At 44.0% G+C, this 260,105-nt stretch overlaps 5 protein-coding genes across 6 annotated transcripts; 2 read left to right on the forward strand and 3 right to left on the reverse strand.

Annotated features, from left to right (window-relative positions):
- Positions 1–6,814: 6,814 nt before the first annotated feature.
- LOC147618483 (uncharacterized) lies at positions 6,815–8,854 on the reverse strand. Its single transcript, XM_086775169.1, has 7 exons — positions 8,709–8,854; positions 8,128–8,299; positions 7,943–8,014; positions 7,626–7,769; positions 7,464–7,535; positions 7,306–7,371; positions 6,815–7,202 (listed from the first exon to the last, which is right to left on the reverse strand). Exons 1-7 carry the CDS (start codon positions 8,848–8,850, stop codon positions 7,130–7,132), a joined length of 741 nt encoding a protein of 246 aa, XP_086631295.1. The 5' UTR covers positions 8,851–8,854; the 3' UTR covers positions 6,815–7,129.
- A 32,119-nt stretch (positions 8,855–40,973) lies between these two features.
- On the reverse strand, positions 40,974–43,005 carry LOC147618484 (uncharacterized). The gene is made up of 7 exons (XM_086775171.1): positions 42,860–43,005; positions 42,279–42,450; positions 42,102–42,173; positions 41,785–41,928; positions 41,623–41,694; positions 41,465–41,530; positions 40,974–41,361 (listed from the first exon to the last, which is right to left on the reverse strand). The coding sequence occupies exons 1-7, from the start codon at positions 42,999–43,001 to the stop codon at positions 41,289–41,291; spliced, it is 741 nt and encodes a 246-aa protein (XP_086631297.1). The 5' UTR covers positions 43,002–43,005; the 3' UTR covers positions 40,974–41,288.
- A 35,336-nt stretch (positions 43,006–78,341) lies between these two features.
- LOC147618485 (uncharacterized) lies at positions 78,342–80,385 on the reverse strand. Its single transcript, XM_086775172.1, has 7 exons — positions 80,240–80,385; positions 79,659–79,830; positions 79,470–79,541; positions 79,153–79,296; positions 78,991–79,062; positions 78,833–78,898; positions 78,342–78,729 (listed from the first exon to the last, which is right to left on the reverse strand). The coding sequence occupies exons 1-7, from the start codon at positions 80,379–80,381 to the stop codon at positions 78,657–78,659; spliced, it is 741 nt and encodes a 246-aa protein (XP_086631298.1). The 5' UTR covers positions 80,382–80,385; the 3' UTR covers positions 78,342–78,656.
- A 33,088-nt stretch (positions 80,386–113,473) lies between these two features.
- On the forward strand, positions 113,474–243,133 carry LOC147618486 (uncharacterized). Of its 2 annotated transcripts, XM_086774916.1 has the most exons (22): positions 113,474–114,443; positions 154,967–155,081; positions 164,353–164,453; positions 164,552–164,643; positions 164,737–164,872; positions 184,986–185,054; positions 185,233–185,334; positions 185,492–185,590; positions 186,797–186,907; positions 187,059–187,265; positions 216,845–216,952; positions 217,031–217,126; positions 217,282–217,338; positions 218,557–218,703; positions 218,861–218,920; positions 219,133–219,237; positions 219,340–219,501; positions 222,618–222,691; positions 223,202–223,325; positions 223,574–223,665; positions 223,826–223,949; positions 242,645–243,133. In XM_086774916.1, exons 1-22 carry the CDS (start codon positions 113,712–113,714, stop codon positions 242,795–242,797), a joined length of 3,066 nt encoding a protein of 1,021 aa, XP_086631042.1. In that variant the 5' UTR covers positions 113,474–113,711; the 3' UTR covers positions 242,798–243,133. The 2 variants fall into 2 exon arrangements, with proteins under 2 accessions (XP_086631042.1, XP_086631043.1); XM_086774917.1 differs by lacking the exons at positions 223,202–223,325; positions 223,574–223,665; positions 223,826–223,949; positions 242,645–243,133 and adding an exon at positions 222,820–223,069 and having other exon boundaries at positions 113,475–114,443.
- LOC147618487 (uncharacterized) lies at positions 140,866–143,035 on the forward strand. The gene has a single exon (XM_086775054.1). It carries the CDS (start codon positions 140,935–140,937, stop codon positions 142,891–142,893), a length of 1,959 nt encoding a protein of 652 aa, XP_086631180.1. The 5' UTR covers positions 140,866–140,934; the 3' UTR covers positions 142,894–143,035.
- Positions 243,134–260,105: the final 16,972 nt, after the last annotated feature.

Below are 260,105 nucleotides of genomic sequence, written 5' to 3' on the forward strand. Positions count from 1 at the left end.
CATTACTTTTGTAAATCAGCCATGCTCAAAGCACGAGGGTATCTTTGTACCACTCTATGATTGCATGTGAACAGAATAAACGATGTAATTGGAACTCTGAAAGGCTAATTTTTAATTGCTAAAGGCTGTATATTTCTGTTTGTAAACCAAAGAAGATCGCTCTATATCATTTCTATACATACATCCTCTATTTGTCTATTTTGTATAATCCATCTTGTCTATTGTTTCCTCTAAATCGGTCAATTAAGTGTTCTGTATCTTTTGTTGCAATCCGGATCATAAGCGCAAGTCAATCAGTCTAAAGTAATCGTTTTCATTGTGCAGTTTCTTGTAATCGATAAGGTGTTTTTGCATCTTGTGCATGTTCTGTATCAGACTAGTGTATTGTTGCTCACATAACCAGAGACACTTTGTAGGTTGATTGGGGTAGCGATCAACCTGACAACACTTTGGTGACCATGATACGGCTTGCTACTTGTCTTATTTGCTGTTTCACATGCTACTTGATTTCCTTAGTGTTCTAATTAATCCTTCATGTCAGCATGTGAAATGTGCTACTTGATGTGGGGCTTGAAGCTTGGGAACTCTAGTTCACGAGACTTGAAGAAGAGCTTACAGAAGCAGAACCAAAAGAACCAAAACATGAATCAGAAGAAGAATCGGTAACCCCACCACTACCACTGTTCATACCACCATCCCCACCTTCTATATTATAACATGCCTCAGCGATCAGCTGTCACAGGTGAAGTATCCCAAGTTCTCTGGGAAATCCTCGGAGGATACAGATGCCCACATCCTTCTCTTTAAGAGTGCCTAGGGTGTGAACGTCCTCGGCCCAATGGAGCAGAACCTCAAAAAAACCACTTCCATCTAGAACATACAAAAAAAGGCCACTCTCTGGGTTGCTCAGTATGAGTATGCTCATTTCCCCACCTATGATGCCATCGGAGATGCCTTTCTTCAACGATTCAGAATGATAAGAAATCTGTGCATGTGCTTGATAAGCTTTGCGTCGGATGAACCAGAAAAGCCTCGCGGTGGAAGACTATGCTACTAAATTTTGGAAGCTTCTCCAAAGACTAGATGCAGCCAATTGGCCTGTGAAGGAGATCCTCAATTCCTATTTCATGAAGGGATTAAAGAAGTAGCTGAAAACGACACTAGTAGTTGGTGTCGATCTCTTCACCATGACTCTGGAGCAGCTGGTTGAATGGGCTCTGAGAGCAGAGCACATGCTGGTAGGATCTGTCAAGATCAAGGGCAAGACGAAGAGCAAGAAAAAGTCCAAAAGGTCTGCTTCCAACTCTTTGAAAGATGAGGAGGAGGAGGATGATTCTGATCACTCAACTACAAGTGAGGAATTAGAGGAACATCGCAAGGCATGGTCAAAGAGCAAGGAGGCATGAGAAAAAAACCAAGGAAGTGGCTGCAATCATGGCTCAATTGACTAGTGAAGGAGCGAATTCCCCTCCCAAAGTCTGTGTTATGAGACTAACATGAAACAATATAAGGTAAGACCAGAAAAGATTATTCATATGTGGAAGGTTTGCATAAAAATAAGATTTAAAGATTTCAAATTGAAAATACCTAAAGAATGGTTAATAGGCATTAAGGTTAAAGTAAAAGAGATGTAGATGGTGCATAAGGGAAGCCCATAGGCCACAAAATTAGGCAGCCCCTTTCCATTTTGCTTTTTCTTAGAGTAAATGGAACCTCAAGTGGGAAGGATAAAAATGGGCAAAAGGGGAAAACCCAATGTCCTCTTTGTAGATGGAAGAGAATATTACAAAAAAAATTGAAATAGATATGCAAGATTCAGATCTTTATGAGTATGAAGATATAGAAATGAAGGAAATGAAAGAAAAAATCTCTAATATAGAGAATAAACTTGAGAAAATGATGGGTCTTCCTAGCTCTTTGATGGGAGGGAAAGGATTGGGAGTAAAAGAAATATCTAAAAATAGCATTGATGAGGGAAGAGAAAAAACGCTAGAAAAAGGATTGAATAAAACCATAGTTGAAGAGGGTCTGAAAACTAGAGACCAGGGTATGGTATTCAAAGATTTAAAGGCACCCACTTTAATAGATTTAAAAGCAAACGGGCTGCCACAATCAATAGATCTACGTTCAAGCTCTCTCATCTCTTCCACAAAACGCCGCCCTTTCTCCAAATTTGTAAATGTTGCGCTGCCATTATCTATTCCTGTGAAGACGTGTCCATACAGCCTATCATTTCAAGGGAGGTAATTCTAGCTACATTGTTGCTGAGCAGAGGCAAGAATCACCTGATAGACTTGAAGATACAGCCCTCATTTAGCTCCATGATGTACTTGCATTTTCATCTGTTCTGCGTTTTTTTTTTCATCAATGCTGAATGATCAGATTTCTCTGACAAGCTAAGATCTCTTCTTAGTTCATTGTAAATTTTTTTTAAAAGTTTTTCCCCTTCCTCATTCTAATCCTCATGTAAGTATTAAAACTTCCTCGATTGATAGAAAAATTATCGGGGAAGAATTTTCCCACCTGGCAAACCAAAATCTAGCTTCTTCTCATGCAAGAAGGAATCTAGAATGTGGCAAATGGCAAGGAAGAGAAGCCCGACTTGGATGAAAGAAACATCCTTCTCTGGGAGAACCAGAATGACAAAACCTAATCCACCATGTGGATTTTGACAAGATAGCAAGTGAAATCTCGATGAAGCTTGAAAATCTTTTTGGTAATAAGATCATCATGTTTTTCTTAAGCAAAAACTTTTTAATTTGAAGATGAAGGAAACAGAGACATTGAGTGAACATGTGAGCAATCTCGATTCTATCCTTCAATAGTTGGAGATGAAAGCCACGGTTGGAGATGATGATCAGGTAGTTGTACTACTCTCTAGAAATGAGGATATCCCCAACTACAGTGAAATACTGGAAGTACTCCGAGTTGGCCACGGCATGGGATATGAAGAGATGGTGGCCCGTCTTATTGATGAAGACCGCTGACTTACGGAAAATGTTGGAGTGTCCCTCAAACTTGAGAAGGCCTTCTTCTCAAAAAACAAATCAAAAAAGGGTGGGAAACCACTCAAGTGTAATTATTGTCAGAAGCTCGGCCACACTGAGGACCGTTGCTTCCAAAAGTTGGCCAAAAACCAATCCAAAGAACATGCAAATTTGGTTGCAGAGCAGAGCGAGGATGACGATGACGGAGCTGGATCCTCTACTGGAATAGAGGAGAAAGCATTCACTAGTGCTATACCTGGACTATCGCATTTCTGAAGAGATGGATGATGATTGGGCTTTCTAGAGTCTTATGTGAGTGTCAGGTACTCTGCCTTGGGTAGTCCCCCTGAAATGATTGTAATAATCTAAGTGATTTTGTGTGCCTTGTTTTATAAAAGGCTCCACTTCTTTCATGTACCCGTTAGGAGACAAGGGGGCTCCAGGATGTTGGTGCATTTCCTTAGACCAAGGAGCTAGTCATGCATCCATGCTCAAACATGAGCCTCTAATCATGTCGAATCTTAAGCCATGAGAGTGCTTAGTTCAACCTTTTGATTATGCTCAGACTTTAGCCTCTGAGACTGCAAGTCTGCATGGGATGCACAGTCTGGATTCTGTTATTGTCACTTACCCCTAGCTCTAAAGGGGGGCTTGTTGGATATCGGAGTCCTAGTGTGAGTAGAGTCCTAGAGTGTGTGTGTGTCCTATAGTGGTGTGGGTGTGAAGTGTCCTATAGCCACTTGTGTGAGTTTTCCCTTTGGGATCTTTCTAGGGTCACATGTCAGTGAAGAATCAAATCTAGTCTAAAGGTCAAGTGACCCTACAAAGCTCCCAAAGGGAAAACTCACACAAGTGGTTGTAGGACACTTCACACCGACACCACTATAGGACACACACACTCTAGGACTCTACTCACACTAGGACTCCGACACCCGACCTCACATGTGATGCAGAGTGTGAGAAGATAAGGCCTAGGCCAGAAGCCTATAAATAAGGCAGTGTACTTACTAAAGGATAATAAAAATCACATCAGCTTCCTTCTACCTCAATCTTGTGTTCATCATGTGATTGCTGTCTACATCCCCAACCATGTTTTTCTACAGAGAAGGCCCCATCTAATATAGATGAGTTACAACCTTTTTAGGACTTGATGGATTTTATTGAAAGTTTTATAAGAAATTATGCTAAGATAGTTTTTCGAATGAGACGACCCAGATTAAAGGAAAAGGAAAACAATTTAGTTGGACTCATGATTAAGAAACTAGTTTGAAAAATTAAAACTAGCAATAGCTACTATTTCTATTTTGCAAATAGTGGATCCAAATGAACCATTTATATTGGAAATGGATGCTATTAGTTTTGATATAGGAGCAGTATTATTGCAGAAGGGAAGGCCAGCTGCATTTAAAAGTAAAAAGTTGGACAATGTACAAAGTAATTATTGAACTCCTATTCAACTTATGAGAGAACTATTTGCAATTTTGTGGCATCATTATTTGTATGGTGCCAATTTTAAAGTATTATCTGACCATGAAAGTGTTAAATGGTTAAGTACTCAAAAGGAGTTAAAAGAAGGTAGGAAGGCTAGATGGGTGAAATCCTACAAGAGTTTGATTTTCAAATCAAAAATAGAAAAGGACAATTTAATGTCATGGGTAGATACTCTAAGTCAAGCTCCTGTGATAAATAAGTTGACTTTTACTCAACTAGAAAGTGAGTTGGTGGCTCACTTACAAGGAAAATGTGCTAATGACCCTAGCTATCAAGTATTTTGGAAATACTTGATTAAAAAAGATAACTCTCAAATAGAGAGTAAAGAAAATGTAGCTGCTAGTGATAAAAGAATGTCACTTAAAAAAGATAGTCGTTCAAAGGAATGACTTAAAAAAGGGTCAATAAGTGAAAAAGATCATTGGAATTTTTTTTCCATCCATAATAGGTACTTGTTATATAAAGGTCGTATTTGTGTACCCAAAGAAGAAAATATTCATGAGAATATTTTACTAGCACATCACAACAATCCAAGTGCGGGGCACCCGGGAATTTCTAAGACCTATGCACTTATTAATAAAAGATAGTTTTATCGGGCAAGTTTAAAGAAGGATGTCCAGCATTATGTTATTAAATGCCCTAAGTGCTAAGTCAATCAAGCTGAGCGCCTAAAAGTAGGTGGTTTATTAAAACCACTACAGATACTTGAGGATAAGTGGGAAAGTATTTCTATGGATTTCAGAGTAGGACTACCCCAAATAAGTAGAGGAGGGCATGATTCAATCTAGGTGGTAATGGATAGATTAACCAAAATCGGCAACACGGTTCCAAGGGATGTTAGCTTCGCGTACAAATTTGTATTTTGAACGATTGTCATATGAGTGCACCCAACACAATGCTATCGAATCGAAGACACCGATGGGGGGCATTTGAGAACTCATGGCATTCTCTAAGCTTCAGTTTTGGAGAGACATGATTAACTCTTTAAAAAACCTGAACCTGCTGAACCAAAGGTAATGCAAAGAGTGACACTATCAAAGAAACATTCCTAGCTTGATAGTTAGTAGAATGCAATGATTAGGTGATTAAGAGCGGATAATCGTATCATTGTTGGCACATAGAAGAAGCATAGAATTGTCAAGAATTGGTGCCCATGAACTCCATATATTCCATATTACTAATTTTGTTGACTTCTCAAATTCCTAAGAAAGTCTCTATATTGCATATATTGTAGGAGACTCGATATGGAGTTATAGTAGTCTCTATTGGTACACCTGGAAAGAGATGAACACATTATTTGCATATATTGTAGGAGACTCGATATGGAGTTATAGTAGGAGTTATAGTAGGAGTAAACTAGGGAGACTCGATATATTGCATATATTGTAGGAGACTCGATATGGAGTTATAGTAGTCTCTATTGGTACACCTGGAAAGAGATGAATACATTATTTGTTAGAAAGAGGACATCACATATATTATAGGAGAAGAAGGTGGGTTTATAGTAGTCTTTACTTGTACACCTAAAATCATCTTTAATAAAAGAATGTTACAATAGTCTTCACTAGTACACCTATGATCATCTTTAATAAAAAGATGTTACAAATCTAAGGATGAAATGGCCTACTAGATTGAGATTGGGCACACCTTATAGATCAATGTGAGGGTTTGCAATCATGGTTTACCAAAAGAAAATGCTTTGGTGCTAAGGATGTGATGGGTGGGTGGATTGAGATTCAATCCCCTTATTGAGAGCAATGATCAACCATTTTTGCTTACATATGATTGGGAGCTTGAGACCTAGGAACATTTAAATAACTTACAAAGCACATCTCCCACATCAATGGCCGCCGTGAAAAGTTGAAATTTTTGGCTCACTTTTGTTTTTTTCCCGTTGTGATTCATGACTTGCTCGAGTCATGAGAGTGTGTGGCCCAACGTGTACATGATGTCGAGAGGATGGATACTATGGAAGAAACGTTCTTGAAGCATCCCACATAACACTTCGACTCCAACATTTATGATTCATTTTAGTGGACTCTATAGAGAGATTATGAGTTTCTACCACACCTTTGTGGGGAGAGAGAAGTAGATTAGAAACGTTATTGAAGCATCCCACATAACAGTTCGACTCCAACATTTATGAGTAGCTTTTGTGGGGAGAGAGAAGAAGTAGATTAGAAACGTTATTGAAGCATCCCACATAACACTTCGACTCCAACATTTATGATTCATTTTAGTGGACCCTAGAGAGAGATTTATGATTCATTGTAGTGGACTCTATAGAGAGATTATGAGTTTCTACCACACCTTTGTGAATTGTGAAGTTATATGACATCGTCACGTATCAAAATACCAATGTTGTTGGAACCCCCTTATGGTACAGGTGGGTGAGGGTGTGCATGAAATTCCTTATGCCCATAGGCTAGACTTGGGATCCTCTCTTGAGGATCATTATTGTAGTTTAAAATGAGGGATGCTAAGAATGAGTTAACATGAACACCAAAGTTGGGAGTCATTTGATATAAGCCCAAAAGGGGGGGAAAAGAAAAAGCTACATCCCATATAAGTGTAGTGATGAGCACTCCAAAATTAAGAGGAGGTCGCCAGCAAGCTAAATTGGCGACTACTTAGCGAAGCAGTACTCTAGTCTAGCGTGCTGCTGAAGGACTAGGGCATGGTATGCCGAGGGGTTTTCCACAGAGCCCTGGATTCCCTGCAAAACTGCAACAGAACACCCATATCCATCCGATGGTCATGAGCAGGCTTATCGATATTGGAAGGGAACATTGTCATAAAAAGTGAGGATGCTAGGGAGGATTCTCACCTAGCTGCGGGGAAGCGGTCGAGGCCATCCGGAATGGGGCCTGTCAATTGGTTAAGCCCGAGCTGCCTGGGAAATTAAAGCAAGCCAATGCGCATGAAGCAAGCAGGACAAGAAGTCGGAAATTACAGGACAGATCACGCGGGTGTATCCATACTTACAGGTTACGTAACTGCGAAAGGTTGGAGAGGGTATTCGGAATCCTTCCCGTGAGCTTGTTGCCGTGCAGAAAACTGGCGGCGGCCAAACACCAGACATGCTTGAAGCGTCAGTATTGTTACATTTGGGTTTTAGCACACACGAAAGGGTATTATAAGACTTACAGGGCGGTGATCGCCGAGAGGTTTCCGAGCTCTGCTGGTATGGTGCCGGAGAGCTGGTTAAATTGGAGAGAAACGCCCAGCATGCTGCTCAGACTGCCGAGCTCCATGGGAATGGGCCCTGTGAGAGAGTTTTGTGCAAAGTCCCTGTATGCATGCGGCGATGATCAGGAGGCGAGCGAGCGTGCGTTAATGCAATAGATAAAAATGAGAGTGTAACAGCTAACGGATATATATCACCCGGCCGTTTAAGCATATATTCAGCTGGCCTAATAACCAAGGACCATGCTGTAATTGTGAACAATATGCAGGAAACGTACAGATATTGCAAGCGGGTGAGCTGGGCGAGCTCTGGGACAAGAGGCCCAGAGAGCGCGTAGCCAGGGAGCATCCTGCAAAAAAAAGAAAGCCCCCCCCAGAAAGAAAAGATCACATATTTGATTGAATGAGAGAGAGAGAGAGAGAGAGAGAGAGAGAGAGAGAGAGAGTGCTTCATGATGCGTACAAGGACGTGACTCTGTAGTCCCCATCGCATTCCACGCCGCTCCAGACCCCGCACGCATTCGGCATATCGTCGAGAGTCCAGCTGTCCAGCACGTGCTGGGGATCCTGGAGGCCCTGCTTGAACTTCATCAGGCTGTTCATTTCGATTTCCTGGGCATTTGGCCAGGCAAAACCTGCAATATTTTACCATCATCCTATTATATATATATCAATGATGCTCATGATGATCAACAGGCGAGCATCAGACCGCAGTAGTCCAGGTAGTAGTAGTACAAGCGTGCACTACTAAAAAAAGATTATTAATCGCCCTAATCGCAGCAGCAGCAGCTGCAGCTGTAGTTATAATAACGCAGTACAGACAATAACAAAGATTATTAATCGCCCTAATCGCAGCAGTACAGACAATAACAAAGATTATTCATCGCCCTAATCGCAGCAGAAGATCTATCTATATATCTAGATCTTCTTCACCCTACTGTACTGGCAGATCAACAAGCTATTAGATGATATTCTAAATAACGCAGAGAGCACGACAATGAAAAGGACGTCTAGCTTCTTAGCACGTAATATATTATTACGTACTTGGAGAAGCGCCGCTGCTGAGGAGGAGGAGCAGCGACACAAGCAGCATCTGCTGCGTGCAGCTTCTTAGGTGTGCCATGATCGTGTCGTGTAGATGAGATGAGCTTATAGTGAGACGACGGCCTACAAATGGAACGCACATTGCGCCCATTAATTTATAGAGCGCTAAGATATTAGTAGTCGGCTGAGACGCCCGCGGTTCGAGTCGACGTTGCTTTGCTTCTATAATAAACAAACCGGGCTCACGGAAAGAGGGCCACCCAAGGGTATGGTCCTCTCTTTTTCTTGATTTGGCATGTTCCAACTAGGATGCCCTCATTTTCATATGTGTAGGTAGCTCCCCTATTATGCACTAGATTGGATTACATGGTGGTTGATTGATTTTGCGAGTGGGCAATACCACATGTGAAATGTATAAAATATTAAATGCACAAGGATTGCCACTCATTTAGCTTTGATTCTCTTCTAGCCAACTCGCATAATCTCAATGTTCCCACACATGTGCCCAGTGCACATAGAGTCTTATTGGAGCTCCTTGTGTCAGTCTTCCATTGGCATGCCATATGAGCTTACTTGGCAAAGGCGGTCGTCCACTAGTGAGAGTGCCCCAACATAGTGTTCTAGTTACTTTTTGCTAAGAATTTGCTCGTTTTAGTAATGTCGGGAAGCCCCCATTGTGAACCAGTGATTTTTTTATGATGCGAGCGATTGAGTGATACATGTCCAGAGCTCATTTGTAAAGTGGGAGAGAATCAATGTGAAATTTGGGTTTTTTGCATCCAAGTCTTTATATATTAAGATCTACACACATAGTCTCACTATAATAAAATGGAGAAATACCATGGTTTTTGGTGATACACTCTTTACTTAGTTCTGTTTTGCCCTTGAGTATTAACCTTGATACTATTCCCTCAAAATAAACCTCGATATTGTTTCCTTAGTATTTTCTCGATATTATTTTTCTCAGATAAGAGCACCGACAGTTTGACTAGCTTCGACTAGGGCTTATAAACCCTCGCTGGTTTCTTTGATTAGGGCTTACAAACCCTTGCTAATTTCTTGGGTGATCATGATTGATGAAAACATCGATAATTTCTTTAAAATGGCTTTGTGAACCTCTTTACTTCTACTATACATACACAAGACATTTTTTATTTCTAACAGAATTATATGCACAAAATACAGCATCACATGCATGAAAGTTTTAACAGCCATGTTGCATTCTGTGATGGAATTTTAAAGGAAATATCTTAAAATATATATTGAGACGTTATTGAGTTTAATTTTTTTGTATATTATGTGAGTTAAAAAGCTCAAAGGCATAGACAATTCTACAGCTTGGTAGAGCATGCATGTTAGTTTAGCGGCCATTTTGAACCATTTTAATGTGAATTTATTTTAGAGAATTCAGAAAGTACTAGGTAGGATATAGTCTGTAAAAATTTGATGTTGACTTTATGCAAAACATATTCTGAGTAGATGTGTACCCTTCTTGATGTAGGTCTCGCCAAGTTAGGCATTTGTGAGAGCTTATGAGCATATACAAGCGCATTGACATAGAACACTTATGTATGGATATTTTTTACATGCACATGCTGCACACCCTCAACCTTCTCGCCAACCCTCGTGGATTTCATTGTAAGATATGGTCCTTTGTTTTTCTTGATTTGGCATGCCCCAACTAAGATGTCCTCATTTTCATCATATGTGTAGGTAGCTCCCCTATTATGCACTAGAAATTGGATTACATGGTGGTTGATTGATTTTGCGAGTCCGCAATATGACATGTGAAATGTATAATATTAAATGCACAAGTATTGTAACTAATTTAGCGTTGATTCTCTTCTTGCCAACTTGTAGAATCTCAATGTTCTCACACATGTGCCCAGTGCACATAGACTCTTCTTGGAGCTCCTTGCATGGGTCTTCCATTGGCATGGCACATGAGCTCACTTGGTAAAGGTGGTCATCCATTAGCTCGAGTGGCCCAACATAGTGTTATAGTTGGTTTTTGTTAATTTGCTCATTAGTAATGTAGGAAAGCCTTGTAGCACCCGTCATGCACAATTGTCGAGTGCATTAGTGTAGGCACTCATACACCTCTAGATAAAGAGTTAATATATGGGTTCTCTATTATATAGCTCTTTTTGTCTATGATTCGGTAAGAGGAAATGTGTAGTCCAGTAAAACAAGCCCCATGTGATTTTATTTAATCAAAGCTTCTATATGAATTCTAGAGTCTTTGCAATATCATAGGGAATAAGTGCTTAAGCGAAGTCCAAGGTTGAATAGCATTCAAATATTTGTTCGAATACTTAATGCTTGGACCTCAAAAATGCATTAATCTTGCATGATGATTGCAAGTTAATGTTGGAAATTCGATTGAGTAGTGGAGCATATTCACTCAAATTAATTAATTAACTACAAATAATGTACTAGACTCCTCATGCAATCCATGCACCAATAATCAACTTGGATATCAAGAGTGCATTAATCTTGCATGAGGATTGCAAGTTAGTGCTAGAATTTAATTGAGTAGTGGAGCATATTCATTAGGATAAATTAGTTAATTCCAAATAATGTACTAGACTCCTTATGCAATCCAATATGTAGGAATTGGTGGAGCTCGTACTTCTTGAGCACCCATGAGCTTCTTGCTCTCACTTATACTCACACTCGTACTAGATAAATAGGTTCTTGGACAATTCTATTCTAGAAGACTAGGCCAGTGGTGGCTGTGCCTTGCACGGATGAGAAAAAAAGTGATCTCTAGGAATCAAGACCAATAGTTGCCCAAATTATGATCAATTACCCTATGGGTGTTTTGATTTTTAGAAGACCACACTCCCCCTACGCGATAGGACTAGGTCTTGCCTATGAATCATATCCTTGAATCTCCACATGGTCAAGGTGTCGATGAGTAGGATATTTTCTCAAGTTAAGACTTAGTGGACTATCTTAAGTGTTTCCCCTATTTTGGAAGGGGGGGACCTTACAAATGGTATCAGAGCCGATCTTATATCCTAGATTTGTTTTTCAAAGGTTAATTGTCAAAGGATTAAAACAAGTGATTGTTTATCATATGAGGATGAATCAATCATCTCTACTGGTCATAGAAGTGATTTGAATATCCTTACATGTTAAGACAATAATCCTATGAAATTAAGCTTGTATCTTGGGGGGAAACACGCAAGATATTTGTACAATAAATTTGAGAAATAAGATTGGGAAGGAAACCTTTTGAGAAAAAACATTGGGTGATCAAATTAAGAAACTAGTGAGAGACTGATTTTGCATATTATAAATTATTAAGATTATAACTCCATGAAGGTTTGATTAGTTAACGTATGAATGCCATCCATTGGATGCTTTACACTAGGACTATCATCCAAGATCTTGAACCCATCTCAGACAAACATAGGTCTAACTTCGGATGTGTAATTCTCAGAGGATCATGCTCTTAGATGTGTTAATCCCAAGATACTAGATGTGTAATTTTTAAAAAACTAATCATCTCAGACATGTTAATCGTGATAATCTTTGGATGTGTCAATTCGAAGGCACCAAATGTGTAATTCTCAAAAATGAAGATCTCATATGTATTAATCTTGAGTGCCTTTAGATGTGAAGCTATGATAAGTATTTGATAGTTCATCCTTGCTCATCTAAAAATCATAAGAAATGCCGAATTAGTTGGAAGCACTGTTGTCAATCCAACCACTGGAACCAGAATCAGTTATGGGATGCCATGAAAGCACACCTTCGTAAAAGGTTTTGTCCTCCAGGATTTTGAGAGGATAAAATGAATGAAGTTTTGGAGCTAACCCAAGAAGGGAAGACCCTGGAAGGATACCACCAAAATCTTGCTAACCTTCTTCGATTATCTCCAGAGATGGATGAGGTAACCCTTCTCCATCAATTCATTTGGAAGCTTAATCTACCTTTGAAATAACCTCGTCAAGAGTGCAAAACCATCCTTTATTTCAGAAGCCATAATTATAGCCAGACACTATGATAAAGTTTTCTTTTATATATGGAAAGTGTTGATGAGAAGCACATGAGTCTTTCCATGTTAATCAAGAAGAGGTCCCCTAATTCAAGAGGAACGTCAAGCCCACCCTTGGCTACAAGGAATCATGAGCTAGAGCAAAAATAGGTCAAGAAATAGGGAAAGCAGGGTTAAAGATAGTCGAATTCAACAAGTATTTCTCTGATCCGATCATAAGAGTTGAGGCATCCAGGAAAATGCTCAAAGAGATGGAGGAACAGACCAAGGCAATCCAAAAGGATATTAAAGCTAATCAAGATTGGCAAAAGCATCATGCTGACACCAAGAGGTCTAAAAGAATCTTCAAGAAAGGAGACAAAGTTCTTCTACGAGTGCGACCCAAATGAAGTTCTCTATCACTTGGGAAATATAGAAGCTCAGCCCTAGGTATTGTGGTCCCTACACAGTTATCAAGTGTCTAGGTAAAAGTATCTATAAACTCCACCTCCCAACCCATATCAAAATCCACAATGTATTTCATTTAAGTTTGTTAAAACCTTATGTATCCAGTCTCGATCATATTCTTGATGATGAAAAAGTTGTAATCCCTACTTAAGGAGTCCTTGAATTACCGCCCAGTAGGATCATAGATTCTAGAGAAAGGCAACTCCGAAATAGAACTCTTGTAGAACATCTAGTACAGTGGAAAGATTACCCCTGAAGAGGATGCAACTTGGGAAGATCAAGCTACACTCTTAAAGGATTATCTCCAATTCATGACGAGATGAGGACATCTTGAGTTCTTTAAGGGGGGAAGGACGTAACATGCCCATCTTCATTAATTAAAAAATATCCAAGTAATATATGAATTTATGAGTTTTTATGGTGTAAAAATCAGTGATTTTATTAAACGAGCCATTTCTACTTAGAATCTTCAAATTTCAAGTCCAAATTTGAATTCTGCGCACGATTTTGCCCTAATATAGGATTTTACAGCATCCAAAAGAGACACCGGATCAAACTTATACGTAAATTTTAGTTATTTTTTAGTTAAGAAACAAGGACCTTTAAACCTTAATAAATGCAGGACTGGGCATCCGATTCACGAACGGTTTGCATCCCAATGACCAAGGGAACATCCCGAACATTTTCACCGAAAAACATTTTCACCCACCAGGTGGTCTGGCACGCAAATCGAGGCCAATGCCCCAAATTTGGGAAACCCACCCCAAAAATGACCATACACACTCACCACGGCACCCGTACAATGGCCGCACAAGAACCAAAGGCCGACCATCCACTATATGGTCCACATGCACCGCCATGTGGACATCCATATGCTACCTCTGACCAAAAGGGTACATGCGTACCACTCCTTTGCCTGTGCACCGCCACCGTACCTTTCCTTAGGCCCATGCAGACCACTGACCAGCACACTTTGACGGTACACCGTTGATGGCACGGAAGGGGTAAAGCTGTTTACGCCTTTATAGGGTGCCACACTTCCACACACGCATACAAACACACCAAAACACCAGACCCAAGGGCATGAACAAGACTTATATTTTAGAACAAATCCTCATCTTTACAGAGTTGGACAAAAAACAGTAGAGCCTAATCCGCCTCCAGTCACCCTCTTTCACGTTAAAAACAACTGAACAACACTATCAGAAGGCAAAAGGCATTCATTCAACATCCTGGCCTCTACATACCTCTTTATACAACTCATACTCTGGCCAAAACCATTATTTCCCATAGTTCATCAACAACACTAGAGATGATGCAACCCGCCTCTCTTGCTCTGGTTAATGATGTTCATTACCTGTTCATGCTTAATGTTACCATCATTGGAGGCAAAGATACCTTCACAACTTTCAAAAGCATTCTTGTGGGTTCGATCCTTAGCGTGTGCTTTCTCTTTTTATATCCACTTCTAAGCTTGGATTCACCACCTGAATATATATATATCCCTTCAAACACTTGTTAGTATCCGCCCATATTCATAGGGACAACCACCTCTCTCCTTCGCACCAATGGCAGCAACTCAACGAGAAAAAAAAATACACACTGTCAGCAGCAGCGGCGTCAACCGAACCAACAACACACAAAAAAACTCTCTTGGCATTGCCAGCCTCAAAGAACTAGCTCTCCTTGCCATCAACTGTGCCTCTCAACAACACAACAAACTCAGCGCTATCTACTACCGGTAGCAAAAATAAAGAAGACAACTCATCGCTGTTCGCTACCAGTAGTAGCAACAATACTAGCAAGAGAACTCATCCTCTTCAGAGACGTCTACCCGATCAAAATAACCCTCCTCTAAGCCCTGGAGTAGCTGTGGCAACTACACGACATGCCAGCTGTAAGGCCGAGATCATCATTCCAGCCGTTCCGGTGACCAACATCAACACCTCCCCGCTACCAGAGGTGGCTACCCCAGCGAAAGACTCTTCTCTCCTGCAGCCCATAGTCGGCCTTCTTTTTCTCCTTCGCTGCACTCTGCAGTTCCCCGCCTCCTCTCCTCTGACGCGTGCGCTCTCCTTTTTCCAGCCATCGTGCCCTCGTTCTTGAAGAACCTGCCAGCTTCTAAATCAGCATCTTTTTCTTTTCGAATCCCCTTGCGCCACCTCTCTCTTGCCACGTACCTTCCATTTATGCTCCTTTCAGATCTAGCTCATGCACACTCAATTAGCATCCTAACAATTGAACACCCACATGTTTCCATGCACACCTTTGAATTCATCCTAGTGCCCAATTTTTTTGGGGACGCGCACACATACAGAGTGACCGAATGGCTGATACCACCTCCAGCAAACCACGCTCCGGACAAGCCTGTGCTTCCAAGTTCTGATCATTTTTTCCTGCACATACACTTCCATCAAAACCAAAAGCCTGATTGCCGCATCCATGATGCCCACACTGAGTCAATGGGTGCTCCCATGACTTTACCACAACACGAACATCACTCATGTACACATGTACAAGTTGAGTTTGAGGTTCTCACAAAACTTCACACATATTTAGCAACCCCCTTTTTTCTGCTGAGACATTTATGTCCAGCAGCTACACAAACAGAAACCACTTATCCTCCTGGATCAAATAGAAACCTCGGTGCATCTACCTTCCAATCCTTCAAGCATTTTCCTCTATCAAATAACCATTGATACACCTGTCATGATCTTCTGCTTTCAGCAATCCCCTGGGCTCTTTATACATGGCTTTATCAATATATGCTGTTGCATTTCCTCCTCCATACTAGCTCACATAATCTTGTGATGGAAACAACCATTCCTCACCTTTACTTCTCTCTGACACATCTAAATCCCACTCATAATTATACACTGAATTAACAAACATCTGATCATCAACTCCCATCTCTTGATCACCCAATTTGCAACCCACATCATTGGCCTCCAACTCTTCCTCTGGACAAACTACCAGACCAATACTATAACCAAACCACTCATCCATATGCTGAGCATCAACATGTGGTGTGTCCACCATAAACCCATTCCCCTTCAGCCCATCAAAATCAAACACAGCAACTTCATGTACTGCAGACTCATCATTGCCACTTTCCTGCAGTTTCTCCAGCTTCAAGACCATTGGTGATCCTTCAAGATTCTCCACATCTTGCACAAGCATCTCTACCAAGTCTAAGCTCCCCAAACTCCCAGGCAAAGCATCTTGGTCTCCCTAACCAACAACAATAGTCTCACATGCATTCTCACTACTGACAACCACCAACTCATTCTCTTGGGCATGACAAGGAACACACACCTTATGATCAGCAACCGCACTTTTAAAATCCATCACATCATCATCCAAAGTAGCATCCAACTCATCATCAGTCACACCATCACTCCCTTCCTGCACAACTGGTATGCACGCATTTGTTACCTTCTCCAAGGAAACCAATTCCAATAGTTCATCCAATGCATTATCAGGAACACAGTTTAGCTCATCATCCTCATTCTCACAAGCTGCAATATCCAACTCATCACCTGGATCATCCATATGTACTCCATCCATAGTATCTTCATTAGTAATATTTTGATCATCACTCTTTACCTTGACTAGCTGAAGTACTGGCACCTGCAAGTCATTACTCTTTTCTGAATCAAAGAGATCATCCAAGTCATATCCATACTCAAACTCATCAGGCTCCACAGCACTAGCAACACTTTCACAATCCACAACACCATCAATAACCTCATCCTTCTGGGATCCTTCTCCTCCTCACCTTCTGAATGTTCTTTAGGGTTGATTCCAGAAACCTCATCCTTCTTCATTTCCAACAGATTAATCTATCCCATACCCTGCTCTGCAAATGTAACCTTATGGACTTCACAAACATTGGGCTGAATTGCATCCTTCATCTGTATACTAGGGCCAATCACCCTATCACTCATTCCCACAGACAATTGATATATACCACCATTAGCTTTGGCTGGTCTCTCACATTGCGGACTAATATGACCCCACTCACCACAATTCCAGCATTGCACATCACTCAGATACCCTCTCCCTCTTCCAATATCTGCTGAATTTCTTTCAAAACCAGATGATGCATCAGTCTTCCTTCCCATAACACCTATGCCTCTTCCTCTTCCTATAGACTCTATCCAATTCACACTTAAAGACTTCATGAGCTCCACTGCTTCATGAACCTCCCTCTTCAAAGAATCCTCCTGTTTAGGAACAACAGCAGCTTTTCTTCCAGGATGCATACTCTCAATCTCTGGCACCTTCACAAACCTCCTTGGCTCTTCTTGCATTCCCAACTGCCTCAGACGCTTCACCTTCCACTCCTTCTCACGAGCAACTCTGATAGCCTCCTCAAAGCTATCCAGGTTCTTCAGCTCCACCTTCAGTCGAAGGGTTGGCTCCAAACCAGCCACAAACCGCTCCCTCTTTATCATCTGCGGGGGTACTTCAGGAATCAAAGCCTCACACCATAGACTCCACAGTCTACCAAACTCAATCAGATACTGATCCACATCCTGACCATCTTTCTGCTGAATGTTACACAACTCCTTCCACACCTCATTCGGACTCTTCACATGGACAAACTGTGCCAAAAATGCAACTCTGACTACATGGTACTCAGGATCCTGTCGATGAACATTCCTGTGTGTAGTCACAAACATCCGTAGCCATGCTTTTGCATCACCCTACAAGCAATAAGTCAAAATCTGAGGGAGGATCTCTGGGGTTGCTCTGTCTTTCATCAAAGCTGTAAACTCCATCTTTTCCAGAAACCTGGTTGCATTCTCATGTGGCAATCCCCAATACTCCGGAAAATCCTGAGCCATTTTCCCAATCTTCTTCACACAAACCTTTGTTCCTTTTCACAAACCAGAGGAAATCTGCTCCTCTGTGGAGGCACCAAAAAGTGATGGCACGGAAGCGGTAAAGCTGTTTACGCCTTTATAGGGTGCCACACTTCCACACACACATACAAACACACCAAAACACTAGACCCAAAGGCATGAACAAGACTTATATTTTAGAAAAAATCCTCATCTTTACAGAGTTGGACAAAAAACATTAGAGCCTAATCCGCCTCCAGTCACCCTCTTTCACGTTATAAACAACTGAACAACACTATTAGAAGGCAAAAGGCATTCATTCAACATCCTGGCCTCTACACACCTCTTTATACAACTCATACTCTGGCCACAACCATTATTTCCCATAGTTCATCAACAACACTAGAGATGATGCAACCCGCCTCTCTTGCTCTGGTTAATGATGTTCATTACCTGTTGATGCTTAATGTTACCATCATTGGAGTCAAAGATACCTTCACGACTTTCCAAAGCATTCTTGTGGGTTCGATCCTTAGCCTGTGCTTTCTCTTTTTATATCCACTTCAAAGCTTGGATTCACCACCTGAATATATATATATATATATATATATATATATCCCTTTAAACACTTGTTAGTATCCGCCCATATTCATAGGGACAACCACCTCTCTCCTTCGCACCAGCAACTCAACGAGAAAAAAAAATACACTGTCAGCAGCGGCGTCAACCGAACCAACAACACACAAAAAAACTCTCTTGGCATTGCCAGCCTCAAAGAACTAGCTCCGCTCGCCATCAACTGTGCCTCTCAACAACACAACAAACTCAGCGCTATCTACTACCGACGGCAAAAATAAAGAAGACAACTCATCCTCTTCAGAGATGTCTACCGGATCAAAATAACCCTCCTCTAAGCCCTGGAGTAGCTGTGGCAACTACACGACATGCCAGCTGTAAGGCCACGATCATCATTCCAGCCGTTCCGGCGACAAACATCAACACCTCCCGGCTACCAGAGGCGGCTACCCCAACGAAAGACTCTTCTCTCCTGCAGCCCACAGTCGGCCTTCTTTTTCTCCTTCGCTGCACTCTGTAGTTCCCCCCGCCTCCTCTCCTCTGACGCATGCGCTCTCCTTTTTTCCAGCCGTCGTGCCCTCGTTCTTGAAGAACCCGCCAGCTTCTAAATCAGTATCTTTTTCTTTTCGAATCCCCTTGCGCCACCTCTCTCTTGCCACGTACCTTCCATTTATGCTCCTTTCAGATCTAGCTCATGCACACTCTATTAGCATCCTAACAATTGAACACCCACATGTTTCCATGCACACCTTTGAATTCATCCTAGTGCCCAGTTATTTTGGGGATGCGCACACATACAGAGTGACCGAATGGCTGATACCACCTCCAGCAAACCACGCTCCGGACAAGCCTGTGCTTCCAAGTTCTGATCATTTTTTCCTGCACATACACTTCCATCAAAACCAAAAGCCTGATTGCCGCATCCATGATGCCCACACTGAGTCAATGGGTGCTCCCATGACTTTACCACAACACGAACATCACTCATGTACACATGTACAAGTTGAGTTTGAGGTTCTCACAAAACTTCACACACCGTCCTTTCAACCATACTTTGCTTAGTGTCCACACCCGTACCCACAGCTATATAAACCCCCGGGGTGCTCCTAGCCAGCACGCATTCTTGCGTAGAGTATACCCTTCTTAAGGCCGTACCGCCAGCCCGTACCATCCTACGCCTCCGTACTATACCTACAAGCACCCCTTGGAGCCTTCCTCTCAGCCCCCCCAAATCTTCCACCTCTTAGATAAGCCCAACCCACCCTTGTGAGGGAAGAGTGTCTGACCCTTAGCCCTTCTCCCCCCCCTCGTGTCAAGGGACTTACAGCAGTAGCCCTATCCACTCTTCCAAACATTTTTACCTTTTCCTCTCACGGCAGCTTCTCTCCACCCGTCCATGTCTTTCTCTTCTTTAGTCTTCTTGTGGTGGTAGCTTCTCTTCTCATGTCCATGTCTTCCTTTAATGCTTCCTTTAGATTTTCTTGGTGTGGATCTTCCTCTTGAAAAGAGATATTCTTCTTCTTTCATGGCTGGGGCCATGAGCTCGTCTGTCAGGTCTTCTTGCTCCATGTGAGCAACATGTTGAAACATTTTGTTGACAGTTCTTTTGGGCTTTTTCTATTTATCTTGTGTCATTATGCAATGCAAACCCAAATCTATGCGGGAGGTCTTACCTCTTGCCTTATTTTGGACAAGGGCAGTGTCTGATCCCATATTTACACTGATGTAATGTGTCCAATACATAATGCATATGGCGTTCATTCTTATGCACATTCCCAAGCGCAACTCTGGCTGTGAATAATCTTGAATTTGAGTGAGATTTATAGGCATTAACCAAGGGTTAAATGCAAAATGATGATTATCACAAATTTATCAGCACAATTTTCCCAGGGTAACCAATTTGTACGGAATGGTTGGAATATCAAACCAACTTCGAATTGAAATCTGAAGTTATAGGGATCTGTATCAGATACCTAGTTAATTTGAACCCTCAATTGCACCAAAATATAGTGATTAGCACTGATTAATCATTGATTAGCAAATTAATCCATTATTTTGTGTGCAAAAATTAGAGTATGCAGGGAGTCCAGATCTGGTGCCTTAGACTTCAAATAAGCTCAGATGCTTTCAAAGGCATCAATAGCAATGAGTCTAGTAGGGGATTAAGCCAAGAAACACAAGATTTGAGCAAATATTGAAAGCTTAATCTCTAATTTACCAGTCACCTGCAGATTTGATGAAGAGGTTGGATCTCACTGTAGACTTGATGAAATTGAATTCTGCCTTCACCAGCTTGTAGAGCATGCTTGAAAACCCCTGGGGCTAAGAGGAATTAGAGCAATTTGATTTGATCAAGTGGAAATTACTGATTTGCTGCAAAAAAACAGAGCTTGATAAAAACACGATTTCTCTTCATCCAGTTTTGGCGGTTTGCACTTCTGATTTGACTGGCTGGAGTAGCAATGATTTGGCTATCTATGGCTAGAAGGGTTTGGGCTAATTTTATGTGTGCAAGGAGAGGGAGCTCCTCCACTGGCTGGGGGTACAGAGGCTAGTTGAAAAATAACTAAAATTTTGATTAATTTTTAATTATCTACTAATCTTGATTAATTAGATGATGGGCTCATAAACCTGATGGACTCTAGGCATCGCTCTAATACCATGTTGAAATTAGAGCATTGTGATGAGCTATGGTGGATCAAACACTAGAAGCAACATCATTAACAAAGTAATTAGCAAATAATTAAGATGTAATTAGTGGGTAATTAAGATATAATTAGTGGGTAATTAACAAATAGATTAATGTAGGCATGGATAATCAAAAACCAGCAAATTCTCATTAGGACAATGCCTCAATTTATAGAGCTTACATCAAAGCATCTAATCCCACTGATTCACTCCTTGATTCACTCCACCTCTTTTCCATGATTCTCTCCACCTCTTCACTTTTCCCAGAATATCTTTATTCTCTCTCCCAGTAGATTCTTCTCACCTTTTTACAGGTTCTTTCGCATTTACTCATTCTCTTTTACAGCCTCTAACCAAGGGCTTGTTCCCGCACACACCCTATTCAATTGTATTTTAAACATTTTGGAAGGGGGGAACCTTACAAATGGTATCAGAGCCGATCTTAGATCCTAGATTTGTTTTTCAAAGGTTAACTATCAAGGGATTAAACCAAGTGATTGTTTATCATATGAGGACGAATCAATTATCTCTACTGGTCATAGAAGTGATTTTAATATCCTCACATGTTAAGCTATGAAATTGAGCTTGTATCTTGGGGGGAAACACGCAAGATATTTGTATGACAAATTTGAGAAATAAGATTCGGAAGGAAACCTTTTGAGAAAAAACATAGGGTGATCAAATTAAGAAACTAGTGAGAGACTGAATGACTAAAAGGATAGACCGAAACTTTGTTTAGAGAAATTTTTAGGATATATCTCATTCATTTGCATATTGAAAATTATTAAGATTGTAACTCCATTAAGGTTTGAATAGTTGGCGTATGAATGCCATCCATTGGATGCTTTACACTAGGACTATCATCCAAGATCTTGAACCCATCTCAGACAAACATAGGTCTAACTTCGGATGTGTAATTCCCAGAGGATCATGCTCTTAGATGTGTTAATCCCAAGATACTAGATGTGTAATTTTCAGAAAACTAATCATCTCAGACGTGTTAATCGTGATAATCTTTAGATGTGTCAATCCCAAGGCACCAGATATGTAATTCTCAAAAAATGAAGATCTCAGATGTATTAATGTTGAGTGCCTTCAGATGTGGTGCTATGATAAGTATTTGATAGTTTTGACCTTTTCGTGGATACAATGAAAGAAGCAAGTTCATCCTTGGTCGTCTAAAAATCATAAGAAATGCTGAATTAGTTGGAAGCACTATTGTCAATCCAACCACTGGAACCAGAATCAGTTATGGGATGCCATGAAAGCACACCTTTGTGAAAGGTTTTGTACTCCAAGATTTCGAGAGGATAAAATGAAGGAAGTTTTGGAGCTAACCCAAGAAGGGAACACCCTGGAAGAATACCACCAAAATCTTGCTAAACTTCTCCGATTATCTCCAGAGATGGATGAGGTAACCCTTCTCTGTCGATTCATTTGGAAGCTTAATCTACCTTGAAATAACCTCGTTCATCAAGAGTGCAAAACCATCCTCTATTTCAGAAGCCATAATTATAGCCACACACTATGATAAAGTTTTGTTTTATATATGGGAAGTGTTGATGAGAAGCACATGAGTCCTTCCATGTTAATCAAGAAGAGGTCCCCTAATTCAAGAGGAACATCAAGCCCACCCCCGAGCCCACCCTTGGCTACAAGGAATCATGAGCTAGAGCAAAATTAGGTCAAGAAATAAGGATAGCAGGGTTAAAGATAATCGAATTCAACAAATATTTCTCTGATCCGACCACCATAAGAGTTAAGGCATCCAGAAAAATGCTTGAAGAGATGGAGGAACAGACCAAGGCAATCCAAAAGGATATTAAAGCTGCTCAAGATCGGCAAAAGCATCATGCTGACACCAAGAGGTCTAAAAGGATCTTTAAAGAAGGAGACAGAGTTTTTCTATGAGTGCGACCCAAATGAACTTCTCTATTACTTGGGAAGTATAGAAGCTCAGCTCTAGGTATTGTGGTCCCTACACAGTTATCAAGTGTCTAGGTAAAAGTGCCTATAAACTCCAGCTCCCAGCCCATATCAAAATCCACAATTTATTTCATATGTAAGTTTGTTAAAACCTTATGTACCTAGTCTTGATCATATTCTTGATGATGAAAAAGTTGTAATACCTACTCAAGGAGTCCTTGAATTACAGCCCAGTAGGATCATAGATTCTAGAGAAAGGCAACTCCGAAATAGAACTCTTGTAGAACATCTAGTACAGTGGAAAGATTGCCCCTAAAGAGGATGCGGTTCTTGTGCGGCCATTGTACGGGTGCCATGGTGAGTGTGTACGATCATTTTTGGGGTGGGGTTCCCAAATTTGTGGCATCGGCCTCGATTTGCGTGTTGGACCGCCCGAGGGGTGAAAAATGTTTTTCGGTGAAAATGTCCGGGATGTTCCCGTGGTCGTTTGGGATGCAGACCATTCGTGAATTGGACGCCCAGTCGTGCATTTATTAAGGTTTAAAGGTCCTCGTTTTTAACTAAAAAATCACTAAAATTTGCATATAAGCCTGATCCGGTGTCTGTTTTTTGGATGCTCTAAAATCCTATATTAGGGCAAAATCGTACGCAAAATTCAAATTTGGACTCGAAATCTGAAGATTCTAAGTAGAAATGGCTTGTTTACTAAAATCATTGATTTTTACACCATAAAAACTCATAAATTCATCTATTACATGGACATTTTTTAATTAATGAAGATAGGCATGTTACATGCTTCCCCCCTTAAAGAAATCGAGATGTCCTCATCTCGTCTCATGAATTGGAGATAATACTTTAGTTATTTTTTAGTTAAAAATGACGACCTTTAAACCTTGATAAATGCATGACCGAGTGTCCAATTGACAAATGGTCTGTACCCCAATGACCAGGGAACCATCCCGGACATTTTCGCTAAAAATAATTGGTCATCCCCCGGGTGGTCTGGCACGCAAATCGAGGCTAGCACACTAAATTTGGGGACCTCGTCCCAAAAAGGATTGTACACACTCACAAGGGTGCCCGGACAATGGCCGCGCAAGAGCCAAACGTCGACCGTCCACTGTATGGTCCACACGCACTGCCACACGTGGACATCCATATGCTGCCTGCTCTGCTCACCAAAAGGGTACATATGCGTACCCCCGGGGGGTGCACCTAAAAAATGTAAGTGTAGCACGTGAGTTCATCAGGAGGGTTTTTTTAATTGACAAAACCTACAGGATTACATCTACAAGAGGGGGTTTTTTATTACACTTTTGAAAAAAACCCGTAGGTTCCTTAAGAAAGAGGGGTAATTTTATTAGTTGATAGCATGTAGGTAGAGGGGGTTTTTTATTACCCCTTGAACGCACGTGATACATATGATTTTTTAGTGGTGGACCCCCCGAGTGCGTACCACTCCTTTGCCTATGCACCACCATCGTACCACTCCTTTGCCTATGCGTACCACTCCTTTGCCTATGCACCACCATCGTACCTTTCCTCAGACCCATGCAGACCACTGATCGGCACACTTTGAGAGTACACCATACTTTTCTCATGCCCACACTCGTACCCCCCCATAGCTAGATAAACCCCCAGGGTGCTCCATGGCCAACACGCATTCTTGCGTAGAGTATACCCTACTTAAGGCCATACCGCCAGCCCGTACTGTCCTTCTGCGCCTCCGTACTGTACCTGCAAGCCGCCCCTTGCAGCCTTCGTCCTGTTAGGCCCGCCAAATCTCCCAGCTCTTAGATAAGCCCACCCTTGTGAGGGAAGAGTGTCCTTAGCTCTTCTCCCCACCCCCCCCTCTTCCCCCACCCTTGTGAGAGAAGAGTGTCCTTAGCTCTTCTCTCCACCCTCCCCCTCCCCCTCCCTCCCCGGCCCGGTGTCAAGGGACTTACAGCAGTAGCCCTCTCCACTCTTCTAAACATTTTTGCCATTTTCTTAAGCACATCTCACAAACCCCCCCATTTGCGTTGACTTTAGCAAGAGCTTTTCTATCTTAGAGAAGGTTTGTACGCTGTAGTTTTTGACCCATAGAGTGAGCAAAGGATCTCGGAATCGAGATCTAACTGAAGCATTACGACCGCAGTAGCAAGCACTTCAAGGCGACGTTTAAGATGGCCCCATCCTAAAAACGCCAAAATATTACCTCGGGAGGAGCACGCAAACAATGAAATTGGAGAAGATGCTCCTAAAGCGGCTCCAACTCTCCCATTGCAAGCTCCACAAGGAAATGGTGGCCAGGTTAGCTTGGTTATCTTTTGAAAAGAGTTTTTCTTTAATATTAATTTCAATAAATGAAGAAATAAGATGTGTATCTTTTTCTTTGAAAAAAAATGTATGAAGCTACTATTTGAAGTGATACTGTATTCAATGGTTTGTATTGAAATTGTTATCTTTAAGAGAAAGAGTGCAGGTTTTTCTTGGCTTCGATGCTAACTCCGTTCTGTGCTTGTGTAGCCAAGTGGCATCGTTAGCAAAGCTCGGGATTGGCCCAAGGTATCCCTCATACCATTGGGAGAATAAGGTTCGCCGATTGAGGCGAGAGATTGTGATGTTGTCTAGTTCTGAGGGCCCAAGCTAGTGCGATAAGCCCACCCTAGTGCGTAGACATCCCTCTAAGGGAGCAGGAGGATCGAGCACAGGAGCCTGAGAGGGCAATAGGCCGGCTTGAGTCCTCGCCAATGGCTGATGATAAGGTATATGGTCCCGTAGGGTTTTGCCCAGCATGTAGAGGCTAGAAGGCGGAATTCTAGATCATCGATGTAGTATAAAGGAAAAGAATAAGAGAGCCGGTTTGGCTTGTATGGATGATTCATGTATAAAGTTTTTTTTATAAATCTTGTCTTTCGCATTATTGTACTGTGGAAAAAGATTGTTTTAAAATGAACCTTGTGAAAAGGCCATTAATTAAGGAACATGTTTATTTATGTCAAACAGTGTAGTAGGATTAATTAGAAAATAAATTGACGCGTGAGTGGGGTGAAAAGTGGGAGGATGGAATGCCCCAACAGCACCATCCTACGGATGGGTGGACCCGATTAGTCGGGTAGCTTTCCAACACATTGAGTGAAAGCCCTATGCTAGATAAATAGGTTCTCGGACAATTCTATTCTAGAAGACTAGGCCAGCGGCGGCGGCTGTGCCTTGCACGGATGAGAAAAAAAGCGTTGTCTAAGAATCAAGACCAATAGTTGCCCAAATTATGATCAATTACCCTATGGGTGATTTGATTTTTAGAAGACCACACTCTCCCTACTACGGGATAGGACTAGGTCTTGCCTATGAATCATATCCTTGAATCTGTACATGGTCAAGGTATGATGAGTAGGAAATTTTCTCCAAGTTAAGACTTAGTGGACTATCTTAAGTGTTTCCCCTATTTTAGAAGGGGGAAAATCTTACAAATAGTATCAAAGCTGATCTTAGATCCTAGATTTGTTTTTCAAATGTTAACGGTCAAGGGATTAATACAAATGATTGTTTATTATATGAGGACGAATCAATCATCTCTACTGGTCATAGAAGGAAAATTTTCTCCAAGTTAAGACTTAGTGGACTATCTTAAGTGTTTCCCCTATTTTAGAAGGGGGGAAATCTTACAAATAGTATCAAAGCTGATCTTAGATCCTAGATTTGTTTTTCAAAGGTTAACGGTCAAGGGATTAATACAAATGATTGTTTATCATATAAGGACGAATCAATCATCTCTACTGGTCATAGAAGGGATTTGAATATCCTCACATGTTAAGACAATAATCCTATGAAATTGAGCTTGTATCTTGGGGGGAAACACGCAAGATATTTGTACAATAAGTTTGAGAAATAGGATTCGGAAGGAAACCTTTTGAGAAAAAACATAGGGTGATCAAATTAAGAAACTAGTGAGAGACTAATGACTAGAAGGATAGACCAAAACTTTGTTTAGAGAAATTTTCAGGATATATCTCATTAATTTGCATATTATAAATTATTAAGATTATAACTCCATTAAGGTTTGATTAGTTAACATATGAATCCATTGGATGCTTTACACTAGGACTATCATCCAAGATCTTGAACCCATCTCAAACAAACATAGGTCTAACTTCGGATGTGTAATTCCTAGAGGATCATGCTCTTAGATGTGTTAATCCCAAGATACTAGATGTGTAATTTTCAGAAAACTAATCATCTCAGACGTGTTAATCGTGATAATCTTTGGATGTGTCAATCCGAAGGCACCAGATGTGTAATTCTCAAAAAATGAAGATCTCAGATGTATTAATCTTGAGTGCCTTCAGATCTGGTGCTATGATAAGTATTTGATAGTTTTGAGCTTTTCATGGATACAATGAAAGAAGCAAGTTCATCCTTGCTCGTCTAAAAATCATAAGAAATGCCGAATTAGTTGGAAGCACTATTGTTAATCCAACCATTGGAACCAGAATCAGTTATGGGATTCCATGAAAGCACACCTTCGTGAAAGGTTTTGTCCTCCAGGATTTCGAGAGGATAAAATGAATGAAGTTTTGGAGCTAAACCAAGAAGGGAAGACCCTGGAAGGATACCACCAAAATCTTGCTAAACTTCTTCGAGGATCTTCAAGAAAGGAGACAAAGTTTGTTAATCTATGACGGACATTGAGACGTACTATGTTTAAGTCATGTAATTAGTTTAACTATTCTGAGTCATGGGCCGGGCTTGTCGGCACCATATGGAAAGGATAAAGGGATTGGGTGATCGCCGATGAGAGGCGCACCTTGAATATCAATAGGATAAGGGTTAGGATCGACCAGCCATGTATGGGCGCCCATGTGTGAATGGCCAAGTCACCTATAAGAGTCAAATGTAACCCTTAAACCATTATTCTCATGTGTTGAATACAAGAGTGCTCTTGCCTTATCCTCTTGGTTTCCTTCTCCTGCGTGTGTGTGTGTGTGAGAGAGAGAGAGAGAGAGTGAGAGAGCGATCGAGCACTGTGTAGCGGCACGACAGCGGCGAAGGCGGCTCCTTCTTCACTGCGATGCGGGAATCCTTCACGGTGGTGGTTTTAGCGGTGAGTGACACACCTTTGCATTTTGTTTGAGCCTGCTTTCCTGGTTGTATGCTTGCAGCCATTCGTGGCTCGCATACGGTGTTCGGTAAGTCCCCAGCTACGACCTGTGCGGCAAAAGCGCACATTTTTGGCGTCGCTGCCAGGGAGATGCCCTGCACCAAGCTCCAGTTTGCAGCTCGGGCTACTGCGTGAAGTGAAATTTCCACTTTAGGAAAGGCGACTGTGTGTTTGTTGTTGAGGTGTTTCCGTGTTTTGAAATCTGTTTCTGCAATTTGTCTTCTGCAATTCTGTTTCTTTTGTTAATTTTCCACTCCGCGTGCGTTCTGTTCTCTGGTTTTCTACGTGTGAGGGAGGATTTATGAATCCCCAGACTTCTGCTGTGTGCGAACTGCGCCGCGACAAAGTCTGAACCCTAGAAAGAAACCCTAGAAAACTTATCCCAAATTTTTTTAAAAAAAAAAGAAAAAAGGAAAATTTAATTTTGAAAAAAATATATAGAAATAGAAAAATTGATTTTTTTTAAAGAAAAAAACCAAACGTGTGAAGAGGAAAGATTTTTTATTTGGAGAAAAAAATTTTGAAAAGAAAAACCCCCAATTGACCCCGACCCCGGCCTCGATCTTTTGATATATATATATGGGAGCGTGAGCGCCTCCATAGCTTTCTTTCAAGCAAGAACTTATGGGAAGTTGAGCCCTATATGTAGCCCACTCCCTAAGGAGTGAAGTGAGCATGTGGGATAAAGCCTTCACCCTTTCCTCCACAAGCAAATAGGCCTTCACCCCTTCCCCCACAAGAAAATATACTGTTTTGAGAACCACAGGAGCTTTGGATAGGCGAACACTGTGCTGTAAAGCACGCTAGGACTCTTTAAACGATACGCTCGTTTCGAGCTATCACATGCCCTAGTTCAGGTTCGACCATAAGTAAGGGGGTTAGAAACAGGTTAAAAACAATACAAAAAAAAGTAAAAACGAGGTGTGAAACACCTAAGAAACCACTTGTGTGGACTTCAAGGGTAGTTACCAACGCCCGTAGGGTACCCACGTCACATGCATCTATGCTCTGGTCGGGTGCTAGAGTCTGAGCCACTAGAAAGCGTTTCAGTTTACGCAGGCTCACACCATCCCTCCACGTTAGCATCTTGGCCTTCCGTTGGAACCCAAGGAAGTGCAACCCAAGATCCACGAATAGCGGCTAGTGACTCGTCCTCTGACTCAGAAGCCCTGGAAGGGCACCCTACTAAGAACCCTGAGGAGACAAGCCAAAACATGCCAGTTTGGGCCCCACAACCCGGATCTAGCATGTTTAGTCATCTTATAGAGACCTTTAGTAGAGCTACACGCTCTGAACATGCGACAAGCGAAGTAAATGAAGGAGGGGTAGTGGATTCGCCATTCACATCTCATGTAGACCCTACCCTCCCAAAGAGTGTCCATGTGGATATTCTACCCACTTCGTTTAATGAAGCTTCCGAGGACGGAATCTACATCAGGAAGGGGGGCATGTTAACCTATGATGGACATTGAGACGTACTATGTTTTACGTCATGTAATTAGTTTAACTATTCTGAGTCATGGGCCAGGCTTGCCGGCACCATATGCAAAGGATAAAGGGATTGGGTGATCGCCGATGAGAGGCGCACCTTGAATATCAATAGGATACAGGTTAGGATCAGTCGGCCATGTATGGGCGCCCATGTGTGAACGGCCAAGTCACCTATAAGAGTCAAATGTAACCCTAAAACCATTATTCTCATGTGTTGAATACAAGAGTGCTCTTGCCTTATCCTCTTGGTTTCCTTCTCCTACGTGTGTGTGTGTGAGATAGAGAGAGGGAGTGAGGGAGCGATCGAGCACTGTGTAGCGGCACGACAACGGGCGAAGGTGGCTCCTTCTTCACTGCGATGTAGAAATCCTTCACGGCGGCGGTTTTAGCGGTGAGTGACACACCTTTGCATTCTATTTGAGCTTGATTTTCTGGTTGTATGCTTGCAACCATTCGTGGCTCGCATACGGTGTTCGGTAAGTCCCCAGCTACGACCTGTGCGGCAAAAGCGCACAAAGTTCTTCTACGAGTGCGACCCAAATGAAGTTCTCTATCACTTGGGAAATATAGAAGCTCAACCCTAGGTATTGTGGTCCCTACACAGTTATCAAGTGTCTAGGTAAAAGTGCCTATAAACTCCAGCTCCCAACCCATATAAAAATCCACAATGTATTTCATTTAAATTTGTTAAAACCTTATGTTCCCAATCTCGATCATATTCTTGATGATGAAAAAGTTGTAATCCCTACTCAAGGAGTCCTTGAATTACAACTCAATAGGATCATAGATTCTAGAGAAAGGCAACTCCGAAATAGAACTCTTATAGAACATCTAGTACAGTGGAAAGACCCCCCTAGAAGAGGATGCAACTTGGGAAGATCAAGCTACACTCTTAAAGGATTATCTCCAGATCAACCCCAATTCATGACAAGATGAGGACATCTCGATTTCTTTAAGGGTGGGGAAGGATGTAACATGCCAGAGACTATGATAAAGTTTTTTTTTATATATGAAAAGTGTTGAGAGGAACATGAGTTCTTCCATGTTAATCAAGAAGACGTTCCCTAATTCAAGAGGTCCCCTAATTCAAAAGGAACGTCAAGCCCACCCTTGGCTATAAGGAGTCACGAGCTAGAGCAAAGTTAGGTCAAGAAATAGGGATAGCAAGGTTAAAGATAATAAAATTCAACAAGTATTTCTCTGATCCGACCATAAGAGTTGAGGCATCCAGGAAAATGCTCAAAGAGATGGAGGAATAGACCAAGGCAATCCAAAAGGATATTAAAGCTGCTCAAGATCGGCAAAAGCATGATGCTGACACCAAAAGGTCTGAATGGATCTTCAAGGAAGGAGACAAAGTTCTTCTACGAGTGCAACCCAAACCAAGTTCTCTATCACTTGGGAAATATAGAAGCTCAGCCCCCCTAGGTATTGTGGTCCCTACATAGTTATCAAGTGTCTAGGTAAATGTGCCTATAAACTCCAACTCCCAACCCATATCAAAATCCACAATGTATTTCATGTAAGTTTGTTAAAACCTGATGTACCCAGTCTCGATCATATTTTTTATGATGAAAAATTTGTAATCCCTACTCAAGGAGTTCTGGAATTACAGTCCAGTAGGATCATAGATTCTAGAGAAAGGCAACTTTGAAATAGAACTCTTGTAGAACATCTAGTACAGTGGGAAGATTACCCCTGAAGAGGATGCAACTTGGGAAGATGAAGCTACACTCTTAAAGGATCATCCCCAATTCATGAGACGAGATGAGGACTTCTCGATTTTTTTAAGGGGGAAGGATGTAACATGCCCATCTTCATTAATAAAAAAATATCCATGTAATAGATGAATTTATGAGTTTTTATGGTGTAAAAATCAGTGATTTTATTAAACAATCCATTTCTATTTAGAATCTTGAAATTTCGAGTGCAAATTTGGAATCTACGTGCGATTTTGTCCTAGTAAAGGATCTTACAGCATCCAAAACAAACACCGGATGAAGCTCATACGCGAATTTTAGTTATTTTTTAGTTAAAAAATGAGGACCTTTAAACCTTAATAAATGCACAACAGGGCATCTGATTCATGAACGGTCTGCACCCCAACGACCAGGAGAACATCCCGGACATTTACACCTAAAAACATTTTTTACCCCCCGGGCGGTCCGGCATGCAATTCGAGGCCGATGCCTAAAATTTGGGAACCCTGCCCCAAAAAGGACCTTACACTCACCACGGCACCCGTGCAATGGTTGCATAAGAACCAAAGGCCAATTGTCCACTGTATGGTCCACATGCACCACCACGTGGACATCCATGCTGCCTCTGACCAAAAGGGTACATGCGTACCACTCCTTTGCCTGCGCATCGCCACCATACCTTTCCTTAGGCCCATGCAAACCACTGATCGGCACACTTTGATGGTACACCGTCCTTTCAACTATACTTTGCTCAGCGCCCACACCCATTTCCCATAGCTATATAAACCCCCGGGGTGCTCCATGGCCAACAAGCATTCTTACATAGGGTATACCCTCCTTAAGGCCAGACTATCTTAAGTGTTTCCCCTATTTTGAAAGGGGGGAACCTTACATACATAAGCTTATGGTTGTGCCTAAATCTTCATGAAAAAGATTAAATCTTTTACATAATCTTATGGTTTTGCAAAAACTTTCGTGCATAAAGCAGTCATGTATAAAGCTTATACATGAGCTTATTGCTATGCATATAAAGCTTACACATAAGCTTATAGCTATGCATATAATGCTTATGCATTAGCCTATGGCTATGCATATAAAGTTTTGTGCATAATATTCATGTAAAAAGACTTTATGCATGCATATATGGAGCTCATAAAAAAAGAAAAATCATGAAAATAAAAAGAAAAAAAAATAAAAAAGCACGTGTCTACTCTCTATTTCTTGAATGGTGTGGGTTTACGAGTAGAGAACTCTTGGTTGGTATATTTCTCTATATTTAAAAATAAGAAACCAAAAACATAAAGTTTAGAAAACCTTATTGTTAGAGTTTAATGAATTAAAACTCTTACTTATCTTCAACGTGAGTGGACTCTTTTTGGAGTCCATGGCGGTATTGTTTTCATCTTGCTAGGCATTACGGGAAGGGTAATCTTCTTAGAGGTCAATATTCATATGAAAAAGTGTTAAAGGTAGATTATACATGGAAACATAGAGATGATATTGTTTCTTTTACTGTTGAGAGTATGAAAAACATTAGACAGTTTCTAGTGAGCTAAAAGAATCTTCAAGTGGGTCTTTCTGGTCCTATGCGGCTCACTTATGCCTTGGAAAAATATGAAATTTTTTTTAGTGAGATTATGGCCATTATTAACTTCAACCATTGCAGTCTCTAATGTTGGTAGCTTAGAGGGAGCTTAGAGGTCACCCCCAAGAGGCTCCAAGCTCTCATGGAAAAGGATGGTAGTAGAGAGAAGTTAAAAGGACTTGTATGTCTACAAGCTCTTGAGGTGAGAGGACATGTCTTAAATACATGAATTCATCAAGCTTGGAGAATTGTTATTCTTTAGCCGACAGCAACAAGAAGCCTAACATCATCACTTCTATTCGTGATCTTGGAAAAGGTTCACTCCTCCCAACTCACCAAAATAAAATAAGGGATACAATTAAACAACACAAACTTGTGGTCTCAATGGTAGGATTTAAACTTGCCAATGGGAAAGATACATCAATCACCTATTGATAAACCATCTCGTCGAAGATCAATGGAGATTAGAGAACCTCACATAGTACATTTCAACAATCTTAATAAGAAAATGAAGGTAAATCCCCATTCCACAGTGGTTCCATAAGATATTTTGGTAGAATCTCAAGATCGTCCCAAAAAAATAGCTTCAAAATGGTAAAATTTCTGAATTATAACTATTATGTCATTGGTGGCTCACACTTTGCTCGAGCTAGAAGAGATTTATTAAAAGAAAATCCAAGCATTCTATATTATAGAATTGTAGACTGCAAAATCTATGCTACTCTTACAATTGAAGAGGCAAAACTTCTTGCATGGGATCATAATAATGATAATGACTACTATGCAAAGATGTCTCAGGTTAAGAAAATCAGGTTTTCTGTACAATAAGAATATATGGCACGACACCAAAGGTTGATGGCATAATAAGAAGTCAATGTCCTTTGGATGTTGATTTCTTATGGAGAAAGTGGAACTCTCATATGGACTCAAAAAATATGACCCTCTCCTTTGGGGGTTGCCAAATAGTCGTGCATACCGGATAACTGCCAAGCCGGAATGCCACTGGAATGTCAAAGCCAGCACACTTAAACACCAGTTAAATAGGTCATTACTTTTGTAAATCAGCCATGCTCAAAGCACGAGGGTATCTTTGTACCACTCTATGATTGCATGTGAACAGAATAAACGATGTAATTGGAACTCTGAAAGGCTAATTTTTAATTGCTAAAGGCTGTATATTTCTGTTTGTAAACCAAAGAAGATCGCTCTATATCATTTCTATACATACATCCTCTATTTGTCTATTTTGTATAATCCATCTTGTCTATTGTTTCCTCTAAATCGGTCAATTAAGTGTTCTGTATCTTTTGTTGCAATCCGGATCATAAGCACAAGTCAATCAGTCTAAAGTAATCGTTTTCATTGTGCAGTTTCTTGTAATCGATAAGGTGTTTTTGCATCTTGTACATGTTCTGTATCAGACTAGTGTATTGTTGCTCACATAACCAGAGACACTTTGTAGGTTGATTGGGGTAGCGATCAACCTGACAACACTTTGGTGACCATGATACGGCTTGCTACTTGTCTTATTTGCTGTTTCACATGCTACTTGATTTCCTTAGTGTTCTAATTAATCCTTCATGTCAGCATGTGAAATGTGCTACTTGATGTGGGGCTTGAAGCTTGGGAACTCTAGTTCACGAGACTTGAAGAAGAGCTTACAGAAGCAGAACCAAAAGAACCAAAACATGAATCAGAAGAACAATCGGTAACCCCACCACTACCACTGTTCATACCACCATCCCCACCTTCTATATTATAACATGCCTCAGCGATCAGCTGTCACAGGTGAAGTATCCCAAGTTCTCTGGGAAATCCTCGGAGGATACAGATGCCCACATCCTTCTCTTTAAGAGTGCCTAGGGTGTGAACGTCCTCGGCCCAATGGAGCAGAACCTCAAAAAAACCACTTCCATCTAGAACATACAAAAAAAGGCCACTCTCTGGGTTGCTCAGTATGAGTATGCTCATTTCCCCACCTATGATGCCATCGGAGATGCCTTTCTTCAATGATTCAGAATGATAAGAAATCTGTGCATGTGCTTGATAAGCTTTGCGTCGGATGAACCAGAAAAGCCTCACGATGGAAGACTATGCTACTAAATTTTGGAAGCTTCTCCAAAGACTAGATGCAGCCAATTGGCCTGTGAAGGAGATCCTCAATTCCTATTTCATGAAGGGATTAAAGAAGTAGCTGAAAACGACACTAGTAGTTGGTGTCGATCTCTTCACCATGACTCTGGAGCAGCTGGTTGAATGGGCTCTGAGAGCAGAGCACATGCTGGTAGGATCTGTCAAGATCAAGGGCAAGACGAAGAGCAAGAAAAAGTCCAAAAGGTCTGCTTCCAACTCTTCGAAAGATGAGGAGGAGGAGGATGATTCTGATCACTCAACTACAAGTGAGGAATTAGAGGAACATCGCAAGGCATGGTCAAAGAGCAAGGAGGCATGAGAAAAAAACCAAGGAAGTGGCTGCAATCATGGCTCAATTGACTAGTGAAGGAGCGAATTCCCCTCCCAAAGTCCATGTTATGAGACTAACATGAAACAATATAAGGTAAGACCAGAAAAGATTATTCATATGTGGAAGGTTTGCATAAAAATAAGATTTAAAGATTTCAAATTGGAAATACCTAAAGAATGGTTAATAGGCATTAAGGTTAAAGTAAAAGAGATGTAGATGGTGCATAAGGGAAGCCCATAGGCCACAAAATTAGGCAGCCCCTTTCCATTTTGCTTTTTCTTAGAGTAAATGGAACCTCAAGTGGGAAGGATAAAAATGGGCAAAAGGGGAAAACCCAATGTCCTCTTTGTAGATGGAAGAGAATATTACAAAAAAAAATGAAATAGATATGCAAGATTCAGATCTTTATGAGTATGAAGATATAGAAATGAAGGAAATGAAAGAAAAAATCTCTAATATAGAGAATAAACTTGAGAAAATGATGGGTCTTCCTAGCTCTTTGATGAGAGGGAAAGGATTGGGAGTAAAAGAAATATCTAAAAATAGCATTGATGAGGGAAGAGAAAAAACGCTAGAAAAAGGATTGAATAAAACCATAGTTGAAGAGGGTCTGAAAACTAGAGACCAGGGTATGGTATTCAAAGATTTAAAGGCACCCACTTTAATAGATTTAAAAGCAAACGGGCTGCCACAATCAATAGATCTGCGTTCAAGCTCTCTCATCTCTTCCACAAAACGCCGCCCTTTCTCCAAATTTGTAAATGTTGCGCTGCCATTATCTATTCCTGTGAAGACATGTCCATACAGCCTATCATTTCAAGGGAGGTAATTCTAGCTACATTGTTGCTGAGCAGAGGCAAGAATCACCTGCTAGACTTGAAGATACAGCCCTCATTTAGCTCCATGATGTACTTGCATTTTCATCTGTTCTGCGTTTTTTTTTTCATCAATGCTGAATGATCACATTTCTCTGACAAGCTAAGATCTCTTCTTAGTTCATTGTAAATTTTTTTTAAAAGTTTTCCCCCTTCCTCATTCTAATCCTCATGTAAGTATTAAAACTTCCTCGATTGATAGAAAAATTATCGGGGAAGAATTTTCCCACCTGGCAAACCAAAATCTAGCTTCTTCTCATGCAAGAAGGAATCTAGAATGTGGCAAATGGCAAGGAAGAGAAGCCCGACTTGGATGAAAGAAACATCCTTCTCTGGGAGAACCAGAATGACAAAACCTAATCCACCATGTCGATTTTGACAAGATAGCAAGTGAAATCTCGATGAAGCTTGAAAATCTTTTTGGTAATAAGATCATCATGTTTTTCTTAAGCAAAAACTTTTTAATTTGAAGATGAAGGAAACAGAGACATTGAGTGAACATGTGAGCAATCTCGATTCTATCCTTCAACAGTTGGAGATGAAAGCCACGGTTGGAGATGATGATCAGGTAGTTGTACTACTCTCTAGAAATGAGGATATCCCCAAATACAGTGAAATACTGGAAGTACTCCGAGTTGGCCATGGCATGGGATATGAAGAGATGGTGGCCCGTCTTATTGATGAAGACCGCTGACTTACGGAAAATGTTGGAGTGTCCCTCGAACTTGAGAAGGCCTTCTTCTCAAGAAACAAATCAAAAAGGGTGGGAAACCACTCAAGTGTAATTATTGTCAGAAGCTCGGCCACACTGAGGACCGTTGCTTCCAAAAGTTGGCCAAAAACCAATCCAAAGAACATGCAAATTTGGTTGCAGAGCAGAGCGAGGATGACGATGACGGAGCTGGATCCTCTACTGGAATAGAGGAGAAAGCATTCACTACTGCTATACCTGGACTATCGCATTTATGAAGAGATGGATGATGATTGGGCTTTCTAGAGTCTTATGTGAGTGTCAGGTACTCTGCCTTGGGTAGTCCCCCTGAAATGATTGTAATAATCTAAGTGATTTTGTGTGCCTTGTTTTATAAAAGGCTCCACTTCTTTCATGTACCCGTTAGGAGACAAGGGGGCTCCAGGATGTTGGTGCATTTCCTTAGACCAAGGAGCTAGTCATGCATCCATGCTCAAACATGAGCCTCTAATCATGTCGAATCTTAAGCCATGAGAGTGCTTAGTTCAACCTTTTGATTATGCTCAGACTTTAGCCTCTGAGACTGCAAGTCTGCATGGGATGCACAGTCTGGATTCTGTTATTGTCACTTACCCCTAGCTCTAAAGGGGGGCTTGTTGGATATCGGAGTCCTAGTGTGAGTAGAGTCCTAGAGTGTGTGTGTTCTATAGTGGTGTGGGTGTGAAGTGTCCTATAGCCACTTGTGTGAGTTTGCCCTTTGGGATCTTTCTAGGGTCACATGTCAGTGAAGAATCAAATCTAGTCTAAAGGTCAAGTGACCCTACAAAGCTCCCAAAGGGAAAACTCACACAAGTGGTTGTAGGACACTTCACACCGACACCACTATAGGACACACACACTCTAGGACTCTACTCACACTAGGACTCCGACACCCTACCTCACATGTGATGCAGAGTGTGAGAAGATAAGGCCTAGGCCAGAAGCCTATAAATAAGGCAGTGTACTTACTAAAGGATAATAAAAATCACATCAGCTTCCTTCTACCTCAATCTTGTGTTCATCATGTGATTGCTGTCTACATCCCCAACCATGTTTTTCTACAGAGAAGGCCCCATCTAATATAGATGAGTTACAACCTTTTTAGGACTTGATGAATTTTATTGAAAGTTTATAAGAAATTATGCTAAGATAGTTTTTCGAATGAGACGACCCAGATTAAAGGAAAAGGAAAACAATTTAGTTGGACTCATGATTAAGAAACTAGTTTGAAAAATTAAAACTAGCAATAGCTACTATTTCTATTTTGCAAATAGTGGATCCAAATGAACCATTTATATTGGAAATGGATGCTATTAGTTTTGATATAGGAGCAGTATTATTGCAGAAGGGAAGGCCAGCTGCATTTAAAAGTAAAAAGTTGGACAATGTACAAAGTAATTATTGAACTCCTATTCAACTTATGAGAGAACTATTTGCAATTTTGTGGCATCATTATTTGTATGGTGCCAATTTTAAAGTATTATCTGACCATGAAAGTGTTAAATGGTTAAGTACTCAAAAGGAGTTAAAAGAAGGTAGGAAGGCTAGATGGGTGAAATCCTACAAGAGTTTGATTTTCAAATCAAATATAGAAAAGGACAATTTAATGTCATGGGTAGATACTCTAAGTCAAGCACCTGTGATAAATAAGTTGACTTTTACTCAACTAGAAAGTGAGTTGGTGGCTCACTTACAAGGAAAATGTGCTAATGACCCTAGCTATCAAGTATTTTGGAAATACTTGATTAAAAAAGATAACTCTCAAATAGAGAGTAAAGAAAATGTAGCTGCTAGTGATAAAAGAATGTCACTTAAAAAAGATAGTCGTTCAAAGGAATGACTTAAAAAAGGGTCAATAAGTGAAAAAGATCATTGGAATTTTTTTTCCATCCATAATAGGTACTTGTTATATAAAGGTCGTATTTGTGTACCCAAAGAAGAAAATATTCATGAGAATATTTTACTAGCACATCACAACAATCCAAGTGCGGGGCACCCGGGAATTTCTAAGACCTATGCACTTATTAATAAAAGATAGTTTTATCGGGCAAGTTTAAAGAAGGATGTCCAGCATTATGTTATTAAATGCCCTAAGTGCTAAGTCAATCAAGCTGAGCGCCTAAAAGTAGGTGGTTTATTAAAACCACTACAGATACTTGAGGATAAGTGGGAAAGTATTTCTATGGATTTCAGAGTAGGACTACCCCAAATAAGTAGAGGAGGGCATGATTCAATCTAGGTGGTAATGGATAGATTAACCAAAATCGGCAACACGGTTCCAAGGGATGTTAGCTTCGCGTACAAATTTGTATTTTGAACGATTGTCATATGAGTGCACCCAACACAATGCTGTCGAATCGAAGACACCGATGGGGGGCATTTGAGAACTCATGGCATTCTCTAAGCTTCAGTTTTGGAGAGACATGATTAACTCTTTAAAAAACCTGAACCTGCTGAACCAAAGGTAATGCAAAGAGTGACACTATCAAAGAAACATTCCTAGCTTGATAGTTAGTAGAATGCAATGATTAGGTGATTAAGAGCGGATAATCGTATCATTGTTGGCACATAGAAGAAGCATAGAATTGTCAAGAATTGGTGCCCATGAACTCCATATATTCCATATTACTAATTTTGTTGACTTCTCAAATTCCTAAGAAAGTCTCTATATTGCATATATTGTAGGAGACTCGATATGGAGTTATAGTAGTCTCTATTGGTACACCTGGAAAGAGATGAACACATTATTTGCATATATTGTAGGAGACTCGATATGGAATTATAGTAGGAGTTATAGTAGGAGTAAACTAGGGAGACTCGATATATTGCATATATTGTAGGAGACTCGATATGGAGTTATAGTAGTCTCTATTGGTACACCTGGAAAGAGATGAATACATTATTTGTTAGAAAGAGGACATCACATATATTATAGGAGAAGAAGGTGGGTTTATAGTAGTCTTTACTTGTACACCTAAAATCATCTTTAATAAAAGAATGTTACAATAGTCTTCACTAGTACACCTATGATCATCTTTAATAAAAAGATGTTACAAATCTAAGGATGAAATGGCCTACTAGATTGAGATTGGGCACACCTTATAGATCAATGTGAGGGTTTGCAATCATGGTTTACCAAAAGAAAATGCTTTGGTGCTAAGGATGTGATGGGTGGGTGGATTGAGATTCAATCCCCTTATTGAGAGCAATGATCAACCATTTTTGCTTACATATGATTGGGAGCTTGAGACCTAGGAACATTTAAATAACTTACAAAGCACATCTCCCACATCAATGGCCGCCGTGAAAAGTTGAAATTTTTGGCTCACTTTTGTTTTTTTCCCGTTGTGATTCATGACTTGCTCGAGTCATGAGAGTGTGTGGCCCAACGTGTACATGATGTCGAGAGGATGGATACTATGGAAGAAACGTTATTGAAGCATCCCACATAACACTTCGACTCCAACATTTATGATTCATTTTAGTGGACTCTATAGAGAGATTATGAGTTTCTACCACACCTTTGTGGGGAGAGAGAAGTAGATTAGAAACGTTATTGAAGCATCCCACATAACAGTTCGACTCCAACATTTATGAGTAGCTTTTGTGGGGAGAGAGAAGAAGTAGATTAGAAACGTTATTGAAGCATCCCACATAACACTTCGACTCCAACATTTATGATTCATTTTAGTGGACCCTAGAGAGAGATTTATGATTCATTGTAGTGGACTCTATAGAGAGATTATGAGTTTCTACCACACCTTTGTGAATTGTGAAGTTATATGACATCGTCACGTATCAAAATACCAATGTTGTTGGAACCCCCTTATGGTACAGGTGGGTGAGGGTGTGCATGAAATTCCTTATGCCCATAGGCTAGACTTGGGATCCTCTCTTGAGGATCATTATTGTAGTTTAAAATGAGGGATGCTAAGAATGAGTTAACATGAACACCAAAGTTGGGAGTCATTTGATATAAGCCCAAAAGGGGGGGAAAAGAAAAAGCTACATCCCATATAAGTGTAGTGATGAGCACTCCAAAATTAAGAGGAGGTCGCCAGCAAGCTAAATTGGCGACTACTTAGCGAAGCAGTACTCTAGTCTAGCGTGCTGCTGAAGGACTAGGGCATGGTATGCCGAGGGGTTTTCCACAGAGCCCTGGATTCCCTGCAAAACTGCAACAGAACACCCATATCCATCCGATGGTCATGAGCAGGCTTATCGATATTGGAAGGGAACATTGTCATAAAAAGTGAGGATGCTAGGGAGGATTCTCACCTAGCTGCGGGGAAGCGGTCGAGGCCATCCGGAATGGGGCCTGTCAATTGGTTAAGCCCGAGCTGCCTGGGAAATTAAAGCAAGCCAATGCGCATGAAGCAAGCAGGACAAGAAGTCGGAAATTACAGGACAGATCACGCGGGTGTATCCATACTTACAGGTTACGTAACTGCGAAAGGTTGGAGAGGGTATTCGGAATCCTTCCCGTGAGCTTGTTGCCGTGCAGAAAACTGGCGGCGGCCAAACACCAGACATGCTTGAAGCGTCAGTATTGTTACATTTGGGTTTTAGCACACACGAAAGGGTATTATAAGACTTACAGGGCGGTGATCGCCGAGAGGTTTCCGAGCTCTGCTGGTATGGTGCCGGAGAGCTGGTTAAATTGGAGAGAAACGCCCAGCATGCTGCTCAGACTGCCGAGCTCCATGGGAATGGGCCCTGTGAGAGAGTTTTGTGCAAAGTCCCTGTATGCATGCGGCGATGATCAGGAGGCGAGCGAGCGTGCGTTAATGCAATAGATAAAAATGAGAGTGTAACAGCTAACGGATATATATCACCCGGCCGTTTAAGCATATATTCAGCTGGCCTAATAACCAAGGACCATGCTGTAATTGTGAACAATATGCAGGAAACGTACAGATATTGCAAGCGGGTGAGCTGGGCGAGCTCTGGGACAAGAGGCCCAGAGAGCGCGTAGCCAGGGAGCATCCTGCAAAAAAAAAAAGGCCCCCCCCAGAAAGAAAAGATCACATATTTGATTGAATGTGAGAGAGAGAGAGAGAGAGAGAGAGAGAGAGTGCTTCATGATGCGTACAAGGACGTGACTCTGTAGTCCCCATCGCATTCCACGCCGCTCCAGACCCCGCACGCATTCGGCATATCGTCGAGAGTCCAGCTGTCCAGCACGTGCTGGGGATCCTGGAGGCCCTGCTTGAACTTCATCAGGCTGTTCATTTCGATTTCCTGGGCATTTGGCCAGGCAAAACCTGCAATATTTTACCATCATCCTATTATATATATATCAATGATGCTCATGATGATCAACAGGCGAGCATCAGACCGCAGTAGTCCAGGTAGTAGTAGTACAAGCGTGCACTACTAAAAAAAGATTATTAATCGCCCTAATCGCAGCAGCAGCAGCTGCAGCTGTAGTTATAATAACGCAGTACAGACAATAACAAAGATTATTAATCGCCCTAATCGCAGCAGTACAGACAATAACAAAGATTATTCATCGCCCTAATCGCAGCAGAAGATCTATCTATATATCTAGATCTTCTTCACCCTACTGTACTGGCCTATCAACAAGCTATTAGATGATATTCTAAATAACGCAGAGAGCACGACAATGAAAAGGACGTCTAGCTTCTTAGCACGTAATATATTATTACGTACTTGGAGAAGCGCCGCTGCTGAGGAGGAGGAGCAGCGACACAAGCAGCATCTGCTGCGTGCAGCTTCTTAGGTGTGCCATGATCGTGTCGTGTAGATGAGATGAGCTTATAGTGAGACGACGGCCTACAAATGGAACGCACATTGCGCCCATTAATTTATAGAGCGCTAAGATATTAGTAGTCGGCTGAGACGCCCGCGGTTCGAGTCGACGTTGCTTTGCTTCTATAATAAACAAACCGGGCTCACGGAAAGAGGGCCACCCAACCCTCGTAGGGTATGGTCCTCTCTTTTTCTTGATTTGGCATGTTCCAACTAGGATGCCCTCATTTTCATATGTGTAGGTAGCTCCCCTATTATGCACTAGATTGGATTACATGGTGGTTGATTGATTTTGCGAGTGGACAATACCACATGTGAAATGTATAAAATATTAAATGCACAAGGATTGCCACTCATTTAGCTTTGATTCTCTTCTAGCCAACTCGCATAATCTCAATGTTCCCACACATGTGCCCAGTGCACATAGAGTCTTATTGGAGCTCCTTGTGTCAGTCTTCCATTGGCATGCCATATGAGCTTACTTGGCAAAGGCGGTCGTCCACTAGTGAGAGTGCCCCAACATAGTGTTCTAGTTACTTTTTGCTAAGAATTTGCTCGTTTTAGTAATGTCGGGAAGCCCCCATTGTGAACCAGTGATTTTTTTATGATGCGAGCGATTGAGTGATACATGTCCAGAGCTCATTTGTAAAGTGGGAGAGAATCAATGTGAAATTTGGGTTTTTTGCATCCAAGTCTTTATATATTAAGATCTACACACATAGTCTCACTATAATAAAATGGAGAAATACCATGGTTTTTGGTGATACACTCTTTACTTAGTTCTGTTTTGCCCTTGAGTATTAACCTTGATACTATTCCCTCAAAATAAACCTCGATATTGTTTCCTTAGTATTTTCTCGATATTATTTTTCTCAGATAAGAGCACCGACAGTTTGACTAGCTTCGACTAGGGCTTATAAACCCTCGCTGGTTTCTTTGATTAGGGCTTACAAACCCTTGCTAATTTCTTGGGTGATCATGATTGATGAAAACATCGATAATTTCTTTAAAATGGCTTTGTGAACCTCTTTACTTCTACTATACATACACAAGACATTTTTTATTTCTAACAGAATTATATGCACAAAATACAGCATCACATGCATGAAAGTTTTAACAGCCATGTTGCATTCTGTGATGGAATTTTAAAGGAAATATCTTAAAATATATATTGAGACGTTATTGAGTTTAATTTTTTTGTATATTATGTGAGTTAAAAAGCTCAAAGGCATAGACAATTCTACAGCTTGGTAGAGCATGCATGTTAGTTTAGCGGCCATTTTGAACCATTTTAATGTGAATTTATTTTAGAGAATTCAGAAAGTACTAGGTAGGATATAGTCTGTAAAAATTTGATGTTGACTTTATGCAAAACATATTCTGAGTAGATGTGTACCCTTCTTGATGTAGGTCTCGCCAAGTTAGGCATTTGTGAGAGCTTATGAGCATATACAAGCGCATTGACATAGAACACTTATGTATGGATATTTTTTACATGCACATGCTGCACACCCTCAACCTTCTCGCCAACCCTCGTGGATTTCATTGTAAGATATGGTCCTTTGTTTTTCTTGATTTGGCATGCCCCAACTAAGATGTCCTCATTTTCATCATATGTGTAGGTAGCTCCCCTATTATGCACTAGAAATTGGATTACATGGTGGTTGATTGATTTTGCGAGTCCGCAATATGACATGTGAAATGTATAATATTAAATGCACAAGTATTGTAACTAATTTAGCGTTGATTCTCTTCTTGCCAACTTGTAGAATCTCAATGTTCTCACACATGTGCCCAGTGCACATAGACTCTTCTTGGAGCTCCTTGCATGGGTCTTCCATTGGCATGGCACATGAGCTCACTTGGTAAAGGTGGTCATCCATTAGCTCGAGTGGCCCAACATAGTGTTATAGTTGGTTTTTGTTAATTTGCTCATTAGTAATGTAGGAAAGCCTTGTAGCACCCGTCATGCACAATTGTCGAGTGCATTAGTGTGGGCACTCATACACCTCTAGATAAAGAGTTAATATATGGGTTCTCTATTATATAGCTCTTTTTGTCTATGATTCGGTAAGAGGAAATGTGTAGTCCAGTAAAACAAGCCCCATGTGATTTTTAATTATTTAATCAAAGCTTCTATATGAATTCTAGAGTCTTTGCAATATCATAGGGAATAAGTGCTTAAGCGAAGTCCAAGGTTGAATAGCATTCAAATATTTGTTCGAATACTTAATGCTTGGACCTCAAAAATGCATTAATCTTGCATGATGATTGCAAGTTAATGTTGGAAATTCGATTGAGTAGTGGAGCATATTCACTCAAATTAATTAATTAACTACAAATAATGTACTAGACTCCTCATGCAATCCATGCACCAATAATCAACTTGGATATCAAGAGTGCATTAATCTTGCATGAGGATTGCAAGTTAGTGCTAGAATTTAATTGAGTAGTGGAGCATATTCATTAGGATAAATTAGTTAATTCCAAATAATGTACTAGACTCCTTATGCAATCCAATATGTAGGAATTGGTGGAGCTCGTACTTCTTGAGCACCCATGAGCTTCTTGCTCTCACTTATACTCACACTCGTACTAGATAAATAGGTTCTTGGACAATTCTATTCTAGAAGACTAGGCCAGTGGTGGCTGTGCCTTGCACGGATGAGAAAAAAAGTGATCTCTAGGAATCAAGACCAATAGTTGCCCAAATTATGATCAATTACCCTATGGGTGTTTTGATTTTTAGAAGACCACACTCCCCCTACGCGATAGGACTAGGTCTTGCCTATGAATCATATCCTTGAATCTCCGCATGGTCAAGGTGTCGATGAGTAGGATATTTTCTCAAGTTAAGACTTAGTGGACTATCTTAAGTGTTTCCCCTATTTTGGAAGGGGGGGACCTTACAAATGGTATCAGAGCCGATCTTATATCCTAGATTTGTTTTTCAAAGGTTAATTGTCAAAGGATTAAAACAAGTGATTGTTTATCATATGAGGATGAATCAATCATCTCTACTGGTCATAGAAGTGATTTGAATATCCTTACATGTTAAGACAATAATCCTATGAAATTGAGCTTGTATCTTGGGGGGAAACACGCAAGATATTTGTACAATAAATTTGAGAAATAAGATTGGGAAGGAAACCTTTTGAGAAAAAACATTGGGTGATCAAATTAAGAAACTAGTGAGAGACTGATTTTGCATATTATAAATTATTAAGATTATAACTCCATGAAGGTTTGATTAGTTAACGTATGAATGCCATCCATTGGATGCTTTACACTAGGACTATCATCCAAGATCTTGAACCCATCTCAGACAAACATAGGTCTAACTTCGGATGTGTAATTCTCAGAGGATCATGCTCTTAGATGTGTTAATCCCAAGATACTAGATGTGTAATTTTCAAAAAACTAATCATCTCAGACATGTTAATCGTGATAATCTTTGGATGTGTCAATTCGAAGGCACCAAATGTGTAATTCTCAAAAATGAAGATCTCAGATGTATTAATCTTGAGTGCCTTTAGATGTGAAGCTATGATAAGTATTTGATAGTTCATCCTTGCTCGTCTAAAAATCATAAGAAATGCCGAATTCGTTGGAAGCACTGTTGTCAATCCAACCACTGGAACCAGAATCAGTTATGGGATGCCATGAAAGCACACCTTCGTAAAAGGTTTTGTCCTCCAGGATTTTGAGAGGATAAAATGAACGAAGTTTTGGAGCTAACCCAAGAAGGGAAGACCCTGGAAGGATACCACCAAAATCTTGCTAAACTTCTTCGATTATCTCCAGAGATGGATGAGGTAACCCTTCTCCATCAATTCATTTGGAAGCTTAATCTACCTTTGAAATAACCTCGTCAAGAGTGCAAAACCATCCTTTATTTCAGAAGCCATAATTATAGCCAGACACTATGATAAAGTTTTCTTTTATATATGGAAAGTGTTGATGAGAAGCACATGAGTCTTTCCATGTTAATCAAGAAGAGGTCCCCTAATTCAAGAGGAACGTCAAGCCCACCCTTGGCTACAAGGAATCATGAGCTAGAGCAAAAATAGGTCAAGAAATAGGGAAAGCAGGGTTAAAGATAGTCGAATTCAACAAGTATTTCTCTGATCCGACCATAAGAGTTGAGGCATCCAGGAAAATGCTCAAAGAGATGGAGGAACAGACCAAGGCAATCCAAAAGGATATTAAAGCTAATCAAGATTGGCAAAAGCATCATGCTGACACCAAGAGGTCTAAAAGGATCTTCAAGAAAGGAGACAAAGTTCTTCTACGAGTGCGACCCAAATGAAGTTCTCTATCACTTGGGAAATATAGAAGCTCAGCCCTAGGTATTGTGGTCCCTACACAGTTATCAAGTGTCTAGGTAAAAGTACCTATAAACTCCACCTCCCAACCCATATCAAAATCCACAATGTATTTCATTTAAGTTTGTTAAAACCTTATGTATCCAGTCTCGATCATATTCTTGATGATGAAAAAGTTGTAATCCCTACTTAAGGAGTCCTTGAATTACCGCCCAGTAGGATCATAGATTCTAGAGAAAGGCAACTCCGAAATAGAACTCTTGTAGAACATCTAGTACAGTGGAAAGATTACCCCTGAAGAGGATGCAACTTGGGAAGATCAAGCTACACTCTTAAAGGATTATCTCCAATTCATGACGAGATGAGGACATCTTGATTTCTTTAAGGGGGGAAGGACGTAACATGCCCATCTTCATTAATTAAAAAATGTCCAAGTAATATATGAATTTATGAGTTTTTATGGTGTAAAAATCAGTGATTTTATTAAACGAGCCATTTCTACTTAGAATCTTCAAATTTCAAGTCCAAATTTGAATTCTGCGCACGATTTTGCCCTAATATAGGATTTTACAGCATGCAAAAGAGACACCGGATCAAACTTATACGTAAATTTTAGTTATTTTTTAGTTAAGAAACAAGGACCTTTAAACCTTAATAAATGCAGGACTGGGCATCCGATTCACGAACGGTTTGCATCCCAATGACCAAGGGAACATCCCGAACATTTTCACCGAAAAACATTTTCACCCACCAGGTGGTCTGGCACGCAAATCGAGGCCAATGCCCCAAATTTGGGAAACCCACCCCAAAAATGACCATACACACTCACCACGGCACCCGTACAATGGCCGCACAAGAACCAAAGGCCGACCATCCACTATATGGTCCACATGCACCGCCATGTGGACATCCATATGCTACCTCTGACCAAAAGGGTACATGCGTACCACTCCTTTGCCTGTGCACCACCACCGTACCTTTCCTTAGGCCCATGCAGACCACTGACCAGCACACTTTGACGGTACACCGTTGATGGCACGGAAGGGGTAAAGCTGTTTACGCCTTTATAGGGTGCCACACTTCCTCACACGCATACAAACACACCAAAACACCAGACCCAAGGGCATGAACAAGACTTATATTTTAGAACAAATCCTCATCTTTACAGAGTTGGACAAAAAACAGTAGAGCCTAATCCGCCTCCAGTCACCCTCTTTCACGTTAAAAACAACTGAACAACACTATCAGAAGGCAAAAGGCATTCATTCAACATCCTGGCCTCTACACACCTCTTTATACAACTCATACTCTGGCCAGAACCATTATTTCCCATAGTTCATCAACAACACTAGAGATGATGCAACCCGCCTCTCTTGCTCTGGTTAATGATGTTCATTACCTGTTGATGCTTAATGTTACCATCATTGGAGGCAAAGATACCTTCACAACTTTCAAAAGCATTCTTGTGGGTTCGATCCTTAGCGTGTGCTTTCTCTTTTTATATCCACTTCTAAGCTTGGATTCACCACCTGAATATATATATATCCCTTCAAACACTTGTTAGTATCCGCCCATATTCATAGGGACAACCACCTCTCTCCTTCGCACCAATGGCAGCAACTCAACGAGAAAAAAAAATACACACTGTCAGCAGCAGCAGCGGCGTCAACCGAACCAACAACACACAAAAAAACTCTCTTGGCATTGCCAGCCTCAAAGAACTAGCTCTCCTTGCCATCAACTGTGCCTCTCAACAACACAACAAACTCAGCGCTATCTACTACCGGTAGCAAAAATAAAGAAGACAACTCATCGCTGTTCGCTACCAGTAGTAGCAACAATACTAGCAAGAGAACTCATCCTCTTCAGAGACGTCTACCCGATCAAAATAACCCTCCTCTAAGCCCTGGAGTAGCTGTGGCAACTACACGACATGCCAGCTGTAAGGCCGAGATCATCATTCCAGCCGTTCCGGTGACCAACATCAACACCTCCCCGCTACCAGAGGTGGCTACCCCAACGAAAGACTCTTCTCTCCTGCAGCCCATAGTCGGCCTTCTTTTTCTCCTTCGCTGCACTCTGCAGTTCCCCGCCTCCTCTCCTCTGACGCGTGCGCTCTCCTTTTTTCCAGCCATCGTGCCCTCGTTCTTGAAGAACCTGCCAGCTTCTAAATCAGCATCTTTTTCTTTTCGAATCCCCTTGCGCCACCTCTCTCTTGCCACGTACCTTCCATTTATGCTCCTTTCAGATATAGCTCATGCACATTCAATTAGCATCCTAACAATTGAACACCCACATGTTTCCATGCACACCTTTGAATTCATCCTAGTGCCCAGTTATTTTGGGGACGCGCACACATACAGAGTGACCGAATGGCTGATACCACCTCCAGCAAACCACGCTCCGGACAAGCCTGTGCTTCCAAGTTCTGATCATTTTTTCCTGCACATACACTTCCATCAAAACCAAAAGCCTGATTGCCGCATCCATGACGCCCACACTGAGTCAATGGGTGCTCCCATGACTTTACCACAACACGAACATCACTCATGTACACATGTACAAGTTGAGTTTGAGGTTCTCACAAAACTTCACACATATTTAGCAACCCCCTTTTTTCTTCTGAGACATTTATGTCCAGCAGCTACACAAACAGAAACCACTTATCCTCCTGGATCAAATAGAAACCTCGGTGCATCTACCTTCCAATCCTTCAAGCATTTTCCTCTATCAAATAACCATTGATACACCTTGTCATGATCTTCCGCTTTCAGCAATCCCCTGGGCTCTTTATACATGGCTTTATCAATATATGCTGTTGCATTTCCTCCTCCATACTAGCTCACATAATCTTGTGATGGAAACAACCATTCCTCACCTTTACTTCTCTCTGACACATCTAAATTCCACTCATAATTATACACTGAATTAACAAACATCTGATCATCAACTCCCATCTCTTGATCACCCAATTTGCAACCCACATCATTGGCCTCCAACTCTTCCTCTGGACAAACTACCAGACCAAGACTATAACCAAACCACTCATCCATATGCTGAGCATCAACATGTGGTGTGTCCACCATAAACCCATTCCCCTTTAGCCCATCAAAATCAAACACAGCAACTTCATGTACTGCAGACTCATCATTGCCACTTTCCTGTAGTTTCTCCAGCTTCAAGACCATTGGTGATCCTTCAAGATTCTCCACATCTTGCACAAGCATCTCTACCAAGTCTAAGCTCCCCAAACTCCCAGGCAAAGCATCTTGGTCTCCCTAACCAACAACAATAGTCTCACATGCATTCTCACTACTGACAACCACCAACTCATTCTCTTGGGCATGACAAGGAACACACACCTTATGATCAGCAACTGCACATCCAAAATCCATCACATCATCATCCAAAGTAGCATCCAACTCATCATCAGTCACACCATCACTCCCTTCCTGCACAACTGGTATGCACGCATTTGTTACCTTCTCCAAGGAAACCAATTCCAATAGATCATCCAATGCATTATCAGGAACACAGTTTAGCTCATCATCCTCATTCTCACAAGCTGCAATATCCAACTCATCACCTGGATCATCCATATGTACTCCATCCATAGTATCTTCATTAGTAATATTTTGATCATCACTCTTTACCTTGACTAGCTGAAGTACTGGCACCTGCAAGTCATTACTCTTTTCTGAATCAAAGAGATCATCCAAGTCATATCCATACTCAAACTCATCAGGCTCCACAGCACTAGCAACACTTTCACAATCCACAGCACCATCAATAACCTCATCCTTCTCCTCCTCACCTTCTGAATGTTCTTTAGGGTTGATTCCAAAAACCTCATCCTTCTTCATTTCCAACAGATTAATCTGTCCCATACCCTGCTCTGCAAATGTAACCTTATGGACTTCACAAACATTGGGCTGAATTGCATCCTTCATCTGTATACTAGGGCCAATCACCCTATCACTCATTCCCACAGACAATTGATATATACCACCATTAGCTTTGGCTGGTCTCTCACATTGCGGACTAATATGACCCCACTCACCACAATTCCAACATTGCACATCACTCAGATACCCTCTCCCTCTTCCAATATCTGCTGAATTTCTTTCAAAACCAGATGATGCATCAGTCTTCCTTCCCATAACACCTATGCCTCTTCCTCTTCCTATAGACTCTATCCAATTCACACTTAAAGACTTCATGAGCTCCACTGCTTCATGAACCTCCCTCTTCAAAGAATCCTCCTGTTTAGGAACAACAGCAGCTTTTCTTCCAGGATGCATACTCTCAATCTCTGGCACCTTCACAAACCTCCTTGGCTCTTCTTGCATTCCCAACTGCCTCAGACGCTTCACCTTCCACTCCTTCTCACGAGCAACTCTGATAGCCTCCTCAAAGCTATCCAGGTTCTTCAGCTCCACCTTCAGTCGAAGGGTTGGCTCCAAACCAGCCACAAACCGCTCCCTCTTTATCATCTGCGGGGGTACTTCAGGAATCAAAGCCTCACACCATAGACTCCACAGTCTACCAAACTCAATCAGATACTGATCCACATCCTGACCATCTTTCTGCTGAATGTTACACAACTCCTTCCACACCTCATTCGGACTCTTCACATGGACAAACTGTGCCAAAAATGCAACTCTGACTACATGGTACTCAGGATCCTGTCGATGAACATTCCTGTGTGTAGTCACAAACATCCGTAGCCATGCTTTTGCATCACCCTACACGCAATAAGTCAAAATCTGAGGGAGGATCTCTGGGGTTGCTCTGTCTTTCATCAAAGCTGTAAACTCCATCTTTTCCAGAAACCTGGTTGCATTCTCTTGTGGCAATCCCCAATACTCCGGAAAATCCTGAGCCATTTTCCCAATCTTCTTCACACAAACCTTTGTTCCTTTTCACAAACCAGAGGAAATCTGCTCCTCTGTGGCGGCACCAAAAAGTGATGGCACGGAAGCGGTAAAGCTGTTTATGCCTTTATAGGGTGCCACACTTCCACACACACATACAAACACACCAAAACACTAGACCCAAAGGCATGAACAAGACTTATATTTTAGAAAAAATCCTCATCTTTACAGAGTTGGACAAAAAACATTAGAGCCTAATCCGCCTCCAGTCACCCTCTTTCACGTTAAAAACAACTGAACAACACTATTAGAAGGCAAAAGGCATTCATTCAACATCCTGGCCTCTACACACCTCTTTATACAACTCATACTCTGGCCACAACCATTATTTCCCATAGTTCATCAACAACACTAGAGATGATGCAACCCGCCTCTCTTGCTCTGGTTAATGATGTTCATTACCTGTTGATGCTTAATGTTACCATCATTGGAGTCAAAGATACCTTCACGACTTTCAAAAGCATTCTTGTGGGTTCGATCCTTAGCCTGTGCTTTCTCTTTTTATATCCACTTCAAAGCTTGGATTCACCACCTGAATATATATATATATATATATATATATATATATATATATATATATATATATCCCTTCAAACACTTGTTAGTATCCGCCCATATTCATAGGGACAACCACCTCTCTCCTTCGCACCAGTGGCAGCAACTCAACAAGAAAAAAAAATACACACTGTCAGCAGCGGCGTCAACCGAACCAACAACACACAAAAAAACTCTCTTGGCATTGCCAGCCTCAAAGAACTAGCTCCGCTCGCCATCAACTGTGCCTCTCAACAACACAACAAACTCAGCGCTATCTACTACCGACGGCAAAAATAAAGAAGACAACTCATCCTCTTCAGAGACGTCTACCGGATCAAAATAACCCTCCTCTAAGCCCTGGAGTAGCTGTGGCAACTACACGACATGCTAGCTGTAAGGCCACGATCATCATTCCAGCCGTTCCGGCGACAAACATCAACACCTCCCGGCTACCAGAGGCGGCTACCCCAACGAAAGACTCTTCTCTCCTGCAGCCCACAGTCGGCCTTCTTTTTCTCCTTCGCTGCACTCTGTAGTTCCCCCCGCCTCCTCTCCTCTGACGCATGCGCTCTCCCTTTTTCCAGCCGTCGTGCCCTCGTTCTTGAAGAACCTGCCAGCTTCTAAATCAACATCTTTTTCTTTTCGAATCCCCTTGAGCCACCTCTCTCTTGCCACGTACCTTCCATTTATGCTCCTTTCAGATCTAGCTCATGCACACTCTATTAGCATCCTAACAATTGAACACCCACATGTTTCCATGCACACCTTTGAATTCATCCTAGTGCCCAGTTATTTTGGGGACGCGCACACATACAGAGTGACCGAATGGCTGATACCACCATCAGCAAACCTCGCTCCGGACAAGCCTCTGCTTCCAAGTTCTGATCATTTTTTCCTGCACATACACTTCCATCAAAACCAAAAGCCTGATTGCCGCATCCATGATGCCCACACTGAGTCAATGGGTGCTCCCATGACTTTACCACAACACGAACATCACTCATGTACACATGTACAAGTTGAGTTTGAGGTTCTCACAAAACTTCATACACCGTCCTTTCAACCATACTTTGCTTAGTGTCCACACCCGTACCCACAGCTATATAAACCCCCGGGGTGCTCCTAGCCAGCACGCATTCTTGCGTAGAGTATACCCTTCTTAAGGCCGTACCGCCAGCCCGTACCATCCTGCGCCTCCGTACTATACCTACAAGCACCCCTTGGAGCCTTCCTCTCAGCCCCCCCAAATCTTCCACCTCTCAGATAAGCCCAACCCACCCTTGTGAGGGAAGAGTGTCCGACCCTTAGCCCTTCTCCCCCCCCTCGTGTCAAGGGACTTACAGCAGTAGCCCTATCCACTCTTCCAAACATTTTTACCTTTTCCTCTCACGGCAGCTTCTCTCCACCCGTCCATGTCTTTCTCTTCTTTAGTCTTCTTGTGGTGGTAGCTTCTCTTCTCATGTCCATGTCTTCCTTTAATGCTTCCTTTAGATTTTCTTGGTGTGGATCTTCCTCTTGAAAAGAGATATTCTTCTTCTTTCATGGCTGGGGCCATGAGCTCGTCTGTCAGGTCTTCTTGCTCCATGTGAGCAACATGTTGAAACATTTTGTTGACAGTTCTTTTGGGATTTTTCTGTTTATCTTGTGTCATTATGCAATGCAAACCCAAATCTATGCGGGAGGTCTTACCTCTTGCCTTATTTTGGACAAGGGCAGTGTCTGATCCCATATTTACACTGATGTAATGTGTCCAATACATAATGCATATGGCGTTCATTCTTATGCACATTCCCAAGCGCAACTCTGGCTATGAATAATCTTGAATTTGAGTGAGATTTATAGGCATTAACCAAGGGTTAAATGCAAAATGATGATTATCACAAATTTATCAGCACAATTTTCCCAGGGTAACCAATTTGTACGGAATGGTTGGAATATCAAACCAACTTCGAATTGAAATCTGAAGTTATAGGGATCTGCATCAGATACCTAGTTAATTTGAACCCTCAATTGCACCAAAATATAGTGATTAGCACTGATTAATCATTGATTAGTAAATTAATCCATTATTTTATGTGCAAAAATTAGAGTATGCGGGGAGTCCAGATCTGGTGCCTTAGACTTCAAATCAGCTCAAATGCTTTCAAAGGCATCAATAGCAATGAGTCTAGTAGGGGATTAAGCCAAGAAACACAAGATTTGAGCAAATATTGAAAGCTTAATCTCTAATTTACCAAAGTCACCTGCAGATTTGATGAAGAGTTTGGATCTCACTGTAGACTTGATGAAATTGAATTCTGCCTTCACCAGCTTGTAGAGCATGCTTGAAAACCCCTGGGGCTAAGAGGAATTAGAGCAATTTGATTTGATCAAGTAGAAATTACTGATTTGCTGCAAAAAAAACAAAGCTTGATAAAAACTCGATTTCTCTTCATCCAGTTGGCGGTTTGCGCTTCTGATTTGACTGGCTGGAGTAGCAATGATTTGGCTATCTATGGCTAGAAGGGTTTGGGCTAATTTTATGTGTGCAAGGAGAGGGAGCTCCTCCACTGGCTGGGGGTACAGAGGCTAGTTGAAAAATAACTAAAATTTTGATTAATTTTTAATTATCTACTAATCTTGATTAATTAGATGATGGGCTCATAAACCTGATGGACTCTAGGCATCGCTCTAATACCATGTTGAAATTAGAGAATTGTGATGAGCTATGGTGGATCAAACACTAGAATCAACATCATTAATAAAGTGATTAGTAAATAATTAAGATATAATTAGTGGGTAATTAAGACATAATTAGTGGGTAATTAACAAATAGATTAATGTAGGCATGGATAATCAAAAACCAGCAAATTCTCATTAGGACAATGCCTCAATTTATAGAGCTTACATCAAAGCATCTAATCCCACTGATTCACTCCTTGATTCACTCCACCTCTTTTCCATGATTCTCTCCACCTCTTCACTTTTCCCAGAATATCTTTATTCTCTCTCCCAGTAGATTCTTCTCACCTTTTTACAGGTTCTTTCGCATTTACTCATTCTCTTTTACAGCCTCTAACCAAGGGCTTGTTCCCGCACACACCCTGTTCAATTGTATTTTAAACATTTTGGAAGGGGGGAACCTTACAAATGGTATCAGAGCCGATCTTAGATCCTAGATTTGTTTTTCAAAGGTTAACTATCAAGGGATTAAACCAAGTGATTGTTTATCATATGAGGACGAATCAATTATCTCTACTGGTCATAGAAGTGATTTTAATATCCTCACATGTTAAGCTATGAAATTGAGCTTGTATCTTGGGGGGAAACACGCAAGATATTTGTATGACAAATTTGAGAAATAAGATTCGGAAGGAAACCTTTTGAGAAAAAACATAGGGTGATCAAATTAAGAAACTAGTGAGAGACTGAATGACTAAAAGGATAGACCGAAACTTTGTTTAGAGAAATTTTTAGGATATATCTCATTCATTTGCATATTAAAAATTATTAAGATTATAACTCCATTAAGGTTTGAATAGTTGGCGTATGAATGCCATCCATTGGATGCTTTACACTAGGACTATCATCCAAGATCTTGAACCCATCTCAGACAAACATAGGTCTAACTTCGGATGTGTAATTCCCAGAGGATCATGCTCTTAGATGTGTTAATCCCAAGATACTAGATGTGTAATTTTCAGAAAACTAATCATCTCAGACGTGTTAATCGTGATAATCTTTAGATGTGTCAATCCCAAGGCACCAGATATGTAATTCTCAAAAAATGAAGATCTCAGATGTATTAATGTTGAGTGCCTTCAGATGTGGTGCTATGATAAGTATTTGATAGTTTTGACCTTTTCGTGGATACAATGAAAGAAGCAAGTTCATTCTTGCTCGTCTAAAAATCATAAGAAATGCCGAATTAGTTGGAAGCACTATTGTCAATCCAACCACTGGAACCAGAATCAGTTATGGGATGCCATGAAAGCACACCTTTGTGAAAGGTTTTGTCCTCCAGGATTTCGAGAGGATAAAATGAAGGAAGTTTTGGAGCTAGCCCAAGAAGGGAACACCCTGGAAGAATACCACCAAAATCTTGCTAAACTTCTCCGATTATCTCCAGAGATGGATGAGGTAACCCTTCTCTGTCGATTCATTTGGAAGCTTAATCTACCTTGAAATAACCTCGTCATCAAGAGTGCAAAACCATCCTCTATTTCAGAAGCCATAATTATAGCCACACACTATGATAAAGTTTTGTTTTATATATGGGAAGTGTTGATGAGAAGCACATGAGGAGCACATGAGTCTTTCCATGTTAATCAAGAAGAGGTCCCCTAATTCAAGAGGAACATCAAGCCCACCCTTGGCTACAAGGAATCATGAGCTAGAGCAAAATTAGGTCAAGAAATAAGGATAGCAGGGTTAAAGATAATCGAATTCAACAAATATTTCTCTGATCCGACCACCATAAGAGTTAAGGCATCAAGAAAAATGCTTGAAGAGATGGAGGAACAGACCAAGGCATCGAGGAAAATGCTCATAGAGATGGAGGAACAGACCAAGGCAATCCAAAAGGATATTAAAGCTGCTCAAGATCGGCAAAAGCATCATGCTGACACCAAGAGGTCTAAAAGGATCTTTAAAGAAGGAGACAGAGTTTTTCTATGAGTGCGACCCAAATGAACTTCTCTATTACTTGGGAAGTATAGAAGCTCAGCCCTAGGTATTGTGGTCCCTACACAGTTATCAAGTGTCTAGGTAAAAGTGCCTATAAACTCCAGCTCCCAGCCCATATCAAAATCCACAATTTATTTCATATGTAAGTTTGTTAAAACCTTATGTACCTAGTCTTGATCATATTCTTGATGATGAAAAAGTTGTAATACCTACTCAAGGAGTCCTTGAATTACAGCCCAGTAGGATCATAGATTCTAGAGAAAGGCAACTCCGAAATAGAACTCTTGTAGAACATCTAGTACAGTGGAAAGATTGCCCCTAAAGAGGATGCAACTTGGGAAGATCAAGCTACACTCTTAAAGGATTATCTCCAATTCATGAGACAAGATGAGGACATCTCGATTTCTTTAAGGGGGGAAGCATGTAACATGCCTATCTTCATTAATTAAAAAATGTCCATGTAATAGATGAATTTATGAGTTTTTATGGTGTAAAAATCAATGATTTTAGTAAACAAGCCATTTCTACTTAGAATCTTCAGATTTCGAGTCCAAATTTGAATTTTGCGTACGATTTTGCCCTAATATAGGATTTTAGAGCATCCAAAAAAACAGACACCGAATCAGGCTTATATGCAAATTTTAGTTATTTTTTAGTTAAAAACGAGGACCTTTAAACCTTAATAAATGCACGACTGGGCGTCCGATTCACGAATGGTTTGCATCCCAAACGACCACGGGAACATCCCGGACATTTTCACCGAAAAACATTTTTCACCCCTCGGGCGGTCCGGCACGCAAATCGAGGCCGATGCCACAAATTTGGGAACCCCACCCCAAAAATGATCGTACACACTCACCATGGCACCCGTACAATGGCCGCACAAGAACCAAAGGCCGATCGTCCCTTGTATGGTCCACATGCATCGCCACGTGGACATCTCGGGGGGTTCACCTTTAAAAAATGTTGCATATCACGTGCGTTCAAGAGGTAATAAAAAAACCCCTCTACTTACATGTCACAGGCTAATAAAATGACCCCTCTTTCTTAAGAAACTTACAACTTTTTTTCAAAATTGGATAAAAAAGCCCCTCCTGTATATGTAAACCTGTAACTTTTTGGAATTTAAATACCCCTCTTAGATGAACTGACGTGCTACACTTACATACTTTTAGGTGAACCCCCCGGGGTGGACATCCATGCTGCCTCTGACCGAAAGGGTACATGTGTACCACTCCTTTGCCTGTGCACCACCACCGAACCTTTCCTTTTAACCTGGCCACCATTTCCTTGTGGAGCTTGCAACAGGAGAGTTGGAGCCGTAGTAGGAGCATCTTCTCCAATCTCATTGTTTACGTGCTCCTCTCGAGGTAATATTTTGGCGTTTTCGGGTGGGGCCATCCTAAACGTCGCCTACTTGAAGTGCTTGCTATCTACTGTGGTCGTAATTCTTCAGTTAGATCTCGATTCGGAGATTGTTTGCTCACTCTATGGGCCAAAAACTACAGCGTGCGAACCTTCTTTAAGATAGAAAACCTCTTGCTAAAGTCCATGCAAATTCAGAATAATAGTAATTGAAATCTCACCCCCTTTTGAGAAAGGTAGTTCAGGAAGGACCTTAAAAGACTCGAACCCAGAATAAGACTTTGACCAAGACCAACCTCTTCGTCAGTTTCAAGGAAAGACGATGTGACCAGTTGAGGATCTACCCAAGAATGCGTGCTGGCCCAGGAGTACCTCGGGGTTTATATCGCTGTGGGGTACGAGTGTAGGCACTGAGCAAAGTACGGTTGAAAGGATAATGTACCGTCAAAGTGTGCCGATCAGTGGTCTGCATGGGCCTAAGGAAAGGTTCGGTGGCGGTGCACAGGCAAAGGAGTGGTACGCATGTACCCTTTTGGTCAGAGGCAGCATGGATGTCCACCTTGCAGTGCGTGTGGACCATACAAGGGACGGTCGACCTTTGGTTCTTGTGCGGCCATTGTACGGGTGCTGTGGTGAGTGTGTACAGTCGTTTTTGGGGCAAGGTCCCCAAATTTGTGGCATCGGTCTTGATTTGCATGCCGGACCGCCCGAGGGGTGAAAAATGTTTTTTGGTGAAAATGTCCAGGATGTTCCCGTGGTCATTAATATGCATACCGTTCATGAATCAGACACCCAGTGATGCATTTATTAAGGTTTAAAGGTCCTCAATCGGTGAACCTTATTCTTCCAATGGTATGAGGGATACCTTGGGCCAGAGCTTTGCTAAATACGATACCGCCTGGCTAAACAAGCACGGAACGGAGTTAGTGTTGAAGCCATGAAAAACCTGCACTCTTTCTCTTAAAGACAACAATTTCGAATGCTTCAGTCAGATCTCGATTTCGAGATCGTTTGCTCACTCTATGGGCCAAAAACTACAGCGTGCGAACCTTCTCTAAGATAGAAAACCTCTTGCTAAAGTCCACGCAAATTCAGAGTAATAGTAATTGAAATCTCACCCCCTTTTGAGAAAGGTAGTTCAGGAAGGACCTTACCAGACTCAAACCCAGAATCAGACTTTGACCCAAGACCAACCTCTTCGTCAGTTTCAAGGAAAGACGATGTGACCAGTTTAGGAAAATACACTCAAATCACCCCCACTGAATTTGAAATCAAGTTAAGATCCTTTGATTCTTATCTGTTGATTCTTATCTGTTGATTCTTATCTGAGGATCAAGGTTACAGAATTCGAGAAATTCTGTTTGGAATTCAGACTGTGATGAGAAAGTCTTGGGATATGGATTTAAGATATACTCATTAAATTCAAAAGAAACTCAAAACTGAAAACTTGCATAGAATGTCTTAAAGGATTGTCTTACCCCGGAATGCTGGAGGGAGCATTTGGTATATGTGTTTTTCTAAGGGAAGTTCGGTTGCAACAGCTAGCGGGGAGTGTTCAAAGGATGGCTCACGTGGCAAAAACCTGCCCAGGTCTTGACCAGTCTTGGTATGGTGAAAAATAGTGTGCTTTCAGTACGATGGGCGAGGGTCGATGAAGCGGTCCCTGAGTGAAGTGCCAGGACACCTAAGGAGGATCCTGGAGGGTTCTGACCAGGCGATGCACGGACTCGCAGTGCTTAGGACACCCATGCGTATGTCGCGGAGGTTATATATGTATGATGACGAAAAATTATTGTAATCTATTACTGGATCTCATTGTTGCTGACTAGCTGGTCTCGACGAAGAGTCAAGAGTGATATGTGTTTTTAAGAAACAAGAAACTGGATGAAAATTTTGAGTTATGATATCTGTAACCAATAATTGTTTGTCAATGGATTGTTTTATAAGTTAAAGTTTAAAGAGGAGTGTGTGCGTATATGTATTCTAAAGCAAAAGTTAAGAAAGGCATTCAATTATGGGTGGGTGAATACTTGTTTGGTTGTACCGGTTCCAGTGGTTGGGCGGTGGTTAACCGATTGGGTTAGGCTGGAATCAGTAGAGTTTTAATAATAAAATTTGTTAATAGGAATAGGCTTAGATTTCAAATAGTTAAATAAAAGCGTGAAGACTTCTCTAATGAATAGATCAACGGCTGTGCTTGATTCAATTAGGAAAAAAGCATTGATCCCTTCAAGTTAAGTCTGTAATAGTTTCCCTTCTATCTGGTTTATTCAGATGAAGGCTAGTTCAGTATCTTGACCTCGTTAGAAAAATTTGTTAAGAAATTCAAAATGGTGGAATCGTCCCTGTTTTTTGAGCATGGAAAATTTTCTCGGTTTCGGTTTTCGGAATCACCACCAGCTTAGTCTCGTGCCTAGACATTCGAGGGTGAGGCCCCGAGTGGGAAACCTTACCCTGCACTTGAGAGAGCTGCTTCCGCTGTTGCTAGCTACTGGGAATCCGGTGTGCATAGGGGGCAGTGGGATCGCACAGTTGGTATCAGAGCGCTGTTGTAAATTTACGTAATAGCAATAGAAATTGCTTATAATTTTAAAGTAAATCTGGGAAATAATGTTTTCGCTTGTTAATATTCTGTTGAATGAACTTCAAAAATTGAAAACTCATAAATTGAATTGGAAATTTATAGACGGATACCTCGAATCTATCCCCAAAAATGACCGTACACACTCACTAGGGTGCCCGTACAATGGCCACACAAGAACCAAAGGCCGACCGTCCACCACTGTATGGTCCACATGCACACCATGTGAATATCCATGATGCTGCCTTTGACCAAAAGGGTACATGCGTACCACTCCTTTGCCTGTGCACCACCGCCGGACCTTTCCTTAGGCCCATGCAGACCCATGATTGGCACACTTTGACGGTACACCGTCCTTTCAACCGTACTTTGCTCAACGCCCACACCCGTACCCCACAGCTATTTAAATCAGCCCCACAGCACGCATTCTTGTGTAGAGTATACCCTACTTAAGGTCGTACCGCCAGCCCGTATGGTCCTTCTGCGCCTCTGTACTGTACCTACAGTCGCCCCTTGCAGCCTTCCTCTCAGCCCCCCTGAATCTCCCACCTCTTAGATAAGCCCATTTATAGCCAACCCACCCTTGAGGGAAGAGTTTCCGACCCTTAGCCCTTCTCCCCCCCCCCTCGTCTCAAGGGACTTACAGCAGCATCCCTCTCAACTCTTCCAAACGTTTTTACCTTTTCCTCAAGGACATCTCCTAGATCCCCCTCCCCATTTGCGTGGACTTTAGGAAGAGGTTTTCTACCTTAGAGAAGATTCGCACGCTGCAGTTTTTGCCCATAGAGTGAGCAAACGATCTCAGAATCGAGATCCGACTGAAGCATTAAGACCGCAGCAAGGCAACGTTTAGGATGGCCCCATCCCAAAAATGCCGAAATACTACCTCGGGAGGAGCACACAACAATGAGATTGGAGAAGATGCTCCTAATTCGGCTCCAACCCTCCCGTTTGCAAGCTCTACAAGAAAATGGTGGCCAGGTTAGCTTGGTTATCTTTTAAAAAGATTTTTCTCTAATATTAATGTCAATAAATGAAGAAAGAAGATGTGTATCTTTTCCTTTGAAAAAAATATACGAAGCTACTATTTGAAGTGATGCTGTATTCAATGGTTTGTATTGAAATTGTAACCTTTAAGAGAAAGAGTGCAGGCTTCTCCTGGCTTCGATGCTAACTCCGTTCCATGCTTGTGTAGCCAGGCGGCGTCGTTAGCAAATCTCGGGATTGGCCCAAGATATCCCTCATACCATTGGGAGAATAAGGTTCGCCAATTGAGGCGAGAGATTGTGATGCTGTCTAGTTCTGAGTGTCTAGTTCTGAGGGCCTAGGCTAGTGCGATGAATAAGCCCACCCTAGTGCATAGACATCCCTATGAGGGGCCGGAGAATCGAGCAGCAGAGCCTGGGAGGGTGACAGGCCAGCTTGAGTAGCAGCCGACGATGAGGTGTATGGTAGGCTTTTCCCCAGCATGTAGAGGCTGGAAGGCCGAAGTCTACATCATCGGCAGTATAAAGGAAAAGAATAAGAGACCCGATTTGGCTTGTATGGAATTGATTCATGTATAAACATTTGGGTGATTTGATTTTCAGAAGACCATGCTCCCCCTATGGGATAGGACTAGGTCTTGCCTATGAATCGTATCCTTGAATCTTTGCATATGGTCAAGGTGTCAATGAGTAGGAAATTTTCTCCAAGTTAAGACTTAGTGGACTATCTTAAGTGTTTTTCCTATTTTGGAAGGGGGGGAACCTTACAAATGGTATCAAAGCTAATCTTAGTTCCTATGATTTGTTTTTCAAAGGTTAACTGTCAAGGGATCAAAACAAGTGATTGTTTATCATATGAGGACGAATCAATCATCTCTACTGGCCATAGAAGTGATTTGAATTTCCTCACATGTTGAGACAACCATCCTATGAAATTGTGCTTGTATCTTGGGGGTACACACGCAAGATATTTGTACAATAAATTTGAGAAATAAGATTGGGGAGGAAACCTTTTGAGGAAAAACATAGGGTGATCAAATTAAGAAACTAGTGAGAGATTGAATGATTAGAAGGATAGATCGAAGCTTTGTTTAGAGAAATTTTCAAGATATATCTCATTAATTTACATATTAGAAATTATTAGAATTATAACTCCATTAAGGTTTGAATAGTTAACGTATGAATGCCATCCATTGAATGCTTTACACTAGGACTATCATCCAAGATCTTGAACAACCCATCTCAGACAAAACATAGGTCTAACTTTGGATGTGTAATTCCTAGAGGATCATGCTCTTAGATGTGTTAATCCCAAGATACTAGATGTGTAATTTTCAAAAAACTAATCATCTCAGACGTGTTAATCATGATAATCTTTAGATGTGTCAATCCCAAGGCACCAGATGTGTAATCCTCAAAAAATGAAGATCTCAGATGTAATAATCTTGAGTGCCTTCAGATGTATAAATCTTGAGTGCCTTCAAATGTGGTGCTATGATAAGTATTTTGATAGTTTTGAACTTTTCATGGATACAATGAAAGAAGAAAGTTCATCCTTGCTCGTCTAAAAGATTTCGAGAGGATAAAATGAAGGAAGTTTTGGAGCTAACCCAAGAAGGGAACACCCTGGAAGAATACCACCAAAATCTTGCTAAACTTCTCCGATTATCTCCAGAGATGGATGAGGTAACCCTTCTCTGTCGATTCATTTGGAAGCTTAATCTACCTTGAAATAACCTCGTTCATCAAGAGTGCAAAACCATCCTCTATTTCAGAAGCCATAATTATAGCCACACACTATGATAAAGTTTTGTTTTATATATGGGAAGTGTTGATGAGAAGCACATGAGTCCTTCCATGTTAATCAAGAAGAGGTCCCCTAATTCAAGAGGAACATCAAGCCCACCCCCGAGCCCACCCTTGGCTACAAGGAATCATGAGCTAGAGCAAAATTAGGTCAAGAAATAAGGATAGCAGGGTTAAAGATAATCGAATTCAACAAATATTTCTCTGATCCGACCACCATAAGAGTTAAGGCATCCAGAAAAATGCTTGAAGAGATGGAGGAACAGACCAAGGCAATCCAAAAGGATATTAAAGCTGCTCAAGATCGGCAAAAGCATCATGCTGACACCAAGAGGTCTAAAAGGATCTTTAAAGAAGGAGACAGAGTTTTTCTATGAGTGCGACCCAAATGAACTTCTCTATTACTTGGGAAGTATAGAAGCTCAGCCCTAGGTATTGTGGTCCCTACACAGTTATCAAGTGTCTAGGTAAAAGTGCCTATAAACTCCAGCTCCCAGCCCATATCAAAATCCACAATTTATTTCATATGTAAGTTTGTTAAAACCTTATGTACCTAGTCTTGATCATATTCTTGATGATGAAAAAGTTGTAATACCTACTCAAGGAGTCCTTGAATTACAGCCCAGTAGGATCATAGATTCTAGAGAAAGGCAACTCCGAAATAGAACTCTTGTAGAACATCTAGTACAGTGGAAAGATTGCCCCTAAAGAGGATGCGGTTCTTGTGCGGCCATTGTACGGGTGCCATGGTGAGTGTGTACGATCATTTTTGGGGTGGGGTTCCCAAATTTGTGGCATCGGCCTCGATTTGCGTGTCGGACCGCCCGAGGGGTGAAAAATGTTTTTCGGTGAAAATGTCCGGGATGTTCCCGTGGTCGTTTGGGATGCAGACCATTCGTGAATTGGACGCCCAGTCGTGCATTTATTAAGGTTTAAAGGTCCTCGTTTTTAACTAAAAAATCACTAAAATTTGCATATAAGCCTGATCCGGTGTCTGTTTTTTTGGATGCTCTAAAATCCTATATTAGGGCAAAATCGTACGCAAAATTCAAATTTGGACTCGAAATCTGAAGATTCTAAGTAGAAATGGCTTGTTTACTAAAATCATTGATTTTTACACCATAAAAACTCATAAATTCATCTATTACATGGACATTTTTTAATTAATGAAGATAGGCATGTTACATGCTTCCCCCCTTAAAGAAATCGAGATGTCCTCATCTCGTCTCATGAATTGGAGATAATCCTTTAGTTATTTTTTAGTTAAAAATGACGACCTTTAAACCTTGATAAATGCATGACCGAGTGTCCAATTGACAAATGGTCTGTACCCCAATGACCAGGGAACCATCCCGGACATTTTCGCTAAAAATAATTGGTCATCCCCCGGGTGGTCTGGCACGCAAATCGAGGCTAGCACACTAAATTTGGGGACCTCGTCCCAAAAAGGATTGTACACACTCACAAGGGTGCCCGGACAATGGCCGCGCAAGAGCCAAAAGTCGACCGTCCACTGTATGGTCCACACGCACTGCCACACGTGGACATCCATATGCTGCCTGCTCTGCTCACCAAAAGGGTACATATGCGTACCACTCCTTTGCCTATGCACCACCATCGTACCACTCCTTTGCCTATGCGTACCACTCCTTTGCCTATGCACCACCATCGTACCTTTCCTCAGACCCATGCAGACCACTGATCGGCACACTTTGAGAGTACACCATACTTTTCTCATGCCCACACTCGTACCCCCCCATAGCTAGATAAACCCCCAGGGTGCTCCATGGCCAACACGCATTCTTGCGTAGAGTATACCCTGCTTAAGGCCATACCGCCAGCCCGTACTGTCCTTCTGCGCCTCCGTACTGTACCTGAAGCCGCCCCTTGCAGCCTTCCTCCTGTTAGGCCCGCCAGATCTCCCAGCTCTTAGATAAGCCCACCCTTGTGAGGGAAGAGTGTCCTTAGCTCTTCTCCCCACCCCCCCTCTTCCCCCACCCTTGTGAGAGAAGAGTGTCCTTAGCTCTTCTCTCCACCCTCCCCCTCCCCCTCCCTCCCCGGCCCGGTGTCAAGGGACTTACAGCAGTAGCCCTCTCCACTCTTCTAAACATTTTTGCCATTTTCTTAAGCACATCTCACAAACCCCCCCATTTGCGTTGACTTTAGCAAGAGCTTTTCTATCTTAGAGAAGGTTTGTACGCTGTAGTTTTTGACCCATAGAGTGAGCAAAGGATCTCGGAATCGAGATCTAACTGAAGCATTACGACCGCAGTAGCAAGCACTTCAAGGCGACGTTTAAGATGGCCCCATCCTAAAAACGCCAAAATATTACCTCGGGAGGAGCACGCAAACAATGAAATTGGAGAAGATGCTCCTAAAGCGGCTCCAACTCTCCCATTGCAAGCTCCACAAGGAAATGGTGGCCAGGTTAGCTTGGTTATCTTTTGAAAAGAGTTTTTCTTTAATATTAATTTCAATAAATGAAGAAATAAGATGTGTATCTTTTTCTTTGAAAAAAAATGTATGAAGCTACTATTTGAAGTGATACTGTATTCAATGGTTTGTATTGAAATTGTTATCTTTAAGAGAAAGAGTGCAGGTTTTTCTTGGCTTCGATGCTAACTCCGTTCTGTGCTTGTGTAGCCAAGTGGCATCGTTAGCAAAGCTCGGGATTGGCCCAAGGTATCCCTCATACCATTGGGAGAATAAGGTTCGCCGATTGAGGCGAGAGATTGTGATGTTGTCTAGTTCTGAGGGCCCAAGCTAGTGCGATAAGCCCACCCTAGTGCGTAGACATCCCTCTAAGGGAGCGGGAGGATCGAGCACAGGAGCCTGAGAGGGCAATAGGCCGGCTTGAGTCCTCGCCAATGGCTGATGATAAGGTATATGGTCCCGTAGGGTTTTGCCCAGCATGTAGAGGCTAGAAGGCGGAATTCTAGATCATCGATGTAGTATAAAGGAAAAGAATAAGAGAGCCGGTTTGGCTTGTATGGATGATTCATGTATAAAGTTTTTTTTATAAATCTTGTCTTTCGCATTATTGTACTGTGGAAAAAGATTGTTTTAAAATGAACCTTGTGAAAAGGGCATTAATTAAGGAACATGTTTATTTATGTCAAACAGTGTAGTAGGATTAATTAGAAAATAAATTGACGCGTGAGTGGGGTGAAAAGTGGGAGGATGGAATGCCCCAACAGCACCATCCTACGGATGGGTGGACCCGATTAGTCGGGTAGCTTTCCAACACATTGAGTGAAAGCCCTATGCTAGATAAATAGGTTCTCGGACAATTCTATTCTAGAAGACTAGGCCAGCGGCGGCGGCTGTGCCTTGCACGGATGAGAAAAAAAGCGTTGTCTAAGAATCAAGACCAATAGTTGCCCAAATTATGATCAATTACCCTATGGGTGATTTGATTTTTAGAAGACCACACTCTCCCTACTACGGGATAGGACTAGGTCTTGCCTATGAATCATATCCTTGAATCTGTACATGGTCAAGGTATGATGAGTAGGAAATTTTCTCCAAGTTAAGACTTAGTGGACTATCTTAAGTGTTTCCCCTATTTTAGAAGGGGGGAAATCTTACAAATAGTATCAAAGCTGATCTTAGATCCTAGATTTGTTTTTCAAATGTTAACGGTCAAGGGATTAATACAAATGATTGTTTATTATATGAGGACGAATCAATCATCTCTACTGGTCATAGAAGGAAAATTTTCTCCAAGTTAAGACTTAGTGGACTATCTTAAGTGTTTCCCCTATTTTAGAAGGGGGGAAATCTTACAAATAGTATCAAAGCTGATCTTAGATCCTAGATTTGTTTTTCAAAGATTAACGGTCAAGGGATTAATACAAATGATTGTTTATCATATAAGGACGAATCAATCATCTCTACTGGTCATAGAAGGGATTTGAATATCCTCACATGTTAAGACAATAATCCTATGAAATTGAGCTTGTATCTTGGGGGGAAACACGCAAGATATTTGTACAATAAGTTTGAGAAATAGGATTCGGAAGGAAACCTTTTGAGAAAAAACATAGGGTGATCAAATTAAGAAACTAGTGAGAGACTAATGACTAGAAGGATAGACCAAAACTTTGTTTAGAGAAATTTTCAGGATATATCTCATTAATTTGCATATTATAAATTATTAAGATTATAACTCCATTAAGGTTTGATTAGTTAACATATGAATCCATTGGATGCTTTACACTAGGACTATCATCCAAGATCTTGAACCCATCTCAAACAAACATAGGTCTAACTTCGGATGTGTAATTCCTAGAGGATCATGCTCTTAGATGTGTTAATCCCAAGATACTAGATGTGTAATTTTCAGAAAACTAATCATCTCAGACGTGTTAATCGTGATAATCTTTGGATGTGTCAATCCGAAGGCACCAGATGTGTAATTCTCAAAAAATGAAGATCTCAGATGTATTAATCTTGAGTGCCTTCAGATCTGGTGCTATGATAAGTATTTGATAGTTTTGAGCTTTTCATGGATACAATGAAAGAAGCAAGTTCATCCTTGCTCGTCTAAAAATCATAAGAAATGCCGAATTAGTTGGAAGCACTATTGTTAATCCAACCATTGGAACCAGAATCAGTTATGGGATGCCATGAAAGCACACCTTCGTGAAAGGTTTTGTCCTCCAGGATTTCGAGAGGATAAAATGAATGAAGTTTTGGAGCTAAACCAAGAAGGGAAGACCCTGGAAGGATACCACCAAAATCTTGCTAAACTTCTTCGAGGATCTTCAAGAAAGGAGACAAAGTTTGTTAATCTATGACGGACATTGAGACGTACTATGTTTAAGTCATGTAATTAGTTTAACTATTCTGAGTCATGGGCCGGGCTTGTCGGCACCATATGGAAAGGATAAAGGGATTGGGTGATCGCCGATGAGAGGCGCACCTTGAATATCAATAGGATAAGGGTTAGGATCGACCAGCCATGTATGGGCGCCCATGTGTGAATGGCCAAGTCACCTATAAGAGTCAAATGTAACCCTTAAACCATTATTCTCATGTGTTGAATACAAGAGTGCTCTTGCCTTATCCTCTTGGTTTCCTTCTCCTGCGTGTGTGTGTGTGTGAGAGAGAGAGAGAGAGAGTGAGAGAGCGATCGAGCACTGTGTAGCGGCACGACAGCGGCGAAGGCGGCTCCTTCTTCACTGCGATGCGGGAATCCTTCACGGTGGTGGTTTTAGCGGTGAGTGACACACCTTTGCATTTTGTTTGAGCCTGCTTTCCTGGTTGTATGCTTGCAGCCATTCGTGGCTCGCATACGGTGTTCGGTAAGTCCCCAGCTACGACCTGTGCGGCAAAAGCGCACATTTTTGGCGTCGCTGCCAGGGAGATGCCCTGCACCAAGCTCCAGTTTGCAGCTCGGGCTACTGCGTGAAGTGAAATTTCCACTTTAGGAAAGGCGACTGTGTGTTTGTTGTTGAGGTGTTTCCGTGTTTTGAAATCTGTTTCTGCAATTTGTCTTCTGCAATTCTGTTTCTTTTGTTAATTTTCCACTCCGCGTGCGTTCTGTTCTCTGGTTTTCTACGTGTGAGGGAGGATTTATGAATCCCCAGACTTCTGCTGTGTGCGAACTGCGCCGCGACAAAGTCTGAACCCTAGAAAGAAACCCTAGAAAACTTATCCCAAATTTTTAAAAAAAAAAAAGAAAAAAGGAAAATTTAATTTTGAAAAAAAATATATAGAAATAGAAAAATTGATTTTTTTAAAAGAAAAAAACCAAACGTGTGAAGAGGAAAGATTTTTTATTTGGAGAAAAAAATTTTGAAAAGAAAAACCCCCAATTGACCCCGACCCCGGCCTCGATCTTTTGATATATATATATGGGAGCGTGAGCGCCTCCATAGCTTTCTTTCAAGCAAGAACTTATGGGAAGTTGAGCCCTATATGTAGCCCACTCCCTAAGGAGTGAAGTGAGCATGTGGGATAAAGCCTTCACCCTTTCCTCCACAAGCAAATAGGCCTTCACCCCTTCCCCCACAAGAAAATAGACTGTTTTGAGAACCACAGGAGCTTTGGATAGGCGAACACTGTGCTGTAAAGCACGCTAGGACTCTTTAAACGATACGCTCGTTTCGAGCTATCACATGCCCTAGTTCAGGTTCGACCATAAGTAAGGGGGTTAGAAACAGGTTAAAAACAATACAAAAAAAAGTAAAAACGAGGTGTGAAACACGTAAGAAACCACTTGTGTGGACTTCAAGGGTAGTTACCAACGCCCGTAGGGTACCCACGTCACATGCATCTATGCTCTGGTCGGGTGCTAGAGTCTGAGCCACTAGAAAGCGTTTCAGTTTACGCAGGCTCACACCATCCCTCCACGTTAGCATCTTGGCCTTCCATTGGAACCCAAGGAAGTGCAACCCAAGATCCACGAATAGCGGCTAGTGACTCGTCCTCTGACTCAGAAGCCCTGGAAGGGCACCCTACCAAGAACCCTGAGGAGACAAGCCAAAACATGCCAGTTTGGGCCCCACAACCCGGATCTAGCATGTTTAGTCATCTTATAGAGACCTTTAGTAGAGCTACACGCTCTGAACATGCGACAAGCGAAGTAAATGAAGGAGGGGTAGTGGATTCGCCATTCACATCTCATGTAGACCCTACCCTCCCAAAGAGTGTCCATGTGGATATTCTACCCACTTCGTTTAATGAAGCTTCCGAGGACGGAATCTACATCAGGAAGGGGGGCATGTTAACCTATGATGGACATTGAGACGTACTATGTTTTACGTCATGTAATTAGTTTAACTATTCTGAGTCATGGGCCAGGCTTGTCGGCACCATATGCAAAGGATAAAGGGATTGGGTGATCGCCGATGAGAGGCGCACCTTGAATATCAATAGGATACAGGTTAGGATCAGTCGGCCATGTATGGGTGCCCATGTGTGAACGGCCAAGTCACCTATAAGAGTCAAATGTAACCCTAAAACCATTATTCTCATGTGTTGAATACAAGAGTGCTCTTGCCTTATCCTCTTGGTTTCCTTCTCCTACGTGTGTGTGTGTGAGATAGAGAGAGGGAGTGAGGGAGCGATCGAGCACTGTGTAGCGGCATGACAACGGGCGAAGGTGGCTCCTTCTTCACTGCGATGTAGAAATCCTTCACGGCGGCGGTTTTAGCGGTGAGTGACACACCTTTGCATTCTATTTGAGCTTGATTTTCTGGTTGTATGCTTGCAACCATTCGTGGCTCGCATACGGTGTTCGGTAAGTCCCCAGCTACGACCTGTGCGGCAAAAGCACACAAAGTTCTTCTACGAGTGCGACCCAAATGAAGTTCTCTATCACTTGGGAAATATAGAAGCTCAACCCTAGGTATTGTGGTCCCTACACAGTTATCAAGTGTCTAGGTAAAAGTGCCTATAAACTCCAGCTCCCAACCCATATCAAAATCCACAATGTATTTCATTTAAATTTGTTAAAACCTTATGTACCCAATCTCGATCATATTCTTGATGATGAAAAAGTTGTAATCCCTACTCAAGGAGTCCTTGAATTACAGCTCAATAGGATCATAGATTCTAGAGAAAGGCAACTCCGAAATAGAACTCTTATAGAACATCTAGTACAGTGGAAAGACCCCCCTAGAAGAGGATGCAACTTGGGAAGATCAAGCTACACTCTTAAAGGATTATCTCCAGATCAACCCCAATTCATGACAAGATGAGGACATCTCGATTTCTTTAAGGGTGGGGAAGGATGTAACATGCCAGAGACTATGATAAAGTTTTTTTTTATATATGAAAAGTGTTGAGAAGAACATGAGTTCTTCCATGTTAATCAAGAAGACGTTCCCTAATTCAAGAGGTCCCCTAATTCAAAAGGAACGTCAAGCCCACCCTTGGCTATAAGGAGTCACGAGCTAGAGCAAAGTTAGGTCAAGAAATAGGGATAGCAAGGTTAAAGATAATAAAATTCAACAAGTATTTCTCTGATCCGACCATAAGAGTTGAGGCATCCAGGAAAATGCTCAAAGAGATGGAGGAATAGACCAAGGCAATCCAAAAGGATATTAAAGCTGCTCAAGATCGGCAAAAGCATGATGCTGACACCAAAAGGTCTGAATGGATCTTCAAGGAAGGAGACAAAGTTCTTCTACGAGTGCAACCCAAACCAAGTTCTCTATCACTTGGGAAATATAGAAGCTCAGCCCCCCTAGGTATTGTGGTCCCTACATAGTTATCAAGTGTCTAGGTAAATGTGCCTATAAACTCCAACTCCCAACCCATATCAAAATCCACAATGTATTTCATGTAAGTTTGTTAAAACCTGATGTACCCAGTCTCGATCATATTTTTTATGATGAAAAATTTGTAATCCCTACTCAAGGAGTTCTTGAATTACAGTCCAGTAGGATCATAGATTCTAGAGAAAGGCAACTTTGAAATAGAACTCTTGTAGAACATCTAGTACAGTGGGAAGATTACCCCTGAAGAGGATGCAACTTGGGAAGATGAAGCTACACTCTTAAAGGATCATCCCCAATTCATGAGACGAGATGAGGACTTCTCGATTTTTTTAAGGGGGAAGGATGTAACATGCCCATCTTCATTAATAAAAAAATATCCATGTAATAGATGAATTTATGAGTTTTTATGGTGTAAAAATCAGTGATTTTATTAAACAATCCATTTCTATTTAGAATCTTGAAATTTCGAGTGCAAATTTGGAATCTACGTGTGATTTTGTCCTAGTAAAGGATCTTACAGCATCCAAAACAAACATCGGATGAAGCTCATACGCGAATTTTAGTTATTTTTTAGTTAAAAAATGAGGACCTTTAAACCTTAATAAATGCACAACAGGGCATCTGATTCATGAACGGTCTGCACCCCAATGACCAGGAGAACATCCCGGACATTTACACCTAAAAACATTTTTTACCCCCCGGGCGGTCCGGCATGCAATTCGAGGCCGATGCCTAAAATTTGGGAACCCTGCCCCAAAAAGGACCTTACACTCACCACGGCACCCGTGCAATGGTTGCATAAGAACCAAAGGCCAATTGTCCACTGTATGGTCCACATGCACCACCACGTGGACATCCATGCTGCCTCTGACCAAAAGGGTACATGCGTACCACTCCTTTGCCTGCGCATCGCCACCATACCTTTCCTTAGGCCCATGCAAACCACTGATCGGCACACTTTGATGGTACACCGTCCTTTCAACTATACTTTGCTCAGCGCCCACACCCATTTCCCATAGCTATATAAACCCCCGGGGTGCTCCATGGCCAACAAGCATTCTTACATAGGGTATACCCTCCTTAAGGCCAGACTATCTTAAGTGTTTCCCCTATTTTGAAAGGGGGGAACCTTACATACATAAGCTTATGGTTGTGCCTAAATCTTCATGAAAAAGATTAAATCTTTTACATAATCTTATGGTTTTGCAAAAACTTTCGTGCATAAAGCAGTTATGTATAAAGCTTATACATGAGCTTATTGCTATGCATATAAAGCTTACACATAAGCTTATAGCTATGCATATAATGCTTATGCATTAGCCTATGGCTATGCATATAAAGTTTTGTGCATAATATTCATGTAAAAAGACTTTATGCATGCATATATGGAGCTCATAAAAAAAGAAAAATCATGAAAATAAAAAGAAAAAAAAAATAAAAAAGCATGTGTCTACTCTCTATTTCTTGAATGGTGTGGGTTTACGAGTAGAGAACTCTTGGTTGGTATATTTCTCTATATTTAAAAATAAGAAACCAAAAACATAAAGTTTAGAAAACCTTATTGTTAGAGTTTAATGAATTAAAACTCTTACTTATCTTCAACGTGAGTGGACTCTTTTTGGAGTCCATGGCGGTATTGTTTTCATCTTGCTAGGCATTACGGGAAGGGTAATCTTCTTAGAGGTCAATATTCATATGAAAAAGTGTTAAAGGTAGATTATACATGGAAACATAGAGATGATATTGTTTCTTTTACTGTTGAGAGTATGAAAAACATTAGACAGTTTCTAGTGAGCTAAAAGAATCTTCAAGTGGGTCTTTCTGGTCCTATGCGGCTCACTTATGCCTTGGAAAAATATGAAATTTTTTTTAGTGAGATTATGGCCATTATTAACTTCAACCATTGCAGTCTCTAATGTTGGTAGCTTAGAGGGAGCTTAGAGGTCACCCCCAAGAGGCTCCAAGCTCTCATGGAAAAGGATGGTAGTAGAGAGAAGTTAAAAGGACTTGTATGTCTACAAGCTCTTGAGGTGAGAGGACATGTCTTAAATACATGAATTCATCAAGCTTGGAGAATTGTTATTCTTTAGCCGACAGCAACAAGAAGCCTAACATCATCACTTCTATTCGTGATCTTGGAAAAGGTTCACTCCTCCCAACTCACCAAAATAAAATAAGGGATACAATTAAACAACACAAACTTGTGGTCTCAATGGTAGGATTTAAACTTGCCAATGGGAAAGATACATCAATCACCTATTGATAAACCATCTCGTCGAAGATCAATGGAGATTAGAGAACCTCACATAGTACATTTCAACAATCTTAATAAGAAAATGAAGGTAAATCCCCATTCCACAGTGGTTCCATAAGATATTTTGGTAGAATCTCAAGATCGTCCCAAAAAAATAGCTTCAAAATGGTAAAATTTCTGAATTATAACTATTATGTCATTGGTGGCTCACACTTTGCTCGAGCTAGAAGAGATTTATTAAAAGAAAATCCAAGCATTCTATATTATAGAATTGTAGACTGCAAAATCTATGCTACTCTTACAATTGAAGAGGCAAAACTTCTTGCATGGGATCATAATAATGATAATGACTACTATGCAAAGATGTCTCAGGTTAAGAAAATCAGGTTTTCTGTACAATAAGAATATATGGCACGACACCAAAGGTTGATGGCATAATAAGAAGTCAATGTCCTTTGGATGTTGATTTCTTATGGAGAAAGTGGAACTCTCATATGGACTCAAAAAATATGACCCTCTCCTTTGGGGGTTGCCAAATAGTCGTGCATACCGGATAACTGCCAAGCCGGAATGCCACTGGAATGTCAAAGCCAGCACACTTAAACACCAGTTAAATAGGTCATTACTTTTGTAAATCAGCCATGCTCAAAGCACGAGGGTATCTTTGTACCACTCTATGATTGCATGTGAACAGAATAAACGATGTAATTGGAACTCTGAAAGGCTAATTTTTAATTGCTAAAGGCTGTATATTTCTGTTTGTAAACCAAAGAAGATCGCTCTATATCATTTCTATACATACATCCTCTATTTGTCTATTTTGTATAATCCATCTTGTCTATTGTTTCCTCTAAATCGGTCAATTAAGTGTTCTGTATCTTTTGTTGCAATCCGGATCATAAGCACAAGTCAATCAGTCTAAAGTAATCGTTTTCATTGTGCAGTTTCTTGTAATCGATAAGGTGTTTTTGCATCTTGTGCATGTTCTGTATCAGACTAGTGTATTGTTGCTCACATAACCAGAGACACTTTGTAGGTTGATTGGGGTAGCGATCAACCTGACAACACTTTGGTGACCATGATACGGCTTGCTACTTGTCTTATTTGCTGTTTCACATGCTACTTGATTTCCTTAGTGTTCTAATTAATCCTTCATGTCAGCATGTGAAATGTGCTACTTGATGTGGGGCTTGAAGCTTGGGAACTCTAGTTCACGAGACTTGAAGAAGAGCTTACAGAAGCAGAACCAAAAGAACCAAAACATGAATCAGAAGAACAATCGGTAACCCCACCACTACCACTGTTCATACCACCATCCCCACCTTCTATATTATAACATGCCTCAGCGATCAGCTGTCACAGGTGAAGTATCCCAAGTTCTCTGGGAAATCCTCGGAGGATACAGATGCCCACATCCTTCTCTTTAAGAGTGCCTAGGGTGTGAACGTCCTCGGCCCAATGGAGCAGAACCTCAAAAAAACCACTTCCATCTAGAACATACAAAAAAAGGCCACTCTCTGGGTTGCTCAGTATGAGTATGCTCATTTCCCCACCTATGATGCCATCGGAGATGCCTTTCTTCAATGATTCAGAATGATAAGAAATCTGTGCATGTGCTTGATAAGCTTTGCGTCGGATGAACCAGAAAAGCCTCACGATGGAAGACTATGCTACTAAATTTTGGAAGCTTCTCCAAAGACTAGATGCAGCCAATTGGCCTGTGAAGGAGATCCTCAATTCCTATTTCATGAAGGGATTAAAGAAGTAGCTGAAAACGACACTAGTAGTTGGTGTCGATCTCTTCACCATGACTCTGGAGCAGCTGGTTGAATGGGCTCTGAGAGCAGAGCACATGCTGGTAGGATCTGTCAAGATCAAGGGCAAGACGAAGAGCAAGAAAAAGTCCAAAAGGTCTGCTTCCAACTCTTCGAAAGATGAGGAGGAGGAGGATGATTCTGATCACTCAACTACAAGTGAGGAATTAGAGGAACATCGCAAGGCATGGTCAAAGAGCAAGGAGGCATGAGAAAAAAACCAAGGAAGTGGCTGCAATCATGGCTCAATTGACTAGTGAAGGAGCGAATTCCCCTCCCAAAGTCCATGTTATGAGACTAACATGAAACAATATAAGGTAAGACCAGAAAAGATTATTCATATGTGGAAGGTTTGCATAAAAATAAGATTTAAAGATTTCAAATTGGAAATACCTAAAGAATGGTTAATAGGCATTAAGGTTAAAGTAAAAGAGATGTAGATGGTGCATAAGGGAAGCCCATAGGCCACAAAATTAGGCAGCCCCTTTCCATTTTGCTTTTTCTTAGAGTAAATGGAACCTCAAGTGGGAAGGATAAAAATGGGCAAAAGGGGAAAACCCAATGTCCTCTTTGTAGATGGAAGAGAATATTACAAAAAAAAATGAAATAGATATGCAAGATTCAGATCTTTATGAGTATGAAGATATAGAAATGAAGGAAATGAAAGAAAAAATCTCTAATATAGAGAATAAACTTGAGAAAATGATGGGTCTTCCTAGCTCTTTGATGAGAGGGAAAGGATTGGGAGTAAAAGAAATATCTAAAAATAGCATTGATGAGGGAAGAGAAAAAACGCTAGAAAAAGGATTGAATAAAACCATAGTTGAAGAGGGTCTGAAAACTAGAGACCAGGGTATGGTATTCAAAGATTTAAAGGCACCCACTTTAATAGATTTAAAAGCAAACGGGCTGCCACAATCAATAGATCTGCGTTCAAGCTCTCTCATCTCTTCCACAAAACGCCGCCCTTTCTCCAAATTTGTAAATGTTGCGCTGCCATTATCTATTCCTGTGAAGACATGTCCATACAGCCTATCATTTCAAGGGAGGTAATTCTAGCTACATTGTTGCTGAGCAGAGGCAAGAATCACCTGCTAGACTTGAAGATACAGCCCTCATTTAGCTCCATGATGTACTTGCATTTTCATCTGTTCTGCGTTTTTTTTTTCATCAATGCTGAATGATCACATTTCTCTGACAAGCTAAGATCTCTTCTTAGTTCATTGTAAATTTTTTTTAAAAGTTTTCCCCCTTCCTCATTCTAATCCTCATGTAAGTATTAAAACTTCCTCGATTGATAGAAAAATTATCGGGGAAGAATTTTTGCTTACATATGATTGGGAGCTTGAGACCTAGGAACATTTAAATAACTTACAAAGCACATCTCCCACATCAATGGCCGCCGTGAAAAGTTGAAATTTTTGGCTCACTTTTGTTTTTTTCCCGTTGTGATTCATGACTTGCTCGAGTCATGAGAGTGTGTGGCCCAACGTGTACATGATGTCGAGAGGATGGATACTATGGAAGAAACGTTATTGAAGCATCCCACATAACACTTCGACTCCAACATTTATGATTCATTTTAGTGGACTCTATAGAGAGATTATGAGTTTCTACCACACCTTTGTGGGGAGAGAGAAGTAGATTAGAAACGTTATTGAAGCATCCCACATAACAGTTCGACTCCAACATTTATGAGTAGCTTTTGTGGGGAGAGAGAAGAAGTAGATTAGAAACGTTATTGAAGCATCCCACATAACACTTCGACTCCAACATTTATGATTCATTTTAGTGGACCCTAGAGAGAGATTTATGATTCATTGTAGTGGACTCTATAGAGAGATTATGAGTTTCTACCACACCTTTGTGAATTGTGAAGTTATATGACATCGTCACGTATCAAAATACCAATGTTGTTGGAACCCCCTTATGGTACAGGTGGGTGAGGGTGTGCATGAAATTCCTTATGCCCATAGGCTAGACTTGGGATCCTCTCTTGAGGATCATTATTGTAGTTTAAAATGAGGGATGCTAAGAATGAGTTAACATGAACACCAAAGTTGGGAGTCATTTGATATAAGCCCAAAAGGGGGGGAAAAGAAAAAGCTACATCCCATATAAGTGTAGTGATGAGCACTCCAAAATTAAGAGGAGGTCGCCAGCAAGCTAAATTGGCGACTACTTAGCGAAGCAGTACTCTAGTCTAGCGTGCTGCTGAAGGACTAGGGCATGGTATGCCGAGGGGTTTTCCACAGAGCCCTGGATTCCCTGCAAAACTGCAACAGAACACCCATATCCATCCGATGGTCATGAGCAGGCTTATCGATATTGGAAGGGAACATTGTCATAAAAAGTGAGGATGCTAGGGAGGATTCTCACCTAGCTGCGGGGAAGCGGTCGAGGCCATCCGGAATGGGGCCTGTCAATTGGTTAAGCCCGAGCTGCCTGGGAAATTAAAGCAAGCCAATGCGCATGAAGCAAGCAGGACAAGAAGTCGGAAATTACAGGACAGATCACGCGGGTGTATCCATACTTACAGGTTACGTAACTGCGAAAGGTTGGAGAGGGTATTCGGAATCCTTCCCGTGAGCTTGTTGCCGTGCAGAAAACTGGCGGCGGCCAAACACCAGACATGCTTGAAGCGTCAGTATTGTTACATTTGGGTTTTAGCACACACGAAAGGGTATTATAAGACTTACAGGGCGGTGATCGCCGAGAGGTTTCCGAGCTCTGCTGGTATGGTGCCGGAGAGCTGGTTAAATTGGAGAGAAACGCCCAGCATGCTGCTCAGACTGCCGAGCTCCATGGGAATGGGCCCTGTGAGAGAGTTTTGTGCAAAGTCCCTGTATGCATGCGGCGATGATCAGGAGGCGAGCGAGCGTGCGTTAATGCAATAGATAAAAATGAGAGTGTAACAGCTAACGGATATATATCACCCGGCCGTTTAAGCATATATTCAGCTGGCCTAATAACCAAGGACCATGCTGTAATTGTGAACAATATGCAGGAAACGTACAGATATTGCAAGCGGGTGAGCTGGGCGAGCTCTGGGACAAGAGGCCCAGAGAGCGCGTAGCCAGGGAGCATCCTGCAAAAAAAAAAAGGCCCCCCCCAGAAAGAAAAGATCACATATTTGATTGAATGTGAGAGAGAGAGAGAGAGAGAGAGAGAGAGAGAGAGAGAGAGAGTGCTTCATGATGCGTACAAGGACGTGACTCTGTAGTCCCCATCGCATTCCACGCCGCTCCAGACCCCGCACGCATTCGGCATATCGTCGAGAGTCCAGCTGTCCAGCACGTGCTGGGGATCCTGGAGGCCCTGCTTGAACTTCATCAGGCTGTTCATTTCGATTTCCTGGGCATTTGGCCAGGCAAAACCTGCAATATTTTACCATCATCCTATTATATATATATCAATGATGCTCATGATGATCAACAGGCGAGCATCAGACCGCAGTAGTCCAGGTAGTAGTAGTACAAGCGTGCACTACTAAAAAAAGATTATTAATCGCCCTAATCGCAGCAGCAGCAGCTGCAGCTGTAGTTATAATAACGCAGTACAGACAATAACAAAGATTATTAATCGCCCTAATCGCAGCAGTACAGACAATAACAAAGATTATTCATCGCCCTAATCGCAGCAGAAGATCTATCTATATATCTAGATCTTCTTCACCCTACTGTACTGGCATATCAACAAGCTATTAGATGATATTCTAAATAACGCAGAGAGCACGACAATGAAAAGGACGTCTAGCTTCTTAGCACGTAATATATTATTACGTACTTGGAGAAGCGCCGCTGCTGAGGAGGAGGAGCAGCGACACAAGCAGCATCTGCTGCGTGCAGCTTCTTAGGTGTGCCATGATCGTGTCGTGTAGATGAGATGAGCTTATAGTGAGACGACGGCCTACAAATGGAACGCACATTGCGCCCATTAATTTATAGAGCGCTAAGATATTAGTAGTCGGCTGAGACGCCCGCGGTTCGAGTCGACGTTGCTTTGCTTCTATAATAAACAAACCGGGCTCACGGAAAGAGGGCCACCCAACCCTCGTAGGGTATGGTCCTCTCTTTTTCTTGATTTGGCATGTTCCAACTAGGATGCCCTCATTTTCATATGTGTAGGTAGCTCCCCTATTATGCACTAGATTGGATTACATGGTGGTTGATTGATTTTGCGAGTGGGCAATACCACATGTGAAATGTATAAATATTAAATGCACAAGGATTGCCACTCATTTAGCTTTGATTCTCTTCTAGCCAACTCGCATAATCTCAATGTTCCCACACATGTGCCCAGTGCACATAGAGTCTTATTGGAGCTCCTTGTGTCAGTCTTCCATTGGCATGCCATATGAGCTTACTTGGCAAAGGCGGTCGTCCACTAGTGAGAGTGCCCCAACATAGTGTTCTAGTTACTTTTTGCTAAGAATTTGCTCGTTTTAGTAATGTCGGGAAGCCCCCATTGTGAACCAGTGATTTTTTTATGATGCGAGCGATTGAGTGATACATGTCCAGAGCTCATTTGTAAAGTGGGAGAGAATCAATGTGAAATTTGGGTTTTTTGCATCCAAGTCTTTATATATTAAGATCTACACACATAGTCTCACTATAATAAAATGGAGAAATACCATGGTTTTTGGTGATACACTCTTTACTTAGTTCTGTTTTGCCCTTGAGTATTAACCTTGATACTATTCCCTCAAAATAAACCTCGATATTGTTTCCTTAGTATTTTCTCGATATTATTTTTCTCAGATAAGAGCACCGACAGTTTGACTAGCTTCGACTAGGGCTTATAAACCCTCGCTGGTTTCTTTGATTAGGGCTTACAAACCCTTGCTAATTTCTTGGGTGATCATGATTGATGAAAACATCGATAATTTCTTTAAAATGGCTTTGTGAACCTCTTTACTTCTACTATACATACACAAGACATTTTTTATTTCTAACAGAATTATATGCACAAAATACAGCATCACATGCATGAAAGTTTTAACAGCCATGTTGCATTCTGTGATGGAATTTTAAAGGAAATATCTTAAAATATATATTGAGACGTTATTGAGTTTAATTTTTTTGTATATTATGTGAGTTAAAAAGCTCAAAGGCATAGACAATTCTACAGCTTGGTAGAGCATGCATGTTAGTTTAGCGGCCATTTTGAACCATTTTAATGTGAATTTATTTTAGAGAATTCAGAAAGTACTAGGTAGGATATAGTCTGTAAAAATTTGATGTTGACTTTATGCAAAACATATTCTGAGTAGATGTGTACCCTTCTTGATGTAGGTCTCGCCAAGTTAGGCATTTGTGAGAGCTTATGAGCATATACAAGCGCATTGACATAGAACACTTATGTATGGATATTTTTTACATGCACATGCTGCACACCCTCAACCTTCTCGCCAACCCTCGTGGATTTCATTGTAAGATATGGTCCTTTGTTTTTCTTGATTTGGCATGCCCCAACTAAGATGTCCTCATTTTCATCATATGTGTAGGTAGCTCCCCTATTATGCACTAGAAATTGGATTACATGGTGGTTGATTGATTTTGCGAGTCCGCAATACGACATGTGAAATGTATAATATTAAATGCACAAGTATTGTAACTAATTTAGCGTTGATTCTCTTCTTGCCAACTTGTAGAATCTCAATGTTCTCACACATGTGCCCAGTGCACATAGACTCTTCTTGGAGCTCCTTGCATGGGTCTTCCATTGGCATGGCACATGAGCTCACTTGGTAAAGGTGGTCATCCATTAGCTCGAGTGGCCCAACATAGTGTTATAGTTGGTTTTTGTTAATTTGCTCATTAGTAATGTAGGAAAGCCTTGTAGCACCCGTCATGCACAATTGTCGAGTGCATTAGTGTGGGCACTCATACACCTCTAGATAAAGAGTTAATATATGGGTTCTCTATTATATAGCTCTTTTTGTCTATGATTCGGTAAGAGGAAATGTGTAGTCCAGTAAAACAAGCCCCATGTGATTTTTAATTATTTAATCAAAGCTTCTATATGAATTCTAGAGTCTTTGCAATATCATAGGGAATAAGTGCTTAAGCGAAGTCCAAGGTTGAATAGCATTCAAATATTTGTTCGAATACTTAATGCTTGGACCTCAAAAATGCATTAATCTTGCATGATGATTGCAAGTTAATGTTGGAAATTCGATTGAGTAGTGGAGCATATTCACTCAAATTAATTAATTAACTACAAATAATGTACTAGACTCCTCATGCAATCCATGCACCAATAATCAACTTGGATATCAAGAGTGCATTAATCTTGCATGAGGATTGCAAGTTAGTGCTAGAATTTAATTGAGTAGTGGAGCATATTCATTAGGATAAATTAGTTAATTCCAAATAATGTACTAGACTCCTTATGCAATCCAATATGTAGGAATTGGTGGAGCTCGTACTTCTTGAGCACCCATGAGCTTCTTGCTCTCACTTATACTCACACTCGTACTAGATAAATAGGTTCTTGGACAATTCTATTCTAGAAGACTAGGCCAGTGGTGGCTATGCCTTGCACAGATGAGAAAAAAAGTGATCTCTAGGAATCAAGACCAATAGTTGCCCAAATTATGATCAATTACCCTATGGGTGTTTTGATTTTTAGAAGACCACACTCCCCCTACGCGATAGGACTAGGTCTTGCCTATGAATCATATCCTTGAATCTCCGCATGGTCAAGGTGTCGATGAGTAGGATATTTTCTCAAGTTAAGACTTAGTGGACTATCTTAAGTGTTTCCCCTATTTTGGAAGGGGGGGACCTTACAAATGGTATCAGAGCCGATCTTATATCCTAGATTTGTTTTTCAAAGGTTAATTGTCAAAGGATTAAAACAAGTGATTGTTTATCATATGAGGATGAATCAATCATCTCTACTGGTCATAGAAGTGATTTGAATATCCTTACATGTTAAGACAATAATCCTATGAAATTGAGCTTGTATCTTGGGGGGAAACACGCAAGATATTTGTACAATAAATTTGAGAAATAAGATTGGGAAGGAAACCTTTTGAGAAAAAACATTGGGTGATCAAATTAAGAAACTAGTGAGAGACTGATTTTGCATATTATAAATTATTAAGATTATAACTCCATGAAGGTTTGATTAGTTAACGTATGAATGCCATCCATTGGATGCTTTACACTAGGACTATCATCCAAGATCTTGAACCCATCTCAGACAAACATAGGTCTAACTTCGGATGTGTAATTCTCAGAGGATCATGCTCTTAGATGTGTTAATCCCAAGATACTAGATGTGTAATTTTCAAAAAACTAATCATCTCAGACATGTTAATCGTGATAATCTTTGGATGTGTCAATTCGAAGGCACCAAATGTGTAATTCTCAAAAATGAAGATCTCAGATGTATTAATCTTGAGTGCCTTTAGATGTGAAGCTATGATAAGTATTTGATAGTTCATCCTTGCTCGTCTAAAAATCATAAGAAATGCCGAATTAGTTGGAAGCATTGTTGTCAATCCAACCACTAGAACCAGAATCAGTTATGGGATGCCATGAAAGCACACCTTCGTAAAAGGTTTTGTCCTCCAGGATTTTGAGAGGATAAAATAAACGAAGTTTTGGAGCTAACCCAAGAAGGGAAGACCCTGGAAGGATACCACCAAAATCTTGCTAAACTTCTTCGATTATCTCCAGAGATGGATGAGGTAACCCTTCTCCATCAATTCATTTGGAAGCTTAATCTACCTTTGAAATAACCTCGTCAAGAGTGCAAAACCATCCTTTATTTCAGAAGCCATAATTATAGCCAGACACTATGATAAAGTTTTCTTTTATATATGGAAAGTGTTGATGAGAAGCACATGAGTCTTTCCATGTTAATCAAGAAGAGGTCCCCTAATTCAAGAGGAACGTCAAGCCCACCCTTGGCTACAAGGAATCATGAGCTAGAGCAAAAATAGGTCAAGAAATAGGGAAAGCAGGGTTAAAGATAGTCGAATTCAACAAGTATTTCTCTGATCCGACCATAAGAGTTGAGGCATCCAGGAAAATGCTCAAAGAGATGGAGGAACAGACCAAGGCAATCCAAAAGGATATTAAAGCTGCTCAAGATCGGCAAAAGCATCATGCTGACACCAAGAGGTCTAAAAGGATCTTTAAAGAAGGAGACAGAGTTTTTCTATGAGTGCGACCCAAATGAACTTCTCTATTACTTGGGAAGTATAGAAGCTCAGCCCTAGGTATTGTGGTCCCTACACAGTTATCAAGTGTCTAGGTAAAAGTGCCTATAAACTCCAGCTCCCAGCCCATATCAAAATCCACAATTTATTTCATATGTAAGTTTGTTAAAACCTTATGTACCTAGTCTTGATCATATTCTTGATGATGAAAAAGTTGTAATACCTACTCAAGGAGTCCTTGAATTACAGCCCAGTAGGATCATAGATTCTAGAGAAAGGCAACTCCGAAATAGAACTCTTGTAGAACATCTAGTACAGTGGAAAGATTACCCCTGAAGAGGATGCAACTTGGGAAGATCAAGCTACACTCTTAAAGGATTATCTCCAATTCATGACGAGATGAGGACATCTTGAGTTCTTTAAGGGGGGAAGGACGTAACATGCCCATCTTCATTAATTAAAAAATGTCCAAGTAATATATGAATTTATGAGTTTTTATGGTGTAAAAATCAGTGATTTTATTAAACGAGCCATTTCTACTTAGAATCTTCAAATTTCAAGTCCAAATTTGAATTCTGCGCACGATTTTGCCCTAATATAGGATTTTACAGCATGCAAAAGAGACACCGGATCAAACTTATACGTAAATTTTAGTTATTTTTTAGTTAAGAAACAAGGACCTTTAAACCTTAATAAATGCAGGACTGGGCATCCGATTCACGAACGGTTTGCATCCCAATGACCAAGGGAACATCCCGAACATTTTCACCGAAAAACATTTTCACCCACCAGGTGGTCTGGCACGCAAATCGAGGCCAATGCCCCAAATTTGGGAAACCCACCCCAAAAATGACCATACACACTCACCACGGCACCCGTACAATGGCCGCACAAGAACCAAAGGCCGACCATCCACTATATGGTCCACATGCACCGCCATGTGGACATCCATATGCTACCTCTGACCAAAAGGGTACATGCGTACCACTCCTTTGCCTGTGCACCACCACCGTACCTTTCCTTAGGCCCATGCAGACCACTGACCAGCACACTTTGACGGTACACCGTTGATGGCACGGAAGGGGTAAAGCTGTTTACTCCTTTATAGGGTGCCACACTTCCTCACACGCATACAAACACACCAAAACACCAGACCCAAGGGCATGAACAAGACTTATATTTTAGAACAAATCCTCATCTTTACAGAGTTGGACAAAAAACAGTAGAGCCTAATCCGCCTCCAGTCACCCTCTTTCACGTTAAAAACAACTGAACAACACTATCAGAAGGCAAAAGGCATTCATTCAACATCCTGGCCTCTACACACCTCTTTATACAACTCATACTCTGGCCAGAACCATTATTTCCCATAGTTCATCAACAACACTAGAGATGATGCAACCCGCCTCTCTTGCTCTGGTTAATGATGTTCATTACCTGTTGATGCTTAATGTTACCATCATTGGAGGCAAAGATACCTTCACAACTTTCAAAAGCATTCTTGTGGGTTCGATCCTTAGCGTGTGCTTTCTCTTTTTATATCCACTTCTAAGCTTGGATTCACCACCTGAATATATATATATCCCTTCAAACACTTGTTAGTATCCGCCCATATTCATAGGGACAACCACCTCTCTCCTTCGCACGAATGGCAGCAACTCAACGAGAAAAAAAAATACACACTGTCAGCAGCAGCGGCGGCGTCAACCGAACCAACAACACACAAAAAAACTCTCTTGGCATTGCCAGCCTCAAAGAACTAGCTCTCCTTGCCATCAACTGTGCCTCTCAACAACACAACAAACTCAGCGCTATCTACTACTGGTAGCAAAAATAAAGAAGACAACTCATCGCTGTTCGCTACCAGTAGTAGCAACAATACTAGCAAGAGAACTCATCCTCTTCAGAGACGTCTACCCGATCAAAATAACCCTCCTCTAAGCCCTGGAGTAGCTGTGGCAACTACACGACATGCCAGCTGTAAGGCCGAGATCATCATTCCAGCCGTTCCGGTGACCAACATCAACACCTCCCCGCTACCAGAGGTGGCTACCCCAACGAAAGACTCTTCTCTCCTGCAGCCCATAGTCGGCCTTCTTTTTCTCCTTCGCTGCACTCTGCAGTTCCCCGCCTCCTCTCCTCTGACGCGTGCGCTCTCCTTTTTTCCAGCCATCGTGCCCTCGTTCTTGAAGAACCTGCCAGCTTCTAAATCAGCATCTTTTTCTTTTCGAATCCCCTTGCGCCACCTCTCTCTTGCCACGTACCTTCCATTTATGCTCCTTTCAGATATAGCTCATGCACATTCAATTAGCATCCTAACAATTGAACACCCACATGTTTCCATGCACACCTTTGAATTCATCCTAGTGCCCAGTTATTTTGGGGACGCGCACACATACAGAGTGACCGAATGGCTGATACCACCTCCAGCAAACCACGCTCCGGACAAGCCTGTGCTTCCAAGTTCTGATCATTTTTTCCTGCACATACACTTCCATCAAAACCAAAAGCCTGATTGCCGCATCCATGACGCCCACACTGAGTCAATGGGTGCTCCCATGACTTTACCACAACACGAACATCACTCATGTACACATGTACAAGTTGAGTTTGAGGTTCTCACAAAACTTCACACATATTTAGCAACCCCCTTTTTTCTTCTGAGACATTTATGTCTAGCAGCTACACAAACAGAAACCACTTATCCTCCTGGATCAAATAGAAACCTCGGTGCATCTACCTTCCAATCCTTCAAGCATTTTCCTCTATCAAATAACCATTGATACACCTTGTCATGATCTTCCGCTTTCAGCAATCCCCTGGGCTCTTTATACATGGCTTTATCAATATATGCTGTTGCATTTCCTCCTCCATACTAGCTCACATAATCTTGTGATGGAAACAACCATTCCTCACCTTTACTTCTCTCTGACACATCTAAATCCCACTCATAATTATACACTGAATTAACAAACATCTGATCATCAACTCCCATCTCTTGATCACCCAATTTGCAACCCACATCATTGGCCTCCAACTCTTCCTCTGGACAAACTACCAGACCAAGACTATAACCAAACCACTCATCCATATGCTGAGCATCAACATGTGGTGTGTCCACCATAAACCCATTCCCCTTTAGCCCATCAAAATCAAACACAGCAACTTCATGTACTGCAGACTCATCATTGCCACTTTCCTGTAGTTTCTCCAGCTTCAAGACCATTGGTGATCCTTCAAGATTCTCCACATCTTGCACAAGCATCTCTACCAAGTCTAAGCTCCCCAAACTCCCAGGCAAAGCATCTTGGTCTCCCTAACCAACAACAATAGTCTCACATGCATTCTCACTACTGACAACCACCAACTCATTCTCTTGGGCATGACAAGGAACACACACCTTATGATCAGCAACCGCACATCCAAAATCCATCACATCATCATCCAAAGTAGCATCCAACTCATCATCAGTCACACCATCACTCCCTTCCTGCACAACTGGTATGCACGCATTTGTTACCTTCTCCAAGGAAACCAATTCCAATAGATCATCCAATGCATTATCAGGAACACAGTTTAGCTCATCATCCTCATTCTCACAAGCTGCAATATCCAACTCATCACCTGGATCATCCATATGTACTCCATCCATAGTATCTTCATTAGTAATATTTTGATCATCACTCTTTACCTTGACTAGCTGAAGTACTGGCACCTGCAAGTCATTACTCTTTTCTGAATCAAAGAGATCATCCAAGTCATATCCATACTCAAACTCATCAGGCTCCACAGCACTAGCAACACTTTCACAATCCACAGCACCATCAATAACCTCATCCTTCTCCTCCTCACCTTCTGAATGTTCTTTAGGGTTGATTCCAAAAACCTCATCCTTCTTCATTTCCAACAGATTAATCTGTCCCATACCCTGCTCTGCAAATGTAACCTTATGGACTTCACAAACATTGGGCTGAATTGCATCCTTCATCTGTATACTAGGGCCAATCACCCTATCACTCATTCCCACAGACAATTGATATATACCACCATTAGCTTTGGCTGGTCTCTCACATTGCGGACTAATATGACCCCACTCACCACAATTCCAACATTGCACATCACTCAGATACCCTCTCCCTCTTCCAATATCTGCTGAATTTCTTTCAAAACCAGATGATGCATCAGTCTTCCTTCCCATAACACCTATGCCTCTTCCTCTTCCTATAGACTCTATCCAATTCACACTTAAAGACTTCATGAGCTCCACTGCTTCATGAACCTCCCTCTTCAAAGAATCCTCCTGTTTAGGAACAACAGCAGCTTTTCTTCCAGGATGCATACTCTCAATCTCTGGCACCTTCACAAACCTCCTTGGCTCTTCTTGCATTCCCAACTGCCTCAGACGCTTCACCTTCCACTCCTTCTCACGAGCAACTCTGATAGCCTCCTCAAAGCTATCCAGGTTCTTCAGCTCCACCTTCAGTCGAAGGGTTGGCTCCAAACCAGCCACAAACCGCTCCCTCTTTATCATCTGCGGGGGTACTTCAGGAATCAAAGCCTCACACCATAGACTCCACAGTCTACCAAACTCAATCAGATACTGATCCACATCCTGACCATCTTTCTGCTGAATGTTACACAACTCCTTCCACACCTCATTCGGACTCTTCACATGGACAAACTGTGCCAAAAATGCAACTCTGACTACATGGTACTCAGGATCCTGTCGATGAACATTCCTGTGTGTAGTCACAAACATCCGTAGCCATGCTTTTGCATCACCCTACACGCAATAAGTCAAAATCTGAGGGAGGATCTCTGGGGTTGCTCTGTCTTTCATCAAAGCTGTAAACTCCATCTTTTCCAGAAACCTGGTTGCATTCTCTTGTGGCAATCCCCAATACTCCGGAAAATCCTGAGCCATTTTCCCAATCTTCTTCACACAAACCTTTGTTCCTTTTCACAAACCAGAGGAAATCTGCTCCTCTGTGGCGGCACCAAAAAGTGATGGCACGGAAGCGGTAAAGCTGTTTATGCCTTTATAGGGTGCCACACTTCCACACACACATACAAACACACCAAAACACTAGACCCAAAGGCATGAACAAGACTTATATTTTAGAAAAAATCCTCATCTTTACAGAGTTGGACAAAAAACATTAGAGCCTAATCCGCCTCCAGTCACCCTCTTTCACGTTAAAAACAACTGAACAACACTATTAGAAGGCAAAAGGCATTCATTCAACATCCTGGCCTCTACACACCTCTTTATACAACTCATACTCTGGCCACAACCATTATTTCCCATAGTTCATCAACAACACTAGAGATGATGCAACCCGCCTCTCTTGCTCTGGTTAATGATGTTCATTACCTGTTGATGCTTAATGTTACCATCATTGGAGTCAAAGATACCTTCACGACTTTCAAAAGCATTCTTGTGGGTTCGATCCTTAGCCTGTGCTTTCTCTTTTTATATCCACTTCAAAGCTTGGATTCACCACCTGAATATATATATATATATATATATATATATATATATATATATATATCCCTTCAAACACTTGTTAGTATCCGCCCATATTCATAGGGACAACCACCTCTCTCCTTCGCACCAGTGGCAGCAACTCAACGAGAAAAAAAAATACACACTGTCAGCAGCGGCGTCAACCGAACCAACAACACACAAAAAAACTCTCTTGGCATTGCCAGCCTCAAAGAACTAGCTCCGCTCGCCATCAACTGTGCCTCTCAACAACACAACAAACTCAGCGCTATCTACTACCGACGGCAAAAATAAAGAAGACAACTCATCCTCTTCAGAGACGTCTACCGGATCAAAATAACCCTCCTCTAAGCCCTGGAGTAGCTGTGGCAACTACACGACATGCTAGCTGTAAGGCCACGATCATCATTCCAGCCGTTCCGGCGACAAACATCAACACCTCCCGGCTACCAGAGGCGGCTACCCCAACGAAAGACTCTTCTCTCCTGCAGCCCACAGTCGGCCTTCTTTTTCTCCTTCGCTGCACTCTGTAGTTCCCCCCGCCTCCTCTCCTCTGACGCATGCGCTCTCCCTTTTTCCAGCCGTCGTGCCCTCGTTCTTGAAGAACCTGCCAGCTTCTAAATCAACATCTTTTTCTTTTCGAATCCCCTTGTGCCACCTCTCTCTTGCCACGTACCTTCCATTTATGCTCCTTTCAGATCTAGCTCATGCACACTCTATTAGCATCCTAACAATTGAACACCCACATGTTTCCATGCACACCTTTGAATTCATCCTAGTGCCCAGTTATTTTGGGGACGCGCACACATACAGAGTGACCGAATGGCTGATACCACCATCAGCAAACCTCGCTCCGGACAAGCCTCTGCTTCCAAGTTCTGATCATTTTTTCCTGCACATACACTTCCATCAAAACCAAAAGCCTGATTGCCGCATCCATGATGCCCACACTGAGTCAATGGGTGCTCCCATGACTTTACCACAACACGAACATCACTCATGTACACATGTACAAGTTGAGTTTGAGGTTCTCACAAAACTTCACACACCGTCCTTTCAACCATACTTTGCTTAGTGTCCACACCCGTACCCACAGCTATATAAACCCCCGGGGTGCTCCTAGCCAGCACGTATTCTTGCGTAGAGTATACCATTCTTAAGGCCGTACCGCCAGCCCGTACCATCCTGCGCCTCCGTACTATACCTACAAGCACCCCTTGGAGCCTTCCTCTCAGCCCCCCCAAATCTTCCACCTCTCAGATAAGCCCAACCCACCCTTGTGAGGGAAGAGTGTCCGACCCTTAGCCCTTCTCCCCCCCCTCGTGTCAAGGGACTTACAGCAGTAGCCCTATCCACTCTTCCAAACATTTTTACCTTTTCCTCTCACGGCAGCTTCTCTCCACCCGTCCATGTCTTTCTCTTCTTTAGTCTTCTTGTGGTGGTAGCTTCTCTTCTCATGTCCATGTCTTCCTTTAATGCTTCCTTTAGATTTTCTTGGTGTGGATCTTCCTCTTGAAAAGAGATATTCTTCTTCTTTCATGGCTGGGGCCATGAGCTCGTCTGTCAGGTCTTCTTGCTCCATGTGAGCAACATGTTGAAACATTTTGTTGACAGTTCTTTTGGGATTTTTCTGTTTATCTTGTGTCATTATGCAATGCAAACCCAAATCTATGCGGGAGGTCTTACCTCTTGCCTTATTTTGGACAAGGGCAGTGTCTGATCCCATATTTACACTGATGTAATGTGTCCAATACATAATGCATATGGCGTTCATTCTTATGCACATTCCCAAGCGCAACTCTGGCTATGAATAATCTTGAATTTGAGTGAGATTTATAGGCATTAACCAAGGGTTAAATGCAAAATGATGATTATCACAAATTTATCAGCACAATTTTCCCAGGGTAACCAATTTGTACGGAATGGTTGGAATATCAAACCAACTTCGAATTGAAATCTGAAGTTATAGGGATCTGTATCAGATACCTAGTTAATTTGAACCCTCAATTGCACCAAAATATAGTGATTAGCACTGATTAATCATTGATTAGTAAATTAATCCATTATTTTATGTGCAAAAATTAGAGTATGCGGGGAGTCCAGATCTGGTGCCTTAGACTTCAAATCAGCTCAAATGCTTTCAAAGGCATCAATAGCAATGAGTCTAGTAGGGGATTAAGCCAAGAAACACAAGATTTGAGCAAATATTGAAAGCTTAATCTCTAATTTACCAAAGTCACCTGCAGATTTGATGAAGAGTTTGGATCTCACTGTAGACTTGATGAAATTGAATTCTGCCTTCACCAGCTTGTAGAGCATGCTTGAAAACCCCTGGGGCTAAGAGGAATTAGAGCAATTTGATTTGATCAAGTAGAAATTACTGATTTGCTGCAAAAAAAACAAAGCTTGATAAAAACTCGATTTCTCTTCATCCAGTTGGCGGTTTGCGCTTCTGATTTGACTGGCTGGAGTAGCAATGATTTGGCTATCTATGGCTAGAAGGGTTTGGGCTAATTTTATGTGTGCAAGGAGAGGGAGCTCCTCCACTGGCTGGGGGTACAGAGGCTAGTTGAAAAATAACTAAAATTTTGATTAATTTTTAATTATCTACTAATCTTGATTAATTAGATGATGGGCTCATAAACCTGATGGACTCTAGGCATCGCTCTAATACCATGTTGAAATTAGAGAATTGTGATGAGCTATGGTGGATCAAACACTAGAATCAACATCATTAATAAAGTGATTAGTAAATAATTAAGATATAATTAGTGGGTAATTAAGACATAATTAGTGGGTAATTAACAAATAGATTAATGTAGGCATGGATAATCAAAAACCAGCAAATTCTCATTAGGACAATGCCTCAATTTATAGAGCTTACATCAAAGCATCTAATCCCACTGATTCACTCCTTGATTCACTCCACCTCTTTTCCATGATTCTCTCCACCTCTTCACTTTTCCCAGAATATCTTTATTCTCTCTCCCAGTAGATTCTTCTCACCTTTTTACAGGTTCTTTCGCATTTACTCATTCTCTTTTACAGCCTCTAACCAAGGGCTTGTTCCCGCACACACCCTGTTCAATTGTATTTTAAACATTTTGGAAGGGGGGAACCTTACAAATGGTATCAGAGCCGATCTTAGATCCTAGATTTGTTTTTCAAAGGTTAACTATCAAGGGATTAAACCAAGTGATTGTTTATCATATGAGGACGAATCAATTATCTCTACTGGTCATAGAAGTGATTTTAATATCCTCACATGTTAAGCTATGAAATTGAGCTTGTATCTTGGGGGGAAACACGCAAGATATTTGTATGACAAATTTGAGAAATAAGATTCGGAAGGAAACCTTTTGAGAAAAAACATAGGGTGATCAAATTAAGAAACTAGTGAGAGACTGAATGACTAAAAGGATAGACCGAAACTTTGTTTAGAGAAATTTTTAGGATATATCTCATTCATTTGCATATTAAAAATTATTAAGATTATAACTCCATTAAGGTTTGAATAGTTGGCGTATGAATGCCATCCATTGGATGCTTTACACTAGGACTATCATCCAAGATCTTGAACCCATCTCAGACAAACATAGGTCTAACTTCGGATGTGTAATTCCCAGAGGATCATGCTCTTAGATGTGTTAATCCCAAGATACTAGATGTGTAATTTTCAGAAAACTAATCATCTCAGACGTGTTAATCGTGATAATCTTTAGATGTGTCAATCCCAAGGCACCAAATATGTAATTCTCAAAAAATGAAGATCTCAGATGTATTAATGTTGAGTGCCTTCAGATGTGGTGCTATGATAAGTATTTGATAGTTTTGACCTTTTCGTGGATACAATGAAAGAAGCAAGTTCATCCTTGCTCGTCTAAAAATCATAAGAAATGCCGAATTAGTTGGAAGCACTATTGTCAATCCAACCACTGGAACCAGAATCAGTTATGGGATGCCATGAAAGCACACCTTTGTGAAAGGTTTTGTCCTCCAGGATTTCGAGAGGATAAAATGAAGGAAGTTTTGGAGCTAGCCCAAGAAGGGAACACCCTGGAAGAATACCACCAAAATCTTGCTAAACTTCTCCGATTATCTCCAGAGATGGATGAGGTAACCCTTCTCTGTCGATTCATTTGGAAGCTTAATCTACCTTGAAATAACCTCGTCATCAAGAGTGCAAAACCATCCTCTATTTCAGAAGCCATAATTATAGCCACACACTATGATAAAGTTTTGTTTTATATATGGGAAGTGTTGATGAGAAGCACATGAGTCTTTCCATGTTAATCAAGAAGAGGTCCCCTAATTCAAGAGGAACATCAAGCCCACCCTTGGCTACAAGGAATCATGAGCTAGAGCAAAATTAGGTCAAGAAATAAGGATAGCAGGGTTAAAGATAATCGAATTCAACAAATATTTCTCTGATCCGACCACCATAAGAGTTAAGGCATCCAGAAAAATGCTTGAAGAGATGGAGGAACAGACCAAGGCATCGAGGAAAATGCTCATAGAGATGGAGGAACAGACCAAGGCAATCCAAAAGGATATTAAAGCTGCTCAAGATCGGCAAAAGCATCATGCTGACACCAAGAGGTCTAAAAGGATCTTTAAAGAAGGAGACAGAGTTTTTCTATGAGTGCGACCCAAATGAACTTCTCTATTACTTGGGAAGTATAGAAGCTCAGCCCTAGGTATTGTGGTCCCTACACAGTTATCAAGTGTCTAGGTAAAAGTGCCTATAAACTCCAGCTCCCAGCCCATATCAAAATCCACAATTTATTTCATATGTAAGTTTGTTAAAACCTTATGTACCTAGTCTTGATCATATTCTTGATGATGAAAAAGTTGTAATACCTACTCAAGGAGTCCTTGAATTACAGCCCAGTAGGATCATAGATTCTAGAGAAAGGCAACTCCGAAATAGAACTCTTGTAGAACATCTAGTACAGTGGAAAGATTGCCCCTAAAGAGGATGCAACTTGGGAAGATCAAGCTACACTCTTAAAGGATTATCTCCAATTCATGAGACAAGATGAGGACATCTCGATTTCTTTAAGGGGGGAAGCATGTAACATGCCTATCTTCATTAATTAAAAAATGTCCATGTAATAGATGAATTTATGAGTTTTTATGGTGTAAAAATCAATGATTTTAGTAAACAAGCCATTTCTACTTAGAATCTTCAGATTTCGAGTCCAAATTTGAATTTTGCGTACGATTTTGCCCTAATATAGGATTTTAGAGCATCCAAAAAAACAGACACCGAATCAGGCTTATATGCAAATTTTAGTTATTTTTTAGTTAAAAACGAGGACCTTTAAACCTTAATAAATGCACGACTGGGCGTCCGATTCACGAATGGTCTGCATCCCAAACGACCACGGGAACATCCCGGACATTTTCACCGAAAAACATTTTTCACCCCTCGGGCGGTCCGGCACGCAAATCGAGGCCGATGCCACAAATTTGGGAACCCCACCCCAAAAATGATCGTACACACTCACCATGGCACCCGTACAATGGCCGCACAAGAACCAAAGGCCGATCGTCCCTTGTATGGTCCACATGCATCGCCACGTGGACATCCATGCTGCCTCTGACCGAAAGGGTACATGTGTACCACTCCTTTGCCTGTGCACCACCACCGAACCTTTCCTTTTAACCTGGCCACCATTTCCTTGTGGAGCTTGCAACAGGAGAGTTGGAGCCGTAGTAGGAGCATCTTCTCCAATCTCATTGTTTACGTGCTCCTCTCGAGGTAATATTTTGGCGTTTTCGGGTGGGGCCATCCTAAACGTCGCCTACTTGAAGTGCTTGCTATCTACTGTGGTCGTAATTCTTCAGTTAGATCTCGATTCGGAGATTGTTTGCTCACTCTATGGGCCAAAAACTACAGCGTGCGAACCTTCTTTAAGATAGAAAACCTCTTGCTAAAGTCCATGCAAATTCAGAATAATAGTAATTGAAATCTCACCCCCTTTTGAGAAAGGTAGTTCAGGAAGGACCTTAAAAGACTCGAACCCAGAATAAGACTTTGACCAAGACCAACCTCTTCGTCAGTTTCAAGGAAAGACGATGTGACCAGTTGAGGATCTACCCAAGAATGCGTGCTGGCCCAGGAGTACCTCGGGGTTTATATCGCTGTGGGGTACGAGTGCAGGCACTGAGCAAAGTACGGTTGAAAGGATAATGTACCGTCAAAGTGTGCCGATCAGTGGTCTGCATGGGCCTAAGGAAAGGTTCGGTGGCGGTGCACAGGCAAAGGAGTGGTACGCATGTACCCTTTTGGTCAGAGGCAGCATGGATGTCCACCTTGCAGTGCGTGTGGACCATACAAGGGACGGTCGACCTTTGGTTCTTGTGCGGCCATTGTACGGGTGCTGTGGTGAGTGTGTACAGTCGTTTTTGGGGCAAGGTCCCCAAATTTGTGGCATCGGTCTTGATTTGCATGCCGGACCGCCCGAGGGGTGAAAAATGTTTTTTGGTGAAAATGTCCAGGATGTTCCCGTGGTCATTAATATGCATACCGTTCATGAATCAGACACCCAGTGATGCATTTATTAAGGTTTAAAGGTCCTCAATCGGTGAACCTTATTCTTCCAATGGTATGAGGGATACCTTGGGCCAGAGCTTTGCTAAATACGATACCGCCTGGCTAAACAAGCACGGAACGGAGTTAGTGTTGAAGCCATGAAAAACCTGCACTCTTTCTCTTAAAGACAACAATTTCGAATGCTTCAGTCAGATCTCGATTTCGAGATCGTTTGCTCACTCTATGGGCCAAAAACTACAGCGTGCGAACCTTCTCTAAGATAGAAAACCTCTTGCTAAAGTCCACGCAAATTCAGAGTAATAGTAATTGAAATCTCACCCCCTTTTGAGAAAGGTAGTTCAGGAAGGACCTTACCAGACTCAAACCCAGAATCAGACTTTGACCCAAGACCAACCTCTTCGTCAGTTTCAAGGAAAGACGATGTGACCAGTTTAGGAAAATACACTCAAATCACCCCCACTGAATTTGAAATCAAGTTAAGATCCTTTGATTCTTATCTGTTGATTCTTATCTGTTGATTCTTATCTGAGGATCAAGGTTACAGAATTCGAAAAATTCTGTTTGGAATTCAGACTGTGATGAGAAAGTCTTGGGATATGGATTTAAGATATACTCATTAAATTCAAAAGAAACTCAAAACTGAAAACTTGCATAGAATGTCTTAAAGGATTGTCTTACCCCGGAATGCTGGAGGGAGCATTTGGTATATGTGTTTTTCTAAGGGAAGTTCGGTTGCAACAGCTAGCGGGGAGTGTTCAAAGGATGGCTCACGTGGCAAAAACCTGCCCAGGTCTTGACCAATCTTGGTATGGTGAAAAATAGTGTGCTTTCAGTACGATGGGCGAGGGTCGATGAAGCGGTCCCTGAGTGAAGTGCCAGGACACCTAAGGAGGATCCTGGAGGGTTCTGACCAGGCGATGCACGGACTCGCAGTGCTTAGGACACCCATGCGTATGTCGCGGAGGTTATATATGTATGATGACGAAAAATTATTGTAATCTATTACTGGATCTCGTTGTTGCTGACTAGCTGGTCTCGACGAAGAGTCAAGAGTGATATGTGTTTTTAAGAAACAAGAAACTGGATGAAAATTTTGAGTTATGATATCTGTAACCAATAATTGTTTGTCAATGGATTGTTTTATAAGTTAAAGTTTAAAGAGGAGTGTGTGCGTATATGTATTCTAAAGCAAAAGTTAAGAAAGGCATTCAATTATGGGTGGGTGAATACTTGTTTGGTTGTACCGGTTCCAGTGGTTGGGCGGTGGTTAACCGATTGGGTTAGGCTGGAATCAGTAGAGTTTTAATAATAAAATTTGTTAATAGGAATAGGCTTAGATTTCAAATAGTTAAATAAAAGCGTGAAGACTTCTCTAATGAATAGATCAACGGCTGTGCTTGATTCAATTAGGAAAAAAGCATTGATCCCTTCAAGTTAAGTCTGTAATAGTTTCCCTTCTATCTGGTTTATTCAGATGAAGGCTAGTTCAGTATCTTGACCTCGTTAGAAAAATTTGTTAAGAAATTCAAAATGGTGGAATCGTCCCTGTTTTTTGAGCATGGAAAATTTTCTCGGTTTCGGTTTTCGGAATCACCACCAGCTTAGTCTCGTGCCTAGACATTCGAGGGTGAGGCCCCGAGTGGGAAACCTTACCCTGCACTTGAGAGAGCTGCTTCCGCTGTTGCTAGCTACTGGGAATCCGGTGTGCATAGGGGGCAGTGGGATCGCACAGTTGGTATCAGAGCGCTGTTGTAAATTTACGTAATAGCAATAGAAATTGCTTATAATTTTAAAGTAAATCTGGGAAATAATGTTTTCGCTTGTTAATATTCTGTTGAATGAACTTCAAAAATTGAAAACTCATAAATTGAATTGGAAATTTATAGACGGATACCTCGAATCTATCCCCAAAAATGACCGTACACACTCACTAGGGCGCCCGTACAATGGCCACACAAGAACCAAAGGCCGACCGTCCACCACTGTATGGTCCACATGCACACCATGTGAATATCCATGATGCTGCCTTTGACCAAAAGGGTACATGCGTACCACTCCTTTGCCTGTGCACCACCGCCGGACCTTTCCTTAGGCCCATGCAGACCCATGATTGGCACACTTTGACGGTACACCGTCCTTTCAACCGTACTTTGCTCAACGCCCACACCCGTACCCCACAGCTATTTAAATCAGCCCCACAGCACGCATTCTTGTGTAGAGTATACCCTACTTAAGGTCGTACCGCCAGCCCGTATGGTCCTTCTGCGCCTCTGTACTGTACCTACAGTCGCCCCTTGCAGCCTTCCTCTCAGCCCCCCTGAATCTCCCACCTCTTAGATAAGCCCATTTATAGCCAACCCACCCTTGAGGGAAGAGTTTCCGACCCTTAGCCCTTCTCCCCCCCCCCTCGTCTCAAGGGACTTACAGCAGCATCCCTCTCAACTCTTCCAAACGTTTTTACCTTTTCCTCAAGGACATCTCCTAGATCCCCCTCCCCATTTGCGTGGACTTTAGGAAGAGGTTTTCTACCTTAGAGAAGATTCGCACGCTGCAGTTTTTGCCCATAGAGTGAGCAAACGATCTCAGAATCGAGATCCGACTGAAGCATTAAGACCGCAGCAAGGCAACGTTTAGGATGGCCCCATCCCAAAAATGCCGAAATACTACCTCGGGAGGAGCACACAACAATGAGATTGGAGAAGATGCTCCTAATTCGGCTCCAACCCTCCCGTTTGCAAGCTCTACAAGAAAATGGTGGCCAGGTTAGCTTGGTTATCTTTTAAAAAGATTTTTCTCTAATATTAATGTCAATAAATGAAGAAAGAAGATGTGTATCTTTTCCTTTGAAAAAAATATACGAAGCTACTATTTGAAGTGATGCTGTATTCAATGGTTTGTATTGAAATTGTAACCTTTAAGAGAAAGAGTGCAGGCTTCTCCTGGCTTCGATGCTAACTCCGTTCCATGCTTGTGTAGCCAGGCGGCGTCGTTAGCAAATCTCGGGATTGGCCCAAGATATCCCTCATACCATTGGGAGAATAAGGTTCGCCAATTGAGGCGAGAGATTGTGATGCTGTCTAGTTCTGAGTGTCTAGTTCTGAGGGCCTAGGCTAGTGCGATGAATAAGCCCACCCTAGTGCATAGACATCCCTATGAGGGGCCGGAGAATCGAGCAGCAGAGCCTGGGAGGGTGACAGGCCAGCTTGAGTAGCAGCCGACGATGAGGTGTATGGTAGGCTTTTCCCCAGCATGTAGAGGCTGGAAGGCCGAAGTCTACATCATCGGCAGTATAAAGGAAAAGAATAAGAGACCCGATTTGGCTTGTATGGAATTGATTCATGTATAAACATTTGGGTGATTTGATTTTCAGAAGACCATGCTCCCCCTATGGGATAGGACTAGGTCTTGCCTATGAATCGTATCCTTGAATCTTTGCATATGGTCAAGGTGTCAATGAGTAGGAAATTTTCTCCAAGTTAAGACTTAGTGGACTATCTTAAGTGTTTTTCCTATTTTGGAAGGGGGGGAACCTTACAAATGGTATCAAAGCTAATCTTAGTTCCTATGATTTGTTTTTCAAAGGTTAACTGTCAAGGGATCAAAACAAGTGATTGTTTATCATATGAGGACGAATCAATCATCTCTACTGGCCATAGAAGTGATTTGAATTTCCTCACATGTTGAGACAACCATCCTATGACATTGTGCCTGTATCTTGGGGGTACACACGCAAGATATTTGTACAATAAATTTGAGAAATAAGATTGGGGAGGAAACCTTTTGAGGAAAAACATAGGGTGATCAAATTAAGAAACTAGTGAGAGATTGAATGATTAGAAGGATAGATCGAAGCTTTGTTTAGAGAAATTTTCAAGATATATCTCATTAATTTACATATTAGAAATTATTAGAATTATAACTCCATTAAGGTTTGAATAGTTAACGTATGAATGCCATCCATTGAATGCTTTACACTAGGACTATCATCCAAGATCTTGAACAACCCATCTCAGACAAAACATAGGTCTAACTTTGGATGTGTAATTCCTAGAGGATCATGCTCTTAGATGTGTTAATCCCAAGATACTAGATGTGTAATTTTCAAAAAACTAATCATCTCAGACGTGTTAATCATGATAATCTTTAGATGTGTCAATCCCAAGGCACCAGATGTGTAATCCTCAAAAAATGAAGATCTCAGATGTAATAATCTTGAGTGCCTTCAGATGTATAAATCTTGAGTGCCTTCAAATGTGGTGCTATGATAAGTATTTTGATAGTTTTGAACTTTTCATGGATACAATGAAAGAAGAAAGTTCATCCTTGCTCGTCTAAAAATCATAAGAAATGCCGAATTAGTTGGAAGCACTGTTATCAATCCAACCACGGGAACCACAATCAGTTATGGGATGCCATGAAAGCACACCTTCGTGAAAGGTTTTGTCCTCCAAGATTTCGAGAGGATAAAATGAATGAATTTTTGGAGCTAACCCAAGAAGGGAAGTCCCTGGAAGAATATCACCAAAATCTTGCTAAACTTCTCCGATTAGCTCCAAAGATGGATGAGGTAACTCTTCTCCATCGATTCATTTGGAAGCTTAATCTACCTTTAAAATAACCTCGTCATCAAGAGTGCAAAATCATCCTCTATTTCAGAAGCCATAATTATAGCCCGACACTATGATAAAGTTTTTTTTTAATGAAAAGTGTTGAGAAGAACATGAGTTCTTCCATGTTAATCAAGAAGAGGTCCCCTAATTCAAGAGGAACGTCAAGCCCACCCTTAGCTACAAGGAATCATGAGATAGAGCAAAATTAGGTCAAGAAATAGGGATAGCAGGGTTAAAGATAATTGAATTCAACAAGTATTTCTCTAATCAAACCATAAGAGTTGAGGCATCCAGGAAAATGCTCGAAGAGATGGAGGAACAGACCAAGGCAATCCAAAAGGATATTAAAGCTACTCAAGATCGGCAAAAGCATCATGTTGACACCAAGAGGTCTCAATGGATCTTCAAGGAAGGAGACAAAATTCTTCTACGAGTGCGACCCAAACGAAGTTCTCCATCACTTGGGAAACATAGAAGCTCAGCCCTAGGTATTATGGTCTAGGTAAGAGTGCCTATAAACTCCAGCTCCCAGCCCATATCAAAATCCACAATGTATTTCATGTAAGTTTGTTAAAACCTTATGTACCCAGTCTCGATCATATTCTTGATGATGAAAAAGTTGTAATCCCTACTCAAGGAGTCCTTGAATTACAGCCCAGTAGGATCATAGATTCTAAAGAAAGCCAACTCCAAAATAGAACTCTTATAGAACATCTAGTACAGTGAAAAGATTACGCCTGAAGAGGATGCAAATTGGGAAGATCAAGCTACACTCTTAAAGGATCAACCCCAAGACAAGATGAGGACATCTCGAGAATGAATTTTTGGAGCTAACCCAAGAAGGGAAGTCCCTGGAAGAATATCACCAAAATCTTGCTAAACTTCTCCGATTAGCTCCAAAGATGGATGAGGTAACTCTTCTCCATCGATTCATTTGGAAGCTTAATCTACCTTTAAAATAACCTCGTCATCAAGAGTGCAAAATCATCCTCTATTTCAGAAGCCATAATTATAGCCCGACACTATGATAAAGTTTTTTTTTAATGAAAAGTGTTGAGAAGAACATGAGTTCTTCCATGTTAATCAAGAAGAGGTCCCCTAATTCAAGAGGAACGTCAAGCCCACCCTTAGCTACAAGGAATCATGAGATAGAGCAAAATTAGGTCAAGAAATAGGGATAGCAGGGTTAAAGATAATTGAATTCAACAAGTATTTCTCTAATCAAACCATAAGAGTTGAGGCATCCAGGAAAATGCTCGAAGAGATGGAGGAACAGACCAAGGCAATCCAAAAGGATATTAAAGCTACTCAAGATCGGCAAAAGCATCATGTTGACACCAAGAGGTCTCAATGGATCTTCAAGGAAGGAGACAAAATTCTTCTACGAGTGCGACCCAAACAAAGTTCTCCATCACTTGGGAAACATAGAAGCTCAGCCCTAGGTATTATGGTCTAGGTAAGAGTGCCTATAAACTCCAGCTCCCAGCCCATATCAAAATCCACAATGTATTTCATGTAAGTTTGTTAAAACCTTATGTACCCAGTCTCGATCATATTCTTGATGATGAAAAAGTTGTAATCCCTACTCAAGGAGTCCTTGAATTACAGCCCAGTAGGATCATAGATTCTAAAGAAAGCCAACTCCAAAATAGAACTCTTATAGAACATCTAGTACAGTGAAAAGATTACGCCTGAAGAGGATGCAAATTGGGAAGATCAAGCTACACTCTTAAAGGATCAACCCCAAGACAAGATGAGGACATCTCGATTTCTTTAAGGGGGGAAGGATGTAACATGCCCATCTTCATTAAAAAATATACATGTAATAGATGAATTTATGAGTTTTTATGGTGTTAAAATTAGTGATTGTGCAGCTCACTTATGCCTTGGAAAAATATGAAAAAAAATTAGTGAGATTAGGGCCTTTATTAACTTCAACTATTGCAGTCTCTAATGTTGGTAGCTTAGAGGGAGCTTAGAGGTCGCCCCGAAGAGGCTCCAAGCTCTCATGGAAAAGGACGGTAGTAGAGAGGAGTTAAAAGGACTTGTATGTCTACAAGCTCTTGAGGTGAGAGGACATGTCTTAAATACATGAACTCACCAAGCTAGGAGAATTCTTATTTTTTAGCCGACAGAGCGACAAGAAGCCTAACATCATCACTCCTATTGGTGAGCTTGGAAAAGGTTCACTACTCCCAACTCAGCAAAATAAAATAAGGGATATAATAAAACAACACAAACTTGTGGTCTCAATGGTAGGATTTTAAATTTACCAATGGGAAAGATACATCAATCATAAATGGTTGATAAACCATCTAGTTGAATATCAATGGAGATTAGAGAACCTCACATAGTACATTTCAACAATCTTAATAAGAAAATGAAGGTAAATCCCCATTCCACAGTGGTTCCATAAATTATTTTGGTAGAATCTCAAGATTGTCCCAATAAAAATAGCTTCAAAATGGTAAAATTTTTGAATTATAACTATTATGTCATTGGTGGCTCACACTTTGCTCAGGCTAGAAGAGATTTATTAAAAGAAAATCCAAGCATTCTTTATTATAGAATTGTAGACTGCAAAATCTACGCTACTCTTACAATTGAAGCGGCAAAACTTCTTGCATAGGATCATAATAATGATAATGACTACTGTGCGAAGATGTCTCAGGTTAAGAAAATCAGGTTTTCTGTACAATGATTTTGAGGAATATGTGGCACAACACCAAAGGTTGATGGCGTAATAAGAAGTCAATGTCCTTTGGAGGTTGATTTCTTATGGAGAAAGTAGAACTCTCATATTGACTCAAAAAATATGACCCTCTCCATTGGGCTGCCAAATAGTCGTGCATACCGGATAACCACCAAGCCGGAATGCCACCAGAACATCAGATCCAGCACACTTAAACACCAATTAAATAGGTCATTAATTTTGTAAATTAGCCATGCTCAGAGCACGAGGGTATCTTTGTACCACTATATGACTGCGTGTGAGCAGAATAAAAGATGTAACTAGAAATCTATAAAGGCTAATTTTCAATTGCTATTGCCTATTGCTAAAGGTTTTATATTTCTGTTTGTGATCCAAAGAAGATCACTCTGTATCATTTCTATACATTTGTCGTCTATTTGTCTATTTTGTATAATCCGTCTTATCTATTATTTCCAGTGAATCCATCTATTAAGTCCTCTGTATCTTTTTGTGTTTTTGCATCTTGTGCATGTTCTGTATCAGACTGGTGTATTGTTGCATGCATAACCAGAGACACTTAGTAGGTTGATTGGGGTAGTGGTCAATCCTAACAACACTTTAGACTGGTGTATTGTTGCATGCATAACCAAAGACACTTAGTAGGTTGATTGGGGTAGTGGTCAATCCTAACAACACTTTAGCGACCACGATACGTCTTGCTGCCTTTTTCATTTACTGCTTTACATGCTGCTTGATTTCCTTTTAGTGTTTGAATCAATCCATCATGTCAGCACATGAAACCTTGCCTTAATTGTACAATCAGACATGGTGACATGACAAGATGAGGCTACAAGAGAGCTCACTCGATCTAAGGCGGAGAGCCACCTTACCAAGCCATATGAAGGCAAGGGCCAAAACCATTGGGAAGCAGCCCACGTCGACGTGGGCTGCTTCCCACTGGTTTTGGCCATGGCCTTCGTATGTCTTAGCTTTGGAATTAACCTTGGCCTACACATGACCCATATATCAGACACATGCTGCTTCCCAATGGTTTTGGCCATGGCTTTCATATGTCTTAGCTTTGGAATTAACCTTGGCCTACACATGGCCCACATATCAGATAGTCAGCCTTTGTTTTGGGCATACCCATCAAACCAATCATCCATCCCAAGGTACCATGACTTGCATAGAAACCCTCTACATAAAAACCATCATCATTAAGTAACTAGCTAAAAGAGTTGCTTAGATAGTATCTTGCTTAGACATTTTGCATGTATTTCTATGTGCATGTATCTTCTACCTCAGACAATGACATTGAGAAGTAGAGAGAAGGAGAAGAGTGACTCTGATATATAATGCACAAAGCCACATTTGCATTGGCACCCCCAAAATTTGGTGTCATGCCTCCAATAAGGGTAGGAGGCACAGTGAGAAGGGCAGCCAAGGCCACCAAATGTGAATTCTACATGAAGGGTAAGCCATATGAAGGCAACGGCCACAACCATTGGGAAGCAGCCCGCTTCGACGTGGCCTACTTCTCCCAATGGTTTTGGCCATGGCATTCATATGGCTTAACTTTGGAATTAACCTTGGCCCACATATTAGATAGCCAACCTTTGTTTTGGATGTACCCCTCAAACCAATCATGAGCCAATCATCCACCCCAAGGTACCATGACCTGCATAGAAACCATCATCATTGAGGAACTAGGTAAAAGAGTTGCTTAGACAGTATTCTTGCTTAGACATTTTGCATGTATTTCTATGTGCATGTATCTTCTACCTCAGATAATGAAGACATTAAGAAGTAGAAAGAAGGAGAAGAATGACTCTGATATATAATGCACAAAGCCACATTTGTATTGGCACCCCAAAAATGTTTGGTGCCATGCCTCTAATAAGGGTAGGAGGCACAGTGAGAAGGGCAGCCAAGGTCACCAAATGTGAAGTCTACATGAAGGGTAAGCCATATGAAGGCAAAAAAATACACGCAGAATACTAGTAGACTCTTTTGGAATTGAATAAAAATATACTCCCCAAATAGATAGTGAGTGCACCCAGCAACACTGTGGATATCATTGGACTCTTTTGGAATTGAATAAAAATATACTCCCCAAATAGATAGTGAGTACACACAGCAACACTGTGGATATCATTGGATATAGAAGTTAACTCAAGTACAGTTCTTGCTCATAGAAACCCGCCACATAAAAACCCTCATCATCGAGGAACTAGCTAAAAGTGCTGCTTACACATTATTCTTACTTAGACATTTTGCATGTATATCTATGTGCATGTATCTTCTACCTCAAACAATATATTGGTGCAAGTCTCCATCCTTGTCCATGTCGCTACCATGTGGATCTCTATTGCTGCTCAAAAGTTCTACAAGGAGTCAAACGATGGCCTCTACCAATTTCGCTTAAAAGGCACTGCCAATTTCATCTCTCAGTATTTCAAATCACATAGATGGCAGATCTCCCTTGCCATTAGAGATGCAGGCTGCTATGAGAAATTTAAAGCACTTGTATCAAATTCATCTTGCACTTGATGCCGCTTGCACGTGTTGCACTTGTATCAAATTCATCTTACATGACATCACTACCTCGACCCTCTACAAAACTATCTTAAAATGTCTATGGGAAGCAACCTGCATTGATGTGCATGTCTATATCTTTAGTAGCCAAGCCATGTGTAGGCCAAGGCCATACCATTGGGAAGCAGCCCATGTCGATGTGCATGTCTATATCTTTAGTAGCAAAGCCATGTATAGGCCAAGGCCCCCAATGGTGTGGCCTTGTCCTACACATGGCTTGGCTACTAAAGGTATAGACATGCACATCGACGCGAGCTGCTTCCCAAAATGGTGTGGCCTTGGCCTACACATGGCTTGGCTACCAAAGATATAGACATGCACATACATATGGCTTGTCTACCATGATTCAATACGATGTGCAGCATAAACCCCCAAAATGACACGACATGTGCAGCATACAAACCTGTGCGATTCCACATCTTCTCAGTAGCAAACACCACGCAGCATTAAAAAAATTAAAACATGTTGTTTATACAAAAGGCCCTATGTTTTTGTAGAAACAATTTAACAGACATTAAAAAAAAGGGGGCTAGAAGCGGCCCGCGTTGGCGCGGGCCGCTTCCAGCCCCTTTATTTTAATTAAAGAGCAAGAAATATAGAGCAAGAAATATGTGGCAAGGCCAGACTTGTGCGATTCAATGCATGCAAAATATCAAATCCGGCAAACAAAGGGAAGCTTTAACGCATGCAAGAGCTGATGATTTTTACAAAAAAATAGGTCATTTTAATGAAAAGGGGAGGCTCAGAAAATAGGTCATTTTAATGAAAAGGGGAGGCTCAGAAAATACCTTGTGGAAGAGCCTGCAAGTCCTCTTTGGAGGAGAGAGTGCCTAAATGCTACGGTCTATGGAGGAGAGAGTTGCTTGAGATCTAAGCACAATAGTACAAAGAGGAAGATGAACTGAGAAAGAGATAGCAGTGTAGGGTCATCATAACTCTTGGTTGGCCTGGTAGTGTCTACATAATTTTTGGGCAGCCAGTTAATGTCATCATAACTTTCGGTCGATAGTGTCTACATAACTTTCGGCCGATAGTGTCTACATAACTTTTAGGCGACCGTCACACTCATTCTTGGGAGTTTTTGTATGTTATTACTTGCCAGATTCTAAATATTATGGCCACGTTCTCTTTGTACTAATTGGATCATTCTCGAGACACTACAAAAAAAAGCCAGCTTGATAAAGCTACTTAAATATTCTTGCTTTGGGTATGATTATATTTTAGATTTGATTTTTTTGTTATAATTTAATTATACATGAATAATGTGAAAGCATAAATGAATAAATATGATTCCAAATATATATAGAGTTTATTATTTTAATGTAGTTATTTAAATAAATATTTTTTTGGTTTATACATTGAACAAACTTAATATCTTTAAATTGAATAGATAAATAAATAATATATTGATAGTATATTATTTAATATCGGAAAGAGGTAGTTGTGTAATAAATAATTTTATCTTTATTTATCACATTTCATAATAAATTGTTCGTTGTGTCGCTTGCCTTGAAAATCAAGATTTTTATAGTGAGCTCTTTTATACACACTGCATATTTGTTTACATGTATTTTCTTGCTCACATATACACGTCATCTAGCCATTTTCATTCCTGCAATGGCTCGGTGTGTGACAATCTATGGTCCTCAGATGTTGGAACAAAGCTTGTTATACGTTCCAGCCAAAGATACAATGAGATATCTCTATCGGAAATACAAGAATACTTTGTGCTCTCTAGCAAGAGGTTCACTCTACACCCAATGACTTTGGGTGCAAAAAGTACTAAGATTGAAGCTGAGACACTTGCTGATGGGACCAAGGGATATGTGTTGTGGATGCAGATGTTCAAGCATTTTATAAGATTAGGTTACATATTGTCAACTTGGTGGTGCTTGAGGAAGAGGAAACAGTGAAGAAATATAATGTGATGGATCAGAGATCCTCTTTGCATTGCTCGAGTGTTTTTTATCTAGTTCGTGTTCAGCCCAGAGGGAGCAGTATACATGTTACCTTTGAAAGTGTGCATCAAATAGTGTCTATTGATGAGCTTCATGTGTCCTATGATAGATATATTGCTTTTGAGCTCCCTCCTGGGGGGCGTAATTCTTCAATGCATGGAATGGATCATAGACACGATGGTCATGTATGGGCAAACTATGTAACTTATAGTAGTGATTGCTTTGCAGGTACAATGCGACTGAGCAAGTCACCTACGTTGCTACAATCTAAAGTGCTCACCACACATTGTGGAAGCTTCAATTGTGAATGAGACTCATTGGATTGGGAGAGCGCAAAAGGTGCCTCAAGTTGGGAGACTAGGAGAAGATAGTGGAACTATTATGTGTAGTCATTGTAGACTTCCACCTGAGTGTGTGAGGCAGTGTCCTGCTGTCATATATTATTGTGTTTCAAAAGATCAGGAGAATTATACTAGATGTGTAATGCATTTGGGTTACCATGACCATCCATGTGTAGAGGGTTTTAGTATGGAGAAAAAGAGAATAATTGGAGATAAATTGTACTCGCATGCAAAGGGGAGTCTACATGCAACACCTAAGCAAGTCGAAGTGTGTGTGGCCCAAGAGCTGGTCTTTGACATTTTGATTAAAGAACATGAGGGAAAAGAAGGAGATTTTGGTGATAAGGAGCTAAATGACCTACTTATTAAGACTATGACTCTACTATCGAATAAGAAGAGAATTTAGAGATGCATTCAAGAAGCTAAAGGGAGCAGTGTGTGTGGCCCAAAAGGACTCAAAGCCATTCTAGATTTGAAAAGCAAGATTGGTTATTCATTTTTGCATAGCATTATTTTCCCAGAGCAGTTGGGTTCGAACATGCAACCACATGTTTTCAAAATGTCAACTTGAGTTCCATGGTTTTATGGGGGCTGATGAGACCGATGCAAATTGGATTGCAGCGCACTCTGTTTATTTTTATGGAAAGTGCAACCCAGAAAAAGAACATTCATGTTCTTTTCGTTAGGAGCAAAGCATGGTGAATCATACAAAAAAGTGTATTAGACCACCTTTCCATGAGGAGCACAAGGTCTTGTGTAGAAAGTGGAAGAATGCAAGCTTGGATGTTGTGGATATAAATTATAAACAAGCTTTGCAGCAGTGGTGGAGAAATGGACATGTTGTGGAGGGTGAGTTGCCTTCGATGGAAACATGGCTGGCATGGTGGGAAGTTCGTGCAATGCATTGAAGTTCTTGGTTTTTGGCACAAGACGAAGATGGTCCTTTCATGCCCACCACGAACCTTTCTGAGAACAAGCACTCAAGCATGCGAGTAGCTGTTGGCTATAAGAAGCAATTGTCTTTCTATGAGGCTACTGCAGTTGACCTTTCCCTGGTTGTGTTGCAGAGTGCACACAGTAGGTGGGGGTGGTTATACTAGGACTGGACCGAGACTGCAAGAAATTAAGAAGCGCTTCCTTTCAAGGAATGTTGGGGCATCAACAAGCAAAAGACTAATTGACTTGACCTATAGTATAATGGTAGAGACTAATCTGGGTAGCCCAAAAGTGGACCTAGAATAGAAATCTATGCGACATAAAAGACCTATCTTGGCATCTCCAAGTGTTATGCTAGAGAATGATAGCCATAGGCCAAAGTATGTGACTATGACAGTTAACAAAAGAGGACCAGCTGTTTCAACACCTCCAAATCCATGCTGCCCAACATTCAAGAGAAGAAACTAGTGAAAACACTATGGGGGATAAAACGGACAGAACCTAAGTCTAGAGTTACCTACTTTGGATTTTTGCAAGACACAAAGCAGCGTTACAGCTCCTTGGTTAATCCACATGGTGGACCACACCAAGATGGTATGCCTACACCTTGTTTTTGTTAGGGGCGACATACTTACCCGACCAGCATTGGGTGTGATATGTGATCTTTGTATACCACCAAGCGCTCCATGTTACAAACAAGTTTGGTCTTGTGTTGATGTGGTGCGTTAACATCAAGGGCCTAAGCATGTTGTTTTGATTCCAAAGTAGTGAAATGAGTCCTAAGAAGAAAAAGAAGTGTGGAATTGCTTAGAGAAGGATCATTGCACATCTGCATGCTTGTATTTGATTGAGCCTTATCATAAGGGGGATAGATGCAAATATTATTGCATGGTTGATCTTGTTGAGGAATTGTATGGAATTATTAGAGCATTAAAGAAAGCAAAATAATATAGGAAGTTGGAGAGAGCTAAAGAGAAGTTGGAGGATTTCTCAGATCCTCTAGAGGATGCATATGATTATCATAAAAGGGGTAAACACAAATCATGTTCTAGCTATAAGAGGATAGCTACATTGTAGTCAGCCATAGAGGAGCTAGAGGAGACCTATGAGAGTGACTCAGATTCAGTTTTGATAGTGATCGTGAGAGTGATATTGATAGCCATAGAGGAGCTAGAGGAGACCTATGAGAGTGACTCAGATTCAGTTGACAGTGATCGTGATAGTGACTCAGATTCAGTTGATAGTGATCATGAGAGTGATATTGATAGCCATAATGATGGGATGGATATGGTGGAGGTTGAGGGTACATGGGAGAACCATGAAGGCTAGAAGTGCTAAGAGGAGTTCTTAGATGTCCCTAACTTTGCATCAGATTGTTCCCAGGGTTTGGTGGATGGTTAGTATGATGATGATGATTCGTTAGAGTACACATACTCTATTAGTGACGGTCGATTAAACAAAGCTCTCGAGTTGGAAGAGAAATCCATGACAGACGAGGCTTTGGTGTTTGACAATGATTCTGATATCTGTATATCACCTCGCAATCTAAAGGCGTGGTTTTCCATGGTACCTGAGGTGACTGTGTGTGCGATGTTAGCTTTCCATACTCGACGTTCGAGGTTCCTATGTCTTACTGATAACACGATGATGCTACTCCTATTGATGATGATGAGCATGATGATATGATTTTAGTTCTTGGTGATCATGTGCATGATGTACATGAGGAGGATGTTCCAAATGAAGATTCTCTTATGATGGTTCCTTATGTATGCAGTTCTTTATATGTTCATGCATGTGCTTATGGATTATATGTTATGGTGGAAGAGCATCGTCTTTCCTATGCTATTGGCATGTGTATATCATACATTTGTGGTTCTATGTGCCTGTGCAACGCATAGGGGAGAAGGAGCAGATTTCTCTTATCACCTTGATTGGTGGCTCACATGTTCTTAATGATGATGAGGATATCTTTTATGATGGTATGTCCAAGTTAGAGTATTACGATGCTCTAGATAATATTTTAGTGGAGGATTATACTCTTGATCTTATACCTATGGTGGATCATTTTCGATATGATGGTATTCTGTTTGGAGGATGATCCAACCATCCGATTTGATTGTTTGATTTGATTCTTGGTGCATGGTTTCATACATTCATATTGTAGGATATAGCATGGTATCACATGTATATGTTATATGCAAAAACCTTGGCAGCATGACACTATCAAATATATGTGGGTTCGGTGGTCTAACACCTCATGCCTTATTATTAAATTTATATGGCGCTTAGACCTCGGGGGGATGCACCCATTGATACATGCTCATACGAGCCTTTTTATAACACAACCTCCTCCTTCTCCTTGTCGTGCAAGAAATGTACCCACTTCTCATTTTTTCATGTAATAGAAGCTATGGTGTTCGGAGCAATATGTGTGCCTAAATGTTCGTGTTGGCAATTGACTGCCAACATTTGGTTACACATTAAAGAATCAAACTCAGCCTACATGGTTGTTTGCCAAAGGCTAACATCACGTTTAAAAAGGCCTCACCAACTATGAGGTGCCATCATCAAAGTCAGAGCTCGGTTGTGCAGATGATGATATGCAAGCAGGTGAGCCATGTTGTGTTGTTGCATCTTTTGATGGCTTGAACATGTGGGTGGTTGAGTCGATAATGCCATTGTAGAGTCTCAAGCTAAGATGTAGTTTGATTGCTTGACCACATGGCATAAGTAAGGACCATTTGTGACCCCATGTGGATAGAGATTGCCATGGTCCTTGCAAGTAAGATGGATTTGTTGACCATCAACCATATTTACCTTGATAACAAAAAAGTCATAATGGACTGTGTTCAAAAAAAAATCAAGAAGCGATGATGTTAATTGCTAGGGTTAATTCTTATTAAATCTAATACTATGTAAGAAATTAACCTTAACCTACTTCTTTATTAAGCATTCACAATAATAAAGAGATTACGGAGACTGTAAAGTGTTTGAGAGTTGTTGTTAACCGATTATAGTATTTTGAGGCAAACACCCTTGATTAATAGTATATAAGATGCACCCTTTAGGGTAGTGGCATATCGATTGGATGTGGCATTTAATTAAGTTTTCTTATTTTATAAAAAGTTTTCTTTAATTATTGTGAACCATGATACACTAGTACACGACATTGTCAAGGAGAGAGAGTGAGATTCTGAGTACCTACTACGTGCATGTCTTTTCACTATATACATGAAAGCAAGAGGAATTTTACTATAGTCTACCAACAAGACTTCTCACTCTTAGCTCCTCACCATATACAGGTTTCTCCACGTGAGATGATGGGATGTATGTTAGGGATGGGCAATCGAGCCCATCCCTAGTTAGACTATTCCTTAATGTAAGACGAAGTGTGGAGGTGACTGCATATGGGCCCTACCTTTCCTTGGTTTAAAAGGATGAGTGTAGGTGGCTTCATATGGAAGGGCACTCAAGCCCATCCTTTGGATGTTCATGGGCGAATGTGTAAAGCCTATTACCACAAAGACCTTAGGAAAAAGAATGATAAAAAAATCAACGGCTCAAAAATATGTGGCACCATGTGAATTGCAAAGCTCACCACACAAGCATGGGCCAAGAGAAAAACAACAAAAGAGGTGCTTTACCAAAGTTTTAGTGAGGGCAGCTTGCAGTGTAAATAGTAACGGTAGTTCAAATCTCGACTCTGCAGGTTCCTGTGCATGCATTGTGTGTCAGCTTATAGTGATCAATATTATCAGTGAACTCTCTCCCCCCCCCCCCCCCCCCCCCCCCCTCTCTCTCTTTCTCTCTCTCTCTCTCTCTCTCTCTGTGTGTGTGTGTGCGCGCGCGCGCGCGCCATGTTGGGCATATCTTGAGCTACCCATCAAGATGTTAAGTGCACCTGCATGCCAAGATCTCCTCGCCTTTCATGGCTTACCTTCCTCTAAGTCTTCTTCCACTCCTTCTTCTCCAATGCCCAAAAGCCTATGCAGTTTGAAAAGCATACCCCCTCCTTTCTCCAAATTTGGAAACAACCCATCTCAATTCAGAAGGACCCAACTGCTAATCCACTGCCAGGCCATCAAGAAACCCCCCAGCATAGGAGAGCGTCCCAAAACAGACTCTCAAATCAGTATCGATTTTGACAATGAATCAGATGAAGTTCAAACCATCATCAAAATTAGTGCACCAGGGAGGCCTGGCCTGCTGCAAGTTGTGATCAGTGCATTAAAAGACCTAGGGCTGGGTGTGTCCAAGGCCACAGTAGACTATGAGAATGGGGTTCTCCGCGAGAAGTTCTGGGTGCAAGGCCCTGTGGGGGCCAAAATCCAGGATGCCAAAGACCTCAAGAATGTGCAGAGGGTCCTTTACAATGCAGTGAACGAGCCTGCCTTTGTGGCAAAGAAGGGTTCCAAGAGGCTGCCCCCTAAACTGTTCACCAAGCAGGAGCTCGCTCCTGAGGAATCGTTAGAATTCCGAAGGCGGACCGACCTCCTCTTTGGGCTTATGGATCAGTACCTCAAGAATGATGTCCTTTCCATCCAAAAGAGCATTGTAGACCATGTAGAGTACACTGTTGCCAGGTCTCGGTTTCGATTTGATGACTTTGAAGCTTACCAGGTACTCTCTTGTTTCTCTCTAGATCTCTTATTTAATTTTCTACTGATCTATGTGTAAGGTTACTGAGTGCTATGCGTGCAAAACGGATCATGTCAAAATATGACAAATGGTTGGAAGAACCTTGAAGACCGAGTTCTCATGTCAAGATACACTTAGTAAAACTTAAAAGTCTGGATAAATATAAGTGCAGTTTAAAAATGAAGATAAAAAATGTAGTGAACTAGGGGATGCTCAAGGGACAATGGCTGCAAGAGCAATGTTTTTTTGCTATGCTGCATGCAGCCCTGCTCCTTGCTATCACAGATCGACCAACACACTACAAAGCTGTCGCACATGGATGTGGGTACAGTACAGACTCTAAAGGGCAGGAAAATGTTACTCAAGCAGGAGGTACAACTCACTGGTTTTGCAAGCGAATGGGGGATTGGAACATCAAGGCAGGTGGGATGCTGACAGGATCATGCTACATTCCTCACACTCTTCCTTAATATTGAGCCTTCACTATGGCAGCCAGACAATTGAGGGCAGCAGTAGTGCACCTTTTGTTACTATTAGGCATTTGACATGCCCCGATAGAAACCTGTGGCTTTGACTTGTCATAATGAAGTCTCATTGCACTTCATAAGTAGGTTACTAGCCAAGTACACATGAAAGCAGGTCTTCATGGGCATGTACCAAAGCACAATAGCCTATAGGAGAGAAACAGGGCCTATTGCCTCCATTTCATAAGCAGGTTACTAGCCAAGGCACATGAACACAGCTCTTTATGAGGAAGTGCCAAGCACTATAGCCTATAGAAGAGAAACAGGGCCTACTTTGTTTGTACTATACCTGAAGTAGTGCACAAGACTTATATGGATGCACTTACAAGGGCTCACTTGGAGAGGCAATCACTTCTATCACTGCCAGATGATGTAGCTGTGCAGCCTCAAGAAGTGTGCCGGGGTCTGACAGAGAACATGAGTTTCTTTTTTACCATGCAAGATGATAAGGCAAGCCTCCTCGGATTGCTCCTCCAAGGTCTTTGGACAATGCTGCGATGTGCTTGGTGGAGTCACAATAAAACCACTAGCAGCCATCTTGGCGTGACGCTTTTTAGGGGTGAGGTGAGTCACCGAGGCTCCCCCTGTGGAAAAGAGATCCTTCTATTAGTTACCAAACTAAAAAGCCTTGTTGGCTAAGTACAAACTCAGCTCCATAGAGGGGAGTGATAATCAAGAAAATTGAGAAAAAAGGGGAAGGGTGCTCTTCTCCCCTTGTTGGCTACTCTAGGAGGAGAAGGCTACCTCATGCTTTTTTTTGGGGGGGGGGGCGGGGGGGGGCGTTGGGGAACAACCACACAGGTGGTCTATAGTGCCAAGTGGGCTCACTAGAGAAAAGGACCGTGTGTTGGACATGCCATCTCTAGCCCATTTTACTCCATTTTATGTCGCTTTTAATCCAGATATTTATTTGACGTAATTAGGGATTTTTCCCATATTATAGATATGTATATAAGCATGGACATTGTTCATTCATAATTCAATTCAATATTTCAATTCTTGGCTATCTACTTTCTCTTGTCTGATCTCTACTTGCTTCTGCTTCATATTCACATATTTTCACATGGTATCAGAGCTCTTGTGCTTCCACAGTTCCGCAAGAAGAGTTTTCAACTTGCGTTGTTTCTCCTTTGCTCGTTCGGTGGTTGTGTTGTGGATACGGATTTGTGGCATGCTCGCTTTGGGCATCTGAATTATATTGCTCTGCAGCTACCATCTTCTCGGTAGATGGTCGAGGGTCTTCCACCACTGAAACCCTCCCACTCCACTTGTGTGGCCTGTTCCGTCCATGTATTCTGCCTCCTTAAGGCTTAGTCCTGACTCCTGACTCTTGAGTCATGACTCATTTTGTATCTACTTAATTATTAATATGACTCAAAAGCTTACCATTTTAGTGTAAATTTGTGCTCATTTTGATGTACTTCCAAAGTAGAATAAGTGTAGAGTAGAAAAATAAATAAAAAAAAGTATTTTTTGAGTGCTGTTCCCTCCCCCGTCCCCCTGTTCCCTACTTATGGCCGTCCCCCGTCCCGTCCCCGTCCCCGTCCCCCATCACCGTCCCCCGTCCCTTGTGACTATGCATTATGGGCAGCCGACAACATATGATGACCAGCCGACAGCATATGATATTCATGGTGGGCAGCTGACAAGCATTTAAGGCATTTATGCCAGTCCTGAGCATTCAGCAAGGCTGGCCGACTGCAGCCAGGCTGGCCGACCTGCATCAGTACCCACATATAAATAGAAGCGCATCCCCCCATTCAATCCATCATCACATCTCAGATCAGCGTTTTCAGCCTCTCAACTCAATGCATAGATCATCGCATCTGAGTTCAGCAGCATTCAGTTCAGTTCAGTCCATCAGATCTGCAAAGGCATAGAGCATCCACCTCCCCAGTGTTGGAGAGCATCTGCATTTCATCATCAGATCAGCATCCCATCAGTCCCAAGCCATCCCTTCAGCGTTTCCTTCCCAGGAGACAAGGGAAAGATAGCGGGACGGTAGTTCATCCAACATATCAGTATGTTCAGCATATAGGCAGCATATTCAGCATATAAGTCATCATTCCTATCTCCTACATAGAGGGAAGCCGGCATCGAAGGGTGGACCTCAGCATTGAAGCAAGGAACAGTTCTCAGCATCATTATTCAGCCTATTCCTCTCATCCCGAGAAGGATATTCATCTAGGACAGCATCATAGATCTATTTAGATCTCATTGTACCCATTCATCTAATATAGCTGCATTGCATTCATTGCATTTGCCATTCACACTATCTGTCTTTTCTTAAGCATCATTAAGTGCAGTTTAGTTAGCCTAAGGTTGTGTTTATGACGGTCAAATCCCTCGCATGTCACATTGGTATCAAAGCGTTACAGGGTAAGCAGCCTTAGATCATTTTCATTCCATCAGTCATTCAGTCAGACATCATGTTAATCGCTTCCGCACAGTTAATCCCAGTTCTCCAAATCTTGCAAGCCACCCTTAGGGATTTTCCTTAGGTATGCATTAGTAACCCATCCATCTGCATTCTTGCACAGCATATAGGGTTGCACATGGCTTGCATAGCAGTCATCTTAGCAGTCAGTCTTGCATCTGCAAGGCATACATGTTTGCCCATGAATTCTCTGGGGAAGAATGACATCCATCATCAAAGGAGTACATAAGTTTTGGGCTTCAACTGGCAGCAGCAGCAGGGGGTTCTCTTCCACAGAAGAAGACGGAAGTTGGCTCCAACATCGCCTCAGGAGGTTCAGAGCTTCAGGAACGACGGAGATGGTAGGTGAAAGGTTCCCACAGACAGGTCAGGGGTGACTCAGGTATTTCCAAGTAGTTCATCCAGCATATCAGCATATTCAGCATATAGGTAGCATATTCAGCATATAGTTCATCATTCCTATCTCCTACATAGAGGGAAGCCGGCATTGAAGGGTGGACCTCAGCATTGGAGCAAGGAACAGTCCTCAGCATTAGCATTCAGCCTATTCCTCTCATCCCGAGAAGGATAGTCATCTAGGACAGCATCATAGATCTATTTAGATCTCATTGTAACCCATTCATCCAATATAGCTGCATTGCATTGCATTGCATTGACACTATCTGTCTATTTCTTAAAGCATCATTAAGTGCAGTTTAGTTAGTCTAAGGTTGTGTTTACGACCTCAGTCCCGGCAGAAGAAGTCAGAAGAAGGGGGTAGTGGTTCGGTGGAGAAGGATCACCGGAGGAGTCGAAAGGTTGCCAGGTATACCACCCAGCAAACAACAGTTTAGCAGAGGGGAATGTCACGTGCACACCCATCAGGTGTACAAGTGGCATGGCATCATCAAGCATTAATCAGACATCTAAGTATTAGTCAGGCATTTATCAGCATAAGTATGGGGGTGTTTTCATCACCAACATCAGCACCTTAGTCTTCATAAGCATGTAAGGTATTCATTATGGGCAGCCGACAACATATGATGACCAGCCGACAGCATATGATATTCATGGTGGGCAGCTGACAAGCATTTAAGGCATTTATGCCAGTCGTGAGCATTCAGCAAGGCTGGCCGAGACCTGCATCAGTACCCACATATAAATAGAAGCGCATCCCCCCATTCAATCCATCATCGCATCTCAGATCAGCGTTTTCAGCCTCTCAACTCAACGCATAGATCATCGCATCTCAGTTCAGCAGCATTCAGTTCAGTTCAGTCCATCAGATCTGCAAACGCATAGAGCATCCACCTCCCCAGTGTTGGAGAGCATCTGCATTTCATCATTAGATCAGCATCCCATCAGTCCCAAGCCATCCCTTCAGCGTTTCCTTCCCAGGAGACAAGGGAAAGACAGCGGGACAGTAGTTCATCCAGCATATCAGTATGTTCAGCATATAGGCAGCATATTCAGCATATAAGTCATCATTCCTATCTCCTACATAGAGGGAAGCCGGCATCGAAGGGGCGGACCTCAGCATTGAAGCAAGGAACAGTTCTCAGCATTAGTATTCAGCCTATTCCTCTCATCCCGAGAAGGATATTCATCTAGGACAGCATCATAGATCTATTTAGATCTCATTGTAACCCATTCATCTAATATAGCTGCATTGCATTCATTGCATTGACACTATCTATCTTTTCTTAAGAATCATTAAGTGCAGTTTAGTTAGCCTAAGGTTGTGTTTACGACGGTCAAATCCCTCGCATGTCACAGGATTACATGGCAGATTAGAGAGATCAGAGCACCCTTTGGAGGATTTCAGAGGCTGCACCTTGCAGAGGGTGAGGGTGATTGGTTTTCCAGCACGTGCATGGCACATAGAGCTTGCACCGGCCAAGGTGGCCAGGGAGAGATTTTGGCGGTTATGGATTTGGGAGTGCCGACCTCTCACGTGGTTGTAGTGGGACCCTGGAGAGTGGATGTGGCATGATCCCGCGGATCGGGCGGAGACTCTGGATGCCCCTTTCTTTGTATATACAGCGAGGCTCGGCCACAGGATCCAGATGTCAGAGATAGATGGCACACCGGCAACAGCAGCACACTGGCAGTCTCAGGGCCTATCACAGCGCTTCCTTTCAGATTTCTGGAAGAGGCTTTGGGATAGCTTTTGGCCAAGAAAGATCACTCTCTTCCTCTGGTTGACGACACACAGGAGTCTGGCAGTGGGTACTTGGCTGGTAGTCGGAGGGCGGCCAGCAGCTTGCCCGAGATGGCGGCCACCCCCAGGAGTCTCACCGACATTGCCTGAAGGCTCAACTGATTTGGCAGCGGATTCTCCGCATCTTTGCTATGGAAAGGGCATCGACCCGGATTATTACTTGGGGTACTGTCGCTTGGGCCACTGAGGCTAGAGTGGTCAAGACTTACGAGGAGGATGGGGGAGGCCATGCCCTTCAGGTCTCCCACCATCGTATTGCAGTAGTACCAGTCATAGCCCCACCTGCAGGTGTTTGGCGTCCAGGCTCATGCCAGCGCTGGGAGATTTGCAATAGCATAGCAGCTTGGCACATTTGGCGTGCTAGATGTAGCGAGGCCATCGAGGGTACCCACACTTCGCCGGTGAGACCATTAGGAGCATATGGCTCGACATCATTCACACTCTCCGCAGTCAGTGGGGGAAGCTACAAGGAGGTTCTGACCACATGCAGAAGCGGCGGGAAGCCTTCTTGAGACTTTGGAGGCCTGGACCTTTCCTCACAGATAGAGGCGGTGACCCCACTTGGCACTACAGACCACCTATGTGGTTGTTTTCCCCCCCTTTCCCTTTATGAGATAGCCTTCTCCTCATAGAGCGGCCAGCCGGAGGAGAAGCATCTCTCCCCAGTGCTTGCGAAAAATGATTTTTAAGCAAGTGAAAAAACCCCCTACTTCTAATTCAAGCCGGGATTTCTATTATAGGCCAGTTTTCAAATGGCGCCATGTCAAGTACGCCGGTTTTTCAAAGCCAAAACAACAATCATTTCGGTTTTTAAAAGAGAAGCTCTTAGCTAACTAAAAACCATTTAATAAACACAACTCTAAAACTAATCCTCTTTTAGTATGTTGCTAAACAAAGCTATTTGCATAAAATAACCACTCATAGTCGAGACCAACTCAAATTTCTTGCCGATTTCTCATTTTGTAGCCATTGAGAATATCTCCAAGAGTCCAATGCGAGTCCAATGCACAAAAAATAGGCAACCAAATTGAAGTCTGGACTATAGAAAACATCAATGAACCTTGCAAACAATGAAGATTATTAGTTTATTTTGGCCTCAGACATGGTAGGGGGTTATTATTTACAAGCTCAAAAGTAAGAAAAGAAAAGAGCGTTAACACCACACTCACCACATCTAGAAAAGAAAAAATATGCAAATGGACTGAAAAATCAAAGAGAGACTAGAAAAATGACAAAAAGATATGAGAGAGAGAGAGAGAGAGAGGAGTCAAAAGCATGGAGCTTAATATGTTACAAGAGAGAGAGAGAGAGGAACAAACACGAGTGAGGAGTGAAAAGCATGGAGCTTAATTTAGTGAGAGAGAGAGAGAGAGAGAGAGAGAGAGAGAGAGAGAGAGAGCGAGAGCGAGAGAGAGAGAGAGAGAGATTCGTCATCTTGGGTATCCGGTGGGTGTGGATGTGGACCCCCAAGCGCTTCTTGCTTGGATTTCTGCTCGGATCTCGGATAAATTTATGTATTGGAAAGCTCAAGGGTGGCCTATGCATGTGAGGGTTAAGGTAGCTCAGGTTATTATGCTTAGCATGATTTCCTATTTTTTGCCTTTGCTACCTTGGACGCACAAATCTCTTCTCCGTTTGGTTGCTCCCATTCGGTTTATGCTGTGGAAGAGGCAAGGAAATATTATGGGTCAAACATGGATAGCTTGGAATCACATTACGACGCCCAAAAGAATGGGTGGGGTTGCTTTACTGGATGTCCGCTTGCATATGGTGGCACGTAGGTGGGCGCTTTTTCAGGATATGTATTTGCAGGAGTAGCCTTGGGTATTCATGGCTCGTGACTTGATTGAGTTGGAGGGATTGTCACATGGACGGACACGTGTGCAGGCTTCATGGTGGGACATTGTGAATGCGGCTCATCCTGTCCGTATTCGCTCATCTCACATTTTATCGCATATTCTCCTTTCTTGGCATGAAGTTCTACTATTGGCTCGGTGGGATCCTGGTCATGAAAGACTACTTTTGAACTCTTTGCAGCTCGAAACATTTGTGGAGTCGCGTGTCATTGTTTGGCCAGACAGAGATGCTTCACGCATACGACTCAACCGCATGGTCAGGTTAGGCTTGGTTAGAATCCGAGATGCTGTGATACCTGGTCGTAACAGGCTATATTCGTTTCGTCGTATTCGGCAGCACTTTAGGGTTCCTCGGACATTTCAGCCACTATGGGTTGACATCATGCATGCAGTTGAGCCTTTTACTCCATTGCCTCAGCCATCTGCAGATCAGCCTTGGCTTGATTGGGCACTATGTAAATCTGGTGACTTGATATCACTTTCTGCTAACCAGGTCTATCATAAGCTCGTATCAGAGAAAGATTGGGTTTCAGCCAAGGCCAATAAGGTGTGGGGATTGCACAAGTCTAAATCATGGTGGCAGAAAACTCTTATGCATGGTTGACAGTCTAAACTCCCTTACCAAGGTAAGGTTTTCATTTGGAGGATGTTGGTGGGAGGGTTACCTACACGGGATCAGCTCAGCCGTCGTAAAATTACATTGGCCTCTTGCTTCTTCTGCACGACATGCACTGAAACAGTTATGCATCTGTTCATGAGTTGTCCAGTGGCCCGTCAGATTTGGTCTTTTGTCTCTCGCGTTTGGGAGGCAGTAGAGAGGTCTACTATTTCGGCTCATCAGTGGATATTTGGGATTTGTCCTCAAGTCATTACTTCGGGCAGTCACCTTGTGATATTCCATTTCCTTAGATGGACAGGACTTTGGCATATTTGGACTACACGGAATGGGTTAATCTTTGATTCCTTGTATGGAATACATGGGCACATTCTACGTATCCGCGGTTTGCTGCTTTGGTAGTTTTCTTCTCTTCTCTCAGCTCAGCTACTAGATGCAAATGTTATTTCGTTATGGTCTACGGCGGCTCGGCTGGCTCATCTTTGATGCTTTTATCTGGGATGCTTATTTGGTTAGGAGGCTTTCTTATTAGTGTACAGGTTTGCATGGTCATAATCCTTTAGAGGATCTTTTGTGGGGGGGTTTTTTGGGCCATAGGTTCTGTGTGAGCCAAGTGGCTGATGTACTTTCTTACATATAATATAAAACACCATTTCACAGAGAGAGAGAGAGAGAGAGAGAGAGAGAGAGAACAAATACGAGAGGAGTGAAAAGCATGGAGCTTAATTTATTGAGAAAGAGAGAGAGAGAGAGAGAGAATAAACAAGAGATAGGAGTCAAAATCATAGAGCTTGATATATTACAAGAACTTGCCCAATTCTAACTCTCATTAGAGAAGAGTTAAAGGATATTATTATCATTGACCACAATTAAGTGAAATAACTAATTAAATGGGCTACACACACATGCCAAAAGCCAACACACACACATACACATTCAAAACCAATGCTCACAAAAAAAAACAAATTCATTAAAATCACTCACTCACACATATAAACGTTAATGCTTGCTCACACCCACATACACACATTCACACAAATACACAAATACAAATACAAACACATTCATGCGCACACACACACACACACACACACACACACACACACACACACACACGCACATGCAAAAATAAATGTACAAAGCTACTCCCAAACAAGGGACAAATGTAGAGTGAAGGGATAAAAAGCCTCCAAGATTTGTTCACCCAATCGAAGACCTACAAAGAAAGAATAAACAATCTAAACGTTGCATAAAATAACATAGAAAAATAATTGAGTATAGTGCATATAGTGAAGCCCACCTAACACCTTCACCATAAAGATGTCTGCTTGTTTTTGCTCCACGTTTCCACAAATCTGCAAAATCAAAATCCTCGAACGAATCTGGGCCCTCAACAATAGATATTCTTTATGAGGTTCTGTATACTAAAACCTCTCTCACAATAAGCTGTACTACAGCATTGGAGCAATGCTATTCCAGCTAGGCTTAAAAGCATAGGATATTTCTCTCTCATTGTTTCATTTCTCCCAATAGCAATCCAAGTATCTCTAAGACTCCATTCTTTCCACTCCTTTGAAGCTTGAAACTTAAAGGTTTGATACTCCTTTTTTGTCTCAAAATCTCCAACTATAAAATCCAATTTCTTTCCTGTCCAATTCTTTTTTCTAACCCCATAAAATGATGCAAGCATGTCAATTTCAGGATTCCCAAATTGTTCAAAGGTCTCTTTACTAGGAGAAAAACTACAAGGTGCCAATCCCTTAAAGCAAGATAAGATGCTATTATTAGAAAAACGATCTTTCAAGTTAGCTATTACTGATTCAACAAAAGATCTCTTAAATGACATACAATTAAGAAAATCAAACCCATCTTGCTTCCTGTGGATATGAATGCTCCGATACGTAGAGCCTCGACTATGGGACTTACGGGTTCGGTCAGATTAGTTCAGTTAGTTAAGGCTTTTGACTACGTTAGAGTAAAAATATCTTGGAGGAATCACCCGTGCTTTCCGAGCGAGGGAAGTTTTTTCGGGTTCGGTTTTGGAATAACTGAGGGATTAGTCTCTTGTCCGGATATCCGTGGGCGAGGCCCCGAGTGAGGGACCCTGCCCCATGTAAGAAGTGCTACTTCCGCTTCTAGCACCCCTGAATTCGTTGCACGGAGGGGATAGGGATCTTTCAGCTGGTATCAGAGCAAATTGGCTAATGTGGATTAACAAATGTCAAAAATTTATGGAAGCTCGTAGAGCATGAAGTTGGCCATCAGGAAGCCCGTACTCTGGAATAATGGGAAACTCATGTCGATCTTCAGTACATGCATTCACATCAATTACAGGATCAACCAAAAAATATGACTCTAGTGCATTTATCTCAGTCTCAATGATTCCAACAACAGAGCTCACATCTACAAAGGTGTGCTGAAATACTTTGCTAAGAATTGCAAGTCTATCTAGAACATCAGCCAAAAAATATCTAGAACATTAGTCAAAAAATGAACATTGTACATGAACTCAAAGCTTGAGAGCGTCTGAAATAGAGTAACATTTTCAGTTCTTGTAAACTCCAAGAGTGCCTCATATGACTCACACAATTTTCTAATAGCCATTTGTTTGTTCAACCACCTTACCTTGTGGATGCGACTCATGTGCTAAATAGCACAATTAAACTCATCTTGTAGACTTTCTAGAGCTTTTTTCTTGATAGAACTTTTAGAAAAGAGTGTAGCAGTTGAATTTAAGTTAGCATCAATTTCTTGTGCAATACTAGAATCCTTTACAGCATCAGCCAAACATAAACTAGTCCTATGTGCAATACAATGGATTCTTGTCATGAATGGATTAGCTCTTTTCAAGCGGGTCGCTAATCCATTATGAAGCCCAACCATTGATGATGCACCATCATACCCAAAACATATAAGCTTATTCAAATCCAAGCCATATTGCACCATGAAATCTATGCAAGAGTCATACAAGCAAGATGATGTGCAACTTTGTAACTCCAAAAGTCCCAAGAACATTGTTACATGTTCATAATTTTCTAGGTATGATGCATAAACAATCAAATTTTGATTTGTGCCTATGTCGGTCGATTCGTCTAACATCAAGCTAAAAAATGGAGACTTTTTTAAGCTTTTCTAGCTATGACCTTAGTAAGGACTCACTAATATAATGCACAAACATTGCACAAGCTTTATCATTGTGATAAGCGTCACGTGGAGGAAAGAGCAACCATTAAAAATTAGCGATTTCAACACTTTGGGAAACTTAAAACATGAGAGATCTTACTTTGCCCCATGATGTGCAGCAGAAAACAAACTAAGCGATGCCGATTCAACTTTATCTTTGCTCCTTTCCAAAGTATCAGAAACCAAAACTTTATTAGGATCACACTTATATGCAGCAATCTGATGCGTTTTGGTCCCATCATGATCAGACAAAGCACTCACTTGAATATTTATTGAACCTTCCTTACCAAAAGGATTTCTACACTTGGCAACTTCTCTACAAAAAATGCAAAAAATATGGCCTACCTTGTCATCGAAAAAATGCCCAATCGTAGATGCCTACCCATGCTGGATTCCAATCCTTCCTAGCTTTCTCCCGACGATTTGCCTCAATCTCTTCAGACGAAAGCTTGACCTCACAACTTCCAGCTTGGGTGCCCGTATCAGAAAGACCACTTGAGAGCTCCCCAGAACTACCAAGTCTTCGCTTCTTGGACATGGAAGGCGTGTCCTTTTTTATAAAGCCACCCATGTTAAGTATGCTTGATTGGACAAAGTTTGCCATAGTTTGGACTCCTCACGCTGCAGCTGCAGAGAAGAGCAGACTTCGTGAAACGCAAGCGACTCGACTTGTGCAGTGTGCACGAAAGCCTGAACAGTACGCACGACTCGCAGAAAGTGATAAGGTTGGAACTTGGGCCCGTAGCTAATTTAGAAAGGGACACCCGGACAGGTTGACTCCCGACCATTTCACACGACCTGGGTAGAAACAATTCAAAAATATATAGTATATACTATGTAACTATATTATTATTAATATTATATATTTTTTAAAAGGTATATATATTCCATATTTTTAAAGTAAAGACATACTTATACATAACCCTTGAAAAAAAGGGAAGACTTTTGTCCTACCGTTTTAGGATCAAATTTTCTCCTTTTTGAAAGAGGATTAGACAATTTTTTTTTCCTTGAAGTCCAAAGTTTGCCTTGATAAAATACACTAAAGGGCGGTTTTTCGTGAGCGTTGTCTCTCCTCCTTATGATCACTTGTTTCCTGCCCTTATATGAGGTGAGTTTGTATTTAGCCCTTCGTGGTTGTACTTAGCCCTTTGTGGCTGTTTTCTCTTTAACTAATTGAAGGATCTTTTTCCTGGGAAAAAGAACTTGGTGGGCCTTGCCAATGAGGTGGTAGTTCAAGTGGTAAAGTGTTTGCTTAGGACCGAGAGGTCTTGGGTTCAAACCCTACTTGGATCTCCCGGCAGTATCGTCCTTCGCGCCCTCCAAAAAGCCTCATCGTCGACGTCACTCGTGCTCTGACCCCTTCCCTCCAAGAGGACTTTGGTGTAGTCGCTTTGCTCTCCGTGGTCGAGTGTAGCCGTCGCTCTCCGTGGTCGAGTGCAACCGTCGCTCTCTTCTGAGGGCCGTTTAGATGGACTTTGTAACTCTCAACACCTGCTTAGCTGGGACAATGAGCGAGTTGTAATGTTAACTAATAGTAGGATCTCTCTCTCAGGAAAAAAAAAAACTTGTTGGGCCTTTAGGCAATCCCAAAGGCAATGTCACTAGGACTCATGAAGATGGCCACACCTTGATCAAATTATTGGCCTACCACTGATCGCTAGCCAAGTGCCAACCGCTAGGTTCCAATGTGCCAACGGCCACATAAAGAAAGTGATCTTTCGCGGCTGAAAACTGTCCCACAGCCTCTTCTAGACATCTGAGAGAAATTGAGGAGGGAGTTGTGGCTCTGTTGGAGTGCCCTCAATCGTGGGCATTTGAATCCTGTGGCCTGGCAATGCGGTGTAAGTAAAGAAAGGGGTGCCGGGAGCCTCCTCTCTATCAAAGGGATCATGCCATGTCCACTTGCGTGGATCACACTGAAGCCGTGTGAGAGGGAGACCCTCCCATAGCCATAACTCCCAGAATCCCTCTCTTGCCGCCTTGGTTGATGGAGGGTCAATGTGCCAACTATGCTCATGGAAACCTATCCGCTATGTCAAGTTTGCCATGTGGTCCGATAGAGAAGGTGAGGAAGGTCCGGGATTGGGGCAAGACACTTGAGGGGATGGAAGAGTCAATGTCAAGGCTAAGTTTGTCCTTGCCCCATATCATAGTGAGGCTCCTCTCCTAGGCCTCTAGGGGAAGCTGTCTGAAAAGAAGCCAATCTCTGAGTGACCAAGCTGGGCCCATACTCAAAGCTCCTCATGATACGTGCGGACGGGCCCCCAACATATGACCACTGGGTGATCGGAGCAAGAGGTTCCATATCAAGGGCTGATGGAGGCGCTCTGATGATGAAACTGGAGTGGACTACCGAAGGGATAGCTTGAGGTGATCCCAAGTTTGTAGGAGGTTGGTTGTAAATTTGTCCTCACATGCAGGGCTAAAGTCGTGAGCTCACATCTCTTGAAGATCCATCTCATACTCTGGAGCTTTCTCATACTCTGGAGCTTGGGAACTCCCAAAATAGGGGTGCGGGCAAAAATCCGGGCTAGGAGAAAATCCTGCTCGCCACCTGGAAGAAGTCCACGAACTATCAACTTGCCCAGAGTCTCAATGATGCCTAGGCCCCCCTTGTGTGGAGGCTGGATGATCACTCTCTAGGCCACCTTGGCCCGCATAGGCCGCCCATCGCTACCAACCCAAAGAAAGTTGTGGATCAATCGTCGAACCTAACCAATGCAAGCCTGGGAAAAGGCCCATCAAGAGGTGATGTACCACAATGGCGAGAAGAACTTGGTTCACCACCACAACGTGGCCGGCTAAGGAAAGTCTGGTTGAACTCTAGTGTAGCAACTTCTTCTGAACGCTCAGAAGAAGAGGGGCTAATTGCTGCTTTGGAGAAATGGCGATACCAATCTGGCATCCAAGATAACGAATTGGAGTTCCGCTTGGGATCCACTAAAAAGCCTCAATTGGCCTCCAAGTTGGGGCAGGCGATTAACCAACCCATAATCCACACTTCTTGTGCTAGGTAATCTGTGGGCCGGATGCACAACAAAAGATCTTAATCGCATGAGCGAATCTCTGGAGATTGCCCTTATCTTCGGATAAGTAGGCTGAACTTTGAGTCAAGCTGCTGCTTCTGCGAGAGGATGAGAAGATGCAACCCCTTGTAGCTTTGTCTCCTATGTGAAAGAAAACTGCTCATGGTCTTGACAACAAACAAAAAGAGCAAAAGTGCCAGTGGGTAGCCCGAGAAAGCGGAAATCTGTCACCTTTGGCCTCTTCAATGAGAACTTGGCTGGCGGAATAGAGCACAGAAACACCTCGAAGCCACTCCTATGGAAATCCCATCCGGCACATCTTCCCCTCCAAAAGGAGAACTATCAAGTCTTGCTACCTCAACTTGGTCGAAGCGGTTGCCTCCCAAAAAGTGAAGATGTTGTTCAGAATGCTCCGATTCTGAACAAAACATGTCTGTGTGCCATGAATAAAATCGGGGAGGCAAGGCTGCAGTTGCAGGATGATGGATTTGGCTAAGATTTTGTATGCGGTCCCTAGGAGGGTGATGGGTCTCCACTGGCTCCATGCCAGGGAGGTTGTCGGAGGGATTGATTCATTTTATTCCCGAGGAGGGTGGTGATAGATTGGAGATTTGACCGTGGTCATAATCTTATTGAAAGCAGCTTTGAAGCCCCCTTCCATTAGATCCCAGTGAGGAAGAAATAAGGCAACAAGAAGCCCATCCTCTCCAGGGTGTTTGCCCCTAGGGAGTGCCATTAGAGCCCCCCCAAGCTCCTCTCAAGTAAAGGGTGTCAATAGGAAAGTCCGGAGAGCGGGGGGGACCACCTCTCTTGTATGTTGCCAAACTTGCTCATGTGCATCCATGATGTGAGAGGATAGGGGGCACCCGTGATGAGGAGGGAACGGAAGAAATCTGTGGCAATGGCTCGCACTTGGGGGAGATCAACTATGGATCCGTCCTGGCCTCACAATCTGCGGATACCATCCCTTCGTCTGTGTGGGCATGTAATCTCAAAGAAATTATCTCTAGCTTGGGTCAAAAAGGAGGTTTTAGCATGGTATCTGTACTCCACCCTCCACTCCTTAATAGAGCAATGCTTTGCATCGGTTGTAGCCATTTGGGCCTCAATCCACGGGCTATCTGGAGTACTCTCCTGAAGCCGTTGCGACAGGAGGCAAGGCCTTGATATATGCTCCTTTTCTGCTCTCTGAAGCCAGCGATTCTGCTTTGTGCAGCCTCCTGTAACAAACTGCTGATCTCTCCAAGGCCTACGTCCAAAGCCCTTGCAGCGGCATTCGCCAAGTGCTTCCCGGTTCCTAAAAGGTAGGTAGGTGGTATGGGCCCTCTGATTCTCTCCGCCCGCCGAAGATCACGCCGGTGTTGCCTATGGGGATGGTTGGAACTTGGGACCATAATAAGATAAGAGTTGAAAGGTCCCACGTTTTTCGGCTGAACCAGTGTGGAAATCCAGACTCTTCCAAATCTCATGTCATGTGCAAGACATGTGCATGCGCATTCTAGGAGCTAATCTCTAATAGGCAGCAGGAAAAGACACAAGGTTAGGGCATGAGCCAGGCTCAGTTGGGTGTAGGAGAACCCCGGAATGGAACAAAAGCCCATTGACGGCTGCAACTGCTGTTGCTGGCCGACACAGATGACATGTCAGGTAGAATGAATCTTCTGACCGACAGCAGGTCAGCCAGTTCCCTTGCATAAGATGAGCCTATGAAAGGCTATGCCAAGTTCATTGTTGATTCATTCAGTCCCTTGTGGGCTGAGTCAGTAGACTAGGCATAGATTAGGTGTCTTTTGAGGGGCAGCCAAAGACTTGCCAAGTTGTACATCCTTTTTGTACTATATGAATATATATATTGAAACTCAGCTCTCTCTCTCTCTTCTCTCCATCTCTTTGCTTGCATTTTGCATCAGGTTGTTCTAGGATGGTGTTTAGGGCTGAAAGAAGACTCCTAGAGCTTCCGCATGTGATATTGCTATCAGAGCTTTAGGCTGATTCTGAGATATTGTTGCTGTCCATGTCCCACTCCCCCTTAGTCACGTAAAAGCGATCATTATTCAAACACGGTATCCACGTTTTGCAATGGTAATCAAACTTGCGAGGAAAGATCTACGGGGCTATCACCTTCTTTGGCTAGATCTTCCAACCTTTTCAGAATTCCTTGAGGGGGGGTTCCCACCCTTACCCCTACTACAAGTTCTCCCCCACACGGGGCCAGGGAAAGTGGGGGTCCCCCCTAGGGGCCCTTACTGCATCGCGCATGGATGAAACCAAAGGCTTGCCAAGTTGTATATCCTTTTTGTACTATATGAATATACTGAAACTCAACTCTCTCTCTCTCTTCGCCCGTCGCTTCTCTCTGTTCGCCCGTTTGTGTGCTCTCCTCTCTCTCTCTCTCTCTCTCTCTCTCTCTCTCTCTTCGCCCGTCGCTTCTCTCTGTTCGCCCGTTTGTGTGCTCTCCTTCGCTTCGCCTCCTTTCCGGCTGCCTCCCGCCTTCCCCTCCTTCACCGCCTTGCTTCTCTCTCTCTCTCTCTCTCTCTCTCTCTCTCTCTCTCTCTCTCTCTCTCTTCACCCGTCGCTTCTCTTTGTTCGCCCGTTTGTGTGCTCTCCTTCGCTTCGCCTCCTTCCCGACTGCCTCCCGCCTTCCCCTCCTTCACCACCTTGCTTCTCTCTGTTCGCCCATTTGTGAGCGCGCGCTCTCTCTCTCTCTCTCTCTTCGCCTGTTGCTTCTCTCTGTTCGCCCGTTTGTGTGCTGTTCTTCGCTTCGCCTCCTTCCCGGCTCGGCCACTCAATTTGCCCATAAGTTGGGCTACAAGACCCCAAATCTGCTGTGCAATGCTGCACCCCCATAGACAATGTTGTACGGACTCAGAATCTGCCGCACATCTAGGACTGGAAGATGCTACACCGAAAACTGATGTCCACTGATTGGTGGGGAGACCACCATGTAAGAATAACCAAAAGAAATGAGAGATCTGGCTCCTTCTGTATGAGTGCCAAAGTCTATGCCAATATCTGCGCTGTATCACTGGAGAAATATCATAGCTCTCCCAATGAGGCCTGAGAGGAGGGATCCTATGCATATGTTGAGTGAGGAGAAGCCTGGCATTCCGAACAGTGAAACTGAAAAAAGGAAGGCTTTTCAAAGGATCGAAGGCATCAATCCACTCCCACTCTCTTGGATCCCACTGAAGATATCTGATAGGACTGCCACCATATAGCCACAAACACCAAGAGCCATGAGTCACTATCAGAGGAGAAGGGTCGATGAACCAATGCTTCCCCGAGCGACCAACAATCCTCACTGGACTAAGCCTAGTGTTTGGTATGATCTCCTCCATACTACATCTCCTCAATCTCCCACCAGGCATGGTAGAATACATGAGGAAATCTGTATCCTCCTGGCCTGGCAGAGATATGCCTATCCTCGAAAAAACTCCCAGCCAACTCGGATGATAGTCTCCGTGAAAGGTCCCAGAAAGCCACTCATGCGGAATAGCTGCATCAATCTGATCAATACGAATGCGAGAGCCCCTAAGATGCTGAGTGGATGCAACTCTCCGATCCTCCGAAAGACTCTTAAAGGTCTTCCAAGCAAAAACTGTGTATGCGCATCTCTCCCATCCTAACCATTGCATATAACGAGATGCACCAAGTGACTGACTAGCCTTATCCCTAATAATGAACTCGTTCCACATAATAGGTTGTCGGTTAGCCTCGTCCAAAGACCTAGGAAGCCTTTGTTGCAAAAAATATCTCATGCTTCTCCATGATCTGACAATGGCTGCAATAAGAGGGGAAGATGGTTGTCATGTGCACAGTGGGTATCTACCGTGTGCTATACGCATGCAAGACTAGTTTCGAGGCTTGGGGAAGCTTGGAACTAGGCAGGCTGATTGACGAGCTGAGTTAGGGATATACTAACGGGCGGGCACCCAAGTATGGACGGGCGGGTGGCCAAGTGTGGACGCCCGATGACCGGCCAAGAGCCTATAAAAGGGTGGCCAAGGTTAGTTATTGTAATATAGAGAGTCTCGCGAGTTTGTGAGAGCTCTATGGTCTTGGAGCCTGGATCTAGTGCAGACGTGCACCTGCTTTATGCAGCCGAGGCCAGCAGCAGTCTCGAGGTCCGCGAGGGCAGCTTCCTGGCGGTATGGGACGTCGCGAGGAGGAGATTGGTCGGTACGTCAACCTAGTTAGCTCAGCTCGTGGCTCGGTGGGGACAGCCAAGACTGTGGGCTTGCCCACGGCTGTCATGGTTGGGAGGTGAGTCAGGCCTGCACCCCCTTGCTTGTTTGTTTGTTCGTTTGTTTGCAGGATTCGAGTTTCGAACCAAGATCGATCACGAGGGGATCCGTGGGGATTTGACAGTGGTACCAGAGCATACCTCGTGAACAAGCAAGTCGGTAGGTAGAGAAGAAGAGGTCGAAGAACGGTATGTGTTAAAAAAAACTTGCTGTTTTTTCTGTGCATACTGCAGTTTTCAGATTTGGTATGTGTTTTTCCTTCATCAAAGACACCCATGTTGATGGGAGAAGGTAGTTTAAGTAGGGTTGATTGCTTTTGCAAAGAAGAGCCTGTTTTGTTGTGCAGTCGCATAACCTACAGGGAGAGAAAACAGAAAAAAAAAGCATGATGCTTTTCGTTGTTTTTTGGCGCATGAGAGAGAGAGCGAGCGAAGGATTGGTTGACGTGTTGCTGGCGGGTGTGTGTATGGGCCGCAAGAAGCCCTGTAGGCAGGCGCCTAAGGCCATGTAGGCCTGCGTAGCCAGGCAGCCAGGCGCCTAGGCTTGCGTAGCCAGGCCTACGCAGCCTAGCGCAGGCAGCCCAGGCCAGGCCGGTGCCCAGGCCAGGTCGGCGCCCATGCCAGCACTCATGCCAGGCAGCCGGTGCCAGGCCACGTACAACAGGTTGGCGCCCAGGCCACGCACAGCAGTCTGGCGAAGCGCATGCTGGCGGACAGCGCTCGAGCGAAGGTGCAGCCGACTGCAGGTGACGTCAGCAGTCCACGGCGGGTTAATCCAGGAGAGAAAAAAAAAACAGAAGTAAAGCTTACGTTTTTTTTACAAGCTTTCGTTTTTTTTTAAAAAGTTTAAATTTTTTATAAAAATTTAAAAGTCATCTCTCCTCCAAGGTTTCAAAGGATTCAAGATGTTTATTTTTTTTAGAAAAGAGAATATATATATCCATATATATATATATATATTAAAATATATATATATATATATATATATATATTTATTCAAAAAAAAAAACACAAAAGCTAAAGCAAAAGCTAAGCCTAGCTTTTCGAGATTTTTTGGCTTTTGGGAAACCTTTATAAACCCCCTCACGTGGGCTTCTTGCCACACATCTCTCGAGTTCTCAAGTTCTCAAGTTTTCAAGCTCTCAAGCTCTCGAGTTCGTTCGCACTTTCATTGTGCAAAGATCGAATTTTCTCTCCGCGTACCCTCTTCACGATGTCGACCCAAGAATCAGAGTTGGAGCCCCTCGTGGAACGCGAAGGCTTGCCGGCTACGGAAGGCACTGATGCCGATCTTTTTGACGAGTTTGTGTCAAAATCAGATTTCCAAGAGTTCAAAGTAGCTCTCGAAGCTTCTTCGACGGAACGTCAGGCACAAATCGCAGCCCAGATGCAGGCTTTGCAGAACTCCATCGCTCTATTGACCACTACCCTCTCTACTTTCTCGGATATGGATACCTTGGCTTCAGCTTTAGGTCCCAACATTACTCTGGAACCGTTCGGGGGCGAGCAAAAGCAACGCACCAAGGAGATCGTGGACACGTGGCTACACAAGTGGCAAGTTCACTTTCAGTTTCATCCATATGATGATGGAAAGAAGATCCAGTTAGCAGCAGGTTTCCTGTCCGGCAAAGCTTTGCTTTGGTGGAAGGAACTGAATCCAAAGCCAACGACTTGGGCACAATTTGAAGATATCTTCAAGAAAGAATTCCTCAAGAAAGAGGATGACTACGATGTTGTTGCCCGGTTTTCAGCTTTGACCATGACCTCGCAGCACCTCACTTATGAGGTCTACCTCCAGAAGTTTCGTGACTTGCAGATGAAGGCTACAAAGATGGATCCCACTACTCTTTTGGGGTTTTTCGTAGCTGGTTTACCAGACTCGTACCGATTACAGGTTAAAAATAACAAATGTAAAACATTGGACGAGGCCATTCATTCAGCTCGTATCTATGATGATACGATGGTCTCTTCCAAGTCGAAACCCGTTACCGAGCAGGGGAACAAGCATAAAAGAAAGTTCTCCGCACCTATGGCTAACACGACTGAAGGCAAGTCTTCGGACCAACCTTCGAAGAATTCCAGTTCGACACTAGCGAAGAAGAAACGACTCCTTAGAGCTCTGAAGCTCAAGAAGGAAGGATGTTGTTTTATCTGCGAAGAAAAAGGACATATGCGTAACGAGTGCCCAAAGCAAAAGGGTACCAAGTCAAACGCAGGACCCAAGCCAAAGGCAGCTAACCAGTTGTCTTTGACAGGTACGTCAATTACTGTACTTTCTCGCCCTAGTACTTGTTCTGATTGTCTGTTCAATTCTAAGGTATTTGGCATGCATGATCTTCTCTGAGTTTATGGAGAAGTGAATGGCCATAAAATTCACATTCTTTTAGACCCTGGCAGTTCGCATAACTTTGTTAACTACAAACTTGTGCAGAAATTGAGTCTTGATACGACACTCAGCGACCATACCTATGAGGTACGTCTACCTACAGGCAGACAAGTTTGGGATCGCAAGGTGGAGATGCTTCCAATCCAGATTCAGGACTACAAAGATACTCTGGAATGCTATGTCATGCATCTGGAAAATGTAGACTTGTTATTAGGGATTGAGTGGTTTAAGACTCTTGACGTCCAGATAGATTGGTCTAGTCATATTTTTTCTTTTCAGCATAGGGATACCAAGTATAGTATTTTAGGTGATTGTATCCATCCCTCTCAGGGACCTCTTGTAAATACTATTGATTTTGGAAATATAATGGATTCTTCTTTGTACACCGCTTTCCATTGTATCTTGATTCCACTTTCTTCTTTTCTCATCCCTTCCATGGATGTGAATGAATTAAGTGTGTTTGAAAGCAAAGGATTACAGAAGATACTTGATTCGTTTCAAGATGTATTTCCTAAGGAACTGCCATCAGGTTTACCACCTGAACGGGCAGTAGATCATCGTATTGACTTGATCCCTGGTGCTCATCCTATGAGTATTCCACCTTATAGGATGAGCCAAGCTGAGGAAGATGAGTTGGCTAAACAACTCGAAGATTATCTGAGGATAGGCCAGATCCGTCCAAGTAAATCACCTTGGGGTGCACCTGTGTTGCTTAGGAGAAAGAAGGACAATACTTGGAGAATATATATAGATTACAAAAGATTGAACAAGTTGACTATTAAGAACCGTTATCCTCTCCCTAGATCAGATGACCTAATTGACCGATTAGCAGGAGCGAAATATTTCACGAAGATAGATTTACGTACTGGCTATCACCAGATAAGTATTCATGAAAGGCATGTCGAAAGCTAGGTATGGCCATTACGAGTTTCTCGTATTACCTTTTGGGTTAACCAATGCTCCAGCCACTTTCCAGCAAATGATGAACGATCTTTTTCGTGAACATTTGGGAAAATTTGTGGTGGTGTTCCTGGATGATATTTTGATATATAGTCGTACTCTCGAGGATCATGTCAGACACCTCACGATTGTCTTATCTATTTTAAGAGAGAATCGACTATATGCTAAATTGAGTAAATGCGAGTTCTTTATGGCCGACATCATTTACTTGGGACACAAGATCACTAGAGATGGATTGAGCATTGACTATGACCGAGTTCAGAAGGTTTTGGACTGGCCTATACCGCGAATAGTGAAACAACTTCGTTCTTTTCTCGGTTTTGTAGTTTTTCTTCGGAAATTTGTAAAGGGAGTACTCTCAGCTCACACTACCGATGACCGACTTATTGAAAGGTCGTGGACGTAAGTCCAATCAGCCTATCACTTGGAATAACGATTTGGATATGGCCTTCAGACTTTTGAAAGATAAAGTCAAGGAAGCACCTATCTTAGCATTGCCTGATCCTAGTCGGCCTTATGTTCTTGAAACTGATGCCAGTGACTATGCTATCGGGGCTGCTTTATTTCAAGATGGTAGACCGGTTGCTTTTGAAAGTAAAAAGCTAGACGACACTCAATCTCGTTGGCCAACCCTTGAGAAGGAGCTTTATGCTGTGATTCATGCTCTCAAGGTTTGGAGACATTATTTATATGGCTCCAAGTTTGTGGTATTGACTGATCATCAGTCAATCAAGTATGTGTGTGATGCGGATGATTTGAGAGGCAGGAAAGCTCGTTGGGCAGAGTTAATGCAAGATTTTGATTTTGAGATCCGTTATCGGAAAGGGTCCATGAATAATATTGCAGATGCGCTTAGTCGGATTAGAGAGGTGAATACTTTGTCGTTCACCGAGATTTCTACTGACTTATTTCAGTCATTGAGAGGGCTTTGCAGGACTGATAGTTATTTTGGTCCATTTTGGCAGAAGATCCAGGACGGGAGCTCATTGATTGACCAAGACTCGGTGACTGCGCAGTCTACCATTCAGGCTGCAGGAGGTCAGTGGATGATTCGGAATGGTTTACTATTCCGTAACGACAAAATTTGTGTACCACAGATCCCGGACATTAGGTCCAAGATTCTGAGGGAGTGTCACGGGTGGCAAGTTCGCCATGGCTCAACGCATCATGCCAGTAGGTTCTGTGTAAAAGATGCTCCCCCCTTCTGCTGGACACCCTGGGGTACATAGGACGCTATCATTAGTGAAACACACTTTTTATTGGCCGAAGATGAAAGGGTATGTAGAAGATTATGTTCTCAAGTGTTAGATTTGTCAGGCAAATAAAGCTGAACGCTTTAGACAGGCTGGGTTGTTGCATCCTTTGCAAATCCCAGGTAATAAATGGGAAAGTATTTCCATGGATTTTATTACCGGATTGCCAAGAACACATCAAGGCCACGATTCTATTTGGGTTGTGGTAGATCAAAATGGCTAGATTTTTACCAACCCGGAAGACTATTACAGCTACGCAATTAGCTCGGCAGTTTATCGAGCAATTGTTTAGACTGTACGGGTTACCGCAGGACATAGTCAGTGATAGGGACTCTAAGTTTACAAGTGACTTTTGGAAACTTGTTTTCGAGAAGTTGGAAACAACTTTGAATTTGAGTTCCTCTGATCATCCTCAATCTGATGGCCAGACTGAAAGAGTGAATCAGATTTTGGAGGATATGCTTCGAGCATATGTATCCAAAAGACAGAGTTCATGGGAGGATTATCTTCCTATGTTAGAATTTGCATATAACAGTACTAAGCATACGAGTACAGGGTTTAGTCCTTTCATGCTTATGTATGGTTTTCAACCAAGATCACCTGTTACAGTAGGATTCTCAGGACTTCAGCATGATGCAGCACGTAATTTTTTGCAAGATATGCAAGAAATGTTACAAGTTGCGAAGGAATCTATTAGAAGTGCTCAAGACCGAGACAGGTTTTATTCTAATAGACATCGTTCACCCAGAGAGTTCTCTGAAGGAACGATGGTGTATTTGTGAGTTCCAAAAGATTCCGAGACTTTACGAACAGGCAGATCTCCGAAATTATCCCCTAGATACTGTGGACCATTTCGTGTTACACGACGGATTGGTTCAGTTGCATATGAATTGGATTTGCCTTCTCATGTGAAAGTTCATCCTGTATTTCATGTCAGTAGACTTAAGGAAGTACTGGGTGGAGCAGATTAGTTAGTTACTCCTCAAGAAATCATAGATGTCCAGGACATGACATTTATTCCGCACGAACCTGAAAAGATTCTTGGATTTCGTGAATGAAGATTGCGTCATACGCTTATCACGGAATACAAGATCAAGTGGAAGGATCGTGTTGAGGAGGACGCTACATGGGAGACATTGACTTCTCTTCAGAGAGATTACCCTGGCTTTTTTAGTGAGCTCAGGAGTGAGCTCTTAGAGGAAGGGGAGTATGTCATGTGCACAGTGGGTATCTACCGTGTGCTATACGCATGCAAGACTAGTTTCGAGGCTTGGGGAAGCTTGGAACTAGGCAGGTTGATTGACGAGCTGAGTTAGGGATATACTAACGGGCGGGCACCCAAGTATGGACGGGCGGGTGGCCAAGTGTGGACGCCCGATGACCGGCCAAGAGCCTATAAAAGGGTGGCCAAGGTTAGTTATTGTAATATAGAGAGTCTCGCGAGTTTGTGAGAGCTCTATGGTCTTGGAGCTTGGATCTAGTGCAGACGTGCACCTGCTTTATGCAGCCGAGGCCGGCAGCAGTGTTGAGGCCCGCGAGGGCAGCTTCGTGGCGGTATGGGACTTCGCGAGGAGGAGATTGGTCGGTACGTCAACCTAGTTAGCTCAGCTCGTGGCTCGGTGGGGACAGCCAAGACTGTGGGCTTGTCCACGGCTGTCATGGTTGGGAGGTGAGTTAGGCCTGCACCCCCTTGCTTGTTTGTTTGTTCGTTTGTTTGCAGGATTCGAGTTTCGAACCAAGATCGATCATGAGGGGATCCGTGGGGATTTGACAATGGTGCCCTAATATCAGTCTCTGTGAACAAAAAACGTGTGTTGGGCATCCAGTCTCTCCCGACCCTGGATGTAGATCTGGAAATCTAAGACAAGAAAAAATCCTTCCAAGGCTCAGTGCCTAGTAGGAAACCTCTAACCACAAGTTTGCAAAGCAATGCCCTGCATTGAACATCCGGATCGATAATATTCAAGCCCCCCTCTCTTTTGGGCTGAATAATTGTGAGCCAAGCTACCCTAGCACGAGTGTCTGAGGTACCATCCAAGCCCGACCAGAGAAAATTTCGGATCAATCTCCGCAATTGGCCAATGCACGCACGAGAGAAGCACCAAGCTGATAAACCAAGCTGAGGCAAGCAAAACCTGACCAGCCACCAAAGCTCTGGAGGCTAAATCTAATCTCCTGGAGCTCCAATGGAGGAACTTCTTCCGGATACTCATAAGTACCAGAGAAAACTGTTGTGCAGGAGAAATATCAATCCCAACTTGGCATCCCAAATATCTAGCAGTACATCCTCTGCTGATCCAAGTAAAACCAAGCTTTGCACCCCAATCAACTCTCGGTGAATCACTAACCCAAAAACCAACAGATTTGTGCCAATTAATGAGTGCCCCTGCTGCCAAACAGATTTCCTCTAGTGCTACCCGGAAAAGGAACATAAGCATATATGTGAAGCCTCCAAAAACAGGGCTGTGTCATCAGCTAACTCAGAGTCAACCAACTCCTCATGACTACGAAGAGGCAACCTCAATCCTGAAATACGAGCAGTGGAGCGGAGAAAGATGCTCATGGCCTCTGCAACTATGATATATAATAAAGGGGCTAATGGGCAGCCCTGTCGTACTGAGCGAGAAATCTGAAACCGCTCTCCTCTATCACCGCAAGCAAGAACTCTACTGTGGGCATCACGATACATGCATGAAACCAGAGTTGCAGGAAACGCCAGCGTCGCAGGCGGAAACGCCGTTTCAGCGTTTCTGCAGCAGCGAACGTTTCCGATACGCGGAAACGTGCAAGAAACGGGACACGTTAATTCTATGCCACGTGTCAAATCGCCTCAGCAAATTAAATTTTTTTTAATGCTTTTTCGTTTCGCGTAAGTGGCGTTAGTTTTTTAACGCGTAGAAATAAAAATTGCGTGTTCTCTGCGCGTTGCTCCTTCTCTGCGCGTTGCGTCGTCTGGCGCCATCGTCGTCTGTCAACAATGCGAAGCAAGACTTGGACCAAGCATTGTCTACATAAATGGGCAGACCACTTCAGCATTTGTACTCTCTTTCTCTCTCTCTCTCTCTCTCCATCACCATGTCTGCCTCCAATGTCACTGGAGAAACAGTCTGAGGCAGAGTTGCAGGAAACGCCAGCGTCGTAGGCGGAAACGCCGTTTCAGCGTTTCTGCAGCAGCGAACGTTTCCGATACGCGGAAACGTGCAAGAAACGGGACACGTTAATTCTATGCCACGTGTCAAATCGCCTCAGCAAATTAAATTTTTTTTAATGCTTTTTCGTTTCGCGTAAGTGACGCGTTAGTTTTTTAACGCGTAGAAATAAAAATTGCGTGTTCTCTGCGCGTTGCTCTTTCTCTGCGCGCTGCGTCGTCTGGCGCCATCGTCGTCTGTCAACAATGCGAAGCAAGACTTGGACCAAGCATTGTCTACATAAATGGGCAGACCACTTCAGCATTTGTACTCTCTTTCTCTCTCTCTCTCTCTCTCTCTCCATCACCATGTCTGCCTCCAATGTCACTGGAGAAACAGTCTGAGGGTAGAAATCCTAGGAAAGATTGCTTCTGCTTTGATTGTGCGCCATGTACTGTGATCTTTGAGCATTGCAAGTGTCCACTTATCATTAGAGGCTATCTATCCCTTGACCACGCCATCCGAGAGAGAGCCCGCAAGTGCAAGTGTCCGAGCATCATACTCTTACCAGAGTGGTTGTGTGCTAACAAACAGGACACTGCTTTTCCACCAATCACCCGAAGGAGAGCACCCCTATTTTCTTGAACCTCGCCACAATATGTTTTCCTCACCATCTGCTTCACAAGGTCCTCCACCAATAGGGTTTCGGGTAAAAACACCACATTCCCCGGAGCCTTTATGGAAGTACGTGACAGAGAAAGGTGCATTTGGTAAAGGTGGGACCAAAAAATGGGCTTGCTCATTTTGTAATCGAGAGTTTGGAGGATCCTATCCTCGTGTGCGCGCACATTTGTTGGGGATCACAAAGGAGGGGATCCAACTTTGTTCGAAGGTTTCACCAGAAGACAAGGCACGTATGGCTAGAGAAGAGCATGAAAGTGCTAGCAAAAAGAAGCAGAAGATCACTCATGCTACACATGCGTCCGGGAAGCAATCCTTGTCGCAGCCTTCGGTGGAAAGTATGTTTCAAAATGCGTCTAGAGAAGAAGTGGACGAGGCAGTGGCTCGCTGTTTCTATGCTAATGGTTTGTCCTTTACTCTTGCCCGTTCTCCATACTTTCACTCCATGGTTTTTGCTGTTTCTTCTTTTGGGAAGGGTTATAAAGCCCCAAACTATGAGAAATTGTGGACCACACTCTTGGAGAAGGAGCGAGAAAGAGTGGCTACTTCCCTCTGTCCAGTGGAGGCAAGTTGGGCGGAGTATGGCTGCTCCATCATTTCAGATGGGTGGACAGATACAGCGAAGAGGCCTTTGCTTAATTTCATGGTGTCAAACTCTCATGGAGTATTGTTCAAGAAGTCCGTGGACACAAGTGGGAACCAGAAGACAGCAGAATTCATAGCGCAGCTTCTCAAGGAGATTATTATGGAGGTTGGCCCTAAAAACGTGGTTCAAGTGATCACAGACAGTGCAGCAAATTGCAAGTTGGCCGGTCAACTCATCGAAGAGGAATTCCAGCACATCTTCTGGACTCCTTGTGCAACTCATTGCTTGAATCTTTTACTCAAAGACTTATCTATAATTGAGTGGATGAATACAGCTATAAACAACGGTAAGAATGTGCAGCAATTCATAGCCAATCATGATGCTACGAGGGCAATGTTTAGCAAGCATTCCAAGCTTAAGCTCATAAGAGCAGGCGATACCAGGTTTGCCTCAAACTTCCTTATGCTCCATCGACTTGCCAAGGTGAAGGAACCCTTGAAGCATCTTGTCACAAGTCAGGAGTGGGAGAAATGGAAGAGCCAAAGCAATGCTGCTCAGGAGGTAGAGGATCAAATTCTTTCAGCTTCATTTTGGGAGGGGATTGAAAAATATGTAAAGGTTTGTTGGCCAATTATGGCCATGCTTCGCATTGCTGACAGAGACGAGCCATGCATGGGCTTTGTGTATGAGGGCATTGACCAGGCACTTGAGAAAATCAAGGAGACGCTCTTGGAGTATACAAGTGGTGAAGCAATGCACGAAGAAATTCGTGCGATTGCAGAATACAGGTGGAATATGCTTCATTCTCCCCTTCATGCCACTGCCTTTCTTCTCAATCCTATGTTGTTCTTAAAGAATGCACATAAGGATAAGGAAATCATGAGAGGATGGAGGTATACCTTGGACAGGATATGTCAGAATGCCAATGAAAGGACTATCTACAAGGCTCAATTGGCAAGGTACATTGGGAAGCAGGATGATTTTGTAGACATTGACGCTCCTGGGGACATGCTAAAGTTATCTCCTGTTGCGTGGTGGCAAATGTATGGTGTAGGTACTCCTCAATTGCAAAGATTAGCTATAACTCTCTTGTCTCAAGTTTCGAGTGCATCCGCTTGTGAGCGGAATTGGTCTACATATGGCTTCATACACTCCATCAAGCGCAATCGTCTTGGCCATAAGATGGCAGAGGATTTGGTATATGTCCATAGTAACCTCAGGTTAACCTCTCGAAAAGATTCATCATATAAGATGGGTCCATGTCATCAATGGGATGTCATAGAAGAAGATCCCATAGATGAATGGTCTGAGCAACAAGTTGATGTAGAAGACTTGACTCCAATGTCTTGATCTATGAAATTTGAGTTTTCTTTATTCTTTTTGCCTATGTCAATTTTCAATATAATGTTCTTTAATGTCATGTTAAAACTCATCCTACCCCCGACGTTTCCTACTACCTATGCTCACCGTTTCCTTTGCCGTTTCGACGTTCGACGTTTCCTTGCCAGAAACGTTTCGTGTGACTTAGCATGAAACTCCCTTGATCCATCTCTGAGAGAAGCCCATATGACTAAGAGTACCCTCGAGAAAGTCCCAATCCACTCTTTCATAGGCCTTGTCAAAATCCAAGAGCAGAATGGCTAAGGGCTGCTCGCTTTAGCCCATTCGACGGCCTCCCAAAACGAGAAAATGTTATCAAAGTGCTCCTGCCATGTAAGAATCCATTCTGGGTATCATGAATAACATCCTGCAAAATTGGCTGCAATCTGATGCTCACTGCCTTAGCAAGAATCTTATAGGCAGTCCCAAGTAAAGTGATAGGTCTCCACTGGCCAATCAATGTCTTATCCTGCTCTTAGGAATAAGATAAATAAGCCCCTCAGTGAGAGAAGAAGGCATAGAACCCGTGTCCCACATCTCCTGCAAAGCCGATGTTATCTCAGCCCCAATCTCATCCCAAAAAGTAGTGAAAAAACAGGGGAGAGGCCATCCTCCCCTGGACACTTACCATGAGGTAAGGCATGAAGAGCATGACTGAACTCCTGCATAGAAAAAGGGGCATCCAGAGCGGCACACATCTCCTCGGTGATCAAATGTGGCAATGCATTCCAAACCTTCCTCTATGCCCTGTGTCTCGGATCAGAATGCGGCTCAGCACTAAGAGGCTGGCAATAGAAATCGGTGGCAATCTGTCTAACCAGTGTGATAAAAGTCACGAATATCACAGAGAGCAAAGGCCAGGCTTTGAGAGGCCTGTACGAAGTCATGAGATCTCCAAATATCAAGCATACGACACGATAGTTCTGCATCTGAAAACAAATGATCAGGGATGCGTACATGGGGTGCTAATCCATGGCAATTCGGATCTCTAATACATAAAACCACTGGGCAATGATCCTATTTGGAGGTGCCTGTAGCAATCAAAGTATGTCTACCTTTGTCAAGCACCCAATCATCCACATAAAATCTGTCTAACCGTGCATAGATACATCCTACATCTCTTCTCCTGTTAGACCATGAATAAAGAAGAGTGGATAGACTCCTCAAAATGTCATCCTCTGCCAAAAATCTCTACCATGAATGGAGAGTATAAACCTCTCCCAAGACGCTCTTTCAAGAGGATGCACCAAGCCCTCATGTCCACCTCTTTTATCCGTTGGCATCTCAACCATGTTAAAATCCCCACCAATAATCCAATGGTCGGCAAGAGGCATCAATGTAGTGAGAGATTTCCAAAAGGCAATCCTCTCACCTCTATGGTTAGGAGCATAGAGATTGAGAATACCAATGCGTGTAGTACCCTGCATAAGAAGGATCCACTGCGCTCTCGCAGGCAAAATGACACCATGTCCAATGATGCAAGACAAGATCAAAGCTGAAACAGAGATACAAACACCACCCTTGGTACCAACAGCCGGTGACCAAAAGGTGTGTCCCGAGAGAAGCTTGCCTGATCTCCCACACTGACTAGCATCCAGTTTATGCTCTTGCAAGAGCAATATATCCATAGGTCCACCTGTGACTGCACAATGAAGCTGGGTTTTTACAATTTGTTTTCGTCGACGTGGAAAAAAAACCCCGACCCTGAATGTTCCAAGAGACAATCCTCATAAAGACTCAGAGTAGGAACGACCAGATCTCGTGGTCGACAAAGGACCCCCTTTAGAGGCGGAAGTACATCTCGCATAGGTAAGGGAGGGAGAATCTAACAATGTAAACCTTACCTCTCTCTCCCACTTCGGGGAAAAGCCAGGGCTAGTCCTTAGAACTGGAGAGGTACCATGACAATACGAATGTGCAACATCATCCTCAAGGGTGCAATCATCCTGTAACTGTAATGCAGCATCCTCGTGTGAGGGATCCAGATCATGTGCCTGCAAGCCCTCATCCTCCAAAAAAGGATCAACATCTTGTGAGGCAAGAGTTGCATAGGGGTTAGGGTGCTCCACAGGGAGTGTGGGTGAAGGGGCAGGTACGGGGGTCCGAGGGTGCCTGCCATCCCTAACCACAACCAAACACTATGTGGTCTGCTGTGTCAAAGGAGCAGGTGGAGTCTCGGCATCTGCAGAAGGCCTCTTATGGGCAGGACCACGCCGCCTCCTAGCATGGCCCCTCAATCTAGGATAATCTCTAGCAATGTGACCCTGTCAACGACAAATCCGACACTGGTCAGGTCTGCCTGCAATCTCCATCCTTTGGCGGAAATGAGATCCATCAGGTGGATGTGGATGTATGTGAAAGAATGGATGTGGATGTGTATGTGAAAGAATGTGATGTGACATGAATATATGATAACATGATCATCAGTAATCGATGGATCGAGAACAAGCACAAGGACCCGGGGTACACCATCAAGAGTGGCGGTAACGGCCGCGGAAGCTGAGGCGGGAGAGCTCGGGAGGATTGGTACCTCTAGAACCTGGCCAAAGGATGTCCATATGGAAGCTAAAAGCTTCCAATAGGACGAGGAAGAGCAGGGAACTGTAGTGAGACCGGGGTAAGGCGCTGATCCTCCACCACTGGATCAAAGCCCACCTGGTGTGCGCTGAAAGAAGAAAATCTTCCTAGGACCAAGAGGAAAGGGGTTGCTAGCCAAAGCCTGAGAAGTAGCTTCTGAAGAATGAAAGTCCACCTGGAAGAAGTCTCGACCAAGTAAACGAGTATCCTGAAAGTGCACAATCAGCTCCGAAGGGAGAGCTACTAGAAGCCATTCACGGGCCTGTGAACGAGAAGGGTGGGAACCATAAACTCTCGCAACAAGGGTAGTCTAGACCTCAAGGTCAATGTCGTGCTGAAGAGAGGTGAGCTCGTTTTGTGAAAAATTGATGATTCTCCCGGCCAGTGGGGGTGATGAGCGATTGGCTGCGGCAGAAAAAGCCATAAGACCAATCAAGAAAAGTGGGCGGCCGACTTGAATCCAGATAAAATAGCTGCTCGGAAAACGGGAGCAGAGGAAGGGGGGCAAAGGCGAGGAGCCAGCTGGGGAAGCAAGGGCAAAGGGGCAGGCAGGGGCTGCAGAGGGGTAGGCAGGGACTGAAGAAGGCAGGGGACGGGCAGCAAAGGGGGAGGCAGGGCAGCAAAAGGGGGGCTGGCGGGGGCAGCAAAAGGGGGGCTAGCAGGGGCTCACTGCGGTTTTATGACACACCTACAAGTATAAAGGGCACAACCGGACATCAAATAGCAGCCGACAGGCAAAGTTGAATAGCGCAGGTGACACATGACACGATGACGTAGTAGTAATCGAGTACAAGTGGGCGACAACAATACTACTGGCCGACTAGGAGCATTGGTGCATATATATACGTGGGTAGCCAAATCGTCATATTCATCTGCTTTCCTCAAGTTGCATTGTAGGCGAAGTGCTAGCCAGGAGTGTACAATAGGTGACAGGGCTATGATTTGACGTCTTCATTCTCAGCCACATCTTGTACTTGAATTTTTGTTGTATTACTTCTTTCTTGTACATAATACAAAGCAGTAGTTTAGAACTCGTGTGTGCAATATGTGTGATTCTGCCACACTCTTCTTTCTATCTCAAGAAAACCCTAGCACATAGGCGTAAGTGTTCTACAGTTGATATCACAGCCTAGGGACCTGCAAATTTCCTTTCTTTTATGGCACCGGTATGCGTTGACTGCTTGGATAGGGTAGAGCACCTAGATTCCAAGCATGCACAAGTGCCGGTTTGGGGAAAGTAAATATTTGGGTTCTCTTCATTGCACCAAGTTTATATCGTGCTTTGTTGCCCCACCAAACCCTTACCTCATCGCGCAGGGCTGAAATCTCTCACCCGGTCCTTGATCACTTGATATTTGTCATAGATTCACAACTCACTGATTTTCTTCTCGGCATGAAAGCATTCATGGATGCACAAGCAACTAAACTAGAGGCTATATCTATCCGTCTTGACAGGATGGACTAGTATTCTGGATCTGGAATCTACAAGGGCTTGTGCTTCAGAGCAAGTGTTGGACAATTCCAAGGTTGAAGTGGAAAAACTTTCTAGAGGAGGATTTTTCACTCTTTTGGATGCACTCAAGGATGTACTGGAAGACTTTCACTCCCAATCCGACAATCATCATTCTATACCTGCGCATAGTCGGCAAGAGAGATGCTCTTCGCATCACCAACGATCTCCTTCACGAAGTCCCTCTCCACCAAATTCTCTGGACAGTTCCCACTCGCCTTCACCAGCTCGACGTCGGGGGACTAACGGTTTGCCGAGTTCTTCCTTCGTGCCACTTGAGGAATGAGCTTAATTAATGAAGTTCTTGAAGCCTCCCAAGTTCAACGGGAAGATGGACGGCGTGTATGGCTCTGACAGGTGCCACTCTCTTGTGGAGGGAAGACCACCTTAGGCACTACTCCGTGACTTGCTCGGATGAGTGTCGCAAGGCGGTCTTGAAGCAGTAGGCCAGAGGTCACCCTATTGGGGTAGACTAATGGCCTTTGAAGATGTACAATCATTCAATCACCTTTCTGTACCATATAATAAAGAAAACCCTAACACCAACTATCTCTCTCTTCTTCTCTCTCCACTATCTTAATCATGTTTATTTAGCATCTTATTCTTAATCAGGCTTAGGGCTGTGGATCAGTACAGCAAGGCTTCCGTGCATGCAACCCTCCATAGCCCTAGGAGTCTGTGCTTCTCGAGATCCATCAGGAGAAGTACAAGCCCCAACCTTTCCCGATTAGACCAGTTTTATGTGGATGAGTGGGCTTGTGGATGAGGTGGCATGGTTGGTATTCTCCTCCTGAAACTGGCCTGTCCCTGAGCTCGGACACCCCTTGTCTCTCTGCCCATCTGCTCAACTCCTATTCAAGAATAGAGGCATATAGCTTGGCCAGCGAGTGACCAATCATAATGGTACGGTAGTTAGTCGGCAGGCTCGGATCTCCAGACTTGAGTACCGGCACAATCGTGGAAGTACTCCAAGTCCCAGGAAACCCCTCACACATGGCTCTATTAAACATGAGAGCTAGCAAGTCTGCAATCATATCTCTAGCATGTATGAAATGCTCGGCTACAATGCCCTCATGATCCTGTGCCCTCCCTGTATGCAATCTATTGATGGCCCTCCTCACCATCTCTGCTGTGAAGAAGGTAGAAGTGGGTGGACAAGGCTTTGGAGGGTTCGGTAGTGGTGGCTGCTCTGGTACTATGTAGAGAGAGAGGCTGCATACTCCCCCATGTATCTGGAGAGGTAATGGCTGAAGGCGGGGGGTGCTCTCTCAGCAATCTCCAGGCCTACCTAGAATCCTGACTCAAAAACAACTGATAGATGTCTCTCTCCAGCCGAGCTAAGAATGCTCTCTTCTTCTGCCGAATGAGGGATCGGAAGATGATGCGTGACTGTCTATATGTAGTAACACCTGTGGCCACCACTCTCTGTAGCCGGGCTCTGAGCTACCTACAATCATCATCATACCAACAATTTTGGGGCATGCTCCTAGGATGTGGTCGTACTGTGGGCTGCGTGTGTGGGAAGGCCGTCGCTGCAGCTGTATGTAAAGCCTCTGTCAGGATCTGTGTGAGCTCTGCTAATGGCCTCTGTGGATCCTCTACACTCAACAAGCTGTAGATCTCTGCGGTGTATACTCCATCAGTCTCTCTACAGAAGGTATATCTCGGGTGATAGGAGGACTGCCCAACCTGGCGGGTACTGTAATGGAAATCCACAGTAAAGGAGAGAAGTGCATGATCCACCGTAACTCCGATGGGCCTGGGGCCAATCGCAAAATCCTGGATACTCGGGATGAAGGTTGGCGAGGCTAAAACATAATCCACTGTGCTGGCCCCATGTCTGTGTGGAAAGCAAGTAAAGCCACTGGCAAGTGGATAGCTCTCTAGGACATTTAAAATGGCCAGCCCATGTGTAGTCCCCATCTCCAAGAGGTATCTCCCATACTCAGTACACTCCACCTCATCCTGTGATCTCCGGGTCAAACACATCTCCTCCACATCTATCTCTCTCAACATCTCCTCCGAAGTGTCAAAGAAGGAGGTCCGGTAGTCCCCAAGTATGATAACATCTCCCTCCCTGGAGAACTCCCATATGTCCTCATCTAGAATCATATATGGAGATTGCCCCTTGGGTGCTGCATAATGAGATGTGCTGGGTGGAAAGTAACATATAGCAATGTATAGGGGTCTACCCTCATCTGCCCTCACTCTGACTCACATGTACCTCGCGCTCTCATCACGGCGCATAACATGGATGAGTGGCTGAAGCTCCTCTCTAAAAAGAACTGCAACTCCTCCAGATCCGCGACCACCATGCTTCGAACGGGCCTCCTGTCTACAAGTCGTCTCCCACCTGTATCCCGCCACTCTCGGTACTGTGTTGCCTGGGACCTGATGTGTCTCCGAGTAGAAGATGATGTCCCTATCTCTGAAGCTATCCTCAAAGGCCCCCACATCCAGTCTCAATGGTCCGTTGCAGTTCCATACTGCAAGTCTCAGACTGGTCCCATAGGTCTCGCACTGTCAGGTGGTGCGTCTCTCTAGTATCACCACTCTGCCTCCTCTGTAAAATGCTAGCTTCCCTTTTTCTCTGGCTGCCCTAATCTCCGGCATGCACTCCCTCATATGTACTAGCTGTGCCAAGGTGAGGTCATCTCCTAAAAAGATGCCCGTTTTCTTAAGGGCGGAGCGCTTGGTGAAGAAATCCTTCTTGGCCTCCAAGGTGGGAAAGCGTATGAGAGCTCTCTCCTTCGAGCTCTCTCCTCCATTCTTGTCTTTCTTGCCCACTCTCGAAGCCCCCGTGTGTGTAGGCCTCGAAATGCCTATGCGTGTGTATAAATCTTTAGCTTCCTCCTCTACATTGTCACTGTCCTTAAGACCCGTGATCTGCACATGAAGTTCCCTTGTCTTTCTTCTTTGTTCCTCCTCAATGGTTAGGTTGATAATCTTCGAGGTAGATGTGCTTTCGGCCTCCTTGTTCTTACCTTTCTTGACCACTTCTATCCATTTCTCCGTTTCATCTACTTGCTTTTGCGTCTTCGTGAGCATCTCCACCCACGAGGAGGTCTCCCGGGCCTTCTTTTCTTCTCCCTCTTGAAGTGTTCTCACTTGGGCCTTGATGGTGTTCAGCTTCTCCATCATGACAGGCTGAATTTCACCTTCCTCGAGCTTATGTTGAGCACGTGCTTCTTCTATCTCCTTCTTGAGATTTGCGATCTCGGCATCTTGGGCTGCTATCCGCGCTTCAAGCTTCTTAACTTTGTGAAGAAGGCTCCGGTTGAGCATATTAATTGCATTGTCCCGTCTCTTTCTTGTGTTGTTGGATCGCTGCCTTGATCAGGTCTTCAATGTCGATCCTCTCCATCTTGTCTTGGGCTGAAAAAGGCTGATTTCGGGTTAAAAATTAATTAACCCTTGGCCATAGGAAGAGCTCTGTGCGTGTCTACAGCGCTTCCCATAGAGAGAGAGGCCAGAGGGGGCTGTTGCGAAGAGAGAGAAAGATAGGCAGCAGGCGGGAGAGGGAAGCAGGTGGGGGAGAGAGAGAGAGAGAGTGGCGGGAGGGGGCTACGAGGGGAGAGAGAGAGAGAGAGATGGCCGAGTCCTTTTGGGGCGAGCAGAGCGAAGAGCATGTGAGGGCGGAGTGAGAGAAGCGAAGCGAAGAGAGAGAAGCGGGCGAACAGAGAGAGAAGCGAGGAGTTGTCGACCAGCTGGGGGGCGCATAGCAATTGTGCAGCAGTCGCACGGTGGGCAGCGAGCAGGAAGGGAGCGGCGGCTACACGGGAGGCGGAAGGGTGCGAAGCAAAGGAGGGGTCAGGAGGGAGGTGGTGAAGGGGGGGAAGGCGGGAGGCAGCCGTTGCATGTGACTTGGGGGCAGTTGCTTGGCTCTCCCAGTCCGGTCCGCAACTTTTTTTATGAGGGCAGTGGTACAGATTCTGTTTTTTTCATTCGTAGAGGTATTGCCCAACATGGTCTATTGCAGGATGTTCCTCACTCTAATTATACACCCCCTAGACTGACACCAGTTGGGAGATTATTGCCAGTATTACAGCATGGCAGATCTGGAGAGCTAGATGCACGGAGGCTATTGAGGGTGTCCAGATTTTTGGGTCTCAGTGCATTAGTACTATATGAGGTGATATCATCCACACTCTTATGGCTACTTGGGCTCGCATTCAGGGGCCCTCTTGTTCTGCGTAGGCGAAGTGTGTGATATTTATGCGGGAATGGGACCATGGCATCTTCTTTTCCTCTAGTACCACAGGTCTTACATGGCATCATGATGCTCCTCAGTGGTTGAAATCACCTTACATATTGGGGTTATTCTATTCTCTTCCGGCTTATAGCTGTAATTGTTGTATGTTTTTCTCATACTTAATAGAAGTCTCTTTCTGAAAAAAAAAAAACCCGCAGTGAGCAGGCGAGGTTTCCGTGGGGACCAACCTCCATGGTGATCAATGGTAGGCCTCCCACCATGCCGACAATCAAGAGAGGAGCCCTTGGGAGAAGCTACTCGCCGGGGGGGGGGTGGGGGGGGTTGTGGGTTGAGTCTATGTCAAAGCATATGGTGGAGGCAGTGCTCCTGTTAGGTGTGCTGGAAAAAATGGTGGAAGCGCCTCCAAGTCCCGAGAGTTTGGGCTGGGGTGGAGGTGAATCTGCCCTAGGAGTACTAGGATCAGGCCCCAATCAGATGGCCGGAAGGTAGGTGGAAGAGAGGGTTCTTGGCAATGTGCTGGCTCTCTTGGTCCTCCTCAGTGGGCGGGGGAGCTTGAATCAATGCTTGGTGGAGGGTGCTCCAAGTGTGCAGAGGCCGGTGGCAAATCTGTTAGTGAAGGAAGTGCTCAACTCTCTCAAGGTGCGGCAGAGAAGAAAAAACCTTTGCACACTTGGAGCCTAGGGGGCACCTTGGGATGGGAGCCGAGATGAAATGTGGCCCAAAAAAGAATCCTGCCAGGGCTCTGCCCTAGGCTGAATGTTACATGCGTGGAAGCTCTGTCTTCTTCTAGCCATAAGCACCTTTCATAGGAATATCCTGATGCAAACACAAATATTTAATAGATAGAGAGAGAGATGGCTGTGTATTCAGTATATTCATATGGTACAAAAAGGGTACAACATCTATGGCCTTTGGCCTTCCAAAAGGAGACTATAGACCTACTCTAGACCTGAAGGGTCCTATCTATGACTTGATCCCCAAGTGGGAGCAAGATGATTCACAACGAATCTTGGTCTTGCCTTTTAAAGGTTGGAAGCTTTTCCCCTGTCCGACTGCTGGTCTGCCAGTTACATGGGACAAATAAATACAAATAAATGCTAATAAATGCTGCCGACACCTCATAAGCTTCGCCGACAAGGTCTGTGTCCCAAAGAACAACTTCCGGTGCTTGTCAAGACCTGGTTACTGCTCTAAACCTTTGTTTATCTGCTGCCCAATCAGGATTTAGCGTGGAAAACGAGCCATGTCCATGTGTGCACATGACACTGAAGACCGTAGACTATCAACTTGCCTAAAAGGGCTTTGCTCTGCACTGCGGGGTCTATGAGATTGAGGCGGCTTTGCTCCAATGGCTGAAGAAGAACATGCCAGGACACCTTGACCCGTGCGGGCCTACCATCTCTTCTTGATCTGAGAAAGTTCCGGATCGATCACTGTACTTGGCTAATGCAAGTGGGTTGGAAGGCCCAACATGAGGTGATGTACCACATAGCGGCGAGGAGGACATGAAAGGCTATTATGGCTAGAGTGGCAAGGGAGAGGTGGGTTTGCTCCAATAGTGAAGTTTCCTCTGAACGCTCAGGAGGAGGGGGGGATTTGCTGCTCCGCCGAGATGTCCCATCGGACAACCAACGTAGTGTCTAGGGTGTCCAAAGGGATCCACTAAAATCTGTCAACTTGAACATGACTTCCCCACTCGTAGCCTTTAAAAGGAGGCATTAGGTGCTTCAATATGCATCCATATGTGAGAGTGTGCAAAACTAGAAGCAAGGCATTAGGTGCTTCAGTATGCATCCATATGTGAGAGTGTGCAAAACCAGAAGCAAGGCAACAACTTCTCTTGTGCGTTAGCAAGAGGACAACATGAGTCTTTGGTATGCATCATAGGATAGCATCTATGAATTGGAACTAAGTCTAGATGCAAGAACCATTGTATATATTCATGTTTTGGAATATACAGTAGATTAGGGTTACATCTCTTGTCTTGTGTGCGTTTGCTAAACATAAGATTAGTGTTAATCTATTTTGCTTAGCGTAATCAAGAACATGCTTCGGCAACGGGATCAGAGCTTAGGTCAATTTAGGGCAATCCTTGCGAGGGTTTTGTGCATGCTAAATTAGGGTTTATGAAGAGAACCCAAATATTCACTTTTCCCAAACTTGAACTTGTGCACTCTTGGAATCTAAGTGCTCCACCCTATCCAAGCAATCAACGCACATGGGAGCCAAAATAGAAACAGAATTTGCAGTTCCCTAGGCTTTGTCCCCTAAGCTTTGATACCAACTATAGAACACTTGTGCCTATGTACTAGGGTTTCCTAGAGATAGAAAGAAGAGTGCGGCAGAAATCACACATACAACACTTCTCTGTGGCACTTGGAGAGAGGACCACTTGGCCCTCGGCTTTCAGGGTAAGGTCTTGGTGGAGGATGAGGACCCACAAAGGGATGTATGGAGATAAGATGGCCATCCATAAATGTGGGAGAGGAGGATCAATTAGGGTCACCACTCGTAAGGATATTGAAGTTGATGGTGGGATGAGGTCTTGGCAGCCACTGATGCTCCCTCCAAGGCTAGTAAGAGTTGTTAGATCAGGTGCCAAGATGGTGGCTGGAGGGCAGCTCCAGCTCCAGATCAAGGGCTGCTGTAGCGGTTCCACCTTTGGCCTGCCGGGAAGGTGGTGGTGGTGATTGGGGGGGAAGGGGAGCGGGGGAGCGGGGGGGTGGGAGGGGTGGGGGATTCTGGAAAGGAGCTGGTTTGGACCCTTGGAAGCAAGAGTTCCCTCTGTTGAGGGGTGCCAGCTGCATGAAGATGAACCATCTAGGTCCATTGTAGACAATCAGCCGACATGCTTGTCCTAGATCTAGTAGATGCTGGTCTATACAGTAATATTTCCCTTGAGGCTTGTCTTCTGGGGCTTTTGCTGTCTCTGTTTCCTTGGGGATCTAGTTCAGGTATCACATCCTCATACTTAAGAAATCTAAGAATGGTTGGTGGCTGTAGTATTGGAACCACCACAAGGGAAGAAAAGGTGATGCCACCCTTGCTAATATCCTTCCTAATGCATGGTGACTAATTGGGAGGTCAGTATCATGTGTCATACAGCGAATAAAACAGGTTGTCATACAGCGAATAAAACAGGTTGTGGTGCTCCTCTTATCATTTTCACGCACATATACTGTGCATTTTCACTCTCCTTCATATAGAGATAGTATTCAGATGGTGCCTTTGAAAAAGCATCTAAGGCCCGAACTCCACATGATGCTCAGGTCTACTACCTAAAAGCTGCAGCCCAGCTACATTGTGTCACAAGTACTAGCCCCCTCTTAGCTTTTGCCCTTAGTTTCATACCGCACTATCAATAAGATCTCTTTTTTCCAATTAATACCTGAACTGTCTCCAGGATGTGGTTATCCCTTTCTTCTTGCTTCTTGCACCTTCCCCTTATTCTTTGGGTTTTCCACCTTGAGTTGGGTAAGATCTTCATTGACATATCTTAGTGTTTCTTTTTTGGGAGCTGCGTCAAGAAGACTTCAAGGTGTGCTTCTGGAGTTCAAACATGACATGGAGAGCTTCTTCTAGTTGAGAGTCCATTTTTATCTCCTATGTTGCAGGGTTTTTTTTTGTATCAATAGTGATTTCTGAAAACATTTTGTAGTTATTTTTTTGTATTGTACCAGATGTGTGTCGCTCTTCTGTATGCAAGTTAAAAAAATTAGTTTTGTGCTGCTTTCTGCGTACAGGCTACAGCTTATAGTGCACGTGATCGTCTTTTAGAAAGTTGGAATGATACCCAACAATTTTTCAAGGACAAAGATCCAAAGCGACTCTTCTACCTATCAATGGAGTTCCTCATGGGTTAGTGATATGTTGACTTTGTACCTCATTTGAGTTATATAAGCTCAGACACTCCTTTGAATTTTATTGCATAAATTGATCTGAGCATTTGTTTAAACGAGTCTACATTAATTTGTATCTTACAAAAATCACAAATGCTTTCAAAGTATCACAATTTTGAAAACAGAACGAAATCTCTACTGCACAATTCTTTTGCAAGTTTGCACAGCTACAGTCCTCATCCTGCTCACCAATGAAGCTCAAATCTACAGCCAAATGGTTTGTACTGAAGGGAGGGGAAGAAGAGAGGATGAGGGGGGGCAGGAGGAGGGGAGAAGAAGACCCAGGGTGGGGGAGGGGGACAGCTATTGAAAGGGGCTGAGTCAACCTGCCTCGAAATCATAGGTATCCATACGTGCTCCACTGTGAAGCTGGGCTTTCAAGCATTTGCATGAATGCTTGATCTGCGTAGGGCTCTCTACTGGCAAACTGAATCTTGTCCTTGGAGACATGCAATCTTCATGCTGTGACAATAGGTTGATCGTTTCTCCATCATGTCTCTAGAGCATGGCATGGTCAAGAGACTTGAAGGGTCCTAAACGTGCACTTTGACACAAAGCGACTGGTGGTTCTGAATAGTCTTTTCTGCTGTAGAGTTGCTGACTGGGGTGTAGAGAGGCCTAGTACCTCTAGCACCATGTGTGGGTTATGAAGAAGGGCAGTATAACTGGATTCAATGATGATATCCCAAAAAAAATGCTGACTTCATCTGCCCACACGGAGGGCTTCAAGAGAGCCTTGTGTATCAGACTCCACAAAGTTCCAGTCAAGCTAGAGAAAACCTCTGGCCATAAGTTGCACATCTTTGAAGTGTAGCAAGGTTTTGTTTGAAGAACCGTGAAAACCATAGCCAAGGGCTAACACAGTGCATGAGCACATACGTACAAGCACCCCCCCCTCCCCCCTCCCCCTTTCCGTGCCCCCCCGCTCTTCTTAAGGTATTGGATATCCAATCTTACAAATTGGGCAGTCAGGCTTGTGGAGGACTCACTCATTGGACCACATTTTCTCATTGAGGTGATCTCCTTAGTTAGTGCCTCCGGAGCTACACCCAAAGATGTAGTTGTACTGAGACCAGTTCTTGCGGACGACAATGGATGGATTCATCCAGAGGACAGGATATCTAGATTCTACACAGCCACATGTCACATGCCATGCGGATCATGATTGGGCAGATCTGAGTATCATCCCATATTAGAGGGGAGATAGAGAGAGCAAACAGTATTGAAAGGGAGGACATGATTTCTAGACTTTGGTTGAGACAGAGGAGCACTACTTTGCAGATGCCCAGTGTATTATGAGATTCGGGGGAGATTTCACTGCCTCTCCAGAGAGGGATTCGGTGCACTGTCCAAGATCATTGACTTCCCTGACAGTGCTGCCTGGGACTTTGCCTTATGGAGCTCTGCAGAAAAAGGAACGCTATCCTTAGAGAGAGCAAAGCCGAGCCCTAGGATACTTCACAGTTGTCCTTCGAGAATATCGAAGGAGTAAGTACTAGACGCCGACCTTGAGAACCATGTGAGCCCTCACACAGCCCATCATGGCTGCCTGGAGTCACCCTAGACAGAGCCCACAAGCTGTAGCAATCCCGATGTCCATGGGCCTCTGGTCCCTGGCAGCTTTCCATGCAGCAGCTTCAGATTAGGGAGATTCTTTTTCCCCCCCAAAGAAAAGATCCTGCCATTAATTACCAAAAAGGCAGCTGAATCGGGTACATGATCGAGTCTCAATCATGGGGACAGAAAAGCAACAGAGGACAGAGAGGGGATCTTCCTCGCTGGCTGGCTGCCCTCGGAGGAAGGCTATCTCATACAATGGGGGGGAACAGCCAAACAGGTGGCCTGTAATGCCAAGTAACCTCACTGTTTCTTACCCTGAGCAAAGGACGGCTGCTCCAAATCCGCAGAAAAGCCTCTCGGCGCTTGTGCATATGCTCAGACGTCTTGAAGCTTTGTGTGTGATGTCCATCTGTATGCTCCTCGTGGACTCAGCGGGTTGTGTGGTAGTGCCCTCAATGACCTCGCTGCAGCGAGCATGCCAAATGTGTCATGCCGCTATACTGCTGATGATCTCCTACCTCTGACAGGGGCCTGTGGGCCTCGTCCCACCTGGGGCTGTTGATAACAGGCTGTCATGATACTGTGATAAGAGAGAAGAAGAGCGAGCTCCTGTTTCGTCTACTCATATGCTAGGGCCGGTGTTGTCTCAGGAGCCCAGGCTACCGGCCCCTAGGTGATGGTGCATTGGTCCATGGTGAGAATGCAGAGGATCCGCAACCGAATGTGCTGCACCTTGGGACAATCCCAAAGGCGATGCCGTTGTGCATTCACAGGGTGTCCACATCTAGAGCAGAGAGCCAGACGACCTCCGATTGCCAGCTGGGTGCCCACTGCCAAGCTCCTGTATGCTATTTGCCAAAGGAAAAGAGTAATCTTTTGTGGCCGGAAGCTGTCCCACAGCCGCTTCCAAAAATCACGGAGGAAGCATGTGGGGATGCCCTATGTCTGCTAGTGTGCGCTGCCATGTCAACCTCCTCCGGCATGTGAATCTTGTGGCCCAGATGGATCGTGTACTCAAAGAAAGGGATTTCGGGGGCATCCTCTGGGGATGAGCGATTGTGCCACTGCCATTCACCAGGATCCCACTGTAGATGCATCAGTCCCATAATCTCCAAGACCTCTCTCTGGCCACTGTGGCCAGAGGTGGGTCGAGGTGCCATCTCTCGTCATGAAACTTCATCACTCTCACCCTCTGTAAAGTGCAGCTGCTAAGGTCCTTTGTCCAGGGGGGGATTGGCTCAACCTACCATGTGGCCCTGAAGAGAAAGCCATAAGTGTGCTTCCGTCTGCACCATGGACTGCCACCGAGATATCAAGTCTGGTCAAAACCCCTACAAGCTACCAACTTAGGGGGAGGTGGGTCCTGGACCGGTGCGAGCTACTCAGGAAGTGTGGTGGAGTTGATATGGAGGGTGATTTTGTCTCTGCCTCAGATCCTAGCATGGCTCCTCTCTTGAGCCTTTGGCGGGAGAGCCGCTTGACGGTGAGCCACTCCCCAAGAGATTGGGCTGGTCCCTCGCTTATCAATGCGCCCCATGAGACGTGAGGACAGGAGCCAAGCATGTGGCCACTAGGAAGCGTAATGGCCATGAGAAAGTCCTTCTAGGGCTCACCACTTGGGCTTTTGTCATCCTCTTGCTTCTTCCTCTTCTTCCCTGGCACCCCCACTCCCCTTAGCTTCTTCGCCCCTAGCTTCTTCATCCCAAGTTTCTCCGCCTTCAGCTTCTCCTACTCCTGTGTTTGTGCGACGAAGGATTGTCCCCAGGCTTCCCTGATGGCTGGAAGCTACTATTCGTGACTCTCATCTCTCAAATGTTGATCTTCATCAGCTTGCTGACTCCTCAACAACACCTTTAACATGGGCACAAAGATAAAAATAGCTTTGTTAATTTTTGTAACCTCGCCTTGATGAGTAAAGTGGTGGAGTAATATGAGCCTACTACAACTACAGAGGCTCTTGCTCTTCCTGAGTGGTGGGTAGCCATGGGGGCCGAGATTGATTCCATTGAAAGGAATGGTACATGGGAGCTTGTGGACCGCCTTTGCATAGGCATGCCATTGGGTTCAAGTGGGTCTTTAAAACCAAGTTTCATGCCGATGGTTCTCTGGACAAACACAAAGCGAGATTGGTTGCAAAGGGGCACTTTTAGATTGAGGGTATTGACTATGAGGAAACTTTTGCAAAGTGCCGTCCTCTTGCTTGTCCAATGGATCCTCACTCCAAGCTTTCTCGAGAAGATTCTACTCCCATCTTTGAGGACAGTACATAGTACTGGAGGCTTGTGGGTTCTCTTATTCACTTGACTTATACCAAGCCCGACATTTCTTTTAGTGTTAGTATTCTCAATCAGTTTTCTTCCACTCCTTGACATTCTCATTGCTAGGCTACTCTTAGGGTTCTTTGATACTTATCTGGTACCTTGTACTATGCTCTCTCTTTTAGAGGAGGTACTAAGTTTGTTGAATACTTTGAAAATTGACATTGATTGGGCAGGTGATCAGGATACCAAGGTTCCACTTCTGGTTACTACTTCACTTTAGGTTCTGGCCTCATTTCTTGGAGATCCAAGAAGTAGACTATAGTTGCTCTTTCTTCCATTGAGGCTGAGTACCATGCTTATTTGGATACTTGCCTACGAGCTATTATGGTTGATGCAGATGCTGAGTAATCTTGATGTTCTTTCTGACTCTCCCATTTGCATTCAATATGAGCTGGTTGCTGACGGCATCATTTCTCTAGAGTATTGTCCCTCTCAGGACAACCTAGCTGATCTCTTCACCAAACCTCTTCCCCTAGATACTATTGATCAACTCTTTACCCGTATGGGAGTCGGACCACCGTACTGGGGCTGAGAGGAGGTGTTGGAATGATCATCTCCAGCCCCATTTGATCCCTTTTATGCCCCCTTTTATTCAGCATATTTATTTGATATTTTTGGGTATTTTCCCACCTTTTATTAGCCGTTTTTCTTAGTCGTGGACTTTGTCCTTAGTCATGGGTTTTTATGCTGGTCGACCAGCCCCTTCATGATGTATATAAGAACAGGCCTTTTTGCCATTTAATTCATTCATCATTTTTGCTCAAGTGTTGGATCATTGCTGGCTGCTCCAAGTCTCTCCTCTGCTTCCGCTTGCTGCCTTCAACTATTCTCTCAATGGGATTTTCTATTGGTGTCAATTCTAAGTGAGTTTTCTGGGCAATTTGCTTCAGAGATAACATCCTTTGTATTGCTGCAATTAAACAAGACTACGATATGCTAGCCTTCTCTAAGACCATGGCACTTGAGTAGCTCAGGTGACTCCATGTCCTGGGTGGGACTCCCATCTTGCTGATTCATGGAATTACAAGTGGAGTTCCGTTCAAGCACTGTGGGGAAAACCCCTTCAAGCTCCCAACTAATGATTGTGCCCACAAATGGGGTTGTTCAGAAAGGAGCTTATAGGGGAGTCCGAACAACATTTGTAGCAGTAGGGGTAGGTGTACTAGTGGAAGTAGACGACCTCTTAGGGCACTCATGCTTGAGATGCCCTAGATTATGACAAAAGAAGCACGGGGCACCACTGCTCCTGTTGGTGCTGTTGCAACTCTGTTGGGAACAATGTTCCTCTTGTTATGCCTTGACTTGCTTTCTGGTCTAGGGCCAGCTGTAGCTGATCCCCCTTGGACTTGGAGCCATTGAACTTTGAAGACCCTTGGTTTTTTGCCTTATGACCCCTAGACAAGGTGGTCTTAAGCACCGACATTGAGGAAGTCTCGGGTATGCCATGGTTGTACATCATCTCCATAGAATGGGCAAGTTACATGGCAACTGGGAGTGCATGGGAACAAAGACTTCGGACATCCCATTGAATTTGGTTTTCTTGTCCAAACAAAAATGCTCTTAATCGGTCCTTATCGGACTTTTGCAACTTAAGTCCCTGGTGCATGACATGATTGGAGTTTGAGACTGCCAATCGTGTCACACACCAGGGACTTAAGGTGCAAACTCCCAGCATGACACTGACCTGAGATGAAGGTTTCCCACTGTGAAACACACCTCCTTGTGCAGCTGCCCTGGGACTGTGCTAGACAGCCCTCTGGTTGCTGTAGGTGACCAAATATTGATGAAGACTAGCATTTTGCTACTCCCAACACAGTTGGAAGCTAATGCATGAATTTTGCACCCCCTCCTTCTGGCTGTGTTTATGTTCTCTATCTTGCCCGTTGGCTGGAGATCTTCAATGCAAGAAATGATGAGGATGAATGAAAGAGCAAGCCTGATTTTTGGGGCCTTTATATAGGCTGATCAGCAGCCCTCACCAGGCTGAGTAGGCCAACCTCCATGTATTTTCCCCATTTTTACTGGTCGTGGGGCTGGTGTACTGGCTGACTTGGAGCCTTGTACTTGGCTGATAGCTCCCTTGCTGGCCGACTACTTGTATGCAGTTGTGGACTTGTCCAGCAGCCAGTCGGCTGTCTTTTGGCTGGCCGACCAGCATAGGGGGGTGGTATAAACCACCCCTACCCCCACTTCATTGGATTGTATCGGATTTTGTGTATAGAGCAGAGTTTATACAGCTTCTCTCTCCCTCTCTCTTCTGCGTTTTGTTCTCTACAGCAGTTGTCTCTTGTTTCCGCTGTGCATTCTGACATGGTATCAGAGCCCCAGGTGGCTTGAAGCTTGGAGACTGTGGGAGCTTGAGGGTTTGCTGATTTGTGGTGCTGATTGGAGATTGCTTGGGCTGTTCGGGACTTGGAGATCGGGTAGAAGGCGGCCATCACTGTTCGGGACTTGGAGATCGGGTAGAAGGTGGCCATCACTGTTGGACAGCCACCTTGCATATTATGTGCAGCCTCTTCATTTTTTTTCCGACCCACCCTCCCTTCACAAGCCCTTGTGAACCCTTGAGATGGCAGACTTGCTTGAGATGTCTGAGAAGCACGTGAAGATCCCTACTCTCCCCACATTCCCGGTGGATCAACAGATGTACGGGACCAACTACGGCATATTGAAGGTAATGATGGAGTCTGTCTTGGAGTCTTATGACTTGGTTGATTTCATTGTGGTTGGTGTTCCACAGTTGGAGTTGGAGGACGGGGAGCTTTTGCCCTCTACTCGGAAAGAACGGGAGGCTCAGGCACAGTTATGGGATCGTGTCAATGCCCGTGTGCGTTCTTTCATCTTTCTTAATTGCACACAACATGTGCTTAATCATATCAAACATATGATGCTGGCCAGAGGGATTTGGCAGTATTTGGCTTCTCTGTATAACAGGTATCACCCATGAAGCGGATCTCCTTGGAAGTGTAGATGAGGGTGATGAATCCTCCAAATTCTTCGACGATGCGGGAACACATCAACAAGTTGCAGGCTCTTCAACAGGAGTTTCTTCAGGCTGGGAAGGAGAAATCTTGAGAGGACATGGCCATCACTTTGCTGTCTCATCTAACCTCTCAGTACTCAGCTTTCTACTCCTCTTTGATCACCAGTTGGCAGGCTCAGCACCATCACATGGGAGGAGCTTGTGCCTATGGCCTTGGACCAGGAAGAGCGTTTTACGAACTCTCCATAGGTTGGAGGTTCTCAAGCCTTGAGTGGCCAGCAGTCGAAAGGCCGCAACAACAACAATAAGAGCAAAGGGAAGTCTTCATCGGAGAAGTCTTTTGAGAAGAAGCCCGATTCAGAGTGTGATAATTTGAAGGCCGAGTGGACTTGTATTAATTGTGTCGAGAAAGGCCACTATTGGAGGAAATGTGCTAAGCGGAGTACCGAGAAGAATGCTGATTCTTCAGCTTCAGCTGCCAAGACTCCGGCTTTTGTGCACTTGGAGATTTTGGACACAGATGCTTCATCTTCTTCGAGCAGGGAGGCAGTTGGTTTCACCGCTAGGGATCCTCAGGAGTGGATTCTTGATAGAGGTGCTTCCAGGCACATGACTCCTTTCTGAGAGTTATTACAGGATCTTAAACGGCAGTCAGGTCGCATTTTCATTGGCGACAACTCCACTATACTGATTCATAGTGAGGGCAGGATGGAGATTATTTCCGATGGCAAAGGGGGGAAGCATTCCTCTCGTGTTCTTTACGTCCCAGCACTTGGTTTTCATCTATTGTCAGTGCATGAGGTTTGCGAGACTGGCTTTCGGGTGGAGTTTGAGGAGCTCTACGGGAGAGAAATAGGCCAGGTTGTATGGGAAGGCGGAGTGGAGAATGGTATCTACAAACTCTTAGCACTCCTTTCTCTGACAGGCACTCAGATCAGTGACTTATGGCACTTCCGTTTTGGCCACTTGAATGTGGATACGTTGCGGCGGCAGGCTTTCCGGGACCAGATGGTGGATGGCTTGCCAGATGATGACAATAGGTAGGAACATTCCAGTTCTTGCGTTCCTCAGTCAGAGGAGCCTTTATAGGTAAACTATGCTTTGATGTCTCGTATCATTCGGGACTAAGAGCCTCCTGCAGTTGAGGAAGCTCTTTCCCAAGGGACTTGTAGCCAAGCCTTGCAAGTGGCAGATGGTGACTTGCACGAGGAGGTGGATGTTGAGCAGCCTCCAAGTTTTGAGGTTCTGGGTTCAGAGGGGGTGGTTTATAGGTTATACAGCTTCTCTCTCCCTCTCTCTTCTGCGTTTTGTTCTCTACAGCAGTTGTCTCTTATTTCCGCTGTGCATTCTGACAACTTCATCAATCGTTTGCATGTGTGAATTTGGCTCGGAAGAACTACTTGGGAGTAGGATGTTTCAACTTGATTGAAAATGTTTGGAAGAAGTGAAGCATGCAAGCGGCATGCCATCTATATCCACCAACAATTTAACTTCTACATTCTGAATTTATTGCGACTCATGCTTTGTTAAATTTTATGCCATTGCATTTTGTTGCTTTGCCAAGCATGGCTCTAGTTTCTGGGAGATCTGTGATACAGCTCTCTTCAGACCATGTTCAGACTATGCAGGTCAGGAGACTTGAAGGTATCTAGATACGGAAATGGGCCACAACCTCGTCTTGGGACAGGCTGACAAAGGAGCTTTTCTGGTCCCACATGAGACATATAGCTTTGATGGGGGCCAAAGCTATACATATGACATTGACCCAGAGGTTTACCTTGTAAGAGCTCAAGGCCCACCTATTTGGACCTATGTTAAGACATCTTAGAGAAGATGGAGACTGACAACATTATATGACTGAATGCTTTTTTCTTTTCTTCCTTTGAGAAATAAATGTCCATATCGATATGTAAATACCGTTACATTGCATTCTGCCATCTTTACATCTTCGGGGATTAAACGAGATAGAGCACAGTGACAAGCCTTACTGACCATTTATATACATTCCATCAGAACGTACATATGCAGCTTAAATCATGCCTTTAATTGGTACCTCTGTATGGCATCTCCAAGACCTGCCATCTTTATTGTAAGGTTGAATTCTAACATCCCCACATGCAGTACCAAGAGGAGATCATAGAGAACTGATAGGAGGCTTGACCCTAGGGCTGGCCAAGGTAAGCGTGAATCATGGATGCCTATTTTCCTGATAATTCCCTAAAAAGATGGCCTTTTTTTGGTTTGGTTGCAAAATGCTATCAAGTGTTCAAAGATTTTCTTTTAGTAGTGCAGTTCAAGGCAAGTACTTAGAATCCTTTTTGTAGGTAGTCAACTCGATTTTAATTTCCTGTGGCCTTGTGTACTAGGTCGGTCTTTGCTGAATAGCCTCTCTAATCTTGGCATCAAGGACCAATATGCTGAAGCCCTTCAGCAACTGGGGTTCGACCTAGAGGATTTGGCAGAGCAGGTTTGTTTGCCTAAAATATAAAAAATATTTGTGCTATAAATGACTTTTTTTTAGTGTGGATTCTTTAATGGTATTGAACTTGATCTTGACATCCGCAGGAGATAGATGCTGCTCTTGGGAATGGGGGCCTTGGACGTTTGGCTGCATGCTTTCTAGACTCGTTTGCTACACTAGACCTACCTGCTTGGGGGTATGAATGATACATTTAGTATTTTGGTAGCATTATATTCATGCAAAGTAAAGGCTTCTAACCAGTGGATTCAACATTTGAACTCTCCTTCAGATACGGGCTGCGTTATCAATATGGGCTGTTCCGCCAGAAAATCAAAGATGGCTTCCAGCATGAGCAACCCGATTTCTGGCTAAACTTTGGCAATCCTTGGGAAATTGAACGTGTACATGTATCATATTCTGTCAAGGTACAATGAGAATGTTCGTCACTGGAGATCAATCTACTAATTTAAAGAATTCAAAACAATGAATCAAAAGCATAGAACAATGCATAAGAGCATGCTATGCATTCATTGATTCCTACACATGCTTGTGTGTGATACCACATTAAGGGCCATGGGGAAATTAATGATAGGGTGTGAAGTACTTGTATTAGTTTTTTGGGATCTGGACCAAGGCCAACCATTCAGTGGCAAACCAATTACCATAGATTAGTGGTGTCATGAGGTGGAGACTGAGGAGCGCTATGTTTGCAGGTGCCTGGTGTATTATGAGATACGTGGGAGATTCCACTGTCTGTTCAGAGAGGGTTTTGGGTCATTATCCAGAGTCGTTGACTATTCGGATCAGCATTGTCTTGGGCTCTACCTTTTGGAGTTGTGTAGACACAGGGACCAGCTGCTTGGATCATGCCGACACTGTCCGGGCACAGATACCTCACAGCCTCGGATCACGAGCTTTTTCTCCCACATCCAGGAAGCCTCTTGCCACCGCCTGAGAGAGGAACTGAAACCGGCCTTTAGAAATCTGACGGGCGGTGAATCAAACACTCGCACACAAAACACTTCATCACCCATGGGAACCTGGAAAAAGAAAACAAACATGGGGAGCTGGAGTGCTCCTGCAAATAATACAAGGACACCGATTGGCCCCAAAACGCACTGGCGCCCCTTGCGGTATTTCTTTACTTGATCAAATTTGAGTACAAAGTACAACTTGTTGAATCCTTTACCAATAGGATCCCTTTCAGCTTTTCACCTAGGACTTCCAAATAAAAACTCTCGCTATTACAGCAAAGCATTCCATAGAGAAAAAAATTTCACGCTCATTGAAGCCCTCGCCCCCCCCCCCCCTGCTCGAGCCTGCTGCCCGCCTTTGCCCCCGCCTTCCTCCCTTGCCTTCGCCCCCCGCCTGCCTGCCTTCACCCGCGCCCTCGCCCTCGCCTTCGCCTGCAGCGACGCCCTCTCCCTTCGCCCTCTCCTTCGTCCCCGCCTGCCGCGTCCCCCCCTCCGCGTTCCGCCCTTGCCCGCCTGCCCCCTCTTCCTTTCGCGCCCCCCGCCCCCCTTTCGCGCCCGCCTACCCCCCCTATCGCGCCCTTCCCGCCCCCTATCGCGCCCTTCCTGCTGCCCGCTCCCGCTCCCTCCCCGCTCCCCCCCCCGCTCCCCCCCTTTTTCTCTCCTCTGTCATCTGCCCCTCCCCCCCTCGCTTTCGGTCTTTCCCTCCCCGCTCCGCGCTTCCCCCCGTTTTCGTGCAGCTTGGTTCTTGCAGGACCCTCCGTCTCCGCTTCGCCCTCGACTCAGCTTCAGACTCTGATGGAGGCCCCTCCCGCCTCACCTCAGAGGGACTCTTCTGCAGCCCCCTCGCCCGCCCCTAAGGATAACCCCATCAGGCTTTCTCTTTCGCCAGAAGAGGAAGCGAGCCTCGCCCCGCAGAGGTGGAACGCCTCTAGGTACATTCCACCATTTGCCGTATAGTTGGCACCCGCCCCAGCAGAGGGGAGATCCGGGATCTTCTCCAGGCCCGCCTTCTTGCAGATGTGGGCAAGATCCTGGACGTTCAGTTTACTGGGCCGCGGACACTATCAGATTGAGTTTGAGACAGCCCAGAGCGTGGCCCAAGTCCTAGCCATGAGTCCCCTTGACATTAGGGGCGCTCGGGCCTTCTTTAGACATTGGCAGCATGGTTTCGACCCAGCAGCGGCCAAGTAGGGAGAGCGCCTATTCCATGTCACAGTTTGCTTTCCTGGACTTCGCCGCGAGTACCTTCCGCTCCTTTCCAGGATAGGATCATTGGTGGGCTCGGTGCTTGAGACTGGCCCCACAGCAGCTTCAGTTGGTGGCTAGAGCAGCTGGCCTTCCTTCGGTCAGGGTTTTGGTTCCTGACATCTCCTCCCTTCCGAAGGTCATTCAGTTACCTAGGATAGGGGGGGGATGGATCGATCAGAGAGTGGAGTTTTCGGGGCTCCCGAACCAGTGTTTTATATGTAGGCAGGTCGGCCACCTGGCCAAGGCCTGCCCTCGCAGGAGACCCCGACCTTCACCATAGCAGCAGACCTCCGATGGCCCGTGCATAGATGCGGCTCGGCAGGCAGCGTCCAGGACACCTGCTCAGCCCACAGAGACCTCTGATTGGCAGACAGGGGCGCCGTAGAGGGAGACAGCCACAGCAGCATGCCCAGAGACCGACGCAGCAGAGCAGACACAGCCTCAACATCATTGGGTTCCAATGAGGAACAGTTTTTCTCCCCTCCATGAGGAGACCCCAGCGCAGACTGAGGATCAGGAGATGCCAGCGCCCCCCCCCCCTTTCACCTTCACCCCCTCTCCCCCCTCCCCCTCCCCCTCCCCCTCCCCCTCCCCCTCCCCCGTCCCCCCTCCCGCCTTGCTTCCACCCTCGCCTTCTCCCGTTCCCACTCACGCATTTTCAGCGTCTCCTTCCCCACCCCCTTCTCCCCCCCCGCTCGTCTCAGCTCCCCGGGAGGCACTGGCAGTGCCCTGGCGCTCACCTGCAGTCCGGCGGGCACTGAGCACCACCTTGCTCGTGTACCGCAGAGGAGACCTACCATGCCGATTCGTGCTTCACGGATATCCTCTATCCGCAGTCGGTTGAGTAGTCTCGACACTAGACAGCGCTCGGAGGCTTTCGACTACTCCTTTACACGCCTATTTGGAGCGGAGGGCCCCCATGAGCCAGCACCTATCAGAGTTCATGTGGTGATACTTCCGGCCTGAGGGGAGGAGGCACTTGATTCAGCGGTGGCCTTCTCCTTCCCTCTTTGCGACACTCGCGACTGGGAGTGGACTCTGGATCTTGCTCTTAGTATTTTGCAGACACAGGCAGTTGAGTTTTCTCACCATGTGAGCGACTTGGAGATTATAGACATGGTAGGCCGACTCTGGGAGTTGGCACATTTCTTTGATACCGGGAGTGCGGATGCCTCCGGGAATCGACACTTGGTGGTTCGCATAGTGGCAGACCTAGCGTGAGACCCTGGCTATGTATGCATACATGAGGATTCTTTCTCCGAGCGGGAGGCAGTTGCTATGGGACACAGCCACTGGCGATTGGTTCGAGACTCTTGTAGCACACTGGGTGGGCAGATTCGTAGTCGCTCGGATGGGGATTACTCTCCATCCAAGCCGCTTGCGAAGGCCTGCCGTATGGCTGCGACAGCCTCCACCTCAGCAGGTCATCCATGAGGATCATCTCATGGAATGTACAGGGCCTTGGCGGTGCACACTATGTACGTTATCGTGGTTGCTTGAGGCAGGAGCTTCAGAGATGCTTGGTTGAGGGCAGTATTGATATTCTGATGATGCAGGAGCACCATTTGAGTGAGCAGGATTCGGAGATATGGTTTGGTGATGCCTGGTAGATGGGACACTTTTTGGTCTGCAGGTTTTGGCCCCTTGGGTGGGCAGTGAGGAGTATGTATGGTCATTGCGGATGCATGGCGGCAGGCCATTGTGAATCGCGGGGTCACTGTGCCTGGTAGAGCACAGTATGTTATTCTGAGGATGCACGATGAGCACATTGGTGTGCTCAATGTCTATGCACCCAATCATGCTAGTGCCAGATTAGAGTTTTGGACCCTTGTTACAGATGCATTGCCTGAGGCCGCACATTGGTGTGGTGGGGGAGACTTCAACATGCTTGAGGACGCGGCCGATAGGGTGGGAGGCAGTCATGTTACAGTGCACGGCACGGAGCTTGCAGCTTGGGAGCGATTTTGTATGACACTGCGGATCACTGATACATGGCAGCATGAGGCTTTCTCCTGTTCTCAAGACAGTCTTAGTTTTTCTCGGTCGGATCGTCGGTAGGGAGGGACTAATCTATCACGGATTGATCGCTTCTATGTGGGCGACAGGTTCGGGGAGCGTGGTGGCTCCGTTGGCATTCTCGCTGGCACCTCTTTCTCAGACCATGCACCAGTTATTTTGACTCTTGAGGAGAGGACATGGGAGACCAGCTTGCAGTTGAGGATCCCAGAGAGGATACTTACAGACCCAAGTCTTTTTGAGGACATTGAGAGGATATGGCAGGATAGCCAGAGCTCTAACCTGGATGCAACAGGCCAGTGTGCCCAGGGGCTCATTGAGCTGAGCTCTTTTTTGCACGCTTCAGCCTTGACACGGCTGGGAGAGACACGAGAGCGGGAGCGTCGCTTGAGACGTAGCCTTGCTTCGCTCCAGCGCCTTCAGGAGCAGCAGCCTACATGTGAGTGGGTAGCGTCCCAGCTGAGCCAGGCACGCCAGGAGGTTAGAGAGGCAGAGGAGCAGAGACACGAGTTTTACTATCATCGCCAAGCCTCTCAGTGGACTCAGCTTGGTGATAGAGTGACTGGGGGTTCTTTGAGATCACCGGACCCCGCCATGCTCGAGCAGGAGTACGCCAGCTCAGGAGGCAGGACAGATCGTTAGCCACACTGAGCTCGAGGAGATTAGAGCTATTGCCACTGAGTTCTACAGAGACCTTCTTTCAGCGGAGCCAGCCACGGAGGCACGTGATGCTTGTAGACAGACTGTGTGGGCCCATGTGCAGAGGAGGGTCACAGATCGTATGCGCACAGGTTTGGGTGAGCCCCTTTCAGAGGATGAGCTTGGTGAGGCTTTGAGGGCCCTCTTGCGTCATAGTTGCCGTGGGGAGGATGGATTGACGCCTGCCTTTTTTATGCGCTATTGGGACCTTTTGGGGCCAGGCCTCCGCAGGGGTTTTCAGCATGTTTTGGACAATGGGGTGATGCCAGAGAGTTTTTCAGAGGGCTTGATCTTTCTTATCCCCAAGGGGGAGGGAGTGTCAGATGATATTCGGCAGTGGAGGCCTATTACGATCCTCAATACTGTCTACAAGGTCCTAGCCAAGGCCTTGAGTTTGAGGATCCAGCCCTTCCTTGGGGATTTGATTCATGCTACCCAAACAAGATTTGTCAAGGAGCGCAGTATCCTTGACAACACTTTCACCTTCTGGGAGGCGAGGGCCCGACCTAGATTTCTCGGTGAGGACTTGGTCGTTATGCTTCTTGATTTTGAGAAGGCATACGATAGAGTCGACTGGGTTTTTCTGGAAGACACTATGCTTCGCCTGGGTTTTGAGCCAGATTGGATTCGAGGGGTGGCGGCTCTATATTCCACAGCTCATAGCCAGGGATGCCCTCTCGCTCCGTTCCTTTTTCTTTTCTTTGCAGAGGCTATGAGCATGTATGTGACAGTAGAGGAGGTTGGTTTGAGAGGACTCCAACTTCCAGTCCGGGGTGAGGACTTGCTTGACTCTGAGTTTGTTGATGACACGAGATTGTTTTTGCATGGCCAGGAGGCCAATCTACAGAGGGCAGAGCAATCTCTACAGGTTTTTGGTGTGGCTTCGGGAGCATTGATCAATTGGCGCAAGACAGTGGCTTTTTGGATCAGTAGCGCCCCCGCTCCAGCATGGAGCCCAAACCCGGGTTTTAGATGGATTCCTCCTGGCACAGCAGTGCGGTATCTGGGATGCCAGATTGGACTTGATTTGTCACCTGAGCAGCAGATCGCCCCGCTTCTTCTGAGCATTTGGAAGAAGCTTTTATATTGGAGTACAGCTCGGCTTTCCTTGGCTGGGAGGGTGGTGGTGACAAATCAGGTACTTTTAGCGACTATGTGGTATATCACGTCTTCTTGGATTTTCTCGAGCTCTTGCATTAGCCAGGTACAGAGGCTGATCAGGAACTTTCTTTGGTCTGGGCGGGATGGTCAGCTGGTCCGGGCTAAGGTTGCTTGGGCAGTTATTACTCTTCCGTTGGCCCAGGGGGGCTTGGGCATTATAGATCCAGCTAATCAGAGTAGAGCCTTGCTGGGGAAGCTTATTGTTCGGGGGCTGCTTCCAGGCACTGAGCCTTGGAAGGAGCTTCTTTTTTAGCGGCTGCAGGCTAGAGCTCCCCCAGCAGGGGGCACTTGGGCACCAGAGATACGGTGGATCTTCACAGAGATGAGGAGGACAGGCCTCAGTAGAGGATGGGAGGACAGACTTGCCTTGAGTATCCTGCGAGCTTGGGAGTTGCTGAGACTGGGGCTTTCTCAGAGACCTCCCACTTGTGAGGAGGAGCGGGCCAGACAGCCGCTCATCTGGAGCCCCGCGGTATGCACAGAGCAGGGTCATATGCTGGGTTCTCGGCCTCATCTAGCTTGGGGACCATTGGCGGCAGGTCCAGCATGCAGTTTTGGAGATTGGCATGCCTTTTGCAGTCTCCCAGAGGAGATCGAGGCGGAGAGGTTGAGTCATTTCAGAGGGGGGTTGATTATGAGGGATGACATTCAGGAGGCTCTCACTGAGGAGTGGTTCACGCCTTTTGAGCTAGCGGCCCCACGGTGGATGGGAGCCTTTTGACAGTTGGAGATCTTGATTGCTGTCAGAGCTTGCACTGAGGATGGTAGATGCCTCTACTATGAGGTACAGGATGAGGGCAGACTTCAGAGAGTGGAGGTGGAGTCGACTTTTATTGCAGAGTGCATCTTTCAGAGGATACGGGTAGTGGCCGCCGCTTCTCGGAAGTGGCATATTGATCCAGACCCTGCAGATGTGGACTTTGATTGGTGTATATGGGCATATGCTGCGCGTCCCTTGGCCCGGCTCCAGTGGGACCCTGGCGAGTACGAGTGGCATGATCCTTATGCGTCCCCCGAGGCCACAGAGATCACCTTTTTCCAGTACACTGTCCGGTTGGGGAGGCATATTTTGACTGCGAGGAGGACAGTCTCTCCAGCTGCATCGGAGCATTGGCGGCTACAGGGACTCTCACAGGAGTTCGTGGAGCATTTTTGGACCAGGCTTTGGGCTAGCAGGCAGGCACGCAGGATCTCGGCTTTCCAGTGGCTGGTTGCCCACAGGGGCTCTGCAGTTGGCACTTGGCTTGTCTACAGTGGCCTTCCGCCGGCTTGCGTCCGATGCGGCCACCCATTGGAGACACAGCGACATTGCCTATGGGACTGTCCACAGGCGCAGCAGATTTGGCGGAGGATTCTGCGCATTTTGGCCCCCCTCTCTCTAGAGGGAATGTATACGTGGGGAGCCGCTGCTTGGTCGACTTCGTCAAGGCTAGCTCTGGGATACGAGACGGAGCAGGCCAGCCAGGCCATCAGATTCATTGGGGGCCAGCCTCGCCTTGTTCCTTCACCGGATTTCTCGACAGCCGGCTGGACACAGGAGAGGGATTTACGATGGGAGCTCCTCAGTAGCCTCACCATATGGTTCACTTGGAGAGCCCGTTGTTTCAGGGCCTTTGAGGGGAGACTGGAGCCACCAGCAGAGACTGTTCGGGCTATCTGGCAGGAGTCGATTCACACCCTGCGAGGCCAGTATGACGGCATCCGGGGCGACTCGGATTGAGCGATCTTGCGATGCCAGGCCTTCCACACCACTTGGCGCAGCGGCCCTTTCTATACTCTACATGCGGGTATCCCCCGCTAGCACTACAGGCCACCTATTTGGATTTCCCCCCCTCCTATTGTATGATATAGCCTCTCAGTTATTTGTACTTTTCTGCACCTAGGGAGAGTCTCCCTAGCTGCCTTGATTGGATCTCTGCTCTGCCTTCTTATGAGCAGGAGAGGGTTTGTAGCCCATTGGGCTTTTTAGGATCTTTTCATGGAAAAAAAAAAGCATTCCATAGAGAGGGCACACCTGTACGACACCTCCTTGCTAGAAAAGGTCTTCTCCATTGCTATCATGGATCCCACAATCCTTTCCCAGACACCAGTAGGGCTGTACCAAACCACATGTCCTTCCTATAGTCACAGCTTGCATGTAACCTCGAGAAAACTAGAACCTGTTCACATGAATCCAAAGACATGTTTTCCATATGAAACCAAAGACCTGTATCTCTGATAAACCATAGAGCTGTATCCATAAACCATAGGCCGATTTCCTCATTACCAAAGTCCTCTTTCTTCTCAAAAGACCAATGTCCTATTTCCATGATAGATTAATCCACATATATGCAACATCTAATCACGGTGCCAAAAACCTAGAGAGAGAAAGATAGAGGATGTGTCAAGCAAACCCTGAATACACATAAGTCCAAGTCGAAGAGCAACACACATCTCTTCCAAGAACATCATCCTGTGCATATGTAGCTTGATCCTCTGCATCCCAATCTTGTAAACAAAACCTTCTTGCGAAGAGAGAGAGAGAGAGATCCCTTGGCTGTTAGCCCCTCGGTGCCTCCTACAGCTCACCTTCTTCAAAAAAAGATAGAGAGAGACCCGTGCTGACTGCTTCCACACATGCAGCCACCTGGCGTAGAGGGCCTCCCATCTGACACCCGTCTGGCTGCCCAACTGGTTGCAGAGAAACTCCTGCCTGACGCTTGCCTGGTTGCCCATTACTGGTTGCCTGCCTGGTTGCCTTTACTGGTTGCTTGCTTGGCTGCCCTATACTGCTCATTGCTGCCCGGCTGTAGTCCATATGTAGTAGCAGCAGCACCTGACGGCGGCAGCAGCAACAGCAACCCATGTGCAGCAGCGCCCATGCGCAGTAGCAACAGCAACTCCTTGCGCAGCAGTGCCCAGTAGCAGCAGCGCCCACTAAACCATCCGGCCACCCCCACACGGTGACCTTTGCTTTTGGTGTTTTTTCTCAAAAACACCAAAAGCAAAGGTTAAAAACGCATGCTCAAAAATAATAATCATATTTTAAGCATCAAAGGTTATTAAACCTTATAAACTTAAAAATCTCTTTTGTCCCCTTTCACACTTGGCCTGGCCACACTATCCATCGCGTGCCCATGCTCCTGCCCACCTGCTTGTTGTCCAGAGGAAAAAACACAGGGTCGTAACATACCCCCCTCTTGAAAAATAGCAAGCGTCCTGGATTACACTCAATAACATAGTAAGCATCCAATGAAGAAAGGTTCCCCATATGACCAAAGCAATGTCCCTCAAGTGTATCTGGATGATGAAAAATCATCCTGAACAATAAGGCCAAACTGTCACATCAGAGTGACAAACAACTCTTGCTTGTTCCTTCAGAACCTGCAGCAAAAGTCTAAAACCAAGTGGAAACACGTAACTTGTGTTAGCCAAAATCAAAACCATGCATCATTCTACATATGACAAACATATGCATGACACATATATGCATTCGCAAACAATATGCTCCTCAAGATGCTCTACCCACTCCACAATATCAGTCTCAGGGTTGCTCGCAAGCCTTACACCCATGTATATCCCGCAGGACCCACGACTGATGGTACAACATGAGCATATGAAAGCACTCAATGGATCTAAACAGTACATCCACTAAGTACTTCCCACATATGTCCCTCTTGATGCTTTACCCACTCTACTTATGGCCATCCTACAGGAGCCACACTCAATGATGCATCCATGAACATAATAGAGTACTTGATGTATCATACCAACATACATGCATCTCATCCTGACACATCCAGAGTATTACCCAATGTATTCTCAAGGGTACCAGGATCCAATGGCACCAGAATACCATAATATCTCGGAAAGTGTATAAATACATGCATAGATAGAGTTCGATCCATATATCCAAGAACCAAACCAACTCTAGGACTGCTCGCAAGACTTATGCCCTTCATAGAGTCTCGAATGTGTTAGCTCAGGTTACCGCAGACTTTGAGCTCGACCAAACCATGCCATTCTAAAGGAGACCAACTCCACAAATAGCATCATCTCAATATCCAATTGACCAATCCAGTGGTCAAGAACAACCAGAACCATATGACAAAGATTAATGTCCCAATCTTCCTCAATCATACCTTAGTTCCAAAGGCAAAAACCATCCAAAGTTGCAGTTATAGTTCATGGTGTGGCCAACTGTGAACCATACCCAACTTTACCATCTCATGTGACTAGTACACAATATCATAGAAGTCCCATAAGTAGATGTACTGTCATCCTCCAGTACCTTCGAGTGAATACAAAGATGTCACCAAGCGACTTCTAGATGAAAACTGAGCCTGTCTGTAACAAGGGAGCGGAGGTGCTACCCCCCTCTTGAGCATGAGGCAATGCTCCAGACCCTAGCTCTGCTGAACCTGAATGATCTGTAGCAAGAGTCAGCTCCAACTCAAAGGCATCAAGATAAAGATGCAATACCTGAGGTGAATCTGCTAAGTCACCCTCCTCCATCCACTTCGCATCCATCGGTGAATAGTTCTTGAACTTCACAAGATAGCGACAGGAAACTTTACCTTATACCTTTCTTTCCTTATGTGCCAATATCTACACGGGAATAAGAACCTCATCAAGTTCCTCCGCTTCCGTCTGAGCCTCATCTGATACATCCTCAGGCACCCAAAACTTACTTGCACTCCACCCAAGTGGTAAGCACAAGTGCCAATGAAGCATAGTAGACCACCACTGATAAACATAGAAAGAAGCTGCCTTCCAAACCCATGAAGCCTCCGTGAGGATACCACTGGTGTCAAAATGTCAAACTGTTGAAAGCCATAGCCTTCAACCCATCTTTTGCACCATAACACTTCAACTGCTTCTTGTTTTCCTGGCAAACTACTTCCTGTCCTTGGTGTCTTTTCTATTGAGCTTCATCTTTAGCTTTTGCTCTTTACCTCATATAGGCAAAGACATACAATCCTACACTATCTCTTGCACTTCCTTTTCACTTTCCACATGTTGAAGCTTTTGATGTGACACTCATGAAACAACCACGGGCTGGCCTCCTTGAGAAAGTCCACGATATCCCGGCAATGGAACCATGAAACCGGCCTTCAGAAATCTGACGGGCGGTGAAACAAACACTCGCACACAAAACACTTCATCACCCATGGGAACCTGGAAAAAGAAAACAAACAGGGGGAGCTAGAGTGCTCCTGCAAATAATACAAGGACACCAATTGGCCCCAAAACGTAGCGGCGCCCCTTGCGGTATTTCTTTACTTGATCAAATTTGAGTACAAAGTACAACTTGTCGAATCCTTTACCAATAGGACCTTTTTCAGCTTGTCACCCAAGACTTCCAAATAAAAACTCTTGCTATTCCATAGAGAAGGCACACCTGTGTACGACACCTCCCTGCTAGAAAAGGTCTTCTCCATCGCTATCATTGATCCCACAACCCTTTCTCAGACAGCAGTAGGGCTGTACCAAACCACATGTCCTTCCTATAGTCACAGCTTGCATGTAACCTCGAGAAAACTAGAACCTGTTCACATGAATCTAGAGACATGTTCTCCATATGAAACCAAAGACGTGTATCTGATAAACCATAGACCTATATCCATAAACCATAGGCTTGTTTCCTCGTTTTTACCAAAGTCCTGTTTCTTCTCGAAAGACCAATGTCTTGTTTCCATGACAGATAAATCCACCTATATGCACCATCTAATCACGGTGCCAAAAACCTAGAGAGAGAAAGATAGAGGACGTGTCAAGCAAACCCTGAATACACATAAGTCCAAGTCGAAGAGCAACACACATCTCTTCCAAGAACATCATCCTGTGCATATGTAGCTTGATCCTCTGCATCCCAATCTCGTAAACAAAACCTGCTTGCGAAGAGAGAGAGAGAGACCCCTTGGCTGTTAGCCCCTCGGTGCCTCCTTCAGCTCACCTTCTTCAAAAAAAGAAAGAGAGAGACCTGCGCTGACTGCTTCCACACATGCAGCCACCTGGCGTAGAGGGCCTCCCATCTGACACCCGTCTGGCTGCCCAACTGGCTGCAGAGAAACTCCTGCCTCACGCCTGCCTAGTTGCCCATTGCTGATTGTCCGTCTGGTTGCCTGCTTGGTTGCCCTATACTGCCCATTGCTGCGTGGGTGTAGTCCATACGTAGCAGCAGCACACCTGGCGGCGGCAGCAATAACACCTGACGGCGGCAGCAACAACACCTGGCGGTGGCAGCAGCAGCACCCCATGCACAGCAGTGCCCATGCGCAGCAGCAACAGCTCCTTGCGCAGCAGTGTCCAGCAGAGCAGCAGCGCCCACATAAACCATCCGGCCACCCCCACACGGTGATGTGCCCTCTTGCTCGCCACCCTCCACCTTATAAAGAGGCGATGCGCTTTTTTTCCTCAAAAACGCCAAAAGCAAAGGTTAAAAACACATGCTTAAAAATAATAATAATATTTTAGGCATCAAAGGTTATTAAACCTTATAAACTTAAAAATCTCTTTTGTCCCCTTTCACACTTGGGCTGGCCACACTTATGAGTTTTCCTTTTCATATTAAACTGATGCCTGACCACACTGTCCATCCCGTGCCCGTGCCTGTACTCACGTGCTTGTTGTCGAGAGGGAAAAACAGAGGGTCGTAACAGGAACCCACCCAGGACCCCCCACCTCTCAAACGAGTCAGACAGTGCACACAAGAGCCTCTCCATTTCTCTGGGGTTACCGTAGACTAGGCGGTCCAGATGCAGCGGGCTAGGCGCCCAAGACCTACTGGGCCGCATAGGCGCTCCGCCCGTCAGCTCGAAGTCCAGGAGACACTCTGGCGATACAGAGATGCCCACACAGGACATGTGGACATTGATGCCCTTTACACAGTTCTCGAGGATGATGATGAGACCTCTCGACCAGCCACCCTAGCTTGATGTTCCTTGGACTTTCGGTCATCATGCTGTTGTATTCTTGATGATGTGTTCTTGAGGATGCTACTTGTATTTGTAGCTAGTAGTCTTTTTCCAGTGTTTTATTTTTCAGTTCTACCAGGATTAGTGTAACACTTGGATACTTTGTAACACCTTTTCTTTGTCTCATAGACCCTAGTGGTCTTTTGAAGACGTTAATAAAAGTCTCTCTCTCTCATGAGGGATGTGTTAGGGTGATATGAGAGCTCTCTGCTCATGTACCTAGATCAGATATTATAGCTCTAGATTTTTGTTATCTTTCTTTATTACTATTTTGTACCCAGGATGATGTACCTCATGGATATGATGTAACCTTTTGGTCTCATAGGTCATTTTGGCCTCATAGGTCATTTTGGCCTCTTGAAGACGTTAATACAACTTTCTTTCTTTCTTTCTTTCTCACGAGGATACCAACCAGGTTATCTGGTTAGATCTTCCAAGTCTCTACACCCATTGCACATGGATCACACCTCCGGAGCTCCCAAACGAAGATGCACTTCTACAGAGATCACTTCCTCACACTCACTGAGGATGGATTAATCCAGTAGGCCGGGCTACTTGAGTGTTCACATGTCCCATGCCATGCGGATTATGATTGGCTGGATAGGGATTTCATCCCACCGCCTCAGAGTGGAGACATGTAGAGCTGAGTGTCTTCAAAGTTGGGCTCATAGTGAGACCGGAGAGGAGAGGATCTGCCGATTATGCCACACAGAGGTTGAGACGGAGGAGCATTGCATATGCCGCTGCTCAGTATACTATGAGATCCACGGGAGGTTTCACTGTCTGTTTCGTGAGGGATTTGGTCCACTCTCCAGGATCATTGACTTCCCGGACTAGTGTTGCCTAGGCCGGTTCCTGCTTGAGCCCCACAGACACAGGGACACTTTCTTGAGAGAGCTTCGGCCCCTGCCACCCCGCCCCCTCCCTCGCCAGCCCACCATCACGAGTTTCGTCCAGACCTAGGAGGTGGAGGACACCGATACAGTGGATCTTGTGGACCCACCTCCAGTTGCTCCGGACCCACTTCGCCCGAGAGGAGTTACCTTGAATTGGGCTTCTGCACTCCAGCGTGCCCACCGCCCTTGGCCCCTCGGCCTTCAGCCACGATCCCCTTATCAGCTTCAGATCAAGGACATGCTCCACGGCCATCGAGCTACCTTTCCACATGACATCGCTGAGGGAAATCTCTTGGCCATACTGATTAGCCCCATGCTTGATATTTTGGAGAGTGGTATATCATCTACTGGGGGCTGATGCTGCTCGCATGTTTCTATGTTCCTAGCATTCCATGATGAGCTTCCATGGACAATTTTGTATCACCTAAGTGAGATAGATATGTTTATGTTTTGTTTCTATTTTATTTTCCATTCCATGATGAGATATGCCATGGACATTATTGTATCACTTTGGTCTCATAGGCCCATTGGGTCTTTAGTAGACGCTTAATATATCTGTTTCTTTCTTTCTTTCTCTCTCTCTCTCCCTTTCTGCCTATTGCGTGAGCACCTTCGCGCTTTGCGCTGCGCGCTGGTAGCCACCCCTTCTCACACTGCGCGTACTCAGATTGTGCCCCTCCCCTCCAGTGGTGCACTGGTGCTTGCTACGCCCCGCGCGCTGTGCGACTAGTGGTGCTCTGCTGTGCATTGTTTTCTTCCTCCCCTCCCATCTGGTGGCATGTTGGTGCCTTCCGCCTTGCGCGCTCCGCCCTGTGCGACGTGTGCTACACTGCTGTGCACCATTCGCCGCTCACTATGCTGCCTGTTGCTGTGCGCTACGCACCTCCGTTATCCCACCCACCCTGCTCAAGCCCTCACTTCCAAGGGGCTGTAGGAGGACTGCAATTTGGGGCTGAGAGAAGGGCTGAATTGGGGACTATTTCTATGGCTGTGAGGGACTGTAGATGCATGTGTTTTCCTTCACCCGGGAGGATGGAGAAGAAATGATGAGATGCTGATTGCTGGAAACTACTGTGGGCTGAAGATGTGTTTGGACTGAAGCGCTTCTTGCTCACAAACGCTGAACTCTGATGATGATCGATTGATGCTTGATGACGATGATTGAATAATCGCAAGGTATATATATACATGAGAGGAGGCTGGTCAGTTTGCTTAAGCAAATCGGCTGGCTTCCTAATAATACACGATCTGAAAATAAGTGAATAATGCGGATTATAATGCTTTTACTGCTGCCGACTGGTCCATAAGGCAGCCGACTGGATCTAGAGGGTGCAAAGTGGCTAAAGGTGTTAGTAGTCATATTCTGTCTGTACCATATTACTCAGTAGGGACTCGGGAGTGGGCCATTGTTGTGGGTGTGCCCACCCGCGTTTGAGCCCACAGACAGATGGGCAAAGTGAAATAGCAAATTCAACCGTTCTTGACTTGCTGAAATCTTATGTATCCGACCGCAAATCGGATTGGGAGAAGTATTTACCACTTGTGGAGTTTGCCTACAACAATACGGTACATACTTCTACGGGCAAGGCGCCCTTTGAGATTATCTATGGCAAGGTGGTACTACCACCCATCCTTCGTACAAAGGATGAAATTTTTGCAGCAGATGAGTATGTCAGAGACTTGGATACTGCATTTGCACAGGTACAGACAGCCATAGAGAGGTCTCAAACCAAGAATAAAAAGGCAGCTGATAAGCATAGAAGGGATGTACAATTCAAACAAGGTGATTGGGTCTTGCTAAAATTTGAAAAGGCACGCCTTCGGAAGAGGCCAGGGAAAGAGGGAAAGTACCCTAAGCTTTCCAACAGGTACTATGGACCTTTTCAAATCTTGGAGAAGATCAATGATGTTGCATTTCGGCTTGTACTCCCAGATCATTGGAACATGCATAATGCTTTTCATGTGAGCCTATTGAGGCCTTATGGGGGACCGACACCGTTTGATGGTTTTGGAAGACCCACCCGAGGTGGATGAGCTGGAAGAGATTCTTCAACCTGAACAGATTGTTTTTCACAAGGAACGAAAGCTTGCGGGAGGCAAACTTGTTTGTAGGTACCTTGTGAAGTTGAAGAATTATTCAGCTTTGGATGCGAAATGGATGGATGAGGCCTACTTCGAGGATTACCCAGATCTTTTGAAGGCCTATCTGGAGGCTTTTCAGTTGCGGTCAACTGATTAGAAGCCGGGGGGAATGTCACAAACCCCTATATTCTAGGGACATGCGGATGCGTGTCAGGCCTAGAAACATGCGGATGCATGTATGTATTATACCTGGGCATGTGTATGGATCATATGAGTGGATGCATATGAGTCCAAGGACATGGCAAGACATTTGTGGACTTTCGGGCGGTGCCCGTGTGGATTCCGGCCATGCACACATGTTGTGTTATGATGGCAAGCGGAATATTTTCAAGTACAAGAATGATGATAGGTGGTTCTCCAAGTTTACATGTGCACAATGCATAAATGATGCATGCCATAACTTTATTTTACTTTGTGTGACATTGTCTTGCTGCCTGGACAATGCTTGTTATTTTGGCTTGTGAAGTCCGAGGGACCGGGGACGCCTGGGCACCTTGTAGACACGTGTGTGCACTCCTGTTTGGGCCTAAAACTGTGGGCTTATGGGTTTTGCAGGTGGTAAGTGCGTCCACACTCAATTTATAGCTTACTTCATTTACTACTAAGGTTTATTGGTTTGCAGGTCCACACTCATTAATAAGTGGCCGGACAACTTATAATGCGTTTGCATTTGGTTGGACCAAAATTAATGAAGTCCGGACAGCTTATGGCCATTTCCCATTTGGTTGGACCTAAACTTATAGAAACAGGAAAAATGGAGTACTATGGGCTGGACACCTACCTGGACACCTTATGGGGACACATGTATGTACCCACCAGGCCCTTGAGGTGGCATTGGAAAAAGGCGCCTCCCTCAAGAGGCCCTTTTGGGCTGTTTTATTCATTATTCAGCATATGGGAGAGCTGGGTGGAGCTTTGGGAGTTGCTACAGGGCTGGTTGCTTGCTTCCCGGACTCACACAAGCTTGGACAACGATCCCCACACTCTTCTAAAGGGCTGGTTGGTAAATTTCAGACCTGCAATTTCTGGTTATTGCGAGTTTTGGGCTGGTTACAGGTGTCCAAAGTCAACTTGGACAGTACAGGACAGCTCTAGGGACCTCCACAGGGCTGTAGGACCCTTTACAGGTGGATTTCTCGCGACAGAAAGTTGCTGTTCTGGACTGGTTATTGCACAAAACAGGCCGGACAGCATTGGAATATGTGAGCATGGATGTGTCTTAAGGATTCGTGGTATAGCAGGTGCTTAGGGCAAGCATTGGGGACACTTGCTCGCGGAGAACACAGGTTTCTGGATCAGTTTCTCGTGTGGAAACAGGGCCTAAAGATTCATTTACATCTTGTGCAAGGCGGGGTACCTGTGAGGATTGTGATACTCTTGTGCAGGGCGGATGTACCTGTGAAGAGTCTTGTGCAGGGCGGATGTACCTGTGTGTAGGGCAGATGTACCTACAAATTCTCTTGTTTGAAATGTATTCATTCATAATGTATTTGGAAGAATCAGGTGCAGGCTGGTGGTGAATCCCCAGGCACCCGTAATTGTACTTTGCAGACTATTTTGGTAATAAAATCTAAAGGGGGGGGGGTCATCATCGGCCCCTTTATGTGGTGTATTGTCATTTTCAGCTTTGTGGTTGTAATGCTCAAGTGTTAAGTGCTCAGAATCTTGTTCACATTTATACGATTCCAATACACGCATGCGCCTCCCGTTACAGGCCCTCCTCCGATGCCCTCACCTCCTTCCCTTACTCAGGAGGTACCAGCACCGTGGACTACTTGATGGGATCTATGGCTTTGGCACACCTTCTCCCCAACTTCTCCATCCCGCCACCCCCCTTTTGAAGCTGATCATGCCTACCTCTCTTTCACTCTTACATGCGAAGCTGTTCATGCCTACCTCTCTTTCACTCTTACCTGCATGCCACCACCCCCCATCTCACATTACACCCAGGTCCATTTTGATTACGAACTTGACCCTGTTTACTTTGACCACATCGACGACCGACTCCAGGATGTGGAACCTATTGTCCCCCTACCCGCCCTTACATCACAGCTCACCACCATACTCCACACATTTGCCCACTTCTTTCCTCTGCCCACGGCGGTCTATCGCCAAACCACCTTGTGGTTCCATGCCCCAAAACTGTTGGTGTGATGACGAATGCCGCCCACATGCTCCCGATTTAAGCATGAGGTACAGATTGGGCACATCACAAAGCGCCAAACGCAATGGATTTCTCAACGCCTCACCCAACGCAAGAAATGGGAGTTCTTTTCCAACTCATGGTGGACAGCTACCATGTGTGTTGACTTGTCCATCTGTTGTAGTTAGACTAGGAGGATGAGTTATATCAACTCTTCTTAGGGCCGAACTGCAAAGAGGTTTGGAGAAAACTCCCAGAACATCACTCCCCCACACCTAACACTTGCTTGGACACATGGCACTCCTATGCACCCTCCCTTTGTCATATCCCCCATCAGCCACATCTACCCCTGCCACCAGATCCTCGCCCCACCACCTCCACCTTCTTCACAAAGGGCATGGTCCTGAAGGCTATTCGTAGACTACGTAAATTGATTCCCCTACTATATGCAGATGACATCGTCCTCCTTTCAGATATTTAACCGAGGGGCTTCAGAGATAGTTGGATGCCTTACAAGACTTCTGCACCTAGCGGGACCTCTGTGTTAACCTTGGTAAAACCAAGGTAATGGTCTTCAACACCTCCCGCCCCTTCACATCCAGATTGAGCTTCACATACAGAGGGGATCTTGTGGAGATTGTCTCATCCTATGTCTACCTTGATGTCACTTTCAGTGGCCTGCGCTTCATCATGTTGCCCGCAGCACATGCCAGAGTGATGGGAGGATATGTAGACTTGAGCTTACTCCAGCGACAGTGCTTCTAGGCACGTTTCTAGGAGCCCAGGATGAAGGGTTGGTTTTTTGACACCCTTGTCACACCAGCCTTGATGTATGGAGCAGCCTTCTGGGAGCCAGATTTATCCAATGAGGATTGGCACTGACGAGTTAAGAGGCCCCATGTCATGATGTTTTCCCGTATGATCCACAACATACCATCAGTCCACACCAGATTTTCCAAGAAGTGTTTGCTTCAGCCCCAATGGTATGGATGCACTCTTCTAGACAGCCACATACCTCCATCGCATCAGTCACATGGATCCCCACAAGTACCCGAGGCTTGCCCTGGAGTCCTGCAGACAACTAGCACTCGAGGGCCACCTTGGAGTATGGTATGCCTTAGTTTCCACTTGGTTCTTAGTATATGCGCTCTGCATGGACCGCCTCCCACCCTTTAGTACAGTTTGGACTCCCCTTTTCTCCAGCTTTCTCACGAGGACACTGACTGGGTTATCTGGCTAGATCTTCTTAGCCTCTACACCCACTGCACATGGATCACACCTTCGGAGTTCCCAACGAAGATGCACTTTTGCAGAGATCACTTCCTCATGCTCATTGAGGATGGCATGTCCCATGGCATGCAGATTGTGATTGGCTAGATGCGGGTTTCATCCCACCGCCTCAGAGTGGAGACATGTAGAGCTGAGCGTGTCTTTAGAATCGGGGAGCTCATACGAAGACCCAAGGAGGAGACGATCTGTCGATTATACCACATAGAGGTTGAGACAGAGGAGCGCATCTTCAGAATCGGGAAGCTCATACGGAGACTGCCCAGTATACTATGAGATCCGTAGGAGATTTCACACTCTGTTCCATGAGGGATTTGGTCCACTCTGCAGGATGATTGACTTCGTGGACTAGCGTATCCTAGGGATTTTCCTGCTTGAGCTCCGCAAACATAGGGACACTTTCTTGAGAGAGCTTCGGGCCCAACCCAGCCACCTTGACACCTCCCTCGCTAGCTAGCCATCACCAGCTTCTTCCACACCCAAGAGGAGGAGACCCATGCAGAGGATCCCGTGGACCCACCTCGCCCGAGAGGTGTTACCTTGGACTAGGCCTCCACATTCTAGGGTGCCCGATGCCCCTGGCCCCTTGGATGTCGGCCATGATCCCTGATTCCCCTCGTTAGCTCATCCACGACAGGCTGCTTCACTGCCATCGAGCTACCTTTCCACGTGACGTAGCTGAAGGAGACCTCTTGGCCATACTAATTAGCCCCATGCTTGATATTTTGGAGAGTGGTATACCATCTATTGGGGGCTGATGCTCCTCTCATGTTCCATGTTCATAGTATTCCATGATGAGATTTCCATAGACAGTTTTGTATCACCCAAGTGAGATGGCTTTGTTTTGTTTCTATTTTATTTTCCGTTTTGTGATGAGGTATGCCATGGACATTATTGTATCACTTCGGTCTCATAGGCCCATTGGGTCTTTAGTAGATGCTTAATATATCTTTCTTTCTTTCTTTCTACTGACTGTGGCAGTGATTGTATCTAACTGTTATTGCTTCTTTTGGCAGTTCTATGGGAAAGTCGAGGAGGAGATGAAGAACGGTAAAAAGCATCATGAGTGGATACCTGGCGAGATGGTTAGATGTACAATCCTTTTCAGCTCTATGATCCTGATTTAACATTAGTTTGAATGCTGTCGTGTTGTAACATTTTCTCATTTAAGTTGTTGGGATCATTACATTTATTTTATTATTTTGTATGTTTGAAATGAAAAAGAAAAAAAAGACTAAAGAGTATGCATTGCTAGAGTTGCAGGTAGAAGCAGTGGCATATGACAACCCCATCCCTGGATATGATACAAGCAATACAATCAATCTACGGTTATGGGCAGCAAAGCCAAGTGGTGGATTTGATTTGGTAAGCATGCACTGCTAATCCTTGCACGCACACGCACACGCACACGCATGTTTGGATTAAGGGGCTTTGAGGTAATGCCATTCACTTGAACTTTTGAACCAGTTTTGTCAAGCGTATTGCGATGACTTAGTTTGAAGTTCTTAACCGTTTCATGTAGGAAGCATTCAATACTGGAGATTATGTCAATGCTATTCTCAACAAGCAGAGGGCAGAAGCAATCAGCAGCATTCTTTACCCTGACGATCGTTCCTACCAGGTTGCTTTCTTATGTAGTTATTTTATTTAGGACCCATACAGCCATTGCATGGCTTGAATGTTAATCTCTGAATAGTTTCCAAATCATTATTCGTACAAGTTAAAAGGGCATACCTGTATCAATCTGTTTGATTCTCCTTTGGACCCTGCGAATACATGCAGTGAGTGTTCACCTCCATACCTATTTACCCTTGGAAAGGCAATCCATGTTGCAATCGAGGAGGCTGGACCTTTACCCCATGTCACCACTGCATATAACCATTTGTTCCTAAAAGGATCCCATGCTCCTCATGTGACATGGATAGAATCATTTCCACATATGCATGTTAATCTTACTCCATGCAGCAAGATTGTCTGGCTCAAGTCCGCCGATGGGATCTTGTGCCAAGCTTGACAATAGAGGCCATGATGGGGAGGAGAGCATCTTGATATGTGCCTTCAAGATCCACCTCAAACATGGTTCCCATTCACCATGCTTGCTATGCATGCATTGTGTAAGCTGGGAAGAAGGCTGCACACAACCAATGGGTTTGTAGCTTAGTGGTGTGGGTTTGTGACCGGGAGGGGGAGGTCCCGAGTTTAAATCCCCACAGTTTCCTTGGTGGCATCCGGGCCGTTTTCAGCCATAACTGTACCGCCTTCAGGAGGGAGACCAAGCCACCTTTGGGTGTGCACTGAACTTGCTAATATAGAAGGATCTACCCGAAGGAAAAAAAAGAAGAAGACTACACCCAGTGAATGTTGATAACAATGATTTCCTCTGCATGTTTGGATCAATAATCCTAGACCACCCTTGTGGTTTGGGTAATTGACAGTCTCCGAAGCATTAGGTGCCATAGAGTCATGAGAACCGTCTAGATTTGACCAAATTCAGTAAGAATCAGACTCCTAAGTTTCTCTGCACATGCAAAAATAACTTAAAATGATGGTCTCGTATACTTCAGTGTCATAGGAGACATGCAATGCTTTGAGATCCAAGTGGCAGCTGCTGGTTTGTGCTAAAGTCTTGTATCATTAGTTGCGTGTTTGCATAGCCACTAATTGGCTCTCCAAGTCTTAAATTAAAGTCGGCCATTCCAACCAGAGGAAGCTGACAAGATTAACAGCTTGACTTTAGATAAAATTGAGCTTAAAAGCATTTGATGACACATTGTATTATACATTCAGCTTACCCACTTACAATGCAAATGTGTCTTGATTAACGTAGGGGAAGGAGCTGCGCTTGAAGCAGCAATATTTTTTTGTTTCGGCCTCGTTACAAGATATTGTAAGGCGGTTCAAGGACTACCATTCCAACTTTGAGGAATTTCCGAATAAGGTTTTCCTTCTTACAATTTGCAAGCTTTATTACTTTTTTTTTTTTTTTGGCGATCTAGCAACAAAACAGGTTAACCATACGTAATTGTTGGAACCTAAATGAAGATTCATCAATGCTAGGACAAACATCGTCCGTGTTCGCTCTGTTGCAGGTTGCCCTGCATTTGAATGACACCCATCCAGCCATTGCAGTAGCAGAGCTAATGCGGATGCTGGTTGATGATGAGAGTATTGACTGGAAGGAAGCTTGGGGCATTGTTACTAGAGTATTCTCATTCACCAACCACACAATGCTCCCAGAGTCGTTGGAGAAATGGCCTGTGGAGCTGATGGGAAGTCTGTTGCCTCGTCACCTCCAAGTAAGCACGGATTGTTGAGTTTCTTAATGTCAATGACATCTGTTTTTATTGGGGTTTTTTTTTTCCATGAATTCTTTTATATTAAGTTTGATAGAAACAACACAAGTGCCAAGGCTTAAGGAATCAATACACCATGCATAAGCCATATAGGTGGCTGAAAACACCAAGATAAGGTAAAGAACGACTCAGAAAAGAATTGAGAGTCTTTCCATTCACTAAGGGAACTCTTCCTCTTGGCAATCATAGATTTGGTATCTTAGACCAAATGGCCTTAAGTGTATGCACAATACCAGTCCAGATACAAGAAAGGGTAGGATTTGAGTTCTGTCCATGGCCTCTGTGCATCTGGCTTTCGAGATGTGCCAAGCTGTGATGCTAGCCATTATCTCCCAATGCGTATTTATATGAACATGACATTGCCTGAAAACAAAGGCTGAAACTACATCAATATTATGAACATGTATCCTGATAGCCAGACTAAGCTAGCCATGCAATAGATCTCAAAGTGGTATGACCAGTGGTGGTCGAGAGGATTATGTGCTCATATCTACTCCCAATTCTCTTGGATCCCACTGAAGATGTCTGATAGAGCATCCTGCATATAATCAAAATCTTTAAGGTCCAGATGAAGTGTGCTCTGGAAGTGGTTCAATAAAGCAACGCTTTTGAAATTGGGTAAGCAATCCTGCCTGGCTCCATCTGTGCATCCTGGGTAATATTCCATCCTGAAATCTCAACATCTTGCCTTGAGACTGAACTGAGAAAACCAAAAGGTCCCCTCCTTCCTCCCGGGCAGTGCTGATCACTCGAAGAGGACATCTGTGCCGGAGAAGACCTCTAACCATCTGAATGGTCTAGGGGGGTTAATTTCTACACCCACTATTGGGCACTGATGACGTTAGTGGGGATGTTGTAGTATCTAATCTATACTATGCATGATGGAGTTGATGGTTTATTTTCTTGTTTTGACTACCATGAGGTTATAAATTGCGCTTTCTTATAAGGTGAATTTGGGCATGTTCCTGGATTCATCTAGGTGTATATATATTAATTTCTCCTATGAATATGTGTGTCAATGTGTGCAATATTCCTGCTGATCCTTCGAAGATGGTCCACAGCCTGGCTCCTCTGGTTCTTAAGAAGCCTTTTGAAAGCTTTTCATGATCCAACTGAAAAAGGTAGACTAGTGTCTCATTCACATCACTGCATATGTCCTGAAGCTCCAAGGGGATCGTCTCTGATTGCTTCTTCTATGTAATGGGCTGTCTGTTAATCTCATCTCCTGTGATAGAAGCCTTTGCTTCAAGGAGCCTCTCAAACTGCACCAGCCTGTGATAATTGCAGACATCAGACGAAGGAAGGCAACTGATATAGGTTGAGGTAAAAATCCATCTACTACTGTGCCTCCATTCTTCCGTAGAGAAAGGAGTACAAAAAAGGATACCACAAAAGAGGAAGCTCTTCTATAGCTGAGCGCTCATTTCCTGGTAAAAAGCCTCTGGCTACAAGTTTGCAAAGCAAATCTTTGCATCTAATGCCTGGATCAGTAAAGTTAAGGCCTCCCTCATCAAAAAAAGAATTGTCTTTTCAAGCAACTCTGGCTCTAGTATCTCTAAGTGCCATCAAGCCTGGATCACAAGGAATTTCTGACCAATCTCCTGAGCTGTCCTATGCGTCCATGAGAATAATACCATCAGGACGTAACAAACCAAGCAGTGACCAATAACACCTGGTTCACTACTACCAGCTTGGAGGCTAAATCCAACCTCCAAAAAGGAAGCTTCTTGTGGATGCTCTCAAGAACTGGGGCAAACTGATGAGCAGAGGAAATATTGATACCCACTTGACAACCCAAGTACTTGACACGAGTTACCCCCTGGATCCAAGTGTATGAACTTCAACAAGGAACATGCCTATAATCGACTCAAAAACCACAAGACTTATGCCAATTGATAAGTGCTCCTGACGCATGGCAAAATTATCCAAGACCAACATGGAGGACTCAACGTTTGTATGGGAGGCATCTACGAAAACTGTTTTATCATCCTTAAGCTCACTATCGAAAAGATCCTCATCGGGTCCAATCAGGAGACTGACCGGATTGGGGGACTTAAACCTAAATTCCCAGCTTTTGACCACGAAAATCTACTCTCAGCCTTTGCCACAACAGATACAATGAAAGGGAGAGGGGGCATCCATGGCAAATTGATCTGGAAATCTGAAATCTCGCCCCTCTAACTCGGTTAATAAGTATGTAACTGTGAGCTGAGCCTAGTTTCCATCTGACAGCCGCCAGCCATGGAGGGGACCACCTTCCCCAGCTATATGAATTGGATACGCCACTATGGCGGGGTGACAGATCCTTCGATGGCCTCACTCCATTTGGCACATGCCATGCTTTTCAGGTGATGAAATTCCACCTCTAGCTTATAGGGATCTCTGGGGTCCACCGAGACACCAGGACTAAGGGAGGCAAGGGTGGCCGAAATCAGAAAGTGTAAGTTGAAGGGCAAGACCTGTGCCATCCTCCTCATAAAGTAAATTTCCTCCCACCTCCATGGCCCAAGCAATCACACCCCACATGACAAAGTAGAGAGTGTTGGGTTGGGAGGTTAAGAAGCAGAGAATCATCCACCAAACATGCTGCTCCTTTCGGCAATTCCAAAGGGTAGTGGGTGTGTGACTCCTAGAGAACACCACACCGACTGCATGAAGCTAAATGGCTTGTGATGGCCTACCATGTGCTGACCTATTGAAAAAAGGAGACACTTGGGGCCTTTGACCAAATGGTGGGTTTGCACCACTACCACTCCCTTAGGTCCCATTGGAAATGGGTGGTTCTCCCAAAGCTGTAGATGCCATGATGGGTCATTTGCAACTTCAAGAGGGAATGGGTCAATGTTCCATCTGCGGTTATGGAAACCAACTATTCTCATCCCCTGTGGGTGGGAAGGATAGTTCTGAGGCCTTCTCTGAGAGAGTTACACAATGGGCTGTAGCCGGGGGGCCTTGACTGCCGACTACCAAGGGGGGGACTCCCAAATATTGAAGATAACCAATGGAATGTCGTGCTAGGAGAAAGAGTCAACCCCTATTGGATGGAGAGGCAACCCTACCGGAATGCGCCAATTCACAGCAATGGCCAAGTTGATGCCAAGGCGTCGATGGGCACCACCACCTGGGGGGGGGTGTCTGGGCATGTTCCTATGTGAAAAGGACTCTGGGATTCCAGGGGCCCAAAATAGTACAAGTACTGAGAACGGGGGTTTTCCATCTGGCATGCATGTGCATAAGTCATGGATGCATGTGGATGCATTAGTGGATTTTTGCTAGAGAATCACCTATTTCCGTGTCCTGCCTGCATGGATACCTGAAGAAATAGGTAGTCCTGGGACGCTTGGCATTGCATGCTGCCTATCCCTAGTGAAGTGCCCTTGTGAAAAGAGGCCAAAGCTAGTACATTTTATGGTGACCAAGTTATAAACTCATGTGTTCACATTCATTTAAATGAGGTTGGACATTATTACTAGTCTTGGGCATCATATGTGAAGGAACAACTTATTCAGCATTAAAAGACTCGTGTAGAGAAGGAAACAAATAAAAATTGCCAGCCATTTCCAAAGGAAACTTTCCATTTTTGTGGCTCTTTAACCTGTCCACCCTGCATCCGTGCAAACAAGCTAGCCTACGTGCTTATCTACACTGGTCCTTCTCAACCTATAAAGAAGTCGACATGTTCCCCCACGCCAGAGGCTAACAGTATGGTTCCTCCCAAACGACGGCTACTGCTGTGCGAATCTCTTCCTTCGAAGATTCTGCTGTACGGTTAATTCCAGCCACTTGCTGCCGCCTGCTGTGCGGTTGATCCCTGCCGCCTATTGTACAGTTGATTTCAGCCTTTTGCTGTATGGTGGCTCCAACTGCTGTACCTGTTGTATGACCCTTCCTCGACTGCCATACCTGCTGTTTAACTTCAGCGACTATACTTGTTGCACAGCTGTTGTTGTGGACACCTAGTTGCTCTTTAGGGTTTCCCAAGAAGAGCGGCAGGGTATCCAGACTGCTGGACAGAACATATAAGGCAACCCGATGTTTTCATGCTTGTGTTGGAAATCTGGTGCATAGCACCCTCATACTTGTACTAAAGAAATACTATGTGGAATTCAGTGTGATTTTCTCATTCATTTGCAAGTGTATTCAATCTAGGATCGGTACTTTTGGGTGCCTGAGCCGTTACAATGGTATGAGAGCCTAGGTTCTCAAAACAAAAATTAAGGCAAAGGCATCCCCCATCCCTCTTGTACAACTTTCAAATCATAGGGAACTTAGCATGTGAAGTTGAGTGGATAGAAGGGAAATACCAGTAGGGGATCAAGAATCAAGAAGAGTACCATCTCCAATAGATTGAGGAATTGAAGGAGGAGCTTCTTCAAAAAGAGGGCTTAATTGATGAGTTACAGTAAAATCAAGAAAAGGACTCTTTGGTCAAAAATTTTCATGATAGGTTGGGAGATTGGGCTAGGCATGAAGGTCTTAATCCAAGAGAGGTGGTCATTGCTTTCTTGCTAGAAGAGGGTTACCAATTATCTCGGAATTCCTCAGGGGTATTCATTGAAGAGCCTAAGGACAAACAGGATTCACTTATCAAGTTTCAAGCTCCCGCAAACTACTAGGTGCACATTGAAGTGAACCAGTCAGCAAGTGCTCCACAAAAGAGGAAAAGAACCCTCATGAGTGGAGGCGACTCTCCAGAAACAGATGCATTTGGGGGCACAGGTTCGTCCAGAGGAAAGGCTACGAAAACCGAGAACAAATCAGCTTTTCAGAAGGCCATGCAAGAGAAGATGAGTGCTTGATTTTCTCCTGCCATGCAAGCATTCCAAGTTCCACCCTATGTTCCTCAATAAGGGCTTGGTAGGTCTTGAGGGCATATCAACTTGGGTTTACATAAACCCAACTTATTATATCCTTTTGAAAATTTTCAATCTTATCTAGTAGACTAGAAATAGCTTAAGCTTTTGGTTTTGATAATCAACTGGTGTGACCAGTTAATAACAAATAAAACTATGGTTATGCTCCATGGTGCATGTATATGCAGGACTCATATTTTAACAAAGGCTTAAAGCCAAGTTGCTATCTAATATGATGTCATTCAAAATGTCCAATCTATGGAATGTGGATATGCAGTTATACATGGTTTTTCTTCTTGGAAGAATGTTTTATCCTTCTTCTAACATATATGAGATAGACAACTCCCTTTGTTGGGACGTCTCTATTTTACATGTCTCAATGGCCAAGTGATACCTTCATCATTGCCTTTATTTGGGAATCGTTTATACAGTGGATTTCCTTTGATCGAATGGTACATGGGCACATGACTGTTCTTACAGTTATCTCTTTGGTATCTTGGATTTATCTCCAACATGTGTCGATGCAAAGTTGCAAATCCTGTGGGCACATCAAATATTTATAGTATCCCCTTGTATAATCACTTGGGTAACAAAGGACAATATCCTTGCTAAGTAGCTTGGATAGAAGCAGATTCCTTCCTTGCTTAGTGGCTTGGAGACCTTTCCTAAGTGGCTTAGGGATAGTGTTGTGAGACTGTATACAGACTCGAGAGATCCACTCAAGCGAGGCTTGTGTGAGACTGGTTAGAGGCTTGAGAGACCCACTCAAGTGAGGCTTGTGTGAGACTGGGTATTGATCTGAGAGACTCCACAGCCAAGAAAATGCTTCATTGATGTGATCAGTAAGTCCTATATATATGACTTGAACCTAACTCTTTCCCCGTAGTGTGATATAGATGTCCAATTGGGAGTTAGCTGGTATATAGTTATTTCTTATGGCTGGATGGCCTTTTTGAGATTCTAGTATGACTAGATTCAGGCTCATCTTTTTGGATGAGAACAACTTTGCTCACTCACAAGGGAGCCATTCATAGTTGCAGACGACTGTTTAGAAGGCGGGAAAGATGTCACCAATTTGGGCATGTTCCTATGTGAAAAGGGCTCTGGGATTCCAAGGTGCCCAAAATAGTACAAGTATTGAGAATGGGGGATTTCCATCTTGCATGTATGTGCATAAGTCATGGATACATGTGGATGTATTAGTGGATTCTTGCTAGAGAATGATGTGTTTTCATGTCCTGCTTGCATGGATGTGTGAAGGGATAGGTAGTGCGAAGGACGCCTGGCATTGCATGTTGCCTATCCCTAGTGGATTGCCCTTGTTTGCTGACGAATTTATGGTATTTTACAGGGTTTAAAGCATGTGAAAAGAGACCAAAGCTAGTACATTTTATGGTTACGAAGTTATAAACTCATAAGGCTGGACATTATTACTAGTGTTCGGCATCATATGTGATGGAACAGCTTATTTAGAAGTAAAAGACTCGTGTAGAGAAGGAAACAAAAAATTGCCAGCCGTTTCCAAGGATTTACGTGGCTCTTTAACCTGTCCACCCTGCATGCGTGCAAACAAGCTAGCCTACATGTCTATCTAAACTGGCCCTTTCTCAACCTATAAAGAAGTCGACATGTTCCCCCACGCCAGGGGCTAATGGTACGGTTCCTCCGAAGCGACGGCTGCTGCTGTGCGAAACTCTTCCTCAAAGACTCTGCTTTACAGCTAATTCCAGCCACTCCCTGCCGCCTGTTGTACGGTTGATCACTGCCGCCTGTTGTATAGTTGATTCCAGCCACTTGTTGTACGGCGGGTCTCAACTGCTGTACCTGTTGTATGACCCTTCCCTGACTGCCATACCTGCTGTTTGGATAACTTTAGCAACTGTACGGGTTGCACAGCTGCTGCTGTGGACACCCAGTTGCTGTTTAGGGGTTTCCAAGAAGAGCTGCAGGGTATCCAGGGCTGCTGGACAGAACATATAAGGCAAGCCGACTTCAATGAAGATGTCTACTTAGGTGTCTTTGCTGCTATACAGAATACTCTGCGTTGGTGGTCTTCCCTACTGCTGCACCATGGTTCTGGGTAGTTTCTCTCCTTCAAAAAGTTAGAGGAGGTTACTCCATTTGAAGTCTCTTCGAGGATAGAGAGCAAAGATTCATTGAAGATCCTCCATGAAGGAAGACATGCTTCTCACAACAAGGTTTTCTTAGAGGGAGGAATGGATCAGTGAAGAACTCTCAAGAGGAAAGGATTCCCAGGTGAACCTAATCCTAGTTGTATAGCTTGGATAAGGTTTCTCTTGTTTTCTTTGTTATTGTTTTCATGCTTGTGTTGGAAATCTGGTGCATAGCACCCTCATATTTGTACTAAAGAAACTCTCTGTGGAATGAAGTTTTTTGTAAGGGGGGGCGGCCCATTCCGGCCCCAGAGATGTGTTGAGAGAAGCTAGCTTATCTTCAGTGTGATTTTCTCATTCATTTGCAAGTGTATTCAATCTAGGGGGGGTGAGGGGTGGGGGGGGGGGTGAAACATAGCCAAGAGACTACTGCTTGTGCCAGGCTTGAGATGAGATGCCCCAAGGAGATGTGGGAGAAGGCTCCAAACGAGGGAGGAGAGATGAGCTCATTCCACATCAAGGATTGGCGAAAACGCTCCTCATCACATGAGGGTGGTAATAAGAAGAGAGCAAGGTGTAGGGCTTCCCAAGTGTGGAAGGAGCTGTCCACAAACTTGTCCTCTTCAAAAGAGCTATTGGATTTGTGGATAGGGACGGTGGGGAAGATTCATTTGATGATGGTTGCCATGGGCCATTGCAAGAGGGGGTGCGGGCAAGAAGAAAATTTATCCATGGCTCTCTTCTCGGCTGTAGGCTGCGGGAAATAAGCTTGCCCTACAAATCTTTGGATTGAGAATGCCATGCTCCCCCCTTTGTGGGGATTGGACAATGACTTTCTAGGCCCCCTTGTTAAATATTAATAGTGATTAATGTATGAATAAACCAGTGCTAGGTGGTTGTGTAAACTAGCACTCTAGTGTGTGTAAGATTAGGTTTAAATGATGCAACTCTAGTATGTGTGAATAGCTGCTAGTGTGTGGGTTCCTTTTCATGTGGGGGAACCTCTTAGAAGGATCTTTTTTTTTTCGTACACACCCGGGGCCCACTCAAGTGGGTGGAGCCGATTTCCCCTTCCAACAATTAGCCAATTATCATGGTCGGGCAAGGGCCACGTACCATCGGGCAAGAGCCACGAATTAGGCATCCCCCATGACCACCGCGATGAGTCGAGCGCTGGAACAGCGGAGGGGTCTCGTATGGATCCTCCTATCTCGGGTGATCCACCACCCGAGGAGGAGTAGTCACTCGAGTGTTCAAGGGGCAAGAGCCCGAGCAACCAAACACATCAAGCGAGCATAGGTGTCCCTTTTATAACATGAGAGAGCCTAGTGGGACTTGAACTCATAACCTAGTGGTTACAAGTCACAAGCTTGACCACTACACTAACTCAGTTGGGACCTCTTAGAAGGATCTTATGTAAGCAATGATGTGTAAAGGTGACCCCTTTGAGGAACACTTGGCATCATGCCTTGACATGTGGCATGTGTGGTGGCAGCATGTGCACACGCTTTGTAAAGGGAAGCCTCTCGTGTAAAAAGGACTATTATGCTCTCCAAGACTCTTGTGTTCTTACCCTTAATCCTTTGTTTAATGTGCTGATTATCTTGTTGGTCATACAATCTCTCTCTCCCATTAGTCGTGCTTCTTGCCCATTCTCATCTAGGGACCAATGGTGGTATTAGAGCCACCGCCTCCAGCAGCTGTTTCTAGCATAGTCACAAGGGAACGTCGTTCCAAGCTCTTGGAACGGGGGAACGCGTTCCATAGAGATAGCCGTTCCCGTTCCCGTTCCAAAATGGCACCGCAGACCATGTAAGAAATATAAGTGAACTATGTATCATGTAGAACACATCTATGCATTATCATGGCCACTACTGAGATGGTTTGAGGTTCTTTCTTTACTATGCCTCTTTCCAAAGCATTTACAGATATATAAAGTAAATTTATAAACACATTTATGCAATGATGTGGCGTTCCCGATTCCGTTCCCTTTTATTCAAGCTTTTCGTTCCCGTTCCAAACAGTCATCCGTTCCCCAAAACGTTCCCGTTCCCTTGTGACTATGGTTTCTAGTCGCTGCCGCCCACACAGAGGTGCTGTTGCCGTGTATTAGGCTGGTTGTGCCGCTGGTTCAAAGCTGCATGCCACTAGATGGGCGGCTCTAGTGGAACATCTTGTATACATAGGTACATAAAGTTTGGGGCTTTTTTTTTCGCATCCATCATTTTTGTCAAATTCAAAGCTTGTGTGTTGCATTTTTTGGGGATTCTTGTTTAAAGGGGTGAATCATTGTAGTCGAAGGCTCCACAGGCACTCTTGTTCTTGTGCAAATATCTCTGAGCTTTTTTTTGCTCATACATCATGTTCCTGGTATACTTCAGCAATCACATCCTAAATTTTGACAAATCCCAGTGTCTTGTGTACACATTCGAGTCATCATTCAGTATTTTCTTACAAGCGTATAGGGTACCTCAAGGGTTGTTGATAGCCAAGGGGTGATGGGAGATTGTCACTGGGGATGAACCTCGTCATCAATAGCAGCATCCATAGCAAGTGGGGCCAGAACAGTTGCTCAGGCGGTTGCGAGAATTCTAGAGGGTCCTCCTTCCGCTGAAGTACAATGTAGGTGGGATTCTCTAGATGCCAAGGCGGTGTCCATGATTGCTTCTCAGTCAAACCGGTCATCATACCTCACATTCGATCTTGCAGTTTTGGTAGAGATGCATTGTTGGTCCCGAGACCATGTTCCAATCCTGTAATGAAGCACAAGTCATATACTTGATGCGGAAGCTGGACAACTTGACCATGAATGAGGGTGATTCCATCGCCGATCATCTTACCAAGATAACAAACCTAAAAGAACAACTGCTGGATATAGATGAGGTAGTTGATAACAGGAAATTGGTCACCACCATTCTTAATTTCTTATCTAAGTCCTATCACAGTTTTCATACTTCTTTGAATCTTTCTATGAGAGGAGGAGGCAATCCTATATCCTTTGAGGAGCTGGTTGGATTAGTTCTCCATGAGAAAAAGACAAGGAAGAACAAATCCACTGGTGATGCAAGCAGAGTAGACCAAGCCTTTTTCTCTAGGAACAAATGCAGAGTAGACTCGTCACACACGGTGACACCAAGAAGAAGAAAGGAAAGTGTCATTACATCGAAGAGTCTCGGAAGAGACTTGCAAAGTTGAAAGCTAATGAAGACTCTCCAAAATGTAAACTGCTCATGTAACTCCGCTATGAAGAGGTTAGAAAAGGGTCACACACTCCTTACCTCACTCTGTACAGTGAAATTTCAACAAAACAAGAAAATGAAAAAATTTAGTACGTGTTACCAACTATAAACTAATGAAATGCTCTGCAACATAAAAATTCTGAATGTAGAAAGGCATTAAGAACCAAGCATTTGATGCCATGACAAAGCAGCAAGGACTCATTAGAGTTTTATCTAAATGAGATGAAAATCTACAAGAAGATCAAGATAGCAGAGAGAAAGCTACGACCAAAATTTTCCCTTAGAAAGAGTAACTACATGGAAGAAATGCAAAATTAGTCATAACTCACACAGGTTTTATCCCAATGGAATGAAACTTTATCACATGATAGCTATGATAGAGATGAAGCTACTTGTAAATTTTGGTGGAGAAAGAAGCAAAGTAGCACGATATTTGGCAAAAATGAATTCTGCCCAAGAAAAAAGAAGGGGGAGAGAGGGATGAAAAAGGGAAGAAATGCAATAGGGGGGAAAGTGAAAAGTTGAGCATTAAAAAATGGGCAAAGGCTGGCGCTTTGAGTGGGAGATAGGGAAGAACTTCCCTCTCATGCCTTGAATGAGGACCCAACGACTAGAGGGCTGAGACTGCTTGAATCCAAGTTGCCAAAAACCCATCTCGAGCATGATTGCTTCCAACCTCTCAACTTTTATCATAGGGCTTCTCAAAGCTGAGGAAAAGAATCGCAAGACCCTTTGGTTGAATTTGGGTCAAGGCTGTTGCCTCTCGAAAGGTGACGATATTATCCAGGATACTTTGATCCCAGGATAAAACCCGTTTGTGTGCCATGATTGAGGTCTGGGAGATGAGGTTGAAGATGACGACTAATCACCTTGGTGAGAATTTTGTAATCAGTGCCAAGGAGTATGATGGGGCATGATTGTTGCACCTTGAATTGAGCACCCCCGTCTTTAAGGATCAGATGGATAAGGCCCTCACCTGACCTCATTGAAAGCCTCTTGTAGGCCCTTCTTCATAAGATTCCAATTTTGTTGGAAGAGGGAGTCGAGAAGCCCATTTTCACTTCCGGTGGGTTAAAGCATGAAGAGCTTGCTCGATTTCATCTTTGGAGAATGGTGAGTCCAAGAAACTTTTCTTGCTGGGCCACAAGACAACTCGCGTGCTGCCATACCCTTTGGCGGGAGTGGTCTTGAAGCGATGAGGGTGGGCTGTCCAAAGGAGCTGGCCATAGAAGTTAGCTAGGATGGCTCAGACACGGGGGCAGGTGTAGACATCTTGTTATGATTACATTTCACTTAGGATAGAGGGGTGACCATAGGTGGGATAGTTCTAGCTAGTTAAGAAAGCACAATCATCTTGAGCAAATTTGATCTCTGCTGAGGTCTCTACTTCTTCATCACTTGATTTATCGGTACCTGAAGAAGTGCCTTCTGTGCTTTGTTTATGAAAAAACAATCTTTCTCTTCATGCATTGTTTTTCCACAGAAGTTGTAGGACTGCGTAGGAAAATGCCTTTTTAGATGTGAGCCATTGAAGGGAGCTTTTGAACCAAACTTCTTAAATCCTCCTTTGTTGAAAAATGCTCCTTCTGACATACTTTGCCTCTGCTTAACTTTGTTAAACTCCTCGAGTAAACATGCTTCAACATCCATCAATGTAGGTACAGGTAAGTTGGTAAGAGTAGTAACAATGTTACTATATTCTTCCTCAGGGAGACTTTTTAGAAGAATTGCTATGATAACATCTTCCTCAATGTGTGTTTCTTGATACCTGCCAGTTGGGTTAAGATACTCTTGATGTAATTTAGATGAGCTGGAAGGGATTCTTTTGGATTCATCTTCAGTTCAAAGAGTCTAATAAGCAAACTGATTTTTGAGTTTTTAGATTGAGCTCCGAACAAAGTATCAAGAGTATTCCAGGCCTCTTGAGAAGCTCCTTTTCCATCTATATGATGGATGTACTTGTCACTTAAACCTAAGGCAATGATTGCAATTCCTTTTCATCCTTGCTAGCCAAGATGCTCTCCCCTTCTCTGGTGGTAGGCATTCTTTCTTTTCTATTTGTAACACCCCACAATCCCTTCTTCATTAGCATAAATTTAATTTTGGTTTACTATGTATGGATGTACTTGTCACTTAAACCTAAGGCAATGATTGCCAGTGCCTTTTCATCCTTGCTAGCCAAGATGCTCTCCCCTTCTCTGGTTGTAGGCATTCTCTCTTTTCTATTTGTAACACCCCACAATCCCTTCTTCATCAGCATAAATTTAATTTTGGTTTACTATGTATGGAAACAACTACCTTCAAACTTTTCAGATTTGGATGAGTTGGACATGATGTGGGTAGGTCTTACCACTTGGAAAAATGGTCCAAGGACAATGTCTATAAGCCCTTAAGAGAGATCAAAGATTGAAGATTAAAAACCTACTTTCCCGTACAAATGCATGTGTAGCAAGGAAATCAGAAAAACCCATCTTTTTTTTGCATCACTTAATAATAAGATTCGGCTTTGGATTTGGCTTTAGATTTCTTGACCTTTTTTCTTTGTTTGATATATCTTGCATTGGAAGACTCACTTGGTGAAGGCATAAGTGATACCTTACTAATTATCCACAGGTTGTTGGTGACTAATCAATCATTAATCATTGATTAGTGAAAGATTGATATTTTTGGAGTAGAAAATAGTGGCATCTTGGAGCTTTCGATTGAACGCCTTCCACATGTTTTCTTTAAGAAAGATCCAAGGGAAAGAAATAGCACTCTATGTGCTTATGATTTAAGCCCATAACCATTGTATTAAACAAAGTAATCAAGCTTTAATCAAGATGTTACCAAAACATGTCTCTGAAGGTTGCACAGAGCTGAAGTGAGTAATGCAATCCACCATTTGTCAAACGGACAGCACCAACGGATTTGCCATGGTCGAAACCTGTGAGTACTTGAGAAATTAGGCCGAAACTCCATGGATAGTGCGCCATTGCGTTTCCCAAAAAAATGCAGGTTTTGTTTATAGCGAAGATATCAGCAACTTGGCGCCTCCATTGATTCAATTGAGGAGCTCCCCCTTTGCGCCTCTGAGCTGGGCAAAGGCCTCCAGTTGTAGTATGGTGAATGGTGAGGTGTGGGAGAAGGAGTCAACCCTCCATGGGCTGGAGGCAAAGAGGTAACAGACCCACAAGCTTCATTTCTAGGGTTTTTGAAGTTTATCACAAGCTAGATCATGACTCTGATACCATGTTGGAATCCATGATGAATGAAGAGAGAAGAAGCAAGAGCTCAACACAATAGCAATGTAGAGTGGAGAGACAAGTCTCATATTGGTAGCCAACCTATTCACAAAAGTGATTAAAAGATGATTAAGGGATAATCCCATCTACCTAATCCAAAAAGTGTATCAAAAAGAGCACCCGTTGCCTAGAATGGACCACAACCAAAAGACTCTTTCACATGCTATGGCTGTCTCTTGACCATAGAACCATATGCCCATATCCCCAATGTCACTTCTAACACCTTTGTCTTTTAAACATCACTTACACTAGGGCAATGACACATGGCAGGCCTATGACATCATTGCTTATTACATTCACACATAATATCTAGCTATAAGTGGCTGTGAGAGGTTGTTCACACACATAAACACACTAACACATCTAAGGGTCGTTTCACACACGTGAGACTCTGAATATCCAATAAACCCCCCCCCCCCCCCCCCCCCCCCCCCCCCCCCCCCCCCTTTGCAGTGAAGGTGGTGAGACCCTTACACAAGAAAAGATGCTACCACCTACCCCATTCATGTTGCCTTAGAGCCAGACTCACCATGTGTCACCTCTCTTGCCACGGTCATAGAGTCTATCTAGTTAGGGTTTTGGACCGAAGTAGGGAGGTCAATACTTTGTCATGCCCCTAGCTCCTAACATGAGATTTATATGAGAAAGGAGCCTTTTATAACATTATGGCCCTTTAAGACACACATGAAAAACACATAGGAGTATTACATCTCGGGTAGAGAACCCAACAAAACTCACAAAAAAAAGGGGGACGTAAGAAGCCCAATCATAGTCTTCCTTTGAGGGAGACTTGGACGGTTGCTGCGTTGATTTCTTCGCTCGGCTCCTCTTCTTTAGCTATCAGATTTGCATGCTGCTTCTCCTGCTCTTTCTCAAGATTTTTAAAGCTAGTTCTTAATTCTTAATTCTTCACTGTTTTCCATCTTAAGATCATAAAAATTAAGCTTCAAAAATACTTTGTAATTAGTAATTTTGTTTCCAAAGATACCTTGTAACTTGTTCTAGATTTGGTTGGCCATTGATTTGAAGTTGACACGATCCGCAAGTCCGAGGCCGATGATGGCGATTGCCTGTTGATTGTCGATTTCAACTATGGTCCCTCAGTCGGAGGAGCACTCTCATCAGTGGAGACAATCTCCCATAGTCCTTCCCACATCAAGAGTAACTGCATCTTGGTCTGCCATGTCAGAAACCTAGTTCTTGAGAACTTGTCCACAAGATAAATGCTTGATGAAGTTGCCCAATCCATTTTGAAGGTTTATGCAAAGGGTACCAAGACTAGAAGCAGCAGCACTAGGTTCGCCGGTGGGCCTAGTAGGCAAGGTCCGCTGTTGGGTGAAGCTCCGCCTTGGTCATGCAAAGATCAGACTGTCACCAAGGGGGAGATCCGTGATAACATTGACTTTGAATCTACAGGTACATAAGCGTGTTGTTGACGTGATGCCAGGTCGTGGGCGGCTGGACCGGATACTCAGTGTTGTTGACTAGGCAGCGATAGGAGTTGCTGATAGGTGTCGGGTAGAAGTAAGGTCTCAACAGCCACACTACAAGGTCGGTGGCAAGCAGAACCAACCGTGATGGTGACAAGAAGTCAGCACACACACTTGGTGTCAGGTACAGTGGACATCATCATGTTGACCTCGAGCCTTGTAGTGGCGATCTCAAGCATCAATTGACATAGGCGGCGAAGAGCAACAGGTTCGCAAGTAGGCTCTGATACCAATTTGCAGGAAACCAGGGTGCACGAACGAGCTATGGCGGGTGATAGTCAGTTGTCGTGTAGAGAGAGAAAGGGTGAGAAAAGTGAACTGTAGAAAGAAAGAAAGATATATCAAGCGTCTAAAAGACCCAATGAGAGAGAGAAAGAAAGAAAGAAAGAAAGATTTTATTAACGTCTTCCAAAAGACCGAACTCGGCCTATGAGACAAATTGGTGTACCTGTATGGGGTATCCTCTGTCATCCCAACAAAATGAAAAAGTACTGAACTAAAAAGCTGAATCTGGGTGTGCAATAAGTACAATGAGTGGGGGAGGAGATGGAGCTCTACTACTAGGAGAATGCAAAGCTATATGCATGGAGAGAGAGAGAGAGAGAGAGAGAGAGAGAGAGAGAGAGAGAGAGAGAGAAATGAAATGAAATGATATATTAACGTCTCTAAGAGGCCATAGTGGGCCTATGAGACCAAAACTGAGAGTACATTTGAAGTTGGTGTCTCATCAAAGAGAACAACTAAATGAGACTAAAAAGTACAATAAACTGATTGTCCTAGAGTTATAAGAACAGAACTGCAAGACTTCGAGATGATACTGAGTAGAAAATACTGGAAAATACTGAAAAATGTATATCAGGTAGATGATCCGAGATGCTGATCAGTTGAAGTGTTGCCCTCTCCTTAGATCAAGTATCTCCGCCATGGGGTTGTCTAGAATGGAGAGGTCGTAGAAGCGAGGTAGGCGCCTCCGATGCTGCCGAGCAATAATGGGTCTGATCTGGCGATGGTGAGGATGCCGTGGTTGGGATCCTGGTGGGCGTGGCCGACGAGCACGACATAAGATAACTGCTCTATCAGTGGTGACTCCTTGGGAGTGTGGTCGGTGCCCTGATGGTCCAATGGAGGAGGTATCATGAAGTGTGTGGGCTGGGTTGTTGGTGCTGGTGCCGAAGAAATCTATTAGGTCCTCTGTCTAGGTACATCATGGCTTGGCCTCCTGTCTGCCAAGAGGGTCTCTCTGTGTCTCTTGAGCTCAAGCAGAAACAATCCCAGGCATCTCTGATCCTCAAACTCCATGACCCTGCGTAACGTCTTCAAAAGGCCAAAGTGACCTATGAGACCAAAGTTACAACCATGTGACATTTGATACACTGTCTGGAAAAGAAAAGAAAGAATTGAAGGTAAGTATCTAGCCCTACAATACATCAGTAGGGAGCATCCAGAAGCAGCAACTAGGGAGAGCGGGAAGCTAATGCTACTAGTCAACATGGGGTACATGAGTACATGGATACATGAATACATGAATACATGAATATGGGGGAGTACAAAAGTGACAGTGAGTACAACAGTATATGGCTGATGTGGTAATCATCCTAGGAGCTCTAGCATGGGTCTTCGTCGGATGGCCTCGATATCTGCCATAGTGAGATGCCTGGTCGGACGAGCCCGATGCCTCGCAATGATGCTCTGAATCCTCCGATGTAGGCACCATCTTTGATGTGAGGATCCATGAACCCTCGGGCGTCTGGATCTGCCCAACTGGATAGCTCTCTCAACTAGAGTCCCACCGGGTGCATGCTGTTGGGTTGTCGGCTGTGTGTCCCCCCGCAAGGGCCTATGAGACCAAAAGCAATACAATGGTACCATGGATATACTGAGCCATGGAAAACTGAAAGAAAAAGTAAAATGAAAACATCGGTGGACAGTACATGTGATCAACATATGATCCTGTGTAGAGTGAGATATGGTGTGATCAGCTAATGTCGATCATAGTTACCAGGGGACGGGGACGGGTGACAGGAACGGGGACGGGGACGGCTAAAGGTAGGGAACGGGGACGGGGGGTGGGGACGGCACTCAAAATTGTTAATTTTAGAGGAGTAAAGAATCAAGAATCAATAACAACAAGCTTTCTAACTCCAAAAGTTATGAATCATGATACACATTACATTTAAAATTAAATTACGCTACGAGGTGCAAGAGTCAAGAGTCAAGACTTGCAAAGTCGGAAAAGAAAGACTTTAAAGTTGATAACATTAAATAGATATACTCAAAAGATGTTGAGGCCTAGGCGATACAAAATATAAGTCACTCGCTCTCATACTCTGCGCTCCCAATAAGAGAGGTGCTAGCCTCATGATCATGAGTGCGTGAAGTGTGGATGGGGCTTGTGTCATCCGATGAAGGCTCATGATGAGAACCATCTGTCCCACCCTCCTGTGCAATAGTTGTAGCTGCCTCCTTTTGTTCCATCTCCCACTGTGTAAAAGTATCGGCATTGCATCTTGCACTCTTGCCAAGCATGCGCAAGTTTGCGCTAATGAAGACAAGATCATTAGCTCTTTCCACCCCAAGCCGATTTCTTTTCTTTGATGAAATGTGACTTCAGGAGGACCATAATTGCTCTAGGCAAGAAGAGCTAACGGACTGGCTCAAGATCCGGATCGCCAACTGTTGTAGCTCTGGTCCATCTGATCCGAAGTCCTCCCACCATAATGCTGCACCAACCTTGAATCTGTCCTGCTGTGCATCTGCACATCCATATGAGCCTTGAAATGCCCTGTAATTAGAGATCTGGTCTCTAATTTTGCGCCTGATTTCTGCATCCGGCGTGAGGCGATCCAAGATGAGTCTCCAACCGTTGCTCACCTCTTTATCACCCTCCTGCCCTTTTCCCTGAAATTCTGGGTCCACCATAAAAGCAGCTGCATGTAAAGGAGAGGAATATGAGCTCCATCTCGCCACACAAAGCGAGTGGATCTCCTCATATCTATCTACGTCTGGCTCAAGCTTCTCAAGACTCTCTATCATCTGGTCCATGGCTTCATATACTTTGCCGATGCATGGCTGCATAGCATCAACAATCCTGAGCAAGTGGACAATGGGATGCACCATGGCGTCAGTGCGCTTGAGGTCCTCCCAAAAATCAGCATCGTCGACCTTTTTCTTGCACGAAATCCCTACCTGTGTACGTGCAAAAGATGAGGAGCAAAACTCATCACTGATGAATAGTTGCCGCACGGCACCCTGACAATCCTTCAAGCGATGCAACATAAGAAAGTTGTATGCAAAGCGAGTGTCCGAGTACTTGAGAAGGACCTTTGTGGACCTCTTCCCAAACTCGGATCGAAGGTATGTGTGATTGTTGATGAAGGTCACAATTGCACATGCATCATCAATCACCGATTCAATCCATGACAATTTCCCAATATCTTTCAAAAGATTATTGAGACAATGTGCCATGCAAAAGAGACGGTGATGAGGATACATACTCTCAACAATAGCTCCCGTTGCCCTATTTGTCGCCTCACCATCCGTGACGAAACCGATCACACATTCGGGGCCGATAATCTCGATAGCACTACTCCACTCAGCAGCAAGTACATCCGCACTCTTTCCCGTCCCTAAAGCATCATGTGAGGAGACAAAGTACATCTCCCCCCGTGAGTATGCCACAAGGCCATGGATAGACCTTTTTTGCGTGTCACTCCATCCGTCTGCAATCAAAGAGACTCCATTGCGAGCCCATTGTCTCTTTGTGTTTACCGCCGCTTGCTCAACAAGGCATTTCTCCTTGTCAAAGCATAGTGGTCCGCAAGGTTTCAGAGGATGGAGGTGTGTAGTGACCGTACTCGCCAATCTTCTTCACCATCGTTTTGAAGTAGTGAAACCTATTTATCATTTCAAAAAGAAAGAGGGTAAGTAATTAGAATGGCAAAATGGTGATCCGTGAATCGTGACTCGTGAGACATGATGATGAAATCATGTGAGTGAAATACGTACCGTGCCACACGAAAAGCTATATGGTCATGAAAAAAGAAGCGGGCCACCGCGGCATCAACCTCCTCCTTCTTTTTGGGATCCCAACTCCCCTCAAGAGTACTTTGCCGACGAGAGAGAGAGGGTGGACTAGGTTGCGGCATTGAGAAGGCGGCTTGTGTGAAGCCACGAGTAGTGCCACGAGGAGGACGTGGTAGAGGGGTAGATGAAGATGCACCACCACCCGATGTAGAACCTGATGTTTGGGTTGGAGTGACATAAGTGTTGGGATCCACTCCACGCACCCTTTGGCTTGCATTCAAAGCTTGATGGGCGGCAAGCTTTGCAGGAAGCTCCTTTCTTATCTCCGGTGTGACCCGCTCACAAAATTTCACCTCATGACCGGGCTCATGCAACAAATGGGCCCTCACCCTATTGGCCCCACCCACACGCTTATATGGGCAAAGCTTGCATGTCCATGGACGTGCACCCCCCGCATGAGTAGGAGGCTCGAAGTTGACCTTATCCCACCATGACCACCCATCCGTTCTACTCCTACCGCCCGCACGAGAAGAGGATGCCATGAATAGTTAGTAACTTAGTAGTAGTCTAGTAGAAGAGGGTGGAGAGAGCTTAGAGGGTAGAGTAGGAGAAGAGGTAGAGGGAAGATTGAAGTAGTCTAGTAGAAGAGGGTGGAGAGAGCTTAGAGGGTAGAGTAGGAGAAGATTCAAGAGGTAGAGGGAAGATTGAAGTAGTTTAGTAGAAGAGGGTGGAGAGGAAGGTGGTGGAGTAGGAGAGGGAGATAGTGGAGAGGAAAGCTTGAGTAGGAGAGGGAGATGGTGGAGAGCCTAGAGGTACTCAAGTCTTGGAAGTTGGAAGGCTTGAGCAATGAGTAGAAGAGGAGTAGCATAAGCCCATTATATAGCATATGGCAGCTTTATCTCTCTCTCTCTCTCTCTCTCTCTCTCTCTCTCTCTGGAGGCACCCTCTCTCATTCTCACACGGACAGAGATTACCAGACTCATCCGTCAGGATTTAGTTCAGCTGGACATTAGGAGGACATGGATACAGCCGACTGAGGAGCTGGGCACGAAGATGGCTTTCTACAGAGAGCATTTTCTTCAGCTCACAGCAGATGGTTTTGTGATCAGACCCAGTTACATGGATGTACACTTGTCTCATGCAGTACGATGTGCTATTGGTCAGATTCGCACATCCTCACACCAGCTTGAGATTGAGATTGGCCGATATAGAGGTATACCAGCTGAGGCCAAGATATGCCGAGTATGCCATGGGGAGCCAGAGACAGAGCTGCATTATATATGCCATTGTACTGCATACTATGAGATACGTGGTCGTTTCCACTGTTTATTCAGAGAGGGTTTTGGGCCACTTTCCAGAGTCATGGGGTACCAGGACCAGAGGTGTTTGGGATTGTTCTTGCTTGAACTGCGGAGACATAGAGATAGCCTGCTTAGGTGCACAGAGAGCCACACTCAGAGGCACATTACAGATTTCTTTAGTCCAGCCATCACTGCGCCAGATGGACCACAGCAGCAGCAGGACATGGATACCGCCCACACCAGGGGTACACTGATTGATCGTGCGATTGAGCTTGGGTGGTCCAGACGCCCACGACTACGGAGGAGGGCATCCCAGCATAGACGGAGGTTGCAGCGGCAGATTCGGATTATTCTTGCGAGGCATGCGGGACACCCAGTCAGGGTGCTCACCACAGAGGATATTGAGGAGATCCGCCAGTGTCCGATGCGGCACATATTATGAGATGGAGGCACCTCCATAGTGTACCCCTCCGTCCCACATGATATTGTATCCCCTCACTATATTCCACTCACCTCCATAGCGTACCCCCCCCTCACTATATTCCAGTTCCAGTTTCATTTTCTAGGTGCCAGTAGTATCATCTTTATTTTTCATTTTCTGGGTTTTTTAAATCCAGACATTGTATCAGATCCACCATGATGTAACTTTTGGTCTCATAGGTCATTATGGCCTTTTGAAGAGGTTAATATAACATTTCATTTCATTTCATTTCTCTCTCTCTCTCTCTCTCTCTCTCTCTCTCTCTCTCTCTCTCTCTCTCTCTCTCTCTCTCTCTCTCTCTCTCTCTCTCAAACTCTCAAACGGCCAGCCGCCAACGGCTAGTAGCTGTTACCCGAAAAAAAACGGCTCGATTTTTGTATCCGTTGCGCCGTTGCAGACGTCCCCCCCATCCCCGGCTGACAACGTCCCGCCGTTTCCCCGAACGGGGACGCCCGTCCCCTTGTCACGTCCCGTCCCCTGGGCCGTCCTGCCTCCGTCCCGTTAGCTGCAATTAATCCGGGACGGCGTTCCCACGTCCCACGTGGGCGTCCCGCCGTCCCCCTGTCACTATGATGTCGATACCCACCTTGGCCAGAACCGATCTGATGGTGGAGTGAATGTCAGGCCATTGTGATGGGAGCGTGACATGTCGGCGGAGAACCTCACAAATCCGTCTCTGTGTGGTGGAGGGTCCTAATGCTCCGGGTCAGGGATGTCTGGCTGGTAGAATGGATCGAGCTTTCTCACTAAGAACTCCTTTGGGGCGTGGAGATGGAGTGTGGGTACGGGTGGTGGGCTTTGATGTGTAACTCGCGGCGGTTGCCCGGGGGACTAGGGCCTTTTGACACACTTGTTGATACCATCAATGCATATTAAAACATTTAAACATGGCCACAGTCTTAACACATATCCATCATCACTTTGCATAAAACATAAAAGCTAGACAAAACATCTACAAATGCTGAAAATGGAGCTTGCACGTGTGACACCGCATAGAGGTCGGAATGGGCCGACCCCCCCCTTGGAGTATTTTATTACCCAAGGAGAATAATATCATGTACAAGCTTTGAGGGCCTTACTCTCCCCACGGGAGATGCCGGATTATCCCTATACAAATGCCATAACACAACCCAACAAAAGGCTACCAAGCCGAAACATAGGCTGTAGAAATGCGAGCCAACAATATAATCCATATACCTCCGTGTGGGTACTAATTCTTCCCCAAAAACCATGGGTCTTCATGCAATAGATCTGGTACAGCAAGTACAACTCTCCATTCAGCCGGTACAGCAGGTACAATGGCTGGTATAGCAAGTACAGTGGCTGGTACAATAGGTAGAGTGGTTGGTACAGCCGGTACGGTGGCTGGTACAGCAAGTACAACAAGTACAAATGCTGGTACAATAGGTACAATGGTTGGTACAGCCGGTACGATGGCTGGTACAGCAAGTACAACAAGTACAAATGTAGTACAATGGCTATCATAATAAATGATTAAATACCCTTGCCTTCAGTATTTCTTCGCGATGGAAGCCTCCAAAACAGTCCCCACAACAGCCGGTATTCTTCATGGGCAGCCTTCAAGGGAGAGAGAAAGAGAGTAGCCATCATTAGGGCAGCCTGTAACGGTGGTAGAGGCTAGTGTGCAGCAAGAGAGCCTCCATTAATGAAGAGAGAGGGCTCCAGTTTATAGATTTGGACCTCCCATGAGCTAAAATGGCAAGAGAAGGCTACAATGACAAGTGGAGAGCCACACAATAGCTGAAGTGACAAGTGTGAGGCCACTTGTCTCACTTTGATCCACTTTCTAACAAATGTCAGGCCACTTGTCTTACTTTGGTCCACCTCCTTGCCACATGTCCCAATCTAAGAGATGGGTCCTTCCAGAAACTTTATCTCTAAAAATATCCCAACTGATAGACATTTGGTCATAGGCACTTTGCCAACTCTTGGTATCTGCTCAATTCCAGATGTAATGACGCGAACAGAATTTCCATCGGAGTCGGGCCAAAAATAGCAACTCTCCTAAATTTTAGGAGTGTGGTCCTTTGTATTCTAGGATAATCCCCCATTCCCAAAGCTTGTACTTTCCAAATATTTAAACATCTTGGAGTCCACCAGACCCCTTTCAGACTGGGAAACGTCCAGGCTGGTGACATGATGTCATAGTAGAGGAATTGTTGTGGGCAGTAGATTCCGATGTGGATGTATGTACCACAAAGAAATCTGTGATGGCTCTCTGTGAGGTTTCCTGTCGGAGCCGTGGCTGTCTCTCAGCATGCTGCCTCAACACTACATCCCTGTGTCGTCTGAGCTCCATCAAGTACATGCCCAGGCACCTCTGATCCTCAAACTGTATCACCTGTTTGAGTGGTCCGAATCCCTCTCGGAAGAGGCAATGGAATCTCTCCCATATCTCATAGTAAGGCACGCAACTGAGCATATAATGGGCCTCATCCTCTACTGCTCCCGTGATGCATACTGTGCATGTCCTCTCCTCATGTGGGATATCCTCAGCTCTGCCAGTCTCTACTTTGAGGCGGTGGGAGGATACCCTGAGCTGGCCGATCGTGATACGCATGGCATGTGACATGTGTATCTGTATGTATCCCGGGATTTCAAAGAATCCCTCCTCGGAGAGTCTCAAGAAGTGATCTCTGTAGAACTCACACTTCTTACCAATCTCTACTAAAGGCCCAATGGGCCTATGAGACCACAGTGATACAATAATGTCCACCGCATATCTTATCATGAAATGGAAAATAAAACAGAAAGAAAACATAAACATAGCTATCTCACTGGGGTGATACAAAACTATCCACTAATGAGAAAGAAAGAAAGAAAGATATATTAACGTCTACGAGAGGCCAAAGTCGGCCTATGAGACAAAAAAATAATACAACTGTGTTCTTCCGGTCATCGGAAGAAAAGAAACAAAAGAAAAAGTGTGCATGTGTCTGGATACAACTGTGAATCATCATGGATCGGTGGAGCCCATATACAAACAATATAAGGGGGGTGGGGATGTGGATGGAGTGCTAAGGCAAGATGCATCTCTATATGCTGAAGGGGTAGTACAAGCATGCTATGCAGAGTTATGTCTAACTCCATCCAGTGCCATAAGAGGGATATAAGATATCATACATCGCCGATGCTGAGGCTGTGAATGGCATGAACATGTACCCTGAGTCTGAATGAAAGCGAGCTAGCCTCTCCTGTGTCTCCATCTGGTGTCTCATTCAGATAGCTGCTATCTCTCGGTGACGGAGTCGGGGTGCTCTATGTCCAGTCTGTCTTGGTCTCCTCCTGGCTCTCAATTCCTCTGACCAAAATGTTACATCATGTCCCATGGAATACATCATCATGGTACTGAAAGTAAAACTAAAAGAAAATATACGTTGTGAGGAGAATCTCAAGCCCACTCCAAATCTGATGTATAGATTGATGCAATGTATGTATGATGGCGTGTGGTGAATCCAAGGTGTCGTGGCAGCTGAGGGAAAAAGTGCAGGTGCGCAAAGGAGAAAGGAAACTGTATGGAAGATCGAGTGAACCGGGCTACACATGTTTTTGAAGAAAATCAAAGCGGCGACGGGGTTCAAGAAGGGCAGTTAAGTTTTTGGTGAAGGACTGTCCAAGTAGAGGTGGTTCGTGTTACCACAAGAGAGTGGAAAGGGACTTCAGTAGAGTGGACTCTTGCAAGATGATTTGTTTTTGCTGAAGGCTGTAGGCTGCAAGCTGGAGTTCTTGCAGCTTGTAGATAGAAGGACAGGGCAATGGGAGAAGGTTTGTTTGAGCCAGAGCAGAGGGAGAGCTGAAGACGAAGAGGACCTGCTAGGAGGTGAGTTCCCTAGGGCCTCTGTGCAGCGCCTCCATTAGATACTTAGCCTAGTCTAGATCTTGCTCATCTGTACCTGCTGTCAGTCAGTTGGATGTTGTTTGTCATGGATGAAGATGATGTAGCTGAGACCCCTAAAAGTTTTCTGAGTTTTTCTTCTATTTTCTTACAGCCCCAAGTCTCAGCGATGTTGAGATTGTTTGTTTTCTGTGTGATTTGATGAGATTTTGAGTCATGGTGCTATATTTGTGTTGTTTTTATTGAGAATATGGAGGAGGAACACCATGAGTGCCAATCTATAGTCTGCTGTTCTAGAACAAAGTCAGTCACCTTCATTAGAGAGGCTAGAGTGAGTCAGTTAAGCATCAGTTTTTGTCCGTTGTGTGTATAGAGGGTGAGAACTAGTCTATCTGGGTTGAGTGGAGCCTATTTTGTGTTTGGTCCAACAGCTAGAGGACTGTCAGCAGTCAGCAGTCAGAAGGACAAGTGGGATGAAGGCGTATGAGTCAATAGGCAGTCAGTTGCTGTCAGCTGAGGGTGTGTTGGGCTGGATCCTGGTGAGTTCTGAGGTGCGTGAGGGTTTGGTGATGTTAAAGGACACTGGGGTGAAGAATTCTGTGTCAGCAGAGTCAGTTGTCAGCTAGGCCAGATCTGGGTCAAAGAAGTGTCAGCAGAGGGCAACTGACTAGTTCAGAGAGGCTCTAAGGGTTAGAGCTTGAGATTAGATGATGTGTGAGGAGGGCTGAAGAGCCTGGAGGACGTTGAGAACAAGCGTTAGCATTTTGTGTTAGATTTCGGACAGTTGTGGGTTAGCTGGGGTGTATCCAGGTCAGAAGGTCAGTAGGGAGTTAGCAGGGGAGTGGTGACAAGTTCAGTGTAGTCTTGGAGCAAGGTTTTGAGGCTGGTTGAGATTGGAGGACATTCTGGGAGAGATTTCTGATGGGGGTGAGCAGTCTGCTTCCGAATCAGGTTACAGCCAGAATGTGATCTGTTCTATGTCAGTTGGAGTGGATTTTGATCAGTTGGATGTCAGCTGAGGTCAACTGAGGCTTGTAGGTGATTGATCAAAGCTTTTGAAGGTTAGTGCTGACTTGGGAGGACAGCTGGGCCAGATAGGGTGGTCGGGAGGGTGTTGAGGTGTCCGGTGGTGTCAGTTCGAGGGCTGAGAACAGTTGCTGATTTTATTGGTGCCCTTGGAGCTGGGATTTTAGTGTTCCGAACTTCCCCAGTTTTGATCCCATTGTGTATTCTTCTTGTGTGCCTGTAGGTGGTGTATCCAATAATATCTTGTGTAGGGTGCTGCAACATGGTACCCAATGTAGTGAGGCTAACAGGGTAGGAGAAAGTCATGCAATGGTGTGAAATGATGGCTTTGAACCTCCCGAAGTAACGTGAGCGTGGGTGACAACCACTATGTCGGGGGCATCGGGCTTTGCATAGCTCGGTGACTCTGTCTAATGTCACTTCTCTTGCATCAGCCGGGAGGTCGGGGGGAGTGGGTGGATTTGCTCTCGGGGCTCTAGTCTGGAAGAAGTTAGTGAGAGCTCTTTGTGTTGGTCCTCGGGCGAGTGCAGCTGATCTGCGCCGCAGTAGGGATTCCTTGTGTCTGGAAGAAAGAGCCCCGGGCATCTCTGGTCTAGAAAATCCATGATTCTAGAGTGTGGTCCAAATCCCTCTCAGAAGAGGCAGTAAAACCTGCCCCTGATCTCATAGTATACTAGGCATCTGCATATATAATGAGCCTTTGTCTCAGCCTCTGTATGGCAACACTAGCATGTTGTCCTTTGGTGCAATTGCTCTCGGCCCATATCTGGCTGTCTCCACTCTCAACTGGTGGGATGAGGTGTGAATCTGTCCAATTGCACACCGCACCCTGAATGAGAGATGTGTATCCATGTAGTGCGGGTGATGAAGCCGTACTCTGTCATGTGGAGAAGATGGTCTTTGTAGAAAGCCATCTTCGTCCCTAGGGGTTGGAGGGGTGGATGCCAGGTCCTCTGAATATCCAATCTCACAATGTCCCTCCTGATTACCTTGTTCGGTTCTGTGTGGCTGAGGGCAAAGTAAGGGGTCTCTATGCTGTACTGAAACGGTGGGAGTGCCCCCATTTGCATGCCATGCATACCAAATCAAGTGCTCACCTATTCATACCAACACTGCGTGTCTCCATCAAGTGCCAGTTGTCTCGAGGACTCTAGGGCAAGCTGGGGGTATCTATCGAGTGGGAGCTCCCATAATCTGTGCCAGTATGTCACTGTCTGGGAAAGAGCCTCTATTACAATAGGGGAAGCCCCCATCTCCGCTCGCACAATCTCATGTGGCACTGAAGGCTTTTTTTATGATCATGTGCGAGATCATCACTCGTGGCCCATCATATACCTCTCCTGTATGTGTTGCAGCTGACTCTTCTCCGTCTCCTCCTGTGGTATAAATTGGGACCCCAAATGGGAGCTCCATACAATAACGTGGGTGTGACTAATGTGTCAAACAGCCAGAGCTTCTTCCTGTGCTTCTCGAACTGTATTTGTGAGCAATGCCTCTCAAGTGAGCCCAGAGCTGCATACCCTTGCATCAATCTGGCTTTGGCTGCTTTCTGCATAGAGAACTGAGGCCCAGAAAAGGTGATCCCAAGATAGACATAAGAGGCCACATACTTCATGGGCTGCCCACTACATGTAAACTGAGGTGCAGATCTGCCTACCCATTGTGGGGATTGTTAAAGATCATAACCTTGGTCTTCCCAAGGTTCACCGTGAGGTCCCGATCCTTGCAAAAAGCTTCTAATGCATCCAAGTGCCTCTGCAGCCCCTCTGGTGAATCAGAGATAAGGACAATGTCATCTGCGTACAATAAGATAGGTATCAAGACTCCTGCCAACGATGCTCCTGGTCTTCCCTGTCTATCGATGTAGTCAGATATCTCATCAATGTATAGCCCAAAGAGAGTAGGAGACAGGGGGCAGCCCTGTTTCACTCCGATAGTGCTGTGTATGACATCTGAGTCACACCCCGGGGGCCTGTACTCTGCCAGTGATGGACTCGTACAGTGTGAGGATCCCATGAAGCACAGCATATCTGCTGGTACTCCCATATCCTGCAGTCTCATCATCAATCTGGCTCGTGGAGCCCTAAGAACTAGATCCTTTGCAAAAAATGGGTAACATTGACGAGGAGGAATTGCAAGATGTCTAGGGAGACTCTGAGGAGGCAATGAGGACCGGAAGGGTTGGGAGCCCAGTTGCCCTTGTGACAGTGGCAGCTGCCATGTTGGGCTGGAGAACTTGGCTCAAAGAGCGCCAATTTGCTGGAAGAGTAGCCAGATACTCGGGAAGACTGGGAAAGCAAACTGAGACCGGGAATCTGCCAACGGGTGTGAGTTCGGTGAGAAGCCTTGCACCCATCTGGTGAAGTACACAAGGGAGACTGATATTGCAACAGGGTTTGATGATAAGGTCGTCTCCATGAGGGGTGGCCGTGCTAACCTCTATCTGGTCCTGCTGGGTGGGCTGGGGGAGGGGGGGGGGTGGGGGGGGGTGTGGTTGTGCATCCAGGTCGTCACTTGTGGGGCTCACATTGGGTGTTCCTTGCTTGAGCAGTGTGACGAGCGCATGCTTGGGCCAGGTGGCCCATGCGTTGGCAAATGAAACCTGCCCAAGGAGCACTAAGAACTAGACCCTCTGCAAGAAATGGGTGCCGTTGAATGTGAGGAATCGCAAGATGCCTAGGGAGACTCTCCAGAGAGGCAATAAGGACCCAAAGCGTTGGGAGCCCAGCTGCCCTCACGACAGTGACAGCCGCCTTGTGGGGCTCGAGAACTTGGCCCAAAGAGCGCCAATTCGCTGGACGAAGAGCCAGATATTCGTTGGGAAGATGGGAAAAGCAAACTGAGACCGGGACGCTGCTAAGGGGTGAGTTCGGAAAGAAGCCTTGCACCCATCTGGTGAAGTACTCCAAGGGAGACTCCATTGCAATGAGGCTTGATGACAAGTTTGTCTCCGTGGGTGTGGCCATGCTGAACTCTATCTAGTCGTATCCACTGTTGAGAAATTGGACATCCATGTGGCATCCTTGCTTACTGATAATGGCGGCTTGCAGGAGATCTCAGATCTGTCCCTGCCTTTCACCCCTGCTTCATTCCATTAATTAAAGTCTGAATGCTCTAAGTTCTCATTGACACTTGACAACCCAAAGTGAATCCCATAACCAGTTTGTAGGGTGTTTGCTGGCTGAACTGAAGGAAGACTCTTGCTGCACTTCCAGGCAAATGTGGAGGGACGGGAGAGGTGTAGAATGCAAAGGGTGGCCTGGGGAATGCTTCTCTTGGGCCCAAGCTTGTGATTCCACTGCACAAAGCTGGTCCAGTTGCTCATGACGTGCTTTTTCCTAATATTTTTATTATTTACAAATACAAGGCTAAACCATAATGCTTTGCTGGCCCTGTTCACATCCCCTGCCCAGCTTGCGTGCGTGTGGGTGCCATGCCTGCTGCCCATGCAGCCGGACCTGATCCCACCTGCATCTCATGTGAAAGCACTTCATCCGTAGGCAGCCTGTCCTTGACGGAGTCTGCCACCCATGTCCAAACTCCCAAAACTTGTTTTTATCTGAACACTGTCTGGGGAAAGATGTGTCACCCTGAATGGAATCACATACTGGAGGTTTGGTGATGTGTCTTTGCTAGAAGTGGTCAACTGTGCCATCTTCTCCTGGACCTTCTTGTGGCGGATATATATATATATATATATATATATATATATATATATATATATATATATTGGTAACACATCCAGACTTGAGAGTCTCCTTGATTCCATGCTTACTATGGGTGAAATGAATATATATTTTGGTAACGCATTCAGACTCGAGAGTTTCCTTGATTTCATGTTTACTATGGGTGCAGATTATCTATGAGATCAATCTTGTTTTTCTTGAAGAAGTTAAAAAAAAGGTGGGATCCGATTTCGGTCGCCTGTCCCGTTTGTCCATAGTCGAAGAAGGATCTGTGAAGGTAAGTTCCATTGTTGTTTTACACTTTTATGTGGCTTGATTTCACTTTTTGTTTATGTGTTTTAATCATGTAGTGCAGACCATTCGCATGGGAAATTTGGCCCTTGTGGCATGCCACTCGATCAATGCAGTCTCCCAAATGCATTCAAGCTATGTAAAATCCGTGCTTTTAAAGGTAAGTAACATTTGTATGTTGATGCTTGCAGCTTTCTACATGCACACGGTTTTATTTAGTTTTGTAAGTTCATATTGAATATGAGGTCTAGTTTGAATTGAAGTTGAGCTGTCAGGGAGTGTTTTTTTTTAAAATTTGGCAGTAGCGCTCTGCAGGATTTCTATAGCATCTGGCCCCACAAGTTTCAGAACAAAACGAATGGCGTTACACAGGTTAGCTCCAGCTCCTTATAACTTTTCTGTTAGATTTTGACCCTAAAGTGAGTGGGAATTTTAAACATAAGACCATGAGGCAAAAGACCATAAATTGAATCTCGTCTGTTAGATGAAGTTTAGTTTTATGGAGGCCATATATATATATATATATCTATATTTTGCAAGAAAGAGACTTCTATGAAGTATGACAGAATCAATACAAAACCATGGCTAGAAGCCGGAAATCCTTATCACAGAGTGTAAGGTAATTGCAGCTAGTCAGGGGCGCAGTGATGCCAAGAGAAACGCGCTAAGCGTCATAAATGTGGGTGCCCTCAATTGCCTCGGTACATCTAGCCCTCCATATTTGCCAGGCAGTGATGCTGGCAATAATCTCCAAGGTGGTATCAAGTGTTCCCAAGGACGGTATGACATGGGATCGAGGAACAGCTTGCAGCTCTAGGCCATCCGCCCGTGGATCATGATGCCGGAGTCACGTTCCCTGCCCTCAAAGGAAACCCATGGTCCTCGCCTTCAAAGAAAACCTGTGGTCTAGACTGAGTGAGGCCATAAGGTTTAAAAGCACATTGCCTTTAAATCTCTCTCTATATTAAAGTCAGCAAATAGGCATTGTTCAGAATAGCTCCACCACAATGATCCATGTCATTCTCATCTATTTATACTATAATCTGTTCTGTGTGTTCTGCGGGACTAGTTGCAAGATCTATGTTGGAGCTTTTATGAGAGCTCTTTAATGGATGCTTTTTCTTCAACCCATTAGTTGTTACAAGTTGCTAATGAGATTGTGCCATCTTTCCATGCTTATACCCCACAAGCTTGTCTATCATTCAACCTGCAAGGCCACTCTCTACACCACCTCATCTACGGCTCACGCTTCTCCCATGCTGCCCATGGTGCGTGTCACCAGAATGGCCATCAATGGATTTTGTTGACATCCATGTACAAGCTATTGGTAATGGGGGATTATCCAATACAAAGCACATAGTGACTTTGAGCTTGCTCTAGGTAACTTGAGAGAATGTCTCTGAAGACATGTATTTGTTGGTGTGGTCATTTGGACCTAGGAATGTTCAATGCATGAGAAAGCACCACCAAGGGACAATTCTTTCACTTCTAAAAGAGGATAAAGACAACAAAGAAAGACTAGCTGTTAATTGGCAATTCAGAGTGGTAATGCTTTTGAATGACATAACTTGTGTTTTTGTGCTGTTGTAGCGTCGATGGCTTGCATTTGGAAACCCTTCACTTCGAGAAGTAATCACGAAGTGGCTTGGCACCGAGGCATGGATAAAGGACCTGGACATTGTCGCTGGCCTACGCCAACATGCAAGCGATTTGCAGCTTCATGAAGAGTGGAAGCAGGTCCCTTTTTTTATTTCCTTGATCAAAGCCGACTAGAAAAGAAATGTTCTTAATGAAGCTACCTTTTTCATAGCTACAAAGTCGCCAAAGATGATGCTTTGTGCAAAATCAAGGTTATGCAGGTGTGTGCTGACTTTTGATACCATCATGTGTGCAGGCTCGCCGACAAAACAAGCAGAGACTAGCTCAATACATATACAAAATAAGTGGTGTCAAGGTACATAATTGATGCATTTGGCCATTTATCTGCTATGCTGTATGCAATGCTTTAGTGCCTTTACCTATCATCCCCCTTCCATGTGCAAGTGGCTGCCATGAACCCCCCCCTTTCATGGCCAGCAAGCTAATTTGTCAAGCCCCTTACTTTATGCCCCTTTAACTAGGGAGTGTTTGAGGATTCTCTGTACAATGTCTGTTGTTGATCTGCAGGTTAGTGTGGATGCCATGTTTGATGCCCATGTAAAGAGGATACACGAGTACAAAAGACAGTTTCTGAACTTGCTGAGCATCATTCATCGGTATGACTGCATTAAGGTGTGAAATATAGCCATATTTTCTGAAACCTACCTTACTATCAAAGTATTGACCAAGCAAAAATTTCTCACGGGCACATAAGCTCATTCTGTATGTATGCAGAACATGGCAATCGATGAAAGAAGGAAGGTCGTGCCACGTGTGTGCATCTTTGGAGGAAAGGCAGCCCCCGGATATGAGTTTGCTAAGAAGATAATTAAGCTAGTTCATGCTGTTGGGGAGAAAGTTAACAATGACCCTGATATCGGCGATCTTCTCAAAGTGGTAACATTGGAGGGTTAATTCAATGACTGGTCCTAGCTTTCACATTCCTAGTAGTTGGGATTGATTGGGGAGTGAAGCCTTTTTTTTTTTTGGGGAAAGAGATCCTTCTATTAGTTAAAAAAAGCAGCCCGAGGGCTAGATGTACAAGCTTAGAACCCTCAAAGGAGGCAAAGTACAAGCTGGGGATGGGTGTTTCCCTCCATGGCTGGCCACTCTTAGAAGAAAACTTCATCAGCGAGAAAGGGACCGTGCACCATGTGCGCATGAAGGCCTCTTTCTGTCTACACATGCAATCCGATCTGCCCTGTAGCTTCCCCCACTGACGTGGATGGTATGAGTGATGTTGGTCCAAATAGGGTGGATGGACTCAACTGGAGGGGTGAGAGTGTCCTCGATGGACTTGCCTTCTAGGGCTCTTGGCATAGTTGCTACGACGTAAAAAAATCTCTCTCTCTCTCTATAATAGTGATCCAACCTCCTAAGCCCCCCATCTAGGTCTGTCTGCCGCAACTGTGATCCCTGTCTGATGGTGAGAGTGCCCCATATCTCCTCTATAAAGGTGCCAATCCCGGTTTCCTGAACCAAACTCTCAGGGATGCAGACACTCTACTGTCGTTCAGGCTGCCAGGGGTTCTCAAGGTGGAGGAGGACGAGGGCATTCAGATAACGTGGTGCCTGTAATGATGCCTATCATAAACCCCTGCTGCATGCCCACTAATGCACGTAAAATTTGTCAATGCGGGAGAGGGTCGTTCCGTGCATCCTCCTGTCCGACCTAGAAAAATGGAGGCTTCCGTGGAGGTGTGCAAACTCTGGTAGGTGCAGGGATCTTGTCCTCTCATGGTGAGAATCAACACTCCCAGGTGGAGTACTCAACCCCCGAAGTGTTGAACCCTCCTTCCTGTTTGTTCGCAAGGTCCTCAACCATGTGGAAGTCCCCTCCCATGCACCAAAAATCGTCTGGAGCTCCTGCGGCACCTGTATCCAGAATTCCATCCAACTCGACGTCCTGTTGGGGGTATAAATATTGCGAGGCCTATCCTGCGCTCCCCAATCCTGACGATCATTCATTGAGCGCTCCCCTGAACCATGGTGCCCGAGTGCAGAATTGAAGGGAGCAACTGCTCACTGACTGAGATGCAAACACCCTCATGGTTCCCCTATGGACCAAAAGCAGGCGACTAAAAATTGCGGTTGTGGCCCGACAAGATCTTCCCACATCTCGAGGTACGTCCTGCCAAAAAATGGTGCTCATGCAGGAGCGGAATATCTACTAAGCCCCGGTCAGAGGCTCTCTGGATCCCCTGGAGAAGAACCCGGCTTCTGGCGCGGAAGGGGGGTCTGTCCATCCCATGAATGTTCCAAGAGATAATCTGCATAACTATGCACGGGAGGAGTGAGACTTGCTTGATGCACCATCTCCTTCTGCAAGTTTGTTGGAGGGAGAGTAGTCGCAATCTGTGCATGGCCATATGCCAGCCAGGTGATCGGTGATCCTACCCTCAATGAAGGCCCACTCTGCTGTAGCCATGCTGTCTCTAGCCCTGCTGTGAGCATATTGCGGGCTCCATCCCTCGCAATGAAGATAGCGCGGTATTCCAGCGTCCGAGAGGGACTGTTGCTGGGACATGTAAGAACACAAACAAGACCACCTCCAGGCTTGAAGAGTCCATAGCTCCATCCTGCTTCCGGAGGTGTGAGCCCCCTAGCTCCATGTGAGCCAAGAGAAGGGCTAGACATGTGTGACAATATCAACAAGCCGCCTGTCCCCGTCTCCCAAATGCCAAGAAAGGGCATTTGCTTTGAGAGTGGATGGCAGAGGATGCTGTCTCACAGCCCACTCACTGCCTGGGGCAACAATGAGCGGGAACGAAGAGATCAGTGTGCCACCGTCTGGGGTGCCCACTCGGGAGTGATGGAAAATCATGCAGACTCGGAGGGGAGCCACCATCTTTGAGAACTCACTAGCCTCCACTGGGAGGCATGTGAAGGAGCTTGAATCCAACGGGTCCTACACGATCCCCCCCCCCCCCCCCCCGCCCGGCGGGAGGGGGGGGGTGCTCTCTCCACAGGATTAGAGAATTGGTGAATCAAACGGCGAGTTGAGCCAGACTGCTGGTATGGGGAGGGATCTGGAGCGGCCGGGGGTGGTGGGCCTGGAGGGGGGAAGCGGAGAGTGAGAGGCCCTGGACGAGGGGGAGAGGGCAAAGAAACAGGGGGGGAGTTGGGGCAGGGGAGTGGGGTAACCACCGAGGCGGCAGTCTGGGGGGCCTGTAGAACTTGGCCGGATGCCTGTCCAATTGAACAGAGGAGGGGGTAATACTCCTTCCTAAAGCTGGGGAAGCAGACCATAACTGGCAAGCCGGAATCACCTGCAAGGGGGTCGGATGCAGGGTTCAAGCCGTGGTGCCATCTAGCGGAAAACGCCCAAGCGTGCATATTGTGATGGGGCTCTGCTGCATCACTCAATTTACTGCTGTGGGTGAGTCGAACTCCACCTGAGAGTAGCCAAGTCCAAGAAAATGGATATCGGTGATTTTTTTGGCTCGCCAATGGCGGCTGCCTGGAGCAAATCCCAAATCTGTCCACAGGCAGGGTAGCTCCCTACGATCTTGCAAACCAGGGAAGAGGCCTCAAGCGAGGCAATCGTAGAAGGCAAGACCTGGAGGTTGCTTCTAAAAAATGGCGAGGGGCAGCGGGCTCAGTCGGGGATGATGGAGTGGCTGCCATGGAGTCCTCCTGGGTGGGTAAAGACCAGAGAAGCCGACTTGCAGCAGGAAGGGTGTGCTGCGCCGCGCGCGGGGTGGGGGGGGGAGGTGGAGGCTGGGGGTTGCAAGAGGAGAGAAGCTAATGGAGCGCGATCAAGGAGGGGGAACACTAAGGCGAAGGGGCAGGGTGGCAGCGCTGAGGAGGGGGGGCAGGTGGGCAGCATGCAGGATGAGGGAAAGGCAATGGCGGGGGGGTGCACTCAGGAGGAGGGAGGTGGGATTGTGTGGAGGGTACTCAATATAGGTTTTTCTTTAACCTTTTAAAGGGAAGAGGGCGGGGGGCATGTGTGATTCTCATTGTGGGTCTGCTCCACCAAATGCTGATGTTTTCTTTTTGGTTAAGTGCAGGTTTTTATCCCGGATTACAATGTTTCTGTGGCAGAACTGATCATTCCTGCATGTGATCTCTCTCAACATATCAGGTGAGTTTCTTCATGAATTGTGAAACTGTGTTTTATGCAGCCACTTTGCTGCCTTTGCAGTACAAAATAGCAAGATGGATGCATCTGACAATGATGGCAGTTGTGAATGGATGTGTCACCTTTTCCAGTTGGAAGGTTCTACATAATCTGGCTGGAAACTTTTGGCCCCTTCGTCTGCTCACCACATTTTGTGGAATCTTCCTTCAAGGAACAGGTTCCTCCACACGTCCATTCCCTACTTCTTGAGTGCCCTTGCAGTACAAAGACTTTACAAATAGCAAGATGGATGGTGAAAAGAAATCCATCTGAGGAGGATGGCAGTTGTGAATGGATGTGTCACCTTTTCCAATCGGAAGGTTCTACATAATCTGGCTGAAAGTTGCCCCTTCAGCTGGTCACCACATTATGTGGAAACTTCCTTCAGGGAACAGGCTCCACACGTCCATTCCCTACACCTTGAGTGCCCACCTCACAATCAATCCTCAATTTATGTGTAATACAATTTTGCAGCACACCAGGAAGTGAAGCATCTGGTACAGGCAACATGAAGTTTGCTATTAACGGGTGCCTGATTTTGGGCACCTTGGATGGCTCAAACATAGAGATTCGAGACGAAATCGGCCAGGAAAACATGGTGTTTCTTTCTTCTTAAACCGTTTTTCTAAAACTTAAAGAGTGTGTTTATGAACTCTTATTTTATTTTATTCATTTATTTATGTATGTATGCATGCATGCATGCATGTATGTATGTATGTAAGTATGTAGGCAGGTAGATAGGTGTATACGTATTCATGCATGCATGCAGTGTCTGTCTCTATGCATTTGCCCAGCTCAAAATATCTATCGTTTCATGATTTTATCTGTCTATTGTTACTCTTGTAGTTCACATTTGGTGTGGCCATAGATGAAGTACCCCACTTACGTGCAGAACACAGGAATTTCCAGCCACCTCGCGAGTTCCAACGGGTTATAGGGTATGTTAGAAGCTCTCTACCCCAAGTCAATTAGACCTTTGATTGTTTTTTGTGTTATATAGAGCTTTAACTGTTTTTGTGTTGTGTATGTTTATGTTTAACATCTTAAGCATATGCATGAGACCCCTAGCATGAACTTTGGTTATTTTTTATCAATCAGGATGATCCGAAATGGAATTTTTGGCTTTCAAGATTACTTCAAGGCCTTGTGTGATACTGTTGATGGAGAAGCAGGGGACTTTTACCTTGTAGGAAAGGATTTTACAGCATACCTTGAAGCTCAGGTCTCTCTCTTCTGTGTCTCTCATGCATTCACATGCACAGGCACACATGCATAACCATTAATACCTCCACCAACACAAACATAAGCACAACCACAACCATCAGAACTTACAAACCAGCTCCTATTGTAAAATTTAGGGTTTTGAAATTCTTAGTTTTTTAGTTGGTAAACCTTAGCAATTACCTTTGACCTAGGTTAGAGTGTTTTTCCACTTTTGGAGACTGTTGGGGGAAAGAACTTATTTATGCAATGTGACCCTCTCTGTCTTATGAGCATGCACACATGCACACACGTGCACCCTTGCACACATGCGAGGCAGGCATTCACGCAAGCATACATGCATGCACGCATACATTCACACACACTTCTTTTTTGTGAAAAGCAATGTTCTGTTACTGCACTATACAAGGAAACAAGCCCTCAAAAGTGAGCGAAACTTCTTCAAGATCAAAAGCAGTGGAAAAACAATTTAACTGCAGCTGGTCCGTCTCTTGTAGTCTATAGATTGGCACAAAGACTCTTGAAAATAAAGTACTTGTCAATCTGTGTAGAGTGAAAAATTAGGTGATTACAGCCAATCCAGAGTGTCCAAAGAGCCTAAAAACATGTCCAAGCAAGGAAACCTGCATAATCAGCCGGTCTTTGGTGATATCTCCCAAAGATCTAGAAATGCTTGGAAAAGCAACATTTTGGAAATCTCGTAGCCAAAGAAAGAGATCTGAGTAAGAAATCGTTGGTATCCAAACAAGCCCATGGTAAATGTGACAAAGTCTCGTTGCGATTTGAGCATCTAAAACAAGAGGTAGAATCTACCCTTCTTTTGGCTAGAGTTTCACCAACGGGTAACACTCCAACCAAGCATCGCCAAAGGAAAACTCGTTGCTTTAATGGCAATTTATTAGTCCAAATCTTTTGGAGATTTTGTTTCCACTACTTAGCTAGTTGTCTTATCCATATTCCAAAGCCTGTTAGAATGAGCAGCAATCCACAACTTAGGAATCATCAATCTGTATTCTTGGGCAGCAGGGAGCTGTGACATAGGTACCTTGGGAAAACCCAGGCTCATCTCTCTACAACATCCAATCTAACAATCTATTCTCTTGATTGATAGGTGGAATCATGTCAAATTGTTGCAACAAAGCTCTAATTTTCTGCCAAAGAGGCTCCCTTTCGTTCAGAGGTGCTGATCCAATGTCCTCATCACCGGCATCCCCGCCATTGAATTGAGCACCTCTACCATTTCCCTTAGTACAGGAGATAGTGCTTCTCCTCGCCACTTATCGCTATTCGCCTATTTCCATTACTTCTTTTTGTTCCGTGACTTACCCACCAACCCTCGCCCCCTTCTTCCTTTGTCACAGAGGTTCTACTGCTCATGCACGGGTAGGCCATATCTCTTTGGCCCACTTCATCTACGAGACAATTCGCAACAAATACCGTAGATTTCGAGCCCAGCACTAGCTGCCCTCCATCTCCAACTTTACTTGGCCTAGTGTCCGGTTCCTTACTTCCATTCTACACCGGGTATTGAGGAGTCATCCTATGCCACTTCCGTCTGCGCCTGCTCGGTGACAGCGAGTATGTGCACGTTTCTGCCAAGCGTCCCCGCCAACGTCGCTGATATCCGTGTAACCTTTGCCCCCCTTCACACCAATGGTTTTCCTCACTCAGGAGAGGAATGCAACTCATTAAATTTCCAATCTTACTATGCCGCTGACTAATCACAAAGGAAAGCACCACAGTAGGCTGGTTTTTACTGCTCCATGAAATGGCTCCCGACCCAAGTGAAAAAAGTTAAAACACGACCAGTGGTCGAACACCGAGTATCCGGATCTCCAGCCCAATCTGAATCAGACTATCCAAGAAGAGTGCACCCTTGGCCATAGAAGATGTCAAAGTCCAAAGTACCACGCAAGTGCCGAAGCACCTTGAGAGCACACTGCCAATGTTGCTGACGGGGCTTAGATGTGAAAGAACTCAATAAGCTAACTGCAAAAGAAATGTCCAGTCGGGAGTAGGTCAACCATACCAAACCATTGAGAAGAATTCGTTACTCTTCGCACTAGTATCCACAGGAGAAGATACTTGTCTACACCCACTCATCTGAAACCTGTCAAGAATCTCCTGTGTGTACTTTTGCTGAGGAAAGAAAATGCCCCGAGGGGTGTGCCAAATCTCAAAGCCGAGAAAAATAATGCAGAAGGCCAAGATCCATCATCTCAAACTCTTTTTTCAAAGCATCCATGAGTGAACCGATCCTCATAGAATAAGAACTTGTAAAGATGAGGTTATCAACATAGACCACAATGATAACAACTAATCCCCTTTCAAGGAGGATAGAAAGGTTCAAATCTGCATGAGAACAACAGAGGCCAAGATTCTGAAAGAACTCATCAATCCGTTGGTACCAAGCCCGCAGAGCCTGCTTCAGACCATACAAAGCTTTCTAAAGTCGATACACCTGGTCTTGTCTGCCTGTAACCTCAAATCCCAGCGGCTGATCAACATACACTTCCCTGTGTAAGCTCTCCATTCAGGAAAGCCGCCTTGACGTCCATGTGGAATACGGGCCATCTATGATGTCTTGCAAGAGCAAGAACGGTTCAAATGGTAGTCATCCGGGCCGTCGGAGCGAAGGTCTCATCGACCTCGACTTCAGGGTGCTAAGCATAGCCCTTGGCAACCAACCTCGCCTTGTGTTTGTCCTGTGAGGGCAAAAGGATGAAAGGACCAGATGTGGGAGAGATCAGAGCTGATCAACATAGTATGAAATGGATGAATGAGTGTATGTATGATGGTGAATGAAATTCAGTACAAGAGGCCCTCTAATGTGAGGTGACTTTGAGTAGTAGACCATTGTAGAAGCAAAGACAAGGTCAGAGTTGAAGCACGGTCAGTGAGACGAAGGCTTGCGTCGGTGGATGTGGTGGCACTCCGAGGTAGTAGATGTCTGTAGTGGGCAGCGGAAATGTAGTCGTGCAGGCTTTGGTGACAAGGGTGCTGCGGTACCTGAGGGGAGAAGACTTTGGTGACAAAGGTGCTGCAGTACCTAGAGGGGTGCAGGGCTGGATGTTGAATGCACGCGTCGATGTGAGGCGATGGCTCTCCGAAGGTGAGGTGATACAGACAAACGCAAATGTGGAGATGAGTGGACTATAGGAGAAACACAGATCTGAGGAGCAGAGAGGGCTGCTTTCTCGGGCAGATGGTGTGCTGTCATCATGAGGTAGGTAGTGAAGAGCAGAGAGGGCTGTTGCCCCAAGTCGATGTCGAATGAGCAGAGAGGGCTGCTGTCCCAAGTCGATGTGATGAGCAGAGAGGGCTATTGTCCCAAGTAGATGTGATCTGCTGGCAGGTATCAAGGGCTGAGTGGTGCAGGTATCAGATCAGGGAGTGCTCATTGTAGAGGGTAGAGCCGACATCACACATGTATGGACAGAAACGCAGGCAGCTGTTGTGTGCACAGGAAGGACCCGATGTTAGTTGCAGATAAACGATGAGGTCCAAGCTGTTGCAGAGGTAGGCCGGCAACAGCAGATGGTGATGTGTTGTTTATGCTGATGAAGCGATGCTTATATATATGGGGTTGGACTGTTGGTCGCTGTCGGCCATCAGGAGGAGACAAAAAAATACCCAATAAAATCCCTTTTAGGGCTGGTTGTCACACACCCCCACTTAGGGCAAAAGGGGACCATCAAAGAAGATGAGTAGGGTCCCACACAAGCACACTGGCAGAAGGCTTCTATCCCCCTCTAGAAGCGAAGTCTGATAAGTTCTGAGAGGAAGGTCCTGAAGACAATGGTTTAGAGGGTGAGTAGGTGTAGAGAGGCTGATCGTCTCCGAAAGTAAGACCTTGAACGGGGCTCTCCAATGAGTAAGAAGTCCCATCCCGTGTGGTTTAGATTTGAGTAAGGAGAATCAACGTCTGGTGAGAAAGGTTGGTCCTCCGAAAACACGGCTAGACGATCCATACTGTGTTCTCGAGGTCTTCAATCCCTTTGCTCACGATAGCTCTGATACCATGTGAGGGCAAAAGGACGAAAGGACCAGATGTGCGAGAGATCAGAGCAAATCGACACAGCATGAAATGGATGAATGATATTGAATGAAATCCAGTACAAGTGGCCCTCTGATGTGAGGTGACTATGAGTAGTAGACCGTCAAAGAAGCAAAGACAAGGTCAGAGCTGAAGCAGGGTCGATGACGAAGGCTCACGTCGATGGATGTGGTGGCACTCCGAGGTAGTAGATGTCTGGAGTGGGTAGCGGAAATGTAGTGGTGCAGGCTCTGGTGACAAGGGTGCCGCGGTACTTGAGGGGAGCAGACTCTTGTGATGAGGGTGTTGCAGTACTTGGAGGGGTACAGGGTTGGATGTCGAAGGGACGCGTCGATGTGAGGCGATGGCTCTTCGAAGGTGAGGTGATGCAGACAAACGCAAATCTTGTTGGGCATACAAGTCCTGCAATCTCTGCCACATTCCCCAAGCTGTCTTCTCTTCACGAATGCTGAAAAGTAATGAGTCTGACACAGACAACATGATAGTAGATCTTGCCAGCTCATCCATATCTTCCCACTCTTCAGCAGTAAGAGAAGCGGGCATTACACCCCTTTCTTTGATAGGCTTGTGCTGCTTTTTCTGGAGCAACACATTGTAGCACTGGGTTTGCCAAATATCATAATTATGCGAGCCTTCAAGCTTCTTGATATGAAGCAATGAAGAGCTCTCACCTGTGGTTGCCATAGCAAAATGCAACCTATCAATGCCTGACTCCCTGCAAAATGTGCAAACACTGCACCAAAAGCACACAAAGTGCTCACAGTTGTTCTCCCAAGCTTTATCTCCCACTGCGGAAGCACAAATGCAACTTTTCTTCCACTTTATGTGATGAAATCACCAAAATCTGGTTGCTGCAGATTTTGGACAGCACCTTAAATGTGCTCTGTTGCCCTTCCAAAGTACTGTACAGCAGTACTAAGTGCTCACCTGTGATGTACCAAACCTGTACCGTCAAGTACAGCAGCTGAAATTGAACCTTTTCCTCACTCAAATCAGTGTACAGCCATGCCAAAACTTGCACAAAGCTGTGCCAAATCTGTACCAGCAGGTACAGTAGCAATAAATGCTCTCCTGGCTGTCCAAATGAGTGAAAATCAGACTTTTACAGTCCCGAACACTGCATACAACAGTCCCGAACAAAAATTGGGCAAAAGCCCCTTGACTGCAAGCTGATTTTTGAGGATTCAAGGCATAAATGTCTTGCCTGCTGCTTTGCCAAGCTCAACAAGCATACGAACTTGAAAAGCCCCTTGATTTAAGATCAATTTCTGATCATACATGGTACATTGACGCACATGAAGGCATCCAAAGTCTTCACAGTGCTTCCCCCTGGCCACGTATACATCCAATACATGAAAGCCCCTTGATTTACAGGCACATTGAGTGCTTGTAAGGCATCAACACATTATCCACAGCATCAAATGCGATTGCCTGCATGCAAATCAACCAAATCGGCACAAAAGCCCCTTGATTTGCATTGTAATTTGCTGCATTTTTGCCCGAATGTGCGATTTCTCACATCATACAGCATGTATGACTGCTTAATTGCACAATTACATCAAAAGCCCCAAATTTCGACATCCAATTTCCTGCAAATTGATCCTGATTGTGACCAATGTCACCCAATTTTGCCAATTTTGCTCAAAAATTGAGCAATTGGGCACCAGTACCTGCTCAATTGATTACTGTACTTGCTCAATTGCAAATCCCCCAAAAAAAAATTTGAAGCAGAATACCCTGTAATTTCTGATTTTTCTTTTTGTTGTAGAAAAAAAAAAAGGTTGATGAATTTGGTGCTGCTATTGATGCTGATGCTGATGCTCCTGCGCTGTAGCTGATGCACGGGCTTCTGTTGAATGTGCTCTTGAATCGATTGCAGAGCTGTTACCTAGGGTACGACCATGGTGCGATTGACAGCCGACCTAATCTTGGGCTCCCCCTAGTAATTCAATGCTGTGCGGGAGAGAGAAATCGACCTTCAAGCCAGCGCTTCATAGCAGTCTCGCAGGCAGGCGGACACGTAGTCAGGCGCCTACAGCAAACTGTGGCGAAGGGCGCCCCGTCAACTTCTTTGCTCGCCTGCTTCTTCGCCCCCCTGCTTCTTCGCTCGTGTATTCGCCTGGTGGCCCTTCTGCGCTACGGGTGCTTTTACGTATTCGCCCCACGTGCAGCGTTTGTGCCGCCGCCTTCGCCTAGTGGTGGCGGGTAGTAGCGATGGCCACTAGGCGCACTGTTTGCGCCCAGCACACAAGAACGCGTGATCTTGGGTGTCCCGCTTGCTGCGCGCTTGTGTTCGCTCCACGCTAAGGCTCTCACCGAAGCTATTCGTACTGCAGGAAGCCTGCTTCGCCTGCGTGTACACACCCGCCTGATGCGACTGGTTCAACGGAGAAATGGCTGCCCGCCACCTTCTCTTTCCGCTCACCTGCCTGCAACACCCAAGCCAGTCACTTACTTCGCTTGTAATGGGAGCCTACAAATACAGCATATAGAGCCGTCAATTTTGCTACCCTGCACTGGAGGTGTGTGAAGCGAAGGCTACAGAGATGAAATCAATGGCACTTGCTGCTAGCTCTGATACTAGTTGTGTGGGAGAGAGAAGATTAGGGTTAGAGATTCATGTGGGAGACATACACAGAGAAGCAAGGAGAGAGAGAGAGAGAGTTGTGGGGATAAGTCAACTCATCAATAGCATGAGTGTGTGACTCCCCTATCACACATGTATATTGCACTAGTACACACAGTGCACTTAGTACATTAAAAGTACTAAGTGTACTATGTACTATAACTTATGGGCTTGTACACACTATAAGGGTGGGCATTATGCCTTTACCCTATGGATGAGCTGGCAAGATCTACTATCATGTTGTCTGTGTCAGACTCATTACTTTTCAGCATTCGTGAAGAGAAGACAGCTTGGGGAATGTGGCAGAGATTGCAGGACTTGTATGCCCAACAAAGTGCCTCAAGCAAAGTGTATTGGTTGAAGAAACTCATAGGTCTTCAGATGAAGGAAGGGGCGTCTATGACAGCCCATCTAAATGAGTTTAATGGTATTGTCAGCCAGGTCATTAATCAAAAGTTGGCAATGGACGATGAGTTCAAAGCCACTTTTCTGTTATGCACTTTGCCAGAGAGTTGGGACACATTCAGGACAGCCACTAGCAATTCGCATGCTATGCTGTCATATGCAGATGTTGAGGGTGCTCTTCTTCAAGAAGAGATGAACAGGAAAAACAACTCTGTTGGAAAGTCCAATGCAATGAATGCACGTGGGAGATCCCAACAAAGGGGAAAAAGCCAAGAACGGGGAAGGAGCAAGTCTCGCTCCAAAAAGGATTTGGAATGCCATTATTGTGGCAAGAAGGGACACATTAAAAAGCAATGCTACAAATGGAAAAATGATCAAAAGGAAAAGGGAAAAGGCAAAGACAAAGAGAAAGATGAAGCCAAAGATGGAAAGCCAAAGGGCAAAAGTGGAGTCAAGATTGAAGAAATCAATGTGTCACATGCAGGTGGCAGTGAGGATGAGGTCCTATTTACGTCTTCACTTGATGCCCATTCACTTCTTACAGGTGGTCATGGTATGCACTCATGGATCATTGATTCAGGTGCCTCCTTTCATGTCACAAGTTGCAGAGACTTGTTTGTCAGGTATACTGCTGGCAATGAAGGAGTGGTTTATTTGGGTGATAACCATGCATGCAAGATTCTTGGCAGAGGTGATGTGAGGCTTGTGTTTTCAGATGGCTCACAGCTTATGCTCCATGATGTCAGGCATGTGCCTGAGATCAAGAAGAACCTGATTTCTACTGGACAGCTTGATGATGCTGATTATGTTACCACATTTGGTCGTGGAAAGTGGAAAATTAGTAAGGGCTCACTGGTTGTTGCCAGAGGCTCTAAGGTGGACACTCTTTACTTTATGCATGCAGGTGTTTGTCACCATGCTAATGTAAATGCAACCGAGCTGCCGGAAATCTCTATGTGGCATAGCCGGTTGGGACACATGAGTGTCAAGGGAATGGAGCAATTGTCTCGTTTGGGTTACTTGCCTTCTCTAAAGTTTTCAAGTTTTCAGTTTTGTGAGCATTGTATATATGGCAGGCAACTCCAGTGCCCCCACAAGAAAGCTCTTGGACAGAAAGATGCTCAGTTAGAGCTTGTGCATACAGATGTATGTGAGATGCCTCAGCTTTCTTTGGGAGGGGCAAAATACTTCGTGTCTTTTATAGATGATGCCACACGCAAGGTGTGGGTTTATCCTCTTCGTTTGAAGAGTGATACATTCTTAGTGTTTGAGAAGTTTGTTGCTCTTGTTGAGAATCAAACTGGCAAAACACTGAAGGCTTTGCGTTCCGACAATGGTGGAGAGTATATGTCCAAACAGTTTCAGGACTTTTGTGATGCTAAAGCATCAAGAGGGAGCTTTCTACTCCTTATGATCCTCCACAAAACGGGATAGCAGAGAGGATGAACAGGACCATTCAGGAGAAGGTCCGTTCTATGTTGTCACATGCTGCATTACCTCATGGTTTTTGGGCTGAAACTGTTATGACAGCCGTTCACCTTACAAACAGGTCACCTAACACGAGGCTTGGTGGGAAAGTGCCAGAAGAAGTATGGACAGGGAAGCCTCCGTCATACAAGCACTTGAGAGTGTTTGGTTGCGTTGCGTACGTGCACATACGCAGGGAAATGCGCACCAAACTTGATCCTAAGTCTCACAAATGCATATTCCTAGGATATGGTGACAGAGGTGAAATGGGGTATAGACTTTGGGATCCCGTGAATAGAAAGATTATACGCAGCAATGATGTCATTTTTTATGAAACATGCATGTATAAGAGCCTGCAAGGCAACAGGAGCCTGGCAGAGTCATCTTTGATGATGATGGACATCATGGACAACAACCAAGGGCTGTAAATCAGCCATTACAGTAGCAAAACCAGCCCTTAAATGGTGTTGAAAATGGTCCAAATGGACAGCCAGAGATGGCAGAAGATATCCCTATGGATTTCCACAGTTAGAGGAGATACCGGGCATGATTTTTCAGCCTTATGGCATGGAACAGGAGCCACCAATGGGTGATATGCAGGCTGGACAGCAATCTGCAAATGATGGTCATTGGGTACGGAGGTCCACAAGACCCTCCAGAGCCCGTGACAGGTTTGTTCCAGGGGTTGACTACTTGATGCTCAGTGACTGTGGGGAGCCCTCATGTTATAAGGAGGCTTTACAGAGGGCAGACAAGGCTCTTTGGGAGCGTGCCATGAAGTCAGAGATGGATTCTCTCCACAAAAATGGAACATGGAAGTTGGTGCATTTGCCTACAGGCAAGAAGGTTTTGCCATGCAAGTGGGTTTACAGACTCAAAGTTGCACCTGATGCAAAGCCAAGATACAAAGCCAGGCTAGTGGCTAAGGGCTTCAAGCAGGAATATGGTGTGGACTTTGAGGAGATCTTCTCTCCAGTGGTCAAAATGACCACACTTAGAGCTGTGTTAGCTTTGGTTGCGCATGATGATCTGGACTTGATTCAGATGGATGTGAAGACTGCTTTTCTTCATGGTGATCTCCATGAGGAGATATATATGCAGCAACCATAGTTGTTTCTCGTACGCGTACGAACCTATTCGTACGTACGAGTTGTACGGTACGATACCGTACGAATTCGTACGATATCGTACGGTACGAGTTAGGGTTTCCCCCCCCCCCCCCCCCCCCCCAAATTTTTTCCCTTGAAAAAAAATTTCCAAATGCTTAAAAAAAATAGAAACCCTGCTTTACGAAGATCCCAAATGCTCGCAATACTTCGCAACTTTCGTGTCCACTCAGTATTCCATATGGGGTTGTGGAGAGACCTAAAAAATCTGGTGAGGTAGACTGGTAGTGTACACTTGATTGGTAGGATGAGAGAATCTTGCTACATCACTTGGGGATCCCTGGTATAGGTAGGCTAGACAATTAGATTCTCAAGTTATGCACAAGGGAGAACATTTGGACATGGCCATTTTGATCTAGAGAGGAGTCCCTAAACTTATCACCCTAGATGCACTCCTCGTATTTGTGCAAGGACGGTCCCTTAGTCATAAACGCTACACTGGGAGACCTTTGGTATTGCATTACCCATCCAGGTTCTTTTTTGGAGACAATCGGGAGATCCAACCGGGAGAGACACATATCCATGTACTGGATCCTCAAGCACTGTAGACTCCTCCCCTCCCAATCTTCCCTCACATTCAAGCTTGAAGCTCCATAGCTTGTAAGTGTAAAAAATAAAAACCGTATTTTATCGTACCGTATCCCAAAATTTCATATCGTACCGAATATTCCCGTACGGTATCGTATCGTACCGTATCGTATTTTCGTACCGTGACAACTATGGCAGCAACCAGAGGGTTATGCAGTAAGTGGAAAGGAGAAGCTTGTATGCAAGCTAAAAAAGAGTCTTTATGGGCTCAAACAGGCACCAAGGGAATGGTATCATAAATTTGATACATTCATGAAATCCCAGAAATTCAGGAGAAGTGACATAGATCACTGCTTGTACACCAAGAAAGCTTTGGATGGCAGTCTATTGATCCTCATCTTGTATGTTGATGATATGTTGATTGCCGGGAAATCTCGTAAGGAGATGGATACCTTGAAGCAGAGGCTGCATCAAACCTTTGATATGAAGGATTTGGGTGATGCAAATCACATTTTGGGTATGCGGATACTTCGGGACAGAAATCAGCATGTGTTGTATTTGTCTCAGAAGGAATACATTGGCAAAGTCTTGCAGAGGTTCAATATGGACGGGGGGAAGACTAGTACTCCTTTGCCTCCATATGTGAAACTCAGTGCTATGGACAGCCCACAGTCAGATAGTGGCAAGGCTGATATGGCCAAGATTCCGTATGCTTCAGCTTGTGGCAGTCACATGTATGCCATGGTTGCTACTAGGCCGGACATTGCATTTGCAGTGGGAGTGGTTTCTAGATACATGGCCAACCCTGGCAAGAAGCATTGGGAAGCAGTGAAAGGTGTCATGAGATACCTGAAGGGCACACAGGATATGTGCATTTGTTTTGGCAAACAGGATGCATTAGTGCATGGTTACACGGATTTGGATTATGCCGGTCATCCAGATAACCGGAAGTCTACTACCGGTTATGTGTTTACATTCACAGGAGGTGCTGTGTCATGGATATCCAGGATGCAGAAGTGCACTGCCTTATCTACTACAGAGGCCGAGTATATTGCAGCCACAGAGGCTTGCAAGGAGACATTATGGCTATCTTGGTTAGTGGTTGATTTGGGTTATACAGGGGATATTCCATTGTTGCATTGTGACAGTCAGAGTGCCATCCAGTTGGCAAAGAACCCTGTCTTTCATGCAAAGACGAAGCATGTGGATGTGAAGTATCACTTCATCAGAGAGGTGATAGAGAACAAGCAAATTCAGCTTGTTAAGATTCACACAAATGACAACCCGGCTGATCTGTTGACAAAGAGTTTGCCTCCGGAGCGGTTTGCTCATTGCAGACACTTGTTGATGGGCATTGGATGAGGCCAGTTTCAGCCTTGTTATGGCCTTGTATATTATCATGTACATGCTGATTTTTCTTTTCCTTTACTTAAGGGCACTTTGCCTTTAAGTGGGAGGTTGTTGGGGTAAAGGCATAATGCCCACCCTTATAGTGTGTACAAGCCCATAAGTTATAGTACATAGTACACTTAGTACTTTTAATGTACTAAGTGCACTATGTGTACTAGTGCAATATACATGTGTGATAGGGAAGTCACACACTCATGCTATTGATGAGTTGACTTATCCCCACAACTCTCTCTCTCTCTCTCCTTGCTTCTCTGTGTATGTCTCCCACATGAATCTCTAACCCTAATCTTCTCTCTCCCACACAAATCTGCAGATGAGTGGATTGCAGGAGAAACGCAGATCTGAGGAGCAGAGAGGGCTGCTGTCCCAGGCAGATGGTGTGTTGCCATCACGAGGTAGGTGGTGAAGAGTAGAGAGGGCTGCTATCCCAGGCAGATGGTGTGTTGCCATCACGAGGTAGGTGGTGAAGAGTAGAGAGGGCTGCTGTCCTGATGTCGTTAGGTGATGATGAGCAGAGAGGGCTGCTATCCCAAGGCGATGTCGAATGAGCAGAGAGGGTTGCTGTCCCAAGTAGATGTGATGAGCAAAGAGGGCTGTTGTCCTTAGTCGATGTGATGAGCTGAGAGGGCTGCTGTCCCGTGATCTACTGCAGGTACCGAGGGCTGAGCGCTGCAGGTATCAGATCAGGGAGTGCTGCTGTTGTAGAGGGTAGAGCTGACATCACACAGGTAAGGACAGAAACGCAAGCGGCTGCTGTGTGTAGAGGAAGGACCCGATGTCAGTTTGTAAGAATGTACCTGAATTGAAGATACATGAGATAGGAGCAGCTCTACTGGAGCAAGAGAGCAGAGGCAAAGAGAAGAAAGAGCTCGACTCAACAGCAGGAGAGGAAAAAGCATTCTTCACCCGAGGAGGATTCTCTCGAGGACAAGGACGAGGAAGAGGCAGAGTAGGAGGGAGGACCTTCACTTGCCACAAATGTGGAAAGCCAGGACACATGGCGAGAGACTGCTACAGCAAACCCAGTGAAGAAGGAACGACATCGGCAAACTTCATGGAGGCTCCAAGGGAAGTGGAGTCGGATCATCTTTTCTGAGAGAGAGAGAGAGAGAATGATGAGGTCCAGGCTGCTGTAGAGGTAGGCCGGCAGCAGGAGATGGTGATGTGTTGTTTATGCTAATGAAGCGATGCTTATATGTATGGGGTTGGGCTGTTGGTTGCCTCAGAGAAGGCTGTCGGCCAGCAGCAGAAGACCAAAAAATACCAAATAAAATCCCTTTTAGGGCTGGTTGTCACACATGTCCAAGCTGCCATCAGCTCGGTACTTTGTTTTGAAGATCTGCCACACACCAATCACCTTATGCTGCTGTGGCCTAGGCACCAAAATCCAAGTGCCATTCCGTTCAATAGCGTCCAGCTCTGCCTACATAGCACGATACCAAGGCTCATGTGAAAGAGCCTCGTCCACCAGCTCTGCCCTTGAGGCTTGCCTCTCTCTCTTGCCCCATCTATATAAGAACAAGCCTCTACAAGGCTACAAGCACACACAACTTTCAAGCTTCCAAGCTTCTTCTAGCTTCCAACTTCCAAGTTCCAAGCCTCTCACACAAGGCCCGCGGGCCGCTGCCTACTATCTAGACGCTCTCTCTCTCTCTCTCTCACCTCTCCCTCAAGCCTCTTGAGTCTTGAGTCTTCCTGTAGAAAATATGAAAGCTAGAGCAGACTAGAAATGATTGAATTTGTCGATAGACATGAGAGAATGAGAGAAGAGGCCATGTGGGAAGGTCTTACCTCTTGCTAAAATGCAAGGGCAGTGTCTATTCCCTTACAAGATTGCAAAAATAAATGAAGGAAGAGATCCAAAAAATTTTTAGAAGCCGACTCTCTCACCACTTGTCAAGGCCATAGCATGTGACAGCCCATCGAAGCATGAGGAACTAGCAGTTTGCAGATATGAGGATAAGAAAAGGACTGACCAACAAACTGAAGGATACAATGCACAGTACCTTGTAGACTCTTCAAGAGGAAACAATGGCAGAACTGAATGCAGCAAATAGCTCGTTAACAGGAGGAAAGTCGATCTGCAGACAGCTGTTTCTAGATGATGCGCACCCTTGAGTTGATGAAGAAGGCAGCCAAAGCAGCAACAGTACAGTGGGCTGTATGAGCCTGAACAGGGCGGACAGCAAGTTCAGGCTGGCGGGTTGCTACAGCAGCAGGTCGAGTTATGTCCCAATGCTGTGAATCTGGCGAGGGCAGCACGTGCAGCTATAAGAGGCGACGTTGGACAACAAATGCAAGTCAACGCTACACAACAAGTGTAGCTCAACGCTGGATAGCATGTGCAGGTCTACGCAGGGCAACAGATGCAGCTAGGCGGCGACCTGAAGATATGGCGGGCAACACATGGGCTGCTCTGAATTGAGTGGGACAGCTTGGAGAGAATGGCGAAAGCTCATAGGAAAAAAACAGGGAAACCCTAAAACCAATGCTCTGATACCATGTAGAAAATATGAAAGCTAGAGCAGACTAGAAATGAACAAGAACAAAAATGAAAGACAAAGAGTTACCTTGAGATGAGTGTAGACAAGACACAAGATTGATACTTTCATTGATGTGACACCCACAATATATAGGTGAGAAGTACAAGATAGAGTAGAGTGACTTATGGGACAATTATAGAGGTGCCACGTGGCATACACTGAGATGACCAAGACTAAAAGTACTCCTAGTGAGCACTTACTTCCAACACTTCCAACTTCCAAGCCTCTAGGCTCTACGCTTCTCTCTCTCTCTCTCTCTCTCTCTCTCATTCCTCAAGGCTCAAGGGTCAAGCTATCTTCAACCATGACATCCTCCTCACGTGCTCGGTCTTCCCGTAGAAGGACAACGGGATGGACATGGTGGGAGGAGGTTAACTACACCCCATCCGCTCATGGAGGCGGTTCTCGGCCATGGGTATGCAAGCTTTGCCCGTACCGGCGAACGGGTGGCGCTGACAAAGTGCGAGCCCACCTCTTGACATGAGGTGAGGTTTTGCATAAATGTCACACCTGAGAAGAGACGGGAACTTCTTGACAAGCTTAGCATCTACGAGGTGGTCGAAGCGACAAGAAGGACACCACGAGTGGCCGTGGATCGCGCGACGATGGGGAGAGGAACTCAAGCCTCTACAATGGAGTCATGTGGTGGATCGGGATCATGCACACCATCACCTTCACCATCAAGTCGGAATGTTACTCCATCCACGACGCCGGCACCCTCCATCTCCACGGCCTCTCAACCATTACGTGGCCCACGACGACAATCTACACTTGGGGAGAATTGGAACCCCAAGTTGGAGGAGGTGGATATGGCGGTGGCCCGCTTCTTCTTCCACGACTACATTGCCTTTCAAGCGGCTAGGTAAGTGCAATCGATCATTGCCAATTCATCATTCATGTTTTCATCATCCTAGTCCCCTTCTCATTAGTACATTACTTTCTTGAATAGGTCGGAATACTTCAAGATCATGGTTAAGAAGATTGGGGAGTATGGCTCAACCTATGCGCCCCCCTCATTCGAGAGCTTGCGCACTACATTGCTCGAGAAGGAGAAGCGCATTGTAGAGAAAGCAGCCGACAACACAAAGCGGCAATGGGAGAGGAACGGAATCTCCCTCATTGTGGATGGATGGAGTGACACCCGCAAGAGGAGTATTCACGGCATGGTTGCATATTCCCGCGGAGAGATGTACTTCATCTCATCTCATGATGCATCCGGCACTGAGAAGAGCGCGGATGTGCTTGTGGCGGAGTGGGCTACCACCATGGAGATCGTTGGCCCCAAGCATGTAGTGGGCTTTGTTGCGGATGGGGAGCCTTCCAATAGGGCGGCGGGAGCTATTCTCCAAGGTATGTATGGACATGTCATGGTGTCCTTTGTATGGCTCATTGCCTAAACAACCTCCTCAAGGACATCGGGGCATTACCATGGATCAGCCCGCTCATTAAGGAGGCCAACACCATGGTCTCCTTTGTCCTCAACCACCAAAGACTTTGGCATGAGTTCAACAAGAGGTCTTGTCTCTCTCCTCAAATATTCCGACACCCAGTTTGCCGACAACTTTCTCATGTTGGGCCGGTTGAAGGATTGTAGCGGTGCTTTGAGGGGGCTTTTCCTTAGCGACGAGTTTGTCGCCATGCAAGAGTCCCATACAAACACTGGCCAAGAGTGTAGGCGACGGGCGGATGACGCCTCTTGGTGGGAGCGTGTGAAGACCACAGATGCTATGGTGAGGCCCATAGTCCACCTATTGAGGATTGTAGACGCTATGCAACCACGCATAGGCAAGGTCTACGAGGCCATGGATCGCATGATAGAGAAGTTGAAAGACTTCGTGCCTGACGAAGACAGATACAAGGAGATCCATGCCTTGTGTCTAGGAAGGTGGAATTCCTACTACTCTCCATTGCATGCAGCAGCTTATGTGGTGGACCCAGAATTCCAAGGCAACAAGCAGGAGAGCAACCGAGAGGTGAGCGCTGGATGGAGGATCATCTTGGATCGTCTTGTGCCTGATGCATCGGTTAGGCACAAGATCAGAGACCAGCTTTCGATGTACAGGTCATTTCATGGCTCCTATGGCTGTCATGATGCACAGGTTGACCGCTCCAAAGTTGGTGCTGCTCTATGGTGGGAGGACTTTGGTTCAGATGGACCGGAGCTATAGCAGCTTGCCATCCGCATACTTAGCCAGGCCGTCAGCTTCTCTTGCTTGGAGCAACTTTGGAGTGCCTACAGCCACATTGCCTCTAGAAAGAGGAACTGACTTGGGGTAGAGCGTGCCAATGACCTTGTCTTCGTCAGCGCGAACTTGCGAATGCTTTGCAAGAGCGTGACCAAGAAGGCAGATTCCTTCACCGAGTGGGAGATGAGTCAACAAGAAGAGCAACAAGAGGATGAGGTGCAGGAGCAGCATGCCAGTGAGGATGAGACTGAGGATGAGCTTGATGCTTCTTTGGCACAAGCTACCCATGACCATGAGGCGAGCACTTCACGTGGATGATCATTCATGGATCATGATTCATGGACCTTACTACTTAGCTCTAGCCTCTAGCCTCTAGTCTTCAACACTTTTTTGTCATTGACTCATTTGAGTCCGTCCATGTATTCTGCCACCTTAAGGCTTAGTCCTGACTCTTGACTCTTGAGTCATGACTCATTTTGTATCTACTTAATTATTAATATGACTCAAAAGCTTACCATTTTAGTGTAAATTTGTGCTCATTTTGATGTACTTCCAAAGTAGAATAAGTGTAGAGTAGAAAAATTAAAAAAAAAAAGTATTTTTTGAGTGCCGTTCGTCCCCGTTCCCTACTTATAGCCGTCCGCCGTCCCGTCACCGTCCCCTGTCCCTTGTGACTATGGCGTATGTTCAATTTCACTTGCCATTATTGCCTTGGACAAAATCAGATTTGGATGTGTTTATGTCAAAGGCCTTAGATTGTCTTTGGCGCACAAGGACGGGATCGAAAACCTCTCCGTCTTCTCAAAAAGGAATTGGTAAGATGCATGGTGGACTACTCAACATACTTGATATTCATCTACATCTCACTGCTCGAAAAAGCACCCTTATATTGGAATTTCTACGTCAACTACAACCTTGGGCTATCATGCTTCCTCACTTGGTGATAGTCATGCAAACCAAAGCTTTTAGGCATTGGTCTATTTCTTATAAAGAAAGTTTTTGGAAAGTTTAGAGGAAGAATCCTAGGTTGCCCATATGTCACCGGGTTGATTCAAGATTGGCAAGTTATTCTGGAATACATTGGAATGGGTGGCAGTAATCAATCGGTAATTCCTTGTGCCTTGAAAACATTCATTGGAGCAGGGTGTTTCAAGAGCCTCTGGCCCCTTTAGAGCCTCACAAATCTTATCACACACATGGATTGCACAGCATAGATGATGTGGTTGATATGCATGGCATGCTACTTTCCTTTCCTGAAGTGAGGCAACGACTTGGATTGGTATGCATCATAGGTAGATTTGGAATACATAGGTGGAACTGCTTGCCCCATTACAGCATGTGCCTCCTCTTGAAAGGCAAAGAGACTAGGTGATTGGCCATTTGTTCCAGGGAGGCCTCAACTGTGCCCTTTTCCTATGCCTTTTCTTTCTGCTGCGAAAGCATGTCACTTGTTATTGCTGCACCCCCCCCCCCCTCCTCCATGGATTCAGCAACATGGCAATCGCTATGGCATCTAAACAAGCCTCAAAGGTGGTGGCGTGATGTGCTCTCACGTATTTGGAAAAGTAATCTCTCTCTTAAGGAAAAGGTCTTTCTATGGAGATGTGTGGTGAGAGCATTGCCGGTTGGGGTTTTCTTAGCCTGTAGGCGCATTGCATCATCGGATTGTAGAAGATGCTCTCAAACACAAGAAACAGTCCCCCACATGCTATGGTTTTGCCCCTTTGCTTATCAATTCGTCGACAATCTCTTGACATGTTTATGCATCAGATTTCCAGGTCGAAGATTCGGTTGAGACCTTTGGCTGCTTTTCACAATTTCACCACTATTACTAGATTATACACCCTTTCTTACTTGGATGAGATTTTGGGCTCTGTGGACCATCTACACGGCCCGGAATCATCTTATTTTTCATATTGCTGACTCTTGCTTCACTTACTTCAGGAGATCTCTTCTTCTGTCTCTTCAAGATTGTGGTCTTGGAGAGCTTCAGTCAGTTAGAGGTATTTTATCACTGTTTCTGAGTAGTGTGTGTCTTGCAGTGAGACACACTCCTTTGTTCATTTAATTAATAAACAGAACAGTGCTTCCACCCAAAAAAAAAAAGTGTACACATATAGATATATATATCTATATGTACACACACACACATACACACACACACACACACATATATATATATATATATACACAGAGAGAGAGAGAGAGAGAGAGAGAGAGAGAGAGAGAGAGAGAGAGAGAGAGAGAGATTTCTTAACAAGTGTATTCCTTTCTTTTCTCATGATTCATCTGGTTCAACTATTGTCAGGCTGCTGTTGACAAAGCATTTGTGGATAAGACGAAATGGACACAGATGAGTATTCTAAGCACTGCCAGCTCTGGAAAGTTCAGCAGCGATAGGGCAATCAGAGAATATGCAGAGCAAATGTGGAGTATTGAACCTTGCAAGCGGCCTATTTAATTTTCCAACAATTAGTTCTGTTGCATGGGTAAAGTTAAGTGCAGCTAGAGACCTCTCCCTATTTTGTCTATAGCACTATGATTCCCTCCAAACCTTGCAGTTATACATATCAAGGATGCATGTTCTACTGCAAATAGGTAGTTTAATGTTCGGCATCCTAGTTTTGACATATCTCTGTTTTGCAACATCTCTTGTCTGAGATAAATATTTAAGGATTTATGATGTCTAAACGATCTTTTACATCCTTAAATTGTGCGGATATTTTGAGGAATATAAGTTTGAACCTTGTAACCTTCAACTTATCCTGTTGCATTATCAGTCAGCACTACTTCAAAACTGGCGCGCACTCACTTTTTATCGTGATTGTTACCCTATGATGTTTTCTTGAATCTTGTACATTCTCTAGCCACATAAGGGCACTCCCCCACTCGTGGTGGACATGGCAAGCCTCTCTACAGTCATAGACTCCCTTATGCTGGAATTCTAGATGGATAAGGACGATACCACACACATGAGGTCTCCTCTGTACTGATACACAGAAATGTATTTTCACATTCATACAAATGCTGACTATGATGATGACAGCTAGTCTTTCCTTTTGTATGAGTCTTTTAGTCTTTTCCATGTCTTAGTATCACATGGAACCCAATGGTCTTTTGAAGTACTACTCTAATAGACCCAATGGGTCTTTCAAGGATTATACTAATATGTTTCTTTCAGTTGTATTTCCATGGTTGTATTGTATCTCAAAGACCCTTTGGGTCTTTCGTGTAGATGTTGATATTACTTACTTTCTTTCTCTCTCTCTCTCTCTTAGCCATGGTGTACTGTCAGTTCCTCTCTCTGTTGGGTGCAGCAATGGGGTACTGTCACTTCCTCTCTCTGTCGGGCTAATGCATAATATTGGGTCTCACTAGCACAGGATCTCCTCACGCCCGCTTCAGCTTGCTTCGACGTATTATTGTGCAGCCCGTGTTCAGCTGCTCATCAGTCATTAGTGCAGTAGCAGCAGAGTCTCATCTCAGCAAAATTAAGCAGCATAAAGTTACCCTGCATCTGTGATGCGTCATCGTGCAGCCCGTGCACAGCTGCTCATCGGCAGACCCGAGACAACACTGCAGTAGTAGCAACAGTGAATCTCATCTCAACAAGGAGCATTCCATTATCGAGCCTCAACATGAGTGTCTGTAACGGACCTGAAAGTGTTGATCAGGGAGAACCAAGATTTAACACACGTTGTGAGAATGAGAAAGCAAACCAAAAAAACATGTATATATGTATAGAACCCTGGGGTTTTTTGTGTTACGCAATGATGGTTGACTTGTATTTAGAGTAGGTCGGCATGTTTGTTCTTCAGTGTAGAGGGGGTTGTGCATTGATATGCATCAATACATTTTGTATATTTATAGCATGGTGTTTGATGCATTGGGTGTGAATAGCACAGCTCAAGAATTCTCCATGGTTCCAATGGTAGTAGCACCTTGGTAATGATACTTATAGAGATAAGAAACTCTGACTATGGTTTCCTGAGAAGACTAGGTGCAGTAGTTCATCATTTTGGGAACTTGTCAATGCAGAGGCTATTTTGTGATTGTTCTTGGTGTGCTTAGACTTTGGAGAAGGCCAAGCTAGGGTAGCATGAAGGTATAGTAAAAACATTTATAGGCTAGTGTTGGCATAGGAACAAATGGCTCTCCTCATCCTTGATGCGCCGTTTTCCTCATATTGTGGCCACTAAGGTTTGGAACACCTTAGTTTTGTTCAAATCCTTTGGAGTTTATTTTGTATTCTCTACATACATGCTAAAAGAACTTCCAAGAAAGGATCGGCGGAGAAGTTGGTCGCTAGAAGAGTCTACACTCTTGAAAAGAAGAAAACAGACAGTACTTAGTATGTGCATGGGAGCAGTATGAGAAGGAATCGGTCACCTTCTGAGGATTGGTTGAGAACATTATTGTGTGTGCGTGAGGTCGGTGAATCCAAAAGAAAAGGAACCAAGGGAAGGCACTGTCAAGGTGCACTCAATAGAGGAGCTTTTGATATATAGCCAATTATTGGTACCTGGCACAAAGGACAAGGTATGGGAGGAGCATACGTTGATTGGGGGTGCACCGATATATGATTACATAATCTTATGTAGAGAAGCTTGGATGAGAGGCAACTGGGTTTCCTGGTTTAGAATCTGACTTGCAAATCATGCTAAAGGTGTAAATGTTAAAGTGAATTGTCACATTATGCATGTATGGATGAGTGCTTTTCCTTTGATCTTAGGAAGGCAGTGGCTTAGGTTAGTGGGTAAAATTTAAGATTGGGAAAAGCGTACAATTATACTATTGTGACATGAAAAATTGATATCTTTCATTTTCAATTTTGTGCATATTTTGATGGTTTCTCAATGGTAATATGGAAGCTTGTCCAAGAAGATTGCGGCGCCCACAATGGAATAACGGCGTGGTGATACGGCGGCTACCCTGATAACAGCATTCTATCTTCAAATATGATGGTTTTACTTGATTTAGGGTGCACACATTGTAAATGCCACAAGTATGCTTGATAAATACTTTGGTATGGTAGATAGGCTAGTGATGTGGAAAATAAAAGTGGGTCTTCATGCTCACATAGATTTAATTGTATTATTAATATAGTATTCACCATAAGGCTATAAGTTGGGGAGTGTGGAAGGCATGTGGAGGAGTGTATATAGGTGCATAATTGGGAAAGATTCTTCTAGAATGCTTACATGGAAGAGGACTTATGGAATTATGTCATGAATGTTCAGGTCACTTTGCCTCAGCCAGCACAACTCGGAGGATCCTTAACACATGGTATTATTGGCCTTGACTCAGCAAAGATGTCTATGAGTGGTGCAAAAGCTGTGAAGCATGCCAGGCATATGGGCATAAGCAATTGGTTCCCGGACCCTTAAACCCTATCCCAGCATATGGTCCATTTGAAAGGTGGGGATTAAATTTTGTGGATCCACTTCCTCGTTCCTCACATGGGAAGTATTACATATTGGTGGCCACAGATTATGCAACAAGGTGGGCAGAAGCAAAGGCCATGGTCAATGATAAAGCAATGGATGTGGCATCCTTTCTCAGGGAATACATATATGCCCGATTTAGGTATCCATTAGAAATCCTTACGGATAGGGAGGGAGGTCTTTCACGAATGACTTAATTGAAGCTTTGGTGCAGAAATTAAAAATAAAGCATGCTATGTCAACTTCTTATTATTCTCAATGTAATGGTTTAGTAAAAAAACTAATGGATTGCTTTGTGGATCTTTGTCTAAGCTAGTGGATACTATGAAGAGAAAGTGAGATGTGCATTTGCCAGAGGTTCTATGGGCCTATAGGACAACTCACAAAATCTCTTGGTTTCACACCTTTTCAGTTAGTTTATGGAATGGACGCTATTTTGCCAATAGAATTGGAAATCACAAGCCTTCACACATCTTTTGCACGCTTGAATAATGAAGAAGAAACACATGCCCAACGCCTAGTACAACTGGAGACCTTGGATGAGAGGCGACTTCAGGCACTTCAAAATTTGGAGGTTGCACAACAACGGCGCAAGGCAAGGCATGACACTCTCACGAAGAAGAAGAAGAAGCTAGAACTCAAGCAAGGAAGCTTAGTCATGAGGTATGATGGCCGTGTGGAGAAACGGCTAGATAAGAAGCTTCTTCGACCCTGGGAAGGTCCCTTCAGGATAAAAAAAGTTTAAAAATAACACCTATCTCCTAGAGGATGCAAGTGGCGAGGGGGTTCTCGGATGTGCCAATGAGTACCGGCTAAAGATATTTTACCCTCGAGCACCATGGCCAGCAGATCCCCAAGACAAGCATGGAGGATCTGTTGGGGGGAAAAGATGTGACATGAAAAATTGATATCTTTCATTTTCAATTTTGTGCATATTTTGATGGTTTCTCAATGGTAATAAGGTGGAAGCTTGTCCAAGAAGATTGCGGCGCCCACAATGGAATAACGGCGTGGTGATACGGCGGCTTGGCGGCTACCCTGATAATAGTATTCTATCTTCAAATATAATAGTTTTACTTGATTTAGGGTGCACACATTGTAAATGCCATAAGTATGCTTGATAAATACTTTGGTATGGTAGATAGGCTAGTGATGTGGAAAATAAAAGTGGACCTTCATGCTTACATGGATTTTAATTGTATTATTAATATAGTATTCACCATAAGGCTACAAGTTGGGGAGTGTGGAAGGCATGTGGAAGAGTATGTGTAGGTACAGAATTGGGAAAGATTCTTCTAGAATGCCTACATGGAAGAGGAGAATTTCGCCATGTGTAAGTGGGATCTCCACCTTCATGCCACTTAGACTTGGCTATTATCTCATCACACTTTCAAAGTAAAAAAGTCTTCAATCAATAGAAGACTTAGCCTAAGAGGACAATTGATGGTGACATCTATCCTTATGTCAGTGAAGGGTTGAAGATTTTTATGTTGTAATTTGTAACAATGGAAGAGAGGGTGATTATCCACCTAAGGAGCCCTCCTCTCCCTTTCAAATCAATGAATGAAATCTTTTCAATTGAGCATTTTGTGCCATTGCCATTCTCTTATCTTTCAAACACTCTCTTTACAGGTGAATATCTCATTTAGCATTAGCTCCTCATGCTTAACCCAATTTTAGACCTCTTTGATGATTCATGATAAGTGGGATAAGGAGTTATTATCTTGGTGGGCCTGTGACTTCTCAAGGTAGCCCTTGCCTTATTGTCGCCCTCCTTTGGAGATATCAATGGTTTTAGCGGTAATGAGCATGTGAAAAGACTTTGGGGACCATAGATAAGTCTTTACGATTGTCCGCTGAGCAATGTTAACTCTTACCCTCTAGCTTGAATCATGAAGGAGATGAAAGGCAAGAGGCTATGTGAAAATTGAGGTTTCATGCAAAGAGAGGGGAGTGCAATTTTTGTGGTCCAATACCCAAATTTCAACCGATAATTACTCATCACTCGGATATTGGTTTTTAAAATTGATCATATGGCTAGGAAGCTCTTTATATGCTCTTTCCACTCATGTAACTAATTTCTTAATCCCTTACTTCATTGATGATCAGAATTTCTCCCAAAGTTGCTAACTTTTAGGCAAATTTTAGCAGTTTTATAGTCTTGTAGTAAAATGCTCAAATAAAATGCTCATAACTTTTCGCTCGATTTTTCGTTTTTGAAAGTTTTTATATAGACGCGAAGCTCTCTTCAAGCTGTACGCACCTATATAATCCACTTTTGCATAGTCTATATGGATTTAAAATTGCAATTCTCTGTGTATCTCTGTTTTTATAGACTTTTGGTCATTATTTCTTCTTAATAATGATTAATTCCTCCTAATCTCTTATCAAAAGGCAAACCCCATGTGTCTTATCCTCTTGTAAGTGATTGCTATATTCTTTTGCTTTAATATGTTTTGTCTAAATCGCCTAATTCGAACGGATGAACCTTATCAACATTCCCCGTATGTTTTCGTTCAAATAATCCCGAGTCGGAAGATTTTCTTCCAAACAAAGAAATACCCTCTTGTTTAGAGCTGCCAGATTGGCAGAAATTCTTGCTTCTCCTGAGCCTTTCATCTTTCCTTCCATGAATTATGATCTCACCTTTGATGTGTATATCTTTATCTTAACCTAGGGAGAGAAAGGGAGGTGAGTAGGCTGTGAGGTATCATACAAGTGTGTTTTGATTCTAAGAAGTGACCACAGTCAAAACCCCAACTTTGTGTCATACTATGATATAAAATGAACGAGGAAAAAGTTCTGAGGGGAAGATAAGGAAGAGGAAAAGGAAAATACTGAGAGTGAAAGAGATAGTGATGAAGGGAGTACAAGTTCATACTCAAGTGATGTTGATGTGTCCATGCTTACTTTAGAACCTATGATGAAGGGAATGAACATCAATACAAAACTATATTACATGAGTTTTGTATTCTCATCACATCTTATGAAGAGATTTGAGGCTTTAAAGGAGAGACTCTTCATACTGAACTCAAGGAAGGTGCCAAGTCATTAAAGGATGAAGTGGAAAAGTTATTGCAGGCCAACTTTATCTATCCAAGTACAACTTATGAATGGATGAGTCGAGTGGTCATTCGACCAAAGAAGGATGGAAGGTGGGAAATTTGTGTAAATTACAAACCACTTAACATAGCTTCTAAAAGAGACCATTATCCTCTTTCTTATATAGATGAAGTCTTGGATTCAGTAGCATGAAAGGTATAGCATTTGTGATGGTTATTCAGGTTATTTTCAACTTCAAATTGCTCGTAAAGATCAAAAGAAAGCCACGTTCATAACCCCTTGGGGGTGTTTCTGCTACAAAGTGTTACCTTTTGGTTTGACCAATGGGCCCTCTTCTAAAGAAGGATTAATGTTGTGTTCGCACCTTACCTTGGGAAGTTCATTAAAGATTTCATTGATGACATCTGCATATAGAGTAGTAGAATTTTGCATTGTGAAAAACTGAAGCTTTCATTTGAAAGATTGGATAGAAGTGGTGGTCAGCTTAACGCAAAAAAAAAAAAGTTTCCTTGCTCAACGTAAAGTCAAGTTTCTTGGACATGTTATTTCAAAGAATGGTATTGAAGCAGATGATGTGACAAGGTGAAAGCTTTAGTGCTCTTACCTCCTAAAGACAAAGCAATTAATGCTTTTTATTCATAAGGTCAAGTATATGGGTAGGTTTATTCCTTTGGCCTCTCAAGTCTATCCTGTCGAACAAGTTGAGTACGATCCTCTAAAGTGGACCCATGAATGTGAAGAGGTTTTCAACAAGGTCAAGGACGTGCTTTGTAGCCTTTCATATGTGCAAGCTCTTGACTAGGACAAAGTGTTTTATGTAAATCCTTCAATAGGTGCTGATGTTGTAGGAGCGATCTTACTTCAACAAGGAAAGGGAAGTCTTCACATGAAGCCCATCTACTATGCAAGTAGGGTGAAAGATGCAGGGGAAAGAAGTTATAGTGAAGCAGAGCAGGTGATGATCAGTGTGATCTTTGCTTGTAGAAGGTTTTGACATTATCTCCTTCCAAAGCCTTTTGTGTTCTTAACTAGCTATGCTTTACTTCCTCAACTTTTAAACAATGTGGTTCTATCTAAAAGAATGATAAAGTGGGTTGTGGAGTTGCAAGAACTGCAATGCTCTTTTCTAGTAGAGAAGTCAACTACAGCTACCCTTGTAGATATGTTCACTTATAAGGAGGGCCCTATTTATTATAAGGTAGAATCAAAGATGGAAGAAGTCAAGGATGCAAAGATGAAGGATGATTTTACCATGTTTTTTAGTGGTTCTCACACGAAGGATTATCATAAAGCTTTGAGAGGGATTGTTTTTGTATGATCTTGGAGTGAAACAGTAAACTATGAAGTTGCAGGTACCAAGTCGTAATGAAGCTAAATATGCAACTTTGGAAAAAGGTTTGCTCTTTGCACTTGAAATGGGAATTAAGAGATTGAAAATCAAAGGTGATGCTTTACTTCTCGTTAAACAAGTATTAAGTGTGGGCAAAGAAAAAATATAATTTTGAAAAAGATGTGTCAATAAATTAAAAGATTATTAAACAAGTTTGAAGCATGGTCTCTCAGACATGTGGAGAGGAAGGAGAATGAGGAAGCTCATGCAGCAGCTCAACAAAGCATTTTAAATAACCTTGCATAAAGTGTTTTTGGAGGGTTATGTTCGACTTAGCATCCAAAAAGATGTGTCACATTGGTGTAGGTCTTACATACAATGTCAACAGAGCTGGGCAAGAGAGTGTTAAATATGAACAAAGGCATACATTTTTTTTCTTTTGATGTTTTTGAAAGATGGTGTAATAATGCAGTGGGGCCTTTGCCCATGACATTTAGAGAAAATGGATATATTCTACTGTTGTGGATTATCTTTAAAAATGGGCGGAAGCTCGAGCTATGAAGCAGACTGAAGCTAAAGAGGTAGCTTAATTTGTGTATGAAGACATCTGCTTCTATAAGTTTGGTGTGCCTTTCACTACAACAGAATGAGGGTCTAGCATGCGAAAATAGTAGCGTTATTTTTACTAGAAGCGCAGTTAGGTGTCGGGTCGTTTTTGTTACTCTAGAAACACTGCTATTTTTGTTGCAACGAGTTTGCTGCTCAACAGAGCGAAAATAGCATCGAGAATAACGCTGTTGAGCAGCCATATTTCGCTGTGTCGCAAACGAAATAACACTATTTTCGCTGCTCTCAGCAGCAACTAATACTTTCACTCCGCTGAGCAATGAATGCTATGCACATCAAAAAAAGAGCTGGGGCAGACTGGGGAGTCTGTGTACAGGACTCCCCAGCTTGTCCCAGCTCGTTTTTTATATAATTAAAACAGAGTCACAAGTTCAGATTGTGGAGAATACACAATACAAATACAAGAAACATATACATTGTGGAGAATGCAATTGAGCCCAAAAAGTTTTTATATTTTAGAAATTGTTGGGCCTTTGGCCATATATACATAAAGATTTTACAAAAGAGGTATGAAGAGGTGGGTGTCTAGCTAGAATCTTCATCGGATTCCGAGTAATCTTCATCATCCGATTCCTCGTCCTCTTCACTTGCCTCATGTTGATAATCTGGATCCTCCCTCTTCCTCCCCTTCATCCTGCATACATGCCATCAAGCGTAAGGTAAGGAAAGCATGGAAATACAATTAAACATAGAAAAGAGAATGGTTTAGGCAACACATTACCTCATCAACTTGAGTCCCCAAAACATACTCATCCAAGCGTACACCTCGCGTACGCATCCACGCCCACAATTGGCTGACGGGGGACTCTATACGCAGTCATATTCCTCCTTTGTTGGGTCATGCCCAACAACCTCCCTCTACAAAAAACAATTAAGAAAATATACAATTATTTCAAGAAAACAATATAGTACAAAATGAAATGAAAGGAGAGAAGAAATGATACTTACGAAACGAGCAAGAAAGGAGGATTTTTCGCCAGAGCCAAAGTGCAAAGCCTCTCGCTTCCGTAGTCGAGAAGCACTCGCACCGCTTGTTGTTGAAAAGCACCTGGGTGCTTTCCCACAAAACTACGTGCATATGAGAAGCAAACAGACAGTATTTAGTATGTGCATGGGAGCAGTATGAGAAGGAGTCGGTCACCTTTTGAGGATTGGCTAAGAAAAATATGGTGTGTGCGTGAGGTCGTCGGTGACAAAGGGAAGGAACCAAGGGAAGGCACTGTCAAGGTGCACTTAGTAAAGGAGCTTCTGGATATATAGCCAATTATTGATACTTGGCACAAAGGACAAGGTATGGGAGTGTGTGATTACATAATCTTATGTAGACAGGCTTGGATTAGAGGCAAGTGGGGTTTCTTGGTTTAGAATCTCACTCGCAAATCATGCTAAAGGTGTAAATGTTAAAGTGAATTGTCACATTATGCATGCATGGATGAGTGCTTTTCCTTTGATCTTAGGAAGGCCATGGCTTAGGTTAGTAGGTAAAATTCAAGATTGGGAAAAGGGTACAATTATACTATGATAAAAAATGAATGAGGAAAAAGTTCTTAAGGAAAGATAAGGAAGAGGAAAAGGAAAATACAGAGAGTGAAAGAGATAGTGATGAGGGAAGTACAAGTTCATACTCAAGTGATATTGATGTGTCCATGCTTACTTTAGAACTTATGAATGAAGGGAATGTAGGACAAGTGATGGGTAGTGAGAGGAGATATTTTGAAGAAATAGAGGAGTTTTTGGAACCCAAAAAAGAATGTAAAGGTAGATTTTGCTGACAAAATGTTAAGTATTGATCTTAATTTTGTGGAACAACATCAATACAAAACTATATTACATGAGTTTTCTATTCTCTTCATCACATCTTATGAAGAGATTTGAGGCTTTAAAGGAGAGACTCTTCATATTGAACTCAAGGAAGGTGCCAAGTCATTGTGTCAAAGGCTAAGGCCTTTGGAGGGAAAGGGTAACAAGATGCATTAAAGGATGAAGTGGAAAAGTTATTGAAGGCCAACTTCATCTATCCAAGTACAACTTATGAATGGGTGATTCCAGTGGTCATTCGACCAAACAAGGATGGAAGGTGGGGAATTTGTGTAAATTACAAACCACTTAACATAGCTACTAAAAAAGAGACCATTATCCTCTTCCTTATATAGATGAAGTCTTAGATTCAGTAGCATGAAAAGTATAGCATTTGTGATGGTTATTCAAGTTATTTTCAACTTCAAATTGCTCCTAAAGATCAAAAGAAAACCACCTTCATAACCCCTTGGGGGTGTTTTTGCTACAAAGTGTTACCTTTTGGTTTGACCAATGGGCACTCTTCTAAAGGAGGATTAATGTTGTGTTTGCACCTTACCTTGGGAAGTTCATTAAAGATTTCATTGATGACATCTGCATATAGAGTAGTAGAATTTTGCATTGTGAAAAACTGAAGCTTTCATTTGAAAGATTGGATAGAAGTGGTGGTCAGCTTAACGCAAAAAAAAAAAGTTTCCTTGCTCAACGTAAAGTCAAGTTTCTTGGACATGTTATTTCAAAGAATGGTATTGAAGCAGATGATGTGACAAGGTGAAAGCTTTAGTGCTCTTACCTCCTAAAGACAAAGCAATTAATGCTTTTTATTCACAAGGTCAAGTATATGGGTAGGTTTATTCCTTTGGCCTCTGAAGTTTGTCCTCTCGAACAAGTTAGTGAGTATGATCCTCTAAAGTAGACCCATGAATGTAAAGAGGTTTTCAACAAGGCCAAGGACGTGCTTTGTAGCCTTTCATATGTGCAAGCTCTTGACTGGGACAAAGTGTTTTATGTAAATCCTTCAAAACCTTCAATAGGTGCTGATGTTCTGAGAGCGGTCTTACTTCAACAAGGAAAGGGAAGTCTTTACATGAATCCCTTCTACTATGCAAGTAGGGTGAAAGATGCAGTGGAAAGAAGTTATAGTGAAGCAGAGCAGGTGATGATCAGTGTGATCTTTGCTTGTAGAAGGTTTTGACATTATCTCCTTCCAAAGCCTTTTGTGTTCTTAACTAGCTATGCTTTACTTCCTCAACTTTTAAACAATGTCGTTCTGTCTAAAAGAATGATAAAGTGGGTTGTGGAGTTGCAAGAATTTCAATATTCTTTTCTAGTAGAGAAGTCAACAAGAGCTACCCTTGCAGATATGTTCACTTATAAGGAGTGCCCTATTTATTATAAGGTAGAACCAAAGATGGAAGAAGTCGAGGATGCAAAGATGAAGGATGACTTTACCATGTTTTTTGGTGGTTCTCACACGAAGGATTATCATAAAACTTCGAGAGGGATTGTTATGTATTGTCCTGGAAGAGGGAATAAAGTGAAATAGTAAACTATGAAGTTGCAGGTATCAAGTCGTATAATGAAGCTAAATATGCAACTTTGGAAAAAGGTTTGCTCTTTGCACTTGAAATGGGAATTAAGAGATTGAAGTCAAAGGTGATGCTTTACTTCTCGTTAAACAAGTATTAAGTGTGGCAAAGAAAAAAAATAATTTTGAAAAAGATGTGTCAATAAATTAAAAGATTATTAAACAAGTTTGAAGCATGGCCTCTCAGACATATGGAGAGGAAGGAGAATGAGGAAGCTCATGTAGCAGCTCAACAAAGCATTTCAGAGGCATTTATTGTAAAGGCCAATCCTCCTTTGTGTTTAGGAAGGGAATGCTTAGAGTATGAGGAGCATTTTTTGTTAACAGGTCATTTTCCAAAGAACTTGGAGAAATCCAAGAAATATGCTTTTGTCAAGAAAGCAACAAATTTTATATTGATTTTTAATGTCTAGTATATGAAGGGTGCAGACTTGGTACTCAGTGAAAATAGCACCGAGAATAACGTTGTTGAGCAGCGATATTTCGCTGTATCGTAGCGAAATATCGCTGCTCAGTAGCAACATTTCACTACTCATCATCAGTAGTAACTAATACTTTCACTCTGCTGAGCAGCGAATGCTCTGCACATTAAAAAAAAGAGCTGGTGCAGACTGGGGAGTCTGTACAAGACTCCCCTGTCTGCCCCAGATCTTTTTTTATATAATTGAAAGAGAGTCACAGATTCAAATTGTGGAGAATACACAATACAAATACAAGAAACACAAACACAAATACAAGAAACACATACATTGTGGAGAATGCAATTGAGCCTAAAAATTTTTTATATTTCAGAAATTGTTGGGCCTTTGGTCATATATACATAATTCTTTTTAAAAAGTGGTATGAAGAGGTGGGTGTCTAACTAGAATCTTCATCGGATTCCGAGTGTCTTCATCATCCGATTCCTCGTCCTCTTCACTTGCCTCACGTTGATAATCTGGATCCTCCTCTTCTTCTTCCCCTTCATCCTGCATACATGCCATCAAGCGTAAGGTAAGGAAAGCATGGAAATACAATTAGACGTAGAAAAGAGAATGGTTTAGGCAACACATTACCTCATCAACTCGAGTCCCAAAAACAGACTCATTCAAGTGTACACCTCGCGTACGCATCCATGCCCACATTTGTGGACGGGGACTCTATATAGTACAAAATGAAATGAAAGGAGAGAAGAAATGATACTTACGAAATGAGCAAGAAAGGAGGATTTTCTGCCAAAGCCGAAGTGCAAAGCCCCTCGCTTCCGTAGTCGGGAAGCATTCGCGCCGCTTGTTGTTGAAAAGCACCTGGGTGCTTTCTCACAAAACTACGTGCGTGCCTCCACTCCTCGGCCGTACACACACTAGGATTCTCCAAATTATTTTTCACTGCTCTCTTGATATTTGCTCTCCTATTAGAGAGAAAAAGCTTGATGCACCACTTCATCCACTCCTCTCGGAGAAGCACAGACCCGCATGTCGCATGGGGAACTCCAACTTGAGCACATCGATAACATATTGCTTAGAAATTTCATTCCATTTTTTGAAGGAGTTCACGAACTCTAGGTTTGCAAGTACATGCATACGATTCATGACTTGCTTACCTTGTGCATCCATCACGAGGGCACCATCCGCATCCACGGTGTATGGTAGGAAGTGTGGATCAAATGGTGGAATGGGTCTCTTTGGGGGCTGGCTCATAATGTGTAGATGATGAGCCTCCCTATTGGGGAGACGCATCGAGAGACCTAGTGTTGCTTTTGCCAAATCAAAAGTAGCCCCCCCCCCGCTTCCCCGTTAGCACGTCTACTACCCCCCGAGACTCCCTGCTACGTCATTGTGGTGGTGGTGAAGACAGACGTGAGGGAGCGGAGGTGGCTCTAGTAGGGGGGAAGGTGGTGTAGGCTCATAACACCCATACCATGATAGGCCTGTGCCACTCGGCCCCGCACCTATCAAAGGCGTGGTCTACCCTGACTAAGTAAGTGGGGTAGATTTCCCCCATGTTATCAACTGGCCAAGTGGGGTAGTCTGTCTCTCCATGGTGTCAACTGGCCACTACAAGCCCACCTACATATAAGATTAAAATATAAGACAAATAGAATGCATAAAAGATTAACTTTGTGTATGTGAAAAGGTTTGATGGAACCATACCTGTGTCTGTGTAAACTGTGACCAAGCTACTATGACCAAGCTTGCTGCCCATATCGCTCATTTATAATGGACAGCAGATTGGCCACATCGGGATCTTGTGAGACAGGTCGATCAACATTACTGCTTACATATATGCATAGGCAACAAAACACGATTGCTCTAACCCAAGCCATACTTAAAGCTTAGACAAAGAATATAACATGTGATATTAGAACATTGTTAAGACCTCCTACAATACTGCTTAGACAAGCAGGGTGGACAATGCCCCTTTCGGATGATAGCTTCTGAGGACTTTCCACATGCTCCCCACTATTAAATCCAAAGGCAAATCCTCTTTTGCAAGAGAAGGATAGTGAGAAGATCAAGGAACCCCCCTCCACTATAACCACCTACTCGGCAGATAACCACTCCTAATCTGACATAAGCAGCATTCTAGATGGCATATAGCAATTCTCCATATCTCTATGCATAAGTTCATTTGCTAAACCTGGCAGCACCCAAGGGTGCAATAAACATGAGGTTGAATGAATAAGGCCACTTACCTTGCATACGTCAAGCCAACCAAGAGAAAACAACAAACACAAGTTTAGACAAAAAATACAACCTGTGATATTAGGACATTGTTACGACCTCCTACAATACTGCTTAGACAAGTAGGGTGGATAGTGTCCCTTTCGGATGATAGCTTCTGAGGATTTCCACACGCTCCCCACTATTAAAGACAAAGGCAACTCCTCTTTTGCAAGAGAAGGATAGTGAGAAGATCGAGGGCTCTCCCTCCACTATAGCCACCTACTCGCAGATAACCACTCCTAACTTGACAAAAGCAACATTCTAGATGGCATATAATAATTTTCCATATCTCTATGCATACGGTCTATGCATAGGCTGTATGTATAAGGCTTATGCATAGGCCGTATGCATACGGTCTATGCAGAGGCTTATGCATAGCCGTATACATAAGCCGTATGCATACGGCCTATACATAAGCCGCATGCTGTATGCATAGGCTTATGCATAGGCCATATGCATAGGCCGTATGCATAAGCTGTATGCATACAGCATATACGGAGCATATACGGCATACGACCTATGCATAAGCCGTATGTATAAGCCATATGCATATACTGCATACAGCCTATGCATAAGTCGTATGCCGTATGCATACGGCCTATGCATACCTTAATCCTAAACCTAATCCCCAGCACCTGAGGGTGCAAAAACATAAATAGAAAAAGCATAAACAAAGAGGGCTTACCTCTACTAGCTGAATCCGTACGAAAGGGATGCATAAAGAGGGCTATGCATAAGCCGCCTATGCATAAAGAGGCTATGTATAAGTCCTTATGCATAAAGAGGACTATGCATAAAGAGGGCTATGCATAGTCCTAGCCTATTGACCTTACCCCATGTCACCCAAGGGTGCAAAAACACAAAGACAAGAAGCACAAAGCACAAAGAAAGAGGGCTTACTGTTGTATGAGAGGCTATGCCCAAAACCTTGCTCACTTGAATATGCCTACAAAAAAGAACCATAATAAATAAAACACATTAGTCCTCATTAACACATCAGTAAGCAAGAAGAACAAGAGAAAAAAGAGGTGAGTGCCCTAAACCTTACTCTTGATGGATAAGTGAATCGATTAGCTAGTTTGTGTTAAGCCTAAACCTATGCATAATGCATAGAATGCTTAATTGAAAGCTTTGATGGTGGAGAGCTCTCCATCAAAGCTCTCTTTTAAAGGTCTATGCATTAGGCTAGGGTTAGGGAAAGGGAGAGGAAAGAGAGGGGAAGGGAGAAAAGGAGAGAGGGGAAGGGAGAGAAGCTTACCTAAACCCTATTTCCAGGCTTTCCATGAAAGCTTGGAAGAACACATAAAAGTATGAAAGAGGGAAGAAAGAAAGTAGAGAGCTTACCTTGGAGAGCGAGACTTGATTGATTGAAGAGGCTTGATTGATGAGTAGAGGTGGGAGGAAAACTCATGCTGCAGGCATAGCTGTGCATGTGCAGCAATAGGGAAGTAGGTAGGTATTGACATTTATGTCACAAGAGGATGAAACCTTGCATAGAGAGGCAAGCACACCTTTGTATGAGGGATGTTTGTACTCCACACTCCAAGCAAACTTGGAGCTATTGAACTTGCAAATAACTTATGGATGTATTGATGCAAGTATCACAAGTCTTCGGTAAGACCGCCTCTCATTCTATTGAAAATATTTTATGTTCTATATACTCTTCTTGCTAATATTTTAACATATGATTTCTTACCCTATGTTGTAGGCTTCTCAAGAAGATTCGTCCCCCTCAAAATCTATTATCGAACTCACAAATGGATCCTCTATCATAAATTTGTTGTTGATGGATCCGTCTCCTACCATAAATCAAGGATGGATCCGTCTCCTACCATAAATCAAGGCTCGTCGCATGCGGCATCACTAAAAGTATGGGTGAGTATTTTTATGTGACTTATTCTTTAGTTTTATTGAGACCTCATTTAGAATCCTTGTAACTTTAGGTGCGCACTACTCGTGGTACATCCATCAAATAAATGTGCAAACCACCTTCCTCTATGGCAATCTCGAGGAAGAAATACAATGTCATCTCTTAGCCTACTTATTTTATAGATACATCTTCTCCCCGTAAAGTTTGTCATCTTCAAAAGTATCTATATGGACTTCAATAGTCTCTAAGATATGGACTTCAAAAGTCTCCATATGGACTTAAATAATCTCTAGGATAGTGGTTTACCATTATTTTTGCTCTCCCATGGTGGATACACACACCTGGTTGCGGATCCTAACATTCATCCTCAATGCAATCAATCCATTTTGGTCATCATTGGGATATACATAGGTGACCTTATTCACGTGTTTAATAACCTACAAGAACTAGAACAAGACATGTTTCAATTAGCTCAAGCCTATTCCATGACTTGTGGGGGTCCCCTACTTAGGAATTCAGGTCACATAGGACAAGAACTTAGAAAGCATTTGATTAAGTGAATGAAATTTTATTAATGAAATCCTCTAAAGTTTTAACATGCTTGAGTGCCATCCTTGGCCTATCCCTATAAGCTATCTTTTGCCATGTTTCCTACATCTCAGAGACTGACATTGACGAAATGCGAGAAGTACCTTATGTTGTGACTTGCACTCGGCTAAACATTTTCTTTGCCTCTAGTCTTCTCTCCTGATACTCAAAGGGGACGTATAAGTGTGAATAAATAATTTTAAAATCAAATCAACACAACCTAATTAAAAGTGACATCCAATTGATACGCCAACACCCCAATGGGTGTATCTTATATACTATTATATTGATCAAGGGCATCCGTTAACAATAACTCTCAAGCACACTAGTACTTTGTTGTCTGAGTTATCTCTTCGTTATTGTATTTCTTAATTAAGAACTAGGTCAAGGTTACTTTCTTAAAGTGCCATGTCCAAATACAACCCATCTTATCCATGAAACTCTCACAAGGCTTAAGTAAAGATAAACTATTAGGTTAGTAAGGACATAAAGATTGCATGGCAGCTGGTATAGCGAGGTCAAGGCTACATAAAACATCTTGCAAGAGGTAACTATGGCACGAATAGAGGAGAAGATGCAAAATTGTGCAATGCGTTGCTTCTAATGGGGGTAGGTTAGTGCTCACTAGTATTGGCAAAGTCACCATTATTATATAAGTAGTGTGCTTTATGAGTATCTAGTCCAAAACTGTTGGGTCTCATCGTAGTATCAAGTTGGCTATTGCTAGAGTGAAATGAAATTGCTAGCTGGTCTGTGA

Source organism: Cibotium barometz, chromosome 35 (assembly GCF_041138505.1).
Source record: "Cibotium barometz isolate CiBa-2024 chromosome 35, ASM4113850v1, whole genome shotgun sequence".
NCBI lineage: Eukaryota > Viridiplantae > Streptophyta > Polypodiopsida > Cyatheales > Cibotiaceae > Cibotium > Cibotium barometz.

Bases quoted from the DNA above. Each gene is read 5' to 3' on its own strand.
- LOC147618483 (XM_086775169.1), bottom strand. From the start codon at position 8,850: ATGTGCGTTCCATTTGTAGGCCGTCGTCTCACTATAAGCTCATCTCAT. The intron at 8,015-8,127 runs GTACGCATCATG...TTTTTTTTGCAG, and splicing joins GACTACAGAGTCACGTCCTT to GATGCTCCCTGGCTACGCGC. The intron at 7,770-7,942 runs GTACGTTTCCTG...GCATGCATACAG, and splicing joins CTCACCCGCTTGCAATATCT to GGACTTTGCACAAAACTCTC.
- LOC147618485 (XM_086775172.1), bottom strand. From the start codon at position 80,381: ATGTGCGTTCCATTTGTAGGCCGTCGTCTCACTATAAGCTCATCTCAT. The intron at 79,831-80,239 runs GTACGTAATAAT...AAAATATTGCAG, and splicing joins CAGCAGCGGCGCTTCTCCAA to GTTTTGCCTGGCCAAATGCC. The intron at 78,730-78,832 runs GTGAGAATCCTC...GTTCTGTTGCAG, and splicing joins GACCGCTTCCCCGCAGCTAG to TTTTGCAGGGAATCCAGGGC.
- LOC147618487 (XM_086775054.1), top strand. From the start codon at position 140,935: ATGTTTTCCTCACCATCTGCTTCACAAGGTCCTCCACCAATAGGGTTT.
- LOC147618486 (XM_086774916.1), top strand. From the start codon at position 113,712: ATGTTAAGTGCACCTGCATGCCAAGATCTCCTCGCCTTTCATGGCTTA. The intron at 185,055-185,232 runs GTTAGATGTACA...CTAGAGTTGCAG, and splicing joins AGTGGATACCTGGCGAGATG to GTAGAAGCAGTGGCATATGA. The intron at 222,692-223,201 runs GTGAGTTTCTTC...ACAATTTTGCAG, and splicing joins GATCTCTCTCAACATATCAG to CACACCAGGAAGTGAAGCAT.
- LOC147618484 (XM_086775171.1), bottom strand. From the start codon at position 43,001: ATGTGCGTTCCATTTGTAGGCCGTCGTCTCACTATAAGCTCATCTCAT. The intron at 41,695-41,784 runs GTAAGTCTTATA...GGCCGCCGCCAG, and splicing joins CTCTCGGCGATCACCGCCCT to TTTTCTGCACGGCAACAAGC. The intron at 41,362-41,464 runs GTGAGAATCCTC...GTTCTGTTGCAG, and splicing joins GACCGCTTCCCCGCAGCTAG to TTTTGCAGGGAATCCAGGGC.